The 288358-nt window shown below is 42.8% G+C and overlaps 5 protein-coding genes and 1 pseudogene across 14 annotated transcripts; 2 read left to right on the top strand and 4 right to left on the bottom strand.

Annotated features, from left to right (window-relative positions):
* Positions 1-12574: 12574 nt before the first annotated feature.
* Positions 12575-13549, bottom strand: LOC309801431 (translationally-controlled tumor protein-like; annotated as a pseudogene). Its single transcript has 2 exons — positions 13255-13549; positions 12575-12920 (listed from the first exon to the last, which is right to left on the bottom strand). The product of its transcript is annotated as a translationally-controlled tumor protein-like (transcript).
* A 49159-nt stretch (positions 13550-62708) lies between these two features.
* Positions 62709-166720, top strand: EYA3 (EYA transcriptional coactivator and phosphatase 3). Of its 7 annotated transcripts, XM_082614537.1 has the most exons (20): positions 62709-62793; positions 71996-72155; positions 98217-98253; positions 98941-99041; positions 109068-109111; positions 112375-112454; positions 117489-117555; positions 120624-120760; positions 127738-127875; positions 134590-134675; positions 137473-137656; positions 140126-140265; positions 144346-144429; positions 145851-145940; positions 148033-148091; positions 150208-150368; positions 153064-153178; positions 154483-154604; positions 161094-161194; positions 162707-166720. In XM_082614537.1, exons 4-20 carry the CDS (start codon positions 99009-99011, stop codon positions 162785-162787), a joined length of 1722 nt encoding a protein of 573 aa, XP_082470663.1. In that variant the 5' UTR covers positions 62709-62793; positions 71996-72155; positions 98217-98253; positions 98941-99008; the 3' UTR covers positions 162788-166720. The 7 variants fall into 7 exon arrangements, with proteins under 7 accessions (XP_082470663.1, XP_082470665.1, XP_082470666.1 ...); XM_082614539.1 differs by lacking the exon at positions 71996-72155; XM_082614540.1 differs by lacking the exons at positions 71996-72155; positions 98217-98253 and adding an exon at positions 95438-95519.
* A 403-nt stretch (positions 166721-167123) lies between these two features.
* XKR8 (XK related 8) lies at positions 167124-176089 on the bottom strand. The gene is made up of 3 exons (XM_082614543.1): positions 175584-176089; positions 173325-173521; positions 167124-170618 (listed from the first exon to the last, which is right to left on the bottom strand). Exons 1-3 carry the CDS (start codon positions 175874-175876, stop codon positions 169909-169911), a joined length of 1200 nt encoding a protein of 399 aa, XP_082470669.1. The 5' UTR covers positions 175877-176089; the 3' UTR covers positions 167124-169908.
* A 446-nt stretch (positions 176090-176535) lies between these two features.
* SMPDL3B (sphingomyelin phosphodiesterase acid like 3B) lies at positions 176536-208465 on the bottom strand. Of its 2 annotated transcripts, XM_082614018.1 has the most exons (8): positions 208211-208459; positions 190454-190667; positions 187830-187927; positions 182200-182343; positions 180992-181164; positions 179674-179854; positions 179461-179594; positions 176536-177163 (listed from the first exon to the last, which is right to left on the bottom strand). In XM_082614018.1, the coding sequence occupies exons 1-8, from the start codon at positions 208296-208298 to the stop codon at positions 176798-176800; spliced, it is 1398 nt and encodes a 465-aa protein (XP_082470144.1). In that variant the 5' UTR covers positions 208299-208459; the 3' UTR covers positions 176536-176797. The 2 variants fall into 2 exon arrangements, with proteins under 2 accessions (XP_082470144.1, XP_082470145.1); XM_082614019.1 differs by lacking the exon at positions 179674-179854 and having other exon boundaries at positions 179461-179673; positions 208211-208465.
* Positions 208466-226110: 17645 nt separating this feature from the next.
* Positions 226111-244153, top strand: RPA2 (replication protein A2). Of its 2 annotated transcripts, none has more exons than XM_082612580.1 (9): positions 226111-226204; positions 226654-226760; positions 230452-230553; positions 231252-231365; positions 236419-236493; positions 237004-237120; positions 241922-242029; positions 242200-242294; positions 243454-244153. In XM_082612580.1, exons 1-9 carry the CDS (start codon positions 226126-226128, stop codon positions 243536-243538), a joined length of 882 nt encoding a protein of 293 aa, XP_082468706.1. In that variant the 5' UTR covers positions 226111-226125; the 3' UTR covers positions 243539-244153. The 2 variants fall into 2 exon arrangements, with proteins under 2 accessions (XP_082468706.1, XP_082468705.1); XM_082612579.1 differs by lacking the exon at positions 226111-226204 and adding an exon at positions 226224-226412.
* Positions 244154-245312: 1159 nt separating this feature from the next.
* On the bottom strand, positions 245313-259007 carry THEMIS2 (thymocyte selection associated family member 2). Its single transcript, XM_082615301.1, has 6 exons — positions 258903-259007; positions 256601-256741; positions 253608-254018; positions 250910-251973; positions 248142-248298; positions 245313-247710 (listed from the first exon to the last, which is right to left on the bottom strand). Exons 1-6 carry the CDS (start codon positions 258994-258996, stop codon positions 247658-247660), a joined length of 1920 nt encoding a protein of 639 aa, XP_082471427.1. The 5' UTR covers positions 258997-259007; the 3' UTR covers positions 245313-247657.
* Between the last annotated feature and the right edge of the window lie 29351 nt (positions 259008-288358).

The raw sequence follows: 288358 nt of genomic DNA, 5'->3' as shown, positions 1-288358 counted from the left end.
GAGGAGGGGAAGGGGTGAGTGAATAGTCAACAGCTGCTGAGCACAGACCGTGTGGCAGGCACTGTGAAAGGAACATTGTGTCCTTACCTGTGGTTGGAACTGACTCTTTCCTCTGCCTGAATTACTCTTCCCCCCAGATGTCCCTACGACTCACTTCCTCGCCTCCAAGACCTTTCTCAAATGTCCCCTTCTCAGTGAGGCCTGAGACCACCTCATTTAAAACAGAAGCTTAGAGAGTGAAGTGCTTCCCCAAGGCCACAGCAATCAGCTGGGTCATGTCCAAGGGCCATGCACTTTCCATTCTACCACATTGACTTCCTCTGCAGACATCCTTCATGACATAGGATGTGAAGGCTCATATCTTCCTATTTTCCAGATAAGAAAAACAAGTATCAAGGAGGGAAATGACTTATCCAAGGCCACATAGCAATAACTTGGTAGAACTGAGATGCATAGATCCTTTTTTTACCTCCATTTTGCAAGACGCTTCTCTCATCCATTTTTCCATCTGAATGCATGTTATTTGCCTTCATCACCATTCTCCAGTCCCATCCTCCATGGTAGCTCTAGCACGTTCAATATCTTTGACTTTTATGTATCCTTGGAAAATGTAGTGTTATTTTTCATGCATATTCATTTAAAATTTACATAAAAGGCATGATTTACATAAATTGGGCTATGGACCTCATTCTGTTTCTCATTTTTTTCCCCACTCAGTATTGCTTTTACGATGTAACCATGTTGAAGTGTGTACATCTGGTTCATTGATGTAAACATCTGTCTTATCCTCCATCATGTGCATCTACATTTTACTTACCTATTCCCCTGGCAATGGACACTTAGATTGCCTTCAACTCCCTTTTCTACAAACGATGCTGTGAGGAGAGCCTTCCAGATGTTCCCCTATGGACCAGTGTAAGAATTTCCCCGAATGTATACCCAGTGGTGACAGTGCTAGGTCCCAGGCTACACTCATACTTAACTGGGTGAAGAGCTACCGAATCTCTTCTGGAATGGCTGCACCAGACTATACTCCCACCCATAATTACATGAGAGTTTCTATTTCCCCAAATCTTCACCCACACTTGGTGTTGTCCAACTTTCAAACCGCTGGTAAGTGTAAAGTGAAAATTTATTTTCAGTTTGAATTTCTGTCAGATTACTAATGGGTTTGTAATCATGTTCTTGTTAGTCATTTGAGTTTGAATGCAGATTAATTCCAACTCTGAAGCCTACAAAGTGTCACACTGTGATCAGTAAAGTAGCCGCTGGGTCTGCATGGCCAGGGTTCAATTTCTGGCTCCACCTAGTCTGTAATTTAACCTCTTTGGACCTCTGTTTCTTCATCTGTAAAATGGGAATAATTTTACTGTCAACAAAATAGGGTGGTTTTGAGGATTTAAAATTGCTTAGAACAGTGCCTGGCACAGAATAAGTACTTAGTAAATGCTACATCCTGTCCTGATAGATTGTGTTGTTCTCCATGCAGCCTCCTTTTCCACTCTCTCCATCTCCTCCCACCTCCCTGACACATTTTCATGAAGTTCATATTGCATATTCATATGAATTTTCCTTAGAATTGTGAAACTGTTAAAAAGAGTGTTAAAAACAAGACAACAGACTCAAAATGGAGTCACTTATGCTAAACCCCAAGTCACCAAACCAAGACTTAATACCTAACTTGATTGCAGTTTCAGCCTCTCCCAGGAATGGAATCTTAAACCAGTCAATCTGAAATTACCTAAACAGCACTAGTGAGGTCATCTGCCTGATACACCCTTGCCTTCCCTGGCCCCTAAAGGAAGGCGACCTTGCCACAAACAATCTGCTTTTTTTTTTTTTTGCGGTACGCGGGCCTCTCACTGCTGTGGCCTCTCCCATTGTGGAGCACAGCGGACGCACAGGCTCAGCGGCCATGACTCACGGGCCTAGCCGCTCTGCCGCATGTGGGATCTTCCTGGACCGGAGCACGAACCCATGTCCCCTGCATCGGCAGGCGGGCTCCCAACCACGGCGCCACCAGGGAAGCCCAACAATCTGCTTTTTGTAGTAAAACTTCCTTGTCCCTGCTCTCTTCTGCCTATAAAAATCTTTCTTTTTGTACAGCTCCTTTCTGTCTGTTACATGGGGTGCTGCCTGATTCATGAATCATTGAATAAAGCCAATAAGATCTTTATAATCTACTCAGTTAAATTTCATTTTTTATCAAGAGGAACAGAGTGTGATTAGCCTGGCTTTCTTTTTATTTAACTTCCCAGGTCATTCTAAAATACATTCAGAGAGCTTCCCCAGTGATGCAGTGGTTATGAATTCACCTGCCAATGCAGGAGACACAGGTTTGAGTCCTGGTCTGGGAAGATCCCACATGCCATGGAGCAACTAAGCCCATGCACCACAACTACTGAGCCTGCGCTCTTGAGCCCACGTGCCACAGCTACTGAAGCCCACACACCTAGAGCCCGTGGTCCGCAACAAGAGAAACCACCACAGTGAGAAGCCCGTGTACCACAACGAAGAGTAGCCCCCTCTCGCTGCAACTAGAGAAAGCCCACGCACAGCAACAAAGACCAAATGCAACTATAAATAAATAAATAAATAAATAAATTTATTAAAGGAAAAAAAAGAAAAGTTATTTTTTTAAAAATGGCTGAGATTAGGAACCAAGATGGCGGAGTAGAAGGATGTGCTCTCACTCCCTCTTGCGAGAACACCAGAATTAAAACTAGCTGCTGGACAATCATCTACAGGAGGACACTGGAACTCACCAAAAAAGACACCCCACATCCAAAGACAAAGGAGAAACCACAATGAGATGGTAAGAGGGGCACAATCACAGTAAAAGCAAATCCCATAACTGCTGGGTGGGTGACTCACAAACTGGAGAACACTTATACCACAGAAGTCCACCCACTAGAATGAAGGTTCTGAGCCCCACGTCAGGTTCCCAACCTGGGGGTCCGGCAACGGGAGGAAGAATCCCTAGAGAATCAGACTTTGAAGGCTAGTGGGATTTGATTGCAGGACTTCGACAGGACTGGGGGAAACAGAGACTCCACTCTTGGAGGGCACACACAAGGTAGTGTGCACATCAGGACCCAGGGGAAGGAGCACTGACCCCAGGGGAGACTGAACCAGACCTATTTGTTAGTGTTGGAGGGTCTCCTGCAGAGGCGGGCAGTGGCTGTGGCTCACCATGGGGACAAGGACACTGGCAGAAGTTCTGGGAAGTACTCCTTGGCATTAGCCCTCCCAGAGTCTGCCATTAGGCCCAGCAAAGAGCCCAGGTAGGCTCCAGTGTAGGGTCGCCTCAGGCCAAACAACCAACAGGGAGGGAACCCAGCCCCACCCAACAGCAGACAAGCCAATTAAGTTTTACTGAGCTCTGCCCAGCAGTGCAACAGCCAGCTTTACCCAACACCAGTCCCTCCCATCAGGAAACTTGCAGAAGCCTCTTAGATAACGTAATCCACTGGAGGGAAGACAGCAGAAACAAGAACTACAGTCCTGCAGCGTGAGGAACTAAAACCACATTCATAGAAAGATAGACCAGATGAAAAGGCAGAGGGCTATGTACAAGATGAAGGAACAAGATAAAACCCCAGAAAAACAACTAAATGAAGTGGAGATAGGCTACCATCCAGAAAAAGAATTCAGAATAATGGTAGTGAAGATGATACAGGACCTTGGAAAAAGAATGGAGGCAAAGATTGAGAAAATGCCAGAAGTGTTTAACAAAGACCTAGAAGAATTCAAGAACAAACAAACAGAGATGAACAATACAATAACTGAAATGAAAACTACATTAAAAGGAATCAATAGCAGAATAACTGGGGCAGAAGAACGGATAAGTGACCTGGAAGACAGAATGGTGGAATTCACTGCTGCAGAACAGAATAAAGAATGAAAAGAATGAAAAGAAATGAAGACAGCCTAAGAGACCTCTGGCACAACATTAAGCGCAACAACATTCGCATTATAGGGGTCCCAGAAGGAGAAGAGAGGGAGAAAGGACCCGAGAAAATTTCTGAAGAGATTTTAGTTGAAAACTTCCCTAACATGGGAAAGGAAACAGCCACCCAAGTCCAGGAAGCGCAGAGAGTCCCATACAGGATAAACCCAAAGAGAAACATGCCGAGACACATAGTAATCAAACTGGCAAAAAGTAAAGGCAAAGAAACTTTATTGAAAGCAGCAAGGGAAAAACGACAAATAACATACAAGAGAACTCCCATAAGTTAACAGCTGATTTCTCAGCAGAAACTCTACAGGCTAGAAGGCAGTGGCATGATATACTTAAAGTGATGAAAGGGAAGAACCTACAACCAAGATTACTCTACCCAGCAAGGATCTCATTCAGATTCGATGGAGAAATCAAAAGCTTTACAGACAAGCAAAAGCTAAGAAAATTCAGCACCACCAGACCAGCTCTACAACAAATGCTAAAGGAACTTCTCTAAGTGGGAAACACAAGAGAAGAAAAGGACCTACAAAAACAAACCCAAAACAATTAAGAAAATGGTCATAGGGACATACATATTGATAATTACCTTAAACGGGAATAGATTAAATGCTCCAACCAAAAGACACAGGCTTGCTGAATGGATACAAAAACAAGACCCATATATATGCTGTCTACAAGAAACCCACTTCAGACCTAGGGACACATACAGACTGAAAGTGAGGGGATGGAAAAAGATATTCCATGCAAATGGAAATCAAAAGAAAGCTGGAGTAGCAATACTCATATCAGATAAAATAGACTTTAAAATAAAGAATGTTACAAGAGACAAGGAAGGACACTACATAATGATCAAGGGATCAATCCAGGAAGAAGATAAAACAATTATAAATATATATGCACCCAACATCGGAGCACTTCAATATATAAGGCAACTGCTAACAGCTATAAAAGAGGAAATCGACAGTAACACAATAATAGTGGGGGACTTTAACACCTCACTTACACCAATGGACAGATCATCCAAAATGGAAATAAATAAGGAAACAGAAGCTTTAAATGACACAATAGACCAGATAGCTTTACTTGGTATTTATAGGACATTCCATCCAAAAACAGCAGATTACACTTTCTTCTCAAGTGCGCACAGAACATTCTCTAGGAGAGATCACATCTTGGGTCACAAATCAAGCCACAGTAAATTTAAGAAAATTGAAATCATATCAAGCATCTTTTCTGACCACAACACTATGAGATTAGAAATGAATTACAGGGAAAAAAAGTAAAAAACACAAACACATGGAGGCTAAACAAACCAAGAGATCACTGAAGAAATCAAAGAGGAAATCAAAAGATACCTAGGGACAAATGACAATGAAAACACAACGATCCAAAACCTATAGGATGCAGCAAAAGCAGTTCTAAGAGGGAAGTTTATAGCTATACAAGCCTACCTCAAGAAACAAGAAAAACCTCAAATAAACAATCTAACCTTACACCTAAAGGAATTAGAGTAAAAAGAACAAACAAAGCCCAAAATTAGCAGAAGGAAAGAAATCGTAAAGATCAGAGCAGAAATAAATGAAATAGAAACAAAAAAAAAAAATAGCAAAAATCAATAAAACTAAAAGCTGGTTGTTTGAGAAGAAACACAAAATTGATAAACCATTAGCCAGACTCATCAAGAAAAAGAGGGGGAGGACTCAAATCAATAAAATTAGAAATGAAAAAGGAGAAGTTACAACAGACACTGCAGAAATACAAAGCATCCTAAGAGACTACTACAAGCAACACTATGCCAATAATATGGACAACCTGGAAGAAATGCACAAATTCTTAGAAAGGTATAACCTTACAAGACTGAACCAGGAAGAAATAGAAAATATGAACAGACCAATCACAAGTAATGCAATTGAAACTGTGATTAAAAATCTTCCAACGAGCAAAAGTCCAGGACCAGATGGCTTCACAGGTGAATTATTTTTATTTTTTTATTTTATTTTATTTTTTGGTATGTGGGCCTCTCACTGTTGTGACCCCTCCCGTTGCAGAGCACAGGCTCCCGATGTGCAGGCTCAGTGGCCATGGCTCACGGGCCCAGCCATTCCGTGGCATGTGGGATCCTCCCGGACCAGGGCATGAACCCATGTCCCCTGCATCGGCAGGTGAACTCTCAACCACTGCGCCAACAGGGAAGCCCTCACAGGTGAATTTTATCAAACATTTAGAGAAGAGCTAACACCCATCCTTCTCAAACTCTTCCAAAAAATTGCAGAGGAAGGGACACTCCCAAACTCATTCTATGAGGCCACCATCACCCTGATACCAAAACCAGACAAAGATACTACAAAAAAAGAAAATTACGGACCAATATCGCTGATGATCATAGATGCAAAATCCTCAACAAAATACTAGCAAACAGAATCCAACAACACATTAAAAGGATCATACACCATGATCAGGTGGGATTTATCCCAGGGATGCAAGGATCCTTCAATATACGTAAATCAATCAAGGTGATAAACCTTATTAACAGACTGAAGAATAAAAACCATATGATCATCTCAAGGGATGCAGAAAAAGCTTTTGACAAAAGTAAACACCCATTAATGATAAAACCTCCCCAGAAAGTGGGCATAGAGGGAACCTACCTCAACACAATAAAGGCCATATATAACCAACCCACAGCCAACATCATTCTCAATGTGAAAAAGTAAAAGCATTTCCTCTAAGATCAGGAACAAGACAAGGACATTCACTCTTGCCACTATTATTCAACATAGTTTTGGAAGTCCTAGCCAAGGCAATCAGAGAAGAAAAAGAAATAAAAGGAATACAAATTGGAAAAGAAGAAGTAAAACTGTCACTGTTTACAGATGACATGATACTATACATAGAGAATCCTAAAGATGCTACCAGAAAACTCCTAGAGCTAATCAATGAATTTGGTAAAGTGGCAGGATACAAAATTAAAGCACAGAAATCTCTTTCACTCCTATACACTAATGATGAAAAATCTGAAAGAGAAATTAAGGAAACACTCCCGTTTACCACTGCAACAAAAAGAATAAAATACCTAAGAATAAACCTACCTAGGGAGACAAAAGACCAGTATGCAGAAAACTATAAGACACTGATGAAAGAAATTAAAGATGATACAAACAGATGGAGAGACTTACCATGTTCTTGGATTGGAAGAATCAATATTGTGAAAATGACTATACTACCCAAAGCAATCTACAGATTCAATGCAATCCCTATCAAATTACCAATGGCATTTTTTATGGAACTAGAACAAAAAATCTTAAAATTTGTATGGAAACACAAAAGACCCCGAAGAGCCAAAGCAGTCTTGAGGGAAAAAAACAGAACTGGAAGAATCAGGCTCCCTGACTTCAGACTATACTACAAAGCTACAGTAATCAAGACAATGTGGTACTGGCACAAAAACAGAAACATAGATCAATGGAACAAGATAGAAAGCCCAGAGATAAACCCACGCACATATGGTCAACTAATCTATGACAAAGGAGGCAAGGATATACAGTGGAGAAAAGACAGTCTCTTCAATAAGTGGTGCTGGGAAAACTGGACAGCTACATGTAAAAGAATGAAATTAGAACACTCCCTAACACCATACACAAAAATAAACTCAAAATGGATTAGAGACCTAAATATAAGACTGGACACTATAAAACTCTTAGAGGAAAACACAGGAAGAACACTCTTTGACATAAATCACAGCAAGATCTTTTTTGATCCACCTCTTAGAGTAATGGAAATAAAAACAAAAATAAACAAATGGGACCTAATGAAACTTCAAAGCTTTTGCACACAAAGGAAACCATAAACAAGACGAAAAGACAACCCTCAGAATGGGAGAAAATATTTGCAAACAAATCAGCGGACAAAGGATTAATCTCCAAAATATATAATCAGCTCATGCAGCTCAATATTAAAAAAACAAACAACCCAGTCCAAAAATGGGCAAAAGACCTAAATAGACATTTCTCCAAAGAAGACATACAGATGGCCAAGAAGCACATGAAAAGCTGCTTAACATCACTAATTATTAGAGAAATGCAAATCAAAACTATAATGAGGTATTACCTCACACCAGTTAGAATGGGCATCATCAGAAAATCTATAAACAACAAATACTGGAGAGGGTGTGGAGAAAAGGGAACCCTCTTGCACCATTGGTGGGAATGAAAATTGATACAGCCACTATGGAGAACAGTATGGAGGTTCCTTAAAAAGCTAAAAATAGAATTACCATATGACCCAGCAATCCCACTACTGGGCATATACCCAGAGAAAACCATAATTCAAAAAGACACATACACCCCAATGTTCAATGCAGCACTATTTGCAATAGCCAGGTCATGGAAGCAACCCAAATACCCATCTACAGATTAATGGATAAAGAAGATGTGGTACATTATATACAATGGAATATTACTCAGCCATAAAAAGGAAAGAAATTGGCTCATTTGTAGAGACGTGGATGGATCTAGAGAGTGTCATTCAGAGTGAAGTAAGTCAGAAAGAGAAAAACAAATATCGTATATTAACGCATATATGTGGAACCTAGAAAAATGGTACAGATGAACTGGTTTGCAGGGCAGAAATTGAGACACAGTTGTAGAGAACAAAGATATGGACACCAAGGGTGTAAAGTGGAGGTGGGGGGGGGTTGTTGTGATGAATTGGGTGATTGGGATTGACATATATACACTGATGTGTATAAAATTGGTGACTAATAAGGACCTGCTGTATAAAAAAATGAATAAAATAAAATTCAAAAAAAAAGAATTGGATAAAGTGACAAAGGGAGAATTGTTTTAGAATTCAATGTCAGGACTTCAATTTCCTTTGAATAGACCCCTTATTGAGTTAAAAGAAATCACAATAATGCCAGAGGATTATTACAAGAGCAGGTAGTTTTCCCCTGGGAGTGAGAAGAAGAGCTACCTAAAATAATTTAAAAGTCCGAAACGTCCAAGCAGCAAAACAGCAGGAAATAAAGTGAGGGATTGAGTAAACTAATATTAATAATTTTAAAAGTATTAAAAATTATTATAGATTCTAGGTATGAAGATCAAGATTAAATTTCCATAAAAAAGCAATAAAATTCCTTTGCAAAACTTAATAAATCAAATTACAAAATGACCCCAAAAAATGACTACAATAGTCAATTTTATGTTAACGCACACAAAAGAAAGTTGGAAAAAAGTGGGGGGAGGATGGGATAGGAAGAAGTGAGGTGAGGGGAGAGAAATTCAGACTTCCAAAGGAGCTGTTCTTACAGTGGGTCCAGCATGTTCCAGGTGGGGTTGCCTGCCATGGAGTCAACAAACTGCCTGAGTTACTGTGTGTGAAAGAGCTTAGTCAGTAAAATTCTATACATATGTAATATTTTTGGTACGTGTGGCCGTCTGAGGCAGCATGGCCTCGTGAAAAGAAAATGGGTGTGGGCATATATATATGTATATACACAATGGAATAGTACTCAGCCATAAAAAAGAATGAAATAATGCCATCTGCAGCCACATAGATGGACCTAGAGATTGTCATACTGAGTGAAGTAAGTCAGAGAAAGATAAATATCATATGGTATCATTTATATGTGGAATCTAAAAAAATGCCAGAAATGAACCTATTTACAAAACAGAAATAGAGTCACAGATGTAGAAAAGAAACTTATGGTTACCAAGGCGGGGAAGTGGGGTGGGAGGGATAAATTGGGAGATTGGGATTGATATATACACACTACTATATATAAAATAGATAACTAATGAGAACCTACTGTATAGCACAGGGAACTCTACTCAGTACTCTGTAATGACCTATATGGGACTAGAATCTAAAAAAAGAGTGGATATATGTATATGGATAACTGATTCACTTTGCTGCACAGCAGAAACTAACACCACATTGTAAATCAACTATACTCCAATAAAAATTAATTTAAAAAAGGAGAATGGGTTTCCTTCTTTCATTCCCCAATGTTTAATGATTGCCCATCATTGGTAGCACTCTGCCATGTGCTGTGGGGACAGAAAAAGATAAAGTCTCTGCCTTCACGCTCTAGCAAGTGGCAGATGTGTTAAAAATGCAATAGTATGTTATGTCTGCTATTCAGTGGTGTTAGAGCTGGGTCATCCTGGCTTATGAGGGTCTACTGTGAGCATCTCTTCCCAACTCTGTGTTCAGAGATGTCATGTTGGTAGCTTGACTGAGTATTTACACCACAGAAATTAGCAAATGCTACAAATCTTTTGAATCTCAGCTCCGTCACTGGCTGTGCAAGCCTGGGTGAATCACTTCACCTCCCCAGCCTCGGTTTCCTTACTTGTAAAATGGATATAGTAAGTGTTGGTTCTTTTCTCTCTCCTAGGGAGAGGATGATGTGACACTTGGAATGCAAATTGGTTGTTCTTGGATGACACGAAGCCCGTCTCTCCTCAGATTAACTGCTGATACCCCTACCGCATCTCCTCAACTGGCACTGATGTTGCCCCAGGCTGGGGGTTGTCCAGGAAGGGCAGTAACTTATAGTGCCCACAGGTCACAGGCTTATTATGTACCCTGTGGGCACTAGGGAGAGGGAGGGGGAGACTAGAAATGGAGGAGATGATCATTGCTCTCTGCAGTTCATTGTTTCATTGTTTATAGCAATACTTGATCTCACTGCCTGCAACATTATGGATGTTTCACAACAAATGAATTTTAGCTACAGCAGCAGCCAAAAATTGTTCAGGAAGGCAAGATGGGGAATGTGGAAGAACCTTGGCCTTGGAGTTAGATCTAGATTTGTCTCCCAGTTCTGTCATCACTAGTTGTTTGGCCTTAGGTAACTGAATGCCTATCTCTGAGCCTCATTTCCTCCAATTGTAAAAATGGAGGTGATGACAACTACTGCAGAGATGTGTTAGAAGGTGAGGGGGAGGCAATGGAGACAAAACCATTTTGTAACCTGTCAAGGACCATTACATGGACCATCGAATGTGAGCAGTTAATTGCGGCAATATTGCCAGTTACCTAATATCTATTCTCTCCCTACTTCAAAACAGAACCTCTATTTTTTAAAAATAAGTTTATTTATTTATTTATTTTTGGCTGCATTGGGTCTTCGTTGCTGCACATGCTTTCTTTAGTTGTGGCGAGCAGGGGCTACTCTTCGTTGCGGTGTGGTGGCTCTAGGTGCGTGGGCTTCAGTAGTTGTGGCACGTGGGCTCAGTGGTGTGGCGTGCGGGCTCTAGAGCGCCGGCTCAGTAGTGGTGGAGCACCGGCTTAGTTGCTCTGCTGCATGTGGGATCTTCCCGGACCAGGGCTCAAACCCATGTCCCCTGCGATGGCAGACAGATTCTTAACCACTGTACCACCAGGGAAGTCCCAGAACCCCTATTTTATTGGAAGTAACAATGCATCCAGCTTAAAGACTATACTTCCTTGCAGCCTCGGAGTGCCAGCCTTGTGACTAAGTTTCAGCTAATGAGATGTAAGTAAAAGAGGTTTTTTTTTTTTTTTTGAGTATACTTGCTTTACAATGTTGTGTTAGTTTCTGCTGTATAGCAAAGTGAGTCCGTTATACATAGACATATATCCACTGTTTTATAGATTTCCTTCCCATTTAGGTCACTACAGAGTATTGAGTAGAGTTCCGTGTGCAGTACACACAATATTCTATACAGTAGGTTCTCATTAGTTATCTATGTTCTAATTAGCACTGTGTATATGTCAGTCTCAGTCTCCCAGTTCATCCCACCCCTCCTTCCCCCCTTGGTAGCCATAAGTTTGTTTTCTACATCTGTGACTCTATTTCTGCTTTGCAAATAAGTTCATCTGTACCATTTTTCTAGATTCCACATATAAGTAATATTATACGATACTTGTCTTCCTCTTTCTGACTTACTTTAGAGATGTAAGTGAAAGAGCTGATAGGACTTCTGGAAATGTTACTTCAAGAGAGTTGACTCAGCTAAGTGAGCCTCTTCTGCCTGTCCCTCCTTTCTCTTCTCACCTGGAATTTGGTGCTCCAACAGCCATCTTTGGCCTTGAAGTGACCTTGAAAATGGAAGCTCTTTGCCATGATGGTAGAAGAGAATGTTACAAGGAGCCTGGGCCCGTGATATTGGTGGCGTACCATTCCTGCCCTCTATTGCCTACCTCTGGGCCACTTCTATTTGAGAGAGAAATAAAATTCTCTCTTGTTTAAGTCTCTGCTGTTTTGGATTTCCTGTTACATGCAGCTAAATCTAACCTATATGAAAATTTCTGGATGGAGCTGTAGGAGACTAGAGGGGAGAGGAAGCACCTCTGGGAGCACTTGCCCTGGGCTCAAATGGTTTACACGTTTATGAGGTTTCAGTGTTTCCACTTCTCAGAAGCATTGGACTCTGTTAACCATTCCTTTCTTCTTAAAACTCTCATCGTCTGGCTTCTGTGACCTCACATTTCCTGGTGTTTATGGGGTCTCTTTTTTTGTTTGTTTTTTGTTTAGTTTAAATGCATTTCATTTTTTAGACCACCTACATGACATGTTTTGTGTTTTTTTTCCTCAAAAACAATGCCTCTACTCCAAATAAAACAATGTCAAAATAAATGAAGAGTTCAAGATGACATCAGTCCCATTTATCTACGTCCTGGTGTTGTGTGGATGAAAAGCAGCAGCCAGCCAGTTATGACGATAGGTGATAGATCCAAAGTAACAGCCATCTGTTCACATTTTTCCATCCCTAAACCTTCCTTAAAGAAAATCATACATGGGGTCACACCATCCTCATGGTAGTCCAGCAGAGCAGCCATGCCATCTGGATTTATGTTTTCACCAGTAAAGAACTGATCGTTTTTGAAATTAGCAAGGATGTGTTTGATTTGTTCTGCAGCCCCTGTCGTAAAGGTTTTACTCTTTCTGATCTCTGTTCTTCAAGTTTCCCTTTGATTGACTTCGTATAATCTTTGATGTACTTTAAAAAAAAAAATAAATTTATTTATTTATTTTTGGCTGCATTGGGTCTTTGTTACTGCGGGCGGGCTTTCTCTAGTTGAGGCGAGCGGGGGCGACTCTTCGTTGTGGTGTGCGGGCTTCTCATTGCGGTGGTTTCTCTTGTTGTGGAGCACAGACTCTAGGTGCGTGGGCTTCAGTAGTTGTGGCTTGTGGGGTCTAGAGCGCAGGCTCAGTAGTTGTGGCCCGCCAGCTTAGTTGCACAGTGGCATGTGGGATCTTCCCGGTCCAGTGCTCGAACCCCTGTCCCCAGGATCGGCAGGCGGATTCTTAACCAATGAACCACCAGGGAAGTCCCTGATGTACTTCGTGTAGGCTTCTCTTGTGAAGCTGGTTTCCTGCAAGTGATGGTTCATGACAATACCCACACCAGTGATTACTGTGCTTTCGGTACCTTCGCCCTCCCAGCCTTCAGCAGAGGTATTTCCACCAATCAGCAAGTTATCAGTGTTACCCTCTGTCCTACTATCTTCCCCTCCACCTCCAGACACAGCCCCCCACCCCACCCCCGTGACCTCCCGGATCTTGTAGATGTTGGAGATCAACTCATCATGGTGGATGAGGTCCCAGTAGATGATCATGATGGGAAGGAGACGGCGGCGCTAGCTTAGTGGGAGCCCGGAGCTCAGGGCAGCAGCGCAGGGCAGGGAGTGGAGAGCGGTTGGAAAAGTGCGGTGTCTCTTTGGATTATCAAGTGACAGAAACCTTGACTTCTACTGGTTTCAACAACAACATCAAAAGAACATATTGGGGCTTCCCTGGTGGCGCAGTGGTTGAGAGTCCGCCTGCTGATGCAGGGGACACAAGTTCGTGCCCCGCTCCGGGAAGATCCCACATGCCACGGAGCGGCTGGGCCCGTGAGCCATGGCCGCTGAGCCTGCACATCGGGAGCCTGTGCTCCGCAACGGGAGAGGCCACAGCAGTGAGAAGCCCGCGTACCGCAAAAAAAAAAAAAAAAACAAACCCAAAACAAACCATATTGTCTCAGTAACTCCAGTATAGTCCAGGAGTAGATGTTTGGACCCAGTTGAATAGAGGGGTTCAAACCATAGTATGAGTACTGGAATGACATTCAAAATATTTAACAACTGGCTTTGCTTTCTCATTGACCCTCAGAACAGTAAGAGGGAGTGTCCTGGAAGTCCCCTGATGGTTCTGACGTTAACTCTTTAGCTACTGGGTCATGGGGAAGTTCAGGGATTGCAGAAGGGTGGCTAGGAGGAAGTGGCAAAATCACTGTTATTCCCAGGGGGTTCTGGGCAGCATTTACTTACCAACAGAAATACTTGAACAATAATCAGCCATTCCAGTGTGTACCAGGTGAACAGCAGCCCTGTGTTAGGATCCGGTTACTCTTTTTTTTCCCCTCTCTCAGCTGTACTATTCCATATGGACTCGGTTCTCAGACAGTCTCTCTCCCCTGGTTGTGAGATGGCTGCCAGTGGCTCCCAGGGCTGCATGCTTCCTCCTTCACATTCAGCAAAAAGGAGTGAGGCCCTTTCCCCCAGCAGCCCTAGCGTAAATCCCGAGATTTGCTCTGATGAGGCTGGCTGAGATCATATGCCCTATCCTGATTGATCAATGTGGCTGGCGGGGGAGGGGGTGGAATGGGAGACTGGCTTAGGCTATGTCACCTACCCCACCATTGGAGCCCCGCTTAGAGTTAGCTTCTTTGGAGTATATAGGCTTAGAATTGAGCTGCTTTCCCCAAAGCAAAATTGGGGTACTGTTGTCAAAATAAGAAGGGTCATGGGGCCTCCCTGGTGGCGCAGTGGTTGAGAGTCCGCCTGCCGATGCAGGGGATACGGGTTCGTGCCCCGGTCTGGGAGGATCCCATATGCCGCGGAGCGGCTGGGCCCGTGAGCCACGGCTGCTGGGCCTGCGCATCCGGAGCCTGTGCTCCACAACGGGAGAGGCCACAACAGTGAGAGGCCCGCATACCGCAAAAAGAAAAAAAAAAAAAAAAAAAAAAAAAAAAAAAAAAGAAGGGTCATGTATTGATTTCCTGCTGTATGTAACAAGTTACCACAAACACAGTGGCTTCACACAACACAATTTATTCTCTTATAGTTCTGGAGGTCAGAAGTCTGAAATGGGTCTCATGGGGCTAAAATCAAGGTGTTGGCAGGTTGTGTTCCTAGGGGAGAATCCCTCCCCTTCCTTTCTCTAGCTCCTTGGCTTATGGCCACATCACTCCATCTCCTGGTTCTGTTGTTACCTTTCTTTCTCTGACTCTGACCCTCCTTCCTCCCTTATATAAGGACCCTTGTGATTTCATTGGGTCCACCTGGATAATCCAGGGTAATCTCCCCATTCAAAAATCCTTAATTTAAGCATATCTGTGCAGCTCCTTTTACCATGTAGGGTAACATATTCACAGAGTCCAGGAATTAGAACCTTGACATCTTTGGGCCAGGGAAATGGGGTAAGGGGGAGGCCTTATTCTGCCTACCACAGAGTGCATGCTGGAAGGCAAAGGCAATAAATATCTATTCTCTCTGCTTTGTCCACCATCTCTCTGGCTACTCTTTTGTATCTTTTGCAGATTCAGCCTTCTTTACCTGACTTTATTTATTTTTCTTGGCTTTTCTTTTCTCTTTTCTTTTCTTTTTTTTTTGGCTATGCAAGCAGCATGTAGGTTCCTAGTTCCCTGACCAGGGATCGAACCCGCACCCCTGCAGTGGAAGCATGAAGTCTTAACCACTGGACCTCCTGGAAAGTCCCATGGCTTTTCTTTCTTTCTCTTTCTTTCTTTCTTTCTTTCTTTCTTTCTTTCTTTCTTTCTTTCTTTCATTTTATTGAAGCATAGTTGGTTTACAATGTTGTGTTAATTTCTGCTGTACAGAAAACTGATTCAGTTACACAAATACATATTCTTTTCCATTATGGTTTATTATAAGATATCAAATATAGTTCCCTGTGCTATACAGTAGGACCTCGTTGTTTATCCATCCTATATACACTAGCTTGCATTTGCTAATCCCAAACTCCCAATCCTTCCCTCCCCCACCCCTCTCTGCTTTACTTGACTTTAATATTGTTTCTCAAGTTTCAGCTCTAGACTTCTTCTATCCTCACTCTATATTCTCTCCCCAGGCAAGCTCACTGAGTCCAAGGCATAATTACCAACTATGGTTACATTCCACATCTCTAGCCCAAACACCTCTGAGTCCAGACCAATTTATCTAAATGCCCACCTGACATCTCCACTTGGCTATCTTGATGGCCCTCCAAATTCAAGATGTCTCAAAGCTTCTCTCCAAACCACGCCCCAAGTCAGTAAATGGCACCACCATTCCTCCAGTTATGGCAGCCAGAAACCTGGACAATCATTCTTAATGTCCATCCTCTCCCTCCTCCCAATCCAATCTTTGACTGAGTCTTTTCTTTTTTTCTTTTTATTTGATGGAATTTTATTTGTAGCAACAACAATCATTAAAACCAAGCAAAAAACAAAAACAAAAATACCCTCCACTGAATGGGAATGGTATCTATTATTTGTCAAAACCCTTTCAGTGGAGTTTGACTGAGTTTTTTCAATTTTACCTTCTTGATCTTAAATTCATCAATTTCTCTCAGTCTTCTCACCTTCCACTCCAAGCCACCACCTCTGTCTAAACTGTTAACTCTTCTTGCCTGGACTTCTGCATTGGCCACCTAGGCTAGTCTCTTGGGTCCATTATGATCTATCTCCAGTTTGTTCTCCATACCATTGCCAGGGTTATTTTTCCAAAATGCAAATCTGATCATTTAACTCCCCCACTCAGAACACTTCACTGGCTTTCCATTGCTCTTAGGAGAGAAACCAAAACCCTTCCTATGATAGCTAAGCCTTTGTGGGGTCTGCTCCCTGTCTATTTCTCTAGTCCTGCCTCCCTTCAAGAATCTATTGGTCTTTTACTTCTTTTTGTTCCTCAAACTTGCCATGTTCTTTCTCATCATTTAACCGGGGCATACTCTGTGCAGTCTGCCAGATCTCTAACTCATCTTTTATATTTCCCATGGACCCTTTTCAACCTCCTGGACTAGATCAAATTCTCCCATTATAAACTGTCAGTGAATTCCATTATAGACTCTGCATTTCACCTAGGTAGTGCTAACACAATTCCAATTTTCCGTTTACTTGTCTACTCATTGTTCTCCCCAACACAACCACTACTAGTCTGTAAGCTCCAGGGGAGCAAGGGCTTTGTCTGTGTCTGTTCGCCATTAAATCCCTGCACCTTGTTCTGTAGGCACTTCATGTCTCTTAAAACCACAGGTGCACGTGCTCATTTTTGAATCAGAACACTGAAGTTTGTTCCGAGGTCATATAACCAGCAGGGGGATAAATTCCAAATCTGACTCCAAAACCTGCCCTTTCTTCCTTTCACTCTGCTGGCCTCTGAGGTGGGGGAAGTGTTGGGATTGTGCCATTTCTGGGTGTGCAGTTCTAGAAACCTCAACTGCTTCCTTTGGAAACCTTTGGAAATGGATCTGAAAAGGCTGACAGTTTGCCTGAACTTATAGGGGTGGGGGGGAAGTTTTCTTTTTCCTTTTCTTCCTTTTACATCTGTCTTTCTTTCTTTCCTCCCTCTCTCTGTTTTTCTCCTTCCTTTCCTTTCTTCCTTCCTCTTTTGCAAAAAATGCACAAAGTTCCTGCTCATTGCCAGACTCTGTTCTGGGAGTTGGTGACATAAAGATGAATCAAAAAGAGTCTCTGACCTCAAAGAGCTCAAAATCTAGTCTGTTAGAAGTCTAGGACAAGTAAATAAATTCCAAGCCAGTATCATTTCCTCCTCTGTAAAATGGGCATCACCCTTACTACACTAGAGTTTTTGGATGCAAGTAACTGAAACTGATTTAGGAATGAAATTTATTGGAAGGGCATTGGATGGGTCCCAGAACTGAAAGAAAAGCAGGAGAGCCAGACCCAGGAAACAGGAGGGTGGGCAGCTCATGGAGCCAAGTCCATGCTCTAGGAACTAGCTTGTAAGGAGAATGTCACTGGCACTGTCCCCACTGTGACTATTCCAGTTGTTCCCTTGTCTTTGAGACTGTCCCCCAAGATTCAAAGAGCCAGGTGGGAGCATCCCATGAAGCAAGCATGGGTCAGTCACCTAGCCAGACTCCAGCTGCTTATATGTCGGGAGAGGAGATAATTGCTCCTTTCCATTGCAGAATGGGGGTTGGCACTCAGAGCCCCTGACACTGCTGCTCTCGTTTCCCTGTGGTTCTTGGGTGACACCAGGGCTAAATAATCTCTTGAGAGGTCACCTATTCATCGAGTCCCTGCACAATGATCTGTTGCTAAGTAGTAGGACTGGGGCTTGAATTTGGGTCTAGCTGGCAGAGTAGCAGTTAGAGTTCTTGGCTACAAGCAACAGACACCACCTCTGCCAATTTTCAGCAAAAGAGAATTTATTGGAGGGATGTGGGCGAGGCTCAAAGAATTTATGGGAAGCTGTAGAAGCAAGTTTAGGGACAGACAGGAACCAAAGGAGAGATGGAGGGTCTAGGATCATGTTGGAGACACACTTACACTTGCCACCACCAGCACAATGAATGACCTCCAACAAGATCTCCTATTTTGGCTGTACTGCCTCCAAATTCAAATTCTCAGGACATAAGGTGTTTGATGGGGTTAGTTTCCATCATGGCCCTGTCCTCCAGGGTGAGGTTAGGAAAATGGCTTTTTTAGTGGGATGGGTCATTTGGAGTTACCTTTCCATCAGGGCCACAGAGGAAATTAATACAGTATTAGGGGGTGTTTATCAGTTATCTATCGCCAAAATAATAGTACATAGCAAACAATCACATGCTTCCAAAGCATGCAACAATCAGCTCATACATCTGGTGGTCAGTTAGGCAGCTCTGCTGATTTTGGTTGGACTTGCTCACATGTTTGGAGATTGGCTGGCTATTGGCTGATCTAGTCTAACCTTGGCTGGGAGTACTAGGCCCTCTGGTTCTGCTCCTCCATTGGGTTACTTTTGGCATGTTCTCCTGGGTAATGGCAGAGGCAGAAGAGGGGGTAAACCCTATCACACAAGTGCTTTTTAAGGCCCAGCTTGCATCACACCTGCTGGTATCCTATTGGCCAAAGCAAGTCACATGACCAAGGCCAGCATCAGAGTGAGAGAGCACTGTGAAATATCATGGCAAAGGGTGTGGGTGCAGTTGGCCCTCCCTCCATATCTGCAGGTTCCACATCCACCGATTCAACTGACCATGGATCAAAAATATTCAAAAAAAACAATTCCAGGAGGCTCCAAAAAGAAAAACTGGTTACATAGTTACATTGTATTTACAATTATTTAAATAGCATTTACAGTGTATTAGATATTATAAGTAACCTAGAGATGAGTTAAAGTATACCGGAGGGGGCCTCCCTGGTGGTGCAGTGGTTGAGAGTCCACCTGCCGATGCAGGGGACACAGGTTCGTGCCCCGGTCTGGGAAGATCCCACATACCATGGAGCGGCTGGGCCCGTGAGCCATGGCTGCTGGGCCTGCGCATCCGGAGCCTGGGCTCCACGACGGGAGAGGCCACAACAGTGAGAGGCCCGCGTACTAAATAAATAAATAAATAGATAGATAGATAGATAGATAGATAAATAGATAAATAAATAAATAAAGTATACCGGAGGATGAGCATAGGTTACATGCAAATACTTTGCAGATTTTGGTATTTGAGTTGCAGGGGTGGGGTGGTGGTTGTCCTAGAACCAAATCCCCAGCAGATAACAAGGGAAGACTGTACAGGGAAAGGTGAAGAATTGGTGCCATGTTTGCAGTCCATGGGGAAATGTCTAAAAGGAGTCAGTGTCTGTGCAGATGTCAAAGTCCAAGTTCTTTCCATGTTCCACACCACCTGGGGCAGCAACCAAAGGAGCTTTTCTCCAAGACAGGCCTCTGTTCTTATTCAGTTGTATCACTTTGAATGTCAGGTTCACGAGAACAGGGACTTTTGTCTGTTTCACTCACCATGTAACCCCACTGTCTAGAACAGTGCCGGATAGATAACAGGTGCTTAACAAATAGTGACTGAGTGAAAATTCCCTTGTGAACTTACCTTATGCATCTAACCAAGATTTTTCACTTTTGTGGGAAGGTTGTATGCTATGGAGGAAAGGACTTAAATTTGGACACAAATCAACCTGGGCTCAAATCTGGGCTTCATCCTTTACTACCAGTGACCTTGGGCAAATTATCCAGTCTTCCCGAGCCTCATTTTCCTGTAGTGGAAAACTTTTGGGTGACCTCTCAGTGCAACCTGCCCATTTTCTGGTAATTGTCCCTCCCATCTCCACATATTTCCTATAATGGGGCTTCTGTATTACGTGACCCTGTCCCCATCCCCCAACCCTGTCTCAACTGATTGGACCAGGGGTATGGATCTGAACCATAATGGGCCAATCAGAGTCTCTTCTACAGGAATTTGGAATTCCAGTCTTAGTCTGATTGGCCTCTTAAATGGAGGAGATAGGAAATCAGGAGCTGGCTATGGTCATTTTCCACCAGAGAGAGCTGGTCTACAGCAGGAGAGAAGAATAAAGCCCTCATTCCAGATTATTTCTTAGGTCCAGTCAGCTATCAGACAGCTAGCTAGGCAGCTAGGTAACTACTGGTGTAATGGTTAAGGGCATAGTCTCTAGTTCCAGATTACATTGGTTCAGATTCTGGCTCTATCATTTACTAGCTGAGTTATTTAACTTCTCTGTGCCCTCATTCTCATCTGTAAAGTGGGAATGACATTAATACCTACTTCATGGGGTTGCCATAATGATTAAATAAAAGTGCATAGAACTATACCTAATGCATGGTGAGTACTAATCCATGTGCATGATTTCCAGGTCATAGTCTCCGATCCTTAAAATTAATACCCCCTTTTCACCCCACCCACTCCCTTTCAGGAAACACTCACTTCAGTGGATTGTTGATTCCAGTGCAAAGAATCTGAACTAATACCATTTTCATCTGTGAAATGGGGAAAGTTAAGAATCTTGAGTTCTTGGAGTAGCAGTGAGGATGAAATGAGATGAGTACAGCTCGTGGCACACTGTAGGTACTCAATATTTACATGCTTCTCATGCTTCCTACCCTGCCTTCCTCAGACTCCAACTGGGGCCAAGCATGGCAGACGGTGCTTCGGGTGTGGACGGTCTTGGCCACAGCTTGGTTTGGCTCCTTTCTAAGGTGAGTCTGATCTGTTCTTACAAGGTTCTTAGAACCACACGTCTCAATACTTCATTCTGCACTCAGAGGAGTGAATCATTAATCCTGAGGTGCCTTCCCCCCGAGAAGACTTCATCTCCGATGCACTCTAGATTTTCTCATTGCTGGGGAAGTAACCCAGGGCGCAGCAGCTCTTGGTGGGGGCAGGGGTGGTGTGGGCAACAGGGGTAAGAGAGCTGAACCTTACCCCTTCCTTATTTGTCCCCTGCTGGTACAGTCCTTTTCCTGGTCCTTGAGAGCTATATAGGAAAGGAGAAAACTGTGTTACTGGCTTAAGAGAACAGGGGCAAGAGGCTTGGAGACGTGGACAGAGCTTCTTGATTCATGTGATAATATTCGGGGGTGAATAAGTCCATGACAGGGAGGTTTTCTTCCTCTTGACCGGCTTCCTCAGCCCTCCTAACTCCTCCCTTTGAGGCCCCTACTCTATGACCGCCCAGCTCAGCCCCCAGGCCAAGCCCAGCAAGGGCAGGGCGTGTGGGTAAGTGGGATGGGAGGTTCTAGGAACATTTTTTTTTTAACTGAAGCATAGTTGATGTACAATATTATGTTAGTTTTGGGTCAACAAAATAGTAATCCAACAATTAAATCCACTACAAAATGATCACCACAAGTCCAGTAACCATCTGTTACCATGCAAAATTATGACAATATTATTAACTATGTTCCTTATGCTGTATATTACATCCCCATGGCTTATTTATTTTATAACTGGAGGTTTGTATCTCTTAATCCCCTTCACCTATTTTGCCCAACCCCCCACTCCTTCCTGGCAACCACCAGTTTGCTCTCTGTATCTACAACTCTGTTTCTGTTTTGTTGTGTTTGTTACCGTATAAGTGAGATCATACAGTACTTGTTTTTCTCTGTCTGACTTATTTCACTTAGCATAGTACCCTCTAGGTCCACCGATGTTGTTGTTAATGGTACAATTTCATTCTTTTTTGTGGCTGAGTAATATTCCATTGCATATATATACCACATCTTTTATTATCCATTCTTCTATTGATGGACATTTAGGTTGCTTCCATATCTTGGCTATTGTAAATAATGTTGCAATGAACCTAGGGGTGCATACATCTTTTCGGATTACTGTTTTTGTTTTCTTTGGGTAAACACCCAGAAGTGGAATCACTGGACCATATGGTAGATCCACTTTTAATTTTTTGAGGCAACTCCATACTGTTTTCCATAGTGGCTGCACCAATTTACATTCCCACCAACAGTGCCTAAAGTTGTCTTCTGTATTCGTTTGCCTCTGGGTTGGGGGGGCAGGCAGGAGGGTGATTTCCATGAGATGAGTCAGCTGTTGTCATTGTCCCTTTCCCCTTCTCTCTTGTGGGGAAAAAAGTTGTGAACATGGAAAAGGACATAAAATTGGCAGATGCTTCGGGGGACCCATAGATCCATGGTGCTGCAGGCTTCTCCTTCTGCCGTGTTGGCCCCAGTCCTTGACTGGGATTCTGCCTCTGTTTCCCTATGTAGTTCTCCACTTGCACAAGAACGTAGCTTCAGACTTTGCATATTACCTTCTTCTTAGTTGCACTAGTCAAGCATCTGCCAAGGTCTGGGATCCGAGGAGGGACCCATTGGATCCCAGTCCTGGGACTGCCTAACTTCCTGTCCTGGATCTGCTACTGGAGCTGGGTCAGTGTCCCCTAGACCTATCTACCAAACATCCTCCCTGCCTGCACCAGCCCAACATTCCCCATGCTCAAGTCCACTACAGTAATTATATTTTGAGTCTCTGTCAAAGAGACAGCCGGGAGAAGGAGGGTGGGTTCTACAATCAGACACCCTGGGCTAGGATTCTGGATCCATTATCACTTTCTTGCTGTGTGACCTTGAGTTGGTCACCCTTCTCTGAGCCTCAATTTCCACGCCTGTCAAAGAGCCTAATGATCCCCTACAATGGAGCTGGGAGGTTCTAATGAGATTACCTATCTACAGACCCCAGCGCATTTTGGAGGCTCCAGAAATGGCTGTTCACTGCCCCTTCTCCACAGAGCTCTGAAGAAGGGAAAGGAACTCTGTATCATTATTACTCCTCAACTACCTGTCACCCCTTGTGGAAGCTTTTCATAAGCCTCTTATCAGATCAAGATATCAGCATTGTGCTGAAGGCTGGGTCTGGGAACAGGAAACTGCAGTGAAGCAAAGGGTCACTAAAGACAGAGACCTGGCAGAGGCAGCAAAATGCAGTGGTGAAGCATGTGACTCTGGAGGCAGATGGCTTGGGTTCCAACCCCAGCTTTAACTTTCTTGAGCTCTGGGCAAACCACAGTATTTCCTGTAACTTCAGTTTCCCCATTTGGTATATGAGGGGTAAAATAGCATATGCTGCCTAGAACTGTTTTGAGAACTATATGAGATCATCTGTGTCTTGTGTATAACACGAGTTTGCCCCAGAGTGAGCACTCAAAACACCTTTGATACGTAAGTTGTTTTCAAGTTTTTGCTACTTTATTTTTTGTCTCTTTAGATGATTTTATTAGGATAAAGTTCCAGGGGAGGAATTACCGCCTCCTAAAATAGATTGCCAAATTGCTTTTAAAAGGGCCTGGCTCTCTTAAAAGGGCACCCGCGCCCTATTTGGTGATCCTGGGGGTGGGGGGAGATGAGGGGAAATAGGAGGTCGGGGGAGCGGGGGAGTGGGGGCGTACTGGGAGGGAGGGAGGGAGGGAACAGGCGGTGAGAGGAAACGCTCAGCGGGGCTCAGCTGAGCAAAGCTGCTGCTCTCACCAGCGCAATGGCCTCCTCGGTTGGGGACACGTGGGGCGCCGTGTCCTTCTCTCAGAACAGCAGGACTGGTGCGAGGTGTCTGGGCGATGATGCAACTTGGGGCCCTGCAGGTTGGTGCTGCCGCTGCCGCAGGCCGCCATGGATCGCACAGACCCAGAACGTCGCCAGGCACAAAGAGTGCTGTCTCTAGAAAACTCCAGTGCTAACTCAACAGGGAAGACCCCACGGGTGGCTTTCAGCCATGCAAGTGAATCTTCCAACCGCGTATGAAACCATCAACGACTCCAGTTTCCTCAGTCTCAAAGAATGGGACAGTCACCACCGTGAAACCCATAGTAACATCTAAAATGACAACGCCAGGGGTCTCAACAGATATAACTTCGGCCACCTTCGAGCCTACACCCAAAATAACAAGTGTTTCAAAAAACATCCCGGATGTCAATCAACATCCACAATGACTACAACCCACGGTAGTTAGGCGACATTTGTTTCTTCATCAGTAACAATTACAGCAACTATTAACTCTAAAGAAAATAAAAGATCAAAATTTGATACTGGCAGCTTTGTTGGTAGTATTATATTAAATTATGGAACTTAGTCTATGCTTTACATTGGATGCAAAATGTACTATTCAAGAAGAGGCATTTGTTATAGACCCATCTGTGAACATGATGCCATCATTTAAGGAAATCCAAGAACCAATGGAAAGAAGAAAGATTGATGCAGCCCAGTCAATTAGCTTTGTTTTATTGTTAGTTTAAAACAATATTCTCTTCTTGAAAATAGTATTAACAAGCCAGTGCATATAATGTACAATGTATTATATGAATATGTAAAGCTTCCTCACGATTACTAGAGGCAAAAAGGATTTGGATTTTTTTTTTTTTTTTTGCTTTTTGGGTTTTTTTGGCCACGCAGCATGCAGGATCCCAGTTCCCCGACCAGGGATGGAACCCGTGCCCCCTGCAGTGGAAGCGCAGAGTCTTAACCACTGGACTGACAAGAAAGTCCCTGGTTTGACTATTTTTTTGGCTGTGTTGGGCCTTCGTTGCTGTAAGCGGGCTTTCTCTAGTTGCGGTGAGTGGGGGCTACTCTTCGTTGCGGTGCGTAGGCTTCTCATTGCGGTGGCTTCTCTTGTTGCGGAGCACGGGCTCTAGGTGTGCAGGCTTCAGTACTTGTGTCACGTGGGCTCAGTAGTTGTGGCGCACGGGCTTAGTTGCTTCGCGGCATGTGGGATCTTCCCAGACCAGGGCTCGAACCCGTGTCCCCTGCATTGGCAGGTGGATTCTTAACCACTGCGCCACCAGGGAAGCCCCAAACCAGGTTTTAAGCATAATTTTAGTTTCAATGTCTCTTCAGAATGCATCAGTATTTTATAAATTTTAAAGCTTAGTACTTGTTTGTGTGTGTGTGTATGTGTGTGTGTGTGTGTGTGTGTTTGCCACGAGGCTTGTGGGATCTTAGTTCCCTGACCAGGGATGGAACCCGTGTCCCTTGCAGTGGAAGTGCAGAGTCCTAACAACCACTGGACCACCAGGTAATTCCCAAAACTTAGTACTTGGTTTAGAAACAAAACACATACCAAAAACAAAAACAAAAAACCCAGAAAAAACCCAGATAAACCCAGAAAAAATACCTGGGCTTAACTCTGTTAGAGAGCTGTTGGAGAGGCTGTATTTTTATTAATAACTTCTTTTGAGCATTCCATGACAGTTGATATAATTTCAGTGAATTGCAATGTTTAACATGCTAATGTTTTAAAGACTTAGTTGTCAGTATTAAATAATAATTTGGATGATTTGGTACCGTGAGAATACTGTCACCACTTCATACTGCTTCATTTCATACTTAGCTGTTAATTTCATATTTGGTGAATATTTTTAAGAGCTGTAGAGCTGCTTTCTATATCTGGAAATGTTTGGTGTAATGGAAACACACTTAAATTAAAAGAAAAATAAACCTATCATATGATTTCCAAAACAACACTTAGAATTCTGAGCTACTGATGAATACTGTGTTTATGAAGCCAGGGATTGTGGGGCTGCTAAACCTACAGAATGAAAATGCTGCATTTTCATTCACTGTCCATTTTACTCAAAGATTTAGGGAGACAGCATTTTTTTTTTTTTTTTTTTTTTTTTTTTTTTTTGCGGTACGCGGGCCTCTCACTGTTGCGGCCTCTCCCGCTGTGGAGCACAGGCTTCGGACCCGCAGGCCCAGCGGCCATGGCTCCTGGGCCCAGCCGCTCCGCGGCATGTGGGATCCTCCCAGACCAGGGCACAAACCAGCGTCCCCCGCATCGGCAGGCAGACTCTCAACCACTGCGCCACCAGGGAAGCCCGAGACAGCATTTCTGTACTAAAACACCAGTGTATTTTGGAATCGATTCTTATGAAGTTTTAAAGCAGGAATTTTTAAGACAGGAAGCATCCTACTTCCTTATGTGGGTCTCCTTCAGACGGCTCCTCTCCCTCCCTTGCTGAAGAGGAGGCACTTCCAGATATATTATGTTCATGGGGAGAAAAAGCACAGTATTGTAGGGACACCGATATTAGCCAATGTATTTTGCAATGTTTTCAGTTTTATAGTTTATATTGGAGCATTCAAAACTCAGGGTCAAATTTTGACAAAAGAGGTATTTAGTCACAGTGAATACTAAGCTAGTATTTCTTCTATCTTAGATGGTTAACGCAAATCGCACCAATTTCTGATAGTCCAAAAAGGAGCTGAGAATCATAATGAACATGCATTTACACTTAATAGGAATTAAAGGTGACTCTTGTGATCGGCTTTTAATTTTCAGAGAATGAAAATTCTCTGAATTTTCAAGAGAATTTTGAAAATATTATATCAAGAATTTTGATATAAAAGGATCATTTCTACTCACTGTGCATTACGGCTGATTGATATGATGAATATAGGTGATAAAAATTATCCAAAATATGGGTTTCCCTGGTGGCGCAGTGGTTGAGAGTCTGCCTGCTGATGCAGGGGACACGGGTTCGTGCCCCGGTCCGGGAAGATCCCACATGCCACGGAGCGGCTGGGCCCGTGAGCCATGGCTGCTGAGCCTGCACGTCCAGAGCCTGTGCTCCGCAACAGGAGAGGCCACAGCAGTGAGAGGCCCGTGTACCACAAAAAAAAAAAAAAAAAAAAAATATCCAAAATATGGATATGATAGGATGTATGTAGTGTGGAGAAAACATTATGAAACACATGTGGTTACATTGGTTTGAAAAGAGATGTGACTGATAAGTAAGTTGCCCCAACTGATCTTTCAACCGCTGCTTTCGCTTCTTTGGAAAATATACTTAAGATATATTTCGTAGTAATGGGGCCCTTTTAAATTGAACTTGTTTTTCTCCTGCATTCTTGATATTTCAGTGCTTCAAGTCAGTCAGAACATTGTGGACAGGCCTGAAATTTTCTTGAATACTTGTTTCTTTAGCATTTTGAAGATATAAAACCACTTTTTAAGTACTAAATGTAATTATTTGCCTATAAAGTTTCCTGTGCTTTGGGTTTGAAATAATTTAGTTATCTCTTTCCTCTGCATATAAGTTGTATAATTTGTCACTTTCAAATACCAGTACTTCAATGCAGGCTTTTTTTTTTTTTTTTTTTTTTTGGTTATCTGCAAAAATTGAGGAAAACAGTGCTGCAAACCAGAATTTCACTTTGGAGAACATTTCCTCAACATCACTTAATTTTCCTAATTATGTTTATTTAAGCAAATGTTCAATTTTGTTTGCATTCTTTGAGAATGTGTTTACTTGAAGATAAAATCAATCTAGGTATATGTCTAAATATTAGGCAGAATGCAATCTATGATTTTTAAATGTCCTTGGATAATCTATAAAATGAATAAGTCAAATACAGATAAATGAGAGTTGGCAGTATATTATAGTGATAATTTTGTATTTTTCAGGAAAAAATTAAAGCAAATTCCTGTTACCTTTTTTATTATAATGACCAGCTTTTGGTATTTCATTGTTACTGAGATCTATTTTTAGAATAAAATTGTACTCTCCATCTTAAAAAAAATGCTTTTAAAAGGGCTATGTCAGTTACAATGTCACCAGCAAATTGTGTAAATACTGGTTTTGTCACATCTTTGCCAGCACTGACCATTATAATTATTCGAAGTGTCTCGTAGTTGACTTAGTTTTTGTTGCTTTCACAGCATAGGTGAACAGGGTGTGCCAATAAGTAAAAGTTCATCAGGACTGAGGAGGGATCGTTTCTTTGAAGAGGGAACTTAGAAAGAAAAACACATACACACACTTTGTAAATATCCTGAAAATTGAGGATGTTGTTCTTCTTGTCCACTGCAGCTACTTCTCTTTTCTGAGACATCAATTTCTATATAGCTTGTTCAGTGCCCTTGGCTTTTTTTTTTTTTTTTTTTTTTTTTTTTTTTTTCGGTATGTGGGCCTCTCACTGTTGTGGCCTTTCCCGTTGTGGAGCACAGGCTCCAGACGCGCAGGCTCAGCGGCCATGGCGCACGGGCCCAGCCGCTCCGCGGCATGTGGGATCTTCCCGGACCGGGGCACGAACCCGAGTGCCCTGCATTGGCAGGCGGACTCTCAACCACTGCGCCACCAGGGAAGCCCCAGTTCCCTTGGCTTTGACACTTGTAGATCTGGAATGTGGAAGTACCCTGAATGATGATGATGATTTAACAGCTTGAGATAAACTTTTGATGAAATTTCAAATCAATTTCTATGTCTCTTTGAATATGTATTTTCTCATGAAAATTTTCCAAATCAGAGGAGAAGCTGAAATTTCTCTAGAAGATTATTGAAGATGATGAGACTCAGTTTCTCCATCTGTAAAATGGGAGAGGGAGGTTGGGATGAGGTAATGTCCAAAGAGAAGCTTCATGGGTTTGCAAAGACCTGCAAGGACTTGGTTGGCAAAACATGTCTTGAGACGAGGAGGATTTAATCCAAGAACAAACAGCATCGTGATTCTTGATGTCCTGCTTGTTCACCCCAGGAAATTATCAAATGACAAGGAGTTAAGTAACCAAGAGAAGGGAAGTGGAGCTAGAGTAGACCAGAAGCCACAGATCCACTGTCCTCCATGCCCAATCACATTGTTAGAGATATTGAGAGGGACTCTTGAGTCGCCCACTCTCCAGGATCTGGGAGTTCAAGCCAATTTTACTTAACTTCCCAAGAATTACTGTTTGCTCCATCTCAGCAGCCCCTTGCTTTTTTCCCTTCATTGAATCTATCATTTACATGATTTTGCATTCTTCTTTGGCATTTTTACTTGCTACTACCTGTCTCCCTTATTAGAGTATAAACTCTCTGAAGGTAGGGAATACATCTGTCTCATTCATTGTTGTATCTCTAGTTTCTGGAAGATGCTAGATGTTCAAGAAATATTAATGCAGTGACAGGTGACCCTAGTGGGCTGGAGATGTGGGGGGACATCCAGGCTGCCAAGTCACGGGTTACATACGTTCATTTCCTTTCTAAAAATGGTCCTCTGCCATATGTAACTGGTAGAGATGGGATTTGAAAATAGGCAGGCTGACTCCAGAATCCATGTGCTTAGCCATGAGGGCTTGCAGCTGTGCAGAGGAAGACCATGTGGCCATTAAATCCATGTGGCAGAAGAATATTTATTGACATGGGAAAATATTCACAATATGTTGGTGAGTGAGAGCATCACGTTTCAAAATACAGCACTAACCATCCAGGGTTGTTGGGAGGATTAAATGAGTTAATACAGGGAAAGCACAGAAAACAGTGCCTAGCACAGGGAATGTTCTTGATAAGTGTTTCCCAAGTAGTTGGTGAGCCATCTCTCATCTTCAGGGTTTCTTAGGGAGAAGTCAGGCCCCAGGCCACAGTGTGGAGAGGCAGCCTGCTGTTGAAGAACTGCCTCCCTAGGTTTGAAATAATGTATGCTGTTCCTCTCCACCTCTCTCCCTTCCACCCTGGGCTGGTAAGGTGGTGGGAACAACAGTACAGACAACAGCTCTCTCCAAAGATATCACTTCATCAAATCTCCCCTTTCTGCATTCTGACCACCTTTTAATATCTTTCATCTGGCTGAGAGGTCTGAAAACGGTAAAGCTGATTCTATACTTTTCCTCTGTAACTTCTATGTAGGAGGTAGCCTCACATTCACTTTGGGATATGATATCCATGTACTGGCATCTCTGTAGAAACAGAGGTGGGGAAAGGCCCCATTTCAACATCCTATTACATGACTGCAATTATGACCTTGGGTTCTGTGAGACCCCTGGGCTCTCATAATACATTCTTCCTTTTTAGTCTGAGTGGGTTTCTTCTACTTGCAAACAAGTGATTGCTCACCAAGGCATAGGTCCTAAAGATCTGAGCTTGGATGGGGCATTCCTCCTGAAGCGGGCAGGAATAAGAGGAACCAGAGCAGAGAGTCTGAGTTAAAATCCCCCACAAGTTCAAAGGGCAGAAAATGGAAGTCAGAGTTAAGGGTCAGGGCCAGGCCCCAGAGCTGAACTTCAATTAAAGAGAAGGTTGAATTCAAAGTGAGGCGATGTCCTGGGCAATCAATGGACAGTGGGTGTCCTGGGTGGTGTCCTGCTTTTCACAATTTTGCTTTTCAGACTCTGTAGGCTGTGATGTGCAGTTGGCTTAAAGGTCCAAGGACAGGGATGGCAGCCACCAATATCTCCAGGCCCCTGGCTTCTGGTTTTTGTCAAGTTATTTTTGGAGTGGGATTATAGAGCCAGAAGATTTGATTCTTGGTATCAGCCACCAGTGGCTTTATCCAAAATGGTACTAATTAGCCCTGCCATGAGCCATGTGTGAACATATCTGGGAGTCTGAAGGTACAGAGTTACAGGCAAAGGAGTGCCCAGGATGTCCCTGGCAACTTTATACCTTTACGGGAAGGACCAACTGCAGGTGGAGGAGCTGAAGAAAAAATAAGTGGGGGAAGACAAGGCACTCACCCAGCAGTCCAGCATTTCTGACATTCCTTTGGCCTCACTCTGCTGTGGATTCCTGATTCCGATTCCTTAATTATCCCCAGTTCCCAGGCTGTGTCCATTACAGGTTAGACTTTTTCTAATCACACCGCTTTCCCCCTTACCTGCTGGCCAGTCCTGCATGAGGAAAGGGTCACTGGTTCCTGCCAGTCTTTGCCTTTCCAGCCTGGAGTGGCTCCTTTGAGCTGCCAAGCCCACTCTGAAAGGCCTGCTGGACTCTACTTAAAGGTCCTATCTGGCCAGGGCACCCCATACCTAATCTAGTCTGTTAACTCTTAGTGAGGCAGGATAGCAGGATGGTTAAAAGCACAGGACCTGGAGTCAGACTGCTTGGGTTCAAATGCTGGCTTCCCCTGTTATGAGCTGAGTAACTCAGGGTAAGCTACGAACCTCCCTGAGTTTCAGTTTTCTGTAGAATATGGCTGAGAATAACAATACCTAACTCAAAGGGTCATCAAGAGGATTAAACTGAGTTCATCTATACAAAGCCAGGGACACTAAACTAACCACAAGAGTGAGATGCACAGTTCTGTACAGCAAAGAACCATCCCACCTAAAATGCCATCAGTGCTCCTAGTTGAGAAACACTGACTAAGAGCATGGAACTCGAATGCCTAGGTTGAATCACAGATCTACCACTTACTAGTTTTGTGATCTTAGACACTTACTGAACCTTCTGTGCCTCAGTTTTCCCATCTGTACAATGGAAGCAATGATAGATTTGTAAAATAAGAACAATGGCAGCCTACCTTATACAGGGTTGCTCTGAGGCTTAAATGAGTTAATATGTACAAAGCTTTTTTTTTTTTAATAATTATTATTTTTTAAAACATTTATTTATTTATTTATTTATTTTTGGCTGCATTGGGTCTTCGCTGTTGTGTGCGGGCTTTTCTCTAGTTGCGTTGAGCAGGAGCTACTCTTCATTGCGGTACTCAGGTTTCTCATTACAGTGGCTTCTCTTGTCGCGGAGCACAGGTTCTAGGCATGCTGGCTTCAGTAGTTGCGGCATGCAGGCTCAGTAGTTGTGGCTCACGGGCTTAGTTGCTCCGCGGCATGTGGGAATCTTCCTTGACCAGGGCTCGAACCCGTGTCCTGTGCATTGGCAGGCGTATTCTTAACCACTGCACCACCAGGGAAGTCCAATACGTATAATGCTTTTAGGACAAGGCCTGGAGTATAATCAGCTCCATATTTTAGCAACTGTTACTATTATACTGTCCCCTTATCTGATGTTGTGGGCATAACTGGAGGCGGCATATGATACAAGCATTTTTCTCACATCATAAAATAAATCTTTGCTTCCTTTGAAAGTTCTCTGGAAGAAAAGTTTCCTTCAGGAGGTTGTTAATTCCTATGTGGATTCCTTATAAGAGAAAACACTTTCCTTAACACAGGGAAAATGAAACTGGTCATGTTCTAGACAGTGGTGAATTAGACCAGCCTGAAGAGCCAAGGTGTCTTAGTCAGGAATGGTTCAGTTGCAAATAACAGAATCCTTGTCATGCGCTAGCCAAAGCAAGAAGAACATTATGGGGGAGGAAGGAAGGGGCAAATCTAGATGAACACTTGGGGGCAGGAAGTAGACAGGTCTCATGAGGAACTAGAACCAGGAACTGGAAACTTCTAAATAGAACCAGACCCCCACTCTTGCTCACCACTCCCTCCACACCACCCTAGCCTAGCCATCTTCAGCTCTCGCCTGGATGGTTGCGACATTCTCTCTGCTTCTTCCTTTATCCCCCTAAGACCCATTCCTCACACAACAGCCAGAGCGATCTTTTAAAAATGTAATAAGATTGTGTTGTTTCCCTGTACAAAACCTTTCAGCGGTGTCCCATTGTACCTGAAGGCAGGAATTTGTCCTCTTGTTCACTGCTATATCCCTGGGCATGGCACATAGTAGGTGCTCAAGAAATTTGTTGATTGACTGAATGGAAATGCACCAGGATTCCTGGCAGAACCGTTCTCTCCTTCTCCCTCTGAGGTTTCTTGTCACTCTTTGTGAGTCTTCCATGGTTCTCTCTCTGAGTTCTTGCCATTCCCATTCACATGGTGCAAAATGGCTGTCCAGCCAATGTCGCCTCTCAGTTTCAGCATCACCTGCTAACACATCCCAGAGTCCAAATATCTGGAAGAGAGAAGTTGACTGGTTCAGCTTGGATGAGGGGATCCACCCCTATTCATTCAGTTATGGCTGGGGACTGCTGAAGCCCACTTCTATGGGAGAGGCATTTTTAGAAAAGAGGAACATGGGCTGGCAGACCACCCTCAGAATTGTGTACTACCTTTAGGGCAAGGCTCAGGTATGGGGAATCCCCAGTCCTCAGGGAGTCCAGTACTAGGTTTGGGTGGGCAATTACACCTTGTCTAGAAGATCCCAAATAGAATCCACGATATGAAATAGAGATAATAAACTAGCTACAATTTTTATGAACTATTGAACCACATTCCAGACGTAGGTCTAAGAACTTTATAGGTATCAACTCTAGGCATCAAAGTGTACAATCTTCCCAACAATGCAATAAATAAGGTACTATTATCCCCATTAAATAGATGAGGATGTGGAGGCACAGAGAGATTGTCAGTGATGGAGCCAGAATTCTAAGCATTCCAGCCCCCGACTGCATCTGTTCCTTCACCACTTAAACAAGATAAAGACATAATTCCCCTCTTACAATGAGGAAAATGAGGTTCCGAGAGATAAAGTAAAAAGAAAAATGTACATAAAGCCACCTGGCTATAAAGTAACAAAGCCTTGATTGCAACAGCTCTGCAGCCTTTAGGCCAAACTTCCCCCATCAGTGTGCCCACTACAATTAAAAAAAAAACACCCAGTTTTATTGAGATAGAATTCACATTCACCTATTTAAAGTGTATAATTCAATGGTTTCTAGTATAGTCACAGATATGTACAACCATCACCACAGTCAATTTGCCCGCTACAACTCTATGGATAAGATAATTCTATCCCAAAGAGGGGAAGTGACTAGTCAATCGTCACACAGGATGTAGATGGCAGAACCCAGGCCACTGTCCCAACCACTATGAGAATATTTCTGGAAATCCCCACTTGAATAACTATGTTTGTCAGAACAAGGATGGCTTGTTGTGGTGTGATGGCATGGGGGCAGAGCTGGGAGGAGACAGGATAAGAAAGCCCCTATCCCATGGAGACAGTGTCCAAAGCCAAAACTCTGGCCTCTGTGACCTCCCCTGCCTAGCCAGACAACCTCTTTTCTTGCTTCTCTCCTTTATTCCTTTGACAAACACCTACTGTCCTTTAAGCCTCGGTTCAAATATCTCCTCCTCCACAAAGACTTCCCTGATTCATATCCAGGCTGGGCTAAGTGCTCCGCCATGGTGTCTGCTGGACAGATTTCTCTGTCTCAACAGCACAGCTCTTCTCTGTCGTGGTCCCTCTGCCTTTGCTCAGTCCCCCCAGGGCTAAGTGCATGGATTTTGGAACTAAAAAGGCATGGATTTAAATCCAGGCTCCACCATGTCCTAGATCTGCGACTTTGGGAAAGCACATGGTAGGCCCCCCAAAATTTCCAGTTCCTTTCACCCTTCCCTTCTGGTTTCTTGGAGGGTGCCTATTAAGCCTTAGTTCGCATTGGAATCCCACGTCCTCATGTCTGACAGCCTTCTGGCAAATGGCAGACACATTTTCATTGCTCAGACTGTCTTCCAATGGAGAAGCATTCCTCCTCCCCCAAATGCAGCTCAGTCCTTGTGGCTCGGGTGGTTCTGACTCTAAGTCCCAGGGGTGGGCAGAAGACCCAAGGTTGGCCAATCCAAGGTTTTTGTCCTGTGTCTCTAGTGATTGATCCAGAGATAGGGATGGGCTGTGACTTAATCAGAATCCCTTCAAGAAATCTGTCAAATGGACATTAGAAAAAAGGTCTCTCTGTCTCTGTCTCTCACGCTCAGCATGAGATACATGGCATTGAAGGTTTGGCATGCCAGCAGCCATCTCCTGTCTGAGAATGACGCCAAGCAGAGTCAAATAAGCCTGAAAGATGGAAAGAGCAAAAGTTCTGATGCCCTCCTGGATTCAGATATGCCTGAAGTCCCCTTGGATTCCTATTTTCCTTAAGCTCATCTAGGTTGGATTTCTGATGTTTGTAATCAAAAGCGTTCTAATCAATACATGGGTTCACTTTAATATGCAATCAGGGTAGCTGGATCTATAGTGGCCTGAAGATAAGCCAACAAGCTGTGGATAGCAGAGCAGCAAGAGGCAAAGAAATTTGGGCCCTTGATGACATCATTAAATTACTGAATTAACCAGCCCTGAAGTCAATCTAATCTAGGATTTCTCTTTCTGTGAAACAATGACATTTCCTTATTGGTTAAGTAATTGTGAATTGGGTTTTTTCTTACAGGTAGCCAAAACCATCCTTAACTTGGTCTCCAGCCCTCTTCCCCTAATTTCTGTGATTTTTAGCCAAGGGATTGAGTGGATTTGGGGCCACATCCCCCAGGCTAGCCCAAGAAATAGTTTGTTTCTCATTGTTACTCTTGTTCCTTTGATGCTATTTTTTTTCTTGCAGGCTCTCTCAGCCCCTTCTGGACAAGTTGTTGATTCCTTCATTTCACCAAGTATTCCTAACACTTAGCAGGTTCTACTGAAGCTTTAGTGACACACAGGGAGAATTTCAGCACAGTAGAGGCACCCACTTAAAGTTATCTATAAGACATCACTGTCCTAAAAGTTCATGGGCCATTACTGCCAAGAGGAATTTCTTTCTGGCTCTATCCCTCCTTGGGAGTCAGCTTGCTACCATCTCCTCCAGCCTCTAACTCCATTCTAGTCTCCAGCAGTCTGTTCTAAAACTTCTCTTACTCTATAAGGTGAAGTATTTTCTTCTCTGTTCTAGACCCCAGGCTAAACCTCAGGCTGAAACTGACCCAGGGAACACTAAAGTGCCCTTTGAAACGAAGGAGCAAGTATACCTGACAATTATAGGGTTTTTTTTTTTTTCTTTAACAAAACTAAATTCTTCAACTGGGCTCCCTTGCCACCAGTTTTTGGGAAGTTAAGGAGAATATTATAACAAATAATTCTCCTTCTGTCCCAAGCAAGCTTCTAGGGATCGTGGGATTTCTCCCTGCTTCTAGCTACACAATCACTAGTTGCCCCCATGTAAATATATTTTTTTAATAACAATTTTATTTGAGATATAATTCACATATCACAAAACTTACCATTTTAAAGTGAATAATTCAGTGGTTTTTAGTACATTCATTCACAAGGTTGTACAACCATTGTTACTATCTAATTTCAGAACATTTTTATCAACCCAGAAAGAAACCCTGTACCCATTAGTAAATTCCTATTTCCCCCTCCCCCAGCCGCTGACAACCAGTATTCCTTACAACTGATCTTAAGGGTAAATACTCAGTTTTTCACTCTTAAGTATGGTGTTATCTGGGGTTTTTGTAGGTGACATTTATCAGGTTGAGAAAGATCCCTTCTCTTCCTAGTTTGTTGAGTGTTTTTTTATCATGAAAGAGTGTTGGATTTTGTCAAATGTTTTTTATGCATCTATTGAGATAATCATGTATTTTTGTCCTTTATCCTGTTAATATGGCATATGACATTATTTGCTGTGTAAATACGAACATGATGTTTTTAACACACTCCATGTTGCTATGTTAAATCATCATATTGGTTTATAAGCTCAGGTGAGCCTCATTTTAAGAAAATTTGATAGACAGCACTACAGACTTACAGAACTATAGGCTTGGTTACTTAGGTTAACAAATTTTTTTTTCTCAAAGTTTTTCTGAAGGAAAAAATTCATTGTGAGCATATAAAATATAATGCAAAAATATGTTTAGGCTTTTTAAGGAATTATCTGTTGGTGTCAGTCTCTCTGCAGCTGAGAAAAGCTACAGCATGCATGATGATACTGGGCAGTGGCCTAACTGGTCAAAATGGTCCCCAGTGCAAAGCCCACTGCCTCCTCGGGGCTTCTCTAAGTCACCAAGACGGCTGTGGAATTGATTTCTGGCCTCTAGGGGGCAGGAGTCTCCTATCTTGGGCTGGAAAATAGAATGAAGTTTGAATAAAGATAACTGTCCAAGAGTCCACATTTTCCTTCCCTTCTTTCTTTTCTTTTTAAAAAGTTTTCTCCTCTGGAACTTTCTGTGCTGAGAGAAGTTGCTGCAGCAGATCTTGCTCCAGATGGAGAGAGTTGTGCATTCAGCTTGGCCGTCTTCTACTTTTGTCTGACCAGCAAGCCTTCCTTTGGGGAACTTCCAGCCCCCCACCCCCACCCCCAACCCATGTGAGACTCAAAGGGCTGCCAGTCACAGAACTCTACCCCTCTGACCACAGGAGTGACTCAACTCTGAGTCAACTAGACTTTCTCAGGACTTCGGAATCTTGAGTGGGGACACGGAGATGGAAGGCAGTCGGTGCTGAGTCATTTGATGTGTTTACCTAGAGAAGTGGTTCTCATATGCGGCCCCTGGCCCACCAGCATCAGCATCTGGGAAAATGTTAGAAATACGAATTCCAGGGCTTCCCTGGTGGCGCAGTGGTTGAGAGTCCGCCTGCCGATGCAGGGGACACGGGTTCGTGCCCTAGTCCGGGAAGATCCCACATGCCGCGGAGCGGCTGGGCCCGTGCGCCATGGCCGCTGAGCCTGCGCGTCCGGAGCCTGTGCTCTGCAATGGGAGAGGCCACAACAGTGAGAGGCCCTCGTACCGCAAAAAAAAAAAAAAAAAAGAAATACGAATTCCAGGGCCCCACCCTTCATCAGCTGAATCAGAAATTCTGGGGGTAGGCCCCAGTAATCTCTGTTTTAACAAGCCCTCCAGGTGATTCTGACTTCTAATTCTGGGAAATTAGAAGTTTCTGCTAGTGGGATTCCCAGAGCTTACCTGGATCTTGTTCTTTCCTGGAACTTGGCTCTCAAGATCTTCTGTAGATTCTTTGATCTCCTCCGTGTCCTTCTAATAGATTCCTTTTTGGTTTTGTTTTATTTGAGAGAGTCACAGTTGCCTTCTGTTACTTCCAACCTAAAGACCCTGACTGAAGGCCCTCTCATCTAATTCATAGCTGTACAGACCCTGCTTGAACGATGTGCCATTCAGGCTGCACTGTTCAGGTTCACCCTGGTCTTTGTATTTAGATTCAGCCCCAACCATATTAATTCCATTCTAGGTCAAAGCAGAGCCCAGCAGGGCTTCTGACCAAGCTCTATCAATGTCCTGCCTGTTAATAGTTCAGGTGCCTCCTCCGGTAATGAAGGCCTTTGTATTTTCCAAGACTTCTTTACAAAAACATCGTCTCCTATTCCAGCACTTATTTGACTCCTCTCTTTTTTCAACTTAGCTCCAACCCCCTTTTCAACTATTAACGACAACCATTAGTATAGTGCGGTTTGTTTTCTGTATTAGTTGGGGGAACGGAAGAGCTGTTTTTAATAAAGAGATAAAAAAATACAGGATACTCTAAAAATACATATCTTGTTTAATAGCTGTTGTTGTCATTGTTTTATCTCTTTAAGCCTATGAGTGGGTCAGCATGAGTCCAGTGGTGAGTAAGTGGCTCTGCCCCAGTTGGTCATTTTAAGGACATGGGCTCCCTCTATTTTGTTGCTCTGCCCTCTCCTAGAACATTGTTGAAGCAAGCTCTCCACCACTACATCTACATTCCCAGCCTGTGGGAAAGGGGGAAAAGAGGACGTAGATGGCTAACAATTTCCTTTTAGGATATGATGTAGAAGAAGTGATGCTCATATCAATTCTAGTCACTTTCCAATGGTGAGCACTTGCATGGTCACACCCAGCTAGCCTCAAGGGAGGTTGGAAGATATGATCTTGAGCTGGGCAGCCATATGCCCTGCTAGTTCTTGGGGTGAACGTGGCTTTGTTACCAGAAGAAAGAAGGAAATGATGAATAGTGAAGGACAGCTAGCAATTTTTTCACATTTTCTAATCTTGAGGGTTTTTTTTTTTTTTTTTTTTTTTAAGCAGAGGTCTTCTTAGAAGCCCATATGATTTAATTTTATTTATTTATTTATTTATGGCTGTGTTGGGTCTTCGTTTCTGTGCGAGGGCTTTCTCTAGTTGTGGCAAGTGGGGGCCTCTCTTCATCGCGGTGCGCGGGCATCTCACTATCGCGGCCTCTCTTGTTGCGGAGCACAGGCTCCAGATGCGCAGGCTCAGTAATTGTGGCTCACGGGCCCAGTTGCTCCGCGGCATGTGGGATCTTTCCAGACCAGGGCTCGAACACGTGTCCCCTGCATTGGCAGGCAGATTCTCAACCACTGCGCCACCAGGGAAGCCCCCTAATCTTGAGTTTTATATTCAAGTGTTGAAAGCTCAGATGTCCTCAGGGACTAGCAGATGATTAACTGAGTAGAGCAATCCATGTGTAAGACTAGAAGGAGTGAGGTGACAGTGACAGTGACAAAGTGGACAGCATGTCCTGTCTAAAAGGGGCAAGATCTAGTTGCCTACCCAATGTCCCTGCTCCCTTCTTTGCTAACAGACCTTCAACTTTGTTTAGGTAGTTGTGTAACTAGGGCATACATCATGACTTTTGAAGCCAATCATTAAATTTCTGTTTCTAGTGTCCCTAGCCTCTCTTGTAGCTGGGAATGTCTGTGTCACTCAGCCAATGAGAGAGTTAGGGAAGTATAGTGGGGGACTTCTGGAAAACCTTTTGCTTTCCTAGTAAAGAGTTAGCCATGACTGGAACTTCCCCTTAGCTGTTCTTCCTTCTTTGAATGTGTATGTAATTCCTGGAGCTGGGGCAACCATCTTATGACCATGAGGTGGCAAGTATGAGGGGAAGGCCTAAAGAACTGCGGTGATACTGAGCCAGAGAGAACCAAGGCCAGAGGCTGCCTACTTTCAGACATCTTGTTATGTGAAAAAAACAAAAAAAGAAACACATACCTGTTTGTTTAAGCAATTTAAAATCAGTTTATCTGAACCTCATGGCCATTCAAAACTGATTAAATCCTTCCAGACTTCTTCTATGTGTATATTTACTTTGTAAAAATGTGAAATACATACACTGCTTTGTAACCTGCTTTCTAGATGTACAATAAATAATGTGCATTATACAATATTAAAATAATGTGCATTATACAATATTAAAATAATGTACAATACTATAAGCATCTTTCCCTGTCATTTACTACTGTTCAATATTTTTCACTTTAATGACTTCAGAATATCCATTGTAGGACTGTAACATAATGCATTTAATCAATCCTTTATTATTGGACATTCAGGTAGTTTACAGGTTAGTTGTTTTTGTTTTTGAGGGGGATGTTTGCTGTTATAAACAATTCTATAGATCATCCTTGCAACTAACTTACAAACTTCTAAATATATCCTTGTAATTACTTTCCTGATTATTTCCTTAATTTTCTAGAAATGCAGTGACTGGGTGAAAAGGTAGTAAATAGCACACTCTCTTAATTAAAATGATACACTTGCCTTTGTTTCCATTTCTGCTACAGGGAATAACCAGTCATTCATTTATTCATTATCCATTCACTTAACAAGCCCCAGAGGCCTGTGCTAGTCACTAAGGAGCACTAAGATGTGAGTAAATTGTGGTTCCTGTCTTCAAAGCACTCATAATGGACTGGCAGGGACAGGCAGGACAACAGGCAGTGACAAGATGGAGTAGGAGTGACATTTGTAGTAGGCAGCTTCTGACAAGGTTCCAAATGATCCCCACCTCCTGGTATTTATGACTTTGTGTAATTCCCTACATGTGAGTGTGAGCTGGACCTAGTGAGTTGTTTCTAATGAATGGGATATGACCAAAATGATAGGATGTCACCTCTGTGATTAGGTTACAAAGGACTGTGACTGTCACTTTGCTGCCACTCTCTCTCTTGCCCTCTCATCTGCTCGCTCTGATGAAGCCAGCTGCCATGCTTGCTTGATGGAGAGGTCTACATGGCAAGGAACTGAGGGAGGCCTCCGGCCAGCAGCTCTTGAGGAACTGAGGCCTCAGTCCAACAGCCTGTGAGGAACTGAATCCTGCCAACAATCATGTGAGCTGGGAAGCCGATCTCTTCCAGCTGAGCCTTAAGACAAACCATGCCCGGATGCCTGATCCACAGAAATGGTGAGATAATGCCTATGGTTCTAAGCCATTACATTTTAGAGAAATGTGTTACGCAACATTAGATAACTAATGCACAGGTGGAGTGGTCCATATAAGCACAGTGTGTGACAGACGACAGGTGCACACGTGAAGGTGAGGCACTGAACCACTGTGGTGGGGAAGGGCTGCATCTGGTAAGATGTCTGAGAGGAGAGCAGGCTGGCATTGCGTTTTGCAGGCTAAAAAGGCATTAGTTAGGGGAAGAAGGCATTGCCAGGCAGAGTTTGCAGAACAATCAAGCTTTGTGACCATTTCTCAGATTTGCTGCCAGCTCACTTGTCACACCATCGATTGGAAGTACATTTACTTGATTAGAGGTGAAATCAACAGAGCTTCAGGGTCCCTCACCAGCATATACCATTCAAAGCCCAGGAAGGGCCCTAGCAATTTTGTGGTAATAATTTTGCATTCTTTTTCTTACAGAAATCCCCCGACTTCAGGTCCTGCCTCAGTGGACCTGCCAAGACCCTTCCACTGTCACCCACCACTCACCCCTCCCAATCTACAACATTGACCTACCACTGTACGTATTTTATTTTGTTTGGCTTCGTCTCTTTGGAAACTGTCTCTCAGAAGCCCAGGCTCCTGCCTTCACTTCCTTAACCTAAACAATCTAGGTTCTATAGACTTTCCTCACAGGCCCTTTTCTCTAACTCTTTAATCATCTTTACTGCTGTTTTTGAAGTGTCTCAGAGTTTTCCCTTAGGTAGTAGTGCCCAGAACGTATGTGCTTTTCTAAGCAGCGAGTCTGGCTCCTGACCAGATGGCATCAGAGCAGGGCCACTTTGCGGCTGGCTGAGTCCTAGGAACCTCCTCTCTTTCCTGTGTTGCCCCACCCTCAACTGCAGAATGACTAAGGTTCAGAGAAGCAAAAGGAGTGACTAGGGGAAAGGTAGAAAATGCAATAGGAGAGGGGAAGCCTTGCTTCCTAAGGGGTGGGACCTCTCTTTTAGGTTGCTGATGGTAGTACTTCAAGACAGTGATGGTCTGCTAGGGGGAAGGAAACTGACATTACCCTTGCCTACTCTGTGCCAGGCACATGGGCTTTCCTGTTGTTATCTCGTGCATTCCTCACTACATCCCTACAGGTTAAGAGCCAGACTCTCCATGTTATAGCTAAGGAAATTAAGGTTCAGAGTTGAGAAGTAGTGTGCACGCCTCACAGCCAGCAACAGCAGGGTCAGGCCCAGCTGACTTGAGGCCCAGGCTCCAGACCCGCCTCGTGACCTCTCCATCCTTTATTGGTGCTCCCAGGGGCATAATCACCTACATTCAAGTTCTAGATGAAAACTGGTGGGCATTGCAGCAAAACTTTACCTGGAAATAAGTTTTATAAATGAAAACGTCAGGCAAGCTAAATTCTTGTTTCTGGAAGATCTGTCTAAATGAAGAAGACCCACCAGTGACTTGGGAACCCTCCCAGGGTTTGGATTCACTTCTAGAGAGAGAGAAAAAAAAATTGACAAGAGAAGGCAGGAGATCTAGATCCCAAAGTACAAAATCGGGGTTGAAAGGCTGGACAGACTACAGTGTGGGGATAACAATGAAAGTAAGAAAATAAGAACTGTTGTTTATCAAGTGCTTACAAAGTGCCATGCACTGTGCTAGATGCTTTCTATAGGTTAGTGCATCTTATCCTCAAAACAAGCCTGCTATAAAGATAGGGTTATCACTCCTAATTTTAGGTTGGGAGCCTGAAGATGAAGAAACTTACACACGGGCAGGCAGTGGTGATGCAGGGACTTGAACCTAGGTGTATCTGGCTCCAAAAGCCATGCTTATATCCTTTAGGCTTTACTAGGTCAAGGCGAATGGGAGCGGGAGAAATCTACTTTCTGTCGATGAAGTTAACACGGGGGTTAGCAGGTGCCATAACTTGGGAGTGTGTGGCACAGAGGTGGCTAGGGCTCCCCCGGACCCAGTTCTTGCGGGTAGCAGAGGTGACTCAGGAGACCCTTGAGAGCCAGGAACTGGGTGCTGTGGAAGGTGTCTGCAAAGGAGGCTCTTGGGTCCAGAGTGGGTGGAGAGAAGCAGAGTCTCTCAACATCTATTGACCGCTCTCTGGATTGGCTCAGGAACTTGAAGGGGAGGGGCTTAGGCCGCTGGGATGCTGATCTGAGGCTGGACCAGGAAGCTGGAGCTCGCTCGCCCTCCTGGTGCTATGGCCCCAGTGCTGTAGTCACACGTCTGAGTTTGGATCCTGCCCCTCCTCCTTCTAGGTCTACGACTTAGAGATTTAACAATCTTGAGCCCCAGGTTTCTGTAAAGTGCAGATAATCAGAGTATTATCAGAGTGTATATAGCCAAATAATAGATAATAAATTTGCCGTTGGGAGAATTCAGTGAGGCGACGGATATGAAGGACTAACTCAGCGCCTAGGGCCGTGGGCGCTTGGTAAACGGCAGCCATATTATCACGAGATTCCATCCTGTGCTGAGGCGGTGAAGCTTTTTGTGCTTTCAGCTTGCTTTCACTCCCATTGCCTACTTTGGTAGTAAAGTGAGACTGCATTCCAGGGAGGGAGTAAATTTAATATGTCTCTCACCTTTCACTTGTTCAAACTCTGAATTTTTAAATTGTTTTTATGGTTCACAGCTCACTTCACAACTGTAATTTGTCTCCGGCCTGGAAGATTTTAACCCTCATATAAAAGCAATAGATATTTCATGCTAGGAATTTTCTCTGTAGGTGTTCTTTCTTCTGTTGGTGTTTTTTTGTTTTTGTTTGCTGTTTGTTTTTGTAAACAAAACATTGGATTGGTGTTAAAATATTTCACTGGTCAAAATCAGTGACCAATTCTGGTCTTTTTTTTTTTTTTTTGGCGGTACACGGGCCTCTCACTGTTGTGGCCTCTCCCGTTGCGGAGCACAGGCTCCAGACGCGCAGGCTCAACGGCCATGGCTCAAGGGCCCAGCCGCTCCGCAGCATGTGGGATCTTCCCGGACCGGGACACGAACCCGTGTCCCCTGCATCGGCAGGCGGACTCTCAACCACTGCGCCACCAGGGAAGCCCCATTTGCTTTATTTTTTTTAATTTTTTATTTATTTATTTTTGGCTGCATTGGGTCTTCATTGCTGCGCGGGCTTTCTCTAGCTGTGGAGAGTGGGGGCTACTCTTCATTGTGGTGCGCAGGCTTCTCATTGTGGTGCCTTCTCTTGTTGCGGAGCACGGGCTCTAGGCACACTGGCTTCAGTAGTTGTGGCTCGCGGGCTCTAGAGCGCAGGCTCAGTAGTTGTGGCTCGCAGGCTCAATAGTTGTGGCTCACAGGCTCTAGAGCACAGGCTCAGTAGTTGTGGTGCACAGGCTTAGTTGCTCTGTGGCATGTGGGATCTTCCTGGACCAGGGATCGAACCCGTGTGTCCTGCGTTGGCAGGCGGATTCTTAACCACTGCGTTACCAGGAAAGTCCTGCTATATTTGCTTTAATTTCTCTCTGCATTTTAAAAATGTTGTGAGCTATTTGAAAGCCAAAGACATCATGGCCCTTTAGCCTTTAAATAGTGAATACTTCATGTATCTCCGGAGGATAACAACACTCGTCTCCATAAATGCAATACTATTACCACACCTAAGAAAGTTAATACATATTCTATAATATCTTCTAATTGCAAGTTCATGTTCAAATTTCCTCAATTGATACAAGAATATATTTTATAGATTTTTTTCCAGATCAGGATTGAATTAAAGTTCACTCATTGCACTTGGTTTTAGGGTCTCTCTATTCTCTTTTATATATTTATTTTTTGGCTGCACCACGTGGCTTGTGGAATCTTAATTCCCCGACCAGGGATTTAACCTGGGCCCACGGCAGTGAAAGGGCCAAATCTTAACCACTGGACCTCCAGGGAATTCCCTCTATTTTCTTTAAATCTAGAGCAATTCCTCTACATTTTTGGATTTTTCATGTCATTGATGTTTTAATCCAGGTTAGTTGTCTTTTAGAAAATATTACATTGTTTCCTTTGAATTGCTTTTTTTGTACAGTATTTTTTTATTGTGGTAAAATACGCATAACATAAAAGTTGCCATCTTAACTGTTTTTAAGTGAAGAATTCAGTGGCATTAAGTATATTGTCAAGGTTGTACACCATCACCACTATCTATTTCCAGAACTTTTTCATCATCCCAAACAGAAACCCTGTACCAATAAACAATAAGTCCCCATTCTCCCTTCCCCCAGCTCCTGGTAACCTTGGTAACCTCTATTCTACTTTCTGTCTCTATGAATTTGCCTATTCTAGGTGCCTCATCAGGTGGAATCATACAGTATTTGTCCTTTGTGTTTGACTTATTTCAGTTGACATAATGTTTTCAAAGCTCATCCGTGTTCTAGCATGTATCAGAATTTCATTCTTTGTATTGCTTTTTAAAGTTAATCTGTTAGAGTTTTATATTTAATCTTTTATAAGATAACTTTTTCACATGAAGGAAAGTATTTACATGCATTATCAAATTTAAGAGACTCTGCCTAGACTTTTATACTTGTCAAGTTAATTAGATCTAGATCAGTGAGGTCATAGGGAGTTAATTTATCACCAAACTGGAATAAAATTAACCTTCTATAACAAAAATAGTGTACAGCTTTAAATGAATAACCACTGTTTTCTACAACAAACATTCTTTTTAAAAAGTAGCTTTCTAAAAAAAATGTAGTTTTCTATAATAAGAATTATTAGCCTCAGGGTTACAAGTAAATACTTCCTGGAATTATTAAAACAAACATTCCAATATTATAGAAAAGCTCTTTGTCTTTTTAATTAAAAGACTTAGATAGTCTTTTTATAATGACATGATTTGGAAGTCATTTGGATCTGTCTTAAATTTTACGGTAACTCCTATGTAAAAATTCACTAGCCTTCTTCTTTATGTTTCTAAACAAAGGAGGATGGATAATCCGGTGTTGGCATTCTCTAAAGCACTTAGATTAATAGCTTCTCATCTTCTCAAGTTTCCTGATAAAGATCAGACCTTTATGGTTTATTATAATGTTTTTCTGTATCTCTAAACTCTTGAAAGCTTCATAATGTACCTTCTATTTCTCCATTCTATTTTGATATTTAATCACTTATATAGATAGATATCTGACATAATTCTAAGCACTTTACATATATTTAATGCTCATACAACCCTATAAGGGCTTTCTTCTCCTTCTCTCCTTCCCTCTCCCCCTCCTCCTCCTTCTTCTTCCATAAGTGGTTTTTAAAATCTCCATTTTAGGGCTTCCCTGGTGGCGCAGTGGTTGGGAGTCCGCCTGCCAATGCAGGGGACACGGTTTCGTGCCCTGGTCTGAGAGGATCCCGCGTGCCTTGGAGAGGCTGGGCCCGTGGGCCATGGCCGCTGGGCCTGCGCGTCCGGAGCCTGTGCTCCAGAACAGGAGAGGCTGCAGCGGGGAGAGGCCCGCGTACCGAAAAAAAAAACAAAATCTCCATTTTAAAGGTGAGAAAAATGAGGCACTGAGAAAGTACTTGACCTGCCCAGTGTCACACAACGGTGGGATAGCCAGGGAGTTCTGGGAGATCAGGCACAATCTCTTTCCAGAGCCCTTGTTCTTAACCTCTATATATTCTCACTATAGTTAAAAAAAAAAAAAAAAAAAAGCAAACTTTACAGATACATACAACATAGAAATTAAGTCTCTTTAATCCTACCCACAAGAAATATTCAGTGCTAACAGTTTATGTTTTAATTTTAAATCTAATTATAGAGTACAAATACACAGATAACCACATTTTTGGTGGAAGGTATAGCCATAATTAAAAGCAAATATTAATCCGTTATGTGGTTGGCAGGAAACTTCCAAGAGGCTTCAGTCTGACCCAGCTCAAGCTATCCAACTGGACAGGGCTAAGGGGTGGGGATGGCTCAGTTTAGCTGTGGGCAGCTGGCAATGATCCCCACAGCAGGTGGCCACTTGAACAGGAGGGGAACAACAAGTAGGAACAGGGGGCCAAAGTGGGTGAGATTAATATTAAATAGGATGAAAGCAGGGGCAGAAACCAGGTATCCCAGATGAGTCCAGCCAGAAAGGATGACCCAGCACCAGTAAAGCAAGGGGCTGGGCTGTGGGTCTAGTGTTGCCCATGAAGACAGGTCACAGTTATATGGCGTCCCAAGGCTGTGCCAAGACAAAAGCTACTAGACATCTGTGTGAAAAGATACTGTCTCAAGTATGTTAATCAAAATAGAAAGGCACCCTAGTAGAAGAGTGCTGGACATGGCAGGGTTATGACCATGAGTGGGAATCAGGCAACCAGAAATGGTTAGAGTGGGGGCCATTACAGATAGTACGAGAATGGGTATACACAAGGGCCTAAGTCAGCAGTCCTCAAATGTTTTTATTTCAGGATCCCTTAACACTCCTATAAACTTTTGTTTATATGGGTTACAGCTATTAATATTTTCTCTTTTAGAAATTAAAACAGAAATTTAAAAAATAAAGAATACACCAGCACGTATTCCAGTTAGCCATCAGAGCAATGATGGCATCACAGAGTCTCTGGAAAACACCACACTTTTTGAGAGAATAAGGGTAAAAAAAAAATGCTGCATTAATATTATTTTTAATTTCACTTATTGCCTGATAGTGGCTCAGAGACCTCCATACTTTAAGAACAACCAGTTCAGATACTATGTAGCCTCTTATATTTGTGTAGTACTGTATAGTTTACAAAACCCTGTGAATTAGGACTAGTATTCTTATTCCCATTTCAGAGCTTTAAAGCACACTGCCATGGAGCAGGGGAGGAACTAGGCTGTCCTGTCTCTCAAGAGCTAATGCTGAGATGGTACCTTGGGTCCCTTGGCTGCTGCGATTGCACTTTCCAAGCTTCACATGATTCCCGGGACTTGCTCTCTGGTCTAACACTTGGCTTTCTCTCTACCAGGGACCTGGTCAGGTTCACCCTGTGCCTGGAAAGCTGCAGAGCTGTCTCGGAGGAGCTAAAGGCAAGAACATCAGCTGCTCAGATTTCCATGTGAGGGATTCTAATGTAATCATCAGATAAATATAGAGGGTCTACCTAGAAGGCAGAGATAGTAGGAACTGAGTATTTTAATTTTAATATCATACCTTCTCAGTCAGTTTTCAGCCCAGGCAACAGAAATCTTTCTAGGTGTTTAAAGCAGAAAGCAATTAATTTCAGGAAATTGAATGCTTACAAAATCATTGAAAATCTGGAGGAGAGAGAATCAGAGGTCAACTCAAGAATGACTAATTTCAAGAACATAGTCATACTTCTCTACAATTAAGATTCAGGGGTCAGAAAGCTAGGATTGGGTAGCTCTCCTTTGGTGGCCACTGTTGCTACAGCTGCCTTCCCAACTCATGGAGCTGGAGACTGGAAATGGAAAGACTGCTGCAGGAAAACCCCATGTCTCCAGTGATGACCCTATTGGCCAGTAGAAATGGCCAAAGTGCAGGAAAATGGTCTCTTCCTCATTTCCATCTTGTAAATCTTACCCAAGTGCATCTAACTGGCAATACCTAGCTTTCATCCAGAATCCTAGCTGCAAGGGAGCCTGAGAAATGCCATCCTAAACCTTCCCACTTCTGCAATATAAGAAGGCTCGCTAGAAGGAAGTGGGAATAGATGTTTAACCCCAACTGAAGCTAGTCAACTCACTAGATTTCTGACTATGGGTTGACTAGAATGTGAGCTCCATGCAGGCAGAGGTTTTTGTCTGATTTGTCTTCTGCTGTGTCCTCAGAGCCTAAAATATTACAAAGTAGTTGCTAAATAAACGGGTAGATACACACCAAAATGAATGTTTCCTCAGGAGCTCTTTGGGTGAACATCAGAAAGATAACAATAGTGGCAAGAGGTCCAAGTTACTCTGACAATGTCTGGGGTCTACTTTGCCTTCCTTGAATCTAGATGAGCTTTATGATTGTTTTGACCAGTGGATGGAAGTGATGCTGTGTCAGTTTCCAGGCTGGCCTTAAAAGAATGGCAGCTTCCAGGGCCTGTCTCTGCCATGTAAAATGTTCAACTACCCTGATGGACAGACCACGTGGAGAGGCTCTGAGACTACACATCTAAACCCAGCCTTTCGGGCATTCCCATCAAGTGCCAGGCATATGAATAAGGCTGTGTTGAACCCTCCAGATCAGCCTAGCTGTCAGTTAGAACATTACCAACGAACTCTGATTCATTCCAGATGGAAGAAAAGAATCACCCAAATCAGGCCTGCCCAAATTCCTGACTCATAACTTGTGAGATATTATACAGTGGTTGTTTTAAACCACTGAGTTTTGTTATATAGCAATAGATAACCAGAATACACTTCAAGTGTGATATTAATGAATACAAAGCTGCCTGTGGTAAGGATGCAGAAAGTGTTCCATTTATATCTCATGTAGATTTCCGGGGTCATAATTTTAATCCTGTCTGGTGAGATGTACTAGAACACCCTAGTTTTGTTCAAGAATTATTCTCTACAGAGCAACAGATCTTGGGTATTTCCAAATGATACTGATTTGTTGGAGAAAAATATGAATAATAGTAACTGTATGGAAAAGATGTCTGTGGTTAAAGCGAAGATAACATACTCAGGAGACTGGAAATACTTTGCTCTAAAGACGGCAAAGGGGGGCTTCCCTGGTGGCACAGTGGTTAAGAATCTGCCTGCCAATGCAGGGGACACAGGTTCGAGCCCTGGTCCGGGAAGATTCCCACATGCCACAGAGCAACTGAGCTGGTGTACCACAACTACTGAGCCTGCACCCTAGAGCCCGCAAGCCACAACTACTGAGCCCACGTGCCACACTACTGAAGCCTGTGTGCCTAGAGCCTGTGCTCTACAACAAGAGAAGCCACGACAATGAGAAGCCCGCACACCACAAGAAAGAGTAGCCCCCGCTTACCACAGCTAGAGAAAGCCCGTGCACAGCAATGAAGACCCAACACAGCCATAAATATATATATATATATATATATATATATATATATATAAATAAACAGAAAGACAGCAATGGGATTTGGTTCAAGATTGCAGAGTAGAAGGACATGCTGTCACTACCTCTTGTGAGAGCGCCAGAATTACAACTAACTGCCGAACAATCATCAACAGGAAGACACTGGAGCTCACCAAAAAAGATGTGCCACATTCGAAGACAAAGGAGAAGCCACAATGAGACAGTAGGAGGGAAGCAATCTCAATAGAATCAAATCCCATAACTGCTGGGTGGGTGACCCACAACTGGAGAACACTTATACCACAGAAGTCTACCTACTGGAGTGAAGGTTCTGAACCCCACGTCAGGCTTCCCAAACTGGGGCGCTGGCAACGGGAGGAGGAATTCCTAGAGAATCAGACTTTGAAAGCTAGCAGGATTTGATTGCAGAACTTCGACAGGACTGGGGGAAACAGAGACTCCACTCTTGGAGGGCATTCACAAAATAGTGTGCACATCAGGACCCAGAGGAAGGAGCAGTGACCCCATAGGAGACTGAACCAGACGTATCTGCTAGTGTTGGGGAGTTTCCTGCAGAGGCGGGAGGTGGCCTTGAGGACAAGGACACTGGCAGCAGAAGTTCTGGGAAGTACTTCTTGGCATGAGCCCTCCCAGGGTATGCCATTAGCCCCATGAAAGAGCACGGGTAGGATCCAGTGTTGGGTAGCCTCAGGCCAAAAAACCAACAGGGAGGGAACACAGCCCCCCCCAACAGCAGACAAGCGGATTAAGTTTTACTGAGCTCTGCCCACCAGAGCAACAGCCAGCTCTACCCACCACCAGTCCCTCCCATCAGGAAACTTGCAGAAACCTCTTAGATAGCGTCATCCACTGGAGGGAAGACAGCAGAAACAAGAACTACAATCCTGCAGCCTGTGGAACTAAAACCACATTCACAGAAAGATAGACAAGATGAAAAGGCAGAGGGCTATGTACAAGATGAAGGAACAAGATAAAACCCCAGAAAAACAACTAAATGAAGTGGAGATAGGCTACCATCCAGAAAAAGAATTCAGAATAATGATAGTGAAGATGATCCAGGACCTCGGGAAAAGAATGGAGGCAAAGATTGAGAAAATGCCAGAAGTGTTTAACAAAGACCTAGAAGAATTCAAGAACAAACAAACAGAGATGAACAATACAATAATTGAAGTGAAAAATACACTGGAAGGAATCAATAACAGAATAATTGAGACAGAAGAACGGATAAGTGACCTGGAAGACAGAATGGTGGAATTCACTGCTGCAGAACAGAATAAAGAAAAATGAATGAAAAGAAATGAAGACAGCGCAAGAGACCTCTGGGACAATATTAAATGCAACAATACTTGCATTATAGGGCTCCCAGAAGGAGAAGAGAGAAAGAAAGTACCCGAGAAAATATTTGAAGAGATTATAGTCGAAAACTTCTCTAACATGGGAAAGGAAATAGCCACCCAAGTCCAGGAAGCACAGAGAGTCCCAGGCAGGATAAACCCAAAGAGAATCATGCAGAGACACATAGTAATCAAATGGGCAAAAATTAAACACACAAAAAAATTATTGAAAGCAATAAGGGAAAGATGACAAATAACATGCAAGGGAACTCCCACAAGGTTAACAGCTGATTTCTCAGCAGAAACTTTACAAGCCAGAAGGGGCATGCTATACTTAAAGTGATGAAAGGGAAGAACCTACAACCAAGATTACTCTACCCAGCAAGGATCTCATTCAGATTCGATGGAGAAATCAAAAGCTTTATAGACAAGCAAAAGCTAAGAGAACTCAGCACCACCAAACCAGGTCTACAACAAATGCTAAAGGAACTTCTCTAAGTGGGAAACACAAAAGAAGAAAAGGACCTACAAAAACAAACCCAAAACAATTAAGAAGTTTGTTTGGTTTCTTCCCTGTTTTCTCATCTTGCTTACCAACAATCCATTGTAATTCATGAGTTAGTATGGCAGCAGGCTGAGTGTTCCCCGGAGCTCATTAAATGACCTTTTTTTCCTAAAAAAAAAAAAAAAAAAAAAAAAAAAAATTAAGAAAATGGACATAGGAACATACATATTGATAATTACCTTAAATGGGAATAGATTAAATGCTCCAACCAAAAGACACAGGCTCGCTGAATGGATACAAAAACAAGACCCATATATACGCTGTCTACAAGAGACCCACTTCAGACCTAGGGACACATACTGAAAGTGAGGGGATGGAAAAAGATATTCCATGCAAATGGAAATCAAAAGAAAGCTGGAGTAGCAATACTCATATCAGATAAAACAGACTTTAAAATAAAGAATGTTACAAGAGACAAGGAAGGATACTACATAATGATCAAGGGATCAATCCAAGAAGAAGATATAACAATTATAAATATATATGCACCCAACATAGGAGCACCTCAATACATAAGGCAACTGCTAACAGCTATAAAAGAGGAAATCGACAGTAACACAATAATAGTGGGGAACGTTAACACCTCACTTACACCAATGGACAGATCATCCAAAATGAAAATAAATAAGGAAACAGAAGCTTTAAAAGACACAATAGACCAGAGAGATTTAATTGATATTTATAGGACATTCCATCCAAAAACAGCAGATTACATTTTCTTCTCAAGTGCGCACGGAACATTCTCCAGGATAGGTCACATCTTGGGTCATAAATCAAGCCAGAGTAAATTAAGGAAAATTGAAATCATATCAAGAATCTTTTCTGACCATAACACTATGAGATTAGAAATCAATTACAGGAAAAAAACGTAAAAAACACAAACACATGGAGGCTAAGTGATATGTTACTAAATAACCAAGAGATCACTGAAGATATCAAAGAGGAAATAAAAAATATCTAGGGACAAATGACAATGAAAACACGATGATCCAAAACCAATGGGTTGCAGCAAAAGCAGTTTTAAGAGGGACGTTTATAGCAATACAATCCTTCCTCAAGAAACAACAAACATCTCAAATAAACAATCTAACCTTACACCTAGAGAAAGAAGAACTAAGAAAACCCAAAGTTAGTAGAAGGAAAGAAATTATAAAGGTCAGAGCAGGAATAAATGAAATAGAAACAAAGAAAACAATTGCAAAGATCAGTAAAACTAAAGCCTGGTTCTTAGAGAAGATAAACACAATTGATAAACCATTAGTCAGACTCATCAAGAAAAAGAGGGAGAGGACTCAAATCAATAAAATTGGAAATGAAAAAGGAGAAGTTACAACAGGTACTGCAGAAATCCAAAGCATTCTAAGAGACTACTACAGACAACTCTATGCCAATAAAATGGACAACCTGAAAGAAATGGACAAATTCTTAGAAATGTATAACCTTCCAAGACTGAACTAGGAAGAAATAGAAAATATGAACAGGCCAATCGCAAGTAATGAAATTGAAACTGTGATTAAAATCTTCCAACAAACTAAAGTCCAGGACCAGATGGCTTCACAGGTGAGTTTTATCAAACATTTAGAGAAGAGCTAACACCCATCCTTCTCAAACTCTTCCAAAAAATTTCAGAGGAAGGAATACTCCCAAACTCATTCTATGAGGCGACCATCACCCCGATACCAAAACCAGACAAAGATACTACAAAAAAAGAAAATTACAGACCAATATCATTCATGAATATAGATGCAAAGCTCCTCAACAAAATACTAGCAAACAGAATCCAACAACACATTAAAAGGATCATACACCATGGTCAAGTGGGATTTGTCTCAGGGATGCAAGGATTCTTCAATATACACAAATCAATCAATGTCATACACCATATTAACAGATTGAAGAATAAAAACCATATGATCATCTCAATAGATGCAGGAAAAGCTTTTGACAAAATTCAACACCGATTAATGATAAAAACTCTCCAGAAAGTGGGCATAGAGGGAACCTACCTCAACATAATAAAGGACAGATATGACAAACACACAGCTAACAACATTCACAATGGTGAAAAACTGAAAGCATTTCCTCTAAGATCAGGAACACGACAAGGATGTCCACTCTCACCACTATTATTCAACATAGTTTTGGAAGTCCTAAGTACAGCAATCAGAGAAGAAAAAGAAAAAAAGGAATACAAATTGGAAAAGAAGAAGTAAACCTGTCACTGTTTGCAGATGACATGATACTATGCATAGAGAATCCTAAAGATGCCACCAGAAAACTACTAGAGCTAATCAATGAATTTGTAAAGTTGCAGGATACAAAACTAATGCACAGAAATCTCTTGCATTCCTATACACTAATGACGAAACATCTGAAAGAGAAATTAAGGAAACACTCCCATTTACCACTGTAGCAAAAAGAATAAAATACCTAGGAATAAACCTACCTAGGGAGGCAAAAGACCTGTATGCAGAAAACTACAAGACACTGATGAAAGAAATTAAAGATGATACAAACAGATGGAGAAATATACCATGTTCTTGGATTGGAAGAATCAATATTGTGAAAATGACTATACTACCCAAAGCAATCTACAGATTCAATGCAATCCCTATCAAATTACCAATAGCATTTTTTACAGAACTAGAACAAAAAATCTTAAAATTTGTATGGAGACACAAAAGACCCCGAACAGCCAAAGCAGTCTTGAGGGAAAAAAACGGAGCTGGAGGAATCAGACTCCCTGACTTCAGACTATACTACAAAGCTACGGTAATCAAGACAATGTTGTACTGGCACAAAAACAGAAATATAGATCAATGGAACAGGATAGAAAGCCCAGAGATAAACCCACACACCTATGGTCAACTAATCTATGACAAAGAGGCAAGGATATACAATGGAGACAAGACAGTCTCTTCAATAAGTGGTGCTGGGAAAACTGGACAGCTACATGTAAAAGAATGAAATTAGAGCACTTCCTAACACCATACACAAAAATAAACTCAAAATGGATTAGAGACCTAAGTATAAGACTGGACACTATAAAACTCTTAGAGGAAAACACAGGAAGAACACTCTTTGACATAAATCACAGCAAGATCTTTTTTGATCCACCTCCTAGAGTAATGGAAATAAAAACAAAAATAAACAAATGGGACCTAATGAAACTTAAAAGCTTTTGCACAGCAAAGGAAACTACTAACAAGCTGAAAAGACAACCCTCAGAATGGGAGAAAATATTTGCAAATGAATCAACAGACAAAGGTTTTATCTCCAGAATATATAAACAGCTCATGCAGCTCAATATTAAAAAAACAAACAACCCAATCCAAAATGGGCAGAAGACTTAAATAGACATTTTTCCAAAGAAGACATACAGATGGCCAAGAAGCACATGAAAAGCTGCTCAACATCACTAACTATTAGAGAAGTGCAAATCAAAACTACAATGAGGTATCACCTCATACCAGTCAGAATGGGCATCATCAGAAAATCTACAAACGACAAATGTTGGAGAGGGTGTGGAGAAAAGGGAACCCTCTTGCACTATTGGTGGGAATGTAAATTGATACAGCCACTATGGAGAACAGTATGGAGGTTCCTTAAAAAAACAAAAATAGAATTACCATATGACCCAGCAATCCCACTACTGGGCATATACCCAGAGAAAACCATAATTCAAAAAGACACATACAGGGCTTCCCTGGTGGCACAGTGGTTGAGAGTCTGCCTGCCGCTGCAGGGGACACAGTTTCGTGTCCCAGTCTGGGAAGATCCCACATGCCGCGGAGCGGCTAGGCCTGTGAGCCATGGCTGCTGAGCCTGCGCGTCTGGAGTCTGTACTCCGCAACAGGAGAGACCACAACAGTGAGAGGCCCACGTACCACACACACAAAAAAAAAAACCCACATACACCCCAATGTTTATTGCAGCATTATTTACAATAGCCAGGTCATGGAAGCAAACTAAATGCCCATCTACAGACTAATGCATACAGAAGATGTGGTACATATATACAATGTAATATTACTCAGCCATAAAAAGGAAAGAAATTGGGTCATTTGTAGAGACGTTGATGGACCTAGAGACTGTCATACAGAGTGTAGTCAGTCAGAAAGAGAAAAACAAATATCGTATGTTAACACATATATGTGGAATCTGAAAAAATGGTACAGATGAACCAGTTTGCAGGGCAGAAATTGAGACACAGATGTAGAGAACAAACGTATGGACACCAAGGGGAAAAAGTGGCGGTGGGGGAGGTGGTGGTGTGATGAATTGGGAGATTGGGATTGACATGTATACACTGATATGTATAAAATGGATGACTAATAAGAACCTGCTGTATAAAAAAATAAATAAAAGGAAATTCAAAAAAGAAAAAAAGACAGCAATGGTTACTGCACATCTTGAAAATGTGAATTTATTCCACTCCAAAGCCTTCTTACTGGTGTAAATTTCGACAAAACTGTGAAAAAAACTATGATAATGTCCATGCAGGGCCGAGTAGGCATAAAGTGACCCACATCTTTATTATATCAATGACTAGATTGCTATAGATTTCTTTTTAAAAGCTAAGTAATTATTGTGGTAAAAACATATCATAAAATTTACCACCTTTACCATTTTTAAGTGTACAGTTCAGTGTACACTTAACAGTAGTGTTAAGTATATTGACATTTTTGTGAAACAGTTCTCCTAAGTCTATTTATCTTACAGAATTGAAACTCTCTACCCATTACACAATTCCCCTTTGTTCTCTCCCTCCAGCCACTGGTATATTTATTTTTTTTAATGTTTATTTTTATTTATTTATTTATTTATTTTGGCTGCACTGGGTCTTAGTTGCAGCATGCGGACTCTTTAGTTTCAGCATGCGTGCAGGATCTATTTCCCCAACTAGCAATTGAACCTGGCCCCCCTGCATTGGGAGCCTGGAGTCTTACCCATTGGACCACCAGGGAATTCCCCAGCCACTGGTGTGTGTGTGTGTGTGTGTGTGTGTGTGTGTGTGTGTATATATATATATATATATATATATGAATTACTACTTTAAAGACCTCAGATAAGTAGAATCATACAGTATTTGTCCTTTTGTTACTAGCTTATTTTACTTAACATAATGGCCTCAAGGTTCATCCAATATTGTATCTTGTGACAGTATTTCCTTCGTTTTTAAGGCTGCATTGTATTCTAAAGTATATTAAAAAAATAAAGTATGGGGCTTCCCTGGTGGCGCAGTGGTTGGGAGTCCGCCTGCCGATGCAGGGGACACGGGTTCGTGCCCCGGCCCAGGGGGATACCACATGCCGCGGAGCGGCTGGGCCTGTGAGCAATGGCCGCTGGGCCTGCGCGTCCGGAGCCTGTGCTCCGTGGCGGGAGAGGCCACAGCAGTGAGAGGCTCACATACCGCAAAAAAAAAAAAAAAAAAAAAAAAAAAAGTATGCATATACCTTATTTTATTTATCCATTTACCTGTCAATGGATATTTGGGTTGCTTCTACCTTTTGGCTATCATGAATAGTGCTGCTATAAACATGGGTGTGCAAATATCATTTTGAGACTGTGCTTTCAATTCTTTTGGCTATATATTCAGAAGTGGGATTGTTGGTCATATGGTAGTTTGATTTTGAATTTTTTGAGGAACTGCCATATTGTTTTCCATAGCAGTTGCACCATTTTACAATCCCATCAACTATCGATTGCTTTTAGAGGCTCAACTACCATGTACATAATAAGATATTGCCTTAAGTACCATAGAGAAGTCAACAGAAACAAAAGCTAGACCATTAGCCTCTCAGATCAATCAGGAGGGTTTAAGTTAATAGCTATTACAAAACACTGATTCATTATGTGTTTTTAATGGAAATATACAATTTAGAGAACTTATTTTTAGATAGCTTTAGTGTAATTAGGCTTGTGTTTTGGTTTACATTTTGGCTTTTGTTTAGAAAGACATGGCCATAATACTTTTGGACTAGTTGAATAGCCTTTCTTTTGTGTTAAAATTTGAATGAAATATTTCAAATCTACAGAAATAATATAGCAAATATCTAAGTAGTTATAATTCGGCTTGAGCAAAACCATATTTTTAGCATATTTCTTTTTTTAAAAAAATAAATAAATTTATTTTTTGTCTGCCTTGGGTCTTCGTCGCTGGGCGCGGGCTTTCTCTAGTTGTGGTGAGCGGTGGCTACTCTTCATTGCAGTGCACGGGCTTCTCATTGTGGTGGCTTCTCTTGTCGCAGAGCATGGGATCTAGGCGCGCGGGCTTCAGTAGCTGTGGCACACGGGCTCAGTAGTTGTGTCACACTGGCTCTAGAGCTCAGGCTCAGTAGTTGTGGTGCATGGGCTTAGTTGCTCCGTGGGATGTTCCCGACCAGGGCTCAAACCCGTGTCCCCTGCATTGGCAGGTGGATCCTTAACCACTGCACCACCAGGTAAGTCCCTAGCATATTTCTTGATATCTGTCCCCAGGAGTAGTGCAGTAGGGCAGGAAAAAAACCCCAACAAACATTTCCACTCTTGCTGACCATGACAGCAAGCACAATTGTCCGAAGTCAGAGAAAAGAAACTAGTAAATAAATTAATCCATACTTGCTCTTCCTGTAGTTTGAGAGGAATCATGGGCTCTGTAGTCCTGCAGACCTGGATTCAAGTCATGGGTTTGCTTCTTGCCAGTTGTGTGGCCTTGAGCAAGTTGCTTAACTTATCCCTGCCTCCGTTTCCTCATCTCTAAAATGGAGATAATCATAATACTTCCCAAGAATGTTGGGAGGATTAAAAGAGAAATATGAGCATTTATATATTTACTGTGTATGGTAAGTAACACAGAGTAAAGCTTCAGTAAATATTAGTAATTACTTGTTTTGTTTATTGAACACCTACTATGTGCCAGTCATTCTTCTAGTGCTGAGAATTCAGCAGTGAACAAGAGAGATATAGACCCCCATGGAGCTTACTTTCTAGTGACAGACGATAAATAAACAAGGTAATTTCAGATAGTGATAGGGACCATGGAGAAAAGATAAGGTATGAGAAGGGGATGGAAGAGCTACTTTAGACGGGAGATGGGGGTAATGGGGGCCTGTGTGAAGCCTTCAGAACTGAAAGTAGCAGAAGGAATAATTCATTGGAAGGTTTGGAGAAGAGTGTTCAAGAGAGCAGAAAGGGTATTTGCTTAGACCCTGAGGCAAGAAGCACAAAGAAGAACAGGATGGCTGTACGTGAGGGTAAGGGAGGCTGGAAATGACATCAGAGAGTTAGGAAGGGCAGGCCAAGAAGGGTCCTGTAGACCATAGTAAAGAGCTTGGGTTTTATTCTTAAGGGACTGTGAAGACATTGGAGGGTTTTTATTGATAGTAGGGCCAGCATTCTTTGCTCTGGGGAGGTATTTGTGTGCTTTCTTGTAGGTGTGTTTTAGAATTATGTGTATGTATATGCTTTAGAAAAAACTTTTCTGGGGATATCACATTGGTTACTCATGTACTCCCCCTGGTGGAGTTGGTGGCTCAGCTTGCATGGTTTTGGATGAGCAGAAGCAAAGTAAATGAGCAATTGATCCTTTTAGTCAACAAACATTTATTGGGTGCCCTCCACGTGCAAGGTTCTGTTCTGGTACTGAAATACATCTGTGAACAAAACAGACAAACATGCGTGCCCTCATGGAGCTCACATTCTGGTGGGGGGAGGAAGGGGAGGGTGATGGGGGTGGGGGCGAGATGTTAAACCAAATTCACTAGCAAATTGTTGGACGGGAAAAATGTTATTATAAAAAAATTAAGTGAGGGAACTGGGCTAGGAAGTGCAGGGAGGATGGTAATACTTTAATTTTTTTTAAACATCTTTATTGGAGTATAATTGCTTTACAATGGTGTGTTAGTTTCTGCTGTATAACAAAGTGAATCAGTTATACATATACATACGTCCCCATATCTCCTCCCTCTTGCGTCTCCCTCCCACCCTCCTTATCCCACCCTTCCAGGTGGTCACAAAGCACTGAGCTGATCTCCCTGTGCTATGCGGCTGCTTCCTACTAGCTATCTATTTTATATTTGGTAGTGTATATATGTCCATGCCATTCTCTCACTTCATCCCAGCTTACGCTTCCCCCTCCCTGTGTCCTCAAGTCCAGTCTCTACGTCTGCATCTTTATTCCTGTCCTGCCCCTAGGTTCTTCAGAACCACTTTTTTTTTTTTAAGATTCCATATATATGTGTTAGCATACGGTATTTGTTTTTCTCTTTCTGACTTACTTCACTCTGTAGGACAGACTCTAGGTCCATCCACCTCACTACAAATAACTCAATTTTGTTTCTTTTTATGGCTGAGTAATATTCCATTGTATATATGTGCCACATCTTCTTTATCTATTCTTCTGTTGATGGACACTTAGGTTGCTTCCATGTCCTGGCTATTGGAAATAGTGCTGCAGTGAACATTGTGGTGCATGACTCTTTTTGAATTATGGTTTTCTCAGGGTATATGTCCAGTAGTGGGATTGCTGGGTCATATGGTAGTTCTATTTTTAGTTTTTTAAGGAACCTCCATACTGTTCTCCATAGTGGCTGTATCAATTTACATTCCCACCAACAGTGCAAGAGGGTTCCCTTTTCTCCACACCCTCTCCAGCATTTATTGTTTGTAGATTTTTTGGTGATAGCCATTCTGACCGGTGTGAGGTGATATACCTCATTGTAGTTTTGATTTGCATTTCTCTAATGATCAGTGATGTTGAGCATCCTTTCATGTGTTTGTTGGAAATCTGTATATCTTCTTTGGAGAAATGCCTATTTAGGTTTTCTGCCCACTTTTGGATTGAGTTGTTTGTTTTTTTGATATTGAGCTGCATGAGCTGCTTGCAAATTTTGGAGATTAATCCTTTGTCAGTTGCTTCATTTGCAAATATTTTCTCCCATTCTGAGGGTTGTCTTTTCATCTTGTTTATGGTTTCCTTTGCTGTGCAAAAGCTTTTAAGTTTCATTAGGTACCATTTGTTTATTTTTGTTTTTATTTCCAAGTCTCTAGGAGGTGGGTCAAAAAGGATCTTGCTGTGATTTATGTCATTGAGTGTTCTGCCTATGATTTCCTCTAAGAGTTTTATAGTGTCTGGCCTTACATTTAGGTCTTTAATCCATTTTGAGTTTATTTTTGTGGGTAATACTTTAATTTTAAATATAGTGTTAGGAAAGTTCTCATTGAGAGGGTGACTTTTGAACCAAGATGTAAAGGAAGTGATAGGGTGAAAGATGCAGTTATCTGGAGGAAGAACATTCTGGGTAGAGGGATCAGCAAGCACAAATACCCTGAGTCTATGTGCAGGTTAGAAGAATAGCAAAGAGGCCAATGTGCCTTGAAAAGAGGGATAATGGAAAGAGTAGGAGATGAGGTTATTTGTACTGCCAAGTCTTGAGGGTCCTCTAGGCTTATGCAGGATTCTGGTTTTCACTTTGAAATAGGAATCCCCTGGAGGAGGGACCTGATCTGATTAAGGTTTTAACAGGAGCCCACTGCTGCTGTGTTAATAGACCCTGGAAGGGCAAGTGTATAAAAACAGCAAACGGGGCTTCCCTGGTGGCGCAGTGGTTGAGAGTCCGCCTGCCGATGCAGGGGACACGGGTTCGTGCCCCGGCCCGGGAAGATCCCACGTGCCGCGGAGCGGCTGGGCCTGTGAGCCATGGCCGCTGAGCCTGCGCGTCCGAAGCCTGTGCTCCGCAACGGGAGAGGCCACAACAGTGAGAGGCCCGCGTACTGCAAAAAAAAAACCCAAAAAAACAGCAAACGGCCACACATTAACTGTGGCTTATACCAACAGAGGCAGTAAATAGTCGTAATCTGGACAGATTTTAAAGGTAGATCCTGCAGAATTTGCAGATGATTTAGATGTATGGTGTCAGAGACAGGAGTCAAGGATCTCGGTAAATGATATTGCTTGGTAAATTGTCATAGGAAAAGGTGATCAAAGAAGATACAGCCAAAAAATGTAGGAAAAAAACGTACTTTAAAGGTGTATCAACTAATAGTGTTTACTTTTTCTGGATTTTGTGTTATTTATGAAATTTTAAAAACTTGTGATTTGTGATTTCTTTGGTAACACTAAAGATTCATTTTTAGACCTAATATTGTATTTGTAATTGTGGGTTTCCTTAAAGAGAGCCCCCGAATTGAATAAACTTCAGGCCCCCACAAAACCTTAATTCAACCCTGCTCCTTTTCCATACTGGGGTAATTTAACGTTAACGAAGCATTTAAAAACCTTGTTTCTGATTAAATTATTACATAAAATATTGTGCACGAAATAGAAGTTAACTGGTAGCTCAATACAATATTAGGAATAAACTAATACCGGAATAAAACCATGACCTTGGGCTAGCCTCCCCTCCAAGTGCCTTCCAGAATTTCCTAGCGATTCTTCCTCCCCCAGTTTTTCTAAATCTACCAAATACGTCCAACATTTCACTTTCGCTTTAGAGAGAAAGGAATTACACGCAACTTGAAACACCTTCTTGAAACATGAGTGCTGAGTATTTTTTTTTTTTTAACCGGGGCTGCTTGGGCCCCAGTGGTAACCAGGAGCCGTATGAACCAACCTGCCCACCCCAAGCACCACCGAGGGGTCGGGAGGGCCGTAACCAGGGGCGGGGCTCCCGGGACGGCCGAGTGGGCGGGGTCTAGGCGCTTCCCCGCCCCTCCCCGTGAGGCCTGACACATGCGCCCAAAGGCTTCTGTTGGAACGAGGTGTGGATTGTGTGATGACCCTGGCCGCCAACTTCCGGTTTCTAGGGATGCGCATCCGGGTCACACTAACGCTGCCGTTTCCTGCAGCCGCTTGGTTCTCCTGTGTGTTTGGACCGGTCCCCATGTCCTGCTGTGGGGCCTCTGCAGCCTTTGGGTGAGTCTCCGCTGCCGACAGGGTCTGAGTGCGGTCGGTCGAATACAGCCTGTAGAGGGACGGGTCAAGAGTTGTGTCCCGGCCCCTGTGGGTGGGGGTTCTCTTTGCCTGTCCCTTGTCCCTGCAATGCTTCCTGAGCTCATTTCATTCCTTCCCCCCCACGCCGGCCTCGCCTCTTTCCCCTCAGCTGAGCCTGTTTTGTCGCCGCTCACCTCTCGCCTTGCTATTTTTCCTCCGCCTCATCCGCCTTTTAAAAGCCCTGGTTTCTTGCCTTTTCGCCTCAGCGCTTCCCTAAGCCACTGCCCCTCGGTTTCTCTAACTTTAGCACCTCTCTTCCCCGACCGTTGATCCTGGGATCTTGCTGTTTTTTCACCCAGCAGGACGGCCCACCTCCTCGTTGTGCTCACCCTGCTCCACTGCGAAACTGAGCCTGTCTCTCTCTGGGGTCCTAGGTCCTGGTTCTCCAACTTTCTTCATCCTTGACCCCTACCCCTCCCGGGACGAGTAGGTGACATTTGTGCTTCGCCTAGGGTTCTCCCTCCTTTTCTTCGCTAAAGGAGGCCTTTGCCCAATCCCGGATCTGGGCAGATTTGCCCGGCCTGGGGGAAGTTTTCCTTAAGGCGCTGGGTTAGACTGAACTCTGGTAGTTTCCATGATCAGGGAACAAGAAAGGCGTTCCCAGTTCTTCGCTGGAGCACAGTTTTGGGGGCTTTCGCTAGAGCAGGCTAACAGGTGGCAGGCACTCGGAATTGCTGGCAGATTGGGCTTGAGTCATCTTGTTAATCGACAGGTCATGAGGACGTCATTTTCTTGTTCTCTATACCATGAGAATGGATATGCACAGCTGAGGCAAAAATGCGGATGTTCTGGGATGATCAGCTCTGTTTTCTGCACGGGCTTTACTTATAGGACAGCTGCTATGATGGAGGACAGAGTTTCTTGGGAGATTATTAGCCCCAGATTTTTAAGCTTATTGCCAAAAATTTTAGTGTACTGTTACTGAAAAAATTTCTGCTAAATAGTTCATTATAGTAATTTCGAAGTACATTTTCTTTAGTTGAACTCAGTGTGCATGTGTATCTTTGCTTCTTATACATTGTTTCTTCATTGTTACTGTATTGACAAGTTTTCTGTTTTTCTTCTTGTTTCTTCATAGACCAGACATCACATTACTTTATTGCTTAGCATATTCTTCTGACTCTTTTTTTCTTTACTGTTTTCACCGTCTTAAAACCATCTTTTTCTCATTTTGAGACTTCAGTTTCTCGTAAATTTCTTAAATGTCTCTGTAGGCTTTTAGTCATCTCTAAAATGAAGGGATTAGTTTTAATAACGGTTAGTGTCCTGTTTTCCAAAATTTGTTATCTGAGGTATATTTTGAGACACAGAGTTGGATAATTGTTATTTTTGTCTTTCCAATATTTATGGTGTATGTCTAGCATTTGATTACAAATGTTTTTGTGTGATCAGTTTCTGTTCTCATGTAAAGTGTGCTCTAAAATTTAGTACTTCAGTGAACAGAATAAATACAGCTTTTAGCATATGCTTTTCTTTTGACTAATAAGTTATAGAAAAGTCTCCTTCATTATATGAGACATATACATATGCAAGCATAGCATAGACCTTGGCGTATTCCAAAATTGGGCTGATCCCTTCAGCTGTTTTTAGCAAAGGACTTTGGAGCTTGGCTGTATTAGTCCTAGAAGCCACAGAGAAGGACCCTTCTGGTTGGCTTTCAGGACTTATTTCACTGCTGAGGGAAGCCCTTTTGAAAGCTCCTTACTAGTACTTCCTCCCCAGCACCTACATTGGAAACTCTAGCTTCTGTTCATCCTGGCCTCATCATTTCCCAATCTTTAAAAACTAACCCCAATGAATATGGGCTGACACTCTATGTTTTCTTACCTCCAGGCTGGTGGACCCTTTTTTTTTTGTACATACATACCCATATTTGGATTGCTGCAAGGCCCTCTTTCAACCTTTTTCATTTCTGAACTTTTTACTTCTTCAGCATGTCTGTTTAAATCTAGATTGATTTCTATAGTTCACAGCTGGAGGGAACCATAACAGTTCAAACTTATCCCTTTGTTTTATAAAATACGGAAATCACGGTTTAAATTGGTGGTGTTTTCCCCAATTTGTCATTTTTCACAAATAAGTCCTATTCATGTGTTTAGAGAAATGGGTTTTAGTTCTTTCAAAGCTGTAGGCTGGAGAGCACAATATTGTATTTAGTGGTTCATTTCAAAAAATTTATGTCATAGGAATAAACATTTTAGGTTAAGAAATCTATGATGCAGAATTTAAAATTCAAGGCCGAAGTCATTTTGCCTTCAAAGAGGGACTCCAGAAAGAAACTGTGTTGTACAGAAGTAGAAGTTGAAAAGTCTTAGGGAGTCTCTTTCTCTCTCTCTTTTCTTCTAAAATCTCTTTGGCCTATTATGATACAAATTCTGCATAAAAGTTCTTACGTGAAACGAACATCCTGTGGTCTCATTGGAACAGTTGTATTCATGGTCCTATTGTTTGTACAGAACAGTGATGGACTTTCTGATTACTGAAAAGCCTACACCTCTTGCTTAGCTGCCAAAGGAAAAAATATCACTAGAGACAACATAGTGTATTTGTTTTTAAAGCTCAGGAGTGGAATGACTGTCGGTTTTCTATAAAAATTTCTGCTTTAGTTTGGCAGAGTCTTAGTTTGTAACCCTGATGGCTCAATTTAAAATACATTTATGCATATTAGTTTTATGCCTGCAGGGTTTTTTTGTTTGATTATTTTTGATTGTTATATTTTGTCATTTTACTTGCTACTGTACTTTGTTTTACATATTTTAATTTTTATCCTTGAACCCTAGGATATGTTTTAAGGAAAATGCAGTTTTAAAAATTTTAAATTTTTACAGTGTCCTGGTCATTTGTACCTTGCGGTATGATGGTTTCTGTGATCTGCCTAAGCCACTCCATGACTTCTTTCTTTTTGTTTTGTTTACAGACAAAAGGCTCATAGAACTTCTTTTTTGGTAGTTGTCTAAAAGATTTTTGTGTTCTGCATATAATAGCAGGATATTTTAACTTCTTTGTGATTTAAATGGAGGAAGAATAGTTCAGAATTGTTCAACATAGAATATAGTTCAACATAGAAATAGTTCCAAATGTATTTAAGGATATTAAGAATAGTTTTTATTTTTTCCAACACATTCATTTTTTTTTTACAACTTTATTGGAGTATAATTGCTTCACAATGGTGTATTAGTTTCTGCTTTATAACAAAGTGAATCAGTTATACATATACATCTGTTCCCATATCCCTTCCCTCTTGTGTCTCCAATACATTCATTTAATTGGTTTATACCAAGGGGCCGAATTGTAATATTTATAGTAAAGTGGAAAAATATGTGGACTTTCTATCTGCAGATTAACTTAAAAATACAGGTGCATGTTCTTGTACAGAATATATGGCTTAAGCAAAAACTGCCTTATTGATATGTTTTATTGGCAGAGAACACAGCAAACAGCAGTGACATGGTCATCTTGATATTTTTATTTGATCCCATTAACCTAAGTCCTAGGGTATCTAATTATTAAATGTAGAAATAATTAGGGTATTTTCTCTATTATTTATAGTATATTTAAAAGGATATTTGAAATATGGGCTTCATAAAATTTATCTTTGCTATTTTCCCCTTTTAAATATGTAGTAGTATTTTAAACCAGAAGAGGAACTGTGGATAGTGCTGACTTATTGTAAGTTAATTAACAGATTAGCCCAAGGCTGTCAGTGTTTAATATCTTAAAGATCTTGCTACAGATTGTGTTGGATGCACTTTAACTTATTAGCTTGGTTAATATTTGTACTAGTTAGATTTGTTTTTATTTCCTAGGGAATAAAAACAAATAGTTTTATAGTAGTTAGGAAATAGTAATAATCTTTGTAATACATTCCTTTCAGCAAATTTTTTATGGATACCTACTATGTACAGTTATATTACATATATAGACAGTTCATATGAACTAGATGACATTATACAAGGCTGGCATTTACACTTAGATTCTGGATTTGACTTTATTTGGATATATCTGAATTAAACTATAAGAGTAAACATAACCTGCATCACCAGGGTGTAGGGAAAAAAAAAGACTTAACATATTAGAATGAAAATAAGCTTTAATCCTAAGAAGGTGTCAATTCTTATCAGTACAACGGCATATGATTTTTTTAACTAGATTTTATGATTTTCTATTTTCAAAACACTCAGTGATTTCATTATTTGAGTTTAAGGTTCTTGCATTAATCTGTATCACAGCTTAATTAATATAAATAAAGTCATGTCTTTATACATACAATTAAATAATTTTCATTTGGGAAACTTTTTCACAGCTGAACTGTAAAAATCTGTAGTGGTAAAGCAGTAATTTTTTTAAAAAAGCACATTTTGTGTAGCACTTACTCTGTGCCAGGAATTACCAAGTGGTTTACGTATAGTATTAACGCTTTAATCCTTACAACACTATGAATTAAGTACTATATTTATCTCCATTTACAAATGAGAAAACCAAGGCACAGAAGTTACACAATTTGCCCAAAGTAACACAGCTAGTTGGCAGGAGAGGTGGATTTGAACTTAGTTTTTCTAGCTCCAGAGTTCATGACCTTTTTGTACAAAGTTCTACTAGTTTAATGATTTCTTCCTTCATAGGTTAAAACAGTTAAAGAATCCCATTTCTCTGAAACACAGAAGAATACTTCATTTGGTTGGGAACGTTAGAGAGGGGTTTTACCTGGTCCTTTTATAAATGCTGGCTTAAGGCAAATTGCAAACCCTTTACTACCTAGGTTTCTTAGATGGCAAAAAACACATATTAAGAAAGCAAGTAATATCCATATCCTTCCCTCTTAAAAAAATTATCATATGGAAGTTAATTACTTTTGAGTTATTTGGAGAAAAGGCAGTTTATTTAATAAAATGCATTCTATGTTACTAAAATGTTTACCCCTTGACATTAATTTTTTCCCTTTCTCTGATTTGCCGAATGTTAAATAAATTTATGTAATAGTCTTGAACTCTGAAATCTTACTGTCCCCAATATGAATTTAACAACTTTGAAATATAAAACAGAAGACTAAAGCTGAAATTTCTGACTTACCTCTAGTCTCATTTTGAGATTTGGAAATTTGTACAAAATTAAGTGCATCCATTTCTTTAGGACTACCATGTTTAGAGTAATACATTTAAATTAGTCTTTTTATTTTTACTTTAGAAAAGAGGAGGTGTACTTTCATAAAACAATTCCTTTTTAAATAAAAATGCAAATAATCATTTAGAATATTGTTAATCATATTACTGTTACTTTTTTGTACTTTATTATTTCCAGATTTAAAAATTTTGTTGCATCTCTAAGGGAAGGAGATGATTTTATATCAGTTGAGCGCAGCTTAATGGAAGAGCCTGGGACTTACGTGTTCTGAGTATTTTTGAATACAATTGAGAATCATGGAATCTGGTTAACAAAAAAACAACTGTTGTTTCTGGTCAGAAGTGACACTTGGTTAGGGATACTACTTATTTTCATTCTTATATACTATTAAACCCCCTTTATTAATTCAGACATGTTAATTAAGTGCACTGATTTTTAATAGTAGCTTTTGTCTTGATTTTTTTTTTTCCTCTGTCAGAAAAGTATTGTTATTGAGCTGAAAAGTGTAAACTTTGCTATGATGATTTACTTACTGGTATTTAGAATGTTCTTTACTTTGATTTAAACATTTGATTTTTGTTTCAAAAGCAACTCTCTTTTATATGTGGGTTAGATAATCAGTTTATTTTCTAAAATTTCAATAGTTTCCTTTCACCTGAAATTTAATAATGTAGCAATTACTGAATTTAGGAAAATTGGTAGTTTGTTGCTATCAGCACTGTTACTATGGAATAAATTAGAATGATTAGCTCTTAGGTGGAATTGAACTTATTCTTTAGTTTCCGTAGTAGTTGAAAAAGATTTAGGTCAGATTCACCTGTTGTTCCTCCTTTTTTCAAAATAAGAGGGCATTTTAATTTAGCACAACGATGTTAATTTTTTTCCTACTAGATTGATTATATTAATATGATCATCTCACTCTCTTTACTGACAGCATAATCCAAAATGCATGTGTATGATTTTTTCTTGAAATATTTCAGAATTTAGAGAACATTTTAGGATACAAAAGAGTACATACATATCTTATTAGAAAACATACCCTAGTAATCAGTGTGTTATTACTTCACTGAGTTTTTCAAATCTGTTTTTCCTTTTCATCAGTTCTTAACTTTGCTATAGGTTAGGAAGCAGTGATTAGATAACATTAAAAAATAAGTGTTCTTGAGAGTGAGTACTAGAGCTTTTGCTTATGCACCATCTGTCATGTTGGTGTGGTATTTAATAGCTAGATGAACTGAAAATCTTTGCTTTATCTCATTTCTGTTTATCTCCTGTTAGTAATATTTAGTGTTGGTACGTCTCATTCGATGAAATTGGTGCTTATTTGGAATAACTATGGTAAACTATTGATTCTTGCCCAGATGGTTCCTTTTTCCTTTTTTGTTCATTTTCAGAGGCTTGCCTTTAAAAAACTGTAATTTAGAGAACCACTAAAACTTTGAGTGTTCTTTCACATGTAGCTTGAAGTGGATATTTCCCTCCTTTTTGACTGGTCAGTTTTTTAATTTTTAATTTTTTAAAAACATTTATCTTGGCTGCACGGGGTCTTAGTTGCAGTGTGCGAGATCTTTAGTTGTGGCATGCGGAATCTAGCTCCCTGACCAGGGGTCAAACCCGGCCCCCATGCATTGGGAGCACGGAGTCTTAACCACTGGACCACCAGGGAAGTCCCTGGTCAGTTTCTTAAAATCTTTGGGTAAAATGGCATTCAAAGTTTTTTGATCACAACCCACTATAAGATGCATTTTTCATTGTCATCCAGTACTTATACACATATATGTACATATTAATATTTAAAATTGAAACAGACATTTCATGAAACAATATTTATTTTTACTATTGGTGATGAATTGTAATATTTTCTATTTATTTTGTTTAATTACATTTCATTCAAAACAAACTGTTGGTATCCACTAAATGGATATGATAACCCAGTAATGTGTTGAACCTGCCGTTTGAAAAATTCTAGTGGCTGCTAGATTTGTTCCAATATTGGTTTTTGGGAATTGGAGATGTTTGGGTTTGTTAGGTTTTTTTTCACTGAAATATATCTTGATTTTCTTAATCTTTTAACCTAAATAATAGTGCAGAACAGTTGAGAGAGGGAGACCCTGTTGCCCCAATTATTGTTACTGTCACCTCTGTCCTTTACTCTGTGTCTAGGCACATCATTTAAAAAACTGCAGTGATACAGAATCATGAGGTTGCCAACGCTTGGTCATGTGTAGAGCTTTTATCATTAGAATCCTTTTCTAGTTTCCATCTGACAGTCAAAGTTTAGTTTGATTAAGTTCCTTTACAAACCTTGCTTCTGCTCTTGGCAACTAATCAAAAGGTTACAAAGCTGCTTTATTCTGCTTTTTTCTGGCCCCATTCCAGTCTTTGTAAACCAAGAAAAGAGAGCCAAGGAGTGTGTATATAGTCAGGTCAAAATAACACAATTGAAGAGTCATTAGGATTTGTTACAGTGGACCGTATTTATTTATTATCCTGATTCATTTCCTCTAATCATAAAGGGGGAAAGATGGTAGAGATATCAGCAGTTCCTAGCATATCACAGCTATTAGAGTGAGACAGGGTCAGCAGGCATACACTACTGTTTTTACCACTACCTCCTCTTAACACGTAATGAGCACTTACTATGTGCCAGGCACTATTTAAAGCATTTCTCTTGTATTAACTCATATTTATTTGGGAGGCCTGGGAGAAGAATGAATAAAGAAGAAAACTGGCTTTCTTAGTATCTTCTCATTACCTGGCTTGTGAGTTCTGGCTATTGGTGACTGTAGCATGACATAGCATACGTTTTTTTAAATAAATAAATTAATTATTTTTGGCTGCATTAGGTCTTCGTTGCTGTGTGCAGGCTTTCTTTAGTTGCAGTGAGCTGGGGCTACTCTTCGTTGCGGTGCACGGGCTTCTCATTGCGGTGGCCAGCATATATTTTTAACTTGGTCAGCTTTTAAAAATCATTAGTCCTGTCTGTGATGTTCTGTACTGAGGCACGAAGCTATGTTTTAAAACCTCAGGCTTTGAAGCTAGGCTGCCTGGGCTTGAATTCCAGGTTGGTGAGTTATTAGGTATATGACCTTGGTTGAGTTACTCTCTATGCTTCAGTTTTCTCATCTGTAAAATGGTGATAATAGTAAATAGTACATATCTTACAGACTTATTGAGAGGATTAAAAGAGTTAATATATGTAAAGTACTTAGAACAGTGCCTGACCCATGAACAACATTACATAAATGTTAGTTATTAGTAACTCACAACTCACAGTTGGATCTCCTGAAAGTATTTGTGACCATGATGAGTTCATATTTGCTAAGTAACAGGACGTGATTGATACTCAATGTTTTATTGCCCAGGAGCTTGAAAACAGCTTTCCTTGAGGACTTGGAAGGAAGTTCTTGTGCAGAGTGTTGGAATCAAAGCCAGGGACAAAGAGTATCAGCTATAGGCCCAACTTGTTTAATCTCTCACAGCAATCTCTTGTTATTTGGACCTTACCTTTTTTGTTGCTGTTGTTGGGTTTTGTTTTGTTTTGTTTTTAAGATTTTTTTTTTGATGTGGATCATTTTAAAAGTCTTTACTGAATTTGTTACAGTATTGCATCTGTTTTGGTTTTTTGGCCTTCGGCCACAAGGCATATGGGATCTTAGCTCCCCCACCAGGGATTGAACCTGCACCCCCTGCATTGGAAGGTGAAGTCTTAACCACTGGACCTCCAAGGAAGTCCCTGGACCTTACCTTTAATAATTTCAATATTTTGCCCTTTGAAAAACTAAGAGGAACTAATGAATTGACTTTCACTGAAGACCACATTTCTGTCCTGAGTCTGTTTAGCTTATGTCTAAGATATTTCTTTATTTTATTTTTCTTTAACAGTTATATCATCGTAACTATGTGCCAGACACTATTCTAAGAGCTTTATAGATATTAACTCATTTAAACCTATGACAAGTTTATGAGAAAAACACTAATTATTATTTTTCCCATTTTACAGATGAAGTAAATGAGGCTCAGAAAAGTTAAATAACTTGTCTAAGCTCCCACACCACTCATCAGTGCCAGAACTGGGATTTGAACCTAAGAGTCAGACTCCAGAGTTCATGCTTCAAGCTTGCCAAGCCTGCTTCTAACAGAGATGAATTATGTTGAAAAGGGTAAAATAGCAAGTGTTAAAACTTACTTCACTGTTCTTTACTCTGTGTACTGAATGACAGCCCTGAAATTATGTGTGATGGTGTTTTGGCTGATGGATTTTTGAAGGAATAAATAAATTCGAAGTAAAATATTAATAAAAGATTTGTACCTAGATTTTATAGTTCTGAGAGCTAAAGACATGCATTTCAAAAGACTCACTTCTGTTAATATAGCGTGTAGTAAGTTTTGTTCAAATACTGGAGAGTGGATTGATAGATACATGTGATGGAAGGATATATAGAATGTTATATAGAATTTTGACTTTAGAAAATGGGTAGTATAGACACATTTATAGAACATTCATGTTGGAGTATACCATGTGTCAGGCCACAGCACCTATAGAAAAAAATGTGATTCTCTTAGAAATGTTAACTTTAGATTAAAGGAGGGTGGAGATAAAGTTTTGGAGGCTGAGAGTTCTATGGAGTCTGGATCTCCATGCATTAGAGAAACTCTTATGCTTTGTGACTGACACGTTACTAAAAACTGAAGAGAGGTCCAAAGAGGGTTGGAAGGAATGTAGTAGAACTGTTGGATTATTATTAAGGTCATTATGACACTCTAATTCAGATGAACTCGTTCCTTCTCAATACTTTATACTGTGGTTTTGGAATTTTTCCTGTGGAACGCTATCTCCCAATTTTATTGGAAGCTTGTGGGGAAAAGTTTTTTTTTAATTTATTTTATTATTTATTTTTGGCTGCGTTGGGTCTTCGTTGCTGTGCGTAGGCTTTCTCTATTTGCAGCGAGCGGGGGCTACTCTTTGTTGCGGCGCGCGGGCTTCTCATTGCGGTGGCTTCTCTTGTTGTGGACCACAGGCTCTAGGCACGTGGGCTTCAATAGTTGTGGCTTGCGGACTCTAGAGTGCAGGCTCAGTGGTTGTGGCACACAGGCTTAGTTGCTCCACGGCATGTGGGATCTTCCCGGACCAGGGCTTGAACCCGTGTCCCCTGCATTGGCAGGCAGATTCTTAAGCACTGTGCCACCAGGGAAGCCCTGTGTTAATTTTTATTAAGGATAATTTTACAGACAACTTCAAAGGATGATTTTCCAAGAAATAAGGTTAGAAATTGTAAAAACAGTTCTTTTCGGAGAATCTATTCCTGATAAAATATTTTTTCCTGTTAAGAATTTGGTATAGCCTAAATGTATTTTTTAAAATATTCTTTCTCAGTAAGTTCTGATAGTATTCTGTTTAGTGTAAAGTTGCTATAAATATTCCTACAGCTGACAGTACCATGATGTGCTAGTCATGCCTCCCAAATAAAGTAGCCAGAAGAATTCACCAACTTTACCACAGTCAGTTGGCCGGGCTGTTTATTTATGGAGGGAGTTAACCAACATGGTGATGGCTTTTGTCTGTCCACAGGAAGTCCAACAGAGAAGGTGTGGTTGTTTGCAGTTTTTTTGGCCACAGAAATGTGATTTGTGCTGATGCCTGAATTGTGAGAGCTAAAAGGCTCTCTTAGGGTTACTTTAAAGGGAGCCTTAAAGGAGGTCAGTTGTGTGCAGGTCTGCTGGATATTTGTGTCTACTTGGCAGGACTCTTGAGTACAGAGGACTCTGAGTGAATGTGTTAGTAGATAAGTTAGGTAAGTTTTTTTAAAGGTAGTACTTGAGAAAGATTGCCATCAGCTGATAGACTTCAGTGAATTTCTGAAAGATAGGAAACAGTGAGATTGGATTGATAGAGAAACTAGGAGAAGAAATCACATTGGAAAGTATATGTAGAAGTTTCAGAAATATACCAGACTCCAAGTAAATGAATATGAAGAACGAAGGAGTGCCTGGAGTATTCATCAGTTTCCCGGCCCTTGCTCTATTTTGAGCTTCTGGTGTTTGTCCCCTGGATAAAGCCCAGAGAAATGCTTTCCAAACATATGGAACAATCTGCCTGGAGAGGGCTTTCGTTATAGTCTCTTCTCCCTGTGGCATTTAGTATATATAAATCAAATCATGTCATTATCTTGCTTGAAGCACCCATTACCTCCCCAAACTGCTTATCATGTGTTACAAGGCTGTGTGTGACCTGGCCCTTGTCTGCTTCTCAGGACTCATTTCCTACCGCGTATTCACTTAATAACATCAGCCTTTTTGCTATTTCTCAAACATATCAGGATGTTTTCCTTTTAGTTTCTTTACACTTGTTTCCTTCTGAAGGCCCTCTTTTACATCTTTTAGTTTTCTACTTTTGATTTTTCACATCTTTGCTGAAATGTTGTTACCACCTCAGAGAAATGATCACCAAATCTGACACAGCTCCCCTGTAGTCTTGCTCTACTCCTTCGTTTTATTTATTTATTGTATTTTTGGTAACAGCTTTATTGAGATATAATTCACATACCATACAATTTACCTAAAGTATATAATTCATTGGTTTTGACTACATTCACAGAGTTGTGAAACCATCACCACAACCAATTTTATTTTATTTATTTTTTTATACAGCAGATTCTTATTAGCTATCTATTTTATACATATTAGTGTATATTTGTCGATCCCAATCTCCCAATTCATCCCGCCACCACCACGCCACCACTTTCCCCCATTGCTGTCCATATGTTTGTTCTCTTCATCTGTGTCTCTATTTCTGCCCTGCAAAGTGGTTCATCTGTACCATTTTTCTAGGTTCCACGTATATGTGTTAATATACGATATTTGTTTTTTCTTTCTGACTTACTTGACTCTGTATGACAGTCTGTAGATCCATCCATGTCTCTACAAATGACCGAATTCCGTTCCTTTTTATGGTTGAATAATATTCCATTGTATATATGTACCACATCTTCTTTATCCATTCGTCTGTTGATGGGCATTTAGGTTGCTTCCATGACCTAGCTATTGTAAATAGTGCTGCAGTGAACATTGGGGTGCATGTGTCTTTTTGAATTATGGTTTTCTCTGGGTATATGCCCACTAGTAGGATTGCTGGGTCCTATGGTAATTCTATTTTTAGTTTTTTAAGGAAACTCCATACTGTTCTCCATAGTGGCTGTATCAATTTACATTCCCACCAACAGTGCAAGAGGGTTCCCTTTTCTCCACACCCTCTCCAGCATTTATTGTTTATAGATTTGCCCATTTTAACTGGTGTGAGGTGATACCTCATTGTAGTTTTTTTTTTTTGCGGTACGTGGGCCTCTCACTGTTGTGGCTTCTGCCCTTGCGGAGTACAGGCTCTGGACGCGCAGGCTCAGTGGCCATGGCTCATGGGCCCAGCCGCTCCGTGGCATGTGGGATCTTCCTGGACTGGGGCATGAACCCGTGTCCCCTGCATCAGCAGGTGGACTCTCAACCACTGCGCCACCAGGGAAGCCCCTCATTGTAGTTTTGATTTGCATTTCTCTAATGATTAGTGATGTTGAGCAGCTTTTCATGTGCTTATTGCCCATCTGTATGTCTTCTTTGGAGAAATGTCTCTTTAAGTCTTCTGCCCATTTTTGGATTGGGTGGAGTTTTTTTTTTTTTTTTTGATACTGAGCTGCATGAGCTGCTTGTAAATTTTGGAGATTAAACTTTTGTCACTTGCTTAATTTGCAAATATTTTCTGCCATTCTGAGAGTTGTCTTTTCAGCTTGTTAGTAGTTTCCTTTGCTGTGCAAAAGCTTTTAAGTTTCATTAGGTGCCATTTGTTTATTTTTGCTTTTATTTCCATTTCTCTAGGAGGTGGGTCAAAAAGGATCTTCCTGTGATTTATGTCATAGAGTGTTCTGCCTATGTTTTCCTCTAAGAGTTTTATAGTGTCTGGCCTTACATTGAGGTCTTTAATCCATTTTGAGTTTATTTTTGTGTATGGTGTTAGGGAGTGTTCTAATTTCATTCTTTTACATGTAGCTGTCCAGTTTTCCCAGCACCACTTATTGAACAGACTGTCTTTTCTCCATTGTATATCTTTGCCTCCTTTGTCATAGATTAGTTGACCATAGGTGCGTGAGTTTATCTCTAGACTATCTATCCTGTTCCATTTATCTGTATTTCTGTTTTTGTGCCAGTACCACATTGTCTTGATTACTGTAGCTTTGTAGTATAGTCTGAAGTCAGGGAGTCTGATACCTCCAGCTCTGTTTTTTTTCGCTCAGGACTGCTTTGGCTGTTTGGGGTCTTTTGTGTTTCCATACAAATTTTAAGATTTTTTGTTCTAGTTCTGTAAAAAATGCCATTGGTAATTTGATAGGGATTGCATTGAATCTGTAGATTGCTTTGGGTAGTATAGTCATTTTCACAATATTGATTCTTCCAATCCAAGAACATGGTATACTTCTCCATCTGTGTGTATCATCTTTAATTTCTTTCATCAGTGTCTTGTAGTTTTCTGCATATAGGTCTTTTGTCTCCCTAGGTAGGTTTATTCTTAGGTATTTTATTCTTTTGGCTGCAGTGGTAAATGGGAGTGTTTCCTTAATTTCTCTTTCAGATTTTTCATCATTAGTGTATAGGAATGCAAGAGATTTCTGTGCATTAATTTTGTATCCTGCAACTTTACCAAATTCATTGATAAGCTCTAGTAGTTTTCTGGTGGCATCTTTAGGATTCTCTATGTATAGTATCATGTCATCTGCAAACAGTGACAAGTTTACTTCTTCTTTTCCAATTTGTATTCCTTTTATTTCTTTTTCTCTGATTTCCATGGCTAGGACTTCCGAAACTATGTTGAATAATAGTGGTGAGAGTGGATGTCCTTGTCTTGTTCCTGATCCTAGAGGAAATGCTTTCAGTGTTGCACCATTGAGAATGTTGTGTGCTGTGTTTGTTGTATACAGCCTTTATTATGTTGAGGTAGTTCCCCTCTAGGCCCACTTTCTGGAGAGTTTTTATCATAAATGGGTGTTGAATTTTGTCAAAAACTTTTCCTGCATCTGTTGAGATGATCATATGGTTTTTGTTCTTCAATTTGTTAATGTGGTGTATCACATTGATTAATTCACGTATACTGAAGAATGCTTGCGTCCCTGGGATAAATCCCACTTGATCACGGTGTATGATCCTTTTAATGTGTTGTTGGACTCTGCTAGTATGTTGTTGCGGATTTTTGCATCTATATTCATAAGTGATATTGGTCTGTAATTTTCTTTTTTTGTAGTATCTTTGTCTGGTTTTGGTATCAGGGTGATGGTGGCCTCATAGAATGAGTTTGGGAGTGTTCCTTCCTCTGCAATTTTTTGGAAGAGTTTGAGAAGGATGGGTGTTAGGTCTTCTCTAAATGTTCGATAGAATTCACCTGTGAAGGCATCTGGTCCTGGACTTTTGTTTGTTGGAAAATTTTAAATCACAGTTTCAATTTCATTACTTGTGATTGGTCTGATCACATTTTCTGATTCTTCCTGGTTCAGTCTTGCAAGGTTATACCTTTCTAAGAACTTGTGCATTTCTTCCAGGTTGTCCATTTTATTGGCACAGAGTTGCTTGTAGTAGTCTCTTAGGATGCTTTGTATTTCTGTGGTGTCCATTATAACTTCTCCTTTTTCATTTCTAATTTTATTGATTTGAGTCCTCTCCCTCTTTTTCTTGATGAGTCTGGCAAAAGGTTTATCAGTTTTGTTTATCTTCTCTAAAACCCAGCTTTTAGTTTTATTGATCTTTGCTATTGTTTTCTTTGTTTCTATTTCATTTATTTCTGCTCTGACCTTTTTGATTTCTTTCCTTCTACTAACTTTGGGTTTTGTTTGTTCTTCTTTCTCTAGTTCCTTTAGGTGTAAAGTTAGATTGTTTATTTGAGATTTTTCTTGTTTCTTGAGGTAGGCTTCTATTGCTATAAACTTCCCCCCTTTGAACTGCTTTTGCTGCATCCCATAGGTTATGGATTGTTGTATTTTCATCGTAATTTGTCCCTAGGTATTTTTTGATTTCCTCTTTGATTTCTTCCGTGATCTCTTGGTTATTTACTAACGTATGGTTTAGCCTCCATGTGTTTATGTTTTTTACGTTTTTTTTTTGCTATAATTGATTTCTAATCTCATAGCGTTGTGGTCAGAAAAGATGCTTGATATGATTTCAATTTTGTTAAATTTACCGAGGCTTGATTTGTGATGCAAGATGTGATCTATCCTGGAGAATGTTCCGTGCGCACTTGAGAAGAAAGTGTAATCTGCTGTTTTCGGATGGAAGGTCCTATAGATATCAGTTATACCTATCACGTCTCTTGTGTCATTTAAAGCTTGTGTTTCCTTATTAATTTTCTGTCTGGATAATCTGTCCATTGGTGTAAGTGAGGTGTTAACGTCCCTCATTATTATTGTGTTACTGTCGATTTCCTCTTTTATAGCTGTTAGCAGTTGCCTTATGAATTGAGGTGCTCCTGCGTTGGGTGCATATATATTTATAATTGTTGTATCTTATTCTTGGATTGATCTGTTGATCATTATGTAGTGTCGTTCCTTGTCTCTTGTAACATTCTTTATTTTAAAGTCTATTTTATCTGATATGAGTATTGCTACTCCAGCTTTCTTTTGATTTCCATTTGTACGGAGTGTCTTTTTCCATCCCCGCACTTTCAGTCTGTATGTGTCCCTAGGTCTGAAGTGGGTTTCTTGTAGACAGCATATATATGGGTCTTGTTTTTGTATCCATTCAGCAAGCCTGTGTCTTTTGGTTGGAGCATTTAATCTATTCCCGTTTAAGGTAATTATCAATATGTATGTCCCTATGACCATTTTCTTAATTGTTTTGGGTTTGTTTTTGTAGGTCCTTTTCTTCTCTTGTGTTTCCCACTTAGAGAAGTTCCTTTAGCATTTGTTGTAGAGCTGGTTTGGTGGTGCTGAATTCTCTTAGCTTTTGCTTGTCTGTAAAGCTTTTGATTTCTCTGTCGAATCTGAATGAGATCCTTGCTGGGTAGAGTAATCTTGGTTGTAGGTTCCTTCCTTTCATCACTTTAAATATATCCTGCCACTCCCTTTTGGCTTGTAGAGTTTCTGCTGAGAAATCAGCTGTTAACTTATGGGAGTTCCCTTGTATGTTATTTGTCGTTTTTCCCTTGCTGCTTTCAGTAATTTTTTTTGTCTTTAATTTTTGTCAATTTGATTACTCTGTGCATCGGCGTGTTTCTCCTTGGATTTACCCTGCCTGGGACTCTCTGTGCTTCCTGGACTTGGGTGGCTATTTCCTTTCCCATGTTAGGGAAGTTTTTTGAATGTAATCTCTTCAAATATTTTCTTGGGTCTTTTCTCTCCTCCTTCTGGGACCCCTATAGTGTGAATGTTGTTGCGTTTAATGTTGTGCCAGAGGTCTCTTAGGCTGTCTTCATTTCTTTTCATTCTTTTTTCTTTATTCTGTTCTGCTGCAGTGAATTCCACCATTCTGTCTTCCAGGTCACTTATCCGTTCTTCTGCCTCAGTTATTCTGCTATTGATTCCTTCTAGTGTATTTTTCATTCCAGTTATTGTATTGTTCATCTCTGTTTGTTTGCTCTTTAATTCTTCCTGGTGTTTGTTCTTTAATTCTTCTAGGTCTTTGTTAAATGTTTCTTCCATCTTCTCGATCTTTGCCTCCATTCTTTTTCCGAGGTGTCCTGGATCATCTTGAATGTCATTATTCTGAATTCTTATTCTGGAAGGTTGCCTATCTCCACTTTATTTAGTTGTTTTTTTGAGGTTTTATCTTGTTCCTTCATCTGGTACATGGTCCTCTGCCTTTTCATTTTGTCTGTCTTTCTGCGAATGTGGTTTTCCTTCCACAGGCTGCAGAATTGTAGTTCTTCTTGCTCCTGCTCTCTGCCCCCTTGTGGATGAGGCTATCTGAGAGTTTTGTGCAAGCTTCCTGATGGGAGGGAGTCCTTCCTTTGTTTTATTTTCCAAAGTATTATTACTTTGGGGACTTCCCTGGTGGTTCACTGGTTAAGACTTCGCCTTCCAATTCAGGGGGTGTAGGTTCGGTCCCTGGTCAGGGAGTTAAGATCCCATGTGCCTTGCAGCCAAAAAACCAAAACATAAAACAGAAACAATATTGCAACAAACTCAATAAAAGACTTTAAAAGTGGTCCACATCAAGAAAAAAGATCTAAAAAGAAAAGTATTATTACTTTGTTAAATTGTATTACCTTATGTATTTGTTTATCTTCCTTTTGGAATATAAGTTCCTTGAGGCTGGGAACTTTGTGTTCATCACTGAATTCCCAGTATCTAAACTAGTGCCTGGCACGTAGTAGACACTCAATAAATATTCTGTAAGTGAATGAATGAATTTGGAGATTAGAGAAAGAAGCAAGCACAGCCTGAAGCAACTATAGACTTCCACCCAAAAGCAGCGGAAGCAAAAAGCAAAGTGAGTAGCTAACTAACTAACAAAGTGTTTCTCCCCCAGATAAAGCTATGATAGCTACTCTCTAAAGTTAGAGTCCTGACATGGGAGACTAGAGATATCCCTGGTAATTTATGTTATGTTCAGAAGAGGAAGGAATTCATATCCAGAAAGCAGGTGACCTGCAGACACTGCCCAACTGCATATTTCACCCCTCTTCCATAGTTATTAGAAGTGGATATATATAACTAGAACCTGCATATAATAATATACAAACAAAGATTCTCACCCACTCTGAGGATACACTGTTTAGTTGAAATTCCTGGGGCTTCCCTGGTGGCGCAGTGGTTAAGAATCTGCTTGCCAATGCAGGGGACATGGGTTCAAGCCCTGGTCCAGGAAGATCCCAGATGCCGTAGAGCAACTAAGCCTGTGCACCACAACTACTGAGCCTGTGCTCTAGAGCCCATGAGCCACAACTACTGAAGCCCACGTGCCACAGCTACTGAAGGCTGCACGCCTTGAGCCCATGCTGTGCAACAAGAGAAGCCACCACAATGAGAACCCTGCACACTGCAACGAAGAGTAGCCCCCACTCGCCGCCACTAGAGAGAGCCTGCATGCAGCAATGAAGAACCAACGCAGCCAAAAAGAAATAAATAAATTTATTTTTAAAAAAAAGAAAAGAAATTCCTGACTACAGATATGAACTACTAACCTAGACTTATCAGCCATTTAAGAAGAATTAATTCTATGCAAGAGAGGTACGAAATGCTTCCAACACTAAAGAAAATAGTGAATAGTATAAACTGAAGGAGATTTTAAAGATAAGCATCATTAGTAATTTCATAGGAAATGAAAAAGGAAATGTAAATATTGAAATTTTAAGAATCAGAAAGTATGAATAGCAAATTAATAAGTATAAAGATTGAGCTGAATTGAAATGCAAAGGATGTCAACAATAACAGCAGAGTAAGAACCTCTGAAAATTCTCCTTCATAAAAGCAGTGAGAATACTGGCAAAAATAGTCAGAATCAACTCTTTCAGGACTCTGAAAATTAACTACAGGCTTGCAGCAATCTGAACATTTATTCAAGAAAAATGGCTGAATCTCAGCAAAAACAGTGAACTTTGTATGGCATTTTAGCTTGCATTGTTCCCATTCTCCTCTCCAGCTCCATAGTAGCCTTTGGAAACCAGCAGCCCCCAGTCATGGTGAAAACTAGCAACCTGGAAGCCACCGGAAGGGGCAGAACAAGATTGGAGCTCCTTCACAGCCCTGTTCCCAGAAAATTGTCATTATTTGACCTGTCTGGAGGTTCCTTGAAAGACCTCATTCTCAAGACTATATTTGAACTGACTGGAGCTCACCCTGTACAAATAGCCTTTCCCCTCTCAGGGTGTTCATTTAAAACAATTAGAGGCAGTTACTGAACATCGTAAATTCAGTACTGGAAAACGGATTCAACAGTACATTAAAATAATATTCTACAACGCCAGAGTTTCATTTCTGAACCAAATGCATAGGTGGTTCAATATTAGGAAATCTAGTAATATGCTATATTAATAGTCAAGAGAAAAACCAGATGGTCATTTTTTTGGCTGCCAAAAAAGCACTTGACCAGTGTCATGCTTAGTAGTAGTATGCTAGATGTATTTTTATTATTGTGAGGAACAAGAAAAGGATGCCCAACAATTAGGACTGTTACTTAATATTATAGTGGAGGTGTAAGCCAATATCATTAGGTAAGAAGAAGAAATAAAGAAGTTAATATTGGGGAAAGAGGAGCTATTTTTATGCAGCTGGGGAAAATATATACGTGAAACTCAAGGATCAACCATCTTACTATTCTCATTGTTAGAAACAATAAGAGACTTTGGTAACTTGGGAGTTTACAAAATTAATGTACCAATATCAACAACTATCCTATATATAAAAAATAATTTCTTTAGAAATGAAAAATATAACAAACGAAAAGATAAAATGCCAACATAAACGTAGAGGATCTGCTAAGAGACATTTAAAAAAAAAGATTAAGTAACTGGAAATACATATTGTGTTATTAGATAGGAGAACACATATTGTCAACTCATCATTTCCCCCTAAATTAATTTATGTGTTTAATGCAATTTAAATTAAAATATCATTTTTTTAAAAAACTTTGATAACATTACCCTGAAGTTTGTTTGGAAAGCGTATACTTTTCTTTTAGTGATTAAGTTTAATTTGTGTATAGTCCTTTTTGAGTTGCATTCAGAGGAGATTCCAGAGTTTGAGATTGCTGGCCTCTGTAGATTTGATCCCTTCATTTTAGACCAACCAGAAAATAATAGCCTCTGGGAAAATTGTTTCAATTAAGAGTCTTTATCAAGAAAAAGAGTAAGTTCCTAAAATTTACTCTTCTTGTTTACTTTGTTGCTTGAAGTTAGCATTAACAGCTTTTATTGGTTAAATTAATGAAGCCTTTATATTTTTACTCTGTCTGATACATACATTTTAGTGTTTAGTTAAATGGCATTTTCAACACTGACATAAATTTTTGAAAGCAGCCAAAACACACTAATTATGATTTATTTCAGAATATGTCTTAAAACACCTGACATATTCTACCCTCTATTTTATTTTAGTGTTTTCTGGTTTCAGATATTCTATGAATATTTTATGTTGAGAAAGAAATCTAGGGCTCTATTCAAGAAAAAGAAAAAAGGAAGCTCCAAAGAAAGAAGTATATGCCCCTTCCAAAAAGAGGTATTTGCTTAGTTAGAAAAGTCATGTTTTTCTAATGACAAAAATTTCTGATTATCCAGTATCATTCTATAATCTGTTTATTAATGTTCTTAATACAGTGCTTAGCACAGTGTTACAAAATTTTAAGTTAAATGTTTAGTAAATGCTTTTATGAGGAAGCATACTACTCTATAGATATCATGAAATGACTTCATGAAAGAAATACAAAATAGGAACTTAAGTCAATCAAAATAGAAAAATATGAGCTTCAATCTTGAGGCATAGTGTGCCTAAGAAAGTTATTCAAGACCAACTGGAAAGGAGGACTTGTATATCTTTCAGGTTTAGCTCTAGCAGTATTTTCTTTGCCCCAAGCAGAACACATCAAATAGTCCAGTACAGTGATTGTATGCTGATTTTAAATGCTATCGTACAGATACTAATACTTGTTTGTTCTCAAGGCATTAGATGGATCACTAAGGCGTCTCAAGATCCATGAAACACCTGGGACCACCAGTTTTACTATGTTACCTGGAAATTTCTTCAACTATAAATTTAGGATTTGACCCAGAGTGAAAGCAGGAAAATGCTAATTTTGTAGTATGACATTTCTGTTAGGCAAACTGTCCAATTATTTGGAAAGCTTTTTATTCTTCTTAATGTTTGGAAGCATTTTTGCAACTGTATGTATCATCATGTTCTGTTGTCTTATTTACATACTTTTCTTCATTTCCTACCTTTGTTTTCAGCTTATGTGTTTCATTCAGTGGCCAAATGGCCAAGAAACCCAAGCTGAGAGGTAATAGCAAAAACGAATGAAAACCAAAATAAACTTCTTTACAAATAGTATTAGTTTCCTGTGGGTGCCATAATAAATTGCCACAAATTTGGAGGCTTAAAACAACAGAAATTTATCCTCTCACAGTTCTGGAGGCCAGAGGTCTAAAATCATGGTGTTGGCAGGGTTGCACTCCCTCCATAGGCTCTAGGGGTAGAATCCGTTTCTTGCCTATTCCAGCTTCTAGTGACTGCTGGCATTCTTTGGCCATATCACTCCAGTCTCTGCCTCCGTATTTATATCGCCTTCTCCTCAGTGTATGTGTGTGGATGTTAAATTTCTCTCTGCCTTTCTCTTAAGATGGCATTTATGGCCTACCCAGATAATCTGGGATAATCTCATCTCAGAATCCTTAAATACATCTGCAAAGACTCTTTATTCCAAATAAGGTAACATTTATGGGTTCTGGGGATTAGGATGTGGACCCATCTTTGGCCAGAAATGTTTCATGATAGCTGTGTATATTTGTGTCTGGGGAAGGTGATTTCATACTTGATCTCTCTCTCTCCCCACCCTCCCTCCTTCACTCCCTCCCTCCCTCTTTTCCTTCCTTCCTTCCCTCCTTCCTTTCTCAGCCTATTAAGGGACAGAAACTTAAGGTCTCCTAACTCCTCACCTCTAAGTAAGTAGTGCATGTGTTGTGATCCCTTGTTATGTATGTGATACTAAGATTTGATTTAAAGCATATCAGTCCTTTCTTTTATTTGAAGGGAACTTTTCACTTAACACAGACTTCAAAATCATGTTCTTCAAATCAGTTAATAAAACCTTGTAAAGAATTAAAGACTTAGGCATTCCTGGTGAGAAATGAGAAGAGTGAAGATTTGAATTTTTTGTGCCTCTAAATATATTGAAGGTTCTTAATGAACTGGTTTAAAGTAGATATTTAGAGGAATCAAGAGCCTAGAAATTGTACTTGGTTGAACAAATATTTATTGATTGCCTGCTATGTGCGCTCAGATACTAAAAAGAAGGCGGTCTCTGCCATTGTGGAATTTAGGATCAAGATTCCACAGGAATCTTAGGACCAAAGGAAAATTAGTAGTTTTGACAGAATTGTTAACTGCCAGATTTACAGAACACAGTAGGGGTCAGAGAAGTAGTTTTGAAGAATTATTAATTATTAATTAATAATGAAGCAGGGAACTCTTTCACTAATAACTTTGAGGTTTTGGTAGGTTAGGAGATATTTTGTTTTTCCAAAACCATGATACTCATCTCTGACTAGAAATGGTAAAATAATTTATTTTTATATCCCGTATAATTAAAATTACCTGTTTGATTAACAATAGATTGAAGTTTGTGTCTTGTAAATTAAAGACTTATGGCTATAAAGAGAAATCAAATTGTTATTTTTGCTAGATTGTACAAGAAATTAAAAAGTAGCTTAAAAAAAGAATCTTTTTAGGATTTTTAGGCAGTCCTTAAAGTACCAGTTAACAGTAGTGAAAAAGAAGTTTTGAGTTTATAAATTTAAAACATTTAAAAACTTTTAAGAGTATGACCGTGAGGTCAAACTAATGTAACAGAATAGTTTGAGATTTAATGAAAGAAAAGGGATAAATAGCTTAAGTTCATATTAGGAATGTAATTTTAAAAGGGAGGGTTGTGTGCTCAATTCTATCTATCTATCTATCTATCTATCTATATTTTTGGCTGCGTTGGGTCTTCATTGCTGCACGTGGGCTTTCTCTAGTTGTGGCAAGTGGGGCCTACTCTGTTGTGGTGTGTGGGCTTCTCATTGTGGTGGCTTCTCTTGTTGCGGAGTTCGGGCTCTAGGCATGCGGGCTTCAGTAGTTGTGGCACGTTGGTTCAGTAGTTGTGGCTGTGGGCTCTACAGCTCAGGATCAGTAGTTGTAGTGCACGAGCCTAGCTGCTCTGCCGTATGTGGGATCTTCCTGGACCAGGGCTCGAAACCATGTCCCCTGCATTGGCAGGTGGATTCTTAACTGCTGCACCAATAGGGAAGCCCTGCTTTTGATTTTTATTAAACTATTTAAGGTATTATTATTATGCTGTAATTAATGTAAAATCTTACTTTTTTTTCCTCTTTTAAATGAGCTTGTGTTGAAATAGGTTGCAGTTTCATTTAATATAGAATATAGAATTACAGCTTAGGTAAATCATTCTCCACATGTTGGTTGTTTCTAATTTTTCATTACTGTGAACAAGAAACTTACTCAGTTTTTAAAATAGAGTTAGCTTTTTATTCCTGTATTTAATTTTGGGGGGAAAATCCAAGAAAAATTATTCAGGCCATGGGCAATTTTATGACCTCTTTTATACTCTAACCAGAGACAGTCTGAATATACGTACAATTTTATAGCAGTGCCTGAATATTTATTTTCTTCTTATGGCCCACATAACTTTAGGTTTTATTGTTTAGATTTATTTTTGGTAATTTAATAAGTGTGAAGTGGTATCTTAAAAATATTAAAATTTATTCAGTTAGTAGTGAGAATCTTTTTTCCAAAGTGCTGATTTGATCTTGGTTGTTACTTAAACTGTTTGTATCCTTTCATGGATGTGTATGTTAGTCATCATTTGCCACATAACAGATGAGCAGTAAATGTTGAACTGGTTGGGTTTATTTTATTTTTTATTTTTAAAATTTATTTTTATTTTATTTATTTATTTTTGGCTGTGTTGGGTCTTTGTTGTTGCACGCAGGTTTTCTCTAGTTGTGGCGAGCGGGGGCTACTCTTCGTTGTGGTGTGTGGGCTTTTTCATTGCAGTGGCTTCTCTTGTTGCGGAGCACGGGCTCTAGGCTCATGGGCTTCGGTAGTTGCAGCACACGGGCTCAGTAGTTGTGGCTCATGGGCTTAGTTGCTCCGTGGCATGTGGGATCTTCCTGGACCAGGGCTCGAACCTGTGTCCCCTGCATTGGCAGACAGATTCCTTTTTTTTTTAATTAATTAATTTTTATTTTCAGCTGCGTTGGGTCTTCGTTGCTGTGTGTGGGCTTTCTCTAGTTGCGGCAAGTGGGGGCTACTCTTTGTTGCGGTGTGTGGGCTTCTCATTGAAGTGGCTTCTCTTGTTGTGGAGGATAGACTCTGGTCACACAGGCTTCAGTAGTTGTGGTTTGCGGGCTCTAGAGCGCAGGCTTAGTAGTTGTGGCACACGGGGTTAGTTGCTCTATGGCATGTGGGATCTTCCCGGAGCAGGGCTCGAATCCGTGTCCCCTGCATTGGCAGGCAGATTCTTAACCACTGTGCCACCAGGGAAGTCCGGCAGACGGATTCTTAACCATTGCGCCACCAAGGAAGCCCTGGTTGGGTTTATATTGTAGACATTACGCTTTATCTGTCACAATTATTGCAGGCATTGCTTCCATTTGTCATATCCTTTTAATCTTAGATTTGTTATTTTTTCACTGCATGAAAGTATGTTTAACATAACCAAATCTGTCAATTTGTTGCTATGCTTTCCTTCATTGTCCCAAATTTTATCTCTTTCCCACAGATGCAACAAATATGCTCTTCTGTTTTCTCCAAAATTATTTGAAAGCTTATTGTTTTTTCATATATTTAGAATTACTCATAGTGTATGGTGTGGATATGTTTTTCTCCACATTGATATTCGGTTTTTCTGACATTTTTTTTTTTTTTTTTTTTTTTGGCGGTACGCGGGCCTCTCACTGTTGTGGCCTCTCCCGTTGCAGAGCACAGGGTCTGGATGCGCAGGCTCAGCGGCCATGGCTCACGGGCCCAGCCGCTCTGCGGCATGTGGGATCTTCCCAGACTGGGGCACGAACCTGTGTCCCCTGCATCGGCAGGCAGACTCTCAACCACTGCACCATCAGGGAAGCCCAATAGATCCTCTTTAGAAGAGATCAGTTATTGTTGAATAATAATACTTGAAGTAGTTTTCTTCAAGCCACCTAGAAGAGGGTATTTTGCTCTTTATTTTTATTCTTCAAGGCATACATATAATTATATTTGAGGACACCATGGTCAACATTTGCTAATTACCTACTTCTTTTATATCCTAAAGTAATTCACATATTAATAAAAATCATAAGTGATGATATACCACTTTTTTTTTTTTTTTTTGCGGTACGCGGGCCTCTCACTGCTGTGGCCTCTCCCGTTGTGGAGCACAGGCTCCGGACGCACAGGCTCAGCGGCCATGGCTCACGGGCCCAGCCGCTCTGCGGCATGCAGGATCTTCCCGGACCAGGGCACGAACCCGTGTCCCCTGCATCGGCAGGCAGACTCTCAACCACTGCGCCACCAGGGAAGCCCTATACCACTTTTTTGATGTAGCACTTCTTCAGGCTACTGTTGTTTATAATTATTGTTGAGATATATTTAATTTTGGGAAACATGCTGTTCATTTTCCCCGGGGAAACTTCTGTAGCCTTTTCTGTGGTGTGCTCTAAAAATACATATAAGGCTTTGGAAGGGGTAGTAAATAGACTTCTAAAATACAGTGTAGTCAATGGTCAAATTTATGAGCTACCTGTTTTCTACTTACAGCTGTATAAAAGATATTCAGTTAACCCCTGAATATCTCTGTACACACTTTGCCATATGCAAATTCCCCTTCTAGGACCTATAATGAGACTGTTCTGCTCTATTTTGACACTTCTCGTGATGTTGTAATTAAGAGTGATGTATACTTTGTTTTCATTGAAAACAATTTGACCTTTATTCTGTGTTTTAAAATATAAATATGTATATACACAGTATATATATATATATTTCCCCTTCCTGTACTTAAGAGCTATAATAACATATTGAAGTAATCTAAGTTCTTGCTTGTGGCCATTTATAATTACAGGGTAAATAGTATGTTGAAGTTGGTACAAAACAGAAATTTTGAGGTAGGAATCTAATGAGAATTTTGAAATAAAATATTTGTTACTAGTTATTTCCCTTCTAATTTTTAAGTATTAAAAATAAAAATTATGGGGCTTCCCTGGTGGCGCAGTGGTTGAGAGTCTGCCTGCCAATGCAGGGGACACGGGTTCGTGCCCTGGTCCGGGAAGATCCCACATGCCGTGGAGCGGCCAGGCCCGTGAGCCATGGCTGCTGAGCCTGCACGTCCGGAGCCTGTGCTCCGCAACAGGGGAGGCCACAACAGTGAGAGGCCTGCGTACCGCAAAAAAAATAAAAATAAAAAAATAAAAATTATGACTGTCATATTACAAAAGAATCCTGCTTTATGAGCATGTGTAATCACAATGTTTAAAATTATGTGATCTTTTCAAACAAACCAAAATTCCTATTTTTTCGTTGTTAGTATTTGCAGGTAGGGAAATGTGCAGTTTTAGGAAATACTATTTCTGTTCTCAGGTACAGGTTTTCCCAGATTTCTGCCCATGAAGGCATGTGGATACTGATAAATTCTCTCCAAAAAAGGTGGTAAAACCGCTGTATTTAGAAGCCAACAGTAAGAATTGAAACTAGAAAATTATGAAAAGACGTTACTATCCAAATGCCTTGAAGGTACTTAAAACAAAAAATTAACTCAGAGTATGTTATGTTATTTCATTGGCTGTTTGACTAAGTTAAAATTATATTCATTTACGGGCTTCCCTGGTGGCGCAGTGGTTGAGAGTCCGCCTGCCGATGCAGGGGACATGGGTTCGTGCCCCAGTCCGGGAGGATCCCGCATGCCGTGGAGTGGCTGGGCCCATGAGCCATGGCCGCTGAGCCTGTGCATCCGGAGTCTGTGCTCCACAACGGGAGAGGCCACAACGGTGAGAGAGGCCTGTGTACTACAAAAAAGAAAAAGAAAAAAAAATTATATTCATGTACACTACATTAAGTATCCACTTTCCACTTCTATGTCAAGCCATTATATTATTGGATATTTCAAAAGATGAATCTCATTGAATGTAGAATAATGTCAGGTTATATATATATATTTTTTGAATTTTATTTTATTTTAATTTTTTATACAGCAGGTTCTTCTTATTAGTTATCTATTTGATTATTAGTGTATATATGTCAATCCCAATCTCCTAATTCATCCCACCACCACTGCCCCCCTCACCCCACCCCGCTTTCCCCCTTGGTGTCCATACGTTTGTTCTCTACATCTGTGTGTCTATTTCTGCCTTGCAAACCAGTTCATCTGTACCATTTTTCTAGATTCTACATATATGCGTTAAGATATGATATTTGTTTTTCTCTTACTGACTTCACTCTATATGACAGTCTCTAGATCCATCCACATCTTTACAAATGACCCAATTTCGTTCTTTTTTATGTCTGAGTAATGTTCCATTGTATATATGTACCACATCTTCTTAATCTATTTATCTGTCATTGGGCATTTAGGTTGCTTCCATGTCCTGGCAATTGTAAATAGTGCTGCAATGAACATTGTGGTGCATGACTCTTTTTGAATTATGGTTTTCTCTGGGTGTATGCCCAGTAGTGGGATTGCTGAGTCATATGGTAACCCTATTTTTAATTTTTTAAGAAACCTCCATACTGTTCTCCATAGTGGCTGTATCAATTTACATTCCCACCAACAGTGCAAGAGGGTTCCCTTTTCTCCACAGCCTCTCCAGCATTTATTGTTTGTAGATTTTTTGATGATGGCCGTTCTGACCGGTGTGAGGTGATATACCTCATTGTAGTTTTGATTTGCATTTCTCTAATGATTAGTGATGTTGAGCAGCTTTTCATGTGCCTCTTGGCCATCTGTATGTCTTCTTTGGAGAAATGGCTATTTAGGTCTTCTGCCCATTTTTGGATTGGGTTGTTTTTTTTAATATTGAGCTGCAGGAGCTGTTTATATATTTTGGAGATTAATCCTTTGTCTGTTGATTCATTTGCAAATATTTTCTCCCATTCTGAGGGTTGTCTTTTCATCCTGTTTATAGTTTCTGTTGCTGTGCAAAAGCTTTTAAATTTCATTAGGTCCCATTTGTTTATTTTTGTTTTTATTTCTGTTACTCTAGGAGGTGGATCAAAAAAGATCTTGCTGTGATTTATGTCAAAGAGTGTTCTTCCTATGTTTTCCTCTAAGAGTTTTGTAGTGTCCGGTCTTTCATTTAGGTCTGTAATCCATTTTGAGTTTATTTTTGTGTATGGTGTTAGGGAGTGTTCTAATTTCATTCTTTTACATGTAGCTGTCCCAGTGGTTTTCCCAGCACCACTTATTGAAGAGACTGTCTTTTCTCCATTGTATATCCTTGCCTCCTTTGTCATAGATTAGTTGACCATAGGTGCATGGGTTTATCTCTGGGCTTTCTATCCTGTTCCATTGGTCTATATTTCTGTTTTTGTGCAAGTACCATATTGTCTTGATTACTATAGCTTTGTAGTGTAGTCTGAATTCAGGGAGTCTGATTCCTCCAGCTCCATTTTTTTCCCTCTAGATTGCTTTGGCTATTTGGGGTCTTTTGTGTCTCCATACAAATTTTAAGATTTCTTTGTTCTAGTTCTGTAAAAAATGCCATTGGTAATTTGATAGGGATTGCATTGAATCTGTAGATTGCTTTGGGTAATACAGTCATTTTCACAATATTGATTCTTCCAATCCAAGAACATGGTATATCTCTCCATCTTGTTTCTGTCATCCTTGATTTCTTTCATCAGTCTCTTATAGTTTTCTGAGTACAGGTCTTTTACCTCCTTAGGTAGGTTTATTCCTAGGTATTTTATTCTTTTTGTTGCAGTGGTGAATGGGATTGTTACCTTGATTTCTCTTTCTGATCTTTCATTGTTAGTGTATAGGAATGCAAGAAATTTCTGTGCATTAGTTTTGTGTCCTGCTACTTTACCAAATTCATTGATGAGCTCTAGTAGTTTTCTGGTGGTATCTTTAGGAGTCTCTATGTATAGTATCGTGTCATCTGCAAACAGTGACAGTTTTACTTCTTCTTTTCCAATTTGTATTCCTTTTATTTCTTTTTTTTCTCTGATAGCCATGGCTAGGACTTCCAAAACTATGTTGAATAATAGTGGTGAGAGTGGACATCCTTGTCTTGTTCCTGATCTTAGAGGAAATGCTTTCATTTTTTCACAATTGAGAATGATGTTTGCTGTGGGTTTGTCGTATATGGCCTTTATTATGTTGAGGTAGGTTCCCTCTATGCCCACTTTCTGGAGAGTTTTTATCATAAATGGGTGTTGAATTTTGTCAAAAGCTTTTTCAGCATCTGTTCAGATGATCATATGGATTTTATTCCTTAATTTGTTAATATACTGTATCACATTGATTTGCGTATATTGAAGGATCCTTGCATCCCTGGGATAAATCCCACTTGATCATGGTGTATGATCCTCTTACTGTGTTCTTGGACTGTTTGCTACTATTTTGTTGAGGATTCTTGCATCTATATTCATGAGTGATATTGGTCTGTAATTTTCTTTTTTTGTAGTATCTTTGTCTGGTTTTGATATCAGGATGATGTTGGCCGCATAGAATGAGTTTGGGAGTGTTCCTTCCTCTGCACTTTTTTGGAAGAATTTGAGAAGGTGTGGTGCTAGCTCATCTCTAAATGTTTGATAGTATTCACCTGTGAAGCCCTCTGGTCTTCCAACAAACATTTGTTTGTTGGAAGATTTTTTATTTTATTTATTTATTTTTTGCGGTACACAGGCCTCTCACTGTTGTGGCCTCTCCCGTTGTGGAGCACAGGCTCTGGACGTGCAGGCTCAGTGGCCATGGCTCACGGGCCTAGCCGCTCCACAGCATGTGGGATCTTCCCGGACTGGGGCACGAACCCGTGTCCCCTGCATTGGCAGGCAGACTCTCAACCACTGCGCCACCAGGGAAGCCCTGTTGGAAGATTTTTAATCACAGTTCCCATTTCATTACTTGTGATTGGTCTGTTCATATTTTCTGTTTCTTCCTGGTTCAGTCTTGGAAGGTTATACCTTTCTAAGAATTTGTGCATTTCTTCCAAGTTGTCCATTTTATTGGCATAGAGTTGCTTGTAGTAGTCTCTTAGGATGCTTTGTATTCTGCGGTGTGTGTTGTAGCTTCTCCTTTTTCGTTTCTAATTTTATTGATTTGAGTCCTCTCCCTCTTTTTCTTGATGAGTCTGGCTAATGGTTTATCAATTTTGTGTTTCTTCTCAAACAACCAGCTTTTAGTTTTATTGATCTTTGCTTTTGTTTTCTTTGTTTCTATTTCATTTATTTCTGCTCTGATCTTTATGATTTCTTTCCTTCTGCTAACTTTGGGTTTTGTTTCTTCTTCTTTCTCTAGTTCCTTTAGGTGTAAAGTTAGATTGTTTGTTTGAGATTTTCCTTCTTTCTTGTAGTAGGCTTGTATTGCTATAAACTTCCCTCTTAGAACTGCTTTTGCTGCATCCCATAGGTTTTGGATTGTCATGTTTTCATTGTCATTTGTCTCTAGGTATCTTTTGGGTTTCCTCTTTGATTTCTTCAGTGATCTCTTGGTTTTAGTAACTTATTGTTTAGCCTCCATGTGTTTGTGTTTTTTACGTTTTTTTCCTGTGATTGATTTCTAATCTCATAGCGTTGTGGTCGGAAAAGATGCTTGATATGATTTCCTTTTTCTTAAATTTACCTAGGCTTGATTTGTGACCCAAGATGTGATCTATCCTGGAGAATGTTCTGTACGCACTTGAGAAGAAAGAGTAATCTGCTGTTTTTGGATGGAATGTCCTATAAATATCAATTAAATCTATCTGGTCTATTGTGTCATTTAAAGCTTGTGTTTCCTTAATAATTTTCTGTCTGGATGATCTGTCCATTGGTGTAAGTGAGGTGTTAACGTCCCCCATTATTATTGTGTTACTGTCGATTTCCTCTTTTATAGCTGTTAGCAGTTGCCTTATGTATTGAGGTGCTCCTGTGTTGGGTGCATATATATTTGTAATTGTTATATCTTCTTCTTGGGTTGATCCATTGATCATTACATAGTGTCCTTCCTTGTCTCCTGTAACATTCTTTATTTTAAAGTCTATTCTATCTGATATGAGTATTGCTACTCCAGCCTTCTTTTGATTTCCATTTGCATGGAATATCTTTTTCCATCCCCTCACTTTCAGTCTGTATGTGTCCCTAGGTCTGAAGTGGGTCTCTTGTAGACAGCATATATATGGGCCTTGTTTTTGTATCCATTCAGCAAGCCTGTGTCTTTTGGTTTGAGCATTTAATCCATTCACTTTTAAAGTAATTATCGATATGTATGTTCCTAGTACCGTTTTCTTAATAATTTTGGGTTTATTTTTGTTTTGTTTTGTGTTTCCCACTTAGAGAAGTTCCTTTAGCATTTGTTGTAGAGCTGGTTTGGTGGTGCTGAATTCTCTTAGCTTTTGCTTGTCTGTAAAGCTTTTGATTTCTCTGTCGAATCTGAATGAGATCCTTGCTGGGTAGAGTAATCTTGGTTGTAGGTTCCTCCCTTTCATCACTTTAAATATATCCTGCCACTCCCTTCTGACTTGTAGAGTTTCTGCTGAGAAATCAGCTGTTAACCTTATGGGCGTTCCCTTGTATGTTATTTGTCGTTTTTCCCTTGCTGCTTTCAATAATTTTTCCTTGTCTTTAATTTTTGTCAGTTTGATAACTATGTGCCTCAGTGTGTTTCTCCTTGGGTTTACCCTTCCTGGGACTCTCTGCACTTCCTGCACTTGGGTGGCCATTTCCTTTACCATGTTAGGGAAGTTTTTGACTGTAATCTCTTCAGATATTTTCTCAGGTCCTTTCTCCCTCTCTTCTCCTTCTGGGACCCCTATAATGCGAATGTTGTTGCACTTAATGTTGTCCTAGAGGTCTGTTAGGCTGTCTTCATTTCTTTTCATTCGTTTTTCTTTATTCTGTTCTGCTACAGTGAATTCCACCATTCTGTCTTCCTGGTCACTTATCCGTTCTTCTGCCTCAGTTATTCTACTATTGATTCCTTCTAGTGTATTTTTCATTTCAGTTGTTGTATTGTTCATCTCTGTTTGTTTGTTTTTTAATCCTTCTAGGTATTTGTTCTTTAATTGTTCTTGGTCTTTGTTAAACATTTCTTGCATCTTCTTGATCTTTGCCTCCATTCTTTTTCTGAGGTCCTGGATTATCTTCACTGTCATTATTCTGAATTCTTATTCTGGAAGGTTGCCTATCTCCACTTCATTTAGTTGTTTTTCTGGGGTTTTATCTTGTTCGTTCATTTGGTACATGGTCCTCTGCCTTTTCACTTTGTCTATCTTTCTGTGAGTGCAGTTTTCATTCCACAGGCTGCAGGATTGTAGTTCTTCTGCTGCTGTCTGCTCTCTGGTGGATGAGGCTACCTACAAGGCTTTGCAAGCTTCCTGATGTGAGAGACGGGTGATGGGTAGAGCTGGGTGTTGTTCTGGTGGGCAGAGCTGAGTAAAACTTTAATCTGCTTGTTTGCTGATGGGTTGGGCTGAGTTCCCTCCCTGTTGGTTGTTTGGCCTGAGCCGACCCAGCACTGGAGCCTATAGGCCCTTTGGTGGGGCTAATGTTGGACTCCGGGAGCGCTCACACCAATGAGTACTTCCCAGATCTTCTGCTGCCAGTGTCCTTGTCCCCGCGGTGAGCCACAGCCACCCCCCGCCTCTGTAGGAGATCCTCCAACAGTAGCAGGTAGGTCTGGTTCAGCCTCCTATGGGGTCACTGCTCCTTCCCCTGGGTCCTGATGCACACACTACTTTGTGTGTGCCCTCCAAGAGTGCAGTCTCTGTTTCTCCCAGTCCTGTCGAAATTCTGCAATCAAATCCCGCTAGCCTTCAAAGTCTGATTTTGTGGGAATTCCTCCTCCTGGTGCCGGACCCCCAGGTTGGGAAGCCTGACGTGGGGCTCAGAACCTTCACTCCAGTTGGTGGACTTCTGTGGTATAAGTGTTCTCCAGTCTGTGAGTTACCCACCCAGTAGTTATGGGATTTGATTTTATTGTGATTGTGCCCCTCCTAACGTCTCATTACGGCTTCTCCTTTATCTTTGGATGTGGATACCTTTTTTGGTGAGTTCCAGTGTCTTCCTGTTGATGATTGTTGAGCAGTTAGTTGTGATTGTGGTGCTCTCGCAAGAGGGTGTATGCGCATGTCTTTCTATTCCACCATCTTGAGCCATTCTCAATGTCAGGTTATATTAATGGTAAGAAAATACCAAAATACACAATTAAACTCTAGAACTAGTACACGAAGTGAGAAAACTAAGGTTTGTATGGTATTTCTGTACCTTTTTTTATTATCCAGTACTGGAGCACCTTGTCTGTGTTATATAACACTTTCATCTGGTGGTTAGTAAATGTGACTTTCGATTGTAAGCATGTGCCACTTGTAGAAAATGGTGTAAGATCTTAATATTAAAAGTTTTATTATCACATTGATAAATGCTAGAAGCATGATAAATACTTGCGTTCTTTTATCTAGTATATTTCAGGTGTTTGACATTACAAAATACTGGAAGGAAGGAAGAATCCTATATTGATGGAAAGTAGTATCTTAGATGCATGTTGTAATGGAATTACATAATTTATAGTCATTATTAATATATTTTATATACAAGTGTACCAGAATGTATGCTTACAAACTTCACATATATCACATGTTGCCAGTAGAGTCCCAGAAATTCTGTAATAAATCATATGCATCCTTTGTAGGTTGCTTTTTGTGTTTTAAAATTATCAAAATTATTGGTGGTCATTGATTAATTACTTGATTTTTTTAAGGTTTTTTCCCCAAATGTAGAAATTATCTGTGACCCTTTTCTTTCCCTATATTGAAAAATGAAGAAGATAAAGGTGATTTTTAAGATGGAAACAACAGAAGGTGCTTATTTTCAAAGAAGAAGAAATAGAGGTAGAAAAGAATGTCTTCCAAGCTTTTCCCTTAAAGAAGGTTTTCTTTCAACTTATAGAATTTATCTGAAGAAAAATAGGAAGCTGTTCCCTTTGTTATAAAATCACTGTAATATTACCATATTCCTAAGAAACAAAATTCAAGATTTTAACATTTTGTTTTTTATGGCTTGAGAATTTATTTCCCCACCATTAAGAGTAGTATTTCTTACCTTTTAAAACCCATGACCCCTTTTGATCTATAAAAAAATCTGTGTTCTCCTTTAACATTGTTCATATTTTTAAAATAAATTCATTTCTGTGTTTAAAACAAAAATTAAATTAAAGGACATGTTATTAGTACCTTTTTTTTCTTTTTTTTTTAACACATTTTTTCTTACCTTCTTCTTGTTTAGGCGTAGATTTATAACCCTTCCGCCATGAGAAAGAATATCCCTTCCTTCTCCTTTGCTGAGAATCTACTAATTAGAGATTGCAGTCATTACAATTACGGCTTTCAACTGAGTAAAACATGGGATATTATCACTTTTTGTTTAGTTGAGATCTGGTCACACAGAAATTTAACAAATGAGGTATTAAAGGCATTACATTTCTCTAATGATATTACCCTAGTTTGCTCTTTCTTTTGGGATGAAATCATATATGTATTAAATACATGATGTACATTGACACTGTTAAAATCCCATAAAGATAAGACATTTCATTTTAAAACTAAAACAGATATAAGCTGGTAAAACAAAAAAAACAGTTCATCTTTCACAATTGTGAATCAGTTTCACGTCACAGTGGTTGTGCTCTTGTGAGTAGAACAAAACAAATGCAGGGAAGATAGCTCCTGTGAGCTTTAGTTATTGCCTGCTGTAATTCTGCAGTACTAGTTATCTACGTCATGTAGTATGAAAACTTAGCTTTTGAGGCTCTGTGTATGAGTTACACGTGAGTGCATTGAGCATCAAGTTCTTCTGACCTTTAAATTTTTTTTTCTTTTGACATTCTAGATCAGGGCAGGGAGGAAAGCTGTGTCAGAGTTGGACAGTTTTGCGTCTGATTGTGTCCCTTATACGTGTTTTCTCTCCTTTTCCCATTTTAGAGTGTGACTCTAAAATAAAGTGTGTTGTATTACACCAGAATAGAGCAGTATTAGTGGAGTGGTGGTAAATTGGTATAAGTGAAGTTTTTCATTTCCCTTTTAATTCATTACTTCTGCAATACGATTCTATACTTGCTTAAGCTTTGTCTGTTAAGTTGGTTACAGTGGTTGGTAAAAATAAGTGAAAACAGGTGTGACCTTAATTAAAGGCATAAACAATCACATCTGTTTTGGAGAAGTGCTACTTTCATTTTTGTTAAATAGAAATGGAGTTTATAGTTTTTATAATTATTTAGTTTTCTAACATCTTTCTGTCTCACTCGGCAGCAGGGCACAATAAGGTGTTCTTACCAGTAAATGTGGGGCTTAGCGTCCTATTTCTCTTTTTTAGTTTGAAAACCAGGACAGGAAGAGCAGAGTCTGAGAAGGTAAAGATTTTGCTTAAATAATTGACTAGGCAATACATGTAGTGGAGCTCGTTATTTCAGGATAAATTGGGTCCTAGCTCTACATGATTATTTTCCTTAATTCTAAAATTCAGTGTTTCACTTTACTTATTTATTTGCATTATTAAAATAGATCCAGAAGAATTGAGTTTTCCTTTAAGCTGATTACATATATAGTTGGTTGCGAAAGTATTTATTTGATATTCCAGTTTGCCCTATTTAAAGTGATTGTGTGTGTTAACAGTTATGTAAATGTTCCCCATTAAAGCAGGTTAGATGTTATCATAACTTCTTGACTGGCTAAGCTAGTTTTTATCATTTTTTAATGTAACCCTAATTCTAAAAAAAGTTGTGTTTTAGTTAATTGCACATGGCTTGTTATAAAGTGTTAAATGCATTGGGCACTATAGTAACCATGTTTTAAGTACAGCAGAAGTGGCTCCACGTGTTGGCTTTTGCAAGGAATTATAAAAGGTATTGTGTAAACCTATCCTGACTTGATGCAGCATGTCCATTTTGAAAAGCCACGTGCAGATTTGAGATTTTGAGATTGGAGCTCACGTAGAAAGATTGAGGTAGCAAAATATTTTAAAAATTATTCTCTGATGGCCTCAATGATAATGCTTTAAGAGTACATAAAGCTTTGAATCCCCCCTCTTTTTTAAACAGACTGTGAAGACTGCTGAGAGACACTTGCAGTCCAGTCACATAAGTGTAATAAAGAAATATTGGTCCTCATGGAAGAAGAGCAAGATTTACCAGAGCAACCAGTGAGTATTTCCTTTAACAATTTAAAGTTGATTGTAGAAAAGCTAATCTTAAGAGATTTTAAATATTATTCAGTTGTACTACAGATTCTAAATCAGAAATAAAATTAAGGAAAGGACTCCTTAATACTTTCCTTCTAAGAAAACAATGTTCTGTGTTCCTAAATTCATATTTTGCTAACTTAATGCCAAGGACTTGCTTAGAAAATTCAGCATTACAAAATAAATATTGTCTTTAGAAACGTCATTTAAAAAAAACAATGGCTACTCTTACAGTTTTTAGAAAATAGGACATCTATTTACCAAACAGTATATATACCATTTCTGCCAGAAAATCTAGTTTTATCATTACCTAAATTTCCCTGACTAAATTTTTTTTAAAGTAGTAGTAGTAGTTGAAGAAAGTATAATTTGACCACTAGCTAATTCTTAAAAATAGATAAGACCCTTGAGAATAGGTTGAATTCTTAATTTCTTTTAAATATTTAACATAAATAAATAAAATCATTTTAAATGTCCCCAAGTGATACAGATTTATTGCCTTGCCATGGCTTTTTTGTTTTTGTTTTTTCCTAAGTGTTCTTTGACCCTTAGCATTTAAAAAAGGAAGATAATAGTAATCATTCTATTAAGATACTTATGTGTTAAAGAATCTTTTCCTTTTGGCTTGACCTTCTTTTTCTGAAATTAGATAAATACTGATTCAATTTGCTCTCCTGAATCAGCCTCTTGCATTTTATATTAAGAGAGAATATAGAGTGGTACATGTTTACCTCCCTATGAAAATCCAACCTGAAAAACTTTGAATTTTGAAAGCAGATAATAGCATATGTTTTTCATGTTCTAGATGTATTCTTTACATCAGTGATATATTTTTAATATTTTACTTTATGTTGAGACATACTGGTGCATACTGGTAATTCTTTTGCTATTAGTCTTTTAGCCCCTCACTTAAGTATAAAACTAGGAAGACATAAGCAGTTGGTAAAAGGACCTTTTGAAACATTTAAAATGTCATCCTATATGCCTGGTGGAACATTAATAATCAGGGAAATGATAGGGTTAAAAATCATCCTCAGCGGTGTATCTAAGATATACATTATAATAGCTGAATTAGAGACACTAAATGTACCAAAGAAGATTCTGTCATTGAGTTTTTAATATAGTAAGACAAAGGCTTAGTCATAGTTTCAAAAGATTTATGTAAGTGTTGACATACTGTTGAAATGAGTATTGTTGTTAGTCACTCCTTACCTATTTAAGGTAATGAGAATTGTGAAGCTGACCTGCTGGTGAGTCATTTTTTCCTCTCTGCTTCATTTGCTTGCTCTTCTGTTCAGTATCTATAATATGATGTGCAAAATCTGATTGTTACTTCAGAGAGAGGTAAGAAATTAAAGTGCTTTAAAAACAAATTTTCTGGGAATTCCCTGGTAGTCCAGTGATTAGGACTCTGTGCTTCCACTGCCAGGGGCCTGGGTTCAATCCCTGGTTGGGAACTGAGATCCCACAAGCCACATGACGTGGCCAAAAAATTTAAAAAAAAAATTTTTTTTAAATACTAAAAAAAAATTTTTTTTTAAACCCACAAATTTTCTGCTGACTATAAATGGTGGTTGTCATGGGGCATCTTTTTTTTTTTTAATTGATTTGTACCTGGGTCTTAATTTATAAAGGTGATTGAGTGACTACATGAAGAGGTCAGTGCCATTGAAAAAAAAGAAGAAAAAAAAAAAGTTTGGACTTCCCTGGTGGCACACTGGTTAAGAATCCACCTGCCAATGCAGGGGACACGGGTTCGAGCCCTGGCCCGAGAAGCTCCCACGTGCTGCGGAGCAACTAAGCCCGTGTGCCACAACTACTGAGTCTGTGTGCTACAACTCCTGAAGCCTGGGAGCCTAGAGCCTGTGCTCTGCTACAAGAGAAGCCACTACAATGAGAAGCCCGTGCACCACAATGAAGAGTAGCCCCTGCTCGCTGCAACTAGAGAAAGCCCATGCGCAACAACAAAGATGCAACGCAGCCAAATAAATAAATAAATTTATTTTTTTTTAAAGTTTCATGTTACAGTTCTCTTAGAGATGAGAGACGTAGCAGACCACACAGGGTCACGGGGGTAAGCACCAGTGTCATTCAGGAGGCAGAGATGCATAGGGGAATTCTAAGAGAATGCATAGGCTACAGCCTTAATTGAGGTTTCCACAGGCAAGGTGAAGCAATGTAACGTTGGGTAATTGTTTATTTAGGATTAGCTAGTTTGAATAATTCCAGAGGGTTTTGGGGTATAGAAGCTATCACTAGGTATCTGGCACTGGGTTGATTTTACAGCAGGGGAATATAGTTCAGAGTATGGTTCAGAATATAGGCTCTAGATTGCAGGGGAGATGTAAGCAACTTTGGCTCTTAGTTCGGCCCTGTGATTAGTGGGTGCTGAACAGACAAATATAGAATCTAAGAAAATATAGAGCATTTATTAACTGTTAAAAATAATTAGAATAAGAAGAGTAAATGTCAGATGTTGAGGAGTAAAGCTAATTTTCACAGGCTGTAGTAGAAATCTAAAACTTGAGTGGAAAGAATGGTCCTGTCCCAAGTTGATGATGATAAAGCCATGATTTAAAAAAAATTATTTTATTGAGTTATAGTTTATGAGGTATATACAACGTTATGTTCGTTTCTGGTATACAGCAAAGTGATTCAGTTATACGTATATATAATAATTTGCATCTTCTGATCCCAGACTCCCAATCCATCCCTCCCCAACTCCCCTCCCCCTTGGCAGCCACAAGTCTGTTCTCTATGTCTGAGTCTGTTTCTGTTTTATAGATAAGTTCAGTTGCATCATGTTTTAGATTCCACATATAAGTGATATCATATGGCATTTGTCTTTTCCAACTTACTTCACTTAGTGTGGTATCTCTAGGTCCATCCATGTTGCTGCAAATGGCATTATTTCATTCTTTTTTATGGCTGAGTAGTATTCCATTATATACACACACACAAACACACACACACACACACCCCATACCTTCTTTATCCGTTCATCTGTCGATGGACATTTAGGTTGTTTCCATATCTTGAATAAAGCCAAGATTTTTAACCCTGCTGTTTACTTGTGTATAAAGAGAGATGTTGCTGATGAGCATTACTATTGGAGTTATTTTAATCACATTGTCTCTTCCTTACTGAGTTATCCGTTTCTGTACTACTTGCTAGCTCTATCTCAAGATTGTTCCACTCATTGTTCACAATACAACATAAATCCTAGCCTCAGGTTCTCTTTCACTTTCCCCTATTGCCAGTCAGTCCTCAATCCTCTGCAGTCAGAAATGGTTCTCTCTGTGGTCATCACTTACCTTGAAATCACTCCATCTTTTTACCCTAGTCTTCATCTTTCTCAGCTACTCTGAAGCAGCTCATATTATTGTCCAAACTAGAACTCTTGTAGAGTAAAAGGAGGCACTAACCAAACTCAGTTTTAGGATAGGAGGTATAAATTAACACTGTTCCTGGCAAACTGGAAGCACTTAAAAAACTCCTTTATAGCTATCAGGGTGCCCTTTGAGCTCAAGTTTTAAAAGGACATATATACATAGGAAAAATTTTTAGAAGAATATACACAAAACTTAATACTGAAATCATGGAGGTTTGGGGGCAGAATAAGGTCTTTTATATTTTATTTTATACATATCTGTATGGTTTGGGTTTCTAAAAATATGAGCATATGTGCCTTTTATATTTAAATATTAAAAAGAAATTAGTAATACTGTAGACAAAAGAGGTGGTACATGATTACAACCACAGTGTACTCTAGGCTAAAACATGGAAAAGGAGTGAAGCTTGGGAAATATTCTTGATTGAGAGCAATGAAAAGGACCCTAAAATTTGTGGTTTTGGCTTGGAGAATAAAAGGATGGAATAAGTGGCAAAGAGAGAACGACTATACTCAACCCCTAATTTCTTTTTGTCTTATCGATAAAGGGGAGTAATCTTGGGCTTCCCTGGTGGCGCAGTGGTTGAGAGTCTGCCTGCCGATGTGGGGGACACAGGTTCGTGCCCCGGTCTGGGAGGATCCCACATGCCGCAGAGCGGCTAGGCCCGTGAGCCATGGACGCTGACCCTGCGCGTCCAGAGTCCGTGCTCTGCAGTGAGAGAGGCCACAACAGTGAGAGGCCTGTGTACTGCCAAAAAAAAAATTAAAAAAAAAAAGAGTAATCTTCAAACTATAAAGGATACCATATCAATTAAAAATATTTTATTTCCACATTTATAAGCAGGTACCTAAGTTATTTCAAATGAGTTCTAATTCTCTAGACCCCCCCCCCCATAAAAAGACTGGGTTTGGTGCTCCTTCTTTGTGTTCCATAGAACCTTGAACTTCTATCAGAATCATTATTTCACTGTTTTATTTATTACTTTTTTAAAATTTTATTTATTTTCGGCTGCGTTGGGTCTCTTTGCTGTGTGTGGGTTTTCTCTAGTTGTGGCGAGCAGGGGCTACTCTTCTTTGTGTGCGGTGGTTGCTCTTGTTGTGGAGCATGGGCTCTAGGCGCACGGGCTTCAGTAGTTGTGGCACGTGGGCTCAGTAGTTGTGGCTCACGGGCTTAGTTGCTCCACGGCATGTGGGATCTTCCTGGACCAGGGCTCGAACCCCTGTCCCCTGCATTGGTAGGCGGATTCTTAACCCCTGTGCCACCAGGGAAGTCCCTGTTTCACTGCTTTAGAAATTATCTATTTCTTTTCAACCAGACTGTAACTTCCTTGAGGTCAAGGACTGTATTTTGTTTATCATTATATTCCCTTTCAGGAGGGCTTGGTAGAGAACAGTCAGTTGAATGAATGATAGCGTGAATATGAACTAGAATTCTCACTATAGGCATTTAACATTGGAGAATGAATCTGCAGTGTATTTTTCTCTCACATTAGTCTCATATGGATTGACAGCTTTCCTGGGCCAGTCTTCCATGAAGGCTTCTTTCATCTTGTGATGCTATTATCTTCAACTGTGGCCTCCATGGTTGCCAAAGAAATGGAAGAGAGGATTGAAGAATCACATGAGATGTTTTTAAGGGGTAATTGTAGAAGTGGCTTACGTGGATGGCTCCAACCTGACAACAAGGGGGTCTGGAAAATGCCATCAATCTGTGTCTTAGTCTATCCTGGCTACTGTAACAAAATGCTATAGAATTGGTGGTTCATAAACAATAGAAATTGATTTCTCACAGTTCTGGGGGCTGGGAAGTCCAAAATCAAGGCGCCAGCAGATTTGGTATATGGTAAGGGCCTGCTACACCTGGTTCACAGACTGCCATCTTTTTGCTGTGACCTCACATGGTGGAAAGGGAAAAGGAGGTCTCTTTTTTTTAAATTTATTTTTTTATATTTTTGCTGCACGGCTTGCGGGATCTTAGTTCCCCTGACAAGGGATTGAACCTGGGCCCCCGGCAGTGAACCTCCTAACCACTGGACTGCCAGGGAATTCCCAGGAGGCCTCTAATCCCATTCATGAGGGCTCCACCCTCATGACCTAATTACCCCAAAATTACCCCACCTCCAATTTTCATCATATTGGGGATAAAATTTCAAAATATGAATTTTGGGGGAAGACACAGACATTCAGTCTATAGCATCCTGTGTGCCCAGGAACAGGAAAAAGACCACTGAATATTTATAAGTGAATCTACAATAATCTTCTCTTTGGTTCACCTGTTTCATTTTTCACATCTAAAGAACAATATGTAACTCGTTTCCCCACACATTCCTCTTAAGAGAAACAGCCCCAGCTTCCATCAGTTGCTGCATCCAGATCAAATCCAGGATCTGATGCCCACTAGTTTCTACTAGGTCCAGATGTGACTTCTTTTGGACAGGTACCTGTGAACTTAAAAGACATGTTTTTTGCCTCCCATCGCAAGTCACACCCCACATGCAATGGTGGAGCAGGCAGTTGTCTCTGCCATGGGTATTTACCTTTCAGTTTCTAGTAATTTGGAATGCTTACTCTCACTCTCTACATACTCATTTCCTTATGTCAAGTTCTGGAAGTAAAATTAATAATTAGATGACTGTTGGTAAGCACAATCAAAGAAAATAGCATTAAATGTTTTTTTTGTGTATAATTTCATCCAGGTTATGATCAAGCCCTTTCCCCTTCTAGAATATAGAGTATGACTTTCTAGTAAAGAGAATGATATGCTTTGTTTGGCAGTGGTGGATAAATTCTGACAAAAACATCTTCCTTTTTATAGGCTTCATGGAGACTTCTGTTGGACTTATTATTACCAAGAGTATAGTTTACCAACCCTAGTATGATTTAGCCTCTCGTTAAAACTTAGGGGGCACTATAGTTGTATACTTGTAAGTCATACCAGAATAGTTCTGGAATGACATTTGAGATGCATAATATAATTCTCTTATCTAGAAAGTGGTATTTCTTAATCTTGTCTTTGAAATTTTGGAAATTCAGCTTTGTTTTTGCTGCTTTGGGTGGTAACATTAAAATTTAACAATGTCTTTGTCTTTCATAAACACCTCTCTCTCATTCATTCTCTCCCTTACCACCCGCCCCACTACCACCACCAATTTCATCTTCACAGCAGGCCTGTGGAATAGTCATAGTTTTCTTTTACAGTTGAGAAAACAGATGCAGAGAAGTAGACATACAGTGAATTAACTCTCAGAACTGAGCCTTGAACCTGGATATTCTGAATTTGTGTATTGGGTTATATGTATTCCTTTGCTCTGTTATATTTAAAGCATGATTTTTTTTTTTTTTATAGCAGAGGCACAAGTAGAACTCTGATTCATGAATTTGCCAGTGGTTCTTCCTTTTTGTGTAACCTTTAGTCATAACATGCCTGTAAGATTGTCATTTTTTTTAATGACAACTTTATTGAGATACAATTCACATCCATTTTAAAGTATACAATTTGATGTTTTTTAGTACATTCACAGAGTTTTGCAACTATCACCAGAGTCAATTTTAGAACATTTTCATCACTCCAAAAAGAGATTCTGTACCCATTAGCAGTCACCCTCAATTCCCTCCCTCCCGCAGTCCTAGGCAACTACTAATCTACTTTCCTATTGACCTATTTGTGGATATTGCATATAAATGGATTCATACAATATGTGATCCTTTGTGACTGGCTTCTTTCACTTAGCGTAGTCTTTTCAAGATTCATCTGTGTTAGCATGTATAAGTACTTCATTCCCTTGCTGAATGTTTCATTGTATGGATTTATTTTATCATTCATCATTTTATTTATCATTGTATTTATCCGTTCATCTGTTCATGGACACTGGGGTTGTTTCCACTTTTTGGCTATTTTGAATAATGCTGTTAGGAACATTCATGTCCAAGTTTTTGTGTGGACATAAGTTTTCATTTCTCTTGGTTATATAGTCAGGAGTGGAATTTCTGGATTATATATAATAGTAATTCTATGTTTAACCTTTTGAGGAACTGCTAGACTGTTTTCCAAACTAGCTGCCCTATTTTACATTCTGTCAGTTTCTGGATTGTATTGTTTGAACCCATCCTTTTGTAATCCAGTGAAATCTGTCTGTATCCTTTTAGTTTACCTGCCTCTAGTGCCAAGGTTTCCTATCCCTGACTTACAGGAGGACATAATTGCCCAAATCAAGGCTAACAATGAGCTGTGAAAGGTACAAAATTAGCTGATAACACATTTTCCTCCCCCAGACGTTTTTGTTTAGTAGATATGTCTTTAAGTACATTTTCTCCATTTCTATTTATGAGTACATACTCTTTGTACCGAGTTGGCATTGTAGTAAATAGAAAGTGAAAAAGCGTAGTTCTTACTTGAAAGGCCATTATGGTATATTTTAAAATTTTGCTCCAGGGCTTTTTCTTTTTTTTAGTTCTCTAGCTAAATTTGTTATTCTGTGGCACTAATAAAATGAAGACTGATAAATTAGATTCCTCAGTGCTCTAGTTTTCTTTATATGGATTACTGTTAGGAGACCATAGACTGTTTTAAATTCATTTCTTTGATCACAAAGAGGGTCTTTGGGTGAGCTAAGCATAGATTCATCACCACTATTGGAAAATTACATTATTATCCGACCTTATGTAAATACTGTCATCTTCAGGTGGGAGGGACAGCACATTTATATTATAGCAAGAGCCTGTATTTTGTCATTTGTGAAATGACATAAATAGATAAACTAGAAAGTCTAAGTAGATAAACTAGAAAGTTGAATTTTTCTTATCTTTAGCCTTTCAGTTTCCAGTCAAAACGTGTTTTCCAGCGTTATTCCATCAGCGCATTTTTCTCCTATGCCTTTCAGTGAGGTTATGTCATACATTTGTAATACAATTAAATTCTCTTGTCACAGTATGTATACCATCCTGGAATTCCTTGACCTCTTGGTTGGTTTTGGTATCTTTTATCATACAGAAGTTTTGAATTTTTGTAAAATCAGTCTATTTTCTCCTTTATGGCTTTTGAATTTAATATCATGCTTAGTAAGGGTTTATCTACCTCAAAGTTCTTTGTTTTTTGTTTTTTTCTTTTTTCTTCATATGCTTCTATAATTTTGTTTCTAAATTTAGAGGGTTTTTAAAAAACTTATTTATTTATTTTTAGCTGTGTTGGGTCTTCACTGGTGTGCTCAGGCTTTCTCTAGTTGCAGGGAGCAGGGGCTACTCTTCGTTGTGGCGCGCAGGCTTCTTGTTGCGGTGGCTTCTCTTGTGGAGCACGGGCTCTAGGCACATGGGCTTCAGTAGTTGTGGTGCACAGACCTCAGTGGTTGTGGCTCGCGGGCTCAGTAGTTGTGGCTCGCAGGCTTAGTTGCTCTGCAGCATGTGGGATCTTCCCGAACCAGAGCTCGAACCCATGTCCCCTGCATTGGCAGGCGGATTCTTAACCACTGCGCCACCAGGGAAGTCCTGGCAGGTGGACTCTTAACCGCTGCACCACCAGGGAAGTCCTTAGAGGGTTCTTTTTTAATGCCCCTTTTTTTCTTTATCTTTATTGGTACCTATGAAAATTTAGGCAGCATTATATAATGAGTTGATATGCCATAAGCAAATAACCAAGAGTATTTGGTTTTATTTATTTTGTCATGTTTTCTCATGAGGAGTGGCTGTCCATGAGAAGTTGTATGGGCCTTGTATTCAACTTGTATTTATTATTTACCTTGTCTGAACTGTTAAATTTAATCATATTAAATAGCTATATTCCCACTGGATATGTTTATTTAAAATTGTTTAGCAAAGTTTCTGCCTCTGTGAGTTCTTACTCTTCGTAGTGGTTGGCAGTACTCTTTGTCAGCTTGAAATACTTTAAGTATTAATAATTTGTATGGCTAAGCACACTAAGCATACTTCTACTATAAGTAGTAATTCTAATCAGAAAACTCTAAAATCAGATTCTTTGTCATATAAAAAAACAGGGAAAACTTAGTAGTATTAACCATTGATCTTTCATTTATGGATTCTTAAACTGTTTCAATGAAAATGCTTTTACCTTAGAAGGAATTAGAGAAGGTGAAAATATGGGGAAAAAACAGAATAGTGTGAAGTATATTTTTTAGATTACTGGTAACCTGATTAGAATTTATTTTTATTGTTGGCATGTAAGTAATTTGAATATAAAGATATTTCTGTTAAATAAATGATTAGATGATAGTGAGATTGCCATACTTACTGTTTGAGAATAAAACTGTGTGTCTGGTAAAATTTTAAACTAACCAGTTTGTATCCAAGTTTGGATACCTTATCCTGGTAAACATTCTGTGTTGAGTAAAAATCCTGGTAAACCTTTTATTTTACCTTGAATGTGAAAAACACTTTTTTCATTTAAAAAAAGAGAGAACCTCATGTGAAAAACAAGTACATCTCTAACTCTAAAATATAATAAGGATTAATAAAATAAATCTAATGGAAACAAAAGGAAACAGTTACCCAGTAATTTATTAGTTAATATTAGGCTGCCACTTGAGTAGCTAGATGATTTTAAAAACAGATCAAGACATTGATGCTTTTGTATAATTTTTTTACAGGTGAAAAAAGCCAAGATGCAGGAATCAGGAGAGCAAACTTTAAGGTATACAGAGTTGAATTTCTTTTTAATGACCTACTTATAATTGTTTTTACATACTGATTAGTATATGGGCATGATTTGTGTTGACTACCCTCTTTTTGGTTTTTAGCATCAATCTTTACGTTTTGAAATTATTTGGTTTAAGGTGAAAATTTTCCTCTAAAAGTTTGTCCTTGAAACACATAGGTGCTGATTTTTTTCATTTATTCATTATTTATTCAACAATATATACCAATCTCGTGGTACCTCTCAGATCCTGTGATATGTGGAAGAGACACAATGGTGAATATTCTTCAGTCAGATGTACAGTATACATACAGTATACGTAGTAGGGAAGACAGAAATAAGGAAAACCCAAGGGGTTAATCATTAATTACCAAATGGATATGGGACACCTTAGTCATTAGCTAGGCTCCCCTTGTAGAAAAGAGGCAGCTTCTTTGCATGTCATGTTCTCGCTTCCACAACACCATGATTTTCAGTTGTCCACAGTTCTTACCTTCTGTTGTTTGTCTACCAACCATATGAGCCGGTAACTGCATCACCTCTAACATCTTAATTTTAAGAATCCTACTCTTATACCACCACACACACTATCATTCCAGCTTATTTATTCTATTGTCACACTAGCCCTGTGTCTTATACACTTCCAATTAAATAATCTGTCATATTTTCACTATCAAGCATTGACCCTTCCCCAGAAAAAGACTTCAATAACTCTCCATTTTCCCCTTTTCCCAGCTCCTGGCAACCATCATTATGCTTTTTGTCTCTGTGATTTTGAGTACTCTAAGTACCTCTTATTAGTGCAATCATAAGTTATTTGTCTTTCTTTGACTTGCTTATTTCATTTAGCATAATGTCTTCATGGTTTATCCATGTTGTAGCATGTGTGAGAATTTCCTTCCTTTTTAAGGCTGAATAATACTTCACTGTATGTCTATTCCACACTTTGTTTATCCATTCTTTAGTTGGTTGTGTTAATTATTGACAAGAGTTCTATTGAATGAGAATGAAATATTTGTGGTGCTTACTTTTGGAGTTTGGGTGTTTTTTTTTTGTTTTTGTTTTTTTTTTCTTTTTGCGGTATGCGGGCCTCTCACTGTTGTGGCCTCTCCCGTTGCGGAGCACAGGCTCCGGATGCGCAGGCCCAGCGGCCATGGCTCACGGGCCCAGCCGCTCCGCGGCACGTGGGATCCTCCCAGACCGGGGCACGAACCCGTATCCCCTGCATCGGCAGGCGGACTCTCAACCACTGCGCCACCAGGGAGGCCCAGTTTGGGTGTTTTTGCTCTTTTTTGGAGAAGGGAAATTTTATTTTGGAGCATTTTTTTTAATATACACACATTGTTAAGTAAAATTTATGTTTATATAACTGAAAATAATTATATTTTGAGACAGTAGTAATTTTTCTAGATACAATAACTTTAAATATTTAACAGTGCTGGAGTTAATTCACTGTCTTGGTGCTGTTGTTTCTATTTAATCTCTAGATACTCAGTTGAATAGGTAGGGGATTTTGCTATAAGATGACAGGACCATAGGATTTTAGGAACTGGTCCATTGTATGCCAGACCATACAAATATACCTTCTAAGATACAGGATCTAGAAATAGTCTTTCAACAGTGGGTATAACAGTGAACCCCAGACTTATTCAGGTACACATAGAAGACCAGTCATTGTAGTCAGAAATGTGAAGTTCTTGTCTGGGTTTATACCTTTCTCCTTGGAATCCTATTTAATTAGGCATAAGATGGGGCTCAGAAGTCTGTATTCAGGTAATTATAAGAAATAAGCCATTTTGGGAAACAATGATGTAACTATTCAGTATGATTTCTTACCCTTACCCTCAATTCCCATAGTAATATCTTGGTTGGTATATTAAGCGCTATTCCAGAAATACAGACAGTTGAGTAAATAGATTAAAATAAACTTCATCTGGGGATTTACCTTTAAAAATTAATTACATCTTAGGGAAAATTGTTTGAACATTGAGAATATACCCGGAAAAAAAAAACTTTATTATGCTTGAATATTAGAGGTCCATTCAGAAAAGATAATGAGAGCTTTAAGAATTTTGGTCCTGTGTATTTTTTTTTATGAATAACATTTCTTTTTAAAATTTTTTTCTTTTTAAAACTACTCTTGCCAGATATGTGTAGTGTCTGGGACAGTGTCCTCCACATCTCCCTAGAGTGTAGAACAGCAAAGCAGATTTCTTGCTAGGGAACATGAATGTGGGAAGAATACCTGGGCTGGGGAGAATTTGTATTGTAATAATACTAGCTACAGTTATATTGCACTTACTCTGTTCTAGTCTCTGTTCTAAGTACTTTTCATATATTAACTCATTAATTTCTATTACAACTCTAAAAGGTAGCATCTATAAATTATCCCTCATTGACAGTTGAAAAACTGGAGCACAGACAAGTTCAGTGACTTGCTTGAAGTCATAAAGCTAGTTTTGGCAAAGTGGAATATGAACTCAAGCAATCTGGTTCTAGAATCCACACTCTTGAGCACTGTGCTATACTGGTAGTTGAGGGAATATGTGGAGAGTGGAAAGTAAGGTAGAAGGAAGAGGGAGGACACGGTGAGGGATGAAAGTATAATCTCCAATTCAGAATTTCAGTGAGGATCTTCCCAACATTAAAGTGTCTAACATAATGACTTGTCCTCCCAGTTTACATGACTTATCTTTTACAGTTTCTCTTAATTTGTCTTATAAGTTTTTTTAAAAAGATGTTGCTAAGTTTTGGAAATGATAACAAATACAAATTTGTTTATTTTTAATTGGGGGAAAGGAAATACAGCAGAATGCACCATTTTAAGGTTCAGAACCCCTTCTTGGAAGCAAACGTGTATGATTTGAAAAAACTTGTCAAGTGATTATGAGGACCATTGTCTGAAATCAAGCATCTTCCTACTTCCCCTTGGTACTTTGGAAATAAAGTGGCAGCAGTTTTTGGTGCTGTGGAATTTTTCTTTTACCATGTGGTCTTCAGAGAAAATCCGACTTGCCTGTGGCTTAGGTGGAATTTCTGAGCGATACAAAGATTGAAGTGATGACGAAGAACAGTAGAATGCTGAAGGTACTAGCCCTGGCCCCAGCTCTTTAGGTAGCCGCTAAAAACCAAGAATAAGTATTTCATAAAGTAGACTTACCTTGCCTCTTACTTACCTAGGAAGAAAGGGTTTGATTTAATCACTTTTAGCAATGCAGCAGATCAGTCAGGGGCTAATGTATTCACTTTGGTTTTCCCAGTCAAGTAAGCAACTCCGAAGTCAGTGATCAGAAACCTGAAACTTCAAGCCTTGCTTCAAACCTTACCATGTCGGAGGAAAGTAAGTACCATATTCTGTGCACCATGGAAGAGGTGTTCCTGTGACCAGGTGATGCTATTCTTTTATAATTGGCCTTCACTGATTGCCTTGTTTGTCTCAGAATATCCAGAATCCTTTCATTGCCTTGTTTGTGTGTTCATCCTTGTGCTCTGCTATAAGCCTTATTGACATACCAGCTAAGGAACAAAATCACATGGAATTCACTCCCCAGGGATTGGTGATTGTGGGTTTTTTTTGTTTTTGTTTTTGTTTTTTGCTGTACGCGGGCCTCTCACTGTTGTGGCCTCTCCCGCTGCGGAGCACAGGCTCCGGATGCGCAGGCCCAGCGGCCATGGCCCACGGGCCCAGCCGCTCCGCGGCACGCGGGATCCCGGACTGGGGCACGAACCCGCGTCCCCTGCATCGGCAGGCGGACTCCCAACCACTGCGCCACCAGGGAAGCCCTGGTGATTGTGTTTTTGTTTCGAGGTTGGTTGTTCTAAAGGTAATAAATAGTGCCTTACTCAAAATCAGAAAAGTTTGTGGGCCAACCTCTGACTGTTCCTCCAGAGGGCTTGATATTTTTCTACCTTCCTAAAAACCAAATAATTCTACCTATCCATCTAGGCCAAAAAAAGAAAAGTAATCCCCCGAGAGCCCAAGATTGATACTGGGCCCTGAGGGAGATCCATCTCAGGGATCCACTTACCAACCCTTATTCTCCTGTAGAACAGTTATATTCATACGTTAGACAAAAATTTGTAGAATGTCCTTTTTTTTTTTCCTGTGGAGACATGAGCTTTCTCTGACATATCATGGTGGTATGTTCCATAGGGCAAATAGTCCTCCTTGAAATTAAATTAAATAAGATCTTACAGAAAAAACCCTAATGAACTTTTTGGCCAGCCCAATAGCTGTGCCCTTCCCTATTTTCCCACACACTTTAAAAGGATAAATTTGTGTAAGACACTTTTTGAAAAGACATTTATTTGGGGGATATATCTTAAGATGATTATGCTTAACCTTGTATAATTCCCGTGTGTTAAAAAATGGTGTGCCTATTTTTTAAAAAAATGGTATGTCTTGAGTTGTATATATTATTTCCTCAAAGATGCTGTTCCAGTGGTTCTCAAACTTTCAGCATACCTAAGAGTCATCTGGAGTGCTTGTTTGTAATGTAGAATTCTAGCTTCATCTTCAGTGATTATCATTCAGTAGACCTGATGTGGATGGGAATCTGCATTTTCAAGAAGATAGCTAATTCTGATACCTATGGGAAACAGCTCTAATCAATGAAAAGTATCTACTCTAATTTTTTTAATATCTCACTCATCCCCAAGAAAAAGGCCTGTTCCTTATATACTTCAGGGCCCAGAGGTAAGTTGTCTTCTTGCTTCTTGAAAACCATTTCTCTTTTTTTCTCAAAAACTCTGGTTCCTTTGAAGTCTATATTTGTGCCCCTTCCCCACATTTCTTTTTACCTCAGACTGAACTCCTAGTCATTTTGCTCTTTAAAGACTAGATCTTCTTTTTCTTCTCCATCCAGACTCTTATTATTCTTGGTAATTTCAACATCCATATAGATGACCTATCCAATACCCATAATGTCCTTCTTGTTTTCCTGTCCCTTTTTACTCAGCATAGATTCTATGGTTCTTTATTATAATTACTCCCTTACAAATATCTTCAATAATTTGGCCTCTTGTACTCTTCTTGCTAAACCCCAGTCATAATTTAATCCAACTCTACCTTCTCTATAAGTGCATTCAAATAGCTGAACATTATTGGATGATTTATACACCTAGCTGACTATTTACTCACAGGGCCTCAAGTGGGCACCCTACTACATTTTACTCATGAGTTTTACCTTTTAATATTTCACACCACTTCTTTCCTCTCGAAGCACCCATACTCATTCACCTTTCTTCATGCTTACCTGATGACTCCTTCTCAAACAGAAGCTCTCTGTGACAGGAAGCTCCCTTATTATCCTACCACCACCAGATCTTCAAAGCTACTTGTGTTTGTACCCATATTATCTCTCTTCATTCTTGTCAGAATTGGAATAGTATTCTTGCTCCTGTCAAAGGTAAAACCTTTTATTTGTGCCTCATACCCTATCTGTTCTCACCTCCCCCAAGGACTTTGGTACTTTGGTTATCCTAATACCATTCCTGCATCGTCATGTTCTTCTCTTCTTAATCCATCCTGTCAGTAAAGGGACATGATTCAGTATCTACCATCTTAAAACACAAAACCGTCCTTTTGGTCCACATCCCCCACTAGATATAGACCTTCTCTTTGTTCCATGACCCATTGGAACCTCTGGAAAGAGTTGCCCTCACTTGCTTTCTCACCTCCCATTCGCCCTTCAACCCTCTCAAATTTAGCTTCTGTCACCACTCTTCCAATGAAATTGCTTTTGTCAAGGTCATTAGTTACTTTCAGTAACTGAAAGTGCTAGTTCTAGTGGACATTTCTCTCCTTGTATCCTGCCTCCCACTATTTTTTCTCCCACCTTTCTCCTTTGCTGGGCTTTCTTCTACTATCTGAACTCTGAATGTTGGTGGGCCTCAGGGTTTGGTTCTAGTCTACCATCTTTGCTCTTTCTGCATCCTCTGATCCATTACTACATTACTTTAAATGTTTTATACATTGTTAACGAATTCCAAATTTGTATTTCTAGTCTGACTTCTCCCCTAATTTCATTTGTGAATCCAGCTGCCTACTTGACATCTTCACTTAGATATTTAAAAGGAAAGTCATACTTAAAATGTGTGAAAGCTTTTTATTCCCTTAGCCCTCCCCAAATCTGTTCTTTTCCCGAACTTCCCCATCTTTGGAAGTGGCTTCACTGTCCCTCTAATTACTCAAGCTGAAAACCTAGAAATTATCCTGTATTCCCGTTTTCCTGATTCCTTACATACAGATTCATCAGGATGTCGTGTTAGTTTTACCTTCAGGATATATTTCAAGGTTTTGCTTCATCTCCACGCTTTTTTTTTTAACCAGTACAAAGTTAAACACATCCAGATTTATTTACACAAAGCTAAAGAAATTTGGGTTCTATTTCCATTTTGTGTAATTTTATTCCGGGGTCTGGCTTTGTTGTGTAGCTGACATAGGTCATTGAAACTTGATTATCCCACCTCACGTGCAATTTTTGTCACAAGGGAACAGAAAACTTGGGTATTTAGCGCACATACAATAATGATCTTAATATTTTTACAATTTAGTAGGAAGGCAGCCATCCCACAGCTTGGCAAGGGGACAGAGAAGTTACAGATTTTAAGCAGATTATACCTTGACTCTTTTTTTTAAATTATTTATTTTCTTTCTTTATTTTGGCTGCAGTGGGTCTTAGTTACGGTACACGGGATCTTCCTTGAGGCATGCAGGATCTTTCATTGCGGCACCTGGGCTCTTCATTGCGGTGCACGGGCTTCTCTCTAGTTGTGGCATGCGAACTTTTCTTTCTCATGGCACGTGGGCTCTGTAGTTTGTGGCACGCGGGCTCTCTTGTTGAGGCGCGCAAGCTCAGTCATTGTGGCGCGCGGACTTAGTTGCCCGTGGCATGTGGGATCTTAGTCCCCCAACTAGGGATCGAACCCTTGTCCCCTGCATTGGAAGGCGGATTCTTCACCACTGGACCACCAGGGAAGTCCCTTGCCCTGACTCTTTATAAGCCTTTCATAGTTCCCAAGTACTGCAAAGATCAAGGCTCATTCATTCTCTAGAGAAGTAAAAATTGGCCTAGATCTCCTAGGACGTTTTGTGGACCTCTTCTAGAATTAACTTAAATCAGAGGAGGAGAAGGATTTGGGTTTTTGAATGTACTTGTCAGCAGAGAAGGAACCATTATGTAGAATTTCAAATGAACTTCCATTCTATGGGATGAATGCTAAGAACTTTAGATCTAATTGAGATCCCCTTCATTTTTGTCAAAGTGATTATGGATTAACATAATCTGCAAATTGCCATTAAGTATTTTCAAAGACTTTGAACAACGGCAGTGGACAAGATTCATGATAAACTCTCAGATGATGATTTATCGTACTATTGGACATGAATTGGCCCTGCATCTGATCTTGATCAGGGTTCCCTTTTTGGATCAGAAACTCAGGGAACCCAGCTAGACATAAAGTTAGTTGGTTCACCCTTAGTCCCTGATCACAGTAGAGCAACCTCTATAGTTGTTGAAGGAAGTTCTTGAACAGTTGAGGAGTCTGGTACAGGCTCTGTGTGATGTTACTCTGTCTACAATATGGACTGAGATAGTGCTAATGAATAGGATTCTGCTATCTGTCAAACTTGAGTTGAATATTTACAGTATTTATCCCAGATGAAATCATTAGGGTCAAGCCTCATGACGGTATCTATTCTGGATGAAGTCATGGAGGTGAAGAGGACACTAGCTGTGGAAGTCTCTTTACTTGATGGTTTATCAGAGTATTACATCAGTTCCTCAAGTGTGTCTCTGCTTTGCCAAACGTAAAGCCTTTACTACAAAGCTGAAAAAATAGTAATACAGACGCATACTTACGTCTTTCTGCTGTTGATTATATACAGCAGTAGCTACAGTTTTCTAATAAAATTGTGTTCTTGCTCCAAATCTGTCTTCCTGCAAGTCATTCTTATGACCTTTTATTCAGAATAGGGTAAGCACCCAGAGAATGAGTAAGCTGAAGAAGTATAATGTGGTTTCCTAGACATAGATCTTGCATTTTAAGTTTGCCTATGAGCACAGCTGAGAGCTTAGGAAGTTGCTTCATCCATGGTTGTAGATCAGTGATGGGTGAAGGTAGAGTTCAGTTGGTACTGACTTTTGAGCACTTTACCATACCCTTTGCATTCTAGCTTCTTTTACTGTCTCTAAAAGTCTCTAAACCCATTATTAGAAGAGTGAGGTATTTCCTACTGCATAGTCTTTCTAAATTTCTGATGCCCAAGTTGTATTCTGTTATTTAGTTTGAAAGACTATACAGTGAGACATGAAATTTCCCCATTTCATTTTTGAAATGTTCTAACTTTTTCCTGGTGATATCTTTCTTTCAGTTATGACATGCACCGATTACATCCCTCGCTCATCCAATGATTATACCTCACAAATGTATTCTGCAAAGTAAGTTGAATAATTATTTCAAAAATCTGTATGCTTTTTCTCTAGATTCATTGCAAATTTTAACTTGATATTTAAGTTATTAAGTTGACATTTAACTTATTTTCACCTTTCTTGTTCTTCCCTACTCCAGTTTTTTCATTCCCTCTAAATATAGTCTATATAACATCCTTTTAATGATGATTGTCTGGAATAGATCACTGTTACCCAGGAGCTTGCTCAAAATGAATAGGCACTGAAAAATGCAAAATACCATTAATGATGTAAACATATTACTGATTGACCTCTGATCATTCTGTCTTTGCTCTACGTTAATAAAGAGATCAACTTAAAAAGCTAAAGCCAGCCTCAGACTGGGACTTCTCAGCCTAATCTATGTTCAGTTTATTGTTTTAGGAGTGTCCTCAAGAGTAGAACTAGGCTTGAGATTAAACAGGTTTAGTGGGTTGAAGTCATTAAGAGGCAATATTTTGGGCCTCATGGGGTAAGATCAGCATTTAAGGTCCACGAAGCTAATCATCTCCAAGATGAGTAGGTGCAGAACAGTGTGTATATCGAGCCAGCAGTTGTGCATTGATAGAGTGAGCCTACATACATAGATACATACAAGTGTGCTTTATTAAACTGGGATAAATTCTGGTGTGCTTACATAGGCAGGGTACATAAAGAACACTCACCTTTGGTAACAGAGGTGAGTGATACGTATGGGTATGTTATAAAAAGAAAACTTTTTCCTTTTGAATTTTGCGTCAGTTAAAAAAATGAGCTAATTGAAAAGTCAACTCAATGAGTTCTCCAAATTCTAACCTGGTGTAAACACTAATAGCATTCTTGGGCCAGTCATTTTCATGTGGTTTTCTTCTTCTGTGAAATGACTGAACCTATTCTCTGAGATCATTATGAAGAAGATAAGAAAATAATTGGAGCTATAAAGACACTATATAAAAAATGATATTGTGGGGCCTCCCTGGTGGCGCAGTGGTTGAGAGTCCGCCTGCCGATGCAGGGGATACGGGTTCGTGCCCCGGTCTGGGAGGATCCCATATGCCGCGGAGCGGCTGGGCCCGTGAGCCATGGCCGCTGGGCCTGCGCATCCGGAGCCTGTGCTCCGCAACGGGAGAGGCCACAACAGTGAGAGGCCCGCATACCGCAAAAAGAAAAAAAAAAAAAAAAAAAAAAAATGATATTGTGATCTTTATCATATCTGGAGGTTAATCCATTTGAAGTCACTAAGATTTTAAATCATTCCCACGTGATTTGATTAACAGCTACAACCTGAGCTATTTCCTGGTCTCAGATCTGGCTAAGAAGAATAGAAATTTTCAAATTCAGTCTTTTAGGGTCTACCGAGATGTGAATATTGGATATTCCAAATCCATTCCTTCGTTCAAAAAATATTTGTATATCTGCTGTACTCAGGACACCTTATTAGCTATGCCCGCTATCTTTTCCCTTTTTAATTTTTTTTAAAAAATTATTTCTTTATTTTTGGCTGTGTTGGGTCTTCGTTGCTGTGAGTGGGGGCCACCCCTCGCCGTGGTGCACGGGCTTCTCACTTTGGCGGCCTCTCCCATTGCAGAGCACGGGCTCTAGGTGGGTGGGCCTCGGCAGTTGTGGCTCTCAGGCTCCAGAGCGCAGGCTCAGCAGTTATGGCGCAGGGGCCCAGCCGCTCCTCCGCACATGGGATCCTCCCGGACCAGGGCTCAAACCCGTGTCCCCTGCATTGTCAGGTGGACTCTTAACCACTGCACCACCGGGGGAGTCCCTATGCCTTCTGTCTTAATGCAGACCTCCTTACCACTTAGCTAAAACCATTGCATTTTTTAACTGCCTCTATTTCAACCACCCTCCGCAATCCATTTTACAAAGAAATGTCAAACTAATCTTTATTAAAGAACAGCTCTGATCTTGTCATTCTTTGCTCAGCAATTTCAGTGACTCCCAGTTGAACACTTTTAGCCTCATATTCAAGGTCTTTGCTGTCTGTCTTCTTATACTTTGCCTTAATATAATACGTGCTCCTTGCAGGCTGAAGCCCTTCCTCTGTACCTTTGCCAGAATTTTTCTCTTTTCCTAAAACACCCTTTTCTCTCCCATTTCTACACATGCTATCTGCTCAGCTCACAGACCATTTCTTTATAGGCTTCCTTCATTTTCTTCTTCCCCAAAACTGGGGGAAAAAAAAATCTTTTCCTTTCTGAAACACCCCTTTCCCTCATTATTTTATTGTTATGATGATCTATATGGTACATATGACACTTTCTTGCTTATAAGTACAGCATAACTTATCAAATAAAATAACCGGTATCTAAAAACTCAGTGCATAAAATGTGGCACCATCTTATTCCATGGATAAAATGACCAGGTCATCTAGCTAGTTTAAAATCCCAGAAGTTTCACTGTTAAGTTCAAATCTCTAGCTAAACCTGATGTGGTTGGCACCAACTAGTGGCAGTGTACTCTGGCTTAAATATCAGCGGGGCAATTCTGTGTCCTGTCTAGAACTTCCTAGATTTTATTAGTTATGTGACTTCTATTTTATAGGCTCGATCTGGGGATATTGGGCCACACCTGTACTCCCTGTTTTCTAATATGGTTGCTTGCTTTTCCTCTGCCAGCCTCACCCTCTTCTCTAAGTCCCACTTTCCCTCTCAGAACTTTAGTTTGGCCCAGAGGGCTAGGTGGAGAATGGAGCCAATTGCCAATCCTGTTCTGTCCAGTTTTATGTCATTTTAGGGTTTTATTCTATATTTAGACATAAGGGCATAAACGAGTTTAGTCCATACTTTTATCTCACATAGGGCCTTGCGTGTGGCACACCACAAATGTTTGAGGCATAGTAACTGGACCTTGGGAGGAAGATATTTGAAACTATTAAATTTTCTGTAAAATTGTTAGGTAGGTGACAGTAGAACCTGGAAAGGAAAAAATAATTCTACTTTCTGACCATAGTAAGAGACATTTTATGTGGCAGGTTCGTCTCCTCATTGCTGATTCTTTGCTGTTAGTGGTATTAGCTATTTCCTCTACTTTTCTCACATGAAAGTTTTTGTTTTCTTGAACTTTTCTAGACCTTATGCACATATCCTCTCAGTTCCTGTTTCGGAAACTGCTTACCCTGGGCAGACTCAGTATCAGCCACTGCAGCAGTCTCAACCCTATGCTGTCTACCCTCAGGCAACCCAAACATATGGACTACCTCCTTTCGGTAAGGCATTCTATTGTGAGCAGTTGCTAAGAATGTTGATTTTATCCCCCAGAAATTTCCGTGTTTCCCCCAAAAGCGAGCACAGCTGATCAGGAAGCTGAGGGATGCCACGTTGTTGTCGGCAGAGCACCTGCTCAGGTACAGGTGTGATAGAAGTTGGGTATGCAACTTTCCAGCAGTATATTTGATGCATGTCATATAAAATCATAACTTCTCAATACTCAGTTGTTTATCTGCCATAATGTAGCTATTTCCAGGATACTAAGTTGACTGTAAAGCTTGGAATCTTCGTGTTTGGAAACTCTTTGAGGAATTACAGTTGATTTGACTTAATTCATACAAAACATGATACCATGACAAATATATTTTGAGGTGGCTAATTTCTTGCTAAAACCAAGTAATCTACATATTCCAGATGGAATATACCTTATAGTTTTCTGCCCCCACCAACCCCGCTCTGTTTTGTCAGTTTCTCCCTCTCCTTCCCTGCTGCCCCAAGCTGATCAGTTGTTGCTCTGCTGAACCAGAAAGTCATCTTAGAGGGGGAAATCCCCAATTTTGTACAACCTTATCATGTGCATAGAGAGTTTTGTTCTTTGGTTTTAGGTATCTTGTACATGAACTATAAATTAGAATGATTTACTAGAAGTCAGTTTGAGGTTCTTTGGGCACTTAATGTCTGTGCTTTTTCTGTGTGTGTGTTAATTGATAGATATTGTCAGTGTGCTTTATTGCCCCTTCCCTGCTTTCCTAGAACTGGTGCCAGAAAATTAAAAGAATACTGTATTTTAAAAAAAATATTCAATATGTTAATAAAATTATAACTGTGTAGCCTTTATTGAAACTAGCTAAGAATTAGAAAAATCTTTCAAACAGATTGCCACAGATTCTGGGTGTTGCTTGCTTTTGGTTTTGAGATTCCTACTTTTCCTGGCCTGTCTGGCTACTCTTTTATGATACTGACAGCTTTCTTATCTTGAGGCTTGTTAGCATTCCTTAGCTCCTGATAACTACCAGAAACAAAAATTGGGAGTTATGTTTAATGATAGTGGTAGTTGATAACTTCATGAGAGAAGAGAAACAGAAATGCTCTTGTTTTCCTGTTTGTACACCCCTGCCTCAGTGCCTGTCGGTATATACTAAAATTTTATGTTTCTGATATATTTAACCAGACAAGACTGAGCAGTCCTTTTGGAAGCAGGACTCTGTGAATATGTTTGTGTTTATTTCTTTTTGCATATATTAAAGCTAATTTATCAACAGCTGGCTAACAATAGGCTAGCAAGTATAAAGTATTTCACATTTTTTTTTTACTCTCTGTTTTGATTTAAATTCTTTATTAGAAAGCCAAAAGCCCTTTATGACATTGTTGAACAGTTGATTATCCCTGCTGTTCAGTGTTAAATAAAACTCCTATTATATCTCTGAACTCAGATTTTGGAATACCTAGCACAATGCCATGTGCATATAGGTCCTAGATATTATGGTATCTTTTATAATCACAGCATTTCCCTCATTTTAAAGAAAGAAAGAAAAATCTGTAAAATAGGTAGATCCCTGTTAAAAACTTGAAGGAAACAGTGTTTATTTTATAAAGAAATATTGGGGGCTTCCCTGGTGGTGCAGTGGTTGAGAGTCCGCCTGCCGATGCAGGGGACACGGGTTCGTGCCCCGATCCCGGAAGATCCCACATGCCGCGGAGCGGCTGGGCCCGCGAGCCATGGCCGCGGAGCCTGTGTGTCCGGAGCCTGTGCTCCGCAACGGGAGAGGCCACAGCAGTGAGAGGCCCGCGTACAGCAAAAAAAAAAAAAAAGAAATATTGGTTATAGCAGGCTCTTTTATTAATCTATTTCTGTTTAATAATTGGGGGTGAGGGAAACTTGTTTAATAAGTTTTTCGTATCAGTAATTCAGAGAGAACTGTTCATTAGCTTAATTTGCCTTTGAATGATAGGTATGGCATATTCTCAAATTTTATAAAGGAAATTTTAAGGAAATGTTTATAATACTTTGTGTGTGTGTGTGTGTGTGTGTGTATAATGCTTTTTAAAGTGACTATTTTTGAAAGACATTTTCTTATGTTTTAACACATGGCTTCTTTTCTTTTATATCATTCAGATGTAAAACACTCCATTTCTTCCTGTATAGCACAGGGAACTATACCCAATATCTTGTAATAACCTATAATGGAATATAATTTGCAAAAAACAAAAAAACTGTATCACTATACTGTACACCTGAAATTAACACAGTATTGTAAATCAACTACACTTCAGTTAAAAAAAGGCTCCATTTCTTTTTTTCTTGTGAAGATTTTGGTAATTTTATTATCTTAGTGTTGCCTGTTAGCACTAAAACTAGATTAGCTGGTCTGTTATTTTATTTCAGATGTAAACAGAGCTTTAGAAAATCTTACTGTAATACGATTGTATGTTATATATTTATACAGTAATAATAATATATTGTAATAATATTGAGTGCTTACTACGCAAGCAGTATGCTGAGAATGAGTGCTTCACACTTTACATTACTTTCTTATGTAATCCTCAGGACCACCCTAAAAAGTAAGTGGCAGCATTATCCCTTTTTATAGATGAGGAAACAGGCTTAGAAGGATTAAGTGACTAACCTCAGGTCATACAGTCAGTAAATGCCTAGGATTAGAAGTGCACCCCGGTCTGTTTAATTCCAAAAGTGCTCATAAATTTAGGCCTGTATGAAAAAGTTAATCTCAGAGTTGACTTTGAAATTTAAAAGTTTCCTCCTTTTAAAGAAGTGAGAAAAGACTAGAGGACATCTAGGACGCCCATATTATGACTCATCTTTAAAAGTAAAGGAATGGTGGTCGTATCTTTTCAGAGCTATATAGAAATCTGGTGAGATGGTAGAATGAGGATTTGAGGTTTAACTTCCAGTGATCTGCATGAGTACGTGTGAGAGAAAGGGGACTCGTTCGTTTTCAGGGGCTCATAAAAGATTGGCTTAACTACCATTGTTCTACCTTCTTTTAAAAGAACTTTAATATGAGGTGGAGATTTGACAGTATGTATTAAGAGTCTTAAGGATGTTCATGCCATATCCCTCAGTAATTTTACTTTTAGGGATTTATCCTAGGGAATTAATTAGAGATAACCATAAAAATTTACTACCAAGATATTCATCACAGCATTATTTATAATAGCAAAAGATTGGAAACAACAGACATATTGAATTGAAAGGTATATGTTAAATTGCAGTGTATCCATAGAATGGAAAACTGTGTAGCCATTATAAATCATATTCTTAAAGAATATATAGTGTCTTGAAAAAAGTTTATTATTAATTGAAAAAAGCAGTATATAAAACTGAAAATACAATATAATATACCAAGTTAGTAGTTTTTAAAAATATGTACATAAAGAATAATTTGGAAGAAAAACTGAATGTTAACAGTACAGGCAGTACAGATTTGATCTCAATTACCAAGGATCCATGCAAAGTGAGGACACAGTTCCAATGTGTACAGGTTTCAGTTAACACAGTCCCGTGCAAAAGTGAGAATTGTTTGTATTTTTTGGGTGTGTGATGAGACTGCAATTTTTTTCTTTTCACTTTCTATATTTTCCCAATTTTCTATAATATACATCTACTTATAGTTAACAAAAGTACTCAGATTAAATTACTTAGTATTTATAAGAGCTCATCCCAGAGAGGTATTAAATCAACAAGATATTCTTTCCTGTGGTTTTTTTTAGCATTTATATGTACTTCGATTCTTAACCAAACTAATCTTCTCTAAATTTCCACTACTCTGATATATATGACTGCAAAGTGAACTGCTCAGATTAGTTTGGTTAGTGACTAACCAATAGGTGGGAAGTATTTGTGCTGAGAAACTTGGGTAGAGTTTGTGATAAGACCCCACTGTGGGGCAGCAGGAGAACAGCACTCAGAGGCAGACTTCCTTTGCCATTTTTAGATCAGCTGCTTCTCTGCATCAGGCTCTTGGTGCTTAAAATGACTTGAGAAAGTCTACTTGTAGGCAAAGAACAGTGAACCAGGAGTCAGGAAGCCAGGATTTCATTTCTTCTTTGCTGCTGGCATTAGTGCTCTACGGTCACACCATTTGGTCTTGCTACGTGTTACTTGGAATTCTGGAAAGAGTGCTTTCAAAGGAAGATAGACAGATAGATACACACACACTTAAAGAGCAGGGCTACAGTGATACTGGAGGCAGGGTCCATATTGTCTTTTATTCCTCTATTCTTCATAAAATAATATTCAATAGCTACTTTATGTTTCTGCCCAAAAACATTCAAAACTATCTATTATTTTCTCTACTTGTCTTGGACATTTTGCACTAATTTCTGACCTTATAAGATGGACCAGTTTATAGAAATTTTACATTTTGAAACTTTAAAAATCCATACTGAATGATGAGACTAGCAAAACTCTCTCAATTAATACTATTCTTATTAGTAAGATAGTATTTTAGGACAGTGTAATAATAAACATGTTTACAAACCCAACACCTCAGGTTCAGAACCTATTTAGAAAACAAACCACATTGATTACAATAAATCTGAAAGTTATTGTGACATTGAAAAGGCAAGTTGTTTCTATGTTTCTAAAAAGTGTGATAGTCAACCACCAAGAATCTTAGCACTAATATTCAAATTTCACATCATAAATGTTCAAAAAAACTACATTCTCAAATATTTTTTATTGTTAAATGTCAGCCATAACAAGGAGTTAAGCAGTGGCTTACCTGGGCAAGACTGAAAATCATCATGAACCAAGGGGTGGAAGGGGGTGGAGGGCAACCCTCCTAATTTGTGCTAGAGATGTTGGCATTCCTTAATCTCCTCAAATATGTTATTTCATGTGGTTAGTAGGTGAGAAAAGAATATGTCTTGCTTTTTAATGCTTTAGTTTGATAAATTAGGAGTTTGGGATTAACACATACACACTACTGTATATTAAATAGGTAAATAACAAGGACCTACTGTATAGCACAGGAAACTATACTAAATATCTTGTAATAATCTATAATGGAAAAGAATCTGAAAATGTGTGTGTGTGTGTGTGTGTGTGTGTGTAGCTAAATCACTTTGCTCTACAGCAGAAACTAACACAACATTGTAAATTAACTATACTTCAATGAAAAAAAAAGTTTGAGAGAAGGCAATTACCATGTTCCACTGTGAACCTTTTAAGATTTTAACACCTCCTTTTACTATTCTTACATTTACTTATCAACCAATTTTACAGATCTGAGTTACACTAAGATATCTGAGTGCCCTGGTGACGCAGAGGTCCTTATTCTCAAAGCATTATATATTTATAAATTTCTTAACAGATTAAGAGTATATGAAGTGAGGTAGTGTTGAATTTGAATCTGTGGCTGACCTTGGTATTGATTTCTTGCCTGGAATGTGTTTGATGAATCTTCTTGGGCCTAATTATCAGCTTCAACTATATTGATCCAGGAGCTATAACTATTCAGAGCACAGTGAGGTTTTTTGTTTGTTTGTTTTGTTTTTTAACATCTTTATTGGAGTATAATTGCTTTACAATGGTGTGTTAGTTTCTGCTTTATAACAAAGTGAATCAGCTATACCTATACATATATCCCCATATCTCCTCCCTACAGTGAGGTTTTTAATAGACTTTTGCATAGCCAAAATTATGACAAAAACTTGGGGTCTTCCCTGGCAGTCCAGTGGTTAAGACTCCATGCTCCCAATGCAGGGGGCATGGGTTCGATCCCCAGTTGGGGAACCAAGATCCCGCATGCTGCACAGCGTGGCCAAAAAAAAAAAAATTTTATGATAAAAACTCTTCACTCATAAAGGATATCCTTAGGCTGTCGTGTAGAGGCAAGCTTTTTTAATGGTTTCCTAGTTTACTGCAAATGAAAAAGGAGATACAGCCATAAACAGGAGATTGTCAAGAAGTGACAGATCACAGAGAAAAGACAAAGTGATACAAGAGCCTTCAAATTATAGAACTATAATTGAATTCTCCTTAGTACTAAGCAAATGTCTTCACATATTGCAGTAGCCTCTGAGGATGTTTCTGTAATGTACATAGCACAGTACAGTATAGATCTGAGAAAAGGTATGGTCACTATTTCCTCCCTGCTAAGAAGGCAGGAAAGGATATAAATATTTTTTAGAAAGATTGTCACTTAGGAGCATTGTGATAAAAATAAAAGTGAGTAGGTATGATGTCTTATTATATGTTCTAACAGGGAAAGATATGTCTCAGGTATGTGGAAAAGCAAATTGTGAACAGCATGTAACATCCCATTTTTATTAAAAAGAAGAAAAAAAAGATTAGTAAACAGAAGAAATCTGAGTGACTCTTATGCAAACTGTGAATAGCGGTTAAGTCTGGATGGTGGGATTATGTATGACTTTATTATTTCTAAAAATTAGAAATTATATTTCTGTTAATGTTTTTTAATTTATAAAAGTAAGCAGGTATGTCTTTCCTAATCAGAAGAAATAAAGGTAACAAAATAACCAGCTTAAGAAGGCAGAGAAGTATACATACATTTTAGAAAAATCTGGTGCTTGTTTAATGGGTAAGTGAATTTTAAACGTATGTGGAATGTCTCCTACCTAGACAATGCAGATAAATGATTTATCACTCTACAGGAATGTCAGGCACTCTACAACAATGCTAGGGTGTCAGTAGCCCTTTTTCTGAATGCTGATCAATTTTCCCCAACCATTGAAGTGAACTTACATACATACATATCACTATTGGGTTTTTGACAAGATTTTTGTTTCTATGGCCCCATTCCCCAATTCTTTGAAATTGTATTTGCTTGTGGTATATTACGAGTGGGAGATTCAATAATTTTCTCTTACAAGCAAATTTATTTTTGTTTTAAGATTTTGATTTTAAACCTACTGGCTGATATTTGAAAGCATAACCATGCTCCTCAGTTCCAGTGTTTTGTTTGTAATTGGTCCAATTTATCTGATTCAGGTGCATTGTGGCCAGGTATGAAACCTGAAAGTGGTTTAACTCAGACTCCATCTCCAAGTCAACACAGTGTTCTTACCTGCACTACAGGGTTAACCACAAGCCAGCCAAGCCCAGCACATTATTCTTATCCCATTCAAGGTAAACAGGCATGGTTGTGTGTGTTTTGTTTTTTTGTTTTTTTTTAATTGTTTTTTGTTTTTAATCTACCTGTATCTCCAAACATACTGGGTAATATAGGATATTTGCATTTGTGCATGCTTTTTGTGTTAGACAAACTAGAACCTAGGAGTGTGGTTCATAAGTAGTTTAAGCCTTTGACTGTGAACTGCTTAATAGAATTGAAGACTCCTCTTTTGCACGTTGGTGTCCAGAAAACCTGTCTAATTTTGTTCTAGTCTGTTCTCAGTGGCCTTTTGTCCTGTAAATGAGCAGAAGACTCCATGGGTTAGAGCTTTGCTGACTTCTTTTATGTGAAGTCCAAATAGAATGGAAAGTGAGATTGAGTGCTGCTTTGTGAGATGTGTGCTGCTTTTCTGCTGTGGTTTTGTTATACCTCCACCCCCATTTACTACTTCTTGGTGAGCTTTTCTCTTGTTCAAAAAATTCAGTGTTGTTTCTATTTTGTGATGCAAAGCATAGCATTAAAGCTTGGACTCTTAAACACCTCTGCCTTCCTGAGTTCTTCCTCTAAAAGGTTAGAATTATGGCAGGACTATTTGGAATGAAGACAGAGAAACTCAAAAGGCACTGTGGAGTTAATTCCCTTCCAAGTCCAATGCAGGGAATTTATCATTGCTCCAAATTGGGAATTAATGTTCATCTACTTGACTTCTCATCTGCCTCCTTTCTCCTGATTTCTCCCAGCTTTTAAATATTATTCCTTATGAAACCAGTCCTAGGTAGTCTTAAAATATAAACTTTGACGATGAAAAACTGTTTTGATGTAGATTATATTAAACGAAATATTTTGATTTTTAGTATTAACTGTTTTCAATAAAATGATTGAGGACTACTTTTTCTTAGTCTCTTGGGAACAACTGGTTACTACATTCCTAAGACCTTGCTCTGAGCTACCTTTATCTCTTATTGTTTACGAAGTCTCCTCTTAATTATTTTCCCTTCTTTTTATGTTTGTCCCCTCCCCCTTCTTTCTTTCTAAAATGGGAACAAACCAGGAGGAAAAAAACTCAAGAGCATGACTTTGTCTTCTCCTCTATCCCCTTTCATTTTTATAAAGTGTTCCTCTACTTTGGTAGGCTTTGGGGTCCAACTACAGGCAAATCTAGTAGCCAAGTCCCTCCTAAACTGATACATCTCTGATGACTACACCTAGGTCATGAAAGAAAAGCAATGAGTTCTCTTCCTTTATATTAATAATCGTCTCCCAAGGTGTTGAACCACCGCTCGTCTGTACCTGTACCTTGAATTTGAGGAACCTGATAGCTGTGCTTACTTCTCCCTCTTTATAAAACAAGAGGAACCACCTTTTGGGGGTCTTTTAAGATCCATTGCTTTAAAAAAGTCATGAAGCTGTGCTTTCAACCTCATTTGCCACTATCCTAATTTCTTACCTTTTAGTACATTTTTTCCCTTTAGGTCAATTAACCCAATTTCCTCCATTGTGCTAATAATGATCATTGTTGGTATTTGTTAAGTGCATATTATGTGCTTAGCATTATTTTAGCAGAGATAGGTGTTACTCATGTAATCACAACACACCTATGAGGGAAGTACTGTCATTAATCTCATTTTACAGATTTGGCACATAAGACACACAGTAAATAAGCCAAGGATGTAAGCTGGGCAGCCTGACCCCAGCCCAAGGGTGTAATGTTTATGATTTTCAATGTAGAGGTCATGGTATCAATATCATCTCCCATAATTGAGAACCTATACTTGCAAGTATTTAAATTCATTTCCCTTCCCTACCCAATAGGTTAACCTATTGGCCCATTATATTGCCATTAGAACTTTGGCAAAGGGTAGAAATTAAGGCAGAAATTAACCATCAAGTTATCAATTTTTGCCATTTATTCTGAGAAAAAGTTGGTAGAAAGCAAGTGGTAACAATTGGCTAAAAGGAAATATGGGTATTACTGGCACATTTGAATCACCTGGATTCTCCTGTATCAGTATCACTCTCCTCACCCCCACTTTTCATTTCCTTTAGCACAGATAATTAATGTCAGCTCTCCAGGGCTTCATCTTCCCCCCGTCTAAATACCCAGTCATTCCACGGAATAAAAACAAGGAGCATTGGGCTCCCCTGGTGGCACACTGGTTGCGAGTCCGCCTGCGGATGCAGGGGACACGGGTTCATGCCCCCGTCCGGGAAGATCCCACATGCCGCGGAATGGCTGGGCCCGTGAGCCATGGCCGCTGAGCCTGCGCGTCTGGAGCCTGTGCTCCGCAATGGGAGAGACCACAGCAGTGAGAGGCACGCGTACCGCAAAAAGAAACAAACAAGGAGCATTGTAATGATTTTTTTTTTTAAGTGGTCAAAACAGCAGTGTCCTCTCATCCCCTCCAGAAGCTTTCAACAATTGACAATAGCCCATCTTCCCGGGGGAAGTTAGGGAAATTACAGTAAATTCCACTTCTGACTTGATCAGCTCTGATCAAAACCTTTTCTTTAGTTTATACTTTAATGCTCATGAAAACCCTTTGATTAGATAGATCTGGCTTCTTTATATCAACCTTTTTCTAGAGTGTCTGACTGTGTGGCCCAATCTCTGGTTATTTTCTTCAATTGAGATGATTTAAATAATTAAAATTCAAGTAGCAAAATTAATTTCAGAAATTTCAGAATTAATTTTAACCCAAACTTGAATTTCAGTGAATGTCTTTGGGCTCAAGAGTCTTTCATTGACTAGGAGATTTGTTTTGTATTTTAATAGACTTTATTTTTTATTATAGTTTTAGATTTGTAGAAAAATTGAGCAGATGATACAGAGAGTTATATATCCCCCTACCCTGCACACAGTTTCCCCTATTATTAACATCTCACATTAGAATGGAACATTTGTTATGATTAGTGAACCAATATTAGTACATTATTATTAATTAAATCCTAGGTTTATTTAGATTTCCTTAGTTTTTACCTGATGTCCTTTTTCTGTTCCAGGATCCCATCCAGGACACCACATTTCATTTGATTGTCATGGTTCCTTAGGATTCTCTTGACTGCAGTTTTTCACACTTTGCTTGTTTTTGATGACCTTGACATGCTATTCATGAATCCCACGAGTATTTATTGAGCTTTACCTATTGTAGGCCGGGTGCCTTGCTAGACGTTGGAGGTGATGAATAAGGTAGTAAGATTCTGCCTTCATGGAGCTTACAGACTAGGAGGGGAGGCAGAAAACAAACAAGCAAATAAAGAAATAGGTTTTGAAAAGTGCTTTGAGAGGAAAAAAGAATTGGTTGTTGTGACTGGGAAAACAAGAAAGGAATTAGTTCTAATAGAGGAGTCCAGAGAGAGTCTCTCTGGGAGTAGACATGCTGAGAAGGAATGATCATGCTGGAGGGCAAGAGGGACAGACCAGGGAGAGCAACAATTCAGGCAGGGAGAGCAACATTGCAAAGGTCCTTGAGTGAGAAAGAGTCTCTCTTGTTTTGAGTAACTCGAAAGCTGGGTGAGCATGGGTGGTAGAGAAACATTCATAAAATTAGAGAGGTGGGTAGAAACTAAATCTTGCACCAACTTCTGTGTGCCATTAACCCTTGGGTTTACCCTCCAGCTTTGGGGCAATGTCACTTAATTCAACTGTGCCTCTCACAGTTCTATAACCACAGTCTTCTGATTAAAGCTATCTCTGTATCCTGACTGTTTCAGGTGGATCTCTAGTGGGGCATGGTTCTCCGAAGCTTTGTCTATGATTTCACAGCTCTGTTGCAAAACAGGAGTGGGAACTATCGGAAAACAATTGGCCATGCCATTGGCATTTGGAGAGCTAACAGTCTTTAAATATATGTATCAATAGGAGTTACCCCTTGAGTTTTATTTTATCCTCTAAATTTATTTTTGTTGCATATTTTATTGCTGCTGCTTTTGTTTTTTAAATCTGCAGTTGAAGTTGTTGTTTTTGAGACCTAGATGTATATTTATGTAGGATGATCATTGCTTTTTTTTTTGAGGTGCCTGGCTTTTTAGTCATAGTTGTTCAGGGGGTACAGCACGTAGTGATTGTGTATATTTTAAAGTGAGTTTAGCTTGGGTTCACTGCTGGTTACAAGAGCCTAAATAAATACTGTTTATGTAATTATCATCTAACTTTCATCACTAGAATTTAAACGCCATGAGGGCAGGGACTTTGTCTTGTTCACTACTCTACTCGTCAGTGGCTGGAACCGTTTCTGGGCACATAGTAGACCCTGGTTTGATGAACAAATGAATGAATGAATAACATGTTAGAAATGATTTGATTGAGTTGGAGAAAGAACTGTTATTGAGCCCTATAACTTTTCTAGGTTAGCAGACCAACATTTCCTGTAATAGAAGCCACTATTGCCGAGAGGAATTTGTGATTTTTAGTACTGTACTTGTTAAAAACTTGGTATCAACAACTAGCTAATCAAGTCATTAAACTTCCTGTCAGGGATAATTAAGAGTATGTGGCCAGTTGTTTGTAGGGTCTACCTTTTTACCTCCAGCCCAATTCTGTAAGTGATCTGAAAATTGTTAAATTTCTAAAACTACCTTGTCAGTCAGAGCACCTTTTTCCCCATGTGTGCAGATATCAGATGTGAATGAGTTGTACCTCTAACCGTTTATAAATCATTAAGAAGGTAGAACAGAATTAAAGGTAAATGGGAGGAAAAGAGGAGTATACGCTAGGATTAGGGCTAAAGAAAAATTGATCTAGAAATGGAGTTTTCTGGGAGAGATAAACTTAAGAGATTAAATACTTCATTTTCTTTCCCACATTAAATCACCTGTGTTTAGCCAGCAGGCCTGCCTAGCATAATGTACTGGTAATAGAATCTGGAATGTACTCAAAATTCCTTTCCCACAAGAATAATTAAAAACTACTTGTAGAGTCATTTAGCTTACATAGAATGATTTCTTAGGACTTCCCCCTTAGGGGAAAAAATATTGATGGGAAGAAAATATCATCTATAAATTATAAAATCTGTTTCATTTAGGTGTTGGGTTTAAGAAAGTAAACAAGAATCCTTTAGTTTACCTGGGGGGAGGAGTACTGTAGAAAAGAAAATCTCCCTGGATAGTGATGAAATCTGATCCCTAGCTCAGCCACTGACTCTGAGGAAAGAAAGGGCACTGGATGAAGAATTGGGAGATCACAGTTGTCATTTTGACTATCTACCTTTAACACCATGACTGTGGACAAATTACTCTAACTCTTCTTTGTCCCAAGTTCTTCTGAAAGCTAGCAGTAGCTGATCCTTATATCTAATTTACCTCAGTCTCTTCTAGACTTTCTTCTAAGCAGAGTACCCTTGGGGAAAGGGATAAAAATTCCCTATGATTTTGACCAGTCCTCTCAAGTTTCTGCTGCATTTGTTCACCTGCACTATTCTTTTTCTTTTCTTTTTTTTAAATATTTATTTATTTATTTATTTATTTTTGGCTGTGTTGGGTCTTCGTTGCCGTGCGCGGGCTTTTCTCTAGTTGTGAGCGGGGGCTACTCTTCATTGCAGTGTGCGGGCTTGTCATTGCGGTGGCTTCTCTTGTTGCAGAGCATGGGCTCTAGGTGCACGGGCTTCAGTAGTTGTGGCTCACAGGCTCTAGAGCACATGCTCAGTAGTTGTAGCACATGGGCTTAGGTGCTCTGTGGCACGTGGGATCTTCCCGGACCAGGGCTCGAACCCGTGTCCCACGCATTGGCAGGTGGATTCCTTAACCACTGCGCCACCAGGGAAGTCCCACCTGCACTATTCTTAATGGAGGTTTTCCTAATAACTTTTCCTCTAGAGGACTTTGTCGCCAATGGGATAGGTAGTCAGATAGTGTGGTCTACCTGATGGTGAGCCTTTATGGTGTGTGTGACTGCAGTAGAAACCATGTATAAGTATGCTTATGATGAGCAAAAGAGAGGAGTTCAAGAGCAGTACCTCACAATTTCACCTACATTGTCAACCTGAAAAATGTCACTGTGACAAATACTAGTCACTGAGGATTTTATTAAAACCCTGGTGGAATCTGTGATAGAAGGGTGTGAAAAAAACCCAAATTTCTTGTCCTGAGACAGGCAGCCTAAGTAGCTTATGAAGTAAATTTTTCCCTGGCCAGAATAATATTGAATATTTTCCAAATTTTTCCAGGCTTATGGGTGAAATCATTAAATGCCAGAACATGGTGTTTGTTGAAGCAACTCCAAGCACTTTAGAATTTGGAGAACTACATCAGTTTCTCAGAGTAATTGTGTTGCGCCAGGAAAGGCATAATTTGGGGCAAGTGACAGTAAATATCACAGTGTAGGACTTAACACGTGGATTTACCAGAGTTCTTGTTGTTTCTACTGGTGTCAATAGGTCACACTGCAGGTGAGTTATTTTTCAGCTGCCAGAGAAGATGGACTGGAGTGATTAGGTTTAGGTTCTGATTTCACTGGTGTCATTAGTATGAACCAGTGCATTGTGTTGTATCCTTCTAGGACTTCAGTAGGAATAGTTGAAGACTCAAGTTGAAACAAAAATGTGTGAACTGTTTTATTTCTAATCAAGTCTAAATTAAGGTATGGCATGCAAAAGAGCAAAACCAGTATATAGTATTTATTTCCTTTGCCAATGTTCTTTATCTCCTTATAGATCTGTTTACTTAGGACAGAATATATTTTCAGTTTCATTTAGGCGTTTTCATAATATCTTTTAACACTTTCAATCTTATAGCTTCAAGCACAAATGCCAGCCTGATATCCACTTCATCTACTATTGCCAATATTCCGGCAGCAGCAGTTTCCAGCATCTCAAACCAGGTACGGTGCTGCTTTTGTTCCTCCTGTTGATATGGTTCATCTAGCTAGCTCTTCCTCTCTTCTTTCCATTATCAGTTTGCCAATCTAAGAAACAACCAGTATGGACTGTGGAGAGCCCTTTTTCTGGATGCCCTCAGGACTGAGACCTTGGATGGTTTCTCAGGCTACTACCCAGTTTCTCTCATTCCATTGCTAAGACTATGAATGATATTATATCTGCTCCTTTATCTACTGTGTGTGTGTCTGTCTCTTACCCTGCTGCTACAAGAATGTAAGCTCTGTGAGGGTAGGGATTTATTTTTCTATTTTGTTCAGTTATTTGTTCTGAGAGTTCAGAAAAATGCCTAGTACTCACATTGAAGGCACATAATAAATGTTTGTGGAAATATTACTTTGACTTTTTTTTACTTAGCCACTCATTTCTTTGTGAATTGGTTTGGTCTTGATCACTATTCTACTAACTCTGTATGTTTAGATCACTGGTAACATCTTCAGTGTTTTAGGGTTTTTTTGGTTTTGTTGTTATGTTTTTGTTTGCTGTTTTCTCTGCAGCAATTAGTATTATCAACCACTGCCTCCATGGATCTTTTTTTGTGGCTGCAGTTAACATGGCTATTCTGGTTCAGTTTTTATGTTTTGACTGTTTTTGCATTTGTTCATTCTTTTAGTCCACAAGTATTTATCGAGTTCCTGCTGTGTACCTGGAATTCTTCAGGGTAACATCTCTCTCCCTTTGCATATCCTGTCTTCTGTCATGGACAATCTCTATTTAGTTTTCCACATGTTTATTATTTCATCCCCAGGAATGTTTAACCACATTCACAATGTCCATTTACTTCTTCCAAAATGAAGATTCTAGTCCTGACCTCATGATATCTACAGGCTTCCTGCTGATTGATGGGCTTTTTTTTTTTAATATCCTAAGTTGACCATATCTAAAACCAGCCTTTCATTCCACCCTTTCTTCCGTTTCCCTGTCCTCCAAAAGTAATACCACTTTTTCCTATGGCTTCTCAATTCTTGTCAGTTATACTATTTTTTAATATACCTAGGCCTAAAACCAGACCAGTCATCATCAATTTTTTTTTTTTCCTTACCCAGCCCTAATCCAGCCATTTCTGGAATTCTTTCCTGCTTTTTCTTTTTCTTTTTTATTTTTTGGCTGTGTCACATGGCATATAGAATCTTAGTTCCCTGACCAGGGATCTAACCTGTGCCCCCTACAGTGGAAGCGTGGAGTCTTAACCACTGGACTGCCAGGGAAGTCCCTGCTTTTTCATTTTTGCTGTCATTTCCCATGGTTTAGCTTTTTCCTCTTTAATCGTGAGTTAACTATTCATCTCATCTTTAATTTTTCACCATGCCTGTACATTTTCTAAAACACTATCTGATTAATTTTCTTTAAGTGCCACATTTTATCCTGTCACTCACTTGCTCAGAATCTTTTCATATTTTTGTTTATTTGAATTTGATGATCCCCATTTCCTGCTCCCACACAAACTATACACCACTGCCTAAAGAATCCAATCCAATCCTTAACCAGTCATTCAGGCCTACAGAGATTCTTTGTTTCATCCAGACTCAACATCTCTGGCCCCTTAATAAAACCTTTCCAGGGCCTGTTCATTTTCCTATCCCCTGTGCTTCTTTGTCTCAGAAAGCTCTCTGTCACAGTCTGCAGTGATAGTTGTCTTCCTCTGTATTTTACTCATTTGACATACAGTTTATTGCTAATTTGTTGGAAATGGTTTTTGGTCTTCTATCCTGCTAGATTTTTAACTCCCATGTACCAACACATACACACACACACTCACACTGTGAATTATATTTTGCTTATGGTAGATGCTCAGTGTTCTTTATAAATAATTGGTCTGATCAGTTAGCTTCTTCCTACTTGTCACCAATATCAGTTATCAGTGGAATTTTTTTAAGGTGTGTATTTGAGCTGTGCATCATACCCATTTTTTACAGCTTTTTAAAGGTGTAATTGACATACAGTAAATTGCACAGATTTAAATTGTATGATTTGATAAGTTTTGTTATGTATGTGCCCGTGAAACTACCAAAAGTTCCCTTCAAATATTTTAAAGAAACTTTATTTTTAAAGAAAACTTGATTATTTAAAAAAAAGAGAGGGGACTGCCCTGGTGATCAGTGGTTAAGACTCCATGCTCCCAATGCATGGAGCCCAGGTTCGATTCCTGGTCAGGGAACTAGATCCCGCATGCTGCAACTAAAGATCCAGCATGCCACAACTAAGACCCTGCACAGCCAAATAAATAAATAAATAAATATTTTTAAAGAGAGAGAGAGAGAGATACTCAGTTTTTAAACTGGGAAACTTTAATGTAGGATATTTGCTTTTTTGTTTAAGCTCATCTGTCCTTAAAAGCACTATCATGTAGTGCAGTGTTTTATAAACTTCTTAAAGAGTAGACTCTTTCCTTCAAAAATTCTATGCAGAAATTCTGTACATAAAGTAGAAAAAAAAAAGGCTGGTATAGTAGAAAAGGGACATCGTGTGTACAGTGCATGGGACACTTTGCTCTCAGCCTTAACCTCATTCCAAAGACAGTCCCTGAGGCGTGTCCTCTTGACTCTTAGGTTTCCACAGAATGCATTTTGAAAATCATTGGTTTAGGTGGAAGACTATATAGGTTAGGTAAGTAAGAAGTCGGGTTAATGTTTTAGGGAAATAATTATGAAAAAGAGGGACATGAAAGTCTCTTGTGTTGAAATTAATGTTATGCTCTGGCTAAGTGGCTTATTTTCCTCCCTTATTCCCTTTGACCTACAGGACTATCCCACCTATACTATCCTTGGTCAAAGTCAGTACCAGGCTTGCTACCCCAGCTCCAGCTTTGGAGTCACAGGCCAGACTAACAGTGATGCTGAGAGTACCACCTTAGCAGCAGCCACATACCAGACGGAGAAGCCTAGTGTCATGGTACCTGCTCCTGCAGCACAGAGACTTTCCTCTGGTAAGCTCTACATTTGGCTTAAGGGCATTTCATCCAACAGGTGATGGTGAAGATTATTTTGTTCTGGTCTAAGTCACTGTTACCATGCGATTAGCCTTCCTTCTCAGGTGAGGAGTATTTAAACACTGTAACCAGACAACGATGAGTCGTTGGCAGACTGAATATAATACCTGATGCTGTGAACAGAAAAGTACCAAGAATGAAAAGACTTTATTTATGACTCCCACTCCACCCTCCCTGTAGCTATAATATGCTTGTCATAGAGAACTTCAGAATCTTAGCACATTTTATAAAAGCTGGAGGACTCCAGTTTCAGTCTGTGCATAACTGACTTCTGGTTAGGCCTCAGAACAGTAGTTCTTAACTTTTTCTGTGTCATGGATCCCTTTAAGATTCTGAAGAAAGGTATGGTTCTTTTTCCCCAAAGAAATACATAAAATTTAACCTACAAATATAAACCTCTAGCTTTGAAATGGATCAATGAATTATGATGTCCAGATTAAAAAATCCTGACATAGGGCTTCCCTGGTGGTGCAGTGGTTGAGAATCTGCCTGCTAATGCAGGGGACACGGGTTTGACCCCTGGTCTGGGAGGATTCCATATGCCACGGAGCAACTAGGCCCATGAGCCACAACTACTGAGCCTGCGCATCTGGAGCCTGTGCTCCACAACAAGAGAGGCCGCGATAGTGAGAGGCCCGTGCACCGCGATGAAGAGTGGCCCCCACTTGCCACACAACTAGAGAAAGCCCTCGCACAGAAACGAAGACCCAACACAGCAAAAATAAATAAATTAATTAATTAAAAAACCCAAAGGACTAGTCTTTAAAAAAAAAAAATCCTGACATAAAGACTTTATGCACACATTCAGTAAACATATGCACATACTTTTTATCCCTATTTTTCATGAAAATTTGGTGGTTCGCTGTCACATCATGTAACTTGGGGAAGGACTGTTTATCGTTAACACTGATGCATTTTTAAAAACAGTGGTCTGGGCTTCCCTGGTGGCGCAGTGGTTGAGAGTCCGCCTGCCGATGCATGGGGACATGGGTTCGTGCCCCGGTCCGGGAAGATCCCACATGCCGCGGAGCGGCTGGGCCCGTGAGCCATGGCCACTGAGCCTGCGCGTCCGGAGCCTGTGCTCCGCAACGGGAGAGACCACAACAGTGAAAGGCCCGCGTACCGCAAAAAAAACAAAAAAACAAAAAAACAGTGGTCTACATCAACTAATGCAGTTTTCTGTGCGTCTTGCCTCTACTGGTCTTCTAGATAAATGGACAAATGGTTGCTGCTTCGAACCTACATAACTTTGAAATCATTACATGTGTTGATGCCTTAGTTTTGAATTCATTTCTCTAAATATCTTTGTTCTTCATAACAATTTAAACTTTTTAATAATGGAGAGTTTCAAACAGTGGCAGAAGTTGTCAGAATGGTATAATGAACCCTTATATATCTGTCATCCAACTTCAGCAATTAACAACTCATAGGCAATCTTGTTTCAACTATACTTCATCCAATTCCCTCCTCAAATTCCAGGTATCATATTTATTTATAATGCTTGATAACATAACCACAATGCCATTATCCCATCTAAAATATTCAACAATAATTCCTTAATAACATAAAATACCAAAGCGTATCCATATTTCTAGTTTTCTCATAAATGTTAGGAGTTTTGTTTTTCTTTTTACAGTTTGTTTAAAATAAGATCCAAGTAAGGTCCATACATTGTGACTGGTGGATATTTTGTTTTAACCTATAAATTCCCCTGTCTCTTTTTATTTCTGACTGTAATTTATTTGTTGAAGAAACAATCAATAGATTGTTTGTCCCATACCATTTCTCAGTCTAAATTTCGCCAATTATAACCTTAGAGGGTAGTTTACTGCAGCCCACTGCCTTCTGTGTTTTATTTAAAGTGGTAAATGGATCTAGAGCAGTGGTTTTTCAGCTAGAGGTGGTTTTGTGCCCCCTGCCTCCACCCCCAGGCCCCCACATCCAGGGATATTTGGCAATGTATGGACACATTTTTGGTTGTCACACTGGGAAGGGGGTGCTGCTGGCATCTAGTGGGTAGAGGCCAAGAATGCTGCTTAACCAAACATCCTACAATGCACAGGACGTTCCTTCACAACAAAAATTATCTGGTCCAAAAAGGTCAATTGTGCCAAGTTGAGAAACCCTGATCTAGAAGCTTGATCAGGTTCAGGTTTAATTTTTTTTTTTGGCAAAATGACTTTATAGATGTGTTCTTCCATTGGGAGGCAGGCATATAAATTCTAGTTATAACTCTCTTCATGATGTTTGGTCTGCATTTCCAAATTGCTTAAGTAAAGTTAGGTTTTCCAGCCTTTATCCCTGCAACATGATTCTTAAGGGCAGAGAACCTGCTGACCATTCTGCTCTGGTTCTTATAGCCTGTGACTACACTGGCAACACCGGTGTCTCACTTTTCCTTTCCAGGAGACCCTTCTACAAGCCCACCTTTGACCCAGACTACACCAAGTAAAGATGCTGATGACCAGTCCAGGAAAAACATGACTGGCAAGAACCGGGGCAAGAGGAAAGCTGATGCCAGCTCTTCCCAGGACAGTGAATTAGAAGTATGGAAAGAAACTCATTTGAGTTGCAACCTTTTTTTTCCCTCATTTCTTAAATTTATCAAATATATATCTGAAACTCATGAGATTATGTGGTTCTATATTGTATAACCTATAATTCCTGAGCAAGAGAAAATGAATTGGCCAAGTGAAAAGAGAAATGTAAAAACACATTACTCTATGCCCATATCTTACCATATCACTTTCAGATCCTTTTCACCAAGAGCATTGAAAAAGCTTTTTTGAATTTAGGTAGCCAGGTCACTTTTTAAGGGAAAGAACAAACTGTTTTCTGTATTCCAGAGGAGAACAGAAAGAATAATGCATCATATTCAGAAAGCAAAGGGTGTCACAAGTAATATACTGTTCTCCATTTAAAAACCTCCAAGTAAAATGAGAGGAATAAAGTGCTTTAGGCCAAGTTTCTGTGAAACATGCAACCAGATCTGGTAACTTATTAATGAGATTGGCTCTCACTTATTCTGTAGTTTAAACACTATAGGAATTTATTATGGGCATACATTTGGCTTCATTATTAAAAGACTAGAAAGTCATACAAAATTCTAATAATGGAGTTTTGATATTAATCCTTTTGTTTTCTTTCTTCAATTTTTCTATAATGTGATCATTTAATAAGAGGGAAAAGCCATATTTAAAAATGAGTCCATTGACAGGTGTTCAGAAGACATAGGTAAATTGAGGCTATGTTTGAAACCTCTCTTCCCTTTTGTTACTGGGGGCGGCGGGGAGGGCAGGAGGAGAAAGAAAGAAAATCTAAAGACCTGATATATTTCTTGGAAAAAACGGAGAACTCACTCATTTTTTAAATTGTGGTAAGGTATATATAATATAAAATTTACCATTTTTTAAGTGTGCAATTTTAAGTACATTCACAGTGTTGTTTGTTACTGCTATCTGTTTCCAGAAGTTTTTCATGATCGCAAACAAAAACTCTGCACCCATTAAGCAATAATTCCCTATTCTCCCCTCCTATTAGTCCCTGGTAACCTCTGTTCTACTTTCTGTCACTATAAATTTGCCTATTCTAGATAGTTCATATAAGTGGAATCATATAAAATCTATCCTTTTGTGTCAGGCTTACTTCACTTAGCATAACGTTTTCAAGGTTCATCCATGCTGTAGCATATATCAGAACTTCATTCCTTTTTATGGCTGAATAATTCCATTGTGTATATATATCACATTTTGTTTATCCATTTTCATCTGTGATGAACACTTGGGGTTTTTTCACCTTTGAGCTATTGTGAATAATGCTGCTATAACACTGCTGTACAGGTATCTCTTTGAGTCCCTCTTTTCAATTATTTGAAAAAGTATAAACCTAGGAGTAGAATTGCGGGATCATATGGTAGTTCTATGTTCGGCTTTTGAGGAGCCACCAAAATGTTTTCCAAATGACTACACCATTTTACATTCCTACCAGCAATGTACCAGGGTCCCAGTTATTTCCCATTTTTTGCATAATCCATCCTAATGGGTGTGAAGTGGTGTCTCATTGTGGTTTTGATTTGCATTTCCTTAATGATTAATAATGTTGAATATCTTTTCATGTGTGTATTGGCCATTTGTCTGTTTTATTTGAAGTAATGTCCAGATCCTTTGCCCATTTTTAAATTGGGTTGTTTGTTCTGTTGTTGTTGAATGTTAGGAATTCTTTATATATTCTAGATATTAATCCCCTATCAGATATATGACATGCAGATATTTTCTATGGATTGTGTTTTCACTCTTGATAGTATCCTTTGATGCTTAAAAGTTTTAAATTTTGATAAAGTTCTTTTCTTTTATTGCTTGTGCTTTTGGTGTTATATTTAAGGAAACAAGATTATGAAGATATTCACCTGTGTTTTCTTCTAAGCATTTTATTGTTTCGGCTCTTAAATTTAGGTCTTTGATCCATATTGAGTTAATTTTTGTACATAGTGTGAAGTAGGGATCTAATTTCATTCTTTTGCACATGGATATTCAGTTTTCCCAGGACCTTGTTTTGAAAACAGTTTCCTTTCCCCATTGAATGGTCTTGGTATGCTTGGCAAAAAAAAAAAAAAAAAAAAAAAAAAAAAAAATATATATATATATATATATATATATATATATAAAAAAGCATTTATTTCTGGGCTCTTTCATCTATTCCATTGGTCTGTATATCTATCCTTATGCTAGTACCACACTGTCTTGATTACTGTGGCTTTGTAGTAAGTTTTGAAATCAGGAAGTGTGAGTCTTCCAACTTTGTTCTTTTTCAAGATTATTTTGGCTCTTCAGGGTCCCTTGAGATTTCATACAAATTTTAGGATGAGTTTTTCTGTTTCTTTAAAAAACACTGTTGGGATTTTGATAGGGATTGTATTGTATTTGTAGATCACATTGGGTAGTATTGTCATCTTAACAATATTAAGTTTTATATTCATGAACATGGAATGTCTTTACATTTATTTAGGTGTGTCCTCTTTGATTTCCTTCAGTGATGTTTTATAGTTTTCAGTGTACAAGTCCGAACTGTTAAATTCATTCCTAAATATTTTATTATTTTTGATGCTGTTGTGTTTTAAATTCCTCTTAGAATTATTCATTGCAAACTTATAGAAATACAGCTGATTTCTGAATTCATTTATTAGCTCTCAACAATTTTTTGTGGATTCTTCAGGGTTTTCTATGTATAAGATCATGTCATCTGTGAACAGAGGTAATTTTACTTCTTCCTTTCCAGTTTGGGTACTTTTTTCCCCCTTTCCTTGCCAGTTTATTCTGGCTAGAATTTCCAGTACCATTTGAATAGAAGTGGTGAAAACAGGCATACTTCTCTTATTCCTAATCTCAGGGGTAACGCTTTCAATTCCCCACCATTGAGTATGATATTAGCTGTAGGTTTTTCATATACGTCCTTTATCATAGTGAGGAAGTTGTTAGTTTATTGAGTGTTTTTATCATGAAAGTGTGTTGAATTTTGTCAAGTGCTTTTTCTGCATCAATTGAGATGACCATGTGGGTTTTTTCCTGTATTCTGTTAATGCAGTATATTACATTGATTTTTCTATGTTGAACCATTCTTGCATTCTGGGAACAAATCCCACTTGGTCATGATTTATAATTCTTTAAATATGCTGCTGAATATTGTTTGCCACTATTTTGTTGAGGTTTTTGCATCACTGTTCATAGGAGAATTGGTCTGCAGTTTTCTGGCAGTGTCTTTGTTTTCAGTATCAGGGTAATGCTGGCTTCATAGAGTGAGTTAGGAAGTGTTCCCTCCTCTTCAATTTTTTTGGAAGATCTTAATGATTGGTGTTAATTCTTTAAGTGTTTGGTAGAATTCAGCAGTGAAGCCATCTGGTCCTGGGCTTTTCTTTCTTGGGATGTTTTTTATTATTGATTCAACCTTCTCCAGTTAAAGATCTGTTCAGATTTTCTGTTTCTTTTTGAGTCAGTTTTGGCACATTGTGAATTTCTAGGAATTTGTTCATTCCATCTAGATTATTTGTTGGTGTATAACTCTTCATAGTATTTTCTTATAATCCTTTTTATTTCTGTAAAATTGGTAATAATGTCCCTCTTTTATTAATGATTTTAGTAATTTATGTCTTCTCTCTTTTTTCTTAGCCAGTCTAGCTAAAAGTTGTCAATTTTGTAGATCTCTTCAAAGAACCGACTTCTGGTTTTGTTGATTTTCTCTATTTTTTTCCTACCCTCTGCTTTATCTGTCTCTTCTAACCTTTATTATTTCCTTCCTTCTACTGGCTTTTTCTGGCAATTTAAATTGTGCAGTTTGGTTTTTGATTGAGATCTTCTTTTTTAAGGTACACATTTGGAGCTATAAATTCCCTTCTTAGCATTGTTTTCACAGCATCCCATAAATTTCAGTATGTTGTTTTTGGTTTTCATTCATCTCAAGGTATTTTCTAATTTCACTTATTTCTTTTTTATCCATTGGTTGCTTAAGATTATTGTTTAATTTTCACAGATGTGTGAATTTTCCAGTTTTCCTTCTGTTATTGATTTCTTGTCTCATTCCATTATGATTAAAAAAGATGCTCACTCATTTTTTAAAATATTTTCCTCACTCAGCGGGTATTTCTGTGGGACTTAGATGAAACCATCATCATCTTCCACTCCCTTCTTACTGGATCCTATGCCCAGAAGTATGGAAAGGTAATTTGAGTCTTTCTTCCTTTGTTGTAACTGTCCCTCTCCTGACTATGTGTGCAGGTAACCAAAATCACTGTCTCTGTTATCTCCATCTTACCCTGTTGACCTTTCACCTTTCACATAAAACTTCACCCGATGGCTTATACCAGGCAGACTACATGGTCAGGCAGAGCTGATGATAAAGGTAGAGACTAGACTTGGGACCAGTACTGAAAGCTGAAGTTGTTGGAGAGCGGTATTTTGCAAAGACTAAGTATGGGACTGAGGCTCAAAACAGAGTGGAGTCTCAGGATTATCTACTCCAAAGACTAGTCTGTTATCCCTATGTCACATATAACAGCCCAAACTGAGCATTCCATTTAGCTGAGAATATACCAGATCTGTACATTTAAAATATAAAATATCTTTCTAAAATAGATTATATACCCTCTTAGGAACTTCCCTGGTGGTCCAGTGGGTAAGACTCCACGCTCCCAATGCAGGGGGCCCGGGTTCAATCCCTGGTTGGGGAACTAGATCTTGCACGCCTGCCGCAACTGAAGAGTCTGCATGCCGCAACTAAGAGCTGGCACAGTCTAAATTAATTAATTAATCTTTTTTAAAAACCTTAAAATAAAATAAGATAGATTATATACCTTCTTAAATGAAATACACCAAGCAGAATTTAAGTTTAGTCATCAGTATTAACATCAGTTTTGATAGAGGGATGAGCTGTTTTTGAGGTAGTGGCTGTATATTTCTGTACTAAATTACCTCCAGGCTCCTATTTTTTAGTTTCTATGAATAAATTTTATAAAAATATCAGCCTCCTTTGCTTTCCTACTTTTACTGCTCCTAATTATTTCTTATTGTCACCAATGTTTCCGTTAGAAGTACTTTCCCATAGGCTTTTAGTATCTAGACTGGCAAGCTGACATAAGCTCATATACTATATAACAAGTCTGGTAATGAGAATATATAAAATAAGAGCATACTGCCTCTAAGGGAAGGTCTGATAGTTCATTTTAAAGCTATGTGCATTGGTTTTCCTGCAAATATTTCTTTACTGATTTCCTGGTTGTTGAGATTGTCAGATTACTGACTTCTGGTGTTGTACTGTGAGGTGGCGGGGGACGATAATGGGTGTTATAAGAGCAATATTTCAGTGATAGAATTTCTCCTGAAACGGAATTTCTCCAAAAAATAAGTGTTTTTTTTAAAGTGGGTTGTTTTCTAGAAACTAAAGTCCTAAAGTCCTGAAATGTTTAACTTTGCACAATCCCAGATTCTATAACTGTGAATGAAATTGCGTCAGTAGTAGTGAGAAGCACTGTTGTGAGCCAGTGTTGTTTTTGCCTTGACCCAAACTATTTTGAAACATTTAAAGATAAGAACCAATGCTGTGAGGGCCAAGTCAAGCAAATTATTCTCTTATTGTCTTTCAGGACCCAACAGTAGTGATTGGCTCAGGTTTAACAATGGAAGAAATGATTTTTGAAGTGGCTGACACGCATCTATTTTTCAATGACTTAGAGGTAAGCATTTTAAATTGTTTCTGCACTTCAGTGAAACACTTTGTTCAATAACTATTTATTGAGCCTGTGCTTTTTGTATTTAGAGGAAATGTGGTTAGACAGGGTAGGTATGGAGAGGCCAGCTCAGCACTTGGGTGTACATAGTCTTGAAGAAATAGTGCCTTGGTTAGGTCACCACAGTCTTAGTTCTGGGCTTCAGTTTTATTGGCTCAAAAACTTGATTTTTGTTAGCCTATTTGGAAGTGATCTAGCTCTAGGGGCAGTGCCACCCCATCAGGCAAAACACTGATATATAAACCAACATTCCAATTTATTCAGCTATATTAAATAACATATAGAAGGTGGCTTTGATTATTTGTACTCTTGAATGTTTTTCAGTTTTACCTTCTTAAAAGATAGCCTCTTGATTTGTCAGATCTGTAGATGGCTACTGTAACTCATTGTATTTTATACGTGCTTATTGTCCATGAATAGGTTAGCCTTGATGTCAGATCATTTTATAGTTAGGTGGAGGGAAACCAGAAAACACTGAGAGCTTCTTGGTTAATTTTTTTGGTTTTGACATTTGAGTTCATCTTTGAGGTGAACATCGTGTAGTGGAAACAGCACAGGACTGGGAATCAGGAGACCAGACTGCAAGTACCAAGTTAGGAAAGTTATCTCCCCATTCTGGGCCTCCGTTAAGCTGTTACCATACACAACAAACTAGTAACAGTTGTTCTATCTCAGGATGGGAATGTGTTGCTGGAACACAGAGGTGGGAAGGAGCAGACTTGTCATTTAATGTCCTTTTGAATTTTGAACTGTGTACTACATATATTACCTAGTTTTTTAAATAGTGAAAGTTTTAAAGTAAATAAAATTTTAAAGTAAAATGAACATGAAGTAATCCTCTTTCTTTTAAAATACAGTCTAGTTCTACTCAACAGACAATTCTCCAACAAATTAAATTTAATAGGGCTCTAAACTTCCAACACTTTTGGGTAAGCTCCACAGTGCTTTAATCTTCCCTCAACTTCACATGTTGATAAGTTGGGACATTATAGTTTTATTCAGCAAACATTTATTGAAAACCTACTATGTGCCAGTAATTGTTGCCAAATTGTATTTGTAATGATTTTCTAGACATAGTCCTCACTCAGGACTGAAAGTTCTGTGAAGAATTTGACCTGAATGTGTTCCTGCCCCCCAGGTCAGTGGTTCTCAACTTTAGGGGGCATAAGAATCACCTGGGGAGCTTGTTAAAAATGAAGATTCTAGGACTTCACTCACAGAAATTCTGTTCAAAAATATGCATTTTTAAAAATCTTCCCCAGAGGATTCTGATGCAGGTGGACATCACGGCACCACCCTAGGTGGTGTCAGAGGAATGAATCTGTCAGTTAGGCAGTGGGTGGTGTTTTATGTCAGTAGTAGTGTGGGCTTAGAGGAAAAGAACCTTGGATTCAGATTAGAAGACCCAGGCTCCTTCTAGTTTCTTTCTACCACTCACTAGTTTTATGACCTTGGGCAAATCGTTTTACCTCACTTTTAGAATATGAGGAGATTGACTTAGATGACCTCTTCTAATTCCTAAATTTGAATTTACAAATTTCTGTTTCAGTCATTCTCAGTTTTGATACCACACGCACTCTACCAGCATCTGTTTCATCTGCAAAAATGTATTGAGTACATGCTATATAAGGGCACTGAACTAGACTAGAGGGGTACAAAGGAGATGTAAGGCATGGTCGTGCCATAAGAGGCCTACAATGTAATAGGACTTACAGTGTAGTGTAGGACATAGGCACACCTGACAGAGTAAGGGAGCTTGTGTTTATACCCATGGACTGTTGGAAAAATGAACTATTGCGATAAGAGCATAACTGAGGGTTGGGATGGTTAAGGAAGATTTCATGAAGACTGAGGAATGTAAATTAGGCCTTAAAAGAAGTTGAACAGCAAGGCGGGTGAGAGTAATCCTCCACACATAAGAGACCATAAGGTATTCCATCACCTCACCATTGTTTGTGGTATTTTTACAATATATTGTGGTGGTAATAGCACTTCTACGCCCTGGACTGAAATAATGTGTGGTTTTGTCTTTTAACAGGAGTGTGACCAGGTGCATGTGGAAGATGTGGCTTCTGATGACAATGGCCAAGACTTGAGGTGATAAAAACAATGATGTCTTAAACATCAGTACACCTGTTAGGCACAAGACACTGTCTAGGTTCAGAGGAAAACAAAGATGAATAAGACACAGCCCTAAAAGAGCTCACAATCTATTAGAGGAGATAGAAACAAACATAGTTAATGATGGCATGTAGTGTGAGAAGGTGACAATAGAAAATGTGACGGAACACAGAATAGAAAGTAATTCTGATGGGTGTGGGGAGCAGGTGGTGCCAACATTGGAATGGCCTTCTCAGCACAGTAGAATTTAAGTATGACCTTGATGAATGGGTAGCATGATGGAATGAGAAAAAAGCATTCCAAAGTAAAGGATATACTAGTTTCTCTTTGGCCAGATTTTCAGTCGGGAAAAGTGTGCTTCCAGATTGATTTGTTTTAGATACAAATAAGCATCAGGGATTTCACCAAGGAAGTTAATTGTGGGGGGTCTGATGGTGTCAGGAGTGACCCTATGGAAGACAATCTTAAACATTAATATCACAGTGAACGCTAAACGAAGGAGGTCTCAGTGGCAAAATGCTTGCTCGGTCACCTCCTTCCTCTCCTGGCTACTGTCTTCTAGCTCAGTAGTCTTAGCTAAGAATAATCCAAAAATTTATCTACCTTACATTTAAAGACCTTTAGAAAAAAAGTTGTCACATCTTTTCATGTTAATTTGTTTTAATGTTTATCCCTTTTCATAGGCAAAAAGTTTTTCCATGTGTCTACCCTAAAATTGTTTCCTCTGTGAATTCTCAAATCTAGAGCAGAACTGGACATATCACTTAGTAAGGACGTAACCCTTTGGTGCCGAGAAGGATAGAAAGGTTTCACTTCTGGGGCAGATTCAGTCGTGTATGCTTTGTCTTCCACAGCCTTGGAGGGCACCAGTCTTAAGAGATTTTACTCACCTTAGGAAAAAGCCTGGTCTGAAGCAGTTTACAATCCACTCTGAACCCTAGTATTTTTTTTTTCTCTTATGCATATGGCTAACTAGTAATTACCTGTCTTATGTCTTGGCAGCTTTATTTTCTTAAATATAGAATTTCACACTGAACTCTATTTCGACTTCTGATTGAACCAAGTTGTCTCTAATTCTGTCAGTCATTTGGAAATCTTGACTTAGGAAGTATTAATCCCTCCCAACCTGTTTAACTATAATAGTTGTCTATTGCTGTGTAACAAATTACCCCCAAATTTAGTAGCTTAAAACAGTTACCATTTATCATCTCATAGTTTCTGTAGGTCAGGAACTTGAAAGTGACTTAGCTGGGTAGTTCTGAATCAGAGTCTCTGAGATTGAAGTCAAGATAGCTGAAGCTAAAATCATCTGAAGGCTTGGTTGGAGCTGGAGGACCTGCTTCCATGTGTGGCTCATAGGAGGAGGCCTCAGTCCTCACTATGTGCCTCTTCATGGGGCAGCTTGAGTGTTCTCCTGTGACAGCTGACTTCTTTTAGAGCAGGTGCTGTAAGAGAAGCCTGGTCTCTAAAGTCCAACACCATCACTTCCACCACATTCTGTTTACGTTCAGATACAGTCCATACCTACAGGGAGCAAAGTTAGAGAGAAGAGTATCAAAGAATTTGTGGACATATTTTATAGCCACTGCAGTGACCCATGAACTTATTAAACCAGCCAACAGATCACTGAAGGAAAACATTCCCATTTTCTAACTATTATTAGAATTTGGGGTTAGCTCCTTCCATTATTTTTTCACGTTTCTCCTTTTTACATAGTTGCAATCGTCTGTGTGTGTGTGTGTGTGTGTGTGTACACAAAAGTTTTGTATTCTGGGTTTTTTTCACTGTAAGGTATTTTCTGTCATTAATGAAAAGATGGTCTGTCTGAAGCCAACCTCTAGGGGGTGCTGGTGCTTGAATTAGTCTTGCCTCGCTTGCTCTCCCTTTCCATCCTTTCTTTGATAGAAGTAATAGGGGTGAGATGGAGGACTGATGAAAAGATAGACTCTGACATACAGAGATTAAGAAAGAAGATTCTCAAAGCCTTGCTGTCAGATGCCAGGAATAGGACAGAGAATCAATCCCAGGTGGCATTCAACCAAAAACTCCATGCAGTATAGATTTTAATTTTCATCATCCTCTCTCTCTACAGCAACTACAGTTTCTCAACAGATGGTTTCAGTGGCTCAGGAGGTAGTGGCAGCCATGGTTCCTCTGTGGGCGTCCAGGGAGGTGTGGACTGGATGAGGAAACTGGCTTTCCGTTACCGAAAAGTGAGAGAAATCTATGATAAGCATAAAAGCAATGTGGCTGGTAAGTGTGGCGTACAACCAGCTAATTTTCTGTTTTGTTCTGATTTTCTGTTTTCTTTTCCAGGGTTTCCTTAGGGCTCCCTGACTTATCAATTTGTGCCACAGTAACATTTTAACTCTGTATTTAAAAAACAGGTTTGATTGAAACCCTCTGGGGAGGAAGCTCTGCATTTCTTATGGACTTCTCTTGATATAACTTCGCAAAATTCTCTTGTTCTTTTTAGGTAGATGCCTTTTTTAAAGGAAATATGTTCCATAGATTATGTTTGCTGGCATGTGTTTTTTTCTGGGGTCATAACTACTGTCAGTAATATTTAATAGGTTGCCATATTTTTGAACAGATTTACATAGCCATCGGGACAAGTCAGGTAGAACTAGCAACGAGGTTTATAGTGGATGGAAGACTAGGTCCAGGATGATAGGTTGGCAGTATCCGTGCATTGTGATTTGAAGGACCTTGGAAATTCTTTCTGCCCAGATATATCTCAAATGTCAGGTGCCATTATGCCTAAAATTCTATTATTTGGAATTAATTAATTAGCCATAGATTGTTCAAATTAGAAAAGACATTAGGGAGCTAATCTAAATCCTTCATTTTGCACTTGAGAAAATTGATGGTCCATCATGAGGGTAACAAGATGGGGTCACATAGCAAATTAGTCACCATACCACAACTGGAATCCCGAACTCTTGGTCCACTGCACTTTACATTCATGCAATTCCTTTTTTAGTGATACACCCTTGTGAGAAAATATTGAAAACTGTGAACCATCACCCTCAAACACCTCCATCTGCACAAAATGTTGCGTGAAGTTTCAGGGATTCCATAGACTGCCTAGAAGTATATTACATCAGGTCAAGAGAGCCCTCCTACCTACCATACCACTACTACAGTGTGGGGCAGAAAGTAAAAATAGGGCTTCAAAGATCAGTTTGGTGTATACTAACACATATATATGGAATTTAAGAAAAAAAATGTCATGAAGAACATAGGGGTAAGACAGGAATAAAGACACAGACCTACTAGAGAATGGACTTGAGGATATGGGGAGGGGGAAGGGCAAGCTGTGACAAAGTGAAAGAGCGGCATGGACATATATACACTACCAAACGTAAGGTAGATAGCTAGTGGGAAGCAGCCGCATAGCACAGGGAGATCAGCTTGGTGCTTTGTGACCGCTTGGAGGGGTGGGATAGGGAGGGTGGGAGGGAGACGCAAAAGGGAGGGGATATGGAAACATATGTATATGTATAACTGATTAAATTTGTTATAAGGCAAAAAATTAAAAAAAAAAAAAAAAAAAAAACAAAGATCAGTTTGGTGCATTCGTGTTATAGTGCTCCAATACCAGAAAAAAAATCATAGGCATCTGGGCTTTTGGGAATCTAATTTATTTACTTTTTTCAGGTTCCTTTCTTTACTTTTCTTTTATTTTTCTTCATGATTCAGAGCCAGTACTTTTTATTTTGGTAACCAAGTCTTTTTGCTCTTTCTCTCTCACAGACATTAGCCTTTCTTTTGTTCGTTTTCATATACAACCTAAGTCTCTGGTCCTTTCTCTGCCCAGTGAGTGTCTGGATGTGGTTTCCTGAAGAAAGTGATACATAACCCTCTGTGAGAATCCCCTGAGCCCACCCTGGGGAACATAGTAAAAGTAATATCCACCTGTATTTTGTGAAATATGAATTTAAAAAAGTGCCACATGATATTAGTTAAATATATGACATATGCGTGCTTATGTATATGTCATACATGACGTATAGATACTTGTTTGGTTTTTGTTTTATCAGAAATTTTGAGAGTCATCTAGTTCTAGGCTTGCATTGTGAAAAACCATCAGACTGAAAACAAATTATACACAGTTCTACTCATAGAAATGACTTCTGTTTTTATGGAGTGTTGGTAATAGAATGCAGAATTTCTCTTTTTACCTTCACTATGGAAAATTCAGAGCCAGGTTTATTATTTGAATATTGTAGCTCAAGTGTCAGGTAACGTGCTCCCATCAGATGAATTGTTTTTTGTTTTGTGCTTAATCACCTGATCTTAAAGAAGTGTTTTAGTCTCTTATCAGCTGGAGTTGTTTCAGAAGTACAGTACAAATAAATGACATTCAGAAAGCTGGTGATTCAGCCTGGGATCTCAGGTTGATGGGTTCTGAAGGGGGTGAGAGCAGTCACTGTGGGAGCAGTGTATGATAGTGGGAAGATTTCTGAGACCAAAAGCCACTAACTTGCTGTGTATTCTCAGGCAGCCCCCTTTCCTCCGTGGGCCTCGGTTTCTTTAGAAAGAGATTGGAAATGCTGTGGACTCGCCATCTGTAATTTTTCCCCCTTTGGTTCTTGATGTCACTTCTAAAGCAGTGCTACTCAAAGTATGGTCCACTGGTCTGCAAATTACGTTACCGGTTGGTGATGAAAGAAAGAGCCTCTGCCAGAACCTAATCACAGTGTTTCTATGAGCTGATTTTGTTGTTGTGATTATGCACCTCCCCCCTCCCCCAGCAAAATATTCTGGTGAAGAAAGTAAAAAAGGCATTTGGAGTAGGCTAGGGTTTTATCAAGGAGAGAGATGTGTTAGCTCAGTAGAATATTTCAGTAACTCACACTATTTCCAAATTGAATTTAGAAGTCGCTTTCTCTATGCCAGCAAGGATGTTGTCAAATGATGAATGTGTCTACTTTTATTCCCAAAGGGCTCCTCAGTCCCCAGAGAAAGGAAGCACTGCAGAGACTAAGAGCAGAAATTGAAGTTTTAACAGATTCCTGGTTAGGAACTGCATTGAAGTCCTTACTTCTCATCCAGTCCAGGTATGGAAATAATTCTTTTAGTTTTCATCCTCTCAGAGAGACGCTTTCTTCCACCCTAGTCCAGGATAGGCCATTCCCTAAAACAGACTGTGGGACAGGGGTGAGAAGAGTTCAAATGATGCAGGGAAGTATTTGGTTAGGTGGGAGGCAAGGTCATTTTACTCTAAAAGCACACCGAAGAGCTTTGAAAGCTTTTTTCCTTTCTCTTACTTTTTGCTCACTAAATTATACTCAGTAACCCAGAATCTCCAGCCCAGAACGTGGGTGGGCCTGGTGACATCAAAGAATACATGTAGGAGCTATATCACAAATATCCTAAGTGTAGGAAGCACCAGAGAAATGTAGCAAAACCTACTCAGGAAGGCGGGATTCAAAAGAAAAAGAGTACAGGGACTTCCCTGGTGGTGCAGTGGTTAAGAATCCGCCTGCCAATGCGGGGGACATGGGTTCCAACCCTGGTCTGGGAAGATCCCACATGCCGCGGAGCAACCAAGCCCTTGCGCCACAACTACTGAGCCTGCACTCTGGAGCCCGCGAGCCACAACTACTGAAGCCTGTGCTCCGCAACAAGAGAAGCCACCACGATGAGAAGCCCGCGCACACAAGAATAACCCCCGCTCACTGCAACTAGAGAAAGCCCGCGCATGGCAATGAAGACCCAACGCAGCCAAAAATAAATAACTTGAAAACAGAAAAGAAAAAGGGTACATTAAGCAGATTAAGGAGATTTGAGCTTGAAGCTTAGAATGGGAAATAAATACATACCCTTATTCGTCCCTCCCTCAAAGCAAGAATTCCGATTCACAGCCTACTAAACAGTAAAACTGACACCAAGGGGTGGATATCTGTGAAGGTAAAGGATTTGTGAAAATAATATGTATTCTGAAATTTCTGTTGCCATTGTGTGATGAGCAGAGAGGACTTCAGTCATATCTCATTCAGATGAAATGGCACTGTTGTAACTGAAAGCCTCATTGTGTTTTCTGGAGTGTGGTATCAGTGCTGTGGGTTGGTGGGGTTTGCTAACAATGCAGTGAGCTAGAATGGTCAGAAGGAAGTGAGGCAAGAATCAAGTTGCTGCTCTGTGTCCACCACAAAAATCTCTGTCCTTTAATTGGGAAAATAAATAAACCTGAGATAATTAGAGCAAAAAGTGAACATTGGCACTGAACAGATACCATGCCGGGCACTTTGAGATTAATTTTTCACAAGCAGGTCCTACAGAGAAGATCCATTTGAATTCTTGTTCGCAGGTTGGTTTGATTTCACCTTTTTCTTTTCTTTTCCCTCTTTCTCCCTTCCAGAAAGAATTGTGTGAATGTTCTGATCACTACAACCCAACTGGTTCCAGCTCTGGCCAAGGTTCTCCTATATGGGCTAGGAGAAATATTTCCTATTGAAAACATCTACAGTGCTACCAAAATTGGTATGGGTTCAATTCTGTTTCTTGTCACTAGCCTTACAATAATACTTGCTACTTAGGATATGCTTATTATTTACCAGTTCCTCAGTTAGACACTTTATATATACATATATCTATAATCCTCACAGCATTCTTCTCCTGACATTACTGATGGGGCAGTTCAGGCTTATCACTTATGTAGTTTGCTCAAGACTTCACAGCTAGTAAGTTACATAAACAGGATTCGAATCCAGGTCTGTCAGACTTAAAATTTATCATGCTCTTTTGTTTTATAATATTTGAAAGAACATAATGTCTAGTTTAGAAATCCACTATGCCTCATTTCAAATTCCTCTTTCACAGAGAGTGCACTGTAATGTAGTATAATCAAAAAAGCACTAGATTAAAAATCAAGGACTAAGATATATACTTTAAAATGGTTAAATCCCTCACACTCATTAGGATAGCTGCAATAAAAAAAAAAAACCCCAAAAAAACAAGTGTTGGCAAGGATGTGGAGAATTTGGAACCCTTGTGCACTTCTGGTGGGATTGTAAAATGGTGCAGCTGCTGTGGAAAACGATATGGCGGTTCCTCAAAAATTAAAAATAGAACTATCACATGATCCAGCAATCCCACTGCAGGGTATATATCCAAAAGAATCCAAAGCAGATATCAAAGAAATATTTGCACACCTATGTTCATAGCAGCATTATTCATAGTAGCCAAGAGGTGGAAGCAACCCAACTGTCCATCGAATGAATAGATAAACAAAATGTGGTATATACATACAGTGGGATATTAGTCAACCTTAAAAAGGAAGGAAATCTTGCCATATGCTTACTACATGTATGAACCTTGAAGGCATTATGCTAAGTGAAGTAAGCCAATCGCAGAAAGACAAATACTGTATGTTTCCACTCATGTGTAAGGTACCTAGAGTAGTCAGATTCATAGTAACAGAAAATAGAATGGTAGTTAATAGGAGCTTGGGGAGAGGGGAAATAGGGAGTTGTTGCTTAATGGGTATAGAATTTCAGTTTTGTAAGATGAAAAGTTATGGAGAATTATTGCACAACAGTGTGAGTATACTTAATACCATTGAAATATATATTTTTAAATGGTTAGGATGGTAAATTTTATGTTATGTGTTTTTTTACCATACTTTTTTGAAAAGGAAAAACAAAAAAAACTAAGGACTAGGCTAGAGTCCTAACTCCCCTGCTTATTAGCTTTTAGGGAAATTACTGTATCTCCTGAGCCTCAGTTTTCTCATATAAGATGAAAAACGACCAGAGAGGTTTTGAAAATCAAATGAGACGGTGTATGTGAAGATATTTTTTATCCCCTAAAAACGTATTCAGTTCTCAGTACATGAAATAGTAAGTACTCGATAAATATTTGCTGAATTGATTAATGAATTGGCACCAGATTTATATAAAACCAACTTGTTCGGCTGAGAAGGCAGCAGAATGTGTCACTCTAATCTTATGTGCTGTACATGGTCCGGGGAAAGAGGGCTATGACAGCTATCTCCTTACCCCTCCAGACCCTTGAGTCTGTGCCTACAGTTCCTACTTCCCTATTGCAGCCAAGGAGACAGTCCTCATTTGAAGATAAATTGTAGTTATCTACTAGATTAAAAAATGTCAGGCATTGCCAAGGCACTCAGAATATAGCAGTGACAAAATCCTCTGTCCTCATGGAACTTACCTGCAGTCAGTGGTGCTCGGATAATTGGGTTATCCGTACGGGGGGAAAAAGCAGATTCTGTACTCCTTCTTTATGCAATTTGCAAAAATAAATTCCAGGTGGATAAAAATTTTACCATGAAAAGCAAAACGTTAATTTTTAGAAGAGAAAATAGAAGAGTATCTGTATGACCTTAAGGTAGGGAGGGATCTCATTTAAGAGACCCCAAAAATAGTACTTAAAAAAAAAACGATCATTTTGATTGTGTGAAGCTTTTAATTTTATATACAGTGAAAGATGACATAAAGTGACAAGACAAATCACAGACTGGGAGAAGATACTTGCAATACATTTACTTGTTGATTAGTATACAGAATCTATAAAGAGCTCCTGCAGATCAATAAGCAACAGACAACATAATTTTAAAAAGTAGGCAAAAACCTTGGAGCAGCCAATTTGCAGAAAAGGTAACCCAAATTGTTTGTAAACATATATGAAAAGTTTTTTAACCTCACCAACTAAGGATCTGCAAATTAAAGAAATGCAAATTAGGGCTTCCCTGGTGGCGCAGTGGTTGAGAGTCCGCCTGCCGATGCAGGGGACACGGGTTCGTGCCCCCGTCTGGGAGGATCCCACGTGCTGCGGAGCGGCTGGGCCCGTGAGCCATGGCCGCTGGGCCTGCGCGTCTGGAGCCTGTGCTCCGCAGCGGGAGAGGCCACAACAGTGAGAGGCCCACGTACAGCAAAAAAAAAAAAAAAAAAAAAAAAAAAGCAAATTAAAACATGCCTTTCTCGTCTGTTAGATTGACAAAAATTTAAGTCTGACAGTGCCAAACTTTGTCAAGGAAATGAGAATTTACTCTGCTAGTGGGATTGAAAATGGATATAACTTTTTGGAAAACAGTTGGTCAATGTTTAGTAAAGTTTGAGATGTGCATAACCCTATGACCAAGGAATTCTACTTTTAGGTATTTATACTTGAGAGCAGGGGTCTCAGACTGTAACCCACGTACCAAATTCTGCCCACTGCCTGTTTTTGGAAAGTTTTATTGAAACAGAGCCATGTCTAATCATTTCCATAGCTGCTTTCACACTACAGTAGCAGAGTTGAATAATTGCAACAGAGATCATATGACCTGCAAAGCTTGAAATATGCCAACTCCTTCCCTTGAGTTTTTTCTCATTTGCACAAGGAGATATGTGCAAGGATTTTTTTTTGATGCAGCCTTGTTCATAGTAGAAAATAATTAGAAACAGCACATGAACCTGTCTATGAACAGAAAGTAGAATAGTCAAACAATGGAATACTGTATAGCAGCTAAAGTGAATGAACTGGGGCTTCCCTGGTGGTGCAGTGGTTAAGAATCCACCTGCCAACGCAGGGGACACGGGATCGAGCCCTGGTCTGGGAAAATCCCACATGCCGCGGAGCAGCTAAGCCCGTGCACCACAACTACTGAAGCCCGCGCATCTAGAGCCCGTGCTCCACAACAAGAGAAGCCACTGCAATGAGAAGCCTACGCACCGCACCGAAGAGTAGCCCCTGCTCACCGCAACTAGAGAAAGCCCGTGCGCAGCAACGAAGACCCAATGCAGCCAAAAATAAATTAATTAATTAAAAAAAAAAAGGTGAATGACTAAAACTACATATATCCCTAAGGATTAGTATTAAAAACAATGCTGAACACAAAAAACACATTACAAATAGTATGTACAGTATATAATTTATATAAAGGTAAAAAATGTTCACAATAATAGCCATACATTGTTTATGGATACACACTCAGGGAGAGAAAAGAGGAGGAAGAATGTCATCAAGTAGGGGTAAATAGAAAACTTCAAATAAATCTGTACGATCTCATTTTTATATTTTTTTATCTAAAGCAACTCTAAAATGCTAAGATTTGATAAAGCTGGGTTGGTGGTCGCTATATAGGCATTTATTTTTTATTGTTCTTTTTTGTATGGTTGAATTATTTCATTACAAGGGCTTTGATGGGGGAGATACATCTGTAACCCCCCTTCAGATTTTGCTACTGCTGCCCCTGCTTTACTATGCATTTTGTAAGAAGTCAGAGCACTCGCTAACCTTCCCACACCTGAAAGGTAGATTTCTGTGGTGCTTGATACCGCATCCTGGCACTCAGAGGCTCATCAAACTAATGGACATGACTTTATTCCTTCTGACAGTAAGTGTGCTTATTTGGTGATCTTCTCATTTCGTCCAGAGCTAATTAGCAGAGCTACAGTGGTACCTGGCGCCATGGTAACCACAGTGAGAGGCTTGAGGCTTTCCTTTACAGAACTATGAGATGAGAGCAGGGAGAGGAAATGTTTGTTCGGTTCCTCTGAAATGGTTTCAGAATTACATTTCTCTTAATGGACACTCTGTGACATTAAAGAGAATTCTCAAAATCATTTCTGAAAATGTCAGAAGTCTTTTCTTAAATTAATTAATTAATTATTTTTGGCTGCATTGGGTCTTTGTTGCTGCGTGCAGGTTTTCTCTAGTTGCAGCGAGTGAGGGCTACTCTTTGTTGCGGAGCATGGGCTCTAGGCGCACGGGCTTCAGTAGTTGTAGCTCATGGGCTCAGTAGTTGTGGCTCACGGGCTTAGTTGCTCTGCGGCATGTGGGATCTTCCCGGTCCAGGGCTCAAACCCATGTCCCCTGCATTGGCAGGCGTATTCTTAACCGCTGCGCCACCAGGGAAGCCCAGAAGTCTTTCTGATAGAGGAAACCCAAGAACCTAATCTTCTCCAAAGGCTTGGTTGGTCTTGCAGTTACAGCTTCTATCGCTTGACGTAAGCTGACTAGTCATTGGTTTTATCCTCCTGAACAGGAAAGCTCATCTCTAGGATTGTTTTGAAAGTACAAAATGGAAGCAGTGTATTTACCAACTGTATTGGAATTATTTTTTCATATGGCTACCTCTTTACCCTGAGCTGTTAATAACTCACTCTTAATCCTTTTAGAGGAAACATGCCTAATTGTATTTCTTCCTTGATCATTGCAGGCCAGGACAACGAAAACATCTCTATGTCCCTGTCTTCTAAATAAGAGACATTCCCTTTGTTGGGTCTTAGGGGAAATTTCTAAAATCCTACCGACTTAAAAGTTTTTTCTATAAATCATAAATTAGACTGTAGGTCTAGCAGAGGTTGGCTTAGGTAAAGACCTAATGGTTGGAATGGAATTAGACAAATAACTCTTTAACACTTAATAAGAACTCATTATTAGTTGAATTATTTAATGTTTAAATTGGGGCTCAAGGCATAGAGCCATCCCCTTAATCATTTGTGAAATTAAAATGTATTTACTTAGCAAACATGGATTGAATGCTTGATATGAACATAAGGTGTGACAATGCTATTATAAAATGGTAGCACTGAAAGGGACCTAAGTGCACCTAAGCCAAGCCTTGTAATATGAGTGGGAGACTGAAGCCCCAAGTGGACTAGTGTCTGGTCCAGGTTTGTTTGAGGTGCCACCTGGGCTAGGCATGTCATAGACTTGCAGTTGCTTAGATGTACCAATCAGGACTTCTGAGTATGGGTGTAAAGATTCTTGTCAGATACGATGTAGTCATCTTAGATTTGTGTATTTCTATATTTGCATATTTATTACAACAGTTTTCCAGCAGATGGCATTCAAGTGCCTTGAGGAAGAGGCGCCTTTTTCTTATTCACACAGGAACACTGGTGCTAAGTCACTGAATCTGGCAAGAAGATAGGATGAGAAAGTTAATGGAGCAGGATATAAAAAGGAAGCAGAGTTAGCGCCTTGCTTAACTGAAGAAGGTGGCAGAAGCAGTTTTAATAAAGCATAAGAGATGGTGAAGGAAGAGCAAGAGAAATAATTTTCTTTTTATTTACTTACGCAAGTACAGTGTCTGCCACAGCAGTTTTATGTGTGCATGTTTAGGTGTTGGTTCCAGGTAGGATTTGAATTTTGATACATCGCCATGTTTCTAAGAGCTGTCTGCAGTGGATTTAAATCACCCATTTCCCGAGGTTAATATCACTGATATAGGATCTCAGTTGCAGTTACACAATATAATAGGAAGTTCCAAATGTGACAAATATTGCTGCCATATTCATTGGTACTCTGAGACTCCTCCCCTCCTGAAAGACATAAGGCCCAGGACTAGGACTGTTTCTGGGAAATGTAGAGTTGGAAGGAAATGGCTGTTTTTTCCTAATTACTAACCGGAAATCAGGGACTTCCACTTCTTTTTCTTACACTAATGGTTTCCCCTCAAAAATCGTCCTTTTGTCAGGCACAATGACCAGAGCCTAGACTCTGGAGTCAGAGGCTCAGAGTTTAGCTACTAGCTTGTTTGTGATCTGGGGCAAGTCACTAATCCTTTGGGTCCATTTCCATCTATCAGAATAGGGGATGGGACCCATCTCACCGGATTATTTTGAGAATTAAGTGAACGAACACTTTGAAACTGCTTTGTATGCTGTAAAGTAAAGGAGCTGTGGAAGAGGGAGGGAGTGTGCACAGCTCTCATACGGTGTTTATAGAAACATCCCACACTAAGATCTTAGGTACTTCACCCTCAGTGTGAAAGTTAAAATAAGAACCTAGAGAGCACAGTGCCTAGAAAGTCTGTTGTGTGAGTGGCACAATTTCACATTCTTTGGGCAGAGGGCCTGTTGGATCTCTAGCTGCCACCCCTGCTCCCCACCAAGCAAACCACATGGGCTGCCCTGATTCTGTCTAAGCACAGGCAGGTGAACCTAGCAGCAGTCCTTATCTTTGGTATCGAAAAAAAGAAAGGGAGGAATGTCCTAATAGGAAATATCTTTTTCTCATCAGGTAAGGAGAGCTGCTTCGAGAGAATTGTGTCAAGGTTTGGAAAGAAAGTCACATACGTAGTGATTGGAGATGGACGAGATGAAGAAATCGCAGCCAAACAGGTAACCATGGCAAAATAAATAGTCTATATGGGAATGCAGTGAGCAATTAGAAAAATGGTAAAACTCAGAAATCGTAGTAATCTGTTGTGCATTTACAGTGTCTTCCCTTCCTCCTATTCCTCTCCCATTTTTCTTTAAAAAAAAAAAAAAGAAAGAGGGTCTCCCCATGCAGAGTTTTCCCTGTAAGTTGTTAGATCCTCCCCTTCTCTCTCCTCCCTGCCACTCTAAAATCTTAAAATCTTTGAGCCCTGCTTCAAGGACACCCATCATTAAACCTGATGTGGGCCCCATCTTCCATCTTCGTCTTAGAGGTCAATGCTTTCTCAAGAGCGTGAGACTTTACTACTAAAGGCCAATCATTCAGACTTTTCCAGGCTTTCCAGCTTTAATTCTAAAGTGCTTGTTGCCCTCTGGGGAAGACACTAGTGGATGTAGACATCAGTGCTTCTTGGTCTGAAGAAGAAGGGAGTGGGGGAGATAGAAGAACAACTCAAGTCATTATCAGACTTTGTGTCTCTAAGCTGATGCTTCTAGTCATCTGCCACAGAGTACACCCATTGGAAAATGGCTTAGATCTCAGTCTCCTCCCTCTGAGGGATCTTTTCTGCACCCTCTGTGACAGAAGACTTTCTAGTCCGTGCTTAAATATACCTAAGGGTGAGGAGGCTGCTTCCCAGGTATCCTGTTCCACTGTGGGGTCATCCAGGCTCTTAGGATGTTCCTCCTTCCATTGAACTAAAATTTCTGTTTTGTATCCTGGTCCTAATCTGGCACTTCTGAGCACAACATAACAAGTCTGCTTCCTCTTCAGTATATTCAAGGCCTTTTAAATATTATGTGTGAGCAGCAGGCTTGAAAAAGCACTGAGCTACATGCCAAAAGAACTGTGTTCTAGGACTTTCAGTATTCCAGGTAACTTGGAACCAGTCTGAACAAAATGGTTAGTAAAGCTAATTTCCATCAGCTTTATACAACATGGTTTCCAACACTCATGTTTTTCAAAGCCCTTCTTTAAAATATGGCTTCCAGAATGGCATACAGTATTCTGGACATAACTCTGATCACATAATATAGTGGGATTATTATTTTCTAGACCTCTGTGTTCTTCATCTTGGTCATGGACAGGATTTGGGCTTTGCAGCTCTGAACCTTATAGAAAATAGACCATCCATAAGAAAATGTAATACTATGTTAATACTGATTTCTTACATGGGTCATTTTATTTGATCCTGAGGATAGTGCATAGTACCTAGAACAAGTCTGTCTCATAAAAGCACAGAGTTACCACTGAAACCTAATAAAAATCTCTCACATCTGTAAGTGTCTTGTAGTATACATATGTCCCTATACACATGACTTACTTGATCTGTATGACAGTCTTATGAGGTGGGCAGGAGTAAGGAGGGTTACCAAGTACTTTGGGGAGAGGTCTGTGGAGGAAGGGGTGTGGGTAAATATAAGCTCCCAAAAGAAGTTGGGTTAACCAGTGCCCCTCCCTCCTCCCCCTTCCAGCACAACATGCCCTTCTGGAGGATCACAAACCACGGAGACCTGGTGTCCCTCCACCAGGCTTTGGAGCTTGATTTTCTTTAAGAACTGGAATGAAGAGCCTTCCCCACGAGCTCCTTTTCGCTCCTGAAAGGAGCTAGAGACCGGAACCAACTGGGAACTCTTTCTCCATGGAATGCTGGCGAGAACACAATCAAAACCAACAGCTGCAAGAGATGAAGCTTATTTTTGCTAAGAGTGAGCTGCAGCCCCGTGTTCATCCTCGCATAGGAGCGGAAGACAGTTGGATTGAGAGAACAATAGACTCATCGCAGCTACAGTGCTTTTAATTCTTCTGGGTTTTGTTTTGTTTTATTTTGTGTCAAAATAAATGAAGAAAAAGAAAAGGAAATTCTTGGGGCAGAGTTGCACTCTGCGTCCGTGACCAGATTGAGAACTGCCATTAACTTGTGGTGATAGGATAAACGCAGCAGACTTTTATAATAACATCTCTTGCAGTCTTTGTAATCTCCTTAGCTGTAGAACATATTCCCAGTGAATGTATATGTTATTTTTATAGGTAAGGGTCTGGTGTCTGACGCAGGTTCCCCCCCGCCTCTTTCTAGCAAGAAAGGGGTGTGTACAGTTTCCTTGGAAACTCGTAACTGAAATATCTGAGATACCTCTCTGTGACGGTAGCACCTCCTCCGCTGCCCAGCGCTCTGCTCTCTTGGGCGGCTTCCTTCCGGCTCCTCCATCTCCTGGCTGGCTGAACTGTGGGGCATGGACCCTGATTCACTGTAGACTTTGCTGTTTCCCATCCTAGAAGCCTTAGTCCCCTTTCACCAAATGGCACAACCCTAGAAACTCCTTCTCTTAGACAGTAAATTGTAAGCCATCAGCTTGACTCTTAGTCAAAGGGTATGTCCCAAGGGGCTTACCTCCAAACTGGAGAGAAGAACTAAGACTTCTTAGGAATTTCCACTTCTTTGGCTCTTGAAACAAGAAGATTCCACCTTTTCCTCCTGCAGAGAAGCACCCTTCCCCAACACATGCTCACCTCTACAGCGCCCTCGCCCTTCTTAGTCATCAGTGCTGGGCTCTTGGCCCTTTTCTGCCCTCTGTACCTCATGTCCACCCCCATGCAGCTCTGGCCAGTCCCCAGGCTTTGGACCCAAGTAGTCAAATCAAGTCTGAGAAAAGGTTCATAATCACATTTTGGCCAAAACTACGAAGGGATGTGACTTTCTTTGACTCCTTTAAGCCCTGTTGAAAGGTGTTCTGGACATATATTTACCCAGATCACAGCCTGAAACTGAAGAACAGATTGCCATGATCACAACCCAGTTTTCCCATGGAATACCCTTCCCGCTTCTCAAATCCCCTTCTAAAGTGGTAAACCAGAAGGCCAGAAACACTTTCCTGATTTAAATGAGGTTGTAGACCCCCTACTCCATGCCTGAAAACTCAATCTTGGGCCCAGTGCAGGAACATCTCTCAACCTGACTTCTGGGAGGATCGGTGGGTGCCCAGGCACTGGTCTCAGCCTTCAGTCCAGCTGTGTTTGTGGATGCCCCATCCCTCCAAGACTGGCCTGGGCATCTGCTCAGGCAGAATAAACTTCCGTAGAGCTCAGGAAGTTCGGCCTCTTTCCAGGTTGCACAGAGAGAGGTGATTTTATAAGCACCTCAGAGAGGTGTAGCCTGGGTCCTTAGTAGGAGGCATCCTTGACCAACCCCAGCTATAGATGCTTGTACCCAGAGATTCTGCACATCCATTTTCAGAGATGTTGCAGCACAAAGGGGTCAGATTCCTTCCAAAGCCAGGTCACCCGGAGAAAGGGCGATCACACATTCCCTCAGAACTGACTGAGAAAGCGCTTCATGACTCAGTTTTAGAGAAGATGTTTTTGGAGAGGAGCTCAAGTCCATGCTCATTACTTAGCTGCCCCTTTGGACGGGAAATACAAAGTCTGAGGTGGACCTTCTTGGTCTGAGCTCAGCATAGTTGCCCAGCTGCTGCTCTGCCTTGCCTGGTAATTTACCTTAGAATGCTCTAGGGCGGGTCCGTGCTTTCAGGCCCCTAGTCCTCCCCGTACTGGCAGTAGAGTTGTTGGTTTCTTGCCCTGGACGTAGGCCACCCTGTTGGTGCTGTGCTTCAGGCTGCAGAGCGGTACCCACGTCGTGCACACAGGTCCACGCACACACACTTCGCTCTCCCTGCCCGCTGGGAGAAGCTCTTTATTCCTAGAATGTGACTTGGACTCCTTTTTCGATGGTCTTTTCCCTCCTCCTCTGACTGCACGGCTTAGGTCTTTGCAAAAGGAACTTGAAATTGGCTAAGAGAGGTGAGGAAGCTCTCTGAGCAGTGCCGCCTTTGCTCTTTTCTGGTTGTTTAGAGGGTAGACAGAAAATGGAGCTTCCTGGCTCCTCTTTGCCAAAATGAATTGTTCAGGGAACCCAGTGATCTTCTTGGAGCCTGTGTTTTCCTCTTCCCCAGCACAGAGGTCTGGAGAGGAAAATAAGTAGGCAGCACCACGAGTTCTTGGAGGCTGAGGTCGAAAGGATACTGTGGGTCCTTTCGTCAAGGGGGAAGCCCTCTTTACTAGAAAGAGTCCCCATGGAATAAGGCACATGATGAGTCCTTTTCCCATCTGGGCACCGTGGGTTCTGTAAGATGGGTCTGCACATTTCGTGGTGAGAGCTACACCGTCTCTAGTAGGGAACTGAGTTGTCAGCTGTGTCCTGGGTTTGAGAGGTGGCTTTACTTTCGAATGTAAAACTGACTGTGCCTTAGCATCACCCTGTCCGGTGCCCCTGGTGGTGTCCAGGAGAGTGGATGCCTGCTCCAGATTTAGATGCCTACTTGGGCTTTTATTTGGTTTGGGGTATTCCTGTCTTCTGCAAGTTGGGGGAGCAAAGCTAGTGTCCCAGGAGACTTGTGCCACAGCTTGTTCGCAGCTTACACAAACTTGTTCGCGTTAAAGCTCCAAGCAGAATCTGATTGGCAAACTCCAGCTGCAGTATATGGAGCTTCTAGATGTTCACTACCTTGAATGGGTGTCAGTGCCACTGAACCATGGGGGAGAGGAGTTGAGGGGCGGAGCCACGCTCTCCCTCTTCCTGGGAGAGCGATGGTCTAAGCCAAGGGCTGGTGGGCTTGGGGCCTTCCTCTCCTCGCTCCTGCAGGAAGGGGGCAGTTAGGACCCCTCTTAAGCAGGCTTCTGTTTCTTACCACTAAATTGGCTTCCTTTTTCATCCAAAAGTTGGAATTCCCCAAATACCCTGTAGAGGCCAAATCTGAATTCTGAGATTTTGAAATATCTTAAACCACGAGAGAAAATCAGATCTGTGCCACCTCTGATCAGCAGGCCCTGTCCCTTCCTCTCCTCTGAGTCAGACAGCTCTAGCAAGCAAGGTTACTTGGCTAGTTCCTAATGCACTGATGGGAGCCATCCCATTAAGGACGACTTCTACTCAAAACATGACCCTCTGGACTTCAGATGCCTCATTTAGCAGGAAAAGGCACTGATTAGATATATTTATGTGACTGCGGGCATTTGTGGCTGTAGAGTCCTTGACCATAATGTTATATGTAATGGGAACTATCTTATAAACTTGAAAAAATAAAGTTTTTATTTTCTATACGGTTTGCTCCCGTGTCTTTTCTGAGTAGGTTCAGCCCAGTTGCCCAGCTGAGTAGGCTTCTAAGTAGGGCTTCATAAAAAATCAGAAGAGCTCATTAGAAAGATGGCATCCTTTCAGTAACTAAGTCATTAATTTCACCAAAAGAAACAAACAAACAAAACTAACCATTTGGTATAAATAAATGAGAAAATAAACTAGATATTTTAAAATAATTTGCAAGGGAAAGTTTATTTCTTAATTGTTTCTAAAATACATCACTTTTCAAAGTTTAGGACTGGAATGCCAAGAGATTTCATTTGCTGTCAAATGTGCTGAAATTTAATTATTAAAAAAAATCAATACCTTGCTGTGCTGAGCTTAAAATGCAAAAGCAATAAAACTGACAAATAGATATCCAAATGTTTGATTTGGCTTGTTTTCATGTTACATCAACTACTTTTTCTCTTTTCATTTCTTTAGATTTGAGTCTGACTGTTCATTGGTCTGGAAAACAGTCAGGCATCCTTTTGCCTTTTATTCCAATGGAGATTAGAATTGGGTTCTAGCTTCCAAGTACCATACATGTCAGACTATAAGATGTATTTTTCCCCAAATTAATCCCCCCCAGAAAAGAGGGGGCTGCCTTGTATTCTGAGGCATTAAATCTTTTCATCAGAAGATGCACATTTTGAGCCACAATATAGTTGAAGCAAACTTGTTAATCGGTCAGAAGTACAGGTATCAGAGTGTTATTAGTTTTTAAGCCCAAAGAGTAAACACCTCCATCTCCCCCTCCAATAGGTATATCTGCACGTTTCTCAAGAACCTTTCCAGTGGCACGTTAAAATGAGCAAATCAAGAGCTTTTTTATTCTTCAAAAACAAGTTTCTTGACATAAAAAAAAAATGGAAATCTTAAAAGGAAATTTCTAATTACAAGTAACATCACTGTCCTCTTTTTTAAATTCTTGATTCCGTGAACTTTATTTACAAATGAAACGACCACTAAATTCCACAGCTTTTTAAATTACATACCTGTTACCCTCATTTGACAATTTCATCTAGAGAATACAGATGAGAACTTAGCCAAAAAATTAAACATCTTTTTGGATTTTCTCAGGGGAAATAGCCTAAGACACTACCCTGCATCATCTGTTTGGGCATGTAGGGCATCTCCCCAGAGCCTAGTCTTCTCCACATACGACAGGAAGAAGTAGAGAAAAGTAAATGTAGCAAGTTTTGTTTTGTTTTAATTGAAGTAGAGTTGAGAGCAAGTATTTGTTTTCGTGAACCCCTTAGAAGCTATGTTTGAGGCTAGGTTGGACACTTAAGCCCAGGGATTTATAAAGGCCAAGCCTGCTCTCTGAGGTCTCAACCCTTGATATTCCCTATGAGTTGGGAAAAATAATGATTTCACTTTTGTGTGTGTGCAAATGTGTGTTTATAGTCAATTTTAAAAATGATCCTGGGCCTCCCTGGTGGCGCAGTGGTTGAGAGTCCGCCTGCCGATGCAGGGGATACGGGTTCGTGCCCCGGTCTGGGAGGATCCCATATGCCGCGGAGCGGCTGGGCCCGTGAGCCATGGCCGCTGGGCCTGCGCATCCGGAGCCTGTGCTCCGCAACGGGTGAGGCCACAACAGTGAGAGGCCCGCATACAGCAAAAAGAAAAAAAAAAAAAAAAAAAAAAATGATCCTTTTTCTGAGGTTATATGTCCTTTCATAAGATAATAGATGGTGGTAGTTTTTACTGCCCTTTCTCATTAAAATTAACTTGGCAACTATGTTGGCCATTATACTGGTTCATGAAATTCAAAAGTCTGAAAATCATTGGACTAAGTGATCCTGGAGATCCTTTCTACCTCTACCATTCTGTGTATGTAAAAAGTACCAGCGTCATCTTCCCAGAGTTCCTCCCTGCTCCCAACCTTCATCTCTGTGTCAGCCTTGGCTCCAGGCCAGTGTAACTGCTACAAGCCCTCCTTCATCCAGTCACTGCTGACTTGGTGTCTGGAATAAAGCACATCTGCGTGGCTGTCATCCTCACCTCCTTTAGGGCGTATATCAGTTTCTCAGGGAGGCCTTCCCGGCCATTCTATATAAAATTGTAACTCCCACCTACGACACACAGGCACTCTCCCTACCTTATTTTTCTTTTAGCACTTAACACTATCTGATACATTCTTTCACTTATTCTGTTTACTGTGTCTCCACTAGATGAATGAATGAATAACAGACTCTCCTGGATCCCGTCCCAGTGGTGATAAACCTTTCCTTCTGTCTCCAGTGCCCTTTCCCTGCTCCTTGTTTCTCCAAACCACAGACCTCCCCAACACCACTGCCCACATCCACATCCCCTGTCATCACTGCATCGCTCCCAGTGACCTCCCAGCAAAAAGACCTTGCTTCACCTGCGCTCGCGTATTCACTTCCTGATACCAAAGGTGAACCTACTCCCGCCAGGCCCAGCAGCAGAGCCGGCTAAGAGCACACACTAGAGTCAGCCCAGATCTGGGTTCTGATGCCCACCTGAGTGGTCAACACCACACTGGCTCACCAGCTCCTGACGCTTAGAAAACAAGGTTAAGAAGTCTTGCCTAAGCCAGCCCTCTTCTCTGGTCCCAGGGCCTTTACCGACTTTGAGAGGACTTTGCATCCCTGACCCCTTTTTTCCAGGCGGCTTTGAACTTGGCGGTGGATTTAATGACACAACTAGGCTAGGGGATTTCATGAGGTTTTAATAATAATCTAATAATACTGTTCAACAAAGACAACACACGTGTCTCTCGCTTACAGAGACGCAGATACACACACCTCTTCCACCCACACAGACTGAGGTAGAAAGTACACTGCCTGAAGCACAAAAATATACTCAGCGGGCTGAGCCATGGCCCAGACCACAGGTTCACAAGGCACTTGGTTGAAAGGTCACCCCTTGAGAGCAGGGGCAGAGGCCAGGCCAGCTGCCCTAAGGCCTTGGAGGGGCTGCCAGGGCTGCCAGGCAGTCAGGCATCCCTGGCTTCCAGCCTGAGAGCCTGTTCCGGAGCAGCTGGAGAGGGTAAGAGGTGAAGCTGGAATGGCAGCTGATCTGCCAAGGCTAGAATGATGCTTCTGGCACATAAAAGGCCCTCGGTAAACATTTGCTGAATGAGTTGAATGACTGGGGTGGGGCAGGGGAGGAAGAATTCCAGAACACATCCTGGAGGTCCTGGGGCCTTCCAGCCCAGGATAGGGGAACCAGTGGTGGGACAGCAGCTCCACCAATTATTTTAGAGGTAGCCAGGGAGGTAAAAATACCAACACTGGGATGCTTTGGGGTTATACTTGTTTGGGGGTAAGGGAAGGTGGGGGGGTCTCTTCTTTCCTCCCAAAGTGTTTCATACATAATTGGGGCCCTTGACCCTCCAGGGCCCAGCCCTTCTCATCTTGTTCTCATCCTTGAGGGCAGGCCTCTGTCTTACTCACCTCTGGTCTCCAGCGCCTGGCACAGATCAGGCATCGAGTGCTCGTTGAGTGAATCAAGGCCCATAGCAGCATAAGCAGCTTATCTTCTACATTCTACCAACTGATTCCATTCAGTCCCCTGGCTGGGTCTGACCCTGCCTCAAAGGACACCATTCACCTCTCCCTTCCATGGCAAAGCAGTCTCATCCCTACCTTTGGGGAAAAAGTTCTTAGCCAAATGGGCCATGCGCCTGTTCTGAGGCAGCTGACGCCCCTCGAGGGAGCGCAGACCCCAGGTCCCGTCCACCTGGTCAGGCTCCCAGCGGCAGCTGGGGTGCAGCCAGCGGTAGTAGACCAGCCGCAGAGCCAGCCCCAGGAGGAAGCAGGCGCCGGCCGCAGGCAGCAGCCTCTGCAGCAGGCACCCGCCGGGCAGCCAGGTGCTCTGAGTCACCCAGGCGACCACCAGCAGAAGGCTATCATTCAGGAGGAACGCCAGGTGGATGGTAGCACGGCCTCGGGTTCGGCCCTCAGCCACGTTGAACCAGGAGAAATAAAGGATGGTGGCCACCGTCGCCCGGTACAGCCACTCGGAGCAGGGATCTGGCATAAAGTCCGTGCCCTGAAGCCAGACCCAGAACAGCAGCACCAGCCACAGGCCCAAGAAGTGCAGGGCCACATAGCGGGGGAAGAGGGCTGAGAACAGGGCCACGACCAGGACTCGGGGCCACAGCAGCAGCAGGTTCCACAGGAAGTAGATCACGGAGGCACCCAGCCCCAGGAGGGGCTTGGAGGGGAGGCAGGTGCGCAGGGCCCGGTGGTAGTCAAGCAGTGCCCACGAGATACCCACAAAGGACGTGCAGATGCTGACCCCTACGAAGAGGAAGAGGAGACAGGTGAGCCCTGCGGGCAGCCTGCAGGCACTCCCCAGAGGCCACGGGTACTGCGGAGGCCTCGTAGCCATGCTGAAGTGGGTAGTACGGCCCCCAATTTGTTGAAGGGAAAACTACAGCTGGAGAACAGTAAGTTCACACAACCCCAAACAGGGCTAGGATCCATATGGAGTCTGCCTTTCGCCACAAACCTTTCCTTTTCAGGTGCTACCACGGTTATATTTTTCACGGATGAGAAGGTGTGTGACTTATACACTCTCATCGGCACCCCTGTCACCCAGCATCGGGCACCCCTGGGCCTTGGCCACACCCTGAGCATCTTCTAGGGCCCTGTTACCCTTCCTTTCCCGGAAGAGCCCACTCCTTTCTTGGATCTGAAAATCAGCAGTCCAGTTCCCCTTTCTTAGTCTCAGAAAGGGAAGCAGGAAATCCCATGGGGTGACGACAGGCCTCTAGCTGAAGCTGCCTTCCGGGACCAAAAGGGATGTCCCTGTTACATGGATGGAACAGCCGTTACTCCCCTCCACCCTCAGACTGGGCCCTGGTTTTGATTTTCCAAGACTCGACGTGTACAGTGGGGATCCTATCCCACCTCCTAGTTGCCCATCCTGGACTAGAAGCACCAGGCCCTCAAACGAGGGCTGGAAGCATCTCTAGACTGCTTCCTCCCCACCCCCTCCCTATTGCATTCAGTCAACAGATGTTCGCTGGGAACCTGCTATGGGTCAGGAACCCACTCCCAGCCTGGAATCGGATCTGTGGCCTTTCTAACTACCCCACACTCAGGGTCTCGGCAGGGCTGATGTTCCTCCAGTTTGCCAGCATGCTGCATTCTCTGACCTGACAAGCGGTGCCCTTGGTATTAGGTAGACCCACACCCTGGTTCCCCTGGCCTACTCCTCCTTACCCTGTAAGTTCTGGCCTCATTATCCCCTATAGTCACCCATCCGGACCCCACCCCAGCCCACTCCGCTGTGCAGTTCCTACAGCACCCCACTCCTGTCTGGAATCTTATCACACAGTAATGATTTCCTTATCTCTGAGCTCCTTCAGGGTAGGAAACAGATACTGTCCCCAGGGATCCCCCAGAAGCTGGCATATAACAGCAGCTGAATACATGTTTGCTAAACAAAAGTTGGGGAAACCTGTCTCTTCCCTCAATCTCCCATCCCCACTCCATACACACAGTGTAGACTGTCCCCATTTAGCCCTGGTCCTAGACACCCACTGCCTTCAAAGAGACAAACAAAGAACACAGTCATCCCTCAGTAACCACAGGGAATTGGTTCCCCAAATCCGCGGATGCTCAATTCCCTAATGTAAAATGGAGACCCAACACAGCCATCAATAAATAAATAAATTAATTAATTAAATTAAAAAAAAAAAAAAAAAAAAGAGACAAACAAAGAACACAGTCATCCCTCAGTAACCACAGGGAATTGGTTCCCCAAATCCGCGGATGCTCAATTCCCTAATGTAAAGTGGCGTAACAGAGCCAGCCCTCGGAATCTGCGGGTGCAGGACTCACAGACAGAGGCCCCGTGGTAGGTGCACAACGAGTGCTGTGTGTCCCAGGGCAAATCACTTCACCTTTCGGCATCTCTTTCCTCTGGTGGAAAATGGAGGTAAATACAGCACCAAACCAGAGGTGCTATGAATGTGAGCAATGATGACAATAAAGCACTTTCCTCAGTGCTGGCTAATAGCAGGCGCTCAATCGTGATGGCTGCTATTACTGTTTTTTGTTTTGTTTTCAATTAATACTGCAGACTCAGATTAGCAAACTGAAAGGGCCCTTGGAGATTGAGTCCAACCCCCCAGCTTGTACAGCTGTGGAAACTGAGGCCAGAGAGGGGATCTCCAAGGCCCGCAGAGAGTGGAGGCAGAGCTGGGACTGGCTCCTCGGGAGGCTGTGCCTTGTACAGCAGCAGGTGTGCGAGGGCTGAGAAGGAGAAGGGGAAGCCTAGACCCTGAATCAGATGTGAGCTGGAGTCCTAACTTGGCTGCCAGCCGGCCTGTGACCTTGGGCAACTCCCCTAAAAGCCCTCCCAAAGCTTCTCTTTGCACAAACCTCTCCTGTGTTTTATGAGGCCACCTGCCTCTTCCTTTTCAGATCACTCCACATGCTTTACTGTAACTACCTGCTTTACAGTCTATGGTTCTGGCAGGCCAGGGGCTGTGTCCATCTCCTTATTCACTGTGGTGTTCCTAACACAGGGACAGGCACAAAGGTGCTCGATCAAAACAAAGGCGCTCTGCATGTACAAAGGCGCTCAATAATTTATCTATTGATCAACAAATTGCTTATTAGGCATCAGGCACCCTACACACTTCATCTGTTATCTTCAAAATAGTAAAAATTACACTTAAGACTTATTATGCACTAGGCACGAGGCTTTATAGGCATCACTTCACTTAAACCTTTCATTAACCTTATGAGGTAGGACCATTTATTACATCCATTTATTTGTCCAGATGAGAACAAACTGAGAACTCAGAGAGGTGGAGTCCTTTGTCCAAACTCAAGCCTAGAGCATAACTTTGGATTTGAACACAGACCTGCCCGACTAAAAGACATTCTCCTATTTTCTAAGCAGCCTTTATAAACGAGTGAAAACCTTTCTGACATTTGTGGGCAACTTTCCCAGGGTGTAAAAGGGGGGCTGGCCGAGGGCCTGACACTCACACTGGTAGTACTCGGCGCTACCGCTCTGCAGCATGATGGCCAGCACCAGTGTGAGCTGCGGTGTCATCTCCAGGAAGGTCTCAAAGAGCCGCAGCATGCTGATGTCCAGGGAGAGGAAGTCAGCATAGGCCAAGTCGAACTGGGAGGGCACGTCCTGCCGCCACACCAGCAGCCCCTGCCGCAGCCCCTGCACGCACCTAGGCAGTACACACGATGCCCCAAGGGGCCCAGTTAGCATCCTGTGGCATTCCTCCTTCCCTACCCATCGAGTGGATGCAGACAGGCTCAAATCCTAGCTCGTCACATACATGCTATAAGGCCTTGAGCAAGTGACTTACCTCACTGAACTTGTTTCTTCATCTGTGAAGTGGGGATAAATACAACAGCTATTACTTCTGCGGTAGCCACCATACCAAGCTCATCACAAACCTTGTCCCATTTACTCCTTTACGATATCCCCATTTTACAGATGGGGAAACAGGACCAAAGAGCAAATGAGCAGTGGAAACAGGATTTGGACCCAAAGCTGTTTGAATTTGAAAGGTGTACTGGGAAATTGCCTAAAGTGATCATTCTCAGATTTTAGCAAGTGTAAGAATTTCTTAGGATCCTGTGGGGAAGGGAGCCATTGAGAGCTTCTGAGCACAGGCAAGACAGGTCCTACTGTGCTACAGAAAGAGCACCCAGGGATCCATTTAAGAGGCCTGCCCAGAGTGATGAGAACAGACGGGGCAGAGTTAAGAGAGTCCAGAGGTTGGACAGACAGGCCTGAGTGATGCACTGGCATGAGGGGGGAGTGGAGGACGCACCAAGATCTCCCCCCACCCAGAACTGACCTCAGTTGGCTATTGGGAGGTGAGGCCATTCACTCATTGCAAATTCATTCATCAGACGTTTACTGTCACTTCCAGTAAACTTGGATGAACTGGATGAACTTGACAACACACTCAGGGAGCAGGCCCGAGTTCGGAGGTGGGGGGTCCCCCAGTGCCCTGGCAGAGGCCTCAGCCTAGTCACAGGCAGGAACAGAGACCCCGTTTTCTCAACCAAAGCTCAGTACAGTCTGTCTGACTCATGCTCAGCAGAAACAGAGGATACATGATGTAATTATAGATTCAGGGTTCATTGTGGGCTGCCAGGACTGTAATAACTGTGCCCCTTCGTGTTCACCCAAGGTGTTATTGATGCCTGGACAGTCCCTCAGGCAAAACTGTGACATTCAAAGCTCCTCTCACCCACTCCTGGAGACTCAAGGCAAGATCTGGGGAGAATCTGTAAACATGGATTCAAGAGCAGATCCTGGCTCCGTCCATCCCATTCCAACCCAGACCACATCATGTCCTGACTTCATCACATGACTCTGACCCCTTCGTTTCAGTTTCCCTATCTCTAGAGGGCCCCCGCCTGAGCCCAGCCCTACATGGCTCCAGGGACATGAATGAGTCAGACCCCATTTCTGCCCTCTTGCTTGGTCTGGGAGTGAAGGGGTGGGGTGGGGAGAATACAACTGGGGTTCAGGGAGAATACAACTGGGAAAGACAGGGTGGGAGGCACTGGCCATGAAGGAAGAAGCGCTGCTCTGGGGGTCAGGGCTGCTGAAACTCCAGGGTGACCTAGCTGACACTTGCTGCCTGCTTACTCTGCACCAGGGCAATTTACAGGTCTCATTCCATTTAATCCTTACACTGTGAGCCTCTGGAACAACGAGTAAACTGAGACCCAGAGGGGTCAAGTGACTTGCCCAAGGCTCCACCCACAGCTAAAAGCAATGGGAGGTCTGTTGCCACCAGGCACTGTGCGGGGCACTTCCCCCTCTGCCCTTCACCACAGGCCTGCCAGCCACACCTATCTCTAGGTCACTACCTCCTTTAACAGAGGAGGAAACTGAGGCTCAGAGAAAGGCAGGAATAAAGCCACACAGGTGGTAAAGCCGGATTGGATCCCAAAGGGTCCGACTCCAAGTCATGTGCCTCCCTTCCCTCTCTGGGCCTCAGTTTCTTCAGCTGTGCCAGGAAGGGTACCGTTCATGAGCTCTGAGGGCTGCCAGCCGGATTTCTCCCTCATCAGGGATCAGGAGCTCACCTGTAGGGAGAGGCGCCCGCTAAACTGCAAGGGGCTTAGTTTCCTCTCCAGGGTCTCAGCCCTCTCCTCTCCGGCCCCGTCGCGGGGTCAGGGCTCTCACCTGTGCTACCAGCCCAGCTGCAGGAGGTGACGTTGACTTCCGTTCCCCCTCCCTCTCCCGGAGGGCAGGGCTCTCACCTGTATAGGTAGCCCAGCTGCAGGACATGCAACAGCGCCAGGCAGTGGCCTGGGGGCTTCGGCGCGTGCGGGCTGGAGAGGTCGGCGCGCAGCCAGACCCAGCTGAAGAGCTGCAGCGCGACTGAGGCGAGGCCCAACAGCGCCAGCACTAGCGCGGCCCACAGGTAGCGACCGCTGAGCACATACTGGCTCGCGGCCCACAGGTCGGCGCCCAGATCGATCAGGAAGGCGAGGGTGCCCAATACGCCCAGGACCAGGTCCCAGAAGAGAGCGGCGCGTGGCGACCAGGGCATGACCCGCCAGCCTCTGCCCCTCTTTCTCTTCTGGGCTCGGACCCGCCCTCCCGGCCCAGGGTCCCCCTCCCTGCCCAGGGTAGCGGTGGCAGGAAGGAGGCGGACACAGCCCTCGGGGCGGCCCGGGGCTCGGGCTGGGGGGCGGGACTTCCCCGTCCCGCCCTGTCCGGGGAGGAGCGAGGTCCGTAGACCCCGCGGTTGGGGTCTCAGCGGTCCCACAGATCCCTGGCCCTGCCGCCTGTCTAGGGATCCCCCCACTCTCACCCCAGCCCCGCTGAGCCCTGAGGGCCCCGAGGACCGCTAGGCCCGAAGACGGACCGTCCGAGGCGCAATGCCCTTAGCTTAGGAGGCTTCTAATCGCCTTGTTTTACATTTGAGGCTCCTGGAGACCCAAAACGGCGAATATGGCCCGGAGATTAGCGCCCGGGCTAGAACTGCGATGTCTCACGTCTGCATTGTTGCAAAACAAAACAACAGAACGCCAAGGCCCGTTCCGATCCCTGATTGAGGGACTTCGCTAAGTTTGCCTCCGAGTCCGGGCCGTGTGCCAGGGGAGACAGAGGGCACTGGATCAACCAGGCGCATCTTCCTGGCAGCTCATTTTACTCGGATTATCCGAATAGGAGGAGGGGGGAACATTCAATAACTGGGCAAGGGAGTTACTTTAAACATGATTTACAAATTAATAACAGAATAACATGCACGACGAGCATTGTGTTTGGGATAAAACATGAAACTTGAAAGAAATGTGCTTCTGGTGGTGCCCTTGGGGCTTCATTTCCTGATTGATTGGCTGTCCCGTCCCAGTTCATTCTGCGGACGCCGGGGAAAGGGTGGAAAGTCCAGCTCTCGGGGGTGATGCTCTCCCCCATTTTACCAGAAGGAAGGCGAGCCAAGCCAATCAGCGGGCGGCGCCCAAGGTCACGGCTCAAGCAGCGTGCGCAGGCCCAGCAGCGCCACCAACAGGAGCGCGAGGCGGGGCGTGGGCGCGACGCCGGGGGCGTGCAGGCAGGCGGCATACCTGTCGAAGGCCACTTCGCGCAGCGCGCACACGTGCTCGGCTTGGCAGGCCTCGTCGCAGGCCCGCGTATCGTAACTGACCGAGTTGTAGACGTAGTAGCGCTGCAGCGCGCCCTGGTCGCTGGCGATGCGGCCCAGCGCCGCGTGCATAGAGCGGGCGCCCGCGTCGGGCACGCCGTAGGCCTTGGTCACCCGGTACTCGAGCTCCCAGCGCGGCGCTCCCTGCGCGTTCGCCTGGCTCAGGTTCAAGAAGTAGGTCACCATGTCCTGCAGAGGGGGCGCGAGGCGGGCCGGCTGTGAGCAGCTGCTGTCCGCTTCCGCCCCCAATCCTCCACCTTGCATTTGCCCCCAGATTCTAATAGCTGTAATCCTGACCGCTCTTAGTTATTGGGCATTTACTAGTTGCCGGGTATGCTTGGCAGACATCCTCTGATTGAATCTGATGAGGTAACTGTGCTTATTGTCCCCATTTCGCAGATGAGGAAACTGAGTCCTAAAGAGGTTAATTCACTTGGCCAGGGTCCCACAGGTGGCTGAGGCAGGATTGGAACCCAGCTTGTTTGCCCCACAGCCTGTGCATTTTCTGTTCCAGCAAGCTCCCGGGTACCCAGAAGATTGTCAGTAAATATTTGGAGAAAGACTGGATAAAACGCAATATAAAAGCAGTGGGATGGAGTGCCTGGCTGAGAGAGCTTATAGAATTGTGCTTTGAAGGGGGCTTGGGCTACACCCAAGACCCTGAGTACTCAGGTGCATTTTCAGGACTAGAATCTGGAAGGGTTTATCTGTGCAACACTTTCCACCTAAATTTGCAGATCTGCTTTAGGTCAGGAGAGGTGGGGTAAGAGGAGCTGCCATGGTGGATGGCAATTTCTTGCTAGGCACCTTACATTATTTCATTTAGTCTTCCCCGAACCCTGTGGTCTGAGCGCCCGTGTGAACAATGGACCACACTCTTAAAAATCCTCAGACCTCTTCTCCATATACATTCACTCTAGAGTCGAGGACCCAGGTTAACTAATGCAGTCCCTGGTTTTAAATGTCCTTTCTCAACACTCAGATTAAATCTCTGTACCCACCTCTTCTGGAACTCCAACTTGAATACCCAGCTGCCTCTTCCCTCAGCATTTTCACCTGGATGCCACTTAGACATCCCAAAGTTAACAAGAAAGCCAGGCGTCTGGTTTTCCTCCAAAATCTGCTCCTCCTGCAGTGAGCCCGTTTTGGTAAATGGCAACCTCATCCTTCCAGGTGCTCTGGCCAAAGCCTTGGAGCCCTCGTTGCCTCCTCGCGTTCTCTTCCACCCCTCATCCAATCCACCAGCAAATCCTGTCTGCTCTGCCTTCAAGATACATCCAGGATCTGGGTCTCCTCACCACCCACGGGTGCCACCCTGGCCCACACCACCATCACCTCTCAGTGGCTGTGGTCACCTCCTAACTGATCCCCCTGTGTCTGCCCTTACCCCCTACAGCCTGTTCTCCACCCAGCAGAATGATGGTTTTCTAAAATTCCAGAGTCGTCCTCGTGACCTACATTAGCTGACGCCCCCTCCCCCCATCTGCTCATGACCTCGGCCGTGGCCCCACGGGCCTCCCTGCTCCACCCCTAACACACCAAGCACATTCCCACCCTGGGCCCATGGCATGCTCTTCCTGCCCCTTCCGCAGACACTCCCACGGCTCACTCCCTGAAGTTACTCAGAATTCAAATGTCACCGTATCCGTGACACTTCCCTGCCCCATTAACACCACACACATATACACGTACCCCGTAAGTGTCACCACCTGCCTCCTCACCCTGCTTTCTTTTCTCCTTAGCACTTATTTCGTGCCACACTTAACTTTATGTGTTTGTTTATTGTCTGTCAGCTCCAGGAGAGCAGTGACTTTTGTTCGCTTATGTATCTCCTGAGCTTAGCACGGGGCCTGGCACACAGCAGAGGCTTAACACGTTTTGTTGAATACATTAAGGAATAATATTTGTTTGTCATTTCAGTAATCACAAGCACATCCCAGGAGGTGTGGGATTGCTCATTGAGTTAGGGGCCTGCTTGGCTGCAGCGTAGTCAGTGTAGAGAAGACTTGGCAGTGGGCCTGAGGTCACACTGTGAGAGACCTTGAATACCAGGCCAAGGAGAGTCACACTGTGAGAGACCTTGAATACCAGGCCAAAGAGATCCAACTTATCTTGGGAGCACTGAGGAGCCACTGAAGGTTTTTGAGCAGGAAAGAGACAAGAAGAGCTTTAGAAAGATTAATCCCCCTCCTTAGTTGTACCAGATGAGCTACAGCAAGGCAGTGCTGGAGGCGGGGAAAACAAGTAGGAGGCCTTGACAATGATCCAGGGCAAAGGGCAATTTGGAGAAGAATTGACCTGACTTGGTGGCAGGACTTGGAGGTAGAGCCAGGGTTCTTCTGATCCTGAGCTCTAAAAGGGTGGAAGTAACTTGACCTTCCTGAGTCTCAGTGGTCAGTAGAGGGTGGATTAGCTAGGGAAGGCAGTGGTGTTATCAGGTCCCTCCTCCCTCCTCCTCTGGCCCCAGCAGACCCAAGGCTCCTGACCTGCAGGCTCAGTGTGGCTCGGTCGTATTCAAACACCCGGATGCCTGGATTGTTGGCTCCGTTGACCACTCCAGGTAGCGTGGTTTTCCATGGGGTGACCCCAGGTGTAAGGAACATGACACTGATGGGGGCACCTTTCAGGAGAGAGTGGAGCTGAGAGGCTGGCGAGGGAAAGAGGGAGTTGGTCTGGCCGTTGCCCTCCAGGTTGGGTACCTGCATCATCATAGAACATCCGAAAGCTGTCGGTGTGGTGGTGCCCGAAGAACTGCCCTGCAATGATTCGATGATGCTTCCGGACCACCTTAAGGTACTCCTGGTTGGGGCCCTCCCGGAACCACGCTTTGTTCCGCGTCTTCTCAAAGAACCCCGGGGGCACATGGCCGATAATGTACACCTATGAGGAAGGGGTGCCCAGCAGGGGCTCAGAGACCCCTTCCACAACTCTTCGTCTCTACCTCTCACACCCTGCCCGTCTCCCCAGAGGCAAGCAGATGGGCTCAAAGGTACCTCCTCCCCCGTCCCTCTCCCAGGTGATCCGGCATCTCCCTGTACCCAGAAATGAATGTGCCACATGCTTCCCTCCCGCTGTGCCTTTACGCATGCTATGCCTGCCACCTGGAGCGCCCTTCTCATTTTCACTTCTGTAAATGCTACTCATGCTTCAAAACCCAGCTCAAAGGATACGTCCTCCTGAGACTTTTCTGATCCTTCAGAGACAAGTCTTCTCTTCTTGGAGAGCTCAGGCACTGTAACCAAATCTTCCTTGCATGGTTGTGTAGCATATGCTGTGTGGTAATGTGTGTTCACGTCTTACATTCCTCGAGTCTCTCAGCTAACAATGCCTGGGCCCTTGGTCCCCCGTTGCAAGAGGTAGAATGGGGGGCAGGGGCAGTGGTAGGAAGGACAGTTAAGAGTATGAGCTTTGGAGCCAAACTGCAGCTGGACACCAGCTGTGTGTCACCTCTCTGAGCTTCAGTTTTCTCATCGGGAAGGACACCTAACTGGTGGAGATATGAGAGTTAAATGAGATCATCCATATAAAGCACTTAGCAACATATCTGATGCATAGTGAGGGCGAAAGCACTGGCTATGAGATCCTGCTGGGCTGCGCTGGTCAGACCAGGGACTCAGGCAAATGAGACACAGGGTCAGTCATCGGGGGCCTGCTAGCCCAGCAGACTAGATGGACACACCTCAAGGGCAGGGCATCCCCTTGAGGTCTAGCCCACAGTGTGGCTGCAGCTGTGCTGGCCTTGGATTCTGGAGACTGGGGTTCTAGTCTAGGCCCCACCACTTATTGTGTGACTTGAGACTGTCACTGCCCATCAGGAGCCTCACATCTGCAATGGACTCCAGGGTCCCAGCCTCACAGGCTGTTGTGAGGTTGGAAGCAGCCCCCTCAGGTGCTGAGCTGATGAAGGACCCTCTGTGATGTGGGCATCTCAAGTGAGTGGGTGAGTCTGTGCCAAAGTGGGGGACTTGTACGGGAAGAGACCCCAGGGAGGGAAGAGGAGGAGTGGGGAGCCCTTACCATTTCCCCAGCTCGGGACGCATTGGTCAGCACATCGTCCAGCCACTGGAACTGCTGGCCAGGGTCAGCCATGCCGGCCGTCTGCTCGTTGTTGCTGTAGTACAGATTGGTGTTGAGGACCACAATTCGCCCAGCCGCGCTTGGCCCCGGCAGTTTCTCAGAATAGAAGGCACCTAGGACATCACAGCCAGGGGGAATCTGAAGGGGTCTCCAGCCTCCGAACAGACACACCTCTGTCCCCCTCCACTTCACTCCCCCACCTTCTCCTTCCCTTGCGTCCTCCCTTCCCATCTTTCCCATAGGAGTGGCATCGTGGGTAAGACCAAAGGCTCTGGAGCCAGGCTGCCTGGGTTCAAGTCCTGGCTCTATCACTTCTTAGCTGTGCAACTTGGGAAAGTTCCTTAACCTCTCTATGCCTCAGTTTCCTCCTCCGTATAATGGGAATAACGTGGAGGTGTGTTTGTCCCTCCAGATCCACTGTCAGCCCTTCTCCGCTCAGCTCTCTGCCCCAGGAGCTGTGGGTTAAATCCATGGGCTTCTGTGCTGTGAGCTTCTGGTTGGGTTTGACCAATGGGGAGCCCCAGCAGCAAGGGACTGAGGAAAGGAAGGAGAGGAGGTCAGGTCACTTTGGGATACTGTGTCTCCAAACCAGTGATTCTCAACCTGGTGATTTTGTCCCCAAGGGAACACTTGGCAACATCCAGAGACATTTTTGGTTTTCACACCTGGAGGTGTTACTAGCAACTAGTGGGTAGAGGCCAGGGATGCTGCTAAGCACCCTACAACGTACAGGACAGCCCCCCAACAAAGAATTATCCAGCCCCAAATGTCAACAGTGGCAAGGTTGAGAAACCTGGCCTGAACTGAAGGTCACTGCCCCTACCTAGGATTGTTGTAAGGAGTCTAGCAGTGTGCTGAGGGCAGTTCCGGGCACACAGGAAATGCTCAGTGAATATTCTCTTATGATCCTCATTAGTGCTGTGGAGTTAAGAACATGGGCATTGGAATCAGCCCTGGATCCTACTCCCAAGTCTGGCTCCTCCAAGCTGGGTGACCTGGGCCAAGTGACTTGGTATGTTCAAGCCTCAGTCTCCTTATCTGTCAAATGGGGATAAAATCAGTCCTTATTTCATGGGGCTGTTGTGAAGATGAAATTAGATCAGACCTTGGCATAAAGTGCTCCTTACAGTAGCAAATGGTGTTAGTACCTTCTTTGAAGAGAGCGATGGATTCGTTACTGAGCCAGGGTCGCCACAGCTCTGCTACCCGATTGTAGATATTGTTGCTTCCGGCTGGGAACTGGTTTTTGGGGTGAAAGTCATGATTTCCCAAAGCAGCATAGACTTTAGTATCTGGGAGGAAAAAGAAAAATATAAGAATATATATGCAAAAGTGCTTAGTGGAGTTAGTTTCAGCCACTGGCTATCAGAGCTAATAGGGAAGAGCTGTAGCACAGATAAGGAAAAATACAGAGCCAAGCAGAAAACCACATAATAGAATCTGGCAGAACTTGGCTCAGATCTGGGAAGGAAGAGCAGTGAGTTCTCTAACTCCATTCCCAGCAGAAAGTTCCGTGGTCAGAAATGAAGCATGAGATGAGGAGGAGAAAGCTAGAAGATCCAAATAACCTTTAGATCCATGATCAGCCACTTGGTCATTTAGTGTACTTTGTTCTTGTCAATTCCAGATCCATCTTACTGTTAGGGAAGGGGTCTGCTGCACCCTGGAAGACCTTGGGAGTTTCACTCATTCATGAATCAACAAATATTTATTGAGCACCTAGTACGTGCAAACGGGTAGACCTGGGCCCCCAGGCCCAGAGGCCTGGCAGTGCAATAGGGTTGATAGGCATTGAGCAATGGCTGTCACAAAAAGGGAAAAGACACTTGCTGTGGGAGTGTGTAACAGGGGTGGGAGTGGGGGTCAGGGGAGCCTCCCTGAGGATGTGGCCTGTGAATGAACCCAGGAGGGAGAGGGGAGCCTGTCAGACTCATTTCTTCCTTGTGAGTAGCCTCACTCCTGCTTTTATTTTACATCTGTGTCTGGCATGTAGTAGTTGCTCAATAAATATTTGATAGTAAACAAAAACTCTTCTGAGCTCAAGGCAGGGCCTTGCCCTTATATGAGCTTGGCTTACCCCAGGGAGTGAACTTGAACCAATGAGGAAGCCTGGTGCCTCCAGTTCCTACTTGAAAAAAAATGATTCTAACAAACCCTTTACCCTGTATAGCCTACAAGATCTGGAAATGCTAAGCTCTGCCAAAGGAGGAGGCCGTAGAATTCCCATGAGGAATTATTCACAAAGCCAGAAATCATGGCTGTGACTGCCTGAAAGAAAACCTCACCTCTCTAACATAGATGCAGGCAGCCATAAGAATTCATTTAAGGACTTCCCTGGTGGTGCAGTGGTTAAGAATCCGCCTGCCAATGCAGGGGACGTGGGTTCGAGCCCTCGTCTGGGAAGATCCCACATGCCGCGGAGCAACTAAGCCTGTGCACCACAACTACTGAGCCTGCGCTCTAGAGCCCGCAAGCCACAACTACTGAGCCTGCGTGCCACAACCACTGAAGCCCACACGCCTAGAGCCTGTGCTCTGCAACAAGAGAAGCCACCGCAATGAGAAGCCTGCGCACTGCCACGAGCCCCCCCCAACCTCACTGCAACTAGAGAAAGCCTGCACGCAGCAACGAAGACCCAGTGCAGCCAAAAATAAATAAATAAATAAACAACAGAATTAAATACAGCTCTGATATTTATTTTTAAAAAATAAAATAATTCACTTAAGAGAGAACACAAATCCCTAGCATCCCAAAGGCAGATGAGAAGGGAGGTTATCTCTCCCGGTTGATAAGCAGATAAGGTGGGGGGGTCCCCAGAGACATAAGAGAAGCCATTTTTGGCCTAAGCCATTCTGGGATCTAAGCCTGGCTACAATGCTTGCCCTTGAACAGATCTCAGTAACAATGATCTTAAGGGAACAAAAGAACAAACGACTGTTATCAGGCAAGAGAAGTAACAAGGGCAAAGATAATAAATCAGTTGTAAAGACTCCCAGTTCTGTTTCAATGGTAAAGATTAGCCTGAAGCACTGTCTTGAGCTGTTTGGCAGAATTTAAACCCCCTCAACCATGAGATCAACTGGAACCTAAGGAATGATGATGCTGACCTTTGCTGACCCTTGTGACTTCAATCAACTAAAGCTTGGACTCTGTCAACCTTTGCCCCAATTCTAAGTTGCATTCTCCTGCTCAAGCCCCTTCATGAATATGCATATATCCTTAGCTTAAAAGCTCCCCCAGTTTTGCTGTTCAAGGACACACTGATTTGGAAAGATCCCTGGTTTTCTCCTTACTTGTTGCAAGTAATAAATCCTTCCTTCTGATCTTTGGCTTGGTTGTGTCTTTTGGCTTGACACCCACCAAGAGGCAAACCCAGTTTTGGGGTAACAGGTTTTTGCCACTTCTATGTGTCGGGCACTGTTAGAAGATCCTTACAAGCCTAAGCTCCATGAGGGCATGACCTGGCATCTTGTTCACGGCCACATCCGCTACCCCTAGCGTGATGTCTCACCCGTTGAGGACACTCAAATATTTGTTGACTGACTAAATGAATGAATGGATTACCTTATTTAATCCTCATAACAACCTTTTGGGCGGGTACCATTATTTTCCTCATTTTGCACAGGGAGAACACTGAGTGTCCAGAGGATGGCCCAGCTAGAGCGTGGCAGAACCTGAATTGGGACCTGGATCCGTTTGCCTTGCACACCTGTGTTTACCATCGGTGGAAAGACAGGGACCAGTGTTCACAGTGACTCTGATGGGGGGACACAGGTGCACGTGGCAGGAAGCACTCATGACATGGAACCAAAATCTCAAATTTCAGTCCCTTCCTCTTCTCCAACAAGTTGCTTCAGCTTATTTATCTCTATGATAGGGAGTGTTCTGCTTGACCTATGTTGCTACCATTCTCAAATAAGATAATGCCTCATTTCACCTCTTCCAATGTGTTCATATTTTAACATCTCTATAAGTGGGATGTGCCTTACCATTGAGGCCATGAGAAAGTTCTGTGTCATACTTCAATGGACAGCATTTTTTTTTCTTTTTTTTCTTTTGGCCATGCCATGCAACTTACAGGATCTTAGTTCCCCAACCAGGGATTAAGCCCGCACCCCCTGCAGTGAAAGGGCTGAGTCCTAACCACTGGACCACCAGGGAATTCCCCGGAGAGCATTTTTTTTCTTAACGATACATAAAATAATGAAACATCTTATAGCCAATGGTATCTTGGATTTAGGAAATTCAATAAATGTGCAAGCGGACTTCCCTGGTGGTGCAGTGGTTGGGAGTCCGCCTGCCGATGCAGGGGACACGGGTTCGTGCCCCGGTCCGGGAGGATCCCACATGCCGCGGAGCGGCTGGGCCCGTGAGCCATGGCCGCTGGGCCTGCGTGTCTGGAGCCTGTGCTCCGCAACAGGAGAGGCCGCAACAGGGAGAGGCCCGCATACCGCAAAATAAATAAATAACTAAATAAATAAATGTGCAAGCGTGTTATAAACTGTAAAATCTTATTTACACTTGTATGTTAAGTCATAGTAATAAAGCATTTTCTTATCCATTATTTCACTTTTATTCCTGAAGCCCTATGTGGAGCAGAGAAAAGAGTGCTCAGTGTTGGATCTGAGTTTGAATCCCTCCCTAGGAACTGACTAGCTTTGAGCCATAGGTTCCTTATCTATACACTGGGGATAATAATACCTATTGTTGCCATGGGGGAGAGTGTCCTGGTTTGAACCTAGTAGCGACTTCTGCTGGAAGATGAACTAGCCCAAGCATATCTGGGTTGGGTTGGGTTGGGTTGAGTTACACAGACTAGAAGCATCAAGGCAACTTCTTTGCACAAACTGATTTACGTTGAGGGAAGGAGGTGTCAGAAATGAGGTTGCCTCGGGGACAGATGTGGGATGGTAACAGCAGCTCGGGGGCCCCTCCTGGAGTGGCAGTAGGAGTGATAGGTAAGAGATGTCCTCAAACCAGGATCTGCATCCTCAACCTTGCCTGTTTCCTTGACCCCAAGGCTCACATTTGTCATCAGTAAAAATGTGAGACAGGGCTTCCCTGGGGGCGCAGTGGTTGGGAGTCCGCCTGCCGATGCAGGGGACATGGGTTCGTGCCCCGGTCCGGGAGGATCCCGCGTGCCGCGGAGTGGCTGGGCCCGTGAGCCATGGCCGCTGAGCCTGTGCGTCCAGATCCTGTGCTCCACAACGGGAGAGGCCGCGACAGTGAGAGGCCCGCGTACCGTGGAAAAAAAAAAAAAAAAGATTAAAAAAAAAAAAGTGAGACAGCTCCATTCTCTCTGAGTCTCCTGAGTCTCATTCCTGACAGTGAATGAGCTAAGGCATATAATATTCTTAGAGGAGTGCCTGACACTTGGCCCTTGATACATGGATACATATAGTTGTTCTTGCTGCTGCTATTACTTATTTTTATTATCATTATTTCATATCTGGGTCCTGGGGACCCATGACCAAGACCTTTAGAGGAAGCAGCTGTGCTGGAACCCAAAGGAGATTGGGGGATGGGGGGGTCCTAGGGGTTTGCTTTCACAGGTGTCCAGCTGGCGGGCTGAGAGCCTGATTCGGCCCCCAGGACCTTGTGTTTGGCACAGCCTGATTAAAGCCATTTTCAAGGGCCATTAGATAGAGCACCCAGGCTACATTCTCCCTGTCAAGTCCCGTGGGGCTGCTATCATAATCACTCACAGTCCTGGCCTGCTCTCCCAGGCTCTGAAGGCCTTGGATTATACCACAAAATAGTACTTTGGCTGGAAATCAGCATCTCCCCAAAGTCCCAGCACCTGGGATGGTTTAAAGGCAGTAGATGGCAATTCCAGAGCCACAGCAGGATGCAAGGACTGTGTGCGAGCCCACGTGAGACTTAGCCAGGGAAGATGCCTAAATATAACAGTAAATGCCTTGAGAAGGGGCTGTGAGTCTGGTGTTAAACTGTCAGGACAGAAGCCAGTGAAATGTCAGGCATTTCCTTTATTAAAAAAGAAACAACAGGCCCAAAATGGAGTTACCTGTGCTAAGCCCCAGGTCAGCAAACCAAGTTAGGTATTAACCAAGTTAATACCTAACCTAACTGAAGTTTCAGCCTCTCCCAAGAATGTGACCTTTAAACAGTCAATCTGGAATTACCTGGTCAGCACTAGTGAGGAAATCTGCCTGATAGACACCACCCCTTCCCCTAAATGAAGGTAACCTTGCCTGAAACAATCCACTTTTTGCTAGAATCTTCCTTTTTCCACCGCCTTCTGTTTATAAAACCTTCCATTTGTACAGCTCCTTGGAGTGCCTTTCTTTTTTTTTTCTTTCTTTTCTTTTTGGCCGCACTGCACAGCATGCGGAATCTTAGTTCCCCGACCAGGGATCGAACCTGTGCCCCATGCAGTGGAAGTGCAGTCTTAACCACTGGACTGCCAGGGAAGTTCCTGGAGCTCCTTTCTATTTGCTAGTTGGGATGCTGCCTGATTCATGAATTGTTGAATACAGCCAAATACATCTTCAGATTTACTCAGTTGAATTTGGTTTTTTAACACCATTAACAGGATTCTATGTGTATCCACAGGCCGACAAACTCTCGTGTTCCTTACAGAGTTGTTGGAAGGTAAGACACAATCGCTGTGAAGTGCCTGGCACAGGACTTGGCCAGCAGCCATCGTTGTCCATGGATGAAGGTCGTTCCTCTGCATCTTGCTGCTGTTGTCGTCCCACTGTGCCAGGCACCGCCTGGGCATCAGGGAATGCTGTGGGGACCTGGGGCACAGTCTTACCTGGAAAGGCCTCTCTGATGAGCTCGGTCAGGTTCTCCACAATTTGCAGCACGGCCGCCTCTCCCAGGTTCTCGTTGGGCACGTGGGGCGTGTCATCACTGCAAAACACCGCCAGGCAGCTCGGGAAGTGGCACAAGGAAAAGAAGGGATGGCTCTAACATGAGAAGAGAGACTGCAGAACTGGGCCTCAGACAGCTACTGAAGGGGAATGACCAGGCTGGAGTTGGGAGTCACGTGGGACAAAGTCCAAACCCAGGCTCTGCCATTGACCGGCTGTGGGTCCCTGGGCTGGTTGTTTAACCTCTCTGAGCTTCTGTTAGCTCATCTATAAAATAGGGACAATAATGGTACCTACACACAGAGTATTTGTGAGACTTCAGCAAAGGGGGAAAAGTATATATATAAAATGTAGTAGCTGCTACGTTGCAGTTAATATGGTCTTGAGAGGGAAGCTCTGGGTTTCCAGTCTCATCTGCAAGCCCCTGGGGAGCTTGGGATGGAGAAGCCGTGTCTGAGTTCTGAGTTTCCCCAAGGGTTCTAAGGAGTTTGGAGCTGGCTTCAGAATATAGAATTCAGATCTACTCTGGTAGGTCGAGGACCTACCCCAGGACCATTTAGTCCCCCACATTTGACAGACCTAAATTTCCTGGATCCACCTTAGAAAGGTGCAGCAAGGTGGGGGAAGAAGTGGGCAAGGAGGTTTGGGGAATGCTAAGAGCCCTCACAACTAAAGCCTGAGGACTCTGCTGGACCGACGGGGCGAGGCAGCTGCTGCCCAGAGACTCCCCAGGGAAGTTAATTAGCTGAATCGCCCTGAGACCGCTACTGGCAGCCCACACTGGCTCACTTGGTGCTGGGTACTTTCTGTGTATTGTACCCTTATCCACTAATTTGTTCTTCATAATAACCCTACAACATAGGTTTATTGTTAGTCCCATTTGACAGATAAAGAAACCGAGGCACAGAAAGATGAAGGATCCTGCCTAATGTATACAACTAGACAGTGGTGGAGTCAGAGTTTGAACCAGTCAGCCTGGCTCCAGAATCTATGCTCACATCCATTACATCCTACTGTGACTCTGATACCCTCATTAGGGCAGTAAGAGGGGCCTTTTAGCCCTGTCCTCCCTGGGGACAGGCCAGGAATACGAAGATAGAACAAAATTCCATTTTTTTTTCTAGTTTGGAGCCTTTAATTCTGTGTGATAGAAAACACATCCAATTTCTACAGGTTATCCCTCAGGGGATTGCAAAAACACATCCAATTTCTACAGGTTATCCCCCAAGGGACTGCAATTCTCCCGGAGAGGTCCAATTTCTTAGAAATTGAAAAATTATGAAGGGTCCTAGAGGTCATCTTGTCCAATGCCATACACCTCTGCAAGTCCCAGAGATTTCCCAGAAAAATCATGCTTCTGTTAAAGGGTCATGAATTTCCCAAAGGGATCAAATCTTTTAGAATGTTACGCATTTCTCCAAGGACCCTTCCTCAGAGAGCAGGAGGCCAGGGTCGTGGCCTAAATCTCACTCTCTCCTTAGATGGATTCCTGAGCCCAGGGAAGCCAGAGCTGCCCAGGCCCCTCCTGAGACACTTTCACATTTCCTAAGTGTCCAGCCTTGCCCCTCCCCCTGCTGACCACATAGTCCATCTGAGGGTCATTCCGATCACTCCCATGTCACACTGAGGGACAGCTGGGGATGACATGGGTTTGATCCCGCCTTCCCTACAGAAGTGTCCATAGAGGCTGGAGGAGGGCACAAGCAGCCCGAGTTCCTGCCAGCCCTCCTCACCCACTCCCTGGTTCACCACTTCCTGCCCTGTGAAGCTCCCCCATCCACCCAGTGACCCTCTCTCCTCACTGGGATATAATGGTCAGTGGCCTTGTCTGTGTCGCCCAGGAGACCATGAGCTCCCTGAAGGAGGGTCCAGGTCCCTATCACCTCTGTTCCCCCCGTCTCCTGGGGGTGAGCACAAGACAGGCTGACCTACCAAGGGAGGGAGGGAAGGAGCGAATGAGTGAAGGACGGACCTCGAGTGCTGAGGGAAGTCAGAGGACTTCCAGCAGCATCCATGGATGAACAACAGAAATGGCATCTCTGTGGCTGAGCTGAAATCACCCCTCAAGCTCTCTCCACACAGAGTAGTGCTCTGACCAGTGAGGATCCCCAGGGCCAGGGCAGCTGGGGGTGGCCTGCAGCTGACCAGGACACTTGGTCCCAATGCTGGTTCACCTTCAGCCCTCCTACCTTCTCCCCTCCCTGTATTTGGATCTCTGGGGCTTGCAGTCCCCAAACCCCAGTGGGAGTGGCACCAGTGTTCATCGACCCCCACGCCCACCCCCAACTTAAAATCCGGGAGTTCCCCACATGCCCAGACATGCCATGACCCTGTCCCCAGCCTCAGTGAGAGCCACATTCTGCTGAGGCTGTAAGACACAAGATCAAGGGCACAGACCCTGGAATCAGCCAGGCCCAGGCTCCCCTGGACAAGCTTTGAGCTTCAGGTTCATCCTCTCTGCAACAGGGCTGGTGAGGACTAAGGGAGATGGTGTGGGGAAGGTGCCAGGCAGGCAGGGGGCACAGGCAGTGGCCCGGGGAAGGGTAGCTGTGGTGACGGCTCTCACCCAGTCCAGAGGATGAAGTCTGGCTCTGGCTCGATCTCCTTCATGGCGTAGATAGAGGAGTTGATGAGGATCCAGGGAGAATCGCAGAGGTAGTTGCCCCAGGGGCCTGCACTGGGCACCGGGTGGGACCCAGCGGATGGGCACACCTGGAGGGGGTCTTCAGACACCTTGTAGTCCGGGTCAAGGTGCAGGTCAGAGACGTGCCAGAACTTCCCTGCAGGGGCAAGGAGACCCTGCTCAATGCAGGTCTCTCCCTGAGCCTGGATGTGGAGGGAGTCAAGGGAACCCTGGGCTGGGGGAAGGGAGCTTGCACAGGTAAAAGGAAGTTTTCTCCGAACCCAGAGCCGGGTTTTGCCCAGGGAGGCACTGAGCAGAGCAGGAAACAGGCTTGGCTCTGTCCCTGACCTCTGACCTTTGACAAGGCCCTTTCTATCTCCCCACCTTAGTGTCCCCAGCAGCAGCATGAGAGATGGACTGCGTGACCCTCAAGAATCCTTTGGGGGACTTCCCTGGTGGCACAGCGGTTAAGAATCCGCCTGCCAATGCAGGGGACACGGGTTCAAGCCCTGGCCCAGGAAGATCCCGCATGCCGCAGAGCAACTAAGCCCACGCGCCACAACTACTGAAGCCTGCGCACCTAGAGCCTGTTGTGCTCCGCAACAAGAGAAGCCACCAAAATGAGAAGCCTGCGCACCGCAAGGAAGAGTAGCCCTCGCTCTCCGCAAGTAGAGAGAGCCCGCGCGCAGCAACGAAGACCCAACGCTGCCAAAAATAAATAAATAAATAAATATTAAAAAAAAACTCTTTGGGAGTTCTAAGCAGAGTGCTTGTTTTAAAGCAAAGGTGGGTTAAGCGCCCAGGCTCTGGAGCCACATACTAGCTGTGGGAACGTGGGCAAGTTGCTTCACCTCTCTGAGACCATAACTAGAGCCAAATCTTTTTTTTTTTTTTTTTTATATGCTTTTTTTTTTTTAATTTTTTGCCTTATAACAAATTTAATCAGTTATACATATACATATGTTTCCATATCCTCTCCCTTTTGCGTCTCCCTCCCACCCTCCCTATCCCACCCCTCCAGGCGGTCACAAAGCACCGAGCTGATCTCCCTGTGCTATGCGGCTGCTTCCCACTAGCTATCTACCTTACGTTTGGTAGTGTATATATGTCCATGCCGCTCTTTCACTTTGTCACAGCTTACACTTCCCCCTCCCCATATCCTCAAGTCCATTTTCTAGTAGGTCTGTGTCTTTATTCCTGTCTTACCCCTATGTTCTTCATGACATTTTTTTTTTCTTAAATTCCATATATATGTGTTAGCATACAGTATTTGTCTTTCTCTTTCTGACTTACTTCACTCTGTATGACAGACTCTAGGTCTATCCACCTCATTACAAATAGCTCAATTTCATTTCTTTTTATGTAGAGCCAAATCTTTTCAGCAGGGAAATACATACAAAAATCTGACCTGGGAGAAGGCTGACACATCAAATGCATTGTAAGATCTTGCTGATCAGTACCAGCAAAAACCTGGGGAATATGTGTGGAAATGGAGTTTACAAGTACGAGGCCAGAAAATAAGGAACGTAACTGCAGATTGGGTTGAGTTTCTTATTGTGGGTACACTTGTTAGTGACTCTGGATGCGGGGTAAAATGCCAAAAATCTCTTGGTGTAATACAGAGAACGGAATCCAAAGAAACTGGCCACATGGAGTAGCTTTATCATCTGCACTGAGCACAAGGCCTGGTGTAAGTGGTTTCGATGATACTTATTGAAGGAGGGCGTTGAACAGGTTTGGTCTCTGCCCTAAATCCTGTTTCTGGCTAAAGCAGGGGTGAGGCCTGGAATTTCCTCACTCTCCACCATTGCTGTCACTTCCTCCTCCACTTCCTGTGTCACTCAGACTCAGAGCCAACAGTCAACACCCACCCCATCCCAGGAAAATGGGCCTGGGGGTCCCACTTTTGTTGCATTCAGGGTTGGATTAGTCAGTCCCCCGCTCCCTCAAGCTGTCCCTTCCCCCCTCCCCACCACGGGGCCTTCAGTGGGGCTCTAAGGCCTGAAGGTAAAGTCTGGACCCTGATCTCACTCCTTGACTTTTCCTCCAGATGCTTCTGAGCTTCTGCCCACCTCTCCTGATCTAAACCTCAACTCAGGAAAGGATCAAAAACTTGTTCACGGGACTTCCCTGGTGGCACGGTGGTTAAGAATCTGCCTGGCAATGCAGGGGACACGGTTTTGAGCCCTGGTCCAGGAAGATCCCACATGCCTTGGAGCAACTAAGCCCATGCGCCACAACTACTGAGCCCAAGCACCACAACTACTGAAGCCCACATGCCTAGAGCCCATGCTCCACAACAAGAGAAGCCACTGCAATGGGAAGCCCACGCACTGCAACAAAGAGCAGCCCCTGCTCGCCACAACTAGAGAGAGCCTATGTGTAGCAACGAAGACCCAACGCAGCCAAAATAAAATAAATAAATAAATTTATTTTTTAAAAAAACAAGAAACAAACGTTCACACTAAGTTGCAAATGACTGATTAAGCAAATCATGGTCCCTCCCATGGTCATTATATAGTCATCCTCACCACAGCCCTGAAGGGATTCATCATTATCCTCATTTTGCAGATAAGGAAACTAAGGTTCAAGGTCAACATGCCTGAGATATCATGGTAAATGGTGGGGGTCCTCTGGCTCCCTATCCTCTCCCAGGAAGATGTGATTGCTAAGGGGGTAAAACCAGTGCCTTTTATTTTAACTATGTCTTTTTGTAGATGGTCTATGCCTACATTTTAATTTTTTACCCAAATTGAAAGTCTTTGTTTATAACGGCGGGAATTTAAACTTTTCACACAAATTGTGATCACTAATATATTTGAAATTACTTCTACAGGGACAAAATCCTAAGCCAGAGGAAAGAAAATAACCTCCCCATTTCAACTAGTTAATGGGCAGAGTTGGTGGACTTTCCCAAGCCTCTGCCAGAGGCGATGAGTGGGTCACACCTGCTTCTAAGCCTGAGACCAGGCGAGGTTGGCTGTGGAAGCGAGAGGCCCTTTGCCCTTTTCTCTGGCACGTAGGTCCCTTGCCTTCTCTGCAGACCATGCAGAGACCATTCCCCTGCCTCAAGCCAGCTCTTTCTCAACTAACCACAAACATGGAGCAATTCTGCCTGCTTTGACATCAGCCCTCAAAGTACTCAAAGGTTATTTCTCCACTTCAGAAACTCCTTGCCTGAGGCTCCTCAGCTCTTGGTTTGTCTCTTCCTGCAAGCTCCGGACTAGTCAGCATAGAACTGAAACTCCTTGCAGCCTCCCTCACACTTCCTAGGACCTCTGAGTGTGTGCATGTGCGTGCATGCATGTATGTGCATGTGTGTGTTCATGTGTGTGCGTATGTGTGTATGTGCTTTTTTTTTTTTTTTTTTCTTTTTGCGGTATGCGGGCCTCTCACTGTTGTGGCCTCTCCCGCCGCGGAGCACAGGCTCCGGACGCGCAGGCCCAGCGGCCATGGCTCACGGGCCCAGCCGCCCCGCGGCATATGGGATCCTCCCAGACCGGGGCACGAACCCGTATCCCCTGCATCGGCAGGCGGACTCTCAACCACTGCGCCACCAGGGAGGCCCTGTATGTGCTTTTTGTGTATGTATGTATATGCATGTGCGTGGGTGCGTGTGTGCGTGCCCACGTCCTCAAACGCCTGACTTCAGGAGAGGCCAGGAGAGTGGAAAGAATGGCAGAGAGAGGGACTTCCCTGGTGGCGCAGTGGTTAAGAATCCGCCTGTTCTTCCTTCCTGGCTCTCACAGCATTTGGCCCATTCCCTCTCATAGTAGCCATCACACTGTTTGACTGTCGCTTTCCCCCATAAGCCCCTTCAGCTTTGCACAGTGCCTGGTGGGCAGCAGGTGCTCAGTCAATGTTTAATTTATTGAACTGAACAAAGATGACAAAAGATTAAATATGGTAAGTACTCATTACAAGTAAAAGAGCATTGTGGAAGCTCATCAGTGAAATCCCATGCAGTCAAGAGACTCATTCATTCAACAAAAGTTCATTAGGACTTCCCTGGTGGCGCAGTGGTTAAGAATCCACCTGCCAGTGCAGGGGACACGGGTACGAGCCCTGGTCCGGGAAGATCCCACATGCCGTGGAGCAACTAAGCCCGCGCGCCACAACTACTGAGCCTGCACTCTAGAGCCCGTGAGCCACAACTACTGAACCTGAGTGCCACAACTACTGATGCCTGTGCGCCTGGAGCCCGTGCTCCACAGCAAGAGAAGCCACCGCAATGAGAGGCCTGTGCACCGCCCCCGCTCGCTGCAATTAAAAAGAAAGGCCGGGGCTTCCCTGGTGGCGCAGTGGTTGAGAGTCCGCCTGCCAATGCAGGGGACATGGGTTCGTGCCCCGGTCCGGGAGGATCCCACATGCGGCGGAGCGGCTAGGCCCGTGAGCCATGGCCGCTGAGCCTGCGCATCCGGAGCCTGTGCTCCACAATGGGAGAGGCCACAACAGTGAGAGGCCCGTGTACTGCAAAAAAAAAAAAAAAAAAAAAAGAAAGGCCGCGCGCAAGCCATAAATTAATTAATTAATTAATTAAAAAGAAAAAGAAAAAGAATGGCAGGGAGAGCCAGAGATCCAGGCAAGGGCTCCACCTCAGGCTGCAGTGTCCTCATTGTGGAGTCTGATCACAGACCCCTCCTCTGCTGCTTTGCCCAACCCCACCCACCCACTCACCTCACAGGGCTTCTTTCCTGGCTCCTCTGCCACCTTCCCCAGTCCTCCCCAGGTCATCGCGCGGCTGCTTTCTCCTCTTCATTCAGGCCTCAGCTCGAAGGTCACCTCCTCAGAGAAGCCTCCCCTGACTACCTTTGCTCAAGTTCCACTTCCTCCCACTCCTCTGGTCACTAGCTATGTGACTCCCCCAGTTTTACTTTCTTCAGAGCACTCTCACATATGAACTTATCTTGTTGGCTTGCTTGTCAGCCATCTTCCCCTTCTTTAGTGTCAGTCCCATGAGGGCATAAAGCCTGTCTTGTGCATCCCTGTGTCCTCAGCACCCAGAACAGTGCCTGGGATGTGGAAGATGCCCATATAGTTGATGAATGAGCAAGGCTGTGGGGAGGATGATTGGACTGGTAAGCCCTCAAAAAATGTTAGCCAGGTGCCTTTCACATGCTCATCTCATTTCATCCTTGCAACCATTCTGTGAGATGGGATTCTTATGCCCATTTCACAGATGAGGAAACTGAGGCTCAAACCCAACCTCTCTGACTGCAAAGCTGAGACACAATGTTGACTCAGAGCCCCCAGAAGGCTTTTATAATACATCTATGTTACCCATAAAAGATGGGAGCCACAGGCTTCTATGGAGTTGGTCACAGAATGTGAGGAATTAAGCTCTAATTATCATGGCATGGAGAAGAGGATAGGCACCTCCTGGAGAGGGAGGCAGGTTATTGGGTTTTTAATCCAGGCTCTCTGGGCAAGCCATCGGGCCTAAGGGCATTTGACGTCTGCCCTGCTTGTTGTGAGCATCAAATAAGACAGTGAACAAGAAAGAGCTAGTCCAGAAGACTCTCAACACACCACTGTCCCTGGCAATTACCTCCAGGGCCAGGAGTGAGACTGGGAGTGTGTGGGGAGTTGGGCACTTTAACACTTTATCCTTTGGACCAGAGCTTCTCACACATTACCACGCAGTTGCCTCACCTGGGGAATCTCATGAAAATTAAGATGCTTTCTATATTCATACTGCTTGGATATTTTACAGTGAGAAAGTATTCATATAATCTTTGAGTTTTAAGAAAAGGTATACCCATCTTAGCTGTCATTGTTATTCATTAATTATTGAGACTTTGAATAAATTTAGCATCAAATCCAGTGAGAAGTTGAGGACACAGACCTGGGTTGGAATTCCAGCTCCAGTGCCCACTAGCTGGGTGAACTTACTCTGTGCCTGTTTCCTCATCTGTAAAATGGGGACAACAGCGCCCCCCAGCTTTTATGGTTATTGTGAGGTTTAAAATGAGAGAATATGAGAATATGCATAAGCACTCAGCAAAGCAAAGCAGCAGTTACTTTGAATTTGGTCCCTGGGGTGTCCTGAAAGTCCCCTTTCACCATGGAAGGGAGATGGGACCAGGCGAGTGGCTGTGTCCTTCCCCTGCCTGCCCCAGCGTCCCCTCAGCTGCTGTCCTCTGCAGGAAAGTGCAGGTCTGGGGCCAGGACACTTGAAACAGAACAATGTGAAAACAGATCCTGTCCCCTCCTGGCTGGTCCTCCTTGAGCGGAGGACCCGTGGCACAGCACACCCTCTAGTTTTAATTCTGAGAACTCAGCTCTGCCCCCTGTGCCTGGGCAGGCAAAAGTCTCCTGGCCCTCCTCCTTCTTCACCAAAGGGGTCATCAGGCCCACCTTGTACACTGGGGACAACAGATACAGGGCCCAGGGCCTAATACTTTTGTAAGGCTCATGGAAATGTCTGAGACCTGAAAAAGAGTGCCTTGCTTCCAAAGTTCAGAAAAAAACAAAAACAAAACTATGCTATCGAAACCAACAATCCATTTCAAATGCAATATTAAAAATGTCATTAAAAATCACATATATATATAAATTCATAGATAATGTGAGATACTTTTACTATGGTTCATGATGGGGTAGAGGAGACTTGCAAAAATCATTCCTAAAGTCTAATAAGGTCTTTATTTTATTTTATTTATTTAATTTATTTATTTTTGACTGCATTGGGTCTTCGTTGCTGCACACAGGCTTTCTCTAGTCGTGGTGAGTGGGGGCTACTCTTTGTTGCGGTGCGCAGGTTTCTCATTGCAGTGGCTTCTCTTGTTGCAGAGAATGGGCTCTAGGCTCGCGAGCTCAGTAGTTGTGACTTGCAGGCTCTAGAGTGCAGGCTCAGTAGTTATGGCACACGGGCTCAGTTGCTCCGCAGCATGTGAGATCTTCCTGGACCAGGGCTCAAACCTGTGTCCCCTGCGTTGGCAGGTGGATTCTTAACCACTGCGCCACCAGGGAAGCCCTAGACTCTAATAAGGTCTTAAAGTGTCCGAAAGGTGAGCTTGCTTATGGTTGGAGACAAGAAAAGGAAGACATTTATTTAGCACCTACTGAATGCCAGATGCTGTGCCAAGCCCTCTGCCTATGTAGCTTCACAACAAAATTAGAAATACATTCTATTATTATACCCATTTTACAGATGAGGAAACGGAGCTAGTTAGTGGCAGACCTACGTTTCATATTGCATCTAAACAGAAATGATCACGGTGTACTTTGCCGCAAGTTAGCTGTGTGACCTTGGATATTAAAAAAAAAAATCCCTTAAACTTTTACAGCACGTTGCAGTGTAAGTGCATGATCTCACCTAACTATCATTTAATCTCTCCTCTGCTATTATCCTTATTTTATAGATAGTGAAATAGAGGCTCAAGGTCACATAGATATTAAAAGGTAGGATCTAGGCTTTCTGGCTTAAGACAATGGATTGTTTTTGAAACGGCATGCATGAAATTTGGACTCAGGGAAATCTTGTTTTGAATCCTGGCTCCTCCACAGGTGATGGCAACTTGAACAAGAGATTTCCTCAGCTGAGCCTCAGTTTCCTCATCTGTAAAATGGGGATAACAATGCTAGTAACAAAGGGGTGGATGTCCGGATGAAGGGAGTAATCTCAAATGGAGCATGTGACTGTGGAGTGGACAAGCCAGCCTGAGTGCTTAATCCCTGGGATACTCTGCCCTTTGGGCCTCAGTTTTTCTTCTCCTCTGGAGCCTCTGTTTCCTCAAGTGTAAGATTCGAGTATTGCACAAAGGTTATCTGAAAGCCCTGCCAGTGATATCATGACTTTTGTCTGTTATGTGTATAACCCACCATAAAGTGATGTTGGTCCCCAGTTCAGTCCTTTGGTTTTTCTGTTTGTTTGATTTTTGGTTTTTGGTTTTGTTTTTTACAATAGGTCCTTGTTGGTTATCTATTTTAAATATAGCAATGTGTACATGTCAATCCCAAACTCCCAATCTATCCCTCCCCCGCCACGGTTCTTCTCTGGTTACCCCCTGGTAACCACAAGTTCGTTCTCTAAGTCTGAGTCTGTTTTGCTTTGTAAGTAAGTTCATTTGTATGTTGTTGTTGTTTTTAGATTCAGATCAGTCCTTCGTATTTAACACTAAGCGATAACCCCAAACACTTCAGTTATAACTCCTCCTTTGTAAACCACTGCCTTCCAAAACACAGAGGGTTCACTTGTTAAAACCAACATTTCCTGACCCCTTGTGTTATCTGCATGGATTGCCCTCTCCTCACAGCGGCTCCACGAGGCAGGCTCATCATTCTTGGGGGAAATGTTTTCCTATCATGCGGGCCCATACTGAAAGGACTTGTGGGTTTCTCTGCAGTTAGAGGCTGAGGGATAAATGCAGTGTTGTCTCGGGCTTGTGTGGGAGCAGACAAAGCCAGCAAGCTGGTGCCCCACCCAAGCTCCTGACTAAGGATGGTGGAGAGAGAATCCCCGCCGTTGGTTGTTTTTTTTTTTTTAATTTATTTATTTTTGGCTGCGTTGGGTCTTCGTTGCTGTGCGCGGGCTTTCTCCAGTTGTGGAGAGCAGGGGCTACTCTTCATTGTGGTATGCAGGCTTCTCATTGTCGTGGCTTCTCTTGTTGTAGAGCATGGGCTCTAGGCGTGCGGGCTCATTAGTTATGGTGCACGGGCTTAGTTGTTCCACAGCATGTGGGATCTTCCCGGACCAGGGCTCAAACCCATGTCCCCTGCATTGGCAGGTGGATTCTTAACCACTGCGCCACCAGGGGAGCCCATAGAATCCCCACGGTTTTATGCAAAGCAGGGATGACTGCTATCTGATTTGGTGTCTCAAAAGTCTGCACTTCAGGAAGAGACCCGGATTCTGAAAAATCTTACAGGTGCTGTGGAATTCTTTTTAAATTTAATTCCATTTTTAGATTATAGATGTATACATTCCCGAAAGTTTGGAGAAAAGAGAAAAAAAAAATAGTACCTATAAAACCCACCATCCCAAGAGGACCCATCAAAGGGCATGATGGATAAAGTGGCTGAGTCCAGACTTGGTCTTGCCACTTCCCAGCTGTGGGATCTTTGGCGGGTGTTGTGTCCCCTCTGAGTCTCATTTTCCTCATCTGCAAAATGGATATAATGGTAATAGTACCTACTTTACAGGGACTATAAAAATCAAAGGGAAGAGGGGTCCTCGGAGGGACGGCGGGCCGGGGTCCTGTCCCGGCTGCAGGTGAATTTTATGAGATATGTACAGAACATTCCATCCAAAAGCAGCAGATGGACATTTTTGTCAAGCACACATGGAACATTCTCCAGGATAGATCACGTTAGCCGACAAAACAAGTCTTGATACATTTAAGAAGACTGAAATCATATCAAGCATCTTTTCTGACCACGATGGTGTGAAACTGCTCATCAACCACCAGAAGAAAGCGGGAAAATTCACAGAAGGCGCCCATCCCTGTAGCTTGGCTGCCATAGTTGCGCTTTCTGTGCCGTCTCCTTTGCCTCCCCCTCCTCATTCCCATCATCCTCATGGTCATGAGCCTAGCCTCTTGCCCCACAGCCTCCTGGGGAATGGCCTCCATCCACCTGGCCCTCCTCCCCGATGCCCTGTCCACCCGATGCCAGTGTGACCTTTTAAAAAGGCAACTCTGGCCACATCAGTCCCTGATCAAACACCTTCCGTGGCGCCTTCCGAGTTGAGGACAGAGCTCCGCCCTGGACAGGTCCCCACCTCAGGCCCGCCTCCTCGGCCTGCCCTCGCCTTGTGCTGCTCTCCCCTCAGTCTTGCTCTCTCCGCTCCCCACACTGAGGCTGCACTCCGGCTCTGCCCTCCTTCCTCCCGTCCTAGGGGAGTCTCAGCCCCCCTGCAGCAGGGCAGATGTGATTGCAGATGCTGCCTGGACACAGCCCTCCTTCCCGCCCCCCAGTGGTCCACAGTGTGGCCCAAGCCAGTGCTGGGTGTGTGGGCAGTGCCAGCATCCCAGGGGACGGCGTCTGTAGGGTGGGACCAGGTGGAGCCAGGCCGCCCCACACCCAGGCTGAGCTGCTGCCCCTGGACGCGTGATGAAAGGCTCCAGGGAGCTTTGCGGGGACAGTGGCTTCGTCTGCATCCGACTGATGTAATTACACATTCGCACAGCACACTTCCTTCTCTGTGGAAGAATTTCATTGTGTTTCCTGTAAATAACGGGAACTCCTGCTGGAATGTGAGCCCCTCGGCCAGGGCCCTCACAGTCCGTCACCCTTGACCTTGACCCAGGTGCCCCTGCAAGGAAGGCAGGGGGATGGACGTCAGCCCCAGGGTTTTCCCAAGTTCCTTCCATTCCTGAGGCTGGATGTCCTTGTCTGTAAGGATTGTTTCTGAAAGTTGGGGTTCACTTCATGCAAGAAATTGCTGCGTGTGTGGGTCACAGGAGGGGGGAGGGGCGTTCCCTGCCGTCTCCTCCCCTTGCCGCCCTCCTCCCCTGATTCCTTGGGGTGATTTGGTGCCTGTTTGCTCTGCGTCCTTGGTCAAGTCCTGAACTGCCAGCGGCTGGGGTGCTCTGTGCCTGTCCTTGGAGGAGCGTGTGTGGCGGGGGATGTGACAGGGAGGCCTGGACAAGACAGAGGACAGGCTGCAGCCCAAGAATTAATCGGAGGAAGAGATGCCCACCAGCTGACTGAGAGGGCACAGAATGTCACACACGGAGACACAGAGGCCAGTCCGGTGATGACCCCCTCGCAAGAGTAACTTTGTTCTGTTTTGTTTTATGAATATAATACCCCCTTTGATGAAAACATTTCTCAAAGACACTGCCAATTAAAGGCAAAATTAACTTCGTCCTTGAAAAAAAAAAATCAAAGGAGGTTTTTTCGTTTCATTTTTCAAATAGGTTTTAAAAGGACAGCATATGTCAAGCACCAAGCACAAGCATGGCGTATCATAAGTGCTCAGAAAATAAATGTTAGCACTTCTTGGCTATTTTCCTTACTGTTGTTTGTGTAATTTTATTTATTTTTTTTAATTAATTATTTATTTATTTGGTTGCACTGGGTCTTAGTTGCGGCTCACTGGCTCCTTAGTTGCAGCATGTGGGCTCCTTAGGTGCGGCATGTGGGGTCTAGTTCCCTGACCAGGGATCGAACCTGGGCCCCCTGAATTGGGAGCGTGGAGCCTTATCTACTGTGCCACCAGGGAAGTCCCTCTTCGTGTGTTTTTATATAACATTATTTTATAAACAGATTGAAGATGTACAGCCGGGGTTCATGTCCAGACTCAGACACTTAACTAGATGTGTGATCTTGAGTGAGTTATTTAACTTCTCTAAGGCTCAGTTTCCTTGCTGATAATCCCTACTTCACAAGGTTGTTGTGAGGATATCATGTAAAAATTTTAGCAGTGCCTGCCACATAGTAAGTACTTAATAAATGTTACTTAATATTTTACCATAATCTATTCAGCTATTCTATTGCTGTTAGCATTTTCCATTATTATAAACAGCACTGCAATAAACATCTTAGTGCCTTTGGTGGCAGGGGAGATTCTTTTTAACCACTAAGACCCTGGGCTTGGGAAGGGGGTGCCTGCTGGCATTTGGATTTCTAAGAAAACATATTTAAAAGTGAAACAGTGAGGGGGTGGAGATACTTTCAATCATTCCTAAGTCTCCAGTCAAACTGGCAGGGTCCTGAGCCCCCCAGAGGGGAAGAGGATCTCTGTGTCCAAGTAAATGGAGAACGGCCACTCTTGACCTTCTCCCAAGCAGTCACCCTCCCAGGGAATGACACACCCTCTCACGGCATGTTCCAAATCAAACCGCCCTCTCCTCCTCCCACATCTCAGCAAATGACGACCTCGTCCTTCCAGCTGCTGATACAAAAACCTTGGAGTCGCCTCTGAGTCCTCCTTCTCTCACACCCTCCGTCAGCGAGTCTTTTTTCTTTTAATTTTATTTATTTTTGGCTGCGTTGGTTCTTCGTTGCTGCACACAGGCTTTCTCTAGTTGTGGCGAGCGGGGGGCTACTCTTTGTTGCAGTGCCCGGGCTTTTCATGTTGCAGAGCACGGGCTCAAGGCACACAGGCTTCAGTAGTTGTGGCACGTGGGCTCAGTAGCTGTGGCTCGCAGGCGCTAGAGCACAGGCTCAGTAGTTGTGGCTCACGGACTTAGTTGCTCTGCGGCATGTGGGATCTTCCCGGACCGGGGCTCGAACCCATGTCCCCGGAATTGGCAGGCGGATTCTTAACCACTGCGCCACCAGGGAAGTCCTGTCAGCAAGTCTTGTCCTGAGTCAGACCATCTCCCAGCAGCCCTCCTCTCCCTGGATGGTGGCAGTAACCTCATCACTGGTTTTGCTCCTTCTCCTTTACCAGGATGAGCAGCCATCCCAGTTTGCCCAGGACTGAGGGACTGCCAAGGATGCCCAAATTTAAGTGCTAAAACCAGGAAAGTCTCAGGCAAACTGAGATCACTTGCTCACCCCACCTTTACCCCATCACAGGCGCTTCTCCGTACAACAGCCCAAGGGTCCTTTTAAACCCACACAAGTCAGATCACACCACAGCTCTGTCCCAGACCCTCTAAGGATGTCCCATTTCACTCTGAGTTCTTAAAATTGTCTACAGGTTTATACATGAGCTGCCACCAGCACCCCCCACCCCTGTAACCCCTGACATCCCTCCCCACACCCTCCCCATCCTCTCTGCTCCAGCCAGCTGGCCTCAGGCTCTTCCTCACACACGTTACCTGTGCGTCCCCCTCAGGGCCTGTGCAATTTCCGTCCTATCCTGCTGGAATGTTCTTCTCCTGGACGTCCACGTGGCTCTCTCCCTTGCTGCCTTAAATCTCTGATCAAATGTCATTTTATTCGACAGCTCTTCTCTGGCTATCCCTTAAGTATCTCCCCCCCGCCATCCTCTCCACCCCTTTATTCTGCTTTATTATTCTCCATAACACTTGTTATTTCCTGGAATATGTATTTCTTTGTTCCTGTGTCTTTCAGAGGTTTCTCCGGAGGTGAAGGAATGCTTCACCAGCTCTGGGACTTTTGTTTATTTCTGTCGCGTCCCTAGTTCCTAGAATAGTGCATGACATGATTTTTGTTTAAAATAATTCTTTTATTGCCCAGGACATTCTTTTTCTTCTGTCTTGATTTATTGTTGTTGTTTGTTTGCTTGTTTATTTTGTTTTCTTTTTTAATAACTATAAATTCAAGCTTAGGAAAGCTTGTCTTTGTCTTGAAAAGCAACAAAAAATTTTTTTTAATTTATTATTTATTTATTTATTGGCTGCATCAGGTCTTAGTTGAGGCATGCGGGATGTTTGGTTGTGGTGCGCAGGCTTCTCTCTAGTTGTGGCGTGCAGGTTTTTCTTTCTCTAGTTGTGGCACGCAGGCTCCAGGGCACATGGGCTCTGTAGTTTGCGGTATGTGGGCTTCTGTAGTTGAGGCGCGGGAGCTCAATAGTTGTGGCGCGCGGGTTTAGTTGCCCCGCAGCATGTGGGATCTTAGTTCCCTGACCAGAGATCAAACCTGCATTCCCTGCATTGGAAGGCGGATTCTTTACCACTGGACCACCAGGGAAGTCCCAAACAACGAAGTTTTTATATCATTTGCTAACCTGATCTCGTTTTTTGTTTTTAACATCTTTATTGGCATATAATTGCTTTACAATGTTGTGTTAGTTGCTGCTGTATAACAAAGTGAATCAGCTATATGTATACATATATCCCCATATCCCCTCCCTCTTGCGTCTCCCTCCCACCCTCCCTATCCCATGCCTCTAGGTGGTCACAAAGCACAGAGCTGATCTCCCTGTGCTATGCGGCTGCTTCCCACTAGCTATCTATTTTACATTTGGCAGTGTATATATGTCCACGCCACTCTGTCACTTTGTCCCAGCTTACCTTTCCCCCTCCCCGTGTCCACAAGTCCATTCTCTACATCTGCGTCTTTATTCCTGTCCTGCCCCTAGGTTCTTCAGAACCATTTTTTTTTTTAGATTCCATATATATGTGTTAGCATACGGTATATGTTTTTCTCCTTCTGACTTAGTTTACTCTGTATGATAGTCTCTAGGTCCATCCACCTCACCACAAATAACTCAATTTTGTTTCTTTTTATGGCTGAGTAATATTCCATTGTATATATGTACCACATCTTCTTTATCTATTCATCTGTCGATGGACACTTAGGTTGCTTCCATGTCCTGGCTATTGTAAATAGAGCTGCAGTGAACATTATAGTACATGACTTTTTTTTTTTTTTTTTTGCAGTACGCAGGCCTCTCACTGTTGCGGCCTCTCCTGCTGTGGAGCACAGTCTCCATACGTGCAGGCTCAGCGGCCATGGCTCACAGGCTTAGCCGCTCCGTGGCATGTGGGATCTTCCCGGACCAGGGCACGAACCCGTGTCCCCTGCATTGGCAGGCGGACTCTCAACCACTGCGCCACCAGGGAAGCCCGTACATGACTTTTTGAATTATGGTTTTCTCAGGGTATATGCCCAGTAGTGGGATTGCTGGGTCATATGGTAGTTCTATTTTTAGTTTTTTAAGGAACCTCCATACTGTTCTCCATAGTGGCTGTATCAATTTACATGACCACCAACAGTGCAAGAGTGTTCCCTTTTCTCCACACCCTCTCCTGCATTTGTTGTTTGTAGATTTTTTGATGATGCCCATTCTGACCAGTGTGAGGTGATACGTCATTGTGGTTTTGACTTGCATTTCTTTAATGATTAGTGATGTTGAGCATCCTTTCATGTGTTTGTTGGCAACCGGTATATCTTCTTTGGAGAAATATCTATTTAGGTCTTCTGCCCATTTTTGGACTGGGTTGTTTGTTCTTTGAATATTGAGCTGCATGAGCTACTTGTATATTTTGGAGATTAATCCTTAGCCAGCTCCTTCGTTTGCAAATATTTTCTCCCATTCTGAGGGTTGTCTTTTCAGCTTGTTTATGGTTTCCTTTGCTGTGCAAAAGCTTTGAAGTTTCATTAGGTCCCATTTGTTTATTTTTGTTTTTATTTACATTTCTCTAGGAGGTGAGTCAAAAAGGATCTTGCTGTGATTTATGTCATAGAGTGTTCTGCCTATGTTTTCCTCTAAGAGTTTGATAGTGTCTGGCCTTACATTTAGGTCTTTAATCCATTTTGAGTTTATTTTTGTGTATGGTGTTAGGGAGTGTTCTAATTTCACTTTTACATGAAGCAGTCCAGTTTTCCCAGCACCACTTATTGAAGAGGCTGTCTTTTCTCCATTGTATATTCTTGCCTCCTTTGTCAAAGATAAGGTGACCATATGTGTACGGGCTTATCTCTGGGCTTTCTATCCTGTTCCACTGATCTATATTTCTGTTTTTATGCCAGTACCATGTTGTCTTGATCACTGTAGCTTTGTAGTATGGTCTAAAGTCAGGGAGTCTGATTCCTCCAGCTCCGTTTTTCTTTCTCAAGATTGTTTTGGCTATTTGGGATCTTTTGTGTTTCCATACAAATTGTGAATTTTTTTGTTCTAGTTCTGTGAAAAATGCCATTGGTAGTTTGATAGGGATTGCATTGAATCTGTAGATTGCTTTGGGTAGTATAGTCATTTTCACAATGTTGATTCTTCCAATCCAAGAGCATGGTATATCTCTCCATCTGTTTGTATCATCTTTAATTTCTTTCATCAGTATCTTATAGTTTTCTGCATACAGGTCTTTTGTCTCCTTGAGTAAGTTTATTCCTAGGTATTTTATTCTTTTTGTTGCAATGGCAAATGGGAGTGTTTCCTTAGTTTCTCTTTCAGATTTTTCATCATTCGTGTATAGGAATGCCAGAGATTTCTGTGCATTAATTTTGTATCCTGCTACTTTACCAAATTCATTGATTAGCTCTAATAGTTTTTCTTGTAGCATCTTTAGGATTCTCTATGTATAGTATCATGTCATCTGCAAACAGTGACAAGTTTACTTCTTCTTTTCCGATTTTTATTCCTTTTATTTCTTTTTCTTCTCTGATTGCTGAGGCTAAGACTTCCAAACTATGTTGAATAATAGTGGTGAGAGTGGGCAACCTTGTCTTGTTCCTGATTTTAGAGGAAATGGTTTCAGTTTTTCACCATTGAGAAGGATGTTGGATGTGGGTTTGTCATATATGGCCTTTATTATGTTGAGGTAAGTTCCCTCTATCCTACTTTCTGGAGGGTTTTTATCATAAATAGGTGTTGAATTTTGTCAAAAGCTTTTTCTGCATCTATTGAGATGATCATATGGTTTTTCTCCTTCAGTTTGTTAATATGGTTTATCACATTGATTGATCTGCGTATATTGAAGAATGCTTGCATCCCTGGGATAAATCCCACTTGATCATGGTGTATGATCCTTTTAATGTGCTATTGGATTCTGTTTGCTAGTATTTTGTTGAGGATTTTTGCCTCTATGTCCATCAGTGATACTGGCCTGTAGTTTTCATTTTTGTGTGGCATCTTTATCTGGTTTTGGTATCAGGGTGATGGTGGCCTCGTAGAATGAGTTTGGGAGTGTTCCTCTCTCTGCTATATTTTGGAAGAGTTTGAGAAGGATAGGCTTCTCCAAATGTTTGATAGAACTCGCCTGTGAAGCCATCTGGTCCTGGGCTTTTTTTGTTGGAAGATTCTTAATCACAGTTTCAATTTCAGTGCTTGTGATTGGTCTGTTTATATTTTCTATTTCTTCCTGGTTCAGTCTCGGAAGGTTGTGTTTTTCTAAGACTTTGTCCATTTCTTCCAGGTTGTCCATTTTATTGGCATATAGTTTCTTGTGGTAATCTCTCATGATCCTTTGTATTTCTGCAGTGTCAGTTGTTACTTCTCCTTTTTCATTTCTAATTCTATTGCTTCGAGTCTACTCCCTTTTTTTCTTGATAAGTCTGGCTAACTGATTTCTTTCTAAGAGAGAGATAGGAGTTATCTTGCAAGGGTAAAGCTTATACCATGAATGATGTAGGTCAAAGTCTGGTGGTACTAAGACCTACATTGTTGCCAAAATTATAATCTGCTGGTGCCATTTGCGGAAAAGAAGCCCTTGCAAATTTCTAAACAAGAGTAAACTCTGTTAGGAAATTCTAAAGTGTTTTACAGGTCAAAAAGGGAATGAGGGGACTTCCCTGATGGTGCAGTGGTTAAGACTCTGCACTCCCAATGCAGGGGGCCTGGGGTTCGACCCCTGGTCAGAGAACTAGATCCCACATGCATGCTGCAACTAAGAGTTTGCATGCCACAACTAAGGAGCCAGCATGCTGCAACTAAGGAAACCTGCGAGCTGCAACTAAGGAGCCCACCTGCCACAACTAAGACCCAGCATAAATAAATAAATAAATAAATAATTTTTTTTTAAAAGGGAATGAGGTTAGTAAAATGCCTCAGCAGAGTTTGAATAAAATACTAGATTTGAGAGCTACTCAACCAATATTTTTTGAATGAATTCTTGAATCTTCCTGCCACCTTCTACCTCTACCAGCTGGCTGGCTCTTACATATCCACACCTCTGAAAAATGTCAATGTCCCTCCTGTGGCCAGCTGTCACCCCACTTAAAATCTCAGGCTCAAACAGCACATCCACCACCCACTAACTCTCTCACCCAGTATCCTCAGCCTAGCTCCCTGCCTTGCTAGTTTTATCAGCATTTTCAGCTTTCTGTGAGCAGTTTCCAGCAGCCCTAGACCCTGAGTTCATAGTACCAAACAGAGAGATCACAGGCTTTCTCAGTGCCTACCTTGTCCAGCCCTGGTGACTCCCCAGTGGGCCAGGAAAATCAGCAGCTCGGGCAGCCTCATCCTGGGGGCTCGCCTCATGGGAGCCATCGGGTTCTCCCGGAGCAAGTGTTCGAGCCACAGGCTTCCCAACTAGGTGTTGGTGGCCACACACCAGAGCAGAATTCCTGTCCTCTCACTCCCAGACACTGGAGGCGTTTGGCTCCTCTGGCTTTTCTTCCTTTGCCCGGCAGGGTGTGAGCAGGGTTTGCCCAAGGAGCTGTACCTGCCAGGACTTTGGACTCTCAAGTAGGAAGCAGCACCAGTCCTGCCAGATCCTCAAAGAATGTTGGTACAGCCTGCAACTGGAATCTCCAAGAGACTCACTCGACTCCAGTCAATGACAGGCAAATAACTACTTTTGAAGCTTTCATGTTGCCCCACCCCAGCAGAACAAACATACCATATAAAATGTCAGGGCTTTGCCATCAAAGGAACATAACTGCTTGTTGGAGATCGAGATGCTTGACCACAAACGGACCAAGACTAAGAGTCATCTGCTCATTTATGCTGGAAACCATGTTCCATGGAGATAGAGGGGACCCAAGGCCACCCTGCCCTCAGGAGGGAGAAGTAAGCCACTGGACTGCCGTTCAGTGTGTTAGGTGGCTTGACAAGCCCAGAGGAGGGCTCTAACCCACTGAGGAAAGTGAGAGGGCTTTCTGGGAGGAGGTGACACAGGCTTCATCTCTTCTTTCATTATGGAAATTGACAAACATAAATAAGAGTAGAAAGAATAGTGTAAGGAACCCCCAGTACCCATCCTCCAGCAACAGCAGTTATGAACTCACGGCCAATCTTACTTCTACTGTACCCCCACCCCAACCCCGATGGATTATTTTAAAGTCAAGTCCAGAGATCATATCATTTTGCCCATAAACACTTTAGTATATATCTCTAAAAGATAAGGATTCTCTTTTTCTAACCCAATGATAATACCATAGCAGATCTAAAAAAATAATAATGTTGCCAACCTGGGATCCCTGGACTCTTCAGTCAACAGAAATTCATAAGAGACCAGATGAGAAATTCAGGCAAGGCTTTACTGGGGCTCATGCTGCAGCATGAGGGAGGAAAACAAGAAACAGCCCTTGCTTGCGCTCCAAGGAGGAGGGCTGGCTCTTCAAATGGGATGAGGGTATGGGGCGGATCAGTGGGTCCGGCTGGAGGGGTGACTTAGATGGTCTGCCCATCCCTTGGTGGTGCTGTGTGTGGGGATCATGCGTAGTACCCTGCTTTTGCTCCCAGCACCTCAGAAGTGGCAGTTGGTTTGTGGCCTTTTTGTATCTTATTGTTCATAATTGTCCCAACTGCTCATGTTTGCAGTTATTTTTAGCCACTTATAGGTTCTTTGTCTTCTGTTGCTCAAGGAGACATTTGCCCAGGTGCAAGTGAAGGCACTCCCATAGAGGGTCCCAGGTCCCAGCCTATCTCAATAGTAATTCCTTACTACCACCAGGTAGATACCCGGTCAATGTTTAAACTTCCCTGATTGTCTCATAGTACCCTTTTTTACAACTGGTTTGTTCAAATCAGGATCCAAACCAGGTCCACACATTGCATGCGGCTGATGTGTCCCTTAAGTCTCTCTTTAATGTTAGGTCTCTCTCCCTCCCCGCTTTTGCTTGTTCTTTGTCAGTGGAACCAGGTCATTTGTCCTATGAAATTTCCCACATTCTGGAGTATTTGGCTGATTGTTTCTTTGTGCTATCATTTAAGTTTTTCTTCTGTCCCCCATATTTCCTATAAACTGGTAGTTAGATCTAGAAGTTTGATGACATTTAGATTTGATTTTTTTTGGCAAGATGACGTCTCATGTGGTCTTGTGTCCTTCCTGCTGCATTGCATCTCAAGGTACATAATTGTATGCTTGTCCCACCAGCTTAATCTTAACATAAAGGTATACCTCAGAGATATCGCAGGTTCAGTTTCAGACCACCATGATAAAGCGAATATCAAATAAATCAAGTCATGGACTTCCCTGGTGGCGCAGTGGTTAAGGATCCACCTGCCAATGCAGGGGGCACGGGTTCGAGCCCTGGTCTGGGAAGATCTCACATGCCGTGGAGCAACTAAGCCGGTGGGCCACAACTACTGAGCCTGCGCTCTAGAGCCTGTGAGCCACAACTACTGAAGCCCACGTGCCTAGAGCCCGTGCTCTGCAACAAGAGAAGCCACCGCAATGAGAAGCCCGTGCACCACAACGAAGAGAAGCCCCCACTCGCCACAACTAGAGAAAGCCCACGCGCAGCAACAAAGACCCAATGCAGCCAAAAATAAATAAATAAATTTATTTATTTATTTTAAAAAAAATTAATAAACCAAGTCACATGAATTTTTTGGTTTCCCAGTGCATGTAAAAGTTATGTTTACACTATTTGTAGTCTATTAAGTGTGCAATAGCATTATGTTTTAAAAATGTACATGCCTTAATTTAAAAATATTTTATTGCTAAAATATGCTAACCATCATTTGAGCCTTCAGTGAGTCGTAATCTCTTTGCTGGAGGAGGATCTTGCCTCCATGTTGATGGCGGCTGACTGATCAGGGTGGCAGATGCTGAAGGCTGGGGTGGCTGTGGACATTTCCTTTTATTTATTTATTTATTTATTTATTTATTGTTGGCTGTGTTGGGTCTTCATTGCTGCAAGCAGACTTTCTCTAGTTGCGGTGAGTGGGGACTACTCTTCGTTGCCCCGTGCGGACTTATTGCGGTGGCCTCTCTTGTTGCGGAGCATGGGCTCTGGCGCGCGGGCTTCAGTAGTTGTGGCACGTGGGCTCAGTAGTTGTGGCACACGAGCTTAATTGCTCCGCGGCATGTGGGATCTTCCTGGACCAGGGCTCGAACCCGTTTCCCCTGCATTGGCAGGCGGATTCTTAACCACTGCGCCACCAGGGAAGTCCCTGTGGCAATTTCTTAAAATAAGACCACAATAAACTTTGTCACATCAATTGACTCTTCCTTTCACTTGACTACTTAGAGGCCACTGTAGGGTTATTAATTGGCCCAATTTCAATATTGTTGTGTCCCAGAGAATAGGGAGGATAAAGGAGAGGGAAAGAGATGGGGAAACAGCTGGTCAGTGGAGCAGTCAGAACACACACAACATTTATGGATTAAGTTCTCTGACTTACAGGGGCACGTTTCATGCCACCCCAAAACAATTACAATAGTAACATCATCAAAGATCACTTATTATCACAGATCACTGTAACAAATATAATGATAGTGAACATGTTTGAAATATTGTGAAAATTATTGACATATGACACAGAGACACGAACTGACAAATGCTGTTGGACAAATAGCACCAATAGACTTGCTTGACGCAGGGTTGCCAAACACCAATTTGTAAAAAACTCATCATCTGCAAAGTGCAATAAAGTGAAGCACAAGAAAATGAAGTCTGCTTGCATTTCTCCAAAGAAGACGTACAGATGGCCAAGAGGCACATGAAAAGATGCTCAACATCACTAAGTATTAGAGAAATGCAAATCAAAACTACAATGAGATATCACCTTACACCAGTCAGAACAGCCATCATCAAAAAGTTTACAAACAGTAAATGCTGGAGAGGGTGTGGAGAGGAGAGAACCCTCCTGCACTGTTGGTGAGAATGTAAATTGGTACAGCCACTATGGAGAACAATATGGAGGTTCCTTAAAGAACTAAGAATAGAGCTACCATATGATTCAGCAATCCACTCCTGGGTATATATCTGGAGAAAACAGTGGTTCAAAAGGATACATGTACCCTGATGTTCACTGCAGCACTGTTTACAATAGCCAAGACATGGAAGCAACCTAAAGGTTCATCAACAGAGGAATGGATAAAGATGTGGTACATATATATAATGGAATATTACTCAGCCATTAAAAAGAATGAAATAATGCCATTTGCAGCAACATGGATGGACCTGGAGATTATCATAAAAAGACAAATTATCATGTGATATCACTTATATGCAGAATCTTAAAAAATGATACAGATGAACTTATTTACAAACCAGAAACACAGAGTTAGAGAACGAATTTATGGTTACTAGGGGGAAAGGGCGTGGGGGGAGATATAGATTGGGAGTTTGGGATTGACATGTACACACTACTATATTTAATATAGATAACAGACAAGAACCTATGGTATAGCACAGGAAACTCAGCTCAATATTCTGTAATAACCTAAATGGGAAAAGAATTTGAAAAAGAATGGATACTTGTATGGGTATAACTGAATCACTTTGCTGTAAAACTGTGACTAACACATCATTGTTAATCAACTATTCTCCAATATAAAATAAAAATTTTTCAGAACAGGAGGCCTGCCTGTACAAGTAAGAGATAGCCAGAAGAAGGAGAAAATGGGGAAGAGGGTATTCCAGGAAGAAGAAACAACTCCTGCTAAGAGATGCTGGAACATCCCAGGGAGCTGCGTTGGGTGATATTGGAGCTTGGGGTCCTGAACCGGGGCAGCAAGCAGGAGTCAAGCCGTGCTCAGTGGTTTGAGCTGAGAGCTGTGGGGAGCCATGGAAGAGTCTTAACTAGGGGAGAGACACAACCAAATTAGCATCTTAGAAAGATGCACTGGCTCTGTAGAAGATGGTTGTTCTAGGCGACCAGCAAGGAGGCCGAGGCAGAGTAGTCCTAGAGAAAAGCGATGAGGATCTACACGAGGGAGTGAGTAACTCGTAGTAGAGTGGAATTAATAGACTGTAGCAGGGGAATTGTTGTGTTAATTTAGGTTCTCCCTGTATCTTTTTTGAAAACCTGATCTAAGCAGGTAGTAAAGATCCCCTCCCTTGGGGGAGGCTGTGGCCAGGTAGAAGGCCACAGCTTCTTGAAGACAGCCACCTCCAGATTTTGTCCTCTAGAAAGGAGAAGGGAAGAACCTATAAGAGAAGGGAGACTGGCCCAACCATTGAAGCAGAGGGAAGTTGCTGGGTTCCAAAAGTGTCAAGGTGTCCAGGAGGAAGCTGGTCTTCAGACATGAAGTCTGAGACATTTACTTGGGTTCAATAATTATCCAAACTCTATTAGCTTCTAGGCCCTAGGGACACAGAGGTGAGCAAAACAAAGCCTCTGCTCTCATGGAGCTTACATTCAGCAAAAAAGAAGGACATTACACAAACTAATCAACAAGGCTCCCAGCCTGGCAAAGCCCTGGGGTCAGAGTCACAGCAGAACCTCTGGCCCCTCAGAACCGTACAAGTCTAGTCGCTGACTATATCAGCAGGATCCATAGACAACTAAAGACTAAAGCTCCAAGAAGACACACAGATGGCTAACAGGCACATGAAAAGATGCTCAACATCACTAATTATTAGAGAAATGCAAATCTAAAGCTCAATGAAGTATCATCTCACACTGGTCAGAATGGCTATCAACAAAAAAAATCTACAAATAGGGACTTCCCTGGTGGCGCAGTGGTTAAGAATGCACCTGCCAATGCAGGGGCACAGGTTCGAGCCCTGGTCTGGGAAGATCCCACATGCCGTGGAGCAACTAAGCTTGTGCACCACAACTACTGAGCCTGCGCCCTAGAGCCCGTGAGCCACAACTACTGAGCCCTCGTGACACAACTACTGAAGCCTGTGAGCCTAGAGCCCATGCTCCGCAACAAGAGAAGCCACCGCAATGAGAAGCCTGCACACCACAAGGAAGAGTAGCCCCTGCTCGCTGTAACTAGAGAAAAGCCTGCATGCAGCAATGAAGACCCTACTCAATGAAGACAAAAATAAATAAATAAAAATAAAAATAAATGCTGGAAAGGATGTGGGGAAAAGGGAACCCTCTTACACTGTTGATAGGAATGTAAATTGGTGCAGCCACTATGGAAAACAGTGTGGAGGTTTCTTAAAAAACTAAACTTAGAACTACAGTATGATCCAACAATTCCACTCCTAGGTATATATCTGGAAAAAACAAAAACGGTAATTTGAAAAGATACATGCACCCCAACGTTCATAGCAGCACTATTTACAATAGCCGAGACATGGAAGCAACCCAAGTGCCCACGAACAGACGATTGGCTTGAGAAGATGTGGTGTATATATGGACTATTACAATGGAATATTAGCCATAAAGAAGAATGAAATATTGCCATTTGCAGCAACATGGATAGACCTAGAGAATATTATGCTTAGTGAAATAAGTCAGACAGAAAAATACAAATACTATATGATATCACTTATATGTGGAATCTAAAAAACAATACAAATGAATCTATATGCAAAACAGAAACAGACTCATAGACAGAGAAAACACACTTATGGTTACCAAAGGGGGGAGGGGAGAGGGGGAGGGGGGGGATGAATTAGGAGTATGGGATTAACAGATACAAACTACTATACATAAAATAGATAAGCAACAAGGATTTACTGTTTAGCATAGAGAATTATACCCGATATCTTATAATAACTTATAATGGAATATAATCTGCAAAAAAAAAATCAAATCACTATGTGGTACTTCTGAAACTAACACAATATTGTAAATCAACTATACTTCAATTAAAAAAAAAAGACTAAAGCACTATCTGTGTTCAGACCCTGGGTCACCCCAAGGAGGAGGAGGGCATCAAAATAACCACCAAGATGAATTTTCTGCCAGTGCAGAGAGAAGAGGGCTCAGGGACCAACTGCTTTTGATTTAACGAAAATAAGTCAGTGTGCTTTTCTTAGCCTATGGCCTGATTCATACCTGCTCAACAGTATCTAGGGCACGTCGAGGTTAGCTTAAAAGGTAACCCGTGGGACCCGTAGGGAAGGAGGGCGGGCAAGGAGTCTAGGGCAGGCAGCTCCCTGAGGGCTGAGCAGGGAGCTGGCAACGACTAGGCTTGAAATTGGAACAAGGGGGAGACCTCTGAGAGAGCCTAGGTGCTCCTTGTAAACCCCTCTGAGGGGTGCTAGAGTCTTGCTCAGCTTTTGGCTGGATGCAGGGACTTCTTTATTTTTTTATTTTTATTTTTTTGCGGTATGCAGGCCTCTCACTGTTGTGACCTCTCCCATTGCGGAGCACAGGCTCGGGACGCGCAGGCTCAGCGGCCATGGCTCATGGGCCTAGCCGCTCCGTGGCATGTGGGATCTTCCCGGACCGGGGCACGAACCCGCGTCCCCTGCATCGGCAGGTGGACTCTCAACCACTGTGCCACCAGGGAAGCCCCAAGGGACTTCTTTTAAACACCACAGCTTTTTGGCCACTGTCACCACCACTAACCCATAAGGTAACTTTTCACGAATAGAAAAAGGTACCCCGGGAATTCCCTGGTGGTCCAGTGGTTAGGACTCCGTGCTTCCACTGCAGTGGCCCGGGTTTGATCCCTGGTCGGGGAACTGGGATCCCACCAGCTGCGTGGTGTGGCCAGAAAAGAAAGAAAGAAAGAAAGAAAAAGGTACCCCAGTAGGGCTCAGAGTGGAGCCAGGGGGTATTTCAGGCCCCACTCAGCCCTCTGCCAGAAGCCGGTTACCTAAATGATAATGGCTTCTCCCTGTGTTCAGCCTGGCCTGCTGGACCTGAGTTTGCTGGAAAAGGTAAGTGAAGCAGAGAAATGGTTGGGACCATTCCTTCTTAAGTACAAAACAGCCACTCTTCTTCAAATTTCCCCAAAGCACTTATTTGGTTCTTGGCAACTGTCATCTCCAGAAAATCCACATCACTCTTAGGAGAAAAACATGTGGTATGAAAGCTGATAAAGGCAAGCATTCTTCACATTTTTGCTGTAGCCTTTTAGTTCTATAACCTCAGTGATGCATATAAAACAAATACCCTGATGGGAATGAGGGGGTCAGTCCTTCAGTGCCCAGGACCTTTGTCCATTCCTGGCCTCCGAGCTCCTGGGAAGCTGTGGCTGGCCTGGGGTCCAAGTCCACAGAGGACTTAGTCCAAGAAGGTCAAGAACAGTGCCAGGTGCTGGCGATACAATGATGAACAAAACTATAGTTTTGTGAGAGAAATAGGCTTCAGTAAGATTCATACAGATAAACCTAAAACTGTAACTGTGATGGTGCCCAGTTTGGATGCCATTCCAAGGACCTTGATCTTTATCCTATAGGTCATGGGGAACCACTGAAGATTTTGGAGCAGTGAAGTGAAGAGATCATAAAATAATTAATTGAATTTTCCCTTTGCAGCTGCAGTGACTGATCCAAAAGAATGAATATCTAACAAGGAAACCTGAGGGGCTTCAAATTATACTATATAATTTGTGTCTTCTCTAAGCTGGGTTTTTTTGTAATGGTTGATCCTTAAAGATCCCAGAGAGAAATTCTGAAGTTGGCCACAACTGACAAACTCACATGGCCAAATATGAACTGAAGAAGCCTGCTTCTGCTCTTGAGTTCCTGATCTATTTCTCATTGTGACCCAGCTTCAAAACTAGAGTCAGGGGGCTTCCCTGGTGGCGCAGTGGTTGAGAGTCTGCCTGCCAGATGCAGGGGACACGGGTTCGTGTCCCGGTCTGGGAAGATCCCGCATGCTGTGGAGCGGCTGGGCCCGTGAGCCATGGCCACTGAGCCTGTGTGTCTGGAGCCTGTGCTCCGCAGAGGGAGAGGCCACAGCAGTGAGAGGCCCGCGTACCGCAAAAAAAACAAAAAACAAAAACAAAAAAAACTAGTCAGTTCTTGGGAAGCATAGCTCTTGGCACTTAATAGGCACTAAATATATATTTGTTGAATAAATAAATAGTGGACTAAATAAGACTGGTTGGATGAATAAAAAATTAATAAATTAAAGACATTTTAAACCTTCCCCTTTCCTATGACTTCTGTTTTATCTGTCCCTCTCTTTCTCACTCCCTCTGCCTTGATTCAGACCCGCATCATTACTACCTTGGTTGCTTCTCCAACCTCCTAACAGATCACCCTGTCTCCAGTCTTGGGCAGTCCCTCAATCTGCCAGCAAGATCATGTAATTGCTCTGCTTCAAAACCTTCAGTGGCTCCCCATGACTGTGGGGAAAAGTCCAAAGTTCATAAAAGGCATCCAGACCAGGCACTGTCACCCTTTTGTAAGTATCTCTGTTCTATCAGTCCTCCTGGGCACGTGTCCTCTTCCAGGGCACCCTTTTATTTTATTTTTTTAACCTTGTTGAGAATCTCTATTAGAATTGCATAGAATCTACAGGCCAATTCTTCTCAACTTGATATTTTTATGATATTGAATTTTTCTGCCCATGAACTTGGTCTATTTCTTTATGTATTTAGGTCTTCTTAAATGTCTTTTTTAAAATTGAAGTATATTTGATTTACAATGTTGTATTCATTTCAGGTGTACAGCACAGTGATTCAGTTATACATATACATATACATACATATATTCTTATTCAGATTCCTTCCTCTTATAGCTTATTACAAAATACTGAGTATATTTCCCTGTGCTATACACTAGGTCCTTGTTGATTATCTATTTTATATATAGAACTGTGTATGTGTTCATTGCAAACTCCTAATTTATCCCTTCCCTTCCTTTTCCCCTTTGGTAACCGTAAGTTTGTTTCCTATGTATGTGAGTCTGTTTGTGTTCTATAAATAAGTTCATTTGTATCTTTTTTTTTTTTTAGATTCCATATATAAGGGGTATCTTATGATACTTGTCTTTCTCTTTCTGACTTACTTCACCTAGTATGATAATCTCTAGGTCCATCCATGTTGCTGCAAATGGCATTATTTCATTCTGTTCTATGTCTGAGTAATATTCCATTGTATATACTACCACATCTTCTTTATCCATTCATCTGTTGATGGACATTTAGGTTGCTTCCATATCTTGGCTATTGTAAATAGTGCTGCAGTGAATGCTGGGCACTCTTTAAAACTGCAAATATGTTTGAGAAAAACAAGAATAAGCCCCTTTCATCTCTGTTTGTTTAATGTGACAACAGCCTCAAAGTACTAAGCATTTGAAGGTAAAGAAGAGCTGACAAGGGTGAGGGGATGGGCAAAAAGGAGGCACAGGAAAAAACATCATGATTAAGAGTTGGGCTCAGGGGGCTTCCCTGGTGGCGCAGTGGTTAAGAATCCGCCTGCCAATGCAGGGGACTCGGGTTCGAACCCTGGTCCGGGAGATCCCACATGCCACAGAGCAACTAAGCCCAAGCACCACAACTACTGAGCCTGTGCTCTAGAGCCCATGAGCCACAACTACTGAGCCCGCATGCTGCAACTACTGAAGCCTGCGTGCCTAGAGCCTGTGCTGCGCAACAAGAGAAGCCACCACAATGAGAAACCCGTGCACCACAACGAAGAGTAGCCCTCAACGCAACCAAAGAAAGCCCGCGCGCAGCAAAGAAGACCTAATGCAGCCATTAATTAATTAATTAATTAATTAATTTTAAAAAAAAAGAGTTGGGCTCAGGAGTCACATAGAGCTGCGTTCAGTCCGGTTGGTCTTTTTGCTAGCTCTGTGACCTCAGGCTGATTACTGAGTCTCACATGGAATATCCAGGCACACCAGTGCATCACTAAAAGTTCACAGGAGCAAGGAGATATTCATCCATAGGTCAGCCAGGCAGGCTGGGCTTGGTGCAGCTGGAGACGCTAACCAAACACCTCTGAAGGGTGATTAACCATCTTGGTTTGAATGGGACTGGAGGGGTTTCCAGGACAAGAGACCTTTAGTTTTTTTGAGTGTGTGTCTTTTTTTTTTTAATTTATTTTTGGCTGTGTTGGGTCTTTGTTGCTGCACCAGGGCTTTCTCTAGTTGCAGCGAGCGGGGGTTACTCTGTTGCGGTGCGCAGGCCTCTCATTGTGGTGGCTTCTCTTGTTGCAGAGCACGGGTTCTAGGTGCACGGGCTTCAGTAGTTGTGGCACGTGGGCTCAGTAGTTGCGGCTCATGGGCCGCATGAGTAGTAGTGGCACACGGGCTTAGTTGCTCCATGGCACGTGGGATCTTCTCAGACCAGGGCTCAAACGTGTGTCCCCTGCACCGGCAAGAGGATTCTTTTTTTTTTTTTTTAATTTTATCCTTTTTTTCTTTTTCTTTTTTTTAATAGATTAATTTTATTTCTTTCTTTGTTTGTTTGTTTATTTTTTGGCTGCATTGGGTCTTCCGTTGCTGTGCACGGGCTTTCTCTAGCTGCGTCGAGCAGGGGTTACTCTTTGTTGCAGTGCGTGGGCTTCTCATTGCGGTTTCTCTTGTTGCGAAGCACAGGCTGTAGGCGTGCAGGCTTCAGTAATTATGGCACACGGGCTTCAGTAGTTGTGGCTCGCCAGCTCTAGAGCGCAGGCTCAGTAGTTGTGGCGCACAGGCTTAGTTGCTCCATGGCATGTGGGATCTTCCCGGACCAGGGCTTGAACCTGTGTCCCCTGCATTGCAGGTGGATTCTTAACCACTGCACCACCAGGGAAGCCCCAGCAGGCAGATTCTTAACCACTGTGCCACCAGTGAAGTCCCGACCTTTAGTTTTAAAAATGGGAAAGTCCTGGGCAAACTGGGATGAGTGCCCCTTTAGCCCCTGCACCTCTGGCCCCTGCCAGCCTCATATGTTTAGTCCAGTGTGCCACACAAGCACTATTTTCTACATGCGCATATAACATAAAAAAAGGTTGGGAAGCTCAGTTTCCTCGTCTGTAAAATGGGGATGATGATAGCGCTTACCTCGTTTGGTTGCTGTGAAGATGAAGTGAATAAAGCAGGACATTAGATCCTGCCCTCCCAATCCAGAGACACACCCAGATCCTATGTCTTTGCCAATCTAATGCCCTTTCTTCCAAGGCATGAAAAGAACTATCCACAATTTATCTGTCAGCTTAACAAATGTAAGGTATAGCAACATGCTATGTTAAATTGGAAAAATACATGTAAACTCCTAACCTTAAAAGATAAATGTTTCCCTTCCTGAGTGACTACTAAGAGGACTCTAACAGCAGCGGCCCCCTGTACCATTCTCCATTCAAAGGAGGAGCACTGAGGCCGTGTCTAGGGAAATAAAAAGTTTAGGCTGGATGGGGTGGGATGCGCTCCTGCTGCCAGAAAGCCAGAAGGCTTTAAGGAACATGAGGTTCCTTAGTGCTGATAGGTCCAAGGAACCAACCCATCACTGGCCAAGATGTGACAACTGCAGCATTAATAATAATATGATAATGATTTTCTTATTGTTACTGTCACAGTTTTTGGAAGAATTTGCATCTGTGAAAGGCCGTGAGTTCAGGATAACAGTCCACATAGAAAAAAGAACATGAAAAGGTAGTTGAAACACACAAGACTGTGACTAGTACAGGATATGTTTAACTTGTTTATTTTCATAAGTAAACACACATGGACACTTTGCTTCTTTTATTAATTAGATGCCTATTTATAAAGTATATAACAAAATAGTATATCAATAAGAATACATGAATTTTCAAACTTGCAAAAGTCCCCATCAATGTATTAAACAGGACATCAGGGGACTTCCCTGGTGGTGCAGTGGTTAAGAATCCGCCTGCCAGTGCAGGGGACACGGGTTCGAGCCCTGGTCCGGGAATGATCCCACATGCCACAGAGCAAATAAGCCCGCAAGCCACAACTACTGAGCCCGCATGCCACAGCTACTGAAGCCTGAGCGCCTAGAGCCTGTGCACCGCAACTAGAGAAGCCACCACAATGAGAAGCCCACGCACCACAACAAAGAGTAGCCATTGCTCTCCACAACTAGAGAAAGCCTGCGCCCAGCAACGAAGACCCAATGCAGTCAAAAATAAATAAATAAATTAATTAATTAATTAACTAATTAAAAGAAAAAAGCAGGACAGCAGTTTATATAATGCTGCCCAAGTGCGACTGAAAGCCCATGATTTTGAGAAAAGACAGGTTGCAAACAATGAAAACCTAAGAGAAAGGTATGACTTTAAAAGTCTAACAGATATTACAAAAAGGAAGCTCAGCCTAGTCATCTGTGGCCTGATGACAGTCCCCTTGGACCACACAAGCAAGTCATGAGACCTGACTAAGAATAAATTGATTGAAGACCCAGATCCAATAACCTCAACTGGATTAAGATGACATTTCTTTTTCTTTTCAGTCTGACTGAATGTTTGAAAGCCAAGAATAATACTACAGAAACCATAGGATGATAAAATAAATAAAGCAATGATCCAAGGAAGCAGGAGACAGGAGGCACCAGATTTTGTTGGGCCTGAGGCTAAAACAATTTGTGTAGCCCTATTTAAGAAAAAGAATGCAAAGTAAGATATTAAAGAGGTATCTAAACAAAAGAAGGGCTTTGGAAGAGGCTGTGCAAGCAAAGAGCCCTGAAACTTCAACTTCATTAACTTCACAATTATCATTTTTGTATTTTGTCTGCTCTTTAAGATATTTGAAGTATTCATAAGAATCAGCCAGCCATACTAGCACTTTAATTGCAGTTTAAAAATTTAAGGATATTTAAATTTGTAAACAATGTTTAAATACCCAAAAGATTGATTTCAAGGATTATTACCTATAAGAGTTAAAAAATTGAGCATTAAACAAATAGTGTTCTGTAACACTTATAAAAGCCTCTTTGATATTAAAAGAATTCTATCAGTATTATCCAATTCATAATGATTATTACTGGTGGAAATAATCAGTACAATATAAAACTGAAAATAGCTACTCCATCCAGTAAAATTGTCTTAGGAAAAAAAAAAAGGAGAATCACATCCTGTGAGCATTGAAAACTACCAGAAATCCCCTGAATCAAACTGTACTTGATAGAAATGAGCACCCATGAAACTATAGTGGCAGATGTGAAAAACCAGTAAAATTTGGTATGGATCAAATTTGAATGATGAATTTAACCCTCATTGTAAAGTTTGCCCAGGAAAGAATTGATTCACAATGATTTCTGCAAAATTGAAAATGGAAAAATTAGAAATGGCTAAATCTCACCATACAAAAAATTGAACAGGAAATTAAGTCTAAATGAAAATTCATCAGTGTTGAGAACATTCTGATTAAAATATGTGTATTTATAATGTGGAGGCAAAATGAACTTGGAGGTTTAAATGGCAGGTCAAAAACTTTGGGAGATAATACATATGAAGAATTTAGCAGAGATAATGCGCATTTCTGGCCTGTGGCATATACTCAATAAACACCAGGGTGGATTAAAAAAATTTTTTAATTGTGTTAAAATACAAACAACATAAAATTTACCTTTTTACCATTTTCAAGTACAGTTCTGTGGCATTAGCTACCTTCCTGTTGTGCAACCATCACCACTATCTATCGCCCGAACTTTTTTTAAAAATCTACCTATCTATTTATTTATTTATTTATTTTTGGCTGCATTGGGTCTTCGTTGCTGCGTGTGGGATTTTGGCGAGCGGGGGCTACTCTTCCTTGTGGTGCGCGTGCTTTTCATTGCGGTGGCTTCTTCTGTTGCGGAGCACGGGCTCTAGGTGCACGGGCTTCAGTAGTTGTGGCTCACAGGCTCTAGAGCACAGGTTCAGTAGTTGTGGTGCACAGGCTTAGTTGCTCTGCAGCAGGTGGGATCTTCCCAGACCAGGGCTTGAACCCGTGTCCCCTGCGTTGGCAGGCAGATTCTTAACCAATCTGCTACCAGGGAAGTAGGGAAACTTTTAATCTTCCCGAGTGGAAACATACCCATTAAATGATAACTCCCCATTCTTCCTTTTCTCCAGCCCCTGGTAACCATTATTCTACTTCCTGTCCCTATGAATTTGACTATTCTATGTACCTCATATAAGTGGAATCATACAATATTTGTCCTTTGTGACTGGCTTATTTCACTTAGCATAATGTCTTCAAGGTTCATCCATATTTTAGCATGTATCAGAATTTTTTTCCTTTTTTAAAAGCTGAATAATATTCCATTGTATGTCACATACGTTTTGCTTATTGATTCATCTGTCAATAGATACTTGATTTGCTTCCACCTTTTGGCTTTTGTGAATAACGCTGCTATGAACATGGGTGTCCAAGTAACTGAGTCCCTGCTTTCAGTTCTTTGGGGTGTATACCCAGAAATGGAACTGCTGGATCATATGATGATTTTGTTTTCAATTTTTTGAGGAACTGCCATACCATATTTCATAGTGGCTGCACTATTTTGCATTCCCACTAACAGTGCACAAAGTTTCCAATTTCTCTATGTCCTCACCAACATTTGTTTTCTATTTTTAAAATAGTAGCCATCCTAATGGATGTGTCACCAGATTGCTTTTAAAGGGTGATTTCTCCTTTTCTCAGTCTTGCTGTGGCTTTCCCTGATAGCAGTCTACCAGGAGAGGGAAACGGAAGACTTCTCAGAAATCCCTTCTATGTGACAGGAAGACTTCAACTTGATAAAACTAAACCTTGAGAGACGAATTCACTGCCCCTCCCAAAACAAAAGGTAAATACTAATCATTTTAGCGCTAATTGAAAACTGAGCCCTCTGCTCAATGTATCAGATCATCAAGTTCTTGAAAAGATTTGCAAAAACCTTAGTTTGACGTTTTGCATTGTTATATTTTAAGATATTCATATTTCATTTTATTTATTTTTAAAAGTATGATCCTCTCAGCTGAATTTATAACTAGTTGAACCGCAAATGAGGCTGACTATTCCAAGTGCACCCACATCTTAAATTTCCCAATTACTTTTAATTGCTAACATTTTATCCTACATATCATAAATATGCTCTTACTTGTCAGACTCTGAAAGTTTCAATCACCTTAGGCTTAATATAATAATGTTATCTTGATATGACTTTTCTTCTTGGCTGTATCTTATTTCTCAGCAATGATTTGGACGCTAACAGAATTTACGTAGGAAAGAAACGGCACACAATCAACATCTGGCCCACAGATACCTTTTCTTTGGCCTATATAGCATTTTTAATTTTTTGTTTGTTTGTTTGTTTTGGCTGCTTTGTTTCTTTTTTGCTGCACACGGGCTTCCTCTAGTTGCAGCAAGCGGGGCTACTCTTCATTGTGGTGCTCGGGCTTCTCATTGCAGTGGCTTCTCTTGTTGTGGAGCATGGGCTCTAGGTGCACGGGCTTCAGTAGCTGTGGCACATGGCCTCAGTAGTTGTGGCGCACGGGCTTAGTTGCTCCGCAGCATGTGGGATCTTCCTGGACCAGGGCTCGAACCCATGTCCCCTGCATTGGCAGGCGGATTCTTAACCACTGCGCCACCAGGGAAGTCCCTTTTAATTTTTAAATTTACTTATAAACAAAATTCTGAAATTTTTACATAAAAATGAAGGCTTCTGGTACCTGCTAAAAAAACTTAAGATGCCCTGGCAACACTGACCCCATATTCTTTATGTCAGTTGCTATTTACTATTATGCTTGTGTGGTTGCTTTTCTTACTGTGGAGAAAAAAGTTTAAAAAATTCCCCTCGGGGCTTCCCTGGTGGCGCAGTGGTTGAGAATCTGGGTTCGAGCCCTGGTCTGGGAAGATCCCACATGCCACGGAGCAACTAGGCCCGTGAGCCACAACTACTGAGCCTGCGCGTCTGGAGCCTGTGCTCCGCAACAAGAGAGGCCGCGACAGTGAGAGGCCCGCACACCGCGATGAAGAAGAGTGGCCCCTGCTTGCCACAACTAGAGAAAGCCCTCGCACAGAAACGAAGAGCCAACACAGCCAAAAAAAAAATAAATAAAATAAACAAAATGTGGGGTTAAAAAAAAATAATAATTAAAAAAAAAAATTCCCCTCCATTATCCAATCCACTATATTTACAGTTTTCCTGACTGACCCCAGTTGTCATGTGAGTTTGTGCCCCAGGTCTAGAATGTTCAAGAAGGTATACTAACTACACTGGTTGATAGAATCAGACTTCCTGGGCTTCAATACAGACTCCCACAACTCAGCTTCAGTTTTCTCATCTGTAAATTGGGGACAACAGCAGTATTTACCTACCTCACAGGACTGAGTTAATTAATGTAAAATATTTAAGACAGTGCCTGCGGGACTGCCCTGGTGGCGCAGTGGTTAAGAATCCGCCTACCAATTCAGGGAACACGGGTTCGATCCCTGGTCCAGGAAGGTCCCACATGTCGTAGAGCTACTGAGCCTGTGTGCCTAGAGCCCGTGCTCTGCAGCAAGAGAAGTCACCGCGGCAAGAAGCCCGAGCACCACAACGAAGAGTAGCCCCTGCTTGCCGCAACTAGAGAAAGCCCGTGCAGCAGCCACAAAGCCCCAACGTAGCCAAAAAACAAACAAAAAACAGTGCCTGCAGTTTTAGCAAAGGAAATACAATGGCCCAAAAGCCCAGGACCATGTCTATCTTATTTACCATTGAATCCTAGTGGCCAGTACTGAGCTGGGAACAAAAGAGACATCAATAAATATTTTTAAATAAATTAATTGGGGGAGGGAGGAGGAGTCCTAACAAGATAGTAGTATTTAGAGCAAAGAACTGACAGACGTGTTCCACTCTCTATAGTAGGGACACAACTGTGTTATATGAGGAATACTTGAGGCAACCGAGGATGCGAAGCTGGATTAGAGCAGGGTGAGGAACAGGTTGGGGGGATGTCATTCTCAGATCTTCTGCCATTCTGGGAAAGACAGTGTAGGTTTCTCATAGCCTCACTGGGGAAAATCAGGACGAGGAGGTGGCAATAAAAGAACTGAACTTGGCTTTTTAAGGAAAAGAACATGCAACTCCACGAGGTGCCGTGAAGCCAGTACTGTGACTTCCCCGGGTGCGCAAATGCTACGTGATCGCCAGGCCCAGATGCGGAAGCAGGAATTCTACAACCCTTTAGATTAAGGAGTCGCTTGGGAAGAGTTTAGCGGGAACAAGAGGAGGCCGTACAAAGGAAGTGATGTAAGGAGTCACGGGGGGTGGGATTACACGGCCTGAGGTGCGGAAATATCATCTTGATTGGTTATTTTTTTGAGACACCGTCTTATCACAACGTCCCTCAGACTTACTTCCGCTTGCGCAGTCTATTTTGCCCTTAATAACGATGGCCTCAGAGGCTTCCGACCTTCCCTGGAGCAGAGTGCGCGTTTTCAGGAGCGCGGCTGGAGAAGACAGGAAAAGGCGTAAGATTCGTGAGCACTGATTGGCTGAAGCGAGAAGAGTTCTGGCTGCTGACTGGCTCCGTCTTTCGCGGGAAGGAGTTTGTGGCTCCTGCGAAAAGTAGATATAGCGGAGCGGGCGCCGCAGGGTCCAGAGGCGGTTACGGGAACCCACCAGGCCGGAATCTTCTGGAACTCTTTCCTGAGGGAATCGTGACGAAGATGTGGACCAGTAATGATGAGTGGGGCGGATTATGAGACTCGCAAGAAGGATTTAGCAAGGGGCTGGGTGGGAGAGGCCTGTGGCGGCGCGGGTGGGGGAGGGGCGGGGGCCGGCCGCGGCCGGCGTGCGGGGTCAGGGGAAGGTTAAGGAGACGCTGGAAGTGGCTAGGGTGAAGTCTGGGGGGTCCTGTGGATTTTTCAGAGGCTTGGAGGGCGGAACAGGTATTAATACCGTTGTTGTTTAAAACCAGGTGGATTTGAAAGCTATAGCAGTTCCTCTTTTGGGGGAGCCGGAGGCTACACACAGTCCCCTGGGGGCTTTGGATCACCGACACCTTCCCAGGCCGAAAAGAAATCTGTAGGTTGAAAGCGTACTTCGTTTTATTTTATACTGTCCGGAAGCTACTGACTCATCTGTGAGAGGAAATTTATGCGATGAAGGAAGGGTGTTAAACTTGAGCTGATACGATAATTGTCAATTATTATCTTATCGAATCTTAAAATTGAGTGCTGTAATTTTGAAAAATGAAATTCCCCTAATTTTGCATCCATTGTTTCCTAGCTTTATTTTGAAATTTACCAATAGAACTAATGAATCAACTTTGTGGGAGAAGGGAACTTGTTTGTATAGCCTAGTTTACATTCTTCATGTATCGGAAGTCGTTTTTAAATGAAATGTAATGAGGTGCTCTAATGCGGTGGAAAGAACATGGTCTTTGAAGTCTCGTGGATCTATGATCCACCATTGCTCTGACACTCCTTGCAGGGTATCATTGGACAAATGATACCTTCTTGGAAATCTGTTTGGCACCTACTAAATGGGGTTAATAATAGATACCTTACGAGGTTGTATGAGACTTAATATTATGATATATATAATTACACCTGCCCCAGAGTTGCTTTCAGTAAATGGTCCCAGAGAGTATTATTAAAAAGAACCTGAGCATTGGAGCCAGAATACATGGTGTCTAGAATCAACTTTGCCTTTTAACTGGTGGTGTGAGTTTAGCGAAGCAGCTTGCATTGCTGGTTTTGGTGGCCCTTGATTTTTCTCGTCTGATAATAGTACTAGTACTACTCATGCCCCAGGGTGATTCTGAGAATTGATAAATAAGGTAAATGTATAGGAAAGTGATCAGTGAAAAGCTGTCCAAATGCTTGTTGTTCGCTCTTTCAGAAATGAGTTTCAATTTAATAGCTGCTGTTGATTTCATCCTTTAAAAAATATAGGATTTGGTGTCAAGATTCAGTATTAGTAGCTTCTGTGTTTTATGTCCAGGTTGATAAGCTTTTACCTAAACTGTTAATTCACCAGGGTGTGTCAGTGGGAAAAAAATCCATTGATAATTCCCATACATTTGGGCATTGCTTTATATTTTTCATATGATTATTTTATATGATCCTGTGAGTTATTATTTACTGCATTGCACAACAGAGGCTCAGGGAGATTAAGGGACACCTGAGCTTGCATAGCTAGTTAGACAGTTCACACATGATGCTGCACAAATTCAAAATCTGATGAGCAACTTCTGTCTGTTGTAATTTTCTTTTTCCCAGGAAGACCAGAGGGGACTCCAAGTCCTCTAACTTTGTCTTCCTTGAGGCTGTAAAGGAAAAAACAAAAGATCATTGGTTCTCATCTTTTCTCCTTTATCTTAACTATTTTTCTTCATTCTGGTTGTTAGAATTCTTAATCTCAGTATCCCTACCTGGGGCTGTGTATTAAGACTGCTTTTTGGAGAACAATGATGGTTATAAACTGGAGTTTCAAACCCAGGTCTTTTTATGTTTAAATCTAGTGCCTTTTCCACAGTAAATTAGATAAACACTCCATCAAAAATGTTTCCTGTCGACTATAAACCTGTTATATTTGATTGAATCGTGAAATTTCTAATACTGACCATGTTTTGCCTTTAAAAATGGTGGGTTTTTTGTAGTACTGTCAGAGTAGCCAGTGGTTCATAGTCAGTTAGAAAAGAATTTTTTTCAGAATTAAACATATCAGTACTTGTGCTGACACCCTCTCTGTGAATCTCTTTGGAGCAAACTGGAAACTCTTTGTGATCAGTTCCTGGCACATAATAGGTGCTCATTAAAAAACAAGAACTCGCTGTGATTTGAGATGAATTTGAAGGTATTTACTAACACCTCAATAATTACCCATCTGTAACTTTTTTCCCTGAGGAGTAATAATATTTATTGAATACCTACTACATGTGGAGCTTGGGATTAGCATTTTCATATACATTATATATTTCACTTACAACTCAAAAGGTAGATATCCTCATTTTATAGAATAGGTGGTGATGTGTCCAGGTCTGTGGAGCTGGAATTTGAACACAGGTCTGTAGGACTTTCTGGCTCCAAAGCCCATATTCTTGCTGCTGTTACCACAGTGGCTCTTAGTTTTCTTATGCTGAAGATACAATGAAAATCTCAGGTGTGATAGGTGAAAAATGCATAGCAGATTATGAGAGCTAAATCCTGGGACCTCAGCAAATTTTAAATATATAAATACTAATATAGCATATAACTTCACTTATAAAATACTATAAAGTTAAATTGAAAAACACAGTTGATTCCTTTACATCCTTGTTAAAAGCTATTGCAGATATAAAGAGTGAGGAACAATAGCTGACCTAATAATTCCTAATGTTTATTGAGTGCTTACAGTATGCCAGTTATTCTAGGTACTTCACCATATATTTAATTTTCATAATGATTTTTAATGATTTTATTATTCCTAGTTTTATAGATGAGGAAACTGAGGTACAGATGAATAGAGAAATGTGACCAAGAGCACACTGCTCCTGAGTGGTTGAGCCATAATCTTTACCCTCAAGCTTGGCTGCTGCCTGTTGTGACATGTATGCTGGTAGTTGGCTAGGCTTACTTTCTACCATCCTGGCAATATTCACCATTCAGAATTATGCTTCAGCAAAGTGAAATGTTGCTAGTATCATGGGCCTTCAGGGATAAGCTTCAACTGCTAAATCCACGAAGACCAAGAGTCTACTATGTTCAGTCTTACACGTGGAACAGTTACTGGGTTACATCCTGTTGATCTCCAACAGGAAGAACCGTAATCTTTAATCCACCATGCTTTTTCCATCTTGTACATGGTTCCTCTAAGAGTCTATGAGAGTGCATGTTTGCCCTCAGCCTATAATGCATATTCCTTACCCACTATTTTTTCACTGTCGAAATTCTTGTGCTTCAAGGACCAGCCTAAATGTTCCCTCTTCTTGAAATTGCCAAAAATATTTCCGAGATCCTACATAGAGCATCTTGTTCTATAGTGCATCAAGATCAGGCTCGTTATTTACATTTTTACCTCCCCTAAGTTAGGAGTATGTTGAAGGCAAATCCTATTCGATTTTACTCATCTTTTTGTCCCCCAAACAACCTCTGCCCGGTGGTACGCAAAAATAAGAATTTATGCTGGTGTTAGGCTGCTTCTGGATGTGATTTGGGTGTCCTCTTCTGCCCATCACCTCCTGTCCCTTTCCTTTAAGATGTCCAGTGTGGCCAAGCCCTTATCCCATTTTCCCCATGCTCACATTTGATTGTCAGAACATCTATCCTAAAGCTGTACCTCTAACTTTCTGTTACATTTTATCATGAGAGTTAGAACAACTTTGGTGTTCTGTCTCTGCTGGCCGTCTCTCAAACCCCTTTGAGTACCATCTCATCTGTGATAAAAAGCCAGCTCCTAAAGGTGGGGTTTCCTTTTAAAAGTCTGTTTCAGAAGCAGGTCATCTTCCTTATGCTCTTTGCACTCTGGCCTACTCATTTTGGTGATCTCTAGTACCGCACAAACTTATCCATTCATCAGGAGCTTTGGAGTCAGACAAGCCTGGGTTTGAAATCTGAAGTGTGGCATTTGTTAGCTATATAACCCTGGTTTTCATCTCTGTGAAGCAGGGATAATGAGGTGCATTTTGAAGATTCATTGTTATAATATATGTAAAGTGCTTGGCACATAGCAGGTGCTAAATGAACAGTAGTTATTATTTTCTTAATTGAATGTATGCATACTTTTTTTTCAGAGAGCCCGAGCTCAGCATATTGTACCCTGTACCATATCTCAGCTGCTTTCTGCTACTCTGGTTGATGAAGTGTTCAAAATTGGAAATGTTGAGATTTCACAGGTAAGTAAAAATAATTTGTGGAAGAGTCACTTAATCGTAGGAATGAAGAATGAGATAAAACTAACATCATTTAAAAATACATAGGGGACTTCCCTGGTAGTGCAGTGGTTAAGAATCCGCCTCAATGCAGGGGACACGGGTTCGAGCCCTGGTCTGAGAAGATCCCACATGCTGTGGAGCAGCTAAGCCTGTGCGCCACAACTACTGAGCCTGCACTCTAGAGCCCACGAGCCACAACTACTGAAGCCCGTGCGCCTAGAGCCCATGCTCAGCAACAAGAGAAGCCACCGCAATGAGAAGCCCGCGCGCTGCAACAAAGAGTAGCCCCCGCTCACTGCAACTAGAGAAAGCCTGTGCGCAGCAACGAAGACCCAATGCAGCCTAAAATAAATAAATAAACAAATAAATTTATGAAAAAAAATACATAGGGACTTCCGTGGTGGTCCAGTGGTTAAGAGTCCACGCTCCCAATGCAGGGGGCCCAAGTTCAATCCCTGGTCAGGGAACTAGATTCTGCGTGCCGTAACTAAGAGCCTACGTGCCACGACTAAAGATCCCGCATGCTGCAGTGAAGATCCCACATGCCACAGCTAAGACCCAGTGCAGCCAAATAAATAAATAAATAAATATTTTTAAGAAAATACATAAGTGTTGCTTTGGTTTCCAAGAAAACCAAATTTTTTTTTCTTCTGGTCTAGGTCACTATTGTGGGGATAATCAGAAATGCAGAGAAGGCTGCAACCAACATTGTTTACAAAATAGATGACATGACGGCTGCACCCATGGATGTTCGCCAGTGGGTTGACACAGATGTAAGTAGTTGTTTTTGAATCAGGGTGGGGTTACTTTGGGACTTTGGAGACGTTGAACTTTTTTAGTCTTACTTTTTAAAGGCGGATCTTATTATAAAAATAAAACATAAGCAAGACATCAAAGGCAGAAACCTAACATGAAAGACCAATACATTTGATGTCATAAAAAATTTTAAATCTTTTAAACTTCCCAAAGTACGATAAACAAAGTTAAAGGGCAAGTGACAGGACACACTAGAATGTAAACTCTGTGAGAACAAGGATTTTTATGTTGGCACTGTATCCCTAGCACCTAGAACACTGCCAGTTACATAGTGGGCCCTGAGTAAATATTATTTAAATTAGTGGGAAAATGTTTTGCAAAATATTACAAACATTTTAAATTTTCAATTATTGGAAGTTCTTACAAAGGAAAAAGCAACCACACCTTAGGAAAATGGGCAAAGAAATGCACAAGTAATTCATACTAGATGAAATACAAATTGCAACAACAATAAGAAAAGCACGTTTGCTAAACATTAAGATACCATTTTTAACTTATTAAATTGGCAAAGGGGAAAAGAGAATGGCAATGTCCACTTCTATTGAGAGCAGTAGGCGCTTAATTTATGGAGTGATTTGTCACTGTTTGGGGAAGTGGATACCATCCTACCTTGATGTTATGAGCATCACCTTTCTCAAAAACCAGCCGATGATCAAAATCATCTCAGAAATGTTGACCTAGCACTCCACTGCCAGAAATGTACAATTAAGGAATAATTAAAGATACACGCAAAGATTCAGTTGTAAGATTGTTGATCATCACATTATTTATAATAATGGAAAACTAAAAGGAATCTCAATGTTAGCAATAGGATATTATTAATTAAATCATGGTATATTTTTTTAAATGCTGCAAATGATGTAGAAATGTATGTATTGTCACAAAGAAGTGTTTACCATAAATTGTTGAGAGGAAGAGAGCATGTTAAAGGTAGTATGCATGGTGTGGCCCCATTTTTGCAAAGCAACATGTATATGAGTGTATGTATAAACATGGAGAAAATAGACTTAAAGAAAATATATTCTTTTTACCCTTTTTATTTTTTTTAATTATTTTATTTATTTTTAAAAATTTATTTATTTAGCTGTGTTGGGCCTTTGTTGCTGTGCGTGGGCTTTCTCTAGTTGCGGTGAGCAGGGGCTACTCTTGTGATGTGCAGGTTTCTCATGTCGTGGCTTCTCTTGTTGCTGAGCACGGGCTCTAGGCACACAGGATTCAGTAGCTGTGGCATGTGGGCTCAGTAGTTGTGGCTCACAGGCTCTAGAGCATAGGTTTAGTAGTTGTGGTGCGTGGGCTTAGTTGCTCCGCAGCATGTGGGATCTTCCTGGGCCAGGGATCGAACCTGTGTCCCCTGCATTGGCAGGCAGATTCTTAACCACTGTGCCACCAGGGAAGCCCCCTTTTTATTTTTCAATTAGGCAGAAGGCCTCTTGGTTTTTTATGCTGTTTTTAAAATACATTCATTATAGAACATTTGGATAATGCGTACTTTATATGCTATTTTCACTTCAAAAACCACAAGTCGTCTGTGAAGAATTAACTTGATAGTTATGCATTCTTTATTTTTTGCACCTCAGAAAAATAAAGGAGAATTCATTCAACAGTTATTATTGGAGTACTGATTCTGAACCAGACTGCTTGGTTCCAGGTAGACAAAGAATGCAAAAGACACAGTCCCTGCCATCAAGGGGGAAGGTAGTTACTAGAGATGCCTAATACTGCATGCTCATACAAAACGTATGATGCTCACTTATAAATATTTAAAGATAGCCTGAAATCCCACATCCCAAAGATGACTACTGTTACAACACATTTTGGGAAATACCCTTTCAGACATTTCTCTCTGCATATCTGTACATTCATGAGATGTATGCTTACAGTTTTACATAAAGGATAATATGATATGCAACTGCTCTGTAATCTGCTCTTTTCGCTCAAAACTATGTAGTGGAACTGATTTCTTAATGTCAATAAATACAGATTTACATCATCAACTTTGGTGACTGCCTGTTCCATCATAAGGATATATCATCCCTTACTTATAGACCCAGTCAGGAAACATTTAGCTTATTTCCATCATTTGTTATTATAGACAATACAGCGGTGAGTATCTTTGTGTACATCTCTTCATGATTGAGATGATCTCCTTAAGATCAATTTAAACTAGGTTTTCTGCAGGAAATATACATTTTACATGTTTCTACTTTCTTTTTTGGTTAATCTTACATTTACATTTTTACATCTTTTATTGCCTTCCATAAAGGTACCAATTTACTTAGTGCATGAGAGTTCCCCGTTAGTTCTCCACACCCTAACAGTAGGTTTTATGAGTCTTAAATTTTTGTATCATAGTTTAAAAATACAGTCTTGTCATTGAGAGTTTTCTCATTTTTTATGTGTAATTCTTTGGTTTTAGTAAGATTGGATTCTTTTTTTAACTTTATTCAGTGTTAATTTGTGGGGGGATTTTTAGTTGTCTAAGTCCTTTGATTCCCCAGGAGTGTTTGGTTATTTATTTTTGTTTTCAGGAGCCTGAAAAATAGTAACCTCTTATCATAATTATATGATTTCTCTAGTTTGTCTTTTGACTTTGAAAAGCTTTTCCTCGTTTCAGATTATTTTTCAATTCATTTTTCCTTCTATAATTTCTGTGGTTTCTTTTTATATCTCTATATATGATTAAGTCTTTTTATAATTAAATGATGTATTTTGGTAAAAGGAGAGAAGTATAGATCCAACTTTACTTTTTGCAAGTGTTTGTTTGTTTTTAATTTTTAGTGCAGTATAGTTGATTTATAATGTTGTGTTAGTTCCAAGTTGTTTTAAAATGTTCTTTGAGAGAATACAAAGTTTTATCTGTGGTACAGGTACAGCTATGTAAAATAATAGGTAGAGTGAAATGCAAATAGTTGATAATCTCCAGGTAATGAGAATTGGGGTGTTTTTTATTTTTAAACACATAGATTCTATATTCTAGTTTTTTTATAGTCATGTATTTTATAATCAAAAAGAGCTTTGAGTCAGCTTATGTATTTTTCTTATAAATAATAGGTACATAGTCTAGAAAACCCAAAAAGAAATATTAAAATCATTTATAATTATCCAAGTTAACTTTTGTTAACGTTTTGATGTATATGTTTCCCCTTGTGGGAAATAAGCTTTTTTCCATGAGTCACAGCAGGTCTTCGCAGACAATGAATAGAATTCTGCATTATCATTTGGAACAGTATAAACTAACCCATTATACGAATGTGCACCTTTTGTTGGATATGTAGGTTGTTTTAAATGTTTTAGTATTCAAAACTATGCTGTGATGAATACACTTAAAGCTAAATCTTTTTTTTTAATTTTTTAATTTTATTTTATTTATACAGCAGGTTCTTATTAGTGATCCATTTAATACACATTAGTGTATACATGTCAATCCCAGTCACCCAATTCATCACACCACCACCCCCACCACCCCGCCACTTTCCCCCCTTGGTGTCCATACGTTTGCTCTCTAAATCTGTGTCTCAATTTCTGCCCTGCAAACCGGTTTATCTGTACCATTTTTCTAGGTTCCACATATATGCGTTAATATACGATACTTGTTTTTCTCTTTCTGACTTACTTCACTCTGTATGACAGTCTCTAGATCCATCCACATCTCTACACATGACCCAATTTCGTTCCTTTTTATGGCTGAGTAATATTCCATTGTATATATGTACCACATCTTCTTTATCCATTCATCTGTCTGTGGGCATTTAGGTTGCTTCCATGACCTGGCTATTGTAAATAGTGCTGCAATGAACACTGGGGTGCATGTATCTTTTTGAATTATGGTTTTCTCTGGGTATATGCCCAGTACTGGGATTGCTGGGTCATATGGTAACCCTATTTTTAATTTTTTAAGAAACCTCCATACTGTTCTCCATAGTGGCTGTATCAATTTACATTCCCACCAACAGTGCAAGAGGGTTCCCTTTTCTCCACACCCTCTCCAGCATTTATTGTTTGTAGATTTTTTGATGATGGCCATTCTGACCGGTGTGAGGTGATATACCTCACTGTAGTTTTGATTTGTGTTTCTCTAATAATTAGTGATGTTGAGCAGCTTTTCATGTGCCTCTTGGCCTTTTTTATGTCTTCTTTGGAGAAATGTCTATTTAGGTCTTCTGCCCATTTTTGGATTGGGTTGTTTGTTTTTTTTAATATTGAGCTGCAGGAGCTGTTTATATATTTTGGAGATTAATCTTTTGTCCATTGATTCATTTGCAAATATTTTCTCCCATTCTGAGGGTTGTCTTTTCGTCTTGTTTGTAGTTTCCTTTGCTTTGCAAAAGCTTTTAAGTTTCATTAGGTCCCATTTGTTTATTTTTGTTTTTATTTCCATTACTCTTTAAGAGGTCGATCAAAAAAGATCTTGCTGTGATTTATGTCAAAGAGTGTTCTTCCTATGTTTTCCTCTAAGAGTTTTATAGTGTCTGGCCTTACATTGAGGTCTTTAATCCATTTTGAGTTTATTTTTGTGTATGGTGTTAGGGAGTGTTCTAATTTCATTCTTTAACATGTAGCTGTCCAGTTTTCCCAGCACCACTTATTGAAGCAGCTGTCTTTCCTCCGTTGCATATCCTTGTCTCCTTTGTCATAGATTAGTTGACCGTATTAAAGCTGAATCTTAATACATGTTCTTTATTTTCTTAAATTTCTAAAAGCAAAGTTGCTATGCCAATAAGTATGTCCACCAGAAAGTTGTGTGCCTAAGAGCACTGAATGAGAGTGCCATAATTGTTTGCTTGTTTTTTGATGTGCATAACATAGAACTTGGATATTTTTATTCTAATTCCTGGTTTTATTTTTTAAAAATTAAATTCTAAAAGGCAGGACAAACTAGGTAGTGCTACATTAGGATCCTTTAGCTCTTACTTTGTAACTTTCTCTTTCTGTACATAATTTAGAAATTTTGAAGACGCTTTCACCAGCATCACTAAAACCTAAGTGGTGTGTTTGTATTTTTTCTGCTAGGATGCCAGCAGTGAAAACACTGTGGTTCCTCCAGAAACATACGTGAAAGTGGCTGGTCATCTGAGATCTTTTCAGGTAAATTCAGAAAAAAAAACAACAGTTAAAATGTATCTGCATGAAGCAGTTTCTGGGGTCATGCCTAAGTTTAGGATACTTAAGACTTCGTAAGTCTCTATGTTTAATGGGAGTTGTATTGAAGTTATTTCATTATTTTTTTCTTCAAAAGGAAATAATGGGTTTCCTCAATATAAAACAAACAGAAAGGTAGAGAAAGAACAAGATCTCAGCCTACAGTTGCCATCTATGGCATTCATTAGGTGTAGAAGGCAGACATTGGATTTGGAGAATAGACTCTGGTTGTATAGCCTTGGGAAAGTCATTGAACATCTCTATGCTAGTTTTGTTCTTTTGACTATATTTCATTGACTGTATTTGGATTAACTCTGAGTTAAAAATGTTCAGTATATAACACATTTTCCTCATTTAGTAAAATACTATAACCAAGAAAAGAGCCACAATGTTTTGACCTGAAATTGACTTGAATGTGCTCATTCTTTGTTCACATTTCTCTCTTTATTTTAATAGAACAAGAAAAGCCTGGTAGCCTTTAAGATCATGCCCCTGGAGGATATGAATGAGTTCACCACACATATTCTGGAAGTAGTCAATGCACACATGATGCTGAGCAAGTCTAACAGCCAGGTGAGCAGCTTCATTCTCGTCGTTTTTTCTCTTCCCTGAAAAAACATAAACCACTTCTGTGCTCTGGCTTTGATTTCCTTGACATTTTGAAGATTGAGCCACAAGAAAGGCATCATTCAGTCCTCAAAAAAAATTTTCTCCATGAGCTTTGCTGTGTTATTTTATTCCTGATGAAACACTTTCCTCTCAAAATTACAAGTTCCCCTAACCCCGGTGGCTTGGATGACTGAGGCCAAGACAGGCTTCAAGTGTAGACACGTAATTATCAGCTGAGCTCTTAGCTTCAGGATTTTCAGTGCATATTCAGAGAAAAACCCCAACTAAGATAGCATTTTGCTGCTTTCCTTCCAACCTATTGGCTAAACAGGATAATTTATGCACCATTATTTTGTCCCTGCAATTATATTTCTTGCTTCATATCGAAATTTCTCAACGTTTTCTGTGGTACAAATTCAGTTTGGTGAGTCCATCTAGGACCACATAATGGGTTTGCTGATCTGAGTATTAGAGTGCCCTTAGATGATTCTGGTGGCTAGGTGGAGGACTGGTTACAGTAGGAGGGACTGGAGCTGTTGCATCTTGTTTTGTGCCAAGCACTTTGCTAAGCCCTGGGGATACAAAGATAAATTCATTCAATTTATTGAGCCTAGTATATGCCAATCATTATTCTAGGCCCTGGGAATATAGCAGTGAACAAGATGGGTAAAGTGTCTGCCCTCAAATTTATATTCTTAAGAGAAATGGACCATCAACAAGAAAACAAATATATAATTTTAGGTAGTTATAGGTACTCTGAAATTAAGCAGAGTAGGATAAGACAGTGATAGAGGAAATAAGAATGGTATAATTTTAAATGAGAGAAGAACATTCCAAGCAGCAGTAATAAAAAGTCAGAAGCCATGAGACTGGAACAACCTTGGCATACTTGAGACCAGCAAGAAGGCCAGACTGTCTGGAGTGAAGCAAATGACAGGGGAGGTGGTACAGGGATGTAGGCAAGGGAGTGAGACCCCGATCATGTAGGGCTTTGTAGGCCATAGTAAGGATTACTTTTTTCTAATTGACACTAAACCTTTAGAAGGTTTTGACTAGGGAAGTGATGTGGTCTGATTTACCTTTTTTAAAAGCTCACTTGAGCTACTGTGTGGAGAGGAGACTATGAGACACCAACAATAGCAACAGAAGTAATTCTGGGGAATGGTAGCAGCAGCTGGGTAAGAAGTGGTTGGATTCTAATACATTTTGAAGGTAGAACTGACAGGACTTACTGGTTTAGATACAGGATATAAAGAAAAGAGAGAGGGGCTTCCCTGGTGGCGCAGTGGTTGAGAGTCCGCCTGCCGATGCAGGGGACGCGAGTTCGTGCCCCGGTCCGGGAAGATCCCACGTGCCGCGGAGCGGCTGGGCCCGTGAGCCATGGCCGCTGAGCCTGTGTGTCCGGAGCCTGTGCTCCACAGTGGGAGGGGCCACAGTGGTGAGAGGCCCGCGTACCGCAAAAAAAAAAAAAACAAAAAAAACTCCTAGGTTTGGGGCTTGAGTAACTAGATGAAGCTAGCAGGTTTGAAGGGTAAAATCCAGAGTTCTGTTCTGGACTTAGCAAATGCGACGTGTCAGACACCAAAATGGAGACCAGAATGGACGGTTGACTGTATAAGGCTGGGACTCAAAGGAGAGGTCAGGGAAGGAGAGGTCAGGGGTAGAGAGAGAGAGCATTGGGAGTCATCGTGTGGATGGTATTTAAAGCCTCGGATGAAACGAGATAACTAGTGAGTTAAGAGGTTAGAGACCTAAGCTCTGAGACACTAGCCTTTCGGAGTCTGGAGACACAGCAGAAGCCAGAGAAAGTCAAAGAAGTTGCCAGTTGGGCAGGAGGAAAATCAGGAAATGCGATTCTGTAGAATATTCTGAAAAGAGTACTTTAAGGAGGGAGTGGAGTGCAACTGCCTAGAAGTCAAGTAAGGTGATGAGAGAGGTCTGTCGGATTTGGAAACGTGGATCTTCAGAAGAGAGGCTTCAGCAGCTGTTAGGGGAAATGTGGGTTAAAAAGAATGAGAATGGGTAGAAAGTTTATGGTGTTTATTTTATGACTATACTTGATAACCTATACATATGTATCAAATGTTCTATGATAAAAATGGTTTTAAAGTGAGGATGGGTGGAAGCTGTGAGTATAGACAGTTATATTGAGGAGTAAGTAAAATAATCCTTTCCCTCAAAGAGTTTACCTTAAGCATTGAGGGTTCAGATCACTTAAGCAGTGAAAGCAGTGAGGAGTGGCAAGTGCAGGGTGCTGTCAAACCACAGAGAAGAGTTTCCTGTCCTGACCTGGACATCAGGAAGGGCCTCCTGGAGGAGGTGATGCCTAAACCAAGTCTTAAAATACACATATGGGAGCAGGGGCGCACCTGAAGCAGAACATGAGGTCATTTCAGCAGAGGTATCCAGGGAAGAAATAGTGTTCAGTTCAGTATTACTGGATCATAAAATAGGACTTCTGTTTCACCAGCAAGCAATGGGAAGGCATCTAGCTTGAAAACAAGAGACCATGACTGAATTTTGGTTTTTTTATTTAATGACCTCGAAGCATTGGCATTTAATGAACTTTTTTTTTTTTTTTTTTTTTTTTTTTGTCTGCGTTGGGTCTTCCTTGCTGTGCATGGGCTTTCTCTAGTTGCGGTGAACGGGGGCTACTCTTCGTTGCGGTGCATGGGCTTCTCATTGCGATGGCTTCTCTTGTTGCAGAGCACAGGCTCTAGGCACGTGGGCTTCAGTAGTTGTGACATGTGGGCTCAGTAGTTGTGGCACAGGGGCACTAGAGCACAGGCTCAGTAGCTGTGGCATGTGGGCTTAGTTGCTCCACAGCATGTGGGATCTTCCCGGACCAGGGCTCGAACCTGTGTCCCCTGCTGCCCACCAGGCACTGTGCAAAGCTGAAGGGGCTTATGGGGGAAAGTGACAGGCAAACAGTGTGATGGCTACTATGAGAGGGAATGGGCCAAATGCTGTGAGAGCCAGGAAGGAAGAACACAACTAACTTTGGCCTGGGGGCATGTCAGGGAAGTCTTCACAAAGGCAGTGACAATTAAGTTGGGCTTTGAAGGATGAGAAGAGTGTTTCCCAGGCAGATGAGGGGAGGAGCATTCCAGACATGGAATAACGTGTCAGAGGCATGTGTGTGACTGGCAGGAATTCCCGGTGTTGAAAGGGGGTGGTCAAGAATAAAATACAGACTTTGATGTCTAGTTGTGGTAGGTCTTGAATGTCCAGGAGTTTTATATTATTTTCACAGGCAGGGGGAGACAGCTGAAAGCTTTTAGGTGGAGGAGAGACATGATCAGAAGTTATTACTTGGAGCAGTGAGGAGGGTTGATTGGAGTAGGAGAGACTTGCAGCTGAGACACCAGTCAGGAGACCAGGGGTGATGAGGATCAATTCGAGCTGCGACACGTTGTATTAATGGGCTGTGGTGACAGACTGTGGGAGGTGAGCGAGTGGAGACTCACAGATGGCCTTGGTCTATAGGACTGGGCTTGGACTTACTAATAGAAACGGAATATACCAGGGCAAGCAGGTTTGGGGAGGAAAGTAGTGAACTTTATTTTGAAGTGCGTGAGATAGCTAAGTGGAGGTCTTCAGTAGATGGTTGGGAACAAGGATTTGTGGCCTTGGAGGAGGTCTGGGATGAAATCCTGGGGGGACTATCAGCTTTTTGGAAGACAGGTAGACAAAGAGGCTGAGAAGGGATACTGAGAAGGTATAGTTTGAAAATTAAGTGGAGAACCAGAAGAATGTGGTGTCAGGAAGCCTAAGGAGGGGTACATTTCAAGAGGGGTGTGGTCAGCAGTGTCTGCTTCTGAGAGGTCAAGTGTTATGAGGACTGAAAGGGATTACTGGCTGTGTTGGTTGATAAGCATTGGTAAGTTTGGTGAGAACAGTTTCAGAGGTATATTTGGAGAGAATCCAAATAGTGCTGGGAAATGTAAACAGTGACTATAATCTATTATTATTATTATTTTTTTTTTTTTTGCGGTATGCGGGCCTCTCACTGTTGTGGCCTCTCCCGTTGCGGAGCACAGGCTCCGGATGCGCAGGCCCAGCGGCCATGGCTCACGGGCCCAGCCGCTCCGCGGCATATGGGATCCTCCCAGACCGGGGCACGAACCCGTATCCCCTGCATCGGCAGGCAGACTCTCAACCACTGCGCCACCAGGGAGGCCCTCTATTATTTTTTTAAAAGTTTGGTGGTATAAAAGAAGAAAAGAGGGTGATGAGAACTGTGTCTCCTTTTCTCTCCTTGCAATGCTTCATGCCTAGTTGACACTCAGTAATTGCTTGCAGGATTGAAGCACCAGAGATAGATACCACTATAGTAGATCTCAGTAATTTTCTTCTCAGTGCTATTTTTCCTCTGGTTCCTGTCACATCACAAAAGAAAAGGAGGATCCAGGAAGTACCTTTCTCTGTTTGATATGATATGCTTCAGAGAATGACTTTATCTTCCTATGAAATACTCATTAGATAATAGCTGTCCTTTCCAAGGGAAGCAATTGTTATTGGGAAAACTCTGCTTAGGGAATTCCCTGGCAGTCCAGTGGTTAGGACTCTAACCACGCTTTCACATGGCCTGGGTTCAATCTCTGGTCAGGGAACTAAGATCCCATGAGCCGTGTGGCGCAGCCAAAAAAAAAAAAAACTGCCTAAATTGTTTTTTTGTAAACTACTTATTAAGCTGTTTAAAAGAGCAAGGACTGTGTTTAAATTGGTGAATTTACTAATGTTGTAAACTTATTTCTTAATTCAGCCCTCTGCAGGGAGAGCACCTATCAGCAATCCAGGAATGGGTGAAGCTGGGAACTTCGGTGGGAATAGCTTCATGCCAGCAAATGGCCTCACTGTGGTCCAGAACCAGGTAAACGGCTGAGTGGCTCCAGACATGCAAGACACAGACAGTTGCAAATTATGTTACTTCCTTAATGGTGCTAAGTACCTGACTCATTTCTTTCCTATAAAGGGATTCTGGCTTACATAGGGGAACTGATTCAGAGTAGTTGCTAAAATCTTTCTGATTTGAATCTTCAGGTACTGAATTTGATTAAGGCTTGCCCAAGGCCTGAAGGATTGAACTTTCAGGATCTCAAGAATCAGCTCCAACACATGAGTGTAGCCTCAATCAAGTGAGTATTTGGTTTCTGTGAACTAGGGCTCCAGAATTGTACCCGTTTCCCCTCACCAGGATTTCCTGGTAATGAGAAGTTTAAAAAATAAAAAATTAAAAAAACCGTTGACTAACGAAAGCGAAGCTGTTCAGTCATGGAAAAATAGAAAAAGGACTCACAAAGATGGTGCTGCCTGTCACTTCACTCATTCATTTTTCATTCATCAAATACTAAGTCCCATTATGTGCAAGGGATGTAATTTTGAGCAAAAATTGACCAGATACCTCTTGTGGATATTAGTCTGGAGGAATGAGATCCTAAGCTCCTAGTCCTCAGGTGTACATTTGCGTTGGCGTTACTGTCCCCACTGTGCAGTGTTCCTCAGGCTATCTGGACCTGAAGCCATTAGACAGTCCTTCCAACATCCTTGTTCTGATAACCTGTTAGACAAGCAGCTTCCTGATTCTAATGAACTAATCAAACAAACTGAGTATTAATGGTGTTTGTGATAGTTGCTACTATAAATCAGTTGATATTCTAGGTCTTGATAGAAGAGAATACTCAGGTCTCATTCCATTTCCTGTCCTATAAGATGAGGATAATAATTCCTATCTTAGAGTTACTGTGATGATGAGGTGCAGAATGTCTGTCACAATAGTAGGTGCTCTATAAATTGTTACTCTTATTAAATATGTTACTGACACTGACCCTGAGGGCCTTTAAGGATTTGAAGGTGTCATACCATTTCTAGAAAGACCTTTCTTTTCCTTCTTGCAACTTGATTTCCCAGAGGGGAATGAGAGGGTCGGTGGATGAGTGAGGACTTATTTTTTTTATATAGCTGTTTATACTGGGAGACATTATATGCAACCGGAACTATAGCTTTAGATCCTGGTTTCAGTTTGCTTAGACTGGTATTTAAGTGAGGTCCTATTTTCTTTGCTTTACACAACTTGGGAGAGGCATCCAAGGCAGCCCTAAAGCCTTTGTCTCCATGGATTACCTCAGTTTTGTAATTTTACTGGTGTTTCTCCCTGCAAGAGCCTTCCATGAGCAAAATGGCCATGAATTCTTCTCAGCTAAGATAGGAAGTAGGGAAATGAGTGAAGTTTACAGATTCAGCCATATCCAAAAGGCAGTTTCCTTTCTTCTGCATTGGTTTTTTCTTTCTTTCTAGGCAAGCTGTGGATTTTCTAAGCAACGAGGGACACATCTATTCCACTGTGGATGATGATCATTTTAAATCCACAGACGCAGAATAACAGCATCTAATTGGGTACCCGAGATATTTTCCAGCCGGACTTTTTACGCAATCTCTCGTCTCCAGCTGTGCATATATTTGGCAGGTTGACTTCTAGGAAGTAGGTTTCATCTATAAAAGGTTTCAATTGACATCCTTTTGAAACTTACTACTCTTCTGTGTTTCTGAAGCTCAGAGGGATATGGGCAACTGACAGGGATGTAAACCAGGGCGGAATTTCTTAAAGAAGTTACAAATTAATTAGTTACAATATCAGGATAAATGGAATTGGAAGAGGGATGCTACCAAGAGGGTTGGGCGGTATTACTTAAATAATACTCAGGAGTTTTTATTCCTAAATTGTTGCCTGTTAAGAGCAGGACGAGGGCCTGTCAGCAGAGAGCTAGCCATGAAGCCCACTAACCTCTGCCTGCTTTTGTTCCCCACTTTGGTTATGTGGTTATGTGTTGTTACTTTCGGAATTGCGCTTTCTTTCACCTTGTCATAATTGCCGCCAAAAGTGTGTTTTTATAAGCATGGGGTTCTAGAATGGTGGCTTCATGGGGCAGAGAAAGATATGTGTTTTGTACAAAATAAGTACATTCATAAGTTTAATAAAATAGTTCTATTGCAGTAACTTGTAAAAATGTTCTTTTTTTTACACTGTGATAATTAATACTTTATCATCTCAGCTAACTCAGAGATAAGTTAATGAGGTGTAACATGCAAATAAAAGTTCTATAAGTGCTTTAACTGTGTTTCTAAATGAGATCTACCAGCAGCTGTGTGGAGAAGGCGCCACTCCCTTGGTTTCTGACAGTGAACAACAATGTGGTTGTTATTTTCTGTACGTGCAGGATAGTTCCCATCTGGGGAGCTGTGCAGATGCTTAAAGGTCAGTCAACCAGTATGTTCATTTGCAAGTATGTCCATTCTTGATTGTTTCCTAAAAGAAAGAACAATGGCTAAAAACAGGTTTAAAAAAGCGTATCCATTTGAATGTGGAATGCATGATAGGATACTTTTATGGGTGGTGGACTTCTCTTTCTAGTTACCATGCTAATGCCCTCAAATGGGCAAGGGGGCAATAGCAGTGGTTCTGGGTAGAAGTCACTTTTTCTTTTGATTTTGAATTCTGTGATTTAGCAATCAAAAACTACTTACTCATTAATTCAGTGAGTGTTTATTGAATACCTACTGTGTCAACCCGTTGGTCAGCTACTAGGAATATAAAGCAAAATAAGAGATTGATGTCCCAGGACTTGCTGATTCAGCATTCCCAATAACACAGAGTAGCTACTCAGGGATACTGAATTCCCTTCCATCTTGGCACTGACAGGGTCTCACAGGAGCTCTGTGGATTCTGAGCACTATGGGGACCCGTGGGGCTGAGCAGAGGTAGGCCACTCCTCAGCAGAGTGGAACGCCAGCCTCTGTAGAGCTTCTACCTGCTCAAACCAGGGGAACTTGCATTTTGGGTATTTGTGGTCACCTGGGATGTCAGGTATACACTGTTCTCTTGGTACATTGTTGAGACTGCAGGAACAGCACTATGACCCAAGTTATCAGAAACCCCCAGTGTCACAGCCAAGCCATGCGTCCAGCCTAGTCTCAGGAAGATCTCTTTAGGTGTACAGGTGGGAGATGAGGCTCCTTGGGAAATAGTGGTACTTTATTGGATTTAACTAGAGAAAAGCCAGTAAGAATTAGTGTCCTATGTGAATTAATAGATTTGTTTTTTAAAATGCTGTTGAGGGAAATTGAAAACTCTTGATAAATTTTTGAGCATGCACCCCCAGGTTATAGTCATTTATTTAGCGGTTATTTACATCAGTTACTATATTAGTTTGTTATATATATTACAAAACACTCAAAATTAGAAATGAAAAAGGATATTAAAAATAAACATGAAAGGATGTGCCAACACAGTTGACCCTTGAACATCACGGTTTGAGCTGTGCAGCTCCGCTTATACGCAGATTTTTTCCAATAAACATACTACACGATCTGCAGTTGGTTCAGTCTGCAGGTGCGGAGGGCCACCTGTAAAGCTGTGTGTGGATTTTTTGACTGTGTGTGCGGTCAACTGTAATTCTTCTCTGTTTCCCAGTCAATCATCTTGTGTGCTCACTTTGGAGACCACTGCTTGGGGGAATCTCTAGCCCCATTATAATTCCCTCCCCACCACCCAGGGGTTTATTCCAGAGGTAAAGAAGACAAAAGCACCCTGAGGCTGGTATCTGCCTTTGGTCCATTCCCTTCCTACCCTCACTGCTCTCGTAAGACATTCACAGTTATGGATTTCAAACACGTTTTCCTTTTAAGCCCAGCTTTCCCTGCTATGCAATTGCTGCCTTTCTCCTCACGGCAGCATTTGGCCACTCGGAAACCCCCTCTTGTGGGAACTGGTGGCCCTCTCCTCTGCTCCCCTTTTGTGATCTTGCCCAATTTGGTGCCAAGATTAACTGCAAACATGAAAGTGAAACTGTTGGCATATGCGTGGGGTCCTGATCCGTAGGGGTCCGGTGCCAAGGAGGAACTTTCTGTCTCTTGCTTATTGCTTTTCCCAGAGTACTCTCTTCCTCAGGGTCCTCCTGTGTGGTAGAGATTGCGTCTGTGGAGGAGGGTGTGGGAACTGGTGTGGAGATGAGCATGGGTGCTAGATACTGGGGACTGGCCCAGTAGCACGTAGTCACCGCTCAGTGGTCACCTGGAGAATGCCCTGCTGGAGTGTGGCGGCCTGGGAAGTACATGGGTCCAGAGAGCTGGAGGGATGTTAGGAGGCAAAGGAAGGACACACTCAGGTGTAGTGCCTCGAATCCAGGAGTGGGAATTGGACCCTCTTTCGGCTCCCGCCTCCACTGGACACTCCTTCCATCTTTTTGTCTCTTTCCTGTCCTCCACTGACCATGGTGCTTAATTCCGTGACTGCATTAGCCCAAGAAACCAAAGTCCCACTACTTCTAGGAAGTGAGGCCTGTGGTCTTACCTTACTGAACAGGCCTTAACTGACCCTGGAAACTGAGTTATTCTCTGCATAGACACAGGCTTGTATTTCTTCTCTTATCTCGTTATACCGGCTCAGTCTCCACAGCCCAGGAACATAGTATAAACACTGGGATGAATTCCATGACTAGGAGACAGTGTAAGCGTGTGAAAGGGGTGTTGGTTTTAGAGACAGGTACAACTCTCAGATCTTGGTCAACAGTAATGATACTAACATGGTTACTGAATGTTTATTATGAGCCAGGCACTGTGCTAAATGCTCTACAGATATTATCTCAGTCGATCCTTAAAACAATCTTTTGAGGTAGATAACTTAGTTCCATTTTGCATGTGAAGAAACTGAAGCTTAGAGAAGTTAAAATCACTTGTAGGTGGTGAGCAAGGATCCTGACCCAGGCCCATGACTAGCCTGCCCGCTGAAGCACACTAGACTAGTTTGTTTCCCGATCTTTAAAACCAGGCCTTGTCTACCTCAGAGAGTTGATTTAGATAGGCTTTGTAGAGGGTCTGGTACACAGACAGAACTTAATAAGTGATCATCTCTTATCATTTTTCTGGAAGCTCAGATGTCATTTTTATTCTGTGGTTTTAAAGTGAAATAATCTTGGATAGTCACCTACTGCGGTCATGTGCTGGGTGCTGCAGAGATGAGGAAGACAGTCCTGGTCCCTCAGGGGCTCGGAGCCTGGGTGGGGGACAGGGAGAGGGAGGGGAGAGTGGGGCAGGGGCGGCCAGCATTACAGTGCAGTGTGTCATCAGGATTGAGTCCCCTTTACCAAGAGGCAGGAGGCCCTGTGCTGCCATCACCAAGGTGGGCAGTCTCTTGGATTCCTTTCTGCACTAACCAGTGGGACAGCTGGTGTTGGGGTGCAGGACTGAGTAGAACCCAGCTGGCTACATGATACCAAAGCTCCGAGGCTGAAGGAGCCAAATGCAAAGTGCTGGGCCCAGAACAGCCAGAGGGAAGCTGGTGCGGGGTCTATCCTATTTCCAGTCAGTCCCCACCCGGCCACTCCTTGTCCACAGTCTGATTTCTGAGAGACCTTGTCCAAGGTCCTCTAAAGGCTTGTAATAGTTGGCTGATATCTCGGGTTCCCTGAGAAGCAGCAGTTAGGAAGTAAGGTTCCTCCAGCACCTAGAGGGTTTTCGGAAACTGCTCAAGTACTTCTTCATAATCATGTTCACCATCTGCAAAAGAATCCAAGTCAGTGAGGACCTTTGGCCTTAGGTTCCTTCCCCTCTTTAGGGTACTTTCCTCCCTTGAACAGGGGAGCGCTTGGTCTGGATGCTCTAAGGTCCTTGCTAGCCCAGAAACCACAGTTTGTTGTGTCTGAACACTTTGCAAACATTCTCCTGTGTGCCTTGGGGAGGGTAGTTGGGGGATGAAGTCATTTTCCTTGCCAGGGCCCTGGAGCCACTGGGAGAAGGACAGTAGGGACCCTTCAGCCTAAGCCCATCTCATATAGGCCTGTCCATCCAACTGGGACTGTGGAAGGGTGGCTCACGAGCAGGGCCCTGTTGAGGGTATGGCCAGCACCATCAGAGGCAAAAGCAGCAGCAGAATGGCATGGGGGAGGGGAGAAGGAAAGACAGGGGTGACCAGGGGCTGACAGACTCACCTGTATCCTGAGTGATGGGCTTAGTGGGCCTGAGACCCTTCTTGTGACCAGGAGTCTCACTGTATAAATTGCAGCTGTCCTTGGTGACCTCTCGCAAGGTCTTCCTCCTGGGTGTAGGCAGCAGAGGTGGTTCCTGCAATTCGAAGGCTTCAGAAGACTGAGTGGGAGAAAAAGCAGAAGTTAGCAGGGTCCCAAGAAATGGGGTAAGAGAGTACCTGAAATGCAATTTCCTTCAAATCTCACTTCCTCTGCTCCCCTCTGAACTTCCTTTTCAGTGTATGGCTTCTCAGGACCCCAGGTGTTTTTGCTACAAGCACTTGGACTGTTCTTTGGCAGGGGAGAAAGGGGCCAGGGTGAGACATGATAGGGTTGGGGGCTAGAGACAGGGTGTCCCTGCGTTTTTTTTTTTTTTTTTTTTTTTTTTTTTTTGCGGTATGTAGACCTCTCACTGTTGTGGCCTCTCCCATTGCGGAGCACAGGCTCCGGATGCGCAGGCTCAGCGGCCATGGCTCACGGGCCCAGCCGCTTTGTGGCATGTGGGAACTTACCGGACCGGGGCACGAACCCGTGTCCCCTGCATCGGCAGGCGGACTCTCAACTACTGCGCCACCAGGGAAGCCCTGTCCCTGCGTTTTTACACAGGGATTTGGTCATTGTCCTCCAAATCTTTTGCTGAAGGAGAAAAAAGTAGTCACAAAGCCTCAGGACAAACAGAATACAGAGCTGAGAGGGGTCCCAGAAGGAAGAGGACTTTTATTGAAATCCTACCATGTGCCAGAAGCTGTATGTATATCCGTTCATTCACCCTCAAGTGACTCTCTGAGGAGCTGTTTGAGTTCCCAGTTTACACGTGAGGAACCAGGCTCAGAAAGAGTGTGCCATGTCAAGCCTCACACGGGATCCCTGGCCGGGCCAGGCTTCAGACGCAGAGCCATGTCTGTGACCTGTAAAGCCGCTCCTCTTCCCACCACATCATGCTTTCAAAAGCAAACAGTACGGCTCCCTGATGAGCAGCGGAGAATACTGATTCCCAGGGAGGGAAATTGCTGGTTCTAGGACAACAAGCAGGAGCCATCCCAGAGGAGCCGTCAGGAACCAAGGCTGGGACGGAGGTCTCAACTCTTTGTACCACATTCTTTCCAGCACTGTCACAAGGCCTGTGTTTCAGATGTCCCAGTCTATTTTTGGTTCTGTCAGAAAACGACTACCCTACCCCCTGCCCCACAGATACAAGCCCCTTCTGGGGCTGAGATCGCTCAGGGTTCATCTTTTTAACTTCCACTGCCATCCCACTGCCTCCCCACACAGTACGAAATCCAAGTCTCTGCACATCCCAAAACAGTATGCTTGTTACAGTTTACAAAGTGCTTTTTATGTAGATCACTCCCCCCACCCCACCACGCCCCCCATTCTCAGCAGAGCATGGCTATCAGCGCCCACCTCAGAGGGATGCCGTGAGAGCTGGGTGGGGCAGTACGTACGTGTAAGGGGCCACCCCAGGGTAAGTGCCCCATGAGTAGAGGCTAACAAAACAGCACTGAGAGTTAGTGATGTTATCCCAGGCTCACTGGTGAGGAAGTACAGCCCACGGAGCGAGGAAACAGGGACGTGAACCTCGTGTTTCTGACTCTGAGGTTCTTTGCCCGCTTGTTGTGATTCAGTTTGGTTCAGTTCGGACTCACTGGCACTTTCTCTGCTTGCCTTGGATTGGGAGGTCCCCACCCCACAGGACTCTTGTTCTAGCCAGAGACCAAGTACAACTAATTAAAACTACATGGCCTCCCACTTCCAAGCTATGTACAGCGTGCAGTGTGACTACAGAAGAGGGAGAACTGTCACCGCCTTGGAGGACATGTGAGCTGAGCCTTGCCCGTGAGCCTGAAAGGAGGAAGAACGTTCCTGGCAGAAGGACTGGCGTGTGTGAAGTGCTGAAGCAGGAATCCTGGCATACCGAGAGCGTCAGGAGTTCCTCTGTGGTTGGAGCTGCTGAGCAGTGGTGGAAGGTGGGCCTGGGAAGGTGAGACTGAAGTCAGCTATGAAGGACCCTGGATACCATGTTCAGGGGTTCGCATTACCCCCAGCAATGGGGAGCCACGGAAGGTTTCAGAAGGCGGGGCTGAGGCCCCATAGTGACCAGGGGAGGATGTGGGAGGCCGTCTGACAGCCGTGGGGAGGGGTTGAAGAGGCTGCTGAAAGTTTAGGTGAAAAATGGCTGTAGCTTGAGCTAGGGAGTGACAGCAGGGGTAGCAGAGAGAGGTAAAGCACCGTGAACTTGGAGTCACAAGGCTTCCGCTCCAGTTCAGCCCACCCCATTTATAAACTGTGTGACTTTGGGTGAGTCTCACAGTCGCTGAGACCTCATTTTCTCGACTGTAAAATATGGATGATCACACCAATGTCAGGATGGTCAGGATTGAATAATAGGTACAAAGCGTGCACGTTTATAAACTGCACGTTCTGGAAATAGAGAGATGTAGAGAACAAGCATATGGACCCCAAGCGGGGGAAAGCGGGGGTGGGTGGGTAGTGGCGGCGGTGGGATGAACTGGGAGATCAGGGTTGACATGTATACACTAATGTGTATAAAATAGGTAACTAGTAAGAAGAACCTGCTGTATAAAAAAATTAAATTCAAAAATAAATAAATAAACAGACTGCACGTCCTGTACAGCTGTAAGAGAAGTGTGATGCGAGACAGACAAGAAATGGCAGGACCCCAGTGATCCCTACAGGTGGCCCCTCCCTGCCCACTTGGGTTCTGTTGGTACCTTGACGCCTTTCGCCTTGCTGACCTGCTGCTTCTGCCCACTGAGGCCCTTACTTTTCGGAGGCCTGGGCGGAGGAGCTTGGCCCTCAAAGGCCGGTGACTTCCGAAGGCGGTAATAGAAGGCCTCTGTCAGCTCCTCCACTGGGACTACGGGGAGGGGCCCAGCCGGCTGGCTTGGCTGCCCCTCAGCTTCCACGACAGTCAGGTCCAGCCACCGGGGAGGGACCTCGAAGCACATCTCAGGGTTGGAGTCCAGGCTGACCACCAAGAAGGGTTCCATGATCTTCTCCTCCAGCCGCAGGCCCAGGAAGGAGGGCAGAGGGTCATCAGGGTGGCTGGCGTCCTTGGCCACCACCTTGACCTCACAGGGCAGTGAGAACTGGGCAATCAGATCCTGCAGGCTGTAGCGCCGACCATCACCCAACTCTTCCACGAAGCCGCCAGAGAAGTGGAGGGGCAGCAGAATCTGTTCTTGGTCCTCTTCCTCTTCACACTCTTCCTCCCCAGGCTGGTCACTCAGCCGCTGACACACCAGGACGTCTATGTCCCTCTCTTGAACCCCAAGGGCCTGGCCAGACCCCAACACCTCCAGCCTGTCTCCCATGGCCAGGGACGTGAACCCGGGGTTCTCCAACCCATCTCCTTCACAGTCCTTTGTGGCCACTACCCGGAGTGGCTGGCCTGGCTGGAGAGCACCCAGGAGGTCGTAGGCTGTGGGGAACTCTCTCGGCCGCCGCCGCAGCTTGCCCTGGTAGGCCCCGGAGATCATGAAGTGTCTGGGTACTTTCCGGCCCTTGGTTGAGGCCAGGAACCGCCAGGGTGGCGAGGCCAGGCCATAGATGCAGAGCCTCTGGCCCTTCTGTAAGGAGCTCAGCCACGGGCTGAGGAAGATGGGGGGCCCCTCCGGGACTTCCAGGATCTCTGTGGGCAGGGGGAAGGGGCCTCCCCGGGCCAGGGCCTCGCTCAGCAGCAGCGGTTGCATGAAGTGGATGTGCTGAGAGGAGGCGGTGATATCCTCCACGTCAACCTCCAGGGTAGAGGGGATCTTGACGATGGTCCTGCGCACTGTGGAGGGGAGAGGTCAGCTCAGGTGCGCACCCTCCACCCCTCAGAGGTCTGAGCCTGCTAACCTCTTTCCTGTCTTCATCTTTTCTTTCATACCAGCGTTTTCCTATCGTACCAAATTCCTTGCCCACTCTTTCTTTCAACCTCTTTTTTAAAAGTTACTATAAAAAGTTTTTAAAATATTTATAAAAGTAGAATAGTATAGTGAACCCCAATGTACCTGTTACCCAGCTTCAGCATTTAACCCATGGCCCATTTTCTTTCCTTTATACCCCCACCTATCCATTCCACCTCCACTGGATTATTTGGAATCAGAATAATCACATCTTGCCATCTGTGACTATTTCAATGTGTATTGCTAAAAGAAGGGGTAATTAAAATTTCAAAAATAATAACCACTAGGCTATGATCATATTGAAATAATAATAATTTGATGATTCCTTAATATCACCGAATATCCAATCAGTTCACTTTTAAAATTTTAATTGAATTTTGAATGTAATTTTATAAGCTGTCTTTCCAAATCCTTTCTGGATTTAAATAGATAGAACCAAATCAAGAAAAACACTGACTACATGACTTTGGACAACCTCCTCCTGTCCTGGCATTGATAGTGCCTGGTGCATAAACTCTGTAAGAGTGAGGAAAACTGGCCCAGCCACTATGTTGTTTGAGCCGCACCACACGGAAGACAGAACAGGGGATGTTCTCCCTGTTTTGCAGATGAGAACACTGAGGCTCCGAGGAGTGGTGGTGACTTCCCTCAGGTCACATGGTTGGGATTTTTGCTCTGTGCCAGATGAGCTGATAATTGGCTGAAGCTGGGAGATGGGCACATGTGGGTTCATTGTACTGTTGTTTTTTTCTTCAGAATGCTTTATAAATTACCTGAGCTGCCTCATTCTCCAGGGCAGTCAACTTGTTATTTTTACAAAAACTAGTAAACAAAGCATAGGTTGTTTCTTAGGACAGTCCTCAGGCGGGCTGCTGGCAGCATCCAGAGCAGGGTTGGTGAGGCAGAGGCAGAACCTGGCCAGTCAAGAGGCCAAGGCTGAGTGGAGGTTGAAGAATGGGGGTGCCCTGGGGGCCTCTACACATACACCCATTCTTGTACCTCTGCCCCAGCTTGGCCTCCGACCGGCCAGACCTGGCCAGGTTCTGCCTGTGTTTCACCAACCCTCTGTGTGCAGCCACCGGCCTGTCCTAAGAAGTAACCTATGAAACAGCTGGGGGATTCAGCCAGACACTACCCTCCCAGACAGGAGGCCCTTCACGAACAATCTTGCTTTCCCCAGCAACAGGAAAATATATTTCTCCTGAGCAAACGGTCAACGCTGCACTTTCTAGCACTATGTTTCTTTGTCCTAGCTGCGGGCAACCTTGCAGCCCAACTTTTGCCAAACTTTATAAAGTATGTGGGACCTCACTCAAGTTACCCGTTTTCCTATCTCCTTTTGCACCTAACTTCCACTATTGGGGATTCTTTATTCTGTTACGTTGTATATACCAGGTAAACCACCTGGAATCCCTGGACTATCCACGGGGATAGGGGGCATCTTCCCATCAGAGCAGCTCCCCAGGGCCCCCTCTGTCCCTCCCGCCCCCGGGCCCACCCATCTGCCCGGGGAACTCACAGTGCATGATGGCTTCGACCTCATACTGGGGCATCAGGGTCAGGGAGCTCCAGGGGAGGGCGGGGCAGGTGAGGATGGCGTCCCTCAGGGCCGGGTCCTGCAGCACCTGGAGCAGAGTCCGAGGGGGCCCAGGCTCCAGTTCCCAGAAGGGCCCCTTCTGGGACAGGGGCAGGTGCAGAAGCACCTGCTGGGCCCCGGTGCCCAGCACACAGCGGGCACAGCAGGTCCCGAGGTGCATTTCCACAGCCTCAAGCTTGAGGGGCTGCTCCTGAGGCACCACCCTGGCCTTGGTGGTGATTCTGTGGGTCGACATGAAGCAGATGGGCAGCTGTTTGGAGCTCTGGGTTGCAGCAGAGACCAGCTCCTCCAGGGTTCCATAGCTCTGGGGGCCAGTGAGGGGGCTGAAGTTGCCTGTGGGGCACAGCAGGGCGTGTCAGGGTGGGGCAGACCTTTGCCCGGCCCAGGGCCACATATCCCGTGCCCAGGTCTGGCTGCAGAGAACCAGCCAGAATTCCCCGAGGACAGGGGCCAAGGGTGGGCCAGCATTTGGATATCCAGGCTGCAGGGCTGAGGGACGGCAGGCAGCAAGTGACCATTGCAAATGGACAGTGAGGGCAGGGGTGGGGACAGTTCCTTCTGACACAGGCACGGACACAGAGGGATTGTCACCAGAGACAGAACAGAACAGACACACTGCCACATTTTCCTACCTCCTGACCCCACCTGCCTCTCACTTTGCCACCTTTGTCTCCAGATACCTCACCACTGCTCCATTCCCACACACCAGCACCTACCACCCCATTCTGGGTGGGTGAGTGCCACAGTCCCTCCCAAACTAGAAACCCAGGAGCTACCGGCCAAATGACCTCTGATCACCCCTCTACCCCTCCCCCTGCCCTGTCCATTCTTCTGCCACCAGACTGGCCTAAAATACCCCATGTCTGGACATAATATCACTTCCAGGGTCTTCCTGCCCAAAACCCTCAACACAAATCTATTCAAGGAAGCACCACACAAAGTCGGTCTGAGGGACATTCTGCAAACATACTGATCTAGACTCTTCAAAAATGTTGATATCAAGACAAAGGAAGGCTGAGGAACTATTGTAGCCTGAAGGAGACTAAAGGAGGCCAACTGAATGTCATGTGCAATCTGGGACTAGATTCTGGACCAAGGCAAACACCGGGCTATCAAGGACATTAGTAGGGCGGCTGGTGAAATCTGAATACAGACTGTGGGTTAGACAGTAGTGTTGTATCAATATTAAATTTCCTGAATTTAATCACTGAACTACAGTTTTGTGAGTGAATGTCCTTGTTTTTTAGGAGATACGCTAAATATTGGGAGTAATAGTCAGATGTAATGGGGCATCGTGTCTATAACTCTCAGATGGTTCAGAAAAAAGATATATATACACACACATATATAGTAATATATGTTCATATGTATATATGTGTGTGTGTGTATGTATATATAATATACAGAGAGAGGGAAAGCAAATGTAACAACATGCTTAACTGGTGAATCTGGATAAACAGTATACAGGAGTTCTAGCAAGTCTTCTGTAAATTTGAAATCATTTCAAATTTTTTAAAAACCCTCAAAATACAAAACAAAACACATCACTTCCCTATTTAAAAGCTCTTTGGCGGGCTTCCCTGGTGGTGCAGTGGTTGAGAGTCCACCTGCCAATGCAGGGGACACGGGTTCGTGCCCCAGTCTGGGAAGATCCCGCATGCTGCGGAGCAGCTAGGCCCGTGTGCCACAACTACTGAGCCTGCGCTCTAGAGCCCACAGGCCACAACTACTGAGCCTGTGTGCTGCAACTACTGAAACCCATGCACCTAGAGCCCGTGCTCCGCAGCAAGAGAAGCCACCACAGTGAGAAGCGCGTACACCGCAACGAAGAGTAGCCCCCGCTCACCGCAACTAGAGAAAAGCCCACGTGCAGCAACGAAGACCCAACACAGCCAAAAATTAAATAAATTTATAAAAAAATTAAATTAAATTTTAAAAGCCTTAAAAAGAAAAAAAAGAACAAAATGTGTCCGTGTCCCACCCAGACCCCCCTGCGGTCTGGCTCCCGCTCACCTCCCCACCACTTGCCCCTCACCTGGAACCCATGCCCTCACTGGTCCCCTTCAGCGATCACAGGAAACCATACTGAGAAGAAGCACGCAGAGGGTGCCTGCTCTGAGCCCAGCCCTGTTCTAAGTGCATCATCCATGGGAACTCATTTAATCGTCACATCAAGGCTGACTGCCCCATTACAGAAGAGGAAGCTGAGGCGCAGAGAGGTCACGGGAACTAACCACGGCCACAGCTAGTAGCCGGCAGAGGTGGGATTCCCATCCAGGCTGCTGGCTTCAGCGTCCAGGCCCATGGTCCACCACACTACCCACCTCCTGCAATGAATGCGCTACGGGGGGGTTCTGGAGCACCAGTGTGCTCATGCTACTCCCTCTAGCTGGGATCCTTCCTCCAGCTGAGGTGCCACCTCCTCCAGGAAGCCTGCACAGACCTCTGAGGCAGGCCACTCCTGCCCGGAGCCCTCTCCAAACTGGTGCCTGCTTGTGCTGTTGTCCTCCTCACTGCCATCCTGGAAACTCCCCGCCGGAGAGGGCTGCATCTGCTTCATCCCGAACCCCATACCCCAGCCCCCAGCACGAGGCCTGGCACACAACAAGTGTCAATAAGTGTTTGGTGAGTGAATGTGGGAGCGAGTAGGAAAACTGGCATGTGGACAAAGACATGAAACAAAAAAAGGCCCAGCCAAGAGGCAGATGTGATCAGAGACGGACACGGAGAGGACGCAGCCACGCCAGCTCAGGACACCGTCAGAGGATATTCGGGTCTTGAGGCTGGGCAGTGGTGGATGTGAGAGCAGTGTGTGCCAACCCAGAGGGGTGGGAGTTTGTGCTGGGGTCACGTGTGCCCAAGGGTGTGCCTGGAGGGTTCCAGGGCACTCAGGGAGATACAGGTGCCTGCCTTACCCTGGAAGTTGGGAGTGAGCTCCATGGTCTGGCCCGTCCCCGGGTTCTCGCAGACCACCTTCTGGAGGCGAACACAGGTGACCTTGATCAGGTCTCCTGTGGAGAGGCAGCACTCATTCCCAGAGATCTCGTAGATGGAGCCTGCGGAGACAAAGAGTCAGTTTCACCCGTTCAGCAAAGGCCAAGCGCTGGGCGGCCTGTGCCCTGTTCCCCCCAGGCACTTCTCGGCCACACCTTTGCACACGTTGTTCCGGTGCCTGGAATGCCCTTCCCTGATGCCGCTCTGCCTTCTTTTAGCACTGACTGTACCCCTCTGTGGTCACATCCCCTTGCCTCCTGAACTCAGCTCACAGGGCAGGACTGATCCATCTCAGCTGGCACAGGCCCAGCCTCGAAGTGTGTGTGTTTAAGTCATGAATGAGTAAACAACCCAGTAAATCCCAGTTCCCTTATTAGCTACAAAATCAGGCCCAGGGAGGTTCAGTGACTGCCCCGAGATCACAGAAAGCCAAACACCCACACTGGCGCTTTCTTCTTCAAATGACTTGCTGTTAAGAGAAGCACAGGAGGGGATGGCGGGCCGCTGACAGGGTGGGCCCAGTAGGCGGGTCTGGGCCCTGACTTAGAAGGTTTAAAGGGCTATAGCAGGGTCCAGAGCATGGAAGGTGCTCAGTAAAGATCTCTCACACACAGCGACCCATCCTGCTGATGGGGGACAGACAGTGCAGGTGGGCAAGCCTCCAGGCCACCTGACTCTACTGCACCCCCAGGGCAGCCCCGGCAGGGTCCTTTACAACAGCCTTGAGAAACTGATGAAAATCCCAGCCCTTATCCCCAGGAAAATACACACAGGCTCATAAAACACACACTTCTGTCTACAGACGCTCGGGGCTGGTAACAAGAGCAGCCCTGGTGCTGAGCACTTACTATATGCCCGGCGCTGTGCTCGGCACTGCAGATGTGTCATGGCACTTAAGACTCATGACTGCCCCTGGAGGGAAGGACAGTTTCTCTTTCCTAAATACGGAAACCGAGCCCTGGCAAGGGTGAATGGGCCGCCTGAGATTATCAGGTAACAGGAGGCAGAATTGGGACTCCGCCCAGGACATCATCTGCCTCCAAACTGGGGCTCCTAACCACGCGGTAACCACAGCCATCTGCCCCCCTCCACTTCACCCCACTCCCACACACTCATCCTGTCAGGTTCTTCTCTTACCCTCACTTCCGCCACTCCCGCAACCCTCCCCGGGGGGGAGCATAATGAGGAAACGCAAGTATTGTGACACAGTGGGAGGGGTGTCAGGGGAGGGCAAACAGAGCACAGATGCCTGCAGGAAGCGCCCAGAGAGAGCGGGATTTGAACCCAGATCCCTCAGATTCCCAAGTGGGCCAGGCGAGACCCCATGGTGTGGTGGCCCGTCCTGCCCCCTGTGAGGCCCTCCACGTGTCTCACCCTTGATCTAGGAACCCCACTTGGGGCCTCAGAACACCTTTCTGGAAGCTGCTGTGGCAGAGCAAGGGAGCGGATGGAGGGAACAGGGCGAGGCAGGGCACTCGGACATAGTTTGCCCTCTAAGGAAGGAGCCTCCCGCACCCCACCCAGCCTCACTGCCCTCTCTCCTCGCCCTCCACCTTTCCCACTCAGTCGCCCACAGGTCCTCCCTCACCCTCAGAGCCGCCGCCTCTCCCCTCACTGCCTGTCAATCCCTCCCCTCTCACCCTTTCAGGCAATGACTACTAAGCCCCAGCTGTGTACCATCCCTGTGAACCAGGCGGGCTGCGGCCATGTGGGCAGATGTGCGGGTGTGCAAGGAGCCAGGAAGGCTTCCCGGAGGAGGAGTCATTTTAGCTGAGAACTGAAGAGTTGATCGGATCAAGTACGGCCCAGTGCCAAGCAGAGGGCAAAGGCGGGATGGGGGGACTGAAGGAAGGCTGACCTGGCTCTTGAGAATCAAGCAACAGCCCGGCGTCGTGAGCGCCTGAATGCCGCGACCCCGCACGGTCGGACCTCACGCAATGCGCAACGCCGTTCCGCGGCAGCTTGGCTCGGTTCCACCCACTTGAGTATCTGAGCTCATGGACTTCCCATCACCACCCTGCGGGGCAATCAGCATCCCGCATTCCACGGAAGCAAAAGCCGTGACCCGGAGAGGTTGGACTGTGGCCCCAAATCACACAGCTTGGGTAGCGGCAGCGTCGGGATTCGAACCCAGGGCGCAGTGTCCCGGGTTTCTAACGCCCTGGCAGGGAGAACCGGTCCGCCGCGGGGCCGGGGTCGGAGGGGTCTCGGCCCTTCACTCACCCTGGAAGTAGACACCCGAGCAGACCCGCAGCACACGCGGTAGGGAGGCGGGGTCCAGGGCGCACACGAAGTCCTGCAGCGACACGGGCTCCATGGTCCCCGCGGCTCGCTGGGCGCGGACTGAACGGCCCGCCCGCCGCCGAGCGCGGCAGCCCCGCCCGGCCGGCCCAGCGGGGCGGGGGTGCCTGGAGCGCCCCGCCCAGGGGCGTTGGGGATGCGACGCCGCGTTCTGGGACGCGCCACCTCTCTCTCCCGGCCTCAGTTCCCTTGTCTCTATAAGGGGGTTACAGTACCCACCTCTCACACTGGTGGCAGGATTTAGAAGGTCAAGACCAGGACCTGACATCCGGGAGGCTCTGAGTAAATAAGAGCTGGTCCCTACGTGCCCAGGCATCAGTGAGGTGCCCCATAGTGGAGGGAGGACGAGGATGAAGATGGAGAAACCCCCGACTCGCACCCACCCCCGTTATCCCCCCATTCTTCTCCGAACGAGGAAACACTGCCCTCCTGGTGTAGTTCTGAGTCTCACAGGAGGGACACAGCCTGCCTTTTGGGTCTGAGGAGGAAGATAGAGCATCAGGTCTCCCGAATCCCTCTCCGAGACACTCCATGGTCCTTTGCCGCTTATTACCTTTCCAGGACGCAATTCTACTTAAAAATTCTTCCTTGGGGGCTTCCCTGGTGACGCAGTGGTTGGGAGTCCGCCTGCCGATGCAGGAGACACGGGTTCGTGCCCCGGTTCGGGAGGATCCCACATGCCGCGGAGCGGCTGGCCCCGTGAGCCATGGCCGCTGAGCCTGCGCGTCCGGAGCCTGTGCTCCACAACGGGAGAGGCCACAACAGTGAGAGGCCCGCGTACCGTGAAAAAAAGAAAAAAAAAAATCTTCCTTGGGCTAAAGAGAAATCTGCTTAGGAGAGAGACCAACCACTTCTCCTGACCCCGGAGGGGATAAGGATTTTCCATCTCCCTGTGCCTCAGGAGTCAGACAGGTTCAAGTCCCAGCTCCTCCTCTGGCTTGTTATATAATTTTAGGCAAATCACTTTGATGTTGAGTTCTAGTTTCCTCATCTGTAAAATGGAAGAAAGAATCTTTTCTAAACTGATCATGAGGATTAAATGAGATGATATAGATATTGTACAAAATGCTTTATTTCGTTTTTTGTCACTATAAAATAACAGAAGACTTCTAATCAGAAATAATAACAAAAGTTTAAAATAAAAAAATAAACCCTAATTAAAGACATTTGACAGATAAAAAGAGGACATTCTTTTCCCAAATATAACGAACATTTTGCCGTGTTTCTTTCTACTCTTTATTCTGCCTGGGTGTGTGTGTGGTGGTTTGTTTGTTTGTTTTTAATTTTTGATTTACAGTAAAGTTGCAAAAATAGTAGAGATTTCCCATATATCCCTCAGCTAGTTTCAAATTCCCCTGTTGGTAGCATCTCACATTACCAGGGTGCATTTGCCAAAACTAAAAAACCAACATTGCTGCATTGCTGTTAACTGAACTACAGACTTTATTTGGATTTTATCTGTTTTTTCACTGCTGTCCTTTTTCTGGCCCAGGATCCCAACCAGGATTCCGTGTTGCATTTAGTCATAATGTCTCCTGTCTGTGACACTTTCTCAACCTTTCCTTGACCTTGTTCTTATAACCTTGACCGTCTTAAAGAGTACTGAAGGAAATACCATGTCAGGTATTTTTGCAGAATGCCCCTCAATTTGTTGTTGTTGTTGTTTTCTGATGTCTTCCTCATGACTAGACTGGGGTTATGAATTTTAGGGGGAGGATACTACCAAGGTAAGGTGTCCTTCTCATCACACCCTCCCGGGGGCACATGACATATCCACGTGACTTCTCACTGTGATGTTAAACTTGACCACTTGGTTAAGGTGGTGTTTCCAGGTTTCACCACAGTAAAGCTGCTCTTTGGAAGGAACTCAGGGGGAACTCAGCCCCGCTTCCTGGAAGGAGCAGCATCCAAATAAATTATTTGGAATTCTTCTGTAAGAAAGATTTGTCTCTTCTCCCCCATTTATTTATTCAATTATTTATGTCAGTATGGACTCATGTATATTTAATTTATACTTTTGACCATAATCTAATACTACATTATTTATTTTGTTTCTCACATTGTTCCAGCTTTGGGAGTTCCCCCAGTCTGGCTCCTGGGACCCTTTGCCATACCCCCATTGTTCCCTTCTCTGAGCACCTCCTTACTGCCTGGTGCTATCAGATGCTCCAGGGTCATCTTATCTTTTCCCTGCCCTCACCCTACAATCAGACATTTCTCCCAGAAGCCTTGGTTCCTTTTATTGGAGAATGGTGTTTAGAAACCATGCTCTGGTCGCTGAGAGTGCTCCTTGCCACTGTGTTGCCTGTACTTTTTGTCGTTTTCTTTCCGTCTTTTTCTTTCTTTGCATAGACATTTACAGACACCACGGCCTGTTCCATGACCCAGCTGAAATCAGGTCCAGCCCTGACCTTCAAGAAGAAGCTCCTATAGTACAAACTACCACTTGCAAAATAAATGAGTCACCAGTAAGAAATATACAGTGTGGGGGGCTTCCCTGGTGGCGCAGTGGTTGAGAGTCCGCCTACCGATACAGGGAACATGGATTCATGCCCCGGTCTGGGAAGATCCCACATGCCGCAGAGCGGCTAGGCCCATGAGCCATGGCCGCTGAGCCTGCGCGTCCGGAGCCTGTGCTCCGCAACAGGAGAGGCCACAACAGTGAGAGGCCCGCGTACTGCAAATAAATACATACATACATACATACATACAACTACTGAGCCCATGTGCCACAACTACTGAAGCCTGCATGTCTAGAGCCCGTGCTCCGCAACAAGAGAAGCCACCACAATGAGAAGCCCACACACCACAATGAAGAGTAATCCCTGCTCACCACAACTAGAGAAAGCCCACACGCAGCAACAAAGACCCAATGACGAAGACCCAATGCAGCCAAAAATAAATAAATAAATAATTTAAAAAAAAAAAAAAGATGGGCTTTGGAGATAGAGCTGAGCTTGAATCCTAGCTCCATCACTTAGCTGTGTGACCTTGGGCAAGTTCCTTAACCTCTCTGAATCTCAGTGTCCTCTGTACAATGGGAACTGGTGAGAGTGGGTTGTTGGTGAAAATGATAGTGTAACATAGGCATCTGGGCACATGCCAAGTGCTCAATATCTGTTATCACTATTATTTCCCCAGGGCCTCCTGTGCCTGTGTCATTTCTTAGAGATCTCAGCTCTTATTTCCTTCTCCCAGCACCCTGCCTTCTATTTTCGGAAGAGTCTGAGTGGGAAACTCTTCTTTGCTCTTATGCAATATGCAAATGGAGGAAATGGAATTGGAAGCCAGGCCTATGCTGGCTGCCACCCAAGCCCTTTCCACCCCCAAAACACTGGTCTGGGCCTCCCCAGGTCCCTCAAGAGCCGAGTGGGGTGTGGAGAGGGAATCCCAGGCTCACAGAGAGGCTGGGAGCTGCCATGGGAAGGAGCCGAGAGGAGGGTGCCTGCTAGGACCAAGGGCTGGAGTTTCCTCCACAGTCTCTGTTGGGTTTTTGGAGTCTGGAGGTGACTGGCTCGGGACCTGCTGTGGGCAGCCGATGGTCAGGGGGACTCAGGGGGACTGGGGCCCTTGCTGCTGCATTGGCACCATCCACTCTTGCAGGTGTTGTCATGTGGCCTGGGGTTTTCAGGCAACATCCAAGTGGTTGGGATGATCCTTTCCAGGAGGGAAAGGGGACTAATGATGGTGCAGTGCTGGACATGGTGGTTCCAATGTCCTGCTGTCCACTTCAATGTCCACCAGTGTGGCATGTTGGCCCAAGGTGGTGGAAAACATGCCAGCAGTCAGGAAGGTCAAGGCCAGGGTATGGGAGAGAGGAGGAGGAGGCCTCTGCTCAGGGGTGGGTGAGCTGGCAGAGGCTGGAAGCCCTCTGCACGCTGGTTGCTAGGTTACAAGGCTTCTGTCCCACAGCCTGGAGCCTTCCCTGGGCTCCTGTGGACTCCTTCCTCTGGCACTGGCCCTGATGGCTATGAGACGTGTGCCCTTTCACAAGTCGAATGACAGTCTGCCACATGATGATACCTCTGGGTGTCGAGGGCGCCCCACCAGAGCAGACACACATCGAGTTGCCCATCTTGTGCAGAAAACTCACGGGAAACCAGTAAAACTCCCGGAGCTGGGGACCCTGGGGGCTTGAGGGGTGATCTGTCGTCTTTGCCTGTTTGCTAGGTTTTCTGTAGCTTGGTTTATATACATGAATGACTCTCTGTCAAGTGCTCCCTGAGACAACTGTGGAGACCATCCTGGAGGGATGCCCTTCCCCGGTAGATATTCACTGGGGGAACATCCCTTCTGGATAAAGATATTCAGTGCTTGCATCTCCTCAAGGAGGAGCCATGTGTGGTTGTGAATCTCCGAAGGACTGACACTGCTCCCTCCTGTGTGGTGGAAAGTTAGCTGCAAGACCTCAGGGAAGGCCTAGGGGATGCTGGCTCTGGAGGTGGGGGTAGTGGAGGGTCCCAAGACATCTTGCAGGGACGCAGATCAGTAGGGGTGGCAGCTGAGGGGGGCTGGGCAGGAGCTGCTCAGGCCTGGGAACAAGTGAGGTCCCAAGGAGGGAACTGGGGGCGGAGCAGAGCAGGAACACAGAAAGTTGAACCATGGGGCTTGGGCCTGGGGAAGTGTGAGCCCGAAGAGCTTTTGGCCCCGGCATGTCCCAGTTGGGACTGGATCGAACCCAAACTCCCTGCTCCCTGCATCAGATGCTTCTCTCCCAGCAGGGACTGCAGCACCTGCATGGCTGGCGAGCAGAGGGAAGGAAGTGGGCTCAGTTCTGGGAGCAGGAGTCAGGCTTTGGGTTCCAAACACTACAAAAACCTCTAAGTAGTTTCTGGGCTTGGGGGGGACAGCGGGGTCTGCAGTCTCCTTTCAGCAGAGGTGAAAAGAATTTCTCTCTTCCTCAAAATATTAACAGTAGAGTTATCATGTGATCCAGCAAGGCCTCTTCTAGGTATAGATCCAAAAGAATTGAATGCAGGGACTCAAACAGATATTCGTACACCCACATGTTCATAACAGTGTTATTGACAATACCCAGGAGGTGGAAGGAACCCAAGTGTTCATCAACAGATGAATAGATAAACAGAATGTGGTATGTATTACATAAAATGGAATATTATTCAGCCTTAAAAAGGAAGGAAATCCTGACACATGCTACAACATGGATGAACCTTGAGGACATTATGCTAGTGAAATAAGCCAGTGACAAAAGGACAAATATTGTATGATTCCACTTACGTAAGGTATCTAGAGTAGTCAAAATCATAGAGACGGAAAATAGAAGAGTGGCTGCCAGGGCCTGGAGGGAGGGAAAATGGGGATCAAGTTTCAGTTTTGTAAGATGAAAAATTTCTGGAGATTGGTTGTACAAAATTGAATATACTTAACACTCCTGAACTATATACCTAGTGATAAATTTTGTTATGTGTGTTTTATCGTGATCTTTATTTTTTTTTAAGATTTATTTTTATTTATTTATTTTGGCTGCACTGGGTCTTAGTTGCGGCATGCGAGATCTAGTTCCCCGAACAGGGACTGAACCCTGGCTCCCTGCATTGGGAGCCCAGAGTCTTACCCACTGGACCACCAGGGAAGTCCCTATCATGGTCTTTAAAAAACAAGTTCTCTCAGATTGTGTCTAAGCCTAAATCTAATGTACAGCATTGTTTATTCTTCAACAATGATCTGGCTGGTATTGAAGTCCAGGTTGTAAACAGTATTCCCCCAAACTTGGAACATGGCTCCATAGTCTTGGAGTAACATGTTTACTGTTGGGAGTCCAGCGTCATTTTTACCCCAGACCCCTTGTGCGTGAAGGTTGGGAGTCTTCTCTCTGTCCCTGGTGCTCTGATTTTTCACATGCTCAGCCCTCTGCAGGTCTTTCATTCTTGCTTCTGGGCATTTGTGAATCTTTTTTTTTTTTTTTTTTTGTGGTACGCGGGCCTCTCACTGTTGTGGCCTCTCCCGTTGTGAAGCACAGGCTCCGGACGCGCAGGCTCAGCGGCCATGGCTCACAGGCCAGCCGCTCCCCGGCATGTGGGATCTTCCCGGACCGGGGCACGAACCCATGTCCCTTGCATCGGCAGGTGGACTCTCAACCACTGCGCCACCAGGGAAGCCCTGTGAATCTTTTTAATATGGAGATTCACACCCTCAGGTCTAGAAACTTTCTTGTTTTGGTTTTGTTGTTGTTGATGTTTGTTTGTTTTTCTTTTGGTAGCATCTTTTAGTTGTATATTGTATCTTCTGGACCAATTCTTCATCTCCTTGAGTTTCTGTTCTACTTTCCCATAGATTTCATAGCCTTTATCTTCTAACTGTTCTACAACTTTTAAAATTTTTTTCTGCTTTTACTTTTTTAATTTCCAAAAACTTCTGTAACCGAGCAAGATGCTATGGTGCCTTCCCGGGACAGACCACCTCCCCCACAAGTCCTCCACCTGCCTCTTATTTGTGGAAAAACTTTAGCCTCCTAGGCCTTCCCCTAGTTCCAAAGGATAAATCTAATCTGAGAAGTGAGAAAATGCAGAAACAAAGTAAAACAGTCAAACAAGACAAAATACTAGGACTTCCCTGGTGGTCCAGTGGTTAAGACTCCATGCTCCCAATGCAGGGGGCCCGGGTTCGATCCCTGGTCAGGGAACTAGATCCCGCATGCCACAACTAAAATGATCCCACGTGCTGCAATGAAGATCCTGCATGCCACAACTAAGACCCTGTGCAGCCAAATAAATAAATAAATATTAAAACAAAACAAAAGACAAAATAATAATAGTTTACCCATTAAACAAAGTCAAGGTCCTTTAGTTCCTCCTCAAGGGCTAGAGATAATATGCTGAGCCATATCCTTTGAGACGTTTTGCTGATATGGGAACCCCCACCAGATGGAAGAAGTTAACTCTATGCTGCCCACAAGAACGTAGACCCCAGACAGGTTGGAAGGTTGATGATGTTGACTCCTGATTTTCTCACCACTAACCAATCAGAAGAATACCCACAAGCTAATCATGTACCCCATAACCCCTGTCCCTCACCCTGTCTTTAAAAACCTTTCCCTGAAAGCCATCAGGGAGTTTGGGCTTTTTGAGCCCTAGCCACCTGGACTCCTTGCTTGGTGCCCGGCAATAAACACTGCACTTTCCTTCACCATAACCCAGTGTCAGCAGATTGGCTTTACTGGGCATGGGCGAGTGGACTCAAGTTTGGTTTGGTAACAGTTCTTTAAAATTCTACTTTTAATTCATCCTGTTCTTATTTCATGGGGAGAGAGGGAGTTGCCAAAGATTATCTTCTGCTTTGATTCACTCTTCCAGAGAAGAAAAACTTAGAAGTAATTAAGAGATGACTGTTGGAGGATGGAGATAATGAAAAGTGTCCACCAAACTGAGAAGCTATCTGGAGACTGAAAATCGAGGCAGGCAGCTCCATGTACTCAACAGATCAGTTTATTATAAGATAACTTACTCACAGGGTGGGATCTGGTGGACAATGATCCAGAAGCATTTGCACCTGCACTCTGCATGGCTGAGGGGCCACCGGGACAATTTTTTAGTTAACTTAGGGTATAGAGGTACATGCTTGGAAACAGGAAGTGCCTTCCCAAATCAAGATTTATGAATGGGCAACTAGTCTGGTGGGCACTGGGAATACGTCATCGAAGGTCTTTGTCATTGTTTGGAGACTAACAGAGCATAAAGGTTACCTGGTCCTAAGGATTATTAAACAGTATCTATTAACTAGAAAATCCTCGATGACAGAAAAGTCATTTGCTGCACAGTATAGTCCTGACTAGGGTCAGTGGAAGGACAGGAGGAGATGAATGGGCCCAAGATGGCGTCAGTTATGCCAACAGCCGTACACACCACCCCTGACATCTTGATGACGTCTTGATAGCCATACACTCTTATCCATCATTCTTCCACAGAGACACTAGTGACAGATCTCGGGAGGTGGCTTGCATTCCTCATTGGCAGCAACAGCATAAGCAGCAGCAAGAACAAACTACTAAACATAGAAGAATACTAAGAACTACGGTTCCTCATTTACCCAGGAGAGAAGTAAGTCAGCAAGTAAAAGCATCAGCAAAAGGAACTTTATATGATTAATGACTGTTTTCATATGGGAAAGTAAATCAGTTGTGTTGGGTTCAGATGAAGGTGTATAAATGCACAGCGTTCCTGCCCAATAAAGGTAGAAGCTCCTCCCTGCACAGCTGTCAACATGTCTAAAGCCATACGGTTTGCAGCATCACTTTTCTCTTTTGAGCAGTTTCCTGGTTTAATAGAGAGATGCCTTCAAGGGGGTCATTCAAAGCTGACATGGTGAACTGTGCTAAAGCCTGGATTTCCTGTCTGGCACTTACACCTATGTACTGGGGAAGGAAAATAGATGTTGGCCATTCCCACCGTGACAAACTATGATGGACCCACCACCTGGACTTAATAGCAGGAAGGTTATGGGAAATTTCCAGTAAGAACGTATGTGTATATAGATAGATAGATAGATATGGCCTGAGAGGGAAGGAAACCCCAAGGTGCATCGGCCCATTCACCCACAGGGCAGATAAGGCACAAATAGGATCCACATATCCAGATCCCTTGTTTGGGAGTCATAAAGGAGCCTGTTGTATGAAGCTGCTTCTTTTCCTGTCCATTCAATATTTAATATCTTGTGAGTTACTTGGCAGACTTCATAGGGAAGACATCTGATATGTCTGTGATTTGTTTGGATATGGTTGGTCCTTTCTATGCAGATGGGGGCTACTGACCTCAAGACTCCATGTTCAGCTCCTAACTCCCCCAAGCCATCCCAAATATGATAAGCCACTGGAATCTGGGAATCATTTGACTAGTTTTGCACCAGGGGAAAAACATACTGTTTAGAGTCACTGTAATCAAACATAGAACTTTCCTCAGTAGGAGTCAGATCACCAAGGGGATTTTTGGTCACCAATCCAAGCCATTGTTCCCATTCCATGTGGTTGAACGGGTGAATTGTCCACGGCATCCCCTGGGCACTGGAGACAGGCAACGGGCTGCAGACCTTGTAGTCAGAATGATTGTGGACCTCTGCATATGTTGGGGCCCAGCATAGGAAGACACTTCCCGTAACCAGAGTCAGGAAGTTGAGACAGACACTATGGGCAATAAGACAAGTGTTTTAGGGGTCAAAGATAAAGCAAATCCTCGTTCGTGAGTAATGCTGTAGCCGTGTGATCTCCACCGACCAAAACCACCCCTGGTTTTGGCATTTTTCCCAGTGGTGATATCACACATTTTATCCTTAATATCTTCAGTAGGTAAACTAAAATTATATACAGGGACCTCAGTGGGACCCCACATGACTAAATCCACTTCAGCTCCTGTGCTAATGCTTCTGGAGAGGTGATCTGGGTCTGCTGGGGCCCATTCCCACATAAAATCCCTGAGTGATTGCCTCCTATACATAGTCAAACTTCTTGGAGCCTCAGTTTTCTCACCTGTATATTAGGGACAACATCACCTATCTCATGGGACTGTTGTAGGAATGAAATAAATTGACATGTGAAGTACTGAAAAAAAAAAAAATCCCTGAATGAAGGTGATACCAAGACGAGTCCCATCCAGGATACCACCTGGGAGGGGAAAACCAATTTAAATGCCAACAGACAAAAACAAGATCTTCCTCCCACTGGATAGGCAAAGACCTCCCTTTTGTACCTGCTTTCTCAACACCCTTGTTGGTGTTCGGTCAGGCAGCCGTTCATATGCAGACTGTCAGCCTGCGTTTTACAGTCTGATAGCTTCAGACAGCCGAGGGGACCAACCTTGTAACGTGCTGTCGGGAGATAGGGCTGTTAAGGTGGCTTTTAACATCCAGTTAACGAGGCCAGCCGCAGTGGGGTTGTATGGAAAATGGAAAGTCCAGAGACTTTCTCGGGCTTCTGCTCACTCTTGTATTTCATGTCCAGTGAAATGAATTTCTTGATCACTGTCAATATGGGCCAGTGTTCTTTACATAACTTCCAATTTTGACAGGCCTCTAATTGTAACGGCCTGATTTGCTCTTTTTTTTTAAAAATAAATTTATCTATTTATTTATTTTATTTTTGGCTGCGTTGGTCTTTGTTGCTGCGCACAGGCTTTCTCTAGTTGCAGCGAGCAGGGGCTACGCTTTGTTGCGGTGCGCAGGCTTCTCATTGCAGTGGCTTCTCTTGTTGTGGAACATGGGCTCTAGGCACGCAGGCTTCAGTAGTTGTGGCACATGGGCTCAGTAGTTGTGGCTCGCGGGCTCTAGAGCGCAGGCTCATTTGTTGTGGTGCACAGGCTCCGTGGCATGTAGGATCTTCCCGGAGCAGGCCTCGAACCCGTGTCCTCTGCCTTGGCAGGCAGATTCTTAACCACTGTGCCACCAGGGAAGCCCCTGATTGGCTCTTAATGGCAAAGGCTTGCACTGATCCAGTGGTTGTGTGAGCACAGGTTAGAGCACACTGATACACTTCTGACACCCACAAAGCCGCTATGTATCCACTTGCCATCTAGTAACTGGATGGTCAGAGTGTCTGATGTGCCCTGGGGGGTATCTCAGGGGGAGGCACTTCAAATGATCTACAGCTTGGGGATCCGCATTTTTTTTTTTTTTTTTTGGCTGTACGTGGGCCTCTCACTGTTGTGGCCTCTCCCGCTGCGGAGCACAGGCTCCGGACGTGCAGGCTCAGCAGCCATGGCTCACAGGCCCAGCTGCTCCACTGCATGTGGGATCCTCCCGGACTGGGGCACGAACCCACGTCCCCTGCATCGGCAGGTGGACTCTCAACCACTGTGCCACCAGGGAAGCCCATGGATCCGCATATCTGAGGGGCAAATGGAGCCTTTTTCTTTTCGGTGGAGCCATTCCACCATGTCAGAGGGGATCTGTAATTCCTCCAGCAGCAGACCTCTTGCCCTGGCTAATGCATCAGCTTCATGATTGCCAGACAGAGTTAGGGTGAGTGGGCTGAAACGTGCCACATGGGCACACTGGCACCTGGTTGCATGCAGACAGTCCAAATATCAGCCCATAATTCATCCCCCGCAGAGGTTTATTTAATATTTTCCAATTTTTCTTTTTTCTTTTTTTTTCCACACTGTGTGGCTTATGGGATCTTAGTTCCCCAAACAGGGATTGAACCCGGGCCCCAGCAGTGAAAGCACCGAGTCCTAACCACTGGACCGCCAGGGAATTCCCTATATTTTCCAATTATCTTGATGCCACGGAGACATCCACATGTCAAGCCTTTCCATACTGCCCAACTGTCAGTGGCAAGGTTGAGGGGCGTGGACCCGTGAGTAGTCGCCAGCCACGCCACTCTGAGTTCTGCCCACTGACTACTTTGTCTAGTCCCTTTCTCAAACCAGATGACATCAGAATCCAAACAAACAGCTGTCGAGTACAGGGGAGAATTGCCCCTACAGCTGCCATCCGTGTACCATGTAACAGCAGGGGGCATCCCGGTATCTTCTCATACCTGTGCTCTACAGAGGGTGCAAGCAGGTGATGGTCAGAGCATCTGTGGTGGTCACCAGCCCTAATAAAACATGCAACTCCTGAGAGAGGGGACAAGTGTAAAAGGTGCTTCTCTGTTGAAGGTACGCATGCACTTGTGCAAGGTACTCAGCTACACACAGGCACTCTTAGACTTTAAAAGAAAGTCCTTAATCCATCGACCCACAGGCAGGGGAGTTCGTAAGCTGATGGGTAAGTCGGTGGTCAGATCCTCGGTTTGCTGTAAGGCTAGGGAAACTGCTAACAATTGTTTTTCTATCAGACTAGACTGGTTCTCCCCCACCTTTCTGTAACGAGACCAGAATCCTAGCAGGATTCTTTTCCCATTTTGTTGCTGCCACAGTTCCCATCCAAACCCTTCTGGATGTATACTTATATCCAATTCACGACTTGTGTCTGGCATTAACACCCTCTGTCCTTAGACTTGTTTGACAACCACCTTGGCCTTTTCAAAAGCCTCTTGTTGTGGGATATTCCTGTCCCAGATTGTTCCCTTTTTTACTAAAGCCTATAGGGGTCTTAATATCTGGGCAAGGTGGGGAATAAAAGGCTGCCAGTACCCTCGCCCACCTACAAAGAAAGGCTTGTAGTTCTTTTACATTGCAGGATGCGGATACGCCTGTAGTTTATCAATGACAGTCTCGGGCATCACTGTGGTCTCACCAGACCAGAGAGCTCCCAAGAACTTTACTGACTCTCCTGGTCTTTGCTTCTTGTCAGTGTTTACCTCCCACCCCCGAGCTTTTAAATGTTCCTGAAGAGACGCAGCATCTTGGGAAATAGAGAGCAAGTCATCACAGGTTAACATGATATCATCAGTGTAATAACAGAGAACAAAAGAGGGAGAAAGAGTCCATTTCTCCAAGTCCTGGGCCACCATCCCATTACGTATAGTAGGACTATGCAGATAACCTTGGGGTAAGACAGTAAAAGTCCATGTCTCCCTTCCCACGTGAAGGCACACTGGTCCTGGGAACCCCTTCTAAGGGTATGTTGAGAAAAGCATTAGACAAATCTGAGACACAACGATATGTCTTGAGAGAAGAGGAGATCGTTTCCAAGAGTTGGGCTGTGTTTGGAACTGCCACATAGATACGGGGTGTTACCTTGTTTAATTCTCTGTAGTCTACTGCCATGCGTCAGGTGCCATTCGGTTTTTACTCCGGCCACATGGGGCTATTTTTTAAAAATATTTATTTATTTATCTGGCTGCACCAGGTCTTAGTTGCGGCACACGGGATCTTCATTGCCTCATGCAGGAGCTTTGTTGCGGCATGCGGGATCTAGTTCCCTGACCAGGGATCGAACCCGGGTCCCCTGCATTGGGAGCGCGGAATCTTAACCACTCGACCACCAGGGAAGTCCCCCCGTGGGGCTACTGAATGGGCTTTGGGCCAGTCTTATAACTCCCACCTTCTCTAATTCCTTGGCGGTAGCCATTGCTTCTTCCTGTCCCCCAGGTAGGCGATATTGTTTTATTGCCACCACTCTCCGAGGGATAGGCAACTTTACAGGATCCCCTTTAGCTTGACCCCTGGGATCAGTAACCGGAACTCGCCCGTGGTGGTTGTGAGGTCCAGGTCCTGTAGGACATCCAAACCCACAGCATAATCAGGTATGGGCGAAATATAAACGAGAAAGGGACAGAGAGGCAATCTTCTGATTTATAACACCTTTGAAATAACACCTTTCTCTCTATTTTTTTTTTTTTTTTTTTTTTGCGGTACGCGGGCCTCTCACTGCTGTGGCCTCTCCCATTGTGGAGCACAGGCTCCGGACGCACAGGCTCAGCGGCCGTGGCTCACGGACCCAGCCGCTCCACGGCACATGGGATCCTCCCGGACCGGGGCACAAACCCACGTCCCCCTGCATCGGCAGGCGGACTCTCAACCACTGCGCCACCAGGGAAGCCCTGAAATAACACCTTTGAATGGGACAGCCCACAGCCCTTCATTTGAGCCATCTTACATACATCACTTCAATGTACTCTTCTTGTATTTTCTTTGACATAACGTCTGAGGTGGTGGACCATGGCGTCTGGACATCCCTCTCTAACCCCTGCGCCTCTCTAGTTGTCTCTAGTTCCCTGCTGAGCTGCAATTCCTTGTCTGTGCTAATCCTCAGAGCACACAACAAAGGTAATGCAACAGCCTGATAGCTTGCTCACTCGTTTTTCCACTTTCACTTTTCCACGGCTTGGATTAATATATCTACTAAGTCCTCTGGTGTTTTCCTGGCATCCCCACGCTCACACACCGTCCGGAAGCATTCCAGAAACCTAGCCAGGTCACCCCACGTGGCCGTGGCTTGCCAGCCTTGGATTCCCCCACCAGAGATGGGCTCCCCCGTCCCAGCCCCCCTGCACGGTCCCTTTACCCATTTCTCTGTCGTTTTCAGTCTCCTGGCTGGTTTGCTAATTGTTGGCTGCAGGAGGTAACAAAAACCAAACTGAGAAGGTATCTTTTTTTTTTTTTGTCCATGCCGTATGGCTAGCAGTATCTTAATTCCCCAACCAGGGATTGAACCCAGGGCTACAGCAGTGAAAGCGCTGAGTCCTAACCACTGCACAACCAGGGAATTCCTTGAGAAGTTATCTTGAGACCAAAAAACGAGGCAAGCAGCTCCATATAATGAGTGGATCAGTTTATTATAAGGTAATCACAAGGTGGGATGAGGCAGACAGACAATGATACAGAAGCATTGGCAGCTGCACTCTGCACCACCAAGGGGCCACTGGGACAATTTTATAGTTAACTTAGGGTTTGGGGGTAGGTGCTTGGAAACAGGAAGTACATTTCTAGTCAAGATTTATAAATGGGTAACTAGTCGCATGGGCACCCAGAATAGTCAGCACAGGTCTTCATCATTGTTTGGAGACTGACAGAACATAGAGCCACCTGGACCTCACAATTATTAAACAGTATCTATTAACTACAAAGTCCTTGATGACAGGACAGTACAGTCGTGGCTAGGGTCAGTGGAAGGACAGGAGGAACTGAATGGGCCCAAGATGGTGTCAGTTATGATAACAGCCATACAGATGACAATTGTAACATAATTATCCTGGCTCAAATTATCAGTTAAAATAGCCAATTGCCATCCCACTCTTATTTTTGGAATTTAAAAGTTACCTCCACAGAGTTTTGTACAGTCTGAAGTCTGGCTGTCTTTCAAGACTCTGGGCAAACAACAACCAACCTTTCCCAGGATAGTTTTTTTTTTTTTTTTTTTTTTTGGCTGCATTGGGTCTTTGTTGCTGCATGCAGGCTTTCTCTAGTTGCAGCAAGCGGGGGCTACTCTTCGTTGCAGTGCACGAGCTTCTCATTGTGGTGGTTTCTCTTGTTGGGGAGCACGGGCTCTAGGTGCGCGGGTTTCAGTAGTTGGGGCACGTGGGCTCAGTAGTTGTGGCACACGGGCTCTAGGGCGCTTAGGCTTCAGTAGTTGTGGCGCACGGGCTAAGTTGCTCCGCGGCATGTGGGATCTTCCAAGACCAGGGCTCGAACCCTGCAGTGGCAGGTGGATTCTTAACCACTGCGCCACCAGGGAAGTCCCCCTCAGGATGGATTTGTATTAACAGAGCTAACATGTTTTTCATACATAGTTCCACAGTCTCCACATTGGACAGAAAAACAAGATAGACACGCTTGTGAAATTTCTTGTTTTGATCTGTATCGTGTCTGATTCTTTTTCTTCTTTTCTTTTTTTGGCCGCACCACGGCTCGCGGTATCTTAGTTCCCCATCCAGGGATCAAACCCCACACCCTCAGTAGTGAAGGTGTGGAGTCCTAACCACTGGACCGCCAGGGAATTCCCAATCATGTCTGATTCTTAAACTCATTTTTATGATGGAGTATAGTAAGTATTTGTGTTTCTACAGCTTCAGGGGAGAAAAGACAAGTACTTCCCATCTTTCTGAGGCTTGTTTTCATAGAAGTTGTTAATTAAGATCTTCATTCTTAGGGCCAGGCATTGGAATTTTATTAGTTAATGCAATAAGAAAGAGCAGGGCTGAGGAAGCCAAGTTCTAGAACTAGAGAGAAGACAAAATTGTTTAATAATTCTATTATTTAACCATACTAGAATCTAGAACACTTGATGCTTTTCTACAGTATTGTTGTTTGAGGTCAGAAATACCTTCTTAGAAGATGGAATTTCTGTTTCTTGTTCTCACTGTGTGTGTGTGTGTGTGTGTGTGTGTGTGTGATGGGTGATTTGCAAGAAGAAAAGGGGAAGAAGATGCCTCTACTCCACCTTCCTGAAAAGGCAAACTTGGAGCACATTTCTAGAGTATGTTGTACTTCCTCCCATGACAGGACATTTGCATATGCCATTTCCTCTGCCTGGAATGCACTCCACCCTCTTGCCTGGGTAACTGTGTAGGGGAAAAAAAAAACCATCTTCCCAGGGAATTTCCCCTACACCAAGTAATTCTTTGTGAAACCAACTAGGTGTCCTACAATTCAACTGAATTCTGACACTATCTGCCCAGAGATATAATCAGATTCTACAGGTTAAGGGCTCAGTCCCATAAGACTGCTCCCCCACCACACACACACTTCAGAGGCCAGTTACAAGCCCAGGTAATTACCTGTGCTTCTGACCAACCAGCTACAGATTGAAAGTTCCAACGACCCCCTCCTAGGGTTCAATCAATTCGTTAGAGTGACTCACACAACTTAGGGAAGCACTTACATTTAGTAGTTTATTAAAGGTTATGACAAAGGATATGGATGAACAGCCAGATCAAGAGACACATAGGGCGAGGTCTGGGAAGGTCCCAAGTGCAGGAGCCTCTGTCCCCGTGGAGCTGGGTTGTGTCACCCTCTCAGAACGTGGATGTGTTCACTCATCTAGAAGCTCCCCGAAACCACGCTATGGGAATTTTTGTGTAGACATGATCAACTACTAACTCCATTTCCAGCCCTCTCCCCTCTCTGGAGAAGTTGGCGTTGAGGAGTGTGTATGTGAAAATTCCAAGCTTCTAATCATGGCTTGGTCTTCCTGGTGGACAACCCCCCTCCAGGAGCTGTTCGGGACCACCACTCCCCCCAGCCAAGTGACTTCAGTAAAACAAAAGCTGCTCCTAGTGTCCTCATCACTCAGGAAATTACAAGGGTTATAGGAGCCTTGGGCCAGGAACCAGGGGCAGGTACCGATACAGATATATAATTATTACCTCACAGTAACCTTTTTCATCCTGAGTCTCAACTTAAGCACCGCATCCTCAAAAGACTTTCTTGACCTCCCAGGTAGAGTGTGGTCCGTTACTACATCTTTGCACAGTTCCATGAACCCCTTCTCTATAGCCCTCATCACAGTTATACCGTTACATTCATTCGTGATTTCTTAACATCTCTTCCCCAGTGGTCTATATGCTCCCTGAGAGCTGGCTGCGTCTCTTTTTCTGCTATTTCCACAGAGCCTGGTGTTTGTTGACTAGATGATGGGAGGCTTCTGGACTGTGGGATCTGCCCTCACTCCCAGCCTCCACATCTTCCTCCAGACCCTGTGAAGATGGCCTCCTGGGGAAGGGGGAAGGGTCCTGGGGAGTCAGGAGCCTGGGTTCCTGGCTTGTCACACCCTCTTCCTTGTGATCTTGAGCCAAACAATTGTCCGCGTCTAAAGTGTGTGCCTCGAAGCGTGCGTTCAGCGCAGTAGGTTCGGGGAGCTGCAGTCGCAAACCTGGCTCTGCCTCCTCTTAGCCTCAGTTTCCCCAGCTGCACTGAAAAGGGACTCAAAGAGGCCACAGGTCCCCCTCCCCCTTCCTCCCGTTAGGACTTCCTGCCCTTCCTCAGCCCCAGGGCCCTGTCCCACGGCCCTTGGTCTGCAGCTCCGCCCCTGTGTCCTCTGTCCCCTCCGCCGGGTCCGTCCCGTCCACCCTCGGCCTGGACGTGGCACACACTTGAATTTTCATATGCATGAAGGTGATGGGAAGGCCTGGGGACCTGGGAAGGGGAACTTGCCTCCCCATGCGGCAGGCGCTGTGCAAGGGGCTCTGCACGCATTGCTTCGCTAAGCTCACCATACCTGAGACAGGGTTCTCTGGTGCTTTCCATTTTACTGGTGGGAAAGGGTAAGCAGTGTGCCCAAGTTCCGCTGCCAGGAAGAGACCGAACCAGGTTCCCAGGAGCCAGCATCCCCTCTGCTGCTCGGAGCAGGAAGCCACAGGGCAGTTACCCTTTCTCAGGGGCCCTCTGGAGCCCTCCCTCTGTCTCATTGCCCTTCCCCTGAGGGTTTGGGAGCCTTGATGAAACGTGACTTCAGTTGCTGGTGTCTCCTCCCAACACCCCTGGGACGTCACTGGGTTCAGGGCTGAGACCCTCTAGGTGGCACAGGTGAAGGGACGCAGCTCTGGACTCAGCTGCCCCTTCTCGCTGAGATGGGGAATAACACCTCCTGCTCACCTGATCCAGTGGGGCAGGATCCAGGGATCGGGGGAGGGGAGGAGGGTGAAAGAGCTTCATGACACATTCCAACTCAACGCTGTCTGTACGGCTGGCCCACTGTGGGTTTGCTGGGAAGCTGTGGTAAACACGATAGACCCAGACTCTGCCCTTCTGGCACCCAAGTGGGAAAAACCCAGTGAGTGAGGGTTACTCAAGCAGACCTTCCTTACGAAGCCTGGGGACCAAGGAAGGCCGCCCAGAGGAAGTGATGAGTGAGCGGAGGGTGAATGGCAGATGAAGGGGGAGGGCAGCAGGGAGGATGCAAACCGAGGAACTAAAAAAAGAGTCAAGTGGGAGGGTTTGAGGCCCCAGGAGGCAGATTGGCCTTTGACCCAAAAGTTTTGGGGATGAGTCCCTGCTTGAGGGACATCTGAAGGAGGAGTGATGTGCTGTGAATTGCATTTTAGGAAGACCCTGGGGGAGATGTGGAAGATGGCTTGGTGGGCAGGGAGGGGCACTGCAGCAGTGCTCTGAGGAGGGAAGAGGGAGGAGGGAGGCCCCGCCTGGCTGTGGGCAGAGGGGAGGGAGAGGCATGTAGGAGGCAGAATGGAGCCCAGGGAGTCTGGGTTAAGCCCTTCCATGGGGCAGGGCTGCCGCCAGCTCTGTCAGTCTCGGGGGCAGGTGGCTGGGGCCATTGGGACAAGGAGGGAGAGTGCCAGGCTTGCCCCCCAGCTCTGCTGTCTGTGAGCTGCTGGTGGTGACATCGTGCCTGGACTTCCTCTGGTTACCACCCCGCCCTGACTTCAGCCCCTCTTCTGAGCTTTCCCAGAATAATGGGGGCCTGGGTCCCGGGGAGGGGCTGCCATCTCCGCCTCCAGGTGGGGCTTTGGTTCCAGAGCGCCTACTGCTGCGGCCTGTGTGCAGCACAGAGCCTCCCCCTCTGCTTTCTAAACAAGCCTAGAGTGGTGAATTATTAGGAGAGGGAGGACTCTTCTGTCCCAGCAAGTGATTCCAGCCACTGGGAGTTCCAGGGAGCAAGGTGAGACCTAGAGGCCCCAGAGAGAGTGGAAGAGGGGTTGGGGGGAAGTGGGCCTTCCTCTGCCTACCCTGAAACCCTGTCTGCCCTGAGCCCCCAGGGCTGTGGCTTCTCAGCTAGAAGTCTTCAGAATTCCTCTCTCCACCACTCCTCTCAGCACCGCTGTGTCCATCTTCCAAACCTGTGTCTCCAGTCCAATTTTGAGCTCCAGGTATACATACAACTGCCCACGTGACATCTCCTCTGATGATCCACAGCACAAAGTGCCTCACACTCAGCACCTTGCCCCTAATTTGCCCCTCCCGTGTCCCCCTCTGCAGTGAATGGCGCCTCTGATCACCTGGATGCCCAGGCCAGGACCCAGGAGGCACCTGGGTCTTTCTCCTTCTCCCTGGACTCAGCCCATTCTCTTCAGCTGCCACCGTGACCCAGGTGGCATCATCTCACTTTCCTACAGTCTTGCCGCTGGTCTTCCCACCTCCAGCCTCACCCCTTCCACGGCACTGTCCCCCTCCTGCCATCTGCTCTTAAAATGCTGCCTTCTGCTTAAGCATTTCCATGGCTCCTGGTGGCCCTCAGGGTAAACTCAGAGTTCCCAGTGACCCAGCCCTCTTGGCACCTGACAACTCTCCAACCTCATCTCTTGCCTTCCCCTTCCAGAACTCCCTCTTGAGCTATCTCAAAGAACTTGGAATCCCCCAATCATGAAATACCCCCTCGCTTCCCCAGGCCTTTTGCAAATGCTGAAAACACTCCTCCCCACTGTCAGGCAGGATCACCTCTATTTACCCATCAGATCCCAGCCTTCATATCCCATTTCCAGGAAGCCTTCCTGATGGCCAAGCTGGTTAGGACCTCCGGTCTTAGCAATGGTTCATTCATTCAACAAATACTTACCACGTGCCTACGATGTGCTAGGCCCTGTTCTAGCCATTCTGAATACATCCTGAAACATTCCTGACAACAATCCATGCCCCTAGTGGAGCTCACATTCAGATGGGATTGGGAATGGGCAAGACAGACCACAAAAGATATAGAGCAAATAAGCAATTGATCCAGTGTGGGAGAAGGCGATGGGTGTTATGATGGAAACAGAGCAAGGGAATGGGGAGGCTTGGGGGGTGGGGCAGGCTGCAGTTTTCACTGGAGATGGTAACCTCTGGGTAAAGACTTTGTGAAGGACCTCCAGCCAAAAACCACCAGAAAGACAGGGCAGTTATCAAGTTGAGTTTCTGACTTGTAGTGAGGGACAGCATACTCCATGGGGACCGTGGGGCCACTCAGTAAGAGGGTGCTAGAAACGAATTACTATGGGATTTGGACTTGGGTTAGATGATTTGGGAGGGCTTCAGGAAGCAGGACTTTGCTCTGGATTGGATGCTGTAGGAGTGGGGGCAATTCTATGACTAGGGATCTCTTTTTTTTAACATCTTTACTGGAGTATAATTGCTTTACAATGTTGTGTTAGTACCTGCTGTATAATAAAGTGAATCAGCTATACATACACATATATCCCCATATCCCCTCCCTGTTGCATCTCCCTCCCACCCTCCTTATCCCACCCCTCTAGGTGGTCACATAGCACCGAGCTGATCTCCCTGTGCTATGTGGCTGCTTCCCACTAGCTATCTATTTTACATTTAGTAGAGTATATATGTCCATGCCACTCTCTCACTTTGTCCCAGCTTACTCCTCCCCCTCCCCGTGCCCTCAAGTCCATTCTCTACATCTGCGTCTTTATTCCTGTCCTGCCCCTAGGTTCTTAAGAACCTTTTTTTTTTTTTAGATTTCATATATATGTGTTAGCATATGGTGTTTTTCCCTTTCTAACTTACTTCACTCTGTATGACAGACTCTAGGTTCATCCACCTCACTACAAATAACTCAATTTCATTTTTTATGGCTGAGTAATGTTCCATTGTATATATGTGCCACACCTTCTTTATCCATTCACCTGTCGATGGACACTTAGGTTGTTTCCATGACCTGGCTATTGTAAATAGAGCTGCAATGAACATTGTGGTACATGACTCTTTTTGAATTATGGTTTTCTCAGGGTATATGCCCAGTACTGGGATTGCTGGGTCATATGGTAGTTCTTTTTTTTTTTTTTTTTTTTTTGCGGTACGCGGGTCTCTCACTGCTGTGACCTCTCCCATTGCGAGGCACAGGTTCCGGACGCGCAGGCTCAGCAGCCATGCCTCACGGGCCTAGCCGCTCCACGGCATGTGGGATCCTCCCGGACCGGGGCACGAACCCACGTCCCCTGCATCGGCAGGCGGATTCTCAACCACTGCGCCACCAGGGAAGCCCTTATTTTTAGTTTTTTAAGGAACCTCCATACTGCTCTCCATAGTGGCTGTATCAATTTACATTCCCACCAACAGTGCAAGAGGATTCCCTTTTCTCCACACCTTCTCCAGCATCTATTGTTTGTAGATTTTTTGATGATGCCCATTCTGACCAGTGTGAGGTGATACATCATTGTGGTTTTGATTTGCATTTCTCTAATGATTAGTGATGTTGAGCATCTTTTCATGTGTTTATTGACAATCAGCATATCTTCTTTGGAGAAATGTCTATTTAGGTCTTCTGCCCATTTTTGGATTGGGTTGTTTGTTTTTTTGATATTGAGCTGCATGAGCTGCTTGTATATTTTGGAGATTAATCCTTAGTTCCTTTGTTTGCAAATATTTTCTCCCATTCTGAGGGTTGTCTTTTTGTGTTGTTTATGGTTTCCTTTGCTGTGCAAAAGCTTTTAAGTTTCATTAGGTCCCATTTGTTTATTTATGTTTTTATTTTCATTTCTCATGGAGGTGGGTCAAAAAGGATCTTGCTGTGATTTATGTCATAGCATGTTCTGTCTATGATTTCCTCTAAGAGTTTTATAGTGTCTGGCCTTACATTTAGGTTTTTAATCCATTTTGAGTTTATTTCTGTGTATGGTGTTAGGGAGTGTTCTAATTTCATCCTTTTACATGTACCTGTCCAGTTTTCCCAGCACCACTTATTGAAGAAGTTGTCTTTTCTCCATTGTATATTCTTGCCTCCTTTATCAAAAATAAGCTGACCATATGTGCATAGGCTTATCTCTGAGCTTTCTATCCTGTTCCATTGATCTATCTTTCTGTTTTTGTGCCAGTATCATGTTGTCTTGATTACTGTAGCTTTGTAGTATAGTCTGAAGTCAGGGAGTCTGATTCCTCCAGCTCCGTTTTTTTCCCTCAAGACCGCTTTGTCTATTTGGGGTCTTTTGTGTCTCCATACAAATTTTAAGATTTTTGTTCTAGTTTTGTAAAAAATGCCATTGGTAATTTGATAGGGATTGCATTGAATCTGTAGATTGCTTTGGGTAGTATAGTCATTTTCACAATATTGATTCTTCCAATCCAAGAACATGGTATACCTCTCCATCTGTTGGTATCGTCTTTAATTTCTTTCATCAGTGTCATAGTTTTCTGCATAAAGGTCTTTTGTCTCCCAAGGCAGGTTTATACCTAGGTATTTTATTCTTTTTGTTGCAGTGGTAAATGGGAGTTTCTTTAATTTCTCTTTCAGATTTTTCATCATTAGTATATAGGAATGCAAGAGATTTCTGTGCATTAATTTTGTATCTTGTAACTTTACCAAATTCATTGATTAGCCCTAGTAGTTTTCTGGTGGCATTTTTAGGATTCTCTATGTATAGTATCATGTCATCTGCAGTGATAGTTTTACTTCTTCTTTTCCAATTTGTATTCCTTTTATTTCTTTTTCTTCTCAGATTGCTGTGGGTAGGACTTCCAAAACTACTTTGAATAATAGTGGTGAGAGTGAACATCCTTGTCTTGTTCCTGATCCTAGAGGAAATGCTTTCTGTTTTTCACCATTGAGAATGATGTTTGCTGTGGGTTTGTTGTATACAGCCTTTATTATGTTGAGGTAGGTTCCCTCTATGCCCACTTTCTGGAGAGTTTTTATCATAATTGGGTGTTGAATTTTGTCAAAAGCTTTTTCTGCATCTATTGAGATGATCATATGGCTTTTATTCTTCAATTTGTTAATATGGTGTATCACATTGATTGACTTGTGTATACTGAAGAATCCTTGCATCCCTGGGATAAATCCCACTTGATCATGGTGTATGATCCTTTTAATGTGTTGTTGGATTCTGTTTGCTAGTATTTTGTTGAGGATTTTTGCATCTATATTCATGAGTGATATTGGTCTCTAATTTTCTTTTTTTGTAGTATCTTTGTCTGGTTTTGGTATCAGGGTTATGGTGGTCTCATAGAATGAGTTTGGGAGTGTTTCTTTCTCTGCAATTTTTTGGAAGAGCTTGAGAAGGATGGGTGTTAGCTCTTCTCTAAATGTTTGATAGAATTCACCTGTGAAGCCATCTGGTCCTGGACTTTTGTTTGTTGGAAGATTTTTAATCACAGTTTCAATTTCACTACTTGTGATTGGTCTGTTCATATTTTCTATTTCTTCCTGGTTCAGTCTTGGAAGGTTATACCTTTCTAAGAATTTGTCTATTTCTTCCAGGTTGTCCATTTTATTGGCATAGAGTTGCTTGTAGTAGTCTCTTAGGATGCTTTGTATTTCTGCGGTGTCTGTTGTAACTTCTCCTTTTTCATTTCTAATTTTATTGATTTGAGTCCTCTCCCTCTTTTTCTTGATGAGTTTGGCTAATGGTTTATCAATTTTGTGTATCTTCTCAAAGAACCAACTCTTAGTTTTATTGATCTTTGCTATTGTTTTCTTTGTTTCTACTTCATTTATTTCTGCTCTGATCTTTATGATTTCTTTCCTTCTGCTAACTTTGGGTTTTGTTTGTACTTCTTTCTCTCATTCCTTTACGTATAAGATTAGATTGTTTATTTGAGATGTTTCTTGTTTCTTGAGGTAGGCTTGTATAGCTATAAACTTCCCTCTTAGAACTGCTTTTGCTGCATCCCATAGGTTTTGCATCATCATATTTTCATTGTCATTTGTCTCCAGTTATTTTTTTATTTCTTCTTTGATTTCTTCAGTGGTCTCTGGTTATTTAGTAACGTATTGTTTAGCCTCCATGTGTTTGTGTTTTTTACGTTCTTTTGCCCCTGTAATTCATTTCTAATCTCATAGCGTTGTGGTCAGAAAAGACGCTTGTTATGATTTCAATTTTCCTAAATTTACTGAGGCTTGATTTGTGACCCAAGATGTGATCTCTCCTGGAGAATGTTCTGTGTGCACTTGAGAAGAAAGTGTAATCTGCTGTTTTTGGATGGAATGTCCTATAAATATCAATTAAATCTGCCTGGTCTATTGTGTCATTTAACGCTCCTGTTTCCTTATTTATTTTCATTTTGGATGATCTGTCCATTGGTGTAAGTGAGGTGTTAAAGTCCCCCACTATTATTGTGTTACTGTCGATTTCCTCTTTTATAGCTGTTAGCAGTTGCCTTATGTATTGAGGTGCTCCTATGTTGGGTGCATATATATTTATAATTGTTATATCTTCCTCTTGGATTGACCCCTTGATCAGTATGTAGTGTCCTTCCTTGTCTCTTGTAACATTCTTTATTTTAAAGTCTGTTTTATCTGATATGAGTATTGCTACTCCAGCCTTCTTTTGATTTCCATTTGCATGGAATATCTTTTTCCATCCCCTCACTTTCAGTCTGTATGTGTCCCTAGGTCTGAAGTGGGTCTCTTGTAGACAACATATATATGGGTCTTGTTTTTGTATCCATTCAGCGAGCCTGTGTCTTTTGGTTGGAGCCTTTAATCCATTCACGTTTAAGGTAATTAGAGATGTGTATGTTCCTATGACCATTTTCTTAATTGTTTGGGGTTTGTTTTTGTAGGTCATTTTCTTCTCTTGTGTTTTCCAATTAGAGAAGTTCCTTTAGCATTTGTTGTAGAGCTGGTTTGGTGGTGCTGAATTCTCTTAGCTTTTGCTTGTCTGTAAAGCTTTTGATTTCTCCATCGAATCTGAATGAGATCCTTGCTGGCTAGAGTAATCTTGGTTGTAGGTTCTTCCCTTGCATCACTTTAAGTATATCATGCCACTCCCTTCTGGCTTGTAGAGTTTCTGCTGAGAAATCAGCTGTTAACCTTATGGGAGTTCCCTTGTATGTTATTTGTCGTTTTTCCCTTGCTGCTTTCAATAATTTTTCTTTGTCTTTAATTTTTGCCAATTTGATTACTATGTGTCTCAGCATGTTTCTCCTTGGGTTTATCCTGTATGGGACTCTATGCACTCCCTGGACTTGGGTGGCTATTTCCTTTCCCATGTTAGGGAAGTTTTCGACTATAATCTCTCCAAATATTTTCTCAGGTCCTTTCTCTGTCTCTTCTCCTTCTGGGACTCCTATAATATGAATGTTGTTGCGTTTAATGTTGTGCCAGAGGTCTCGTAGGCTGTCTTCATTTCTTTTCATTCTTTTGTCTTTATTCTGTTCTGCTGCAGTGAATTCCACCATTCTGTCTTCCAGGTCACTTATCCGTTCTTCTGCCTCAGTTATTCTACTATTGATTCCTTCTAGTGTATTTTTCATTTCAGTTGTTGTATTGTTCATCTCTGTTTGTTTGTTTTTTAATTTTTCTAGGTATTTGTTCTTTAATTGTTCTTGGTCTTTGTTCAACATTTCTTGCATCTTCTCAATCTTTGCCTCCATTCTTTTTCTGAGGTCCTGGATCATGTTCACTATCATTATTCTGAATTCTTTTTCTGGAAGGTTGCCTATCTCCACTTCATTTAATTGTTTTTCTGGGGCTTTATCTTGTTCCTTCATCTGGTATATAGCCCTCTGCCTTTCCATCTTGTCTATCTTTCTGTGAATGTGGTTTTTCTTTCACAGGCTGCAGGATTGTAGTTCTTCCTGCTTCTGCTGTCTACCCTCTGGTGGGTGAGGCTATCTAAGAAGCTTGCGCAAGTCTCCTGATGGCAGGGACTGGTGGTGGGTAGAGCTGGCTGTTGCTCCTTCATTTATTTTTCATTTATTTCTGATCTAATCTTTATGATTTCCTTCCTTCTGTTAACTTTTTTTGTTTTTGTTCTTCGTTCTCTGATTGCTTTAGGTGTAAGGTTAGGTTGTTTGATATTTTTCTTGTTTCTTTCTTTTTTTTTGTGGATAGAAAACTAAAACCATGGCTTCTGGAGGTAAGGTGTTTCTTTAAGAAGAAAAGGTGATCCTTTTTTTTTTGAATTTTATTTTTATACAGCAGGTTCTTGAGGTAGGATGGCATTGCTATAAACTTCCCTCTTAGAACAGCTTTTGCTGCATCCCATAGGTTTTTGGTCATCGTGTTTTCATTGTCATTTGTTTCTAGGTATTTTTTGATTTCCTCTTTGAATTCTTCAGTGGTCTCTTGGTTATTTAGTAGCATATTGTTTAGCCTCCATTTTGTTTGTATTTTTTACTGTTTTTTTCCTGTAATTGATATCTAATCTCATAGCATTGTGGTCAGAAAAGATACTTGGTACAATTTCAATTTTCTTAAATTTACCAAGGCTTGATTTGTGACCCAAGATATTATCTATCCTGGAGAATGTTCCATGAGCACTTGAGAAGAAAGCGTATTCTGTTGTTTTTGGATGGAATGCCCTATAAATATCAATTAAGTCCATCTTGTTTACTGTGCCATTTAAAGCTTGTGTTTCCTTATTTATTTTCATTTTGGATGATCTGTCCATTGGTGAAAATGGGGTGTTAAATTCCCCTATGATTGTGTTACTTTCCATTTCCCCTTTTATGGCTATTAGCATTTGCCTTATGTATTGAGGTTCTCCTATGTTGGGTGCATAAATATTTACAATTGTTATATCTTCTTCTTGGATTGATCTTTTGATCATTATGTAGTGTCCTTCTTCATCTCTTGTAATAGTCTTTATTTTAAAGTCTTTATTTTGTCTGATATGAGAATTGGTACTCCAGCTTTCTTTTGATTTCCATTTGCAAGGAATATTTTTTCCATCCCCTTACTTTCATGACTGGGGATCTTAATGAACTTTAGCTAGAAGGAGGGAAGACCAGACCAAGGCTACCACCGTTATTAGCAAAAAGCAAGTCTCCTGTGTTAGCTGGCTTAGGGGGATTGCCATAACAAGTTACTACAAACTTGGTGGCTTATAACAACAGAAATTTATTCTCACAATTCTGGAGGCTGTAAGTTGGATATCAAGGTGTTGACAGGGTTGGTTCCTTTTGGAGGCTCTGAGGGAGCATTGTTCCATGCCTCTCTCCTGGCTTCTGGTGGCTGCTGGAAGCCCTTGGCATTCCTGAGCTTATAGACATGTTATTCCAGTCTCTGCTGCCTTCTTCACAAGCTTCCCCTCTGTGTCTCTGTGTCTCCCCCTTTTCTGTCTCTTACAAGGACATTCATCATTGGATCTAGGGCCCACTCTTATCCAGGATGATTGCATCTCAAGATGCTTACCTTAAATACATCTGCAAAGACTCTTATTCCAAATAAGGTCACATTCTGAGGTTCTGGGTGGACGTATCTTTTGGGGCCACAAGTCAACCCAGTACAGGGATGGCTGGTCCTTTTTGTGGTTTGGATGTAATGTCCTGAAAATATCAATTAAGTCTAACTGTTCTATTGTATCATTTAGGATCGCTGTTGCCTTGTTGATTTTCTGTCTAGAAGATCTGTTCATTTATGTAAGTGGGGTGTTAAAGTCTCCTACTATTATTGAATTCCCCTCAATTTCTACCTTTATGTATGTTAGTATTTGTTTTATGCACTTGGGTGCTTCTAAATTACGTTCATATGTGTTGACGAGTATACAATCCTCTTCTTGTATTGATCCTTTTATCATTATATAGTGTCCTTCTTTATAGACTTTGCTTTAAAGCCTATTTTGTCATATGAGTATTGCAACTCCTGATTTCTTTTCATTTCCATTTGCATGAAATATCTTTTTCCATTACCTCACTTTCAATCTATGTGTGTCCTTTGCCCTAAGGTGGGTCTCTTGTAGGAAGGATATCATAGGCTCTTGTTTTTTTATCCCGTCTGCCACTCTATGTCTTTTGATTGGAGCATTCAGTCCATTGACATTTAAGGTAATTATTCCTTTCTGTGGTTTGGACATTGTTCACGTTTTTGTCTGTGTTCAGACATCATTACAGAGTGGTCCTCTTTGTCTTGATCCATCGTGGTCACAGAGTGGCCTTGTCTGACACTGATGTTCTGTGAAACTGTATATGTTCAGCAGGAGAGCACCAAGACTCAGCTGTGTGAGCCAGGCCAGCCTCTGGAGGTCAGGGCCTGCCTTCCTCTTGTTCTTCTTGGGAGAAGAGTTCCAGCCACAGGGGCAGGGTGGGAGTGTGCCTTGAGGGCTGAAGGGCCAGCCAGACCCCGTGGTGGCTTCAGCAGAATGAGCAAGGGAGAGAGAGGTAGGAGGACAGAGAGGCAATGGGAGGGGGTGCAGAGCAGTGAAAAGACTGGCTCTCAGGCTGGAGGAAATGAGGGGCCTCTGGAGCGTTCTGAGCAGAGCAGTGAACACGACTGACTGGAGTCATCAGCAGGCACAGTTTTGATGGAGTGTTAGGACAAAAACCTGACTGAAGTAGATTCACAAGCGAGTGGAGGAGAGTGAAGACACAGATGAGACAATTCTTTCTGGAAGTTGTAGTGCAACATGGAACAGAGAAACAGGAGGAAGCTGTGGTACCTGGTGAGAAAGTGGATTAAAGAGGTTTTGGTTTTGTTTCCCTTTGAGAGCAGTGACGATGCATAAAACACTGCTGAGGAAGGTCTGGAGGAGAGACTGTCTTGATGGTGTCAGTTGGAGAGGGCATAACCGCAGAAAAACAGGCTCCAGGCCCAAGTGGTGGCCTGGCTGTGGAGGAAGACCGTGGTAATGATGGGGGTGGAGGGGAGGCCGAGGCAGGCAGCCTGGGGGACTTGGTCATCAGAGGTTCTCTCCTGAGAGCCTCTCTACACATCTCACCTGCACTTCCTGTCAGTAACCTTGTCCCCAGGCCATCAGTGCAATAGTGTCTGGAGGGGGCTTCAGTCACCCAGCCTGGCCCAGGTATGGAGACAGCACTTGGAGCTCCACGGACCCCAAAAGGGACCAGAGATGGAGACAGAAGGGGTAGGAAACGGAGAAAGAGAAAAATCAGAAAGGGACCAAAATCCAGAGTCTCTCACAGACCCCAGGCACAGGCAGGGGCAGCAACCTGAGTCAGGAGCTTCCCTGTGTTTTTTCGTCGTCCTAAACAGCAGGTCCAGGTTCAAACTGCTGGTTTATCACTTGCCCGCTGCGCACTCTGTGAGCCTCAAGCTCTCCAGGTATAAAGTGGGACTCGGGCCTCCCTGGTGGCGCAGTGGTTGAGAGTCCGCCTGCCCATGCAGGGGATACGGGTTCGTGCCCCGGTCTGGGAGGATCCCATATGCCGCGGAGCGGCTGGGCCCGTGAGCCATGGCCGCTGAGCCTGTGCGTCCGGAGCCTGTGC

This window comes from Mesoplodon mirus, assembly GCF_964341445.2.
Source record: "Mesoplodon mirus genome assembly, chromosome: 3".
NCBI classification, from domain to species: Eukaryota; Metazoa; Chordata; class Mammalia; order Artiodactyla; family Ziphiidae; genus Mesoplodon; species Mesoplodon mirus.
Note: the sequence above shows the minus strand (reverse complement) of the source record. Positions and strands in the feature narration are given on the sequence as shown.

Bases quoted from the DNA above. Each gene is read 5' to 3' on its own strand.
- EYA3 (XM_082614538.1), top strand. From the start codon at position 99,009: ATGGAAGAAGAGCAAGATTTACCAGAGCAACCA. The intron at 117,556-120,623 runs GTAAGTTGAATA...GAACTTTTCTAG, and splicing joins TCACAAATGTATTCTGCAAA to ACCTTATGCACATATCCTCT. The intron at 145,941-148,032 runs GTAAGCATTTTA...GTCTTTTAACAG, and splicing joins TATTTTTCAATGACTTAGAG to GAGTGTGACCAGGTGCATGT.
- XKR8 (XM_082614543.1), bottom strand. From the start codon at position 175,876: ATGCCCTGGTCGCCACGCGCCGCTCTCTTCTGGGACCTGGTCCTGGGC. The intron at 173,522-175,583 runs GTGAGAGCCCTG...TGTACTGCCTAG, and splicing joins CAGCTGGGCTACCTATACAG to GTGCGTGCAGGGGCTGCGGC. The intron at 170,619-173,324 runs GTGAGTGTCAGG...TCCTCTTCGTAG, and splicing joins TAGCGCCGAGTACTACCAGT to GGGTCAGCATCTGCACGTCC.
- RPA2 (XM_082612580.1), top strand. From the start codon at position 226,126: ATGGCCTCAGAGGCTTCCGACCTTCCCTGGAGCAGAGTGCGCGTTTTC. The intron at 237,121-241,921 runs GTGAGCAGCTTC...TTCTTAATTCAG, and splicing joins TGAGCAAGTCTAACAGCCAG to CCCTCTGCAGGGAGAGCACC. The intron at 242,295-243,453 runs GTGAGTATTTGG...CTTTCTTTCTAG, and splicing joins ATGAGTGTAGCCTCAATCAA to GCAAGCTGTGGATTTTCTAA.
- THEMIS2 (XM_082615301.1), bottom strand. From the start codon at position 258,996: ATGGAGCCCGTGTCGCTGCAGGACTTCGTGTGCGCCCTGGACCCCGCC. The intron at 256,742-258,902 runs GTGAGTGAAGGG...TTGTCTCCGCAG, and splicing joins CTCGGGTGTCTACTTCCAGG to GCTCCATCTACGAGATCTCT. The intron at 251,974-253,607 runs GTGAGTTCCCCG...TCCCCTCCACAG, and splicing joins GGTCGAAGCCATCATGCACT to TGCGCAGGACCATCGTCAAG.
- SMPDL3B (XM_082614018.1), bottom strand. From the start codon at position 208,298: ATGGCTCCCATGAGGCGAGCCCCCAGGATGAGGCTGCCCGAGCTGCTG. The intron at 187,928-190,453 runs GTGAGAGCCGTC...GGTGTTTTGCAG, and splicing joins GACTTCATCCTCTGGACTGG to TGATGACACGCCCCACGTGC. The intron at 179,595-179,673 runs GTACCCAACCTG...CTCTCCTGAAAG, and splicing joins GATGTTCTATGATGATGCAG to GTGCCCCCATCAGTGTCATG.